The 224582-nt window shown below is 48.1% G+C and overlaps 1 protein-coding gene across 1 annotated transcript; it reads left to right on the top strand.

Annotated features, from left to right (window-relative positions):
* The first annotated feature begins 68683 nt into the window (after positions 1-68683).
* Positions 68684-221337, top strand: LOC147668406 (E3 ubiquitin-protein ligase TRIM39-like). The gene is made up of 6 exons (XM_086948574.1): positions 68684-69255; positions 118105-118200; positions 146282-146512; positions 163529-163551; positions 187630-187682; positions 220568-221337. Exons 1-6 carry the CDS (start codon positions 68842-68844, stop codon positions 221077-221079), a joined length of 1329 nt encoding a protein of 442 aa, XP_086804700.1. The 5' UTR covers positions 68684-68841; the 3' UTR covers positions 221080-221337.
* The last annotated feature ends 3245 nt before the right edge of the window (positions 221338-224582 follow it).

Here is a 224582-nt window from a genome sequence, read left to right on the forward strand (position 1 = left end):
ATGGGATAACGGCTCTGTTCTCCAACATACGTGCCTGTGTAATATAGTTTGTAATCACTGTGACATTTTTAGGAACTTTTATACATAATAGAAATTGTGTTTTCCGACAAGTCATGGTTCTTTTAAACAAAATACAATTTTAATTGCTTGCTTTATCGTAGTCTGTTTCACGCTCACCCTGACATCTGTTTAAGTCCTCCGAGTCATTTTTTTTTTTTTTTTTTTAAAACCTTTATTGTGTATCAAATCAGAACAAATACGGGCCTACAACCTTCCGGCCGGCCACGATAACAGTTGAGCATCAATGCAACTTTACGGCGACACAGTAATATCTTTCGTTATAGGCAAGCATTAAATGGGTTACACTGTAATTACCATATTACCATGTCTCAGGATCGGTGAAGGTTAATTTTAAGGTTTTCATCGCAACAATTAAGATCAGGTCGTACTACTCCGCACTCATACCAGCAAGAAAAAGAAACTAGGTCCATGTAGGTGGGACTCGACAACAGACACCCATATGAATCAGTGCGGCTCGCAACATGCAAGTTCCAGCCAGAGGATGGCCACACAGTATGCACACCCCTAGAGAGGACGCAACTTCCCAACTAACACCGCGCCACCACCCATCCCCCAGTCTGCCTAACACGGGCCTAGGAAAGAAAAAAAAAATTATATTATAACAAAAGGCACCATAGAAAAAAACACCAACTAAAATGTACCCCCCCACCCTACACACATGCAGAGGCTACGGCCTACCCCCCCCCCTAGCAGAGTGTTTCATCTCCCCAAAAAACCCGAAATGTAGTAAGAGAAGAGAAATTGAGAAGAAGAAAGAAAAGGGAAAAGGAAAGAGAAAAAGAAATACAATTCACATAAGACCGGAGGAGGGCCAATTAAGTATATCCAATTCGATCAACATACGATCCCCAGGCCGCCCTTACCCCGACCCCAAGACCAGTACAATACCAATAATCAAATCCCCAGCAGTCCATCAGCTTCCCAGCAGCAGAAGAGAGACAGTCCTGATCCAGGAGGGTGCATCCTCAACCCTGTCCCCTACGGTGCGGTGCAACGGTACAATCCAGCTGCACGACAGACCTCTTAGAAGGTGGGAACAAACAAAGGGACCACAGCTGAGTGAGGGAACGATCACCAAAGTCCATCTCGAACGTCGTAGTGTGGTCCACAATCGTGGCAGATGGTCCATAGCAAGACAGCAGTTCACCAGAGGCAGCTAGTCCACACGGCAATGATCGCTTCGGGGTGGGAAACGGAGGTCCGCCAGTAGCCCCCGAGGGAGTCCTTAGGCATGGCGTCTCGCAGCGCCTCCCAGGCCAGGCCATCTCACCAGAGAGTGTGCGTTCCTTCGGGGGTGTCCCCACCAACAGTCCAGCAATGACTGGGTCTCGCAACTGTAGCGGTTTGACGGCGACAGTAGTGAGGGAGCCATAGATAGCAGCTGTAGGGTGTGGCGCAGCGTCCTGCATGCAAACAGACTGGGGGGCATCGAGCAGAGTGGCGTCCACCCGAGCCCCGAATTCACAGGCAACAATACGCATGGCGGACCTGAGGTCGTCTAGGGCGCTCAGAATGTCACTAAGATGCAAGGGCGCCTCAAAGGACAGGGACGCAACCCCCTCCAAGACTCGAGCATGGCAAGCGAGAGGTAGACCCACTGGTCGTTCATCCTCACTCACGGCGATCCTTCTAGCATCCTGCCGGGGCGAGGCCCGATGGAAGCGATTTAAAAGCACAGGGGCTGCAAAATCCATCCCGTTACAGTTGTGGAGTGGTTCGGGCCGACGCCCGCGTCCCACCAGCAGCCCTGGGCTTGCAACTGCAGAAGCCGAGAGCAGGCAGCAAGATGGCGCTCACAGCGACTTCAGGAGAAATAATGTTGCGGAGGAGCCGTCTCGGGACTGGGGAGCAGATACCTTGTAACTCCGGTAGCGGTGGTGTCCTGGATCAGGAGTAGCAGAGCCAGGTGCAGAGATGCAGGCGCTGCCGACAGGACTCCACAGCCGGCTCCGTCCGAACTGTAATGGCCGCCGTCTCTGTGTACGGGGCCGGCCGCCTCCGCGAGACAAAGACCCGGGCTGCGCTGATCGGCGTCTGGGAGGGTGGAGGCGTCCCGGGGCTTCCACTGCCGGGATCGAGAAAAGGAACACATCGGCGTGACCGGGTTTGCCTCCCGGTTCCGCTGTCGTAGCTCAGTGCTCTAGTAGAGGGCAGGATAGCGCGGAAACCGGGAGGATGGCAACAGGGTCAGCGGAGCCGAGGAGTCAGGCGGCCATCGCGGTTGCGAGCTAGGCTCCTCCCCCTCAGAGTCATTTGTTATTCTCTCGGTGTACCAAGTCAACCTTCCCTCGGAGTTCGGTAAGCTGAGTTACAGTGACAATCGTTATGCACAGCACATAGAGGTGTCAAAATGGCATTTGTACAAACATTAATTTTATTGTGAGAGAAAAGCATCCTCATTAAAACATGAATGCATGTGAGGGTGATGTGCTCTCTGCCCACCCTTGTTTGGCCGATATATTGTTGGTAGTTCTTAGCATTTAGTGTGTATCCTTGGCTTGGGATGGTGGCGCTTTCCTTGTATAGCCAGAGTACATGTGGATACTGGAGGGAAACTGTAAACTGATAGTAGAGCACCTGCCATGCATTTACTAAAAATAAAAAGCTTGTCTATTAGGTCAAATTATTTTGTTTGAAGAAAGTGATCAGCTTACGTTTTGGAGTCCAGGCGGAGGGGGAGAAGGGTGCAAGGCAGAGGGGAGAAGGGTGCAAGGCAGAGGGGAGAAGGGCGCAAGGCAGAGAGGAGAAGGGCGCAAGGCAAAGAGGAGAAGGGCGGAAGGCAAAGAGGAGAAGGGCGGAAGGCAGAGAGGAGAAGGGCGCAAGGCAGAGGGGAGAAGGGTGCAAGGCAGAGGGGAGAAGGGTGCAAGGCAGAGGGGAGAAGGGTGCAAGGCAGAGAGGAGAAGGGCGCAAGGCAGAGAGGAGAAGGGCGCAAGGCAGAGGGGAGAAGGGCGCAAGGCAGAGGGGAGAAGGGTGCAAGGCAGAGGGGAGAAGGGTGCAAGGCAGAGGGGAGAAGGGTGCAAGGCAGAGAGGAGAAGGGCGCAAGGCAGAGAGGAGAAGGGCGCAAGGCAGAGGGGAGAAGGGTGCAAGGCAGAGGGGAGAAGGGTGCAAGGCAGAGGGGAGAAGGGTGCAAGGCAGAGAGGAGAAGGGCGCAAGGCAGAGAGGAGAAGGGTGCACGGCAGAGAGGAGAAGGGTGCAAGGCAGAGGGGAGAAAGGTGGAAGGCAGAGAGGAGAAGGGCGCAAGGCAGAGAGGAGAAGGGCGGAAGGCAGAGAGGAGAAGGGCGGAAGGCAGAGAGGAGAAGGGCACAAGGCAGAGAGGAGAAGGGCGCAAGGCAGAGAGGAGAAGGGTGCACGGCAGAGAGGAGAAGGGGGCAAGGCAGAGGGGAGAAAGGTGGAAGGCAGAGAGGAGAAGGGCGCAAGGCAGAGAGGAGAAGGGCGGAAGGCAGAGAGGAGAAGGGCGGAAGGCAGAGAGGAGAAGGGCGGAAGGCAGAGAGGAGAAGGGTGCAAGGCAGAGAGGAGAAGGGTGCAAGGCAGAGAGGAGAAGGGTGCAAGGCAGAGAGGAGAAGGGTGCAAGGCAGAGAGGAGAAGGGTGAAAGGCAGAGGGGAGAAGGGTGAAAGGCAGAGGGGAGAAGGGTGCAAGGCAGAGAGGAGAAGGGTGCACGGTAGAGAAGGCTGCAAGGCAGAGAGGGAGAAGGTTGCAAGGCAGAGGGTAGAAGGTTGCAAGGCAGAGAGGAGAAGGGTGCAAGGCAGAGGGGAGAAGGGTGCAAGGCAGAGAGGAGAAGGGTGCAAGGCAGAGAGGAGAAGGGTGCAAGGCAGAGGGGAGTAGGATGCAAGGCAGAGAGGAGAAGGGTGCAAGGTGGAGAGGAGAAGGGTGCAAGGAAGAGGGGAGAATGGTGCAACGGGGAGGGGGAGAAGGGTGCAAGGGGAGGGGAGAAGGGTGCAAGGTGAAGAGGAGAAAGGGTGCCACGGGGAGGGGAGAAGGGTGCAAGGCAGAGAGGAGAAGGGTGCAAGGCAGAGAGGAGAAGGGTGCATGGTAGAGAAGGCTGCAAGGCAGAGAGGGAGAAGGTTGCAAGGCAGAGGGTAGAAGGTTGCAAGGCAGAGGGTAGAAGGTTGCAAGGCAGAGAGGAGAAGGGTGCAAGAGGAGAAGGGTGCAAGGCAGAGAGGAGAAGGGTGCACGGCAGAGAGGAGAAGGGTGCACGGCAGAGGGGAGAAGGGTGCTCCAAGCACGGTACGACCACTCTTATTACGAAGGGATACTCCAAGCAAGGTTCGACCACTCTTATTATGAGGGGATACTCCAAGCAAGGTACAACCACTATTATTACAAGGGGATACTCCAAGCAAGGTATGACCACTCTTATTACAAGGGGATACTCCAAACCAGGTATGACCACTCTTATTACAAGGGGATATTCTGTGATCCGGATAATGCATCCTGCTTTAGTGTCCAGAATCTGCTAAATGCCAGAGCACCGGCTGCTTGAATGAATTGTGTGATCGTGGGCAATATTTCAAAGTCTGGTAAATACTGTGAAAGCTGAGAGGCCTGGCTAAGTTTGCACTGCCCGTCATACAAGAAACACTGCTCTCCACTGATGTGGCTCCTTTTTTAATGCTTAGCCAAGGGATACGTAGCCCCCCCCCCCCCACCCACACACACACACAAACCCCTTTCTTTGCATAACGCTGGCACACACTTGGACAAAACTCTAGCCTTTCCACACTCTGGCATAGTATCAAGCCATGGCACGTAAAGGAGTGTTTGTCATTAAGTCGAGGGAACCTACAATAAATCAAATATTTGAAATAGGGGAGGAATCATTTCCTTTTACTATTTATTGACTGTTCAGGTATCCTAGTTCACAGGATTCCACCATAAAAGGGCACCAGGTTGCACCCAGAGTACTCCAAAATTGGGGCGCTGCTAGGCGAGAGGGGAGAGACAAATTGGCAAAATTACATTTTATCTGTGGCTCTGAAAATCTTTCCACCAAAGATGGGAATAGCCAGAATGCTACGGCAAGGAATATTCTAAATCTCTGGATATTTGACTCATGTTCTCAATATTTTTCATATTGTTTTCCAATTCACTGCCGCATTATAGTTAAGTTCGCCGTGCAGTGTGTGGCATTGCGCCCTAATTTCCCCCAAAAGAAGCTTTGGCTATTTTCCAACCCATTTTCTGCATTTCTGGAAACTCGCAACTACTATGTGTTCATGTACAGGACCTGGTGGAAGACCCTTATCGCTCCTTCTGCATGAAATACTCGGCTCCCCCACCCACCCCACGACCCTTTTAACCTCTCTTTCAGTAAAAAAATGAAAACATTTTCCTTCATTTGTCAGCGTAGGTAAATTCACAGTTTGATATCTCAACGCCACCAAACCCTTAGTGTTACACATTTTGCCAAGAAACTCTAAATTGAATAATAGAAAACAAAATAATAATAAAAAGCAACATTTAGGCTTGGATAACGTATTCAAAAATAGACCTCCTTTAAAATTTCTATAGAAATCTGAGCTAATGGCCCTAGATTTTTTCTCTTTTGCATTACATGTTTCAAATCATGTACAGAAAAGCTCTGTGATGCAATATCAATGGGAAACTGCGTGCTATAAAAAAACAAGCATTTGCAATCCAACAGGTATCGCATTATTAAAGTTTGAGCTATTGATGTTACATTCTTTAGCAATGCCAATAGCTAAAACTTTAATAATGCAAGACCTATTGAATTGCAAATGCTTGTTACCAATTGCCTCTATTGTGTGCATGCCTTCTGTGGCCTCTTTTTATAAGTTTTAATACACAATGGGATTGTGCAGCAGGAGAACACTACTAGCTGTGAAGTGCTTATGCAGAACCGTTTATTGCAGCGAGCAGTGCCCACTCTTTTCAGGGAGCGTTGTCACCAATGCAGTGCAGGGAGCAGTGCTCATGCACGGCAGGCAACGGTCACTACAAGAACACTGCCCCTTAACTGCGTAGTCGGGTGTCTACTCTCTTTAGGAAGCCACGCCAAATCACTACTGGTGGCAGTGCACGTGCACTGATGATGTGAGCTCAAATGCACCTCGTGGTCTTGTGTCGATTTACTGCTGGGACGGCTTTATTTCACTTAAGGAAATACTGGCCATAGCAGTGCAGGGCTCAGTGTTCCTTCACAACAGGGGGCAGTGTCCGTTTACTACGAGGGGCAGTGTGAATTTATGCAGGGTGTAGTTCCAGAGTTACCGTATGCATTGTCCTAAATTGTTGACATAATACAGAATATTGACTTACACGGCCAGAAGGTGATTGTTCGGTGTCGTTGGGGTGCCTGTCCCACAGAACGTTAGAGCAGCCAGAGATGGTTTTTCAGTGCCAGGGGTTTTCTGTGCTATTTGCAGATGTTTCAGCCTGGTGCTCTGTCAGAGGCTGCCTAAACGCAGCAAGGTATTTTCGTCAGAAGTTACGCTTTATCTTGCCTACAGAACTTCGCAGTTTTATGTGAAATGCCAGATTTATTTTTACTCCATAAGCACCAACCCATTTTTTTCAGTGTATACAGAATCCCGTTTGTACACAGATAAGATGCTTTCGAGGTTCAACAACGCAACCAACACTGTTGGCGCATTTCGAATGTCAAAATCGATGCATATCCCATTGTAACTTTTTCTTGCAGAACGTGTTGTATGTTATTGTTCGTATGTTGCCATTTTCATGTTTTAATGCCCCTCTAAAGTTGTTTAACAGAGTGGGCCTGTGGTATGCTCACTACTACCTCTTCTTGTTTTCTCTGCCATTTGTCTCATTGTTTGTCTGTAAGTGAATGTCATCACCCCGAGCAACACACGCACAGCTTCAGTTGTGCTGTAAACGTGTAATCACATAGTGCACACCTTGGTCTGAGGCTTCTCCCGAGCCAGACATAGCAGGAGCCCGGAGCGTCGCTGCCATTACCTGATCCAGACTGCACTGAATACGCGCTGCATTTACAACTCTACAGGTCGAAGTGCAGAGCAGTAAGCATGAGCGCAGGGGCGGGGGTAAAAGGTGAGGATATCGGGCGACCACTAAATTGCATTAGAACACCTGTTCTGTTGCACCGCCTGCCCTTCGCGCTCTTGTGCATGCGTCGGCTGTACACTTGTATACGTCAGGGCAATTTATGATTAACGAGTCTGAAAAGAGGCTTTACTCTCGAGAGCAGTGTCGGTTTCCTGACAAAGAGATTGGGAGAGAGTGGAAGCGAGAGATAGACATGGATGACATTTTGGGGGTGCCCAGAGGAAGCACCTGCTACAGTGTGTTGCATTTTGACCTCCACCTTGCCCTTTGGTGACCGGTCTCCTTAGCAAAGTCCTTCCCCCGTCCCCTACGTTTACCTCTCCCCCAACCACACACACACACACACAAACACACACATTCAGCTTATGAAGAGAGAGAGATAAGAACAGAAACTAAAGAGGGCCCATGGAGCTTTGTTTACTTTTCTGTTGTCTCCATTTCTTGCTCTTTCCATAACACCTCAAGCAGTAAATAAGAGGCCGTCGAAAGTCCAAGGTTAGACACGCCTATTATGTCACTGGGTGTGAAAGGGAGTGACATGTCGCTTTTGTCACCCATAACATTTTGGCGACTCGATGTCCATGAGGGTCCGGACCCCCTCTTCTGGGGCCCCCACCTACACTCCCTGCACAGGGCCACCATGAGCCTAGAGCCGGCCCTGGTGAGCATGACGAGGCCAGTGAAGATATATCACAATACAGAACTATTTTAAAATATTGCAGTTCCTGAACTGCAAAGATTCCATCACATTTACAGACCATCATGTATAAGTTGTTTTCTTGTGAAACATCTGCCCTGCTGCACGAGCCACTATTATAATTTATGAAATGTGTATTGTGCAAAGATATGCAGATTCTGTGAACAATGTGAAATAATGTTATATTCCAGCAGCACAAATACAACACAATAGCCTCCTGCGGGGCTTTCATGACTCCACAAACATTTCCAGGTCCTGCAAACATATTAGGTAGAATTAACTTGTCTGCAACATTTTTTCCAGACGTTATTGTGTATTTACAGGCCATCCTGTATTAAAAGTAGAATCTATTTTTGTCATGAAACTTAAAGAATATCAGCTAGATGTGTGACACTGAGAAGCAAATCTGCCTTTCAAGCCGACGCCAGTGCATGCTGGGACTGAGATAACGAGGATCTTAATAGAAAACATCAAACTACAAGTCCAAAAATGCAAAGTGCTGTTGATACAAAAATGTCAGAGGTTGGAGGGGTCACTTAGAGTGAGATTTTGACACCAGGTCAAGCAAAGCAAAATGATTTTGCTATGAGATTTAAATGCTTCCTGGACGGCAGGAATGATGTGTAATACCTGTCACCTCTTCATCCTTTTAGGGGTTTCTGCTTCTTAATATCCTCGTCTTTGCTTCATGGAGATTGGATGTAATTCTTGTCTCTTGAGTAAGACGTGGGCTGAGTATGTTCTCTTTTAGCGTTAGTGTCATGACGTCCTTTTATGAGGTAGCTCAGTAGGTTGAGGCACATCTGCGGACCCATGATCTAGACGTCACAGGTTAGACTCCTGGCAGGGGCTTCTCTGACTTTCCAATGATTGTCCTGTATTGTATCATTTATATAAACCTTCCTGCTGTTACCAATGGCTGCAGCTGACGTCACTGAGAAATGGTCCTCCAAGCCCTAGACATTCATTTAAGATCCTTATGAATTCTGGGGTTGTAGTTTTGGTTTACTTCAGTATAAATATTAACATTATCAGATTAAAAATAATTTTTACTGGTGATAAATTATTATTACCAGCAAAACATTTACAAAAACATGCTAAACAGATCAATTTCCGATACTTGCAATTGTCAAACTTTTTCCAGGAGCTCTGTGTCAATCTGGGGTAACTGGACTCAAACTATAACAAGGAGAACCTGTTGCCACTGGTGTCGGGGGGCTTCACCTTACTGTGGGGTCCAAGACTGAGCTCCAAGTGAACCCCTCACCCCTTGACTTTCAGAGGAGTGAAGTCGAGCTGTCCAAGGCTTACTCAAGGAGAAGGTGCGGGTTAGAAACCAAGAACTCAGTAAAGCATAAAACTGTTAAAAGATTGTGCAGACAGCGCTTTTACGTGAAAAATGAAAAGTGTTTTAATCACCAACACACAACTCGGGACTGTACACAAAAAATAGAGGGGTCAGACAGATGCACCTAGTGATACTCTGGAGGTTGGGGGGTGGTCCATAGGGACGCTCATGTAGACAGTCCTGTCCCCCAGTGTATGAAGATAGAACAACATTTGTACTTAGTGCGTAGAAGGGCCTTGTACATGAAGTTCGAGGCATTGTGTTAATGTTGTGTGAAGCTAGATGTGTAAACAAAGCAGTTTCAGAGAAACTAGTCCAACATTGCCGTGCACGCAGATATGTGCAGAAGGTCAGGCAGAAATGTTTGTGAAAAATAGGACAATGTAAGAAACGAGCAGCTTCGCTACATGGGCCTCATCCAGGCATATAACAGTATTGTGCTTGCGCATTGAAGGTGCTGTAGGACAGTTGTGAATGAGGACAGTTATGCAGTAGGACAGAAGGTTGAATAGGACTTGGTCCTCAGGCTCTCACCGCTCTCTCTGGGTCTGTAGTTAACCCCCCCCCCTTTCCTTCTGGAATGGGCTGTGCCAGCTATGGACTGTAATTGTGCCAATGTCTGTGGTGGTCGCTTCTAACTAATTCTAGTTAATTCTAGTTCACTAGAGGGTGTTCTCACTGGACTCGTCAGGGGGTGCCACTCCAATAGTGCACGTGCCTCACACACAGCTCCTGGGGCAGCCAGGCTGACTCTACCTTGGCCCTACCTTGAGCACTTATCCCCGTTGGTGCCCAGACGCATGTCTCCAGTCCAGGTGAGGGGCAAGAGAGAGAGAGTGGCAGAAGTGATGGGTAGAGATGGAGCAAGAGGGTGGTGACATTGGAGGGGAATAGGAGAGAAGAGAGAAAGTGGTAGAAGTGAAAGGAGAGGGAGAAAGAGAGAGAGAAGGGAGTGAGATACACTAATGTGGAGAGAAAGAAAGGGGGAGATAGGAAGGAAGTGGAGAGAGAAAGCGAGAGATCGAGAAGCGTAAGAGAGACAGGAGGACGAGGTAGAGAGTGGAGAAAGAATGGGATAGAGAAAGAGGGTGGGTGGTGGGAAACAGAGAGAGACTGCCAGCAGTCGGTCTACAGGAGGAGTGTCTGCTCAGATGAAGGAGCTGCACCTCTGAGGGTTGTCCGGCTCCCACCGCCTGTGATGGACTGATCCAGAGAGGGAAGTGGCCGTCAGACGCAAAGGGGGTTTCAGTGGTGGTTTTACATTGAGATATCAAGGCCCGCGACAACAGTGCTGGTCAGCTTCAGTCAGTGATGAAGGAGAAACCAAAGAAAGAAGTGGAGGAAGAAAGGATTGCAGGCCCAGGTTTGAGTGGTCATTGCCAGATTTGATGCTGCCTCTTTGGGGGGTAGTTTCAAAGAAACCCCCAGGAGAATATTGTTTAATTCACCATTTATCGTGGCCGGAGGGGGCGTAAGTGAATGGATGCAAGACTCTGGAAGATGTAACAGAGCACTGTTCTGCATCGGTTGATACTATTAGTTTTGGGCAAAACAGGTAAAATGTTACCTTAAGTCGGCATTTTACATAATGCCAGTTCATATAGTGGATATTTCTTTGCTGGGGATGTCATTTGAAGGGACAATATATGTAGACTGAGTTTTGTCCAGGGGTTGTGCAAATTATTGTCCTCTTTTTGAATTTTTCAGCACCTTCTTATAATGTGGTTTGTCAACAAGAACTGGTCATCGGCTAATTTTCATGGATGATTTCTTGTTTGTTGAGAAGGAGGTTCATTTAATTACCGAGAAGTGTTGGGCATTTTTCAGTACTTGGCAGAGGTTTTTGGGTGCCCTTAGCCCCAGAAAGACAGAGGGACTGAGTACTATATTGATTTTTTCCAGAATTGTCACAAAGAAGATGCAGGCGAGGTTGCCAGGAGACAAAGTGCGAGAGATTGTTTTATTGGTAGAAGAGGTGTGCAAAGAGCGGAAGTTTGTGCTCCATAAGGTTAAATGTTTGTTGGAGCTTCTCAATTTTGCATGCAGAGTGGTCAGGCTGGCAGAATGTTTTACACAAGGTTGGGCTTTGCCATGTCTGGGGTGGATTTACTGCACCATAGAGGGTGAATGGCAGTTGCTCCTCAGTCATATCTGCATGTATGCATGCATGTTATTGAGAATTTAAACAGAGTAAGCATGTTTTTTGCAGAGAGTCCCTTGGTTGTGGCTTGTTCTGGGATGGATGGTGGTGTGCAGAACAATGACTTTTTCACTGGTGGTTGCTCTGGTGGTGTGTTGTGTGAAACTGATGAACAGAAGAGTAACGTTCAACGTGGATAACATATCAGGGGTTGAGTTGTTTAACAGAAGGCAAGGACTTGAGGGTTTTGCGGCTCTTGTGGAAGAGTTGTAGCGTTGTCTGTATTTCAATATTGCTTTTAGAGCAAATCATATTCCTGGAACGAGTAATGACATTGCTGATACTTCATTTTGTTCGCGGTGGAAGAGTTTTCGAAGTTTCGCCCTAGAAACGGAAGAGAGGACAACCAAGTTGTCACAGGACATCTGGTCACTGGGGCAATGAGCACGCTGGAACTTGCCAAGCATTCTGTATCAGTAACTTCTAGATCCTACTGAAAGGCTTGGTGGGAGTTTAAATATGGTTGAGGTAGGAAAAAAGGGGGTGATAAAGTCTGGAACTGAGTAACGAAGACATCATGCATTTTTGATTATCTTTGATTGACAGGAGCGTATCAGCTGTTACCATTGCTGGGAACCAGGGAGGTTTGTCACTATATGTGAAGTTATTGTAGGGATATGAGCCGGCGGCTGGGGAACTGTTGAGATGAGTACTAGCGGGTTAGTCAAAAGTGAATGGAAGGAAATCCATTCTATGGGAATCGATTCCATTTCACTTGTTGACGAGGTTACTCTGGGTGTTGGGGTTTTGCTGTTATAACAATTTTGAAGTTGAAATCTTTTAGCCTTTACCTGTTATGGATATTTTTATGGTGTCTGAATTGTGGGCTCAAGGAAGAGCCCAGGTGTAAAAAGACAAGAGGTGGGGGTGGAAGATATGTTTCTGAAAATATGGCTGAGGCGTTGCAAAACAGATCAGAGAGGGCTCAGGAGATGGGGTGTGTTGAAGACTGGGCTTGTGACAGAGGCAGGTAGACTTTTGACAAATTTTACAGTTCCCAGGTGTGTTTAGGAGATGATGTTGTTTACCCTACTGACAGTGAGGGAGTGACTGCGGCCAATCTTTTGGGAATATTGAGAAAATCATTGGTTTACTTGGGATTGAACGCAAAGGACTTTGGAGTGGGCTGTTTACAGACTGATGCTGCATCTGAGGCAGCAAGGTCAGGACTTCAGACTGAGGACATGAAGAGGAGTAAGAGATGATAGTCCAGGCGTCGGGAGAGGTACATGCGAGGTTAGGACTTCAGACTGAGGACATAAAGAGGGGAGAGAGATGACGGTCCAGGCGTCGTGAGAGGTACATATGAAGTTAGGACTTCAGACTGAGCACATAAAGAGGATTGAGAGACGACGGTCCAGGCGTCGTGAGAGGTACATACGAGGTTAGGACTTCAGACTGAGCACAATTTTGGAAAAGGTGATGGACAGAGTTTCTGAATGATGCAGAATACTCCTACCCAGTCATACGAGGTTAGGACTTCAGACTGAGGACATAAAGAGGATTGAGACATGACGGTCTGGGCGTTGTGAGAGGTACATACGAGGTTAGGACTTCAGACTGAGGACATAAAGAGGGGTGAGAGATGACGGTCCGGGTGTTGTGAGAGGTATATATGAGGTTAGTACTTCAGACTGAGGACATAAAGAGGGTTGAGAGAGGACGATCCAGGCGTCGTGAGAGGTACATACGAGGTTAGGACTTCAGACTGAGGACATAAAGAGGATTGAGAGATGCCGATCCAGGTGTCGTGAGAGGTACATACGAGGTTAGGACTTCAGACTGAGGACATAAAGAGGATTGAGAGACGACGGTCCAGGCGTCGTGAGAGGTACATACGAGGTTAGGACTTCAGACTGAGGACATAAAGAGGATTGAGAGATGACGGTCCGGACCTTGTGAGAGGTACATACGAGGTTAGGACTTCAGACTGAGGACATAAAGAGGGTTGAGAGAGGACGATCCAGGCGTCGTGAGAGGTACATACGAGGTTAGGACTTCAGACTGAGGACATAAAGAGGAGTAAGAGATGACGGTCCAGGCGTCGTGAGAGGTACATATGAGGTCAGGACTTCAGACTGAGGACATAAAGAGGGGTGAGAGATGACGGTCCGGGTGTTGTGAGAGGTATATATGAGGTTAGTACTTCAGACTGAGGACATAAAGAGGGTTGAGAGAGGACGATCCAGGCGTCGTGAGAGGTACATACGAGGTTAGGACTTCAGACTGAGGACATAAAGAGGATTGAGAGATGACGATCCAGGCGTCGTGAGAGGTACATACGAGGTTAGGACTTCAGACTGAGGACATAAAGAGGATTGAGAGACGACGGTCCAGGCGTCGTGAGAGGTACATAAGAGGTTAGGACTTCAGACTGAGGACATAAAGAGGAGTAAGAGATGACGGTCCGGGTGTTGTGAGAGGTATATATGAGGTTAGTACTTCAGACTGAGGACATAAAGAGGGTTGAGAGAGGACGATCCAGGCGTCGTGAGAGGTACATACGAGGTTAGGACTTCAGACTGAGGACATAAAGAGGATTGAGAGATGACGGTCCGGACCTTGTGAGAGGTACATACGAGGTTAGGACTTCAGACTGAGGACATAAAGAGGGTTGAGAGAGGACGATCCAGGCGTCGTGAGAGGTACATACGAGGTTAGGACTTCAGACTGAGGACATAAATGTGAAAGTTGAAGAAATTTATGTACATAGACAGCATTCATTCCCCTTCTTCTCCCACTCCTCTCCCTGTGAGCACCATGAATACCGTAAACTATTGACCGTATCACTCTGCCAGTAAGAGCCCATACCCCTATGCATATGTACAGCCAGTTTAGGCACCATGGCCCTTTTCACCCATTGGAATCCCCGGCTTCTCTCCTGCGCGTATCTTAAACCCTCTCTCATGCATAGACCATGAAACCCTCTCCCTCTGTGCGACCCTACTGTGAAAGGCAACTCTCCTACTTGACTCGCACAAAACCCCCCCATTCCTTCTTGAAGAGGCATCCTTCGCCTTAGCTGACGTAGCCCTCCCCAAGCTGCGCCTGACTGCCCCCGCTCTCTCATGTACGGGTCATAAGATCTCTCTCTCCCTCTCTGTGCGACTCTGACTCTGCGCGCACCCTGACCCCCTCCTTCTCCTCACATGGGCAAGTCATAAACCTTCTTCTTCTGCAAGGCCCTGTCCTTGAGAGTCACGACCGCGCCTGACCAACACCTCCTTTTCTTCTATGAATACCCCTCTGTTGACGAGCCTTCCCTCCGCGCTCGATTGTCCACGCTGCATGAATACCTCTCCTTTGATGACCCCTTCCCCCGAGTCCGGCTGACCACACGTGTGCGAGGCCATCGCCTAAGCCAGGAGATACCATTTACTGCCCTTATTGTGTGAAGTCACTCCTCTTCAAAGGACCCACTATTGATCCTAGCCACCCCACCCCCTGGGCTATGATCAGGCGTACACATCCTAAACAGTTGACGGAACACTCAGCTGCGTGATTGCCCTCCCCTCTTATCAGCAGGTCAAAGGGTCCCTATTGTGAACACATGTGGGGTAGGATTGGCACGAGGATTATAGGGTTATCTTTCCTTCGCTTCACAATGCTGTGACTGTAATGCCAAATGTTTTGTAAGGTATAAAAGCAAGAGTCTCAGCTCACTTGTTAGAGCACCTCCTGATGACACCTTGTTTCGTGTCGGAAATGACAGGCTCTCCTCATGAGCAATAAATCCTGTTCTTGTGATACCTGCTCCCAGCGCCCGTCTCTTTATTTGGTAACTATTCAGAATGGGAACTAAGAGGCGACTTGCGCCAGCAGCCTGGGCATCGATAGTAATGCGGGCTCCTGTTCCACAATTGGCGTCCCAACGCGGGGCCCGTCAGTGACATAAGGTCCAGTAAGAGAGATCCAGACGATGAGGTGAACATCTAAATGATCGGAGTATACCTGCCTTGAGAGGGCCCTCGCCCGGCTGCCGATTGAATGAACTTCACCGATTCTGAACGGACCTCTCTCGAGTGACCTACTGTCCTGACTGGAATCCCACAGGACTGCTGCGGTAAAATCATGGAGTAAGAGAACGATCGGGCGCTGGAAGGAGGAAGGCGAAGAACTGCCCACACGGTCCGGTCCGGGTAAGGTCGCGTAAATGCGACAAATTGTGAAATGATTGTTTTGGATAATACTAGTATTACGCTTTGTTGAAACCTCTGGAGATTCACCGTCTGCAAACGGAGGAACAACAGGCTCTCCCTTTGCAAGCAGTGAAGGATAGGTAACGCAGACTTTTGTCCCCATTGTAATCCGTCGTGCCTATCTTCCTCCCCCACTGTTTCCCGAACTGTCGTTCGTGGATTATTGTCTGGAGATTCTTTGTCTGCAAACAGGGAAGAACAAGGTCTCTCTTTGCAGGTAGAGAAAGAGTAGGTAATGATAACTTTTCGTGCCCACTTATTCTCCCCACTGATTGTTTGATTGACCGAACATTGATTGTTCGATATTGGTTCTTTTGAGGTATTCACCGCCGCCAAACAACGGAGAATAGAAATATTCTGCCTAGTCTTTGCCCGCTGTGATAAGATAGGTAATGCAGACCTTTGTCCCCGTTGTAATCCGTCATGCCTATCTTCTCCCCACTGGTTGGTAGCCTGTTTAGCCCGGACCGCCTATTAGAGATGAACCATCCAGCTCCACTGGAGGGCACACCTAATAAGGACATGTTCATTAAAGTGTGGACTAGTCGCTATAGCTTATAATAGGTTATGGCATAAAAATACAAGAAAAAGAGTTGAGCGAAATCAGTAGGCCACTGATGAGTTATCAACTTCGCTAAAAATAAAATAAGAAACGTTAGAAATAACCTGCAATAAGAAACATAAAAATGGCGAGGGAAGACAAGCTTGACACCAAGGCAGCCACGAGGTAGCTAGGTTCCGTTGCCTATTCCTGCCCCAAACATGTCTGCCTCATTGCCCACCACGCCCATATAACGGTCACATGAAATAGATACAAAATCAATAGGCACCTACCCCCATTCCGGAAGCTCCCGAAGTGCAACAGGTCCGCGGTTACGCCCATCCGGAAGGCGAGGCCTCGAGGCATGCGGGGCTCGCCTGGCCGCAGTCGGAAGGGGAGGCTGCTGGGCGGACGGCCCGAGGAATCATGGAGGTCTCCCCTTTCCCTCTTCTGCCGCCCTGCAGGCCACGGGGAGAGAGGGGGCTGTCTTGCCTCGGCCACCGACCACCCCTCTCTCTCACCTGATCCAGCTTTCGTCGAAGGCCGAAGCCAAAGCGAGGATGGCGGCATTTCTTTGTGCTATAATGGCCGCAACTACACCCAACGCCTGACGGTTGCAGGTAGTCCCGCCACATGCCAACGCCTGGATAGTTGCAGGTAGTCCCGCCACATGTCAAGGGGGGGATGTCTTGCCTCAGCCACCGACCCCCCCCCCCATCTTCAATGGCTGGCACGGCCCATACCGAAGCGCTGGAGCCGGAGAACGGCGCGGGGTCGCTGGAAGGGGGAGGTGACGCGAACGAGCCTCCCCCACCTCCCTCCAGGTGGAGGCTTCCAGCGACACCCCAATGCTCTTACTTAAAGAGGGTCAACATCGAAAAGCGGTCTTTTGCCCAGGACGGGCACACGCCCCATGCCTTCTCTCCTCAACTTTGAAGATTCTATGAGAGCCGGGGGGCACCCTGATCCCTCCGCATGGGTGCCCCCGCCCCCCTCACTGGGAACCGTGACATCGGTGCACTCCTGCCGGCGCCAGCCTCAGTTTGGAAATGGCTAAAATACAGCCAAGGTACAGACTTGTTCAGTTCCGGTGGAACACCAGAGTGATCCGGTAGGAAAATTGTTGCCGCCCTCCCCACTCTTTGACTGTCGTTAGACTGTTACCACATGATTCAAAACTTTTTGAACTTCCAACGGAAGGCCCCGGTCCAACCACGAATCATTGGAGACATTCTGACTGTGCTGGAACTCGCCTGACCCCACCCAAAAATGGCGCCGACACAAAATGAAACGTTTTGAATAAACTTTGTTGCACCCTGATTGCGCAGCCTTTTGTCCCGAGATATATGCGCAGTTTTTGGATAATGAAAGTAGATATGAAGGTTATTAAGTATGTGCTTGGACAATGAACTGACTTAGAGTGGGTACTGATTATAAGTTGGAAAATGAATTGGTGTAATTTAGGTAACGAATGAACTTGGATAATGAATTTATGAATTTATTAAAGATGAATTACTGACATGCATCATGCTTGCTCTGTAGGGAAGCTTAATACGATTTTATTGCACTGCTGCACTTTATGCAATGAACTGCCACCAACTTCGTTCTTCTTATGTACAGTTTCAATCTGCTCCGTGGCCGGTCCACTGGGTTGTAGGCCTGTATTTATACATCAACACTTTTTATTAAAAGTATTTTGAAAAAGAAAGCATAGTCGTAGCGGTTGCATTAATGAGTTCTGAATGTTTTGCTACTGTGAGCGAAGAATAAGTATGATGAAAGATGAAGGTTAAAAAGGACCAGATATTTAGCAGCTACATTATGTGTCACAGGCAGCCAGAAAAGTGTTTTAGACGCCCTTAAAACGACACCACAGTAATGCCACCTGACCGCCACCCTTGCACCCAACAAAAGGGGTTGCGACCAAGTAACTCATGTAGATACGCGGATCGTCAATGATTATCTATCTGACATTACTGGTCCCTCTGGGCTTAAACGCCGAGATGGTAAAGAAATGCAGTACGTGGAGATAGGTCGAGTATGTGGTAGGTAAAAACATTTTTGGACTACTGCATGCTGATGTGCTTTGAATGCTGCCCCCACCCCTTCTATCTCCTCCCTTCTGCAGGTCACGTCAGAACGTCGGCTGAAGTGTGGGAGAGCGATGGTCGAACCACCGACGAAAAGGGAAGGAGGGAATATGTGCATAGTCCTTATAACGATAAGTTTCTAAAAGACGTAGACTTAAACCTGACTGTTCCTCCTTAGAACATAGCGACTGGGAGGATGGACTGACATAGAAACTGGACGGGTACTGTATGACGAAAATTGACTAGAAATAACACGTTAGACAATGTAACTAGACGTTTGACTAGGTAGGGAAAGGACAAAGAAAAGTGTGTGGGTAAGGGTTACCACGGCACCACCCGTCTGGGAAGTTAGAAATGTTGCTGATGTTCAAAATGCACTGCCCCCTTTCTCACACTCTTATAGATATAGCCAAGCTGTCCGACTGTTCTCCCGATCAATACTTGCCGTTGCCTCAGCCTGGAGAACTTCCCACCAAAGGAAGGAACTGAAAAATGGTTTAAGATCCAACCATGGGTAAATAGCGCGACCAGGTTAATTTCTGATCGACCAACCGAGGTGTAAGTATTGGCAATTGAGAACGCTCGCAGAGATAACTGGCGAGAATGAAAAGGAGGGAAGCGTAGAAAGAGCTAAGCACGTAGATAAATAGGATAGTAAAGATACGTAGAACATATAAAACAGATCTTGTTGGCTAACAATTGTTTCCTGTCTTGTCGTGAATGTCTTATATATGTGTAATACATGTGCCGTCTTCCCTGTCTGAGTTTGTGTGTGTGTAATGTACGGATTTATGTCTTCCCTCTGTCCGTATCTGCGTGTTACCTGACCTTTGCTGTTCTGTGTTGTAAGCGCACTAAATGACCTATTTTCGTACACGTCTCTCTCTCTCTCTCTCTCTCTCTCTCTCTCTCTCTCTCTCTCTCTCTCTCCTTATCTCTCCCTCTACATGTCATACGTGTACCGAATGGCTCGTTTAGATTGCGGACGACTCTCACTCTCTATGAGAGTCTCTCTATTTTCTCTCCCTCTTATTGGTAAAATTGTGCCCCACCGGCACCAGTCTGATTTGATACATATTGAACGCGAAGGCGTTCAGCGAAATTGACCGAAACTAAAATGATTGAATCTCGCCATATTACTGCCTCTCCTTTCTGTAAAATGAATGAACTTGAATTGGCTGAGAAGGAAAGGACAGGTAGGACGACTAAAGTCCCCCAAATCTGGCCAGTTATAGGGGAACTGTATGTCAATGGCACCTTATGTCTGTTCTTCAGGGACGAACACCAACGTCTAGATCGACCCCCAATGCCCAGATTGCCCCACCCCCTTTTGCACCCAAGCGCGAGCGCCCGAAGCATCCCCGCCCCAATTTTTGATAGACCCCAGTTGCTGTCCCGAAAATAAACATGATGACCATGAGTAACTGTTGACCCTCGAGAAAACCTTGTTTTGCCTAACTCTCGATAATGGCACCCCCGCCCTGTTTGAAAAGGTTAGCCAGTCCAGAAGGGAAATGCTCCGTAATGTTGAATATGATGTAATGCACAATTGATGGGAATATTATTTATCCTCACTTGAGTTATAAATATGCTGACACATGCACTGCTTGGTAACGGATCTCTGACTGTGACCAATGAGCGTATCTCCCAAATGCGTAGAATTGAGGGAGGAATTCACATGCGTAGATATCTTCTTTTGCCATTTCTCTAAAACCTTGTCTTGTACCTATTCAAAGATTCACGATCACCGAAGGAGATGGGTCAGATGTGATGTACAGCCCGACTGCGGATCTTGGGACACGTGTGACCTCGACCAAAGGTGGAGCCGCAGAGCAACCGGATACGGGACGAGACCGCAATTTCAACGTGGAAAAAGAAAAATGATGGGCCGCCTTGAAGCCCTCCGTCTGCTAACCCACGTGTGCCTGGAGTCTCCGTCCCCCTTCTTTGGGCCCGATTGATGGGCCTGCCTGCTTGTTATCCTTTGCTCCCTTGGTCCCTTTTGTGTGTCCCAGGAACTCTGACCCAACTCCGCTCTCTCTCCTATCGACTATTTGAACAACACTCACCCTCTTTTCCACGTGACTTTTTGCCAAGGGAAAGAACCGCATTCCGCTGGGAATAGGGTGCTGCCATAGAACTATGGGTGCCGAGCATAAGGCGCCACCAACCGGATTGTTTAGGGAACAGGACTGTGGTCTAACAGCAGAGGACTGACCGCACCCTGCAACGCGTAAGGATAGAACCGAGCTGGACCTATAGCTCCACCGCCGGTGCTCAACAGCGCCAACGAAAGTACACGGACTAGAGCCTACCAGTGATGGCTCACTGATAAAAAGACACTGGGACGAAGAGATCTTGCATATTGAACTGAATTCCGCTCTCAACTACCTAGTTAAAACTGTTCATTGGTCACATTTTTAAGTTAGAAAAGATTTATGCTATGTAGTGTGTTTAATTGTGAGGAACATAATGAAAATGCAATTTCCTATGTGCTGCATTCTGCCCATCACCTCGACTGTCTATGATTGTACGCCAACTGTTAGTATCGACAAAATGCTAATTCATCAACGATGCCTGACTACCTGTAAACCCATCAATTGCAAAAATGATTGCTGTCATGTAAAAAGGGGCGACTGTGAAAGTTGAAGAAATTTATGTACATAGACAGCATTCATTCCCCTTCTTCTCCCACTCCTCTCCCTGTGAGCACCATGAATACCGTAAACTATTGACCGTATCACTCTGCCAGTAAGAGCCCATACCCCTATGCATATGTACAGCCAGTTTAGGCACCATGGCCCTTTTCACCCATTGGAATCCCCGGCTTCTCTCCTGCGCGTATCTTAAACCCTCTCTCATGCATAGACCATGAAACCCTCTCCCTCTGTGCGACCCTACTGTGAAAGGCAACTCTCCTACTTGACTCGCACAAAACCCCCCCATTCCTTCTTGAAGAGGCATCCTTCGCCTTAGCGGACGTAGCCCTCCCCAAGCTGCGCCTGACTGCCCCCGCTCTCTCATGTACGGGTCATAAGATCTCTCTCTCCCTCTCTGTGCGACTCTGACTCTGCGCGCACCCTGACCCCCTCCTTCTCCTCACATGGGCAAGTCATAAACCTTCTTCTTCTGCAAGGCCCTGTCCTTGAGAGTCACGACCGCGCCTGACCAACACCTCCTTTTCTTCTATGAATACCCCTCTGTTGACGAGCCTTCCCTCCGCGCTCGATTGTCCACGCAGCATGAATACCTCTCCTTTGATGACCCCTTCCCCCGAGTCCGGCTGACCACACGTGTGCGAGGCCATCGCCTAAGCCAGGAGATACCATTTACTGCCCTTATTGTGTGAAGTCACTCCTCTTCAAAGGACCCACTATTGATCCTAGCCACCCCACCCCCTGGGCTATGATCAGGCGTACACATCCTAAACAGTTGACGGAACACTCAGCTGCGTGATTGCCCTCCCCTCTTATCAGCAGGTCAAAGGGTCCCTATTGTGAACACATGTGGGGTAGGATTGGCACGAGGATTATAGGGTTATCTTTCCTTCGCTTCACAATGCTGTGACTGTAATGCCAAATGTTTTGTAAGGTATAAAAGCAAGAGTCTCAGCTCACTTGTTAGAGCACCTCCTGATGACACCTTGTTTCGTGTCGGAAATGACAGGCTCTCCTCATGAGCAATAAATCCTGTTCTTGTGATACCTGCTCCCAGCGCCCGTCTCTTTATTTGGTAACTATTCAGAATGGGAACTAAGAGGTGACTTGCGCCAGCAGCCTGGGCATCGATAGTAATGCGGGCTCCTGTTCCACATAAAGAGGAGTAAGAGATGACGGTCTGGGCGTTGTGAGAGGTACATACGAGGGAGTTGGGCCATCTGTATTTTAAGGCATGGGTCATATGAACATATCAGTCACAACTGAAGGAGGAGGGGCAAAAATGTGTCTTGCCACCATTATCCACATCCCATGATGTCAGTGACCTCATTAAACTGTGTACAGATTCCCAGGATGAAGGTAAAATGAATGCAACCTTAAACATCTGCACAGCTGATGCCAAACCTCCAGATAGAGACCCTCAACCGTCTGTCTACAGTCCCAGCCCTCAGGAGGAAATGTAAACTCACAGGATTTGTACCCTCGCCTCACACTGAGGGGAAGTATGAAAATGCATCTTTGTGACATGTGTCAGGTGCACACACAAGGAATCATCCTGCATGAGCACGTTTACTTTTACTGTAAAGAGGGTCACTATATCTGTCAAATAAAGGTTTCAGCACTTTAAATGGGGATAAAGAAGTGCAGGCGCTCACCCGGAGGTGGGGGGGAGCCAACTGTGCAGACACGGCTGTCTATCAAAAGGGAAATGTGGAGGAGGAAAGGAAGAGAGAGCGAGAGCAACACAAAGAGAGAGAGGGAGAAACACAAAGAGAGAACAATACAAAGAGAGAGAGAGAGCAACAGAAAGAAAGAGCGAGAGCAAAATAAAGAGAGCGAGAGCAACACAGAGAGAGCGACACAAAGAGAGAGCGAGATCGACACAAAGAGAGCGAGAGCAACACAAAGAGAGCGAGAGTGACACAAAGAGAGCGCGAGAGCAACACAAAGAGCAAGAGTGACACAGAGAGGGAGAGCAACACAGAGACAGCAACACAAAGAGAGAACGAGAGCAACACAAAGAGAGAGCGAAAGCAACACAAAGAGCTGGAGCGACAAGGAGAGATACAGAGAGAGAGAGTGAGAGCAACACAGAGAGAGCAACAGCAACACAAAGAGAGAGCGAGAGTGACACAGAGAGAGCGACACAAAGAGAGAGCGAGAGGAACACAAAGAGAGACAGAGCGCAAAACAAAGAGAGCAACAGCGTCTATATACTTTCCCGTTGGTTCATGAATGGATCCCTTTGTTGACACGATTTAGCAAACTCTCCTGTTGGGTCCTGAGGTGTTTTCATGTATAGTTCGGCATTGTGTACGGCATTGTACCATCGACGTGTATGTGCCCTTTACACATCAATTCCACACAACAGAGGTATAAAAGCAATAGAATCATTTTTAATCAACCATAACATTAAGCAAGAGCTAAAAATCTTCTAGAATTACTTCAATATACCCTATACCACAGCTATTTTGAATGGAATAACAACTTTTTCTTACAACTTGCCTCTCCCTCCCATCTCTCATACTGTCCCTCTCCCGCCCATCTCCAAAGGTCCCTCTCCCTCCAGTTCCTCTTCGTCCCTCTGCCTCCCATCTCTCACCGTCCCTCTCCCTCTCCCACCCTCACAGTCCCTCTCCCTCCCATCTCTCATCGTCCCTCTCCCTCCCATCTCTCACCGTCCCTCTCCCTCCCATCTCTCTTCGTCCCTCTCCCTTCCATCTCACATCATCCCTCTCATCTTTCATTGTCCCTCTCCCTCTCATCTTTCATTGTCCCTCTCCCTCTCATCTCTCATTGTCCCTCTCCCTCCCATCTCTCACCGTCTCTCTCCCTCCCATCTCTCATTGTCCCTCTCACTCCCATCTCTCACCGTCTCTCTCACTCCAATCTCTCTTCGTCCCTCTCCCTTCCATCTCACTTCGTCCCTCGTCCCTCTTATCCTCCCTCTCCCTCTCATCTCTCATCATCCCTCTCCCTCCCATCTATCAGCGTCCCTCCCCCTCCAATCTCTCATCGTCCCTCTCCCTCCTGTCTCTCACATTCCCTCTCCCTCCCAAACAAGGTTCTAGAACTAGCGAACCTGAGAGGTTTGGGAAAAACACAAAAAGGAGACTGGGTTGTTGAATAAATGCCCTTTCCATAAAGTGATGCTTAAAAAATGAGAGTGGATTGTTGAAAACATGTGTCTGCATAACAGAGTTACCTTAAGAACTTGTGGATGTCTTAGAGCCTGTTGTGCCCGACACCAATGCAACATTACCATATATGCCAGGGTTCACCAATGTCGGTCCTGGAGGGCCGGATCCAAGCCAGATTAATAAGATACCCTCAGTTATCTAAATGTGGATATGCAAAAAATCTGGCATGGATCAAGCCCTCTTGGACAGATATTGGACAACCCTGATCTATACCCGTAGACTAGGGTTGAGTATTTTTCTCTCCTCTGTGTTTTTTCAGCATTAAAGTCCATCCACAAGCGAGGACCTCTTTGCCTTCACCCTAAAAGATACATAGTACACTTCCTTCACTGAGTGTCCCAAGGTGAATGCCCAGGCACCAAAGAGAGACTTGGACCACCTATACCTGGAAGGAGGTAGCGTTGTCTTGCAGTACGCTGTTGTGACCTATCCAGCACTTGCGGCCTGTGAAAAAGATATTGTAGCCCTCCTGAACAACCTCTGGGAGAGAGAACACAAAAGACTCGTGGTCAGCATTCCAGAGCTGCTGCCTAAAAACTGGTGATTTCCCAGAGTTTTGTGATTTCCCATGGTACAAGCAGCAGGTCACCTGACAGAATAACATTGATTCAGGGCATGCAGCCCCCGTCCACCAAGAAAGGATTGATGTCCTTCATGGTGTTAGATGAGGCTTGTTGATGCTCACGTAATGCCATGTATAATGAAACTAATCTTTTCCAGTTCCGAGAAATACCCTTTGCTCAGTTTCGTTTCTGCAACAAAGAAATGATAGTGTCAGTGCATAGCTTTCTCACTAGATAAAGGCCTCTCCCACCTGTCTAGCAGTTTGATCGCAGCCCGAGGTGAAACGGCCTTGATATGTTCTGTGTTGTGCAAGATACGAGAGGAGAAACCTTTTTTTTTTGTTTTTCGCTGTCCATCCACATCTGCTTGGAAAATTCTACTGTGGGTGTGTTCTTAACTAGCCATGCAGTGTACATAATGTATCTTTATGCTTACTGTTCTTCAGTTCACTCTGTAGTATTCTTACGAGACAGTGCAGACGGAGCCCCGCTCTGAGCGTATACAAATACATGGTTATTGGTGTATATTCTCCACTGTTTCGCCGACTCTTCATTTGGTATGGAAGGCTGAGAGGTGGTCTGTGGTGACCACGGTGGCCCTGAGCGGGTCACTTCCTTCAATGGGGATGATGAACTATTGCCGCCAGTGGATGCCTGAATGCAGATATTATGATTGATGCCATCTTGAGACAGAGTATGCTAAAAGATGCATCCAACAGCATTGTATGGACTAATGAACTTGCAAACTGTATCAAGAAACTGAAAGAGACATTATGTACTGCACCAGCATTGGGGCTGCCTGACTACAAACTGTCCTTCTATCGCTGTGTCAGAGCAAAATGGCATTGCAAGTGGTGTGCTGGCACAGCTTAAAAGACCTGCGGGATACGACTATGTGTCTTTTGCCTTCAGCAGTGACTGGGCGTCGGCAGCTGTGATGGGGGCGAAGACGGCTACTATTGTTTCGGCCTATACTTGTATTGTGTAGGTGCCATATTAGGTACTGTGGTTGTCATCTGGAGCGACACAACATTTTTCTGCTGGCAGGCACACAGGTTATGAGGTCAACTTAATTTTTTAAAGCTAAGATCATCTTTAAAAGTTACACATCTATTAATTTGGCAACAGTGCTACCTGCAATAGGTTATTCTGATGAGACCCCTAATCATGTCTGTGTTGAGATTGTAGAAAACTGCATCACACTAAGACCAGATTTACAGCAGACCGCATTAGAAAAGGCAGACAATGAGACGTACACTGATGGTTTCTCCAGCAGACTGATAGCAACCCCTGCTCCGTAATTAGTGTTTATTACAACAGTTGACACCACAGTTGAAAGTGCAGCTCCGCCATCTGACACATCTGCCCAGTAAGCTGAGCTGTTTGCTGTAACAAGAGCCTGCATCCTAGCTGAGGGGAAACTGTTAACATGTACACTGACCCACGCTGTGCCTTTGGAATTGTCGATGAATTTGGCCAGCTGTAGCAGTATCGGGGTTTCATAACAGCAGTCGGGCGTTTCATTCAAAATGGCCCTTTAATAAAGAACTTGTTATAAGCGATACTACTACCCGACGGGATAGCAGTAATGAAAATGTGAAGCCCACACAGAAGTTAACTCTAAGATAGCCAGAGGTAGCGCCAGGGCTGACACTGCAGCAAGAGAGGGCATGTTACAAACAGTACAGATGGTGCCTCTAATGAATAAAAACATTCCAAAAATTCAGCTCATTGAGAGATAATTGTTGCTAGCTGATGTGAAGGAAGCACAATGGTCTGCTACAGCAGAAGAGCAGAGAGCGTGGATTGATGCTGGATGTGAACAGAATGATGAGGGATTGTGGGTATACCGGGATGAGAGGCCTTTAGCCCCAGGCAGTATGTTCCCTTCCTTTAAGAGACTTGAGCATAGACCCACTGATTATTGCACACGGGGGAGTGGGGTGAAGGTGCAGATACATTTTGCTTCCCATTGAATGACTTTGAGTTTTGCTGTTGTGTGTGGATGTGTTTCCAGAATACGTGGGGGAGTTCCCACAAGGAAGAGAACACAGCCACGATCGTGGTACACTTCATGATAGCCATCACTCCCAGGTTTGGGATCCACTAGGGCATAAATAGCAATAGAAGGGTGACTTTTTGGCTGCAGTTATGCAAAAGATATGTGACTGTTTGGGAACAGAGTGGAAACTGCATGCCCCATACCACCCCCAAGGTTCAGGCCTGGGGAGAGGAAGAACTGCAAAAGAAACTCTGGAATCATGGTCATGGTGAGAAAAAATAAAAGATGTTTCTCTTACTTCTAAGTGGACTGGACCACAGACTGTGACCGGATGCCCTGAATGTGTTAACGAAACAACATGCAGAGCTGCATCAACAATGCCTGAGATGAAGGTACCAGAAATTGATGATCATATGTCACCAGAGGAGCTGCACAACACACCAGACAAGGAGCGGACAGACCAGACAATTCCTAAGATCCATGCTGAGAGCCCATCATAAAGTGTCACAGGAATGGTGACAAACTGACGCTCTTTTTTTATTATATTCTTTATATTTAGTTTTTATTGCATACATGTGATAGGACAACATTGTTACCAATTGAAATTTACATAGAAGCTTGTACATGCATTTGGATACATCATGCCAGCTCTGGACATTGTTCTAGTCTTCCATATTGCTCCAAAAAGTTGATCTTGTTTTGGTCTATGATAAAGGATGTCGCTTCACCGTAAATATTACAGCAGTATTTGACATTGATGAGTGTAAGACTCAATTCTGCAATGGGGAGTATAACAAAACTGGGGAGTGGAACAAAACTGGGGTTACACTGTGTATGAAGAAATGTGTGGTTCTAGATGTAGACGAGCATTGTTTAGAGTTTTAGTTTAATGTTACTATGAAACAGGCCTCAATAGTGTGTGCATTGGTAAGGTTTTAGCCCTGGTGCTCATATATGCCCTGTATACGTGCCCTGCGTGCTATGCGTGATGAGATGGCCATGCTGCTCGCACCCTGAATGAGATTCCTCCTGAGGGGTTTGCGGGGAGTTTGGTGTTAACTGAAGGGACTCAAGAGTGTGGTGCGGTATGCTTGAAGGTGTGTAACAGTGTTATCCACTGCATGGAGATGTGGCGTTTCCGAATGCCTCGGACTTCCTCACATCGTAACGCATCTTCCTTCGATGCTCCCCACTTTATAACTGCTCCCCTCCTGGCAGCCAGAGGAGGTCCCGCTCCAGTTCTCCAGTGCATGGCGACGCTCTGTTAGGGCTAGCAGGATAGCCAGAGCCGCAAATCGCGTTTCTACTTTGTGTAGTTTACTGCAATTGAATATGCCTAATGCACTTGCTTCCTATGTTACAGCATCTACGAGCCCTGTCACTGAGCACAGTGTGGTGTGTATTGTGTTCCGATAAGATTAGTGTCAGATAGCTCCAGAACATGTGGAGAAAGGTTGTGCTAGGTTCTTGGCATCTTGGGCATAAGTATAGTGTGTTCGGGAAATATAGCTGGAGATTTTCTGGCACCAGATACACCCGGTGTAAAATAAAGTATTGTATATTTATTTTTGAATCTGTAATTTCGGGATACTCTTTTGGGATGCTCTAAAACCTGTTCCCGTTCCTTGTCATGGAGTGGCCTCTGAAGCTCAGTTTCCCATTTTTCCCAGAGGGGCGGTGAGTGTTATTGCATTACATTTTCAGATTGCCTTATATATCTAGGCTTTCCTGTTTTCAGTTTCTATTTTTGGTAAATTCTGGTGGGGTTTTTTCAGTGTTTCCAGTGATTTTAATACCATAAAAAACAGTGGTTATCTGTGGTTACCAATTGTCGCACCATTAAAAATAACCGAAACAGTGTTTTTCCAGTGTTTATGGAATGTTTTGTTTTTATTATTCCTGGCTTTCTGCACTGATAGTGCATGGTATATAGACAATGAATGTACTGTGTATATGAGGTCAAAATGCAGTTTTACAAATCACACTTAATGTAGTACGCCATACAATACTTCTTCAGTGAATCTTTGGTCATGCGTGCTCGCTCTTTCCTTCCCATGTAAACTTTTATGTGTGAAAAGGCCCTCTGAACATTGGCACTTGAGAGGGGCAATGCTTTAACAGCCAGTACACAAATGAAAGTAATAGCCAGCTCTTTTTTTTTATTCTTTGCTCTTCTCCTTCCATAAAGTTCAGATCATGAACCCTTTTATCTCTTCGCAGCTGGGCCACTGCAGGGGCTCGGTATCTCTGTCTTAAAGATTGTTGCCTTCATTCTGAGCAGCTGGTTCAAAACTGGGGCCAGAATGGTGTTCGGTTTGGCCAGACAGGGCCCATGCGACTCCTGCCTTATCTTCACTCCACTAGCTCCCTGTTAAGCAATGAATGATTTTCAAACCCCTCATTCTTGGTACATAAAACCTTAAATGTTTTGTTGCGCGCTCCCCTCAGATTGCGGGTAACCAGGTACCAGCACCCTCAAGCTCTCAAGTCATAAAATCCCTGTTTCCTTCAATTCTCAAAGGTGAGGCTAGCCGTGCTAGGTGGCTGGGCCTTCTCGGTGATGGCAACCACCCACTGGTGTGAGACCAAGTTTCTGAACTTTCCTAAAGCACAAAAGGCCTTGCTTTACCTTTTTAAGAGAAACACATTTTTTACCTCTTAGGACAATGATACAGCGCTTGGCAAAAGCTAAAGACAAATACCTATTTGAGCATCCTTTAGAAAACTGTAAATTGGATTATTTCAAAACCGGTTTCTATTAATACATTTGACACCAATAGTATTACGAAAGCAAAGGTAAATCTCTGGGCCTCTGAGAAGTACAGGGAGACAATGAGCGGCCACGATGGGAGTAGGAGCCCTTTATCTACTGTCATGTTTCATGTTTCTTAAAGTAATACATCATCATAGAGGGCTGGGCTGACGGGGAATGATGCATAACTTGTTCAAGGAAGATTCAGGCTTCACGGTCTCTTGGTATTTAATGGCTGATGAGGGAAATTCCTGGGATTTCCTTTTTTGTAAACCACGTTTATCAAGCGTATTATTCCGGTGCCGTCACAAAGTAAACCTAGTCTGCAGCTCTGATCCCAGTTTGGAGGTACTGATGGCTGTAATACCGTCTGCACACCATAGCAGGTCAGTTTTCGCCCCTCAGTAGTTCTTCAGTGATAACGGTTAACCAAGCACAAAAACAGGCTTTCTGCCTCTCCCAGAGCACTCTTCTGTCATCACAATTCCCTAGAGGTAGGACCTAGTGTGAAAAGCGTGTGCAAAAGTCATCAATCAGTGAAAGCTATTTCTAATCATCCTGTAATGCGCACAAAGTGAAAAGATGGGCACAGAAACAATCTCTGTACAATTCTTCACATTTGGACCCAGGGCTGGCTCTTGGCATGGCATGGTCGAGCTGGGCCGAGGCGCCCATCTTTAGAGGGGCAAACAGAACTATTTGAATAAAGGTCCAGCAACGCCCTTTACCGAATGAATGAATTTTATTGCTTGGTTACTCAAAACCATTACATTAAAAACAAAATACAAAAGTTAAAAAGATCGTCATATTAAAGGAAAGTCTGTATGATTAAGATCAGAATGCTTGGGGGCTGAGAGGAGTAATGTCCGTAGCCTTACAGCCCAACGTGCGTTGTCTAAGTCTCTGGTCTTTTAGCCCAAGGTGGCCATCAATGCGAGTCTGTTGGATGAATTTACCAAACTTGGCCATCTGTTTTACTGTGTTCAGTGTGTAGAGTAGATGGACTGCCTCCTTTGCAGTGCGCGTCCCCAGTTGTAGAATGATGGGCCTAAGATAGAGGCTGCGAGCTGCACGCAGGGCCGGGCAGCAAAATAGGAGCTGAGCCAAAGACTCGCGTTTGTATTAGCAGAGCCGACATTCCTTGATCGCTGTTCCTGTCGGCTCGGTGGTGTATAATTCTTTGAGTGGCAGGGGATGTAATCTGTATGCCAAGATCCTATGTAAAGCTGTGCGGCCCACAGCCTGCGTAAGATGGTGTTTGGAGTTATACACTGTATGTGGGAGACTTTGGGACTCGTGGAGGCCTCTTTTTACCAGCGATTCCTAGTCCGAGGCACAAGAGCAAATACGGACTTGTTTTTTGATTGTGCTTTTGATGCCAGAGTAGTTAATTAACTCAGGGTCCCAGTTCTCTATGGCTAAATTAAGGAGATCAGTGGCCGCGGCAAGGGTAGCTGACCAAGGGTTCCCTGGTTCCAGAAAGATGCTTTTTAGAACTGCCTTCATTGTTTTCTCTTGTGCCGCTGTGGTGAGGTAAAAGTATTTACTCAGGGCAGCCATCTCTCCCAGCTTTTGTTGATTCAAAGAAAATTCTAGTCGCACAAGAGTATTTCTGGTGCACGCGGGTAGGTGGAATAATCTCTTATATGCGCTACAATGGATTTTTTCCAGGTCCTTGATTAGTTTTCCAGGAAACGCTTGTTGGGCGCAGTTAAGGGCTGGCATTAGTTTAGAGGGCGTAGATGATGGCTTTCCCTTTGCTTTGAATTTTCCTTAAATAAACTCCAGGGCGCCCCGATTCGTGGAACCAGACGCCCAAGTAGTTATATTGCTGCGTACATACCAGAGTCAACCGGCCGAGACGCCATTTTGCTAGTTTTTTTTTTATAATATTGCCCAAAGATTACAATTTTAGATTTAGACGGATTGGCCACCAACCTGTTTTTATCATTATAGATTGCCAGGGCCCACAGTGCCTTTTGTAGGCCTATTTTGGTGTGATCCAAAAGTACCAAGTCGTCGGCATTTTGCATGAAGTGTATTTTTGTGCCCCCAATCCTTGGTGTAGCTAGAGCGGCTCCGATCAGGGCTAGGTCCATATCTGCTGTGTATAGATTAAACAGCAGCGGTGCTAGGAAGCACCCTTGCTTTAGGCCGCGGTCCGTTTCAATTTTCTCTGAAGCAGAGTCACTTGAAAGTTTCATTCTGACCCACGTTCTTTGGTACAGAGATTGAATTGCTTTCAACAGGGCTGGGTTGATGTTCCAAAGTGCCAGCTTCTTCCAAAGAATTGCGCGGTCTACCCCGTCAAACGCTGCAGAGTAGTCAATGAAGCAAGCGAAGAGAGGGAGGCTTTTTCGCAACAGTACTTGATGGACTAGTTATGAGAGGGCTTTTTTGTTATCCACGGTTGATGCCCCGGGTCTGAACCCTGTTTGGAAGAGGGGCAGGAGTCCTTCTGTGCTCACCCAGGTTGCTAGTTCCGCCAGAATGGTACTCGCGTAGGCCTTGCCCTCGATATCCAACAGGGCGATCATGTGATAGTTGGTCGGGTCGGAATTCGGCCTTTCTTGTATATTGGGTGCAGAAGCGAACCTCTCCAGGAGTCTGGAACGTCCCCCGGGAACCAGCATTCTGTGTACAGTTGGGTCAGATTCTCAGACCAGAATTCTATGTTTGCCTTAAACAGGGAGCCAGGAAGGCCGTTGGGGCCCGGTGCCCAGTTTTGTCTGATTTTTTTTAGAATCTTAGAGACTAAAGGTTTTTCTGGAGCGGCCGTTGTGTGGGCAGTAATGTCTATTTCTTCACTCCCTACGAGGGCTTTGTTTAAGTAAGGTCTGCTTCGATCATCTTTGTATAAGGTTTAAACATGAGCGACGCAGGTATGTGCGTCGAGGAAGTTCTCTCTGTATTTTTTTCCTTGGGTTAAGGTGTTTAAATAGCTCCAAAACTCTTAGGATTTACAGGGTCTCAGCAAGTCAAAGATTTTCAGCCATTGTCCCTCGGAATACTCACGTTTCGTGGCCCACAACTTCTTTGAATGGCTTTTTGCTGCTTCTTTTAGTAGCGTTTTGTCCGATGCTGTGCCGTTTTTCCAATATGCTTTGCGTTTAGCATTTAATTGTCTGGCGCTTTCTTTGATTGCCGGAATAAATCCAAGTGTATATGGTGGATGCCATCGGTTTATGCTTGCTGTGTCTCCTCGAAGCAAAGACGCTAAGTTCCAGGCGAGTCTGTCCCATTCTTTTATTGCGCCCGTGTTATGGGTGCTCGATGGCCAGTCTGCCCATGTATTTATCCATTCGTTGAACTTAATGATCGGTACCGGCCCCCATTTGATTCTTCTAGGTAGTTTGTACAGTTCTTCACCATTTGGAGCCCCGATGCAGTGTATCCTGTGACGAGTTTCTACTGTGAGGTTCAGTGTAAGTGTTAGGGCAGCGTGATCGCTTTCATTTCGTGGATGCACTGTGTAATTTGACATCGAAAGTTGTAATTTTTCGCTTAATATGATGTAATCAATCGTTGTTTGATTGTTGTAAGTGGGGGCAACAAAGGCCCCAGGGTTGTTCTTTAAAAGGACAGAGTGGGCTGTTGCCAGATTGTAGGTTTTTATTAAAGCGTTCAATGCGTTGCTGGCCCCAGGGTGGTGGCTTTGTGTGGTCATGACCCCTATGTTGTGTATATTGAGGTCGCCAAGGATAATACAGTCCAATAAAGGATGTTGTAGTAGCAGAGCTTCTAGCTGACTTGTTAACAGGATCAAATTATCCTTAACCCCCGGTCCGTGAAGATTGTGGTAAACGTTAATTAGCAATATTGAAAATGGCCCATTGGTCGAGTGGGGGCCTTTCAAAATGCCCGCCAAGAACATGTTTGATAGGCTTTTTATTCCCTTGAATTCTAGGTTCAGCAAGTGCTTAATGTAGATGGATATCCCACCTGAGGGTCTTCCAAATATGTTATTCTTGATGGCTGGTTTGCTGTATTCTGTGTACCTTCTTATTGATATAGATTTTGTTGCCCAAGTTTCTTGGGTACAAATTATTTCCGCCTCTTCCAAGAATGCCACTGCGGCTTGATTTTGAACGAGCTTTATAATGCCTGCAACGTTCCAAGTCATGATGTTCAATCTGCTGGTGGTCGGTGTTCGATTTGTGTGATTTTCTGAGCCATTTGTCGACCGATGCTGGTTGCTGTCCTTGTTTTTGGGAAGATGGATGTTAGGAGCTGGGATTTAAAGCTTGCGGCAGCCAGGACCAGTCTTTGCTGGCTCTTCCCCTGATTGAGCAGAAGCGTTTGCCCTGACCCAAGTATGTTGTTATTTTAATAGGGGTTTCATTAGTGAGACCTATGCTCGTGCCGCCTTTGGTCCCCTGGAAGATGGACACCACATGTAGTGCTCGGTCGAGCGGAGCGTTCCCGCCTGAGTTCCTCCCAGTGGTCTGTTCCTGGATGTCTGGGCAATTCTTCGGGTAGTGGATTTTTTAAAACGATGGATATTTTGGTACAGGCTGAATCTTTATTTTTATGCCCCAGCTTTCCAGTAGCGTATAGTTTCTCATCAGGGCCTCTGCCATGGATGGGCTAGTAAAGGTTAGCTCTGTGGTCTCATTTAGCTCATTAAAGTCTGGAGTGAGAAAGGAAACGCTCTCGATGTCCGTTGTTTTTATCCTTTCTAGCCCAGGGATATTTACACAGAGTTTTAAAAGATTGCTGCGGTTAAGAATGTCCCACTTGCCCTGTGAGACGTATTCAGGATACAGCAGTATTTTTCGATCCTGATAGTTTATAAGGGTCGGATTGTGAACGGAATGTACATCCTTCGGGTCACTGGCCTGCGAGAGGATCGAAGTTGCCTGTGACGTGGTGACTGGGCAAACTCGTCCCTGATTTAATAAGGCTCTTGTCTGCTGTGCTGTCGTCTCCGGAGGTGGTCTGGATGGCCTGAGGTTCGAGTCCCGATTCCCAGTAGGCTCCAGGTTAGGCTCGAAGTTGCCTTGAGGTACCCTATGGGCATGTGCTGACATTGTGAGCGGAATGATTGTTTTTTGGATGTCTTGGGTCATTCCACTCGTTCTTATGTTCAATTGTTCGCAAAGCTGAGGGCTTTTTAGATGGACTTCGTGGTCTCTTAGTGGGACCTGGGTTCCTCCTCAACTTGTTGCCCTTGTGGATCCAGTGCATGTTTTTGTTCATTCGTGGTCGGCGAGGGTAGCTGGCGGGGTGCCAGGTGGTCCGCTATGCTCAGGTTAATGTCAGGGTTGGTTGCATGTGAGACTTCTGGGTATGCCAGATTTTTTCCTGTCGTTTTAGTGGTGCTTAGATGACAGGTCGCGTGTTGGATGTCGATATGAGCGGTGGTCACCTGGTTTTCGGGCAGCAACCATTGCCGGATCGATCCGTTGGTAAGAGATTTGGTTTTTTTCTGCTTGTTAAACTTTTTTTGGTTTTTTCTTGTTTTTTCTAGAAAGATGATGAGTTTCTGGGCTTATGGGCTTTGGAGAGTGATGGTGTTCGAGATTATTATCACGGATTGAGCTCGGTTTTGTTCCGGTCTCATCGACCATCGCTGGAGCCTCAGTGCCCGAGCTCTTCTCATCTTGGGGAGAATCTGTGTCACTGATTTGTGGGTCTTTTATGTTACAGGGCACGTTGGTGTTTTGCTGTGCAGGTGAGTTGTTCTGATGCCTACTGACTTCGATCTTAAGGTCGTCAATTAGCGTGTTCATTATATCTGGTAATTTTTCTAAATTAAGCAGTATGGGGCTGCAACCACAGGTCTCTGGTTTGGCCATTAAAGTTGTGTTAGCCTGTGCTCTGTGTATTAGTGAGTTCAGGTGGTCCAGTTTGGAATCTATCCCAGAGATCAGCCCCGCAACTGCTTGTAGAATGGTAATTTGAGCATCAAGTTTGTCTGCATGGATTATTGCCGCATTTGCCATTGAGATGAGGGCCTCGTTAATCAATGTTAAATGGTTTGCAATTAATGGTGGCTTCTCGTCCTTGTCCGCTCCTCCATTCCCGGGGCTTAAAAGCTGTGCGTCTTTGTCTTGTTCCGGGTCGCAGGATTGCGACGGATTCATGGGCTGGGTTTGCGATGTATCACTGATTATAGGTGTTTTAGCTCCATTGGCTCCATTGGCATCATGGGCCCCGTTGGCTTCGTAGGCCCCAATCGTTCCATTTGTTGGAAGGCGTAGTTTAGAATCCTCCAGCTGTTGAGGGGCCGTGCTGGTTGAACTTATGTGAGTAGGCCTTATTGAATCCATGTTTGATGTCGGTGTTTCAGATGGTCTGCCCCCTTGGAGGGTGATTATTTTAGGTGAAAGTCGAATGACTGACCGCTAAGGTAGTGTAGAGCTTAATTTTTTTCCAACCTCTATTAACGTGTCGCTGGATCTAGGGGGTTTTCCCGAGCATGGAGTGGGTAGAGGACCTGAAACCCCACTAAGGTCAATTGGTGTGGGTGCGGTGAGGCACATAAAATCTCTTATGTCTCTGTTCCCAGCTGGCCCAATTGTTATTTTTGTGGCGCTGCGACAAGGCCTGTGGGCCATAGCGTTGTCTGGGCTAGGAGTCTTTCCTGGTGGAAGTGCTGATGCCGCCCTTTACCGTGGCTTGAGCGGTTTTGTTTAAAGTGCTTTCGACCACTCTTTACGTACTACAGTCGATGTATTTTTAGCACCCATTCAGCCCCTCCCTTGGCTCGAGCGGCTTTGTTTAAAGTGCTTTCATTTGTTTTTAACATGCTGCATCGATGTATTTTTAGCACCCACTCAGCCCCTCCTTAGCTTGAATGGTTTTGTTTAAAGTGCTTTCAACCGTTGTCTTGAGCGGTTTTGTTTAAAGTGCTTTCAACCGTTCTGAACGTGCTGCCATTGATGTATTTTTCGCAACCATTCAGCCCCTCCCTGGCCGGCTGGCTTGATGTTTTATGTCTCAAATGCAGGAACGGCGCTGGAGAACCGCCCTACTCACAAGGGGGGCCACCTGAACTATCAACAGGTAGAAGGGTCATAGCACACTGGAGGCAGTGGGCTAGGGTCTGGGATATCCAGGTTCTCCCCAGATGTCATTACTGTCCCTGTTGTGGGGCGCGCAGGTTACACCCCATGGAAGTAATACATTGGTAGTTAACTGGTGAGTTTGTGCATAGTTGGTAGCCCCTGTGCAATAATTGAATGTTCTCTCTTGTAAAACAACTGTTGAGTCTGGGCAATTTGTTGTTTTACTGGGCAATAATTGGGGTGTTCTCTCTGTAAGCAGTGGCAGAGTGTGGGCAAATCATGCATTCCCTGTGACAAAAAGAAATGGGTTTCCTTTTAAACAACTGGTGTTTCTGGGCATATCATGCATCCCGTGTGCAATAATGGAATGTGTTCTTTTGTTCAGCAACTGATGCGCAAGTAAGGGGCTCTGATCCTGGCAATCGAGTGAGCAATAGGCTTACCTGTCAATGCGGGTTAGGGGCTGTTTTCATGGATTCGTTATTTCTTCCAGAAACGCATGGGCTTCGTTCTATAATGGTCAAACCACTCCTAGCAGGCTGGCTTGCCTGGGCTCGGAGCAGGACAATCGGATCAAGGACACAGGCACCACTCTGAGAAGGACAGGTGGGAACGGAAGCAGGAATGGCCAGGGGTGCTCCGGGCGCGGAGCCTGAATGCTGTTCCTGGTTAAGTGCTCTTGGGGGGCAAGGTGACAACCCGGTTCTGACTTCTTGTAGGGGAGAGTAGAAGCAGTGTTAAGTGTAGCGGTTGTGCAATTACCATGACATCCTTACACATCAGCCCCAGTTGTGCTCAAGTACCTTATGCAACTACTGGCTACAGCTCATAGGTGACAGGAGGGGTAACCACAAGGGTAGATGGGCAGAAGACTAGAATGGTTTTCATTAGGGGGTGCCCAGGGGTCTTCTCCAGAACTTTTCTGAAGGTCAGTACTTGTGTCACACCATAGGGTTTGCACACAGCAGGGGAGAGGGCCTGTCCAAGTGGTCAGGGGCAACGGTATTGTCAAGTCTGGACTTTTGTAAGCGCGGCTAGGGCCCGCCAGGATCATGAGGGACAATTGCCTTCGGTCCAGGGCATCCTTTTAGCCGTAAGGAGGCCTGGTTCACTTTGTTTGAAACACTGCTGTGGGAAACAAATGTGTCATTTCTGTTGGGACGTATGCTGCATTGGGTAGAGCTCCTACGATTAAGGCATGTGCAGCATGGACCCGGGGTAGCCCGCTCAGACTTGCTCCTGGGTTTGTAAAGTTGATGTGTTGGGCCAAGGGGTGCTGCACCATGTGGAAATGATATAGTACAGCATCTAGTTTACCAGTTCTGTATGGGATCATCATTAGCAACAGCAGCTGCTTATATATATAGCAGTATAGCCTCTTTTAGTTCGTCCAGGGTTGGGGCGGGCTAGGTCAGCAGCTTGACAGCCGGAAACGGAGTAGAGAATAATCATATCCGGGACGGAGCAATGTGCACTCAGCAGTCAAGCAAACTATGTTTCAACAGAACCCTGATACACTGTCGGGAATAAATGCAAGGTTGTGGGTTACGCATAAATTAGGCCTTTCTGGGTGCAGGGGGCGCGAGTGAGCCATTCCCAGGAGGGTGCGATTGGCCTTGACAGTGCTGAAATTGAGGGGATGGAGCACTAATAGGGACATCTCCTAAGCATAGTTTGCAGTAATGTTGAGAGGTTCAGGGACATTACTGATACAGTTCACAGTCCTGTGGAGCGGCAGAACTGATAGGGGAATTTTGGTTTCTGCTTCTGTATTTACCAGGTAAAACGGTCTGGGTGACGGGAGATTCGGGAATCCTGAGGGTATCTCAGTGGGCTGATGCGGAAAATGGAAGCACGGGTTCACAGCAACAGGATAATTTGCAGCTATGTGGCAAAAACGGCCGTGTAAGAAAATCGGCCCCCCAGGGGCCCAAAACGGCCCCGGCCCTGGCTGCCCACCAGGGAAATGCCCTGTGCCCGCGGCAGCCAAGTGCTACCTGCACAGTGGTGGAAGGTTACCGCCTTCACCAGGAGTGAAGCAGCACAAGTGCAGTGCTGGCAGCACACAGTGTAGTGATCAGTAGTAGTGAACAGGACCTTTTACCCTGTGTGTCTGGAGTGAGGCCTACAGGCTCAATCATCTGTTTAAAAGTTCTGCTGCTGTGTGCTTAACTCATCCTTTGCCTACCTCAGGTAGTTGTGGATTGCTGCGTGGCGCAGAAGTCCTGCCTGCATTGGTTGTATGTGTGCCTGGTATGGGTACTTTACAGGCATAGAGCAGTACTGTGTAGGACATGTGAGATTAGTGCATGTCTTGAGTGTATGCATGCCTGTGAGGAATACATGACATGACAAGAAAGATGTAATGCTGCGCAGTGTGCGCGGTGTGAAAGCTTGTACTGGTTGTATGGGTGCGTGCAGGAAGTGCAATACATGAAGTGCTGTGAAGCTTGCACATGTGGTAACTGTGTGTGCTGGCAGCAAACTGAACACAGACTGTATTTGAGGTCAATCTAATTGTTCAATACAAATCTTAATATTTAAGAAATCTTGAGTAGAGAAAGCAAAAAGAAAAAGTTTTATTTTTGAGAATTTTTTTTCATAGGCCAACACGTGTTTCACAAAAACTCACATAAAGAGCACAGAGGAATTTCACTTCACTCATGGTACGATGGCCATATGCAATGGTAACGAGGGGCTGGTTCACAGACCACGTGAGTGAAGTGAAATTCCTCTGTGCTCCTAATGTGAGTTTTCGATATACATTAATATACTGTTCAATACTCAGGAGAATCTTCATTCTGATCATCACTGCACCTAAAATATCTTTTCCACAACCAGAGAATTATATATTGCATTTTGTAATGTTAATATTTTGGCCCTGAAGAAGCGACAGGTGTCGTGAAACACATGTTGGCCTTCGAAATAAAGTTCTCAGAAATTAAAAAACAAAGTTTGTTTTCACTTCTCAAGATTTCTTGATTATTAAGGTTAGTATAGAGCTATTAGTTTGACCTCAAATACGGTCTGTGCTCAGTTTATTTCTTATACTTGCCTGCAGGGAGTTATCCTGTAAATATTTTTTTGGGTCAGTGTTAAACCCTTAGAGAGCTTCCTTTCCACTCCCCCTCCTTGCGATAAGTATGTGTGCTGCCGGTGTGTGTATGTTTGTAAATAGCACACCCTTGTTAAATATAGATAAGCTGCAGTATTGAACAGTAGGGTGACCAACTGGCATTGGTGCAAATTCCGGACGGTGAGTGTTAAATTTCAGGACAAAGGGTCAAAATTCAGGACACAAATTCAGGACAGGAGGTCAAAATTCAGGACAAACCTTCAGGACAATTGGATAAGTTTTACAGACACATCAGAGGTCGCACAATTGTATATAAGTAAGCCCAGCCATATCTAGACATATTCAGCCATTTGCAAACCTATCCATCATGTATCCTTCCATCTTTCATTTCACTCATCCATCCCTTCATCCATCCTTTCACTGATCCATCCATTATCCATCCATCCGCTCTTTCACCCTATCCATCTGTACACTCCGCCATTCACTCTTCTACCCATCCATCCATTCACTCATCCATCCAGTGATTTACCCTTTCATCTTTCCAGCCATCCTTTCACCTACTCATCCATCCACCCAGTCACTGATCCTTCCACCCATCCACCCTTTCAGTCATCCCTCATCCTCCCTTTCTCTCTCCATCGACTCTTTCACTTAGGAATCCTTCCTTCCATCCATCCATCCACCCACCCACCCTTCCTTCCTTCCATCCATCCATCCATCCATCCACCCATCCATCCACCCACCCACCCATCCATCTACTCATCCGCTCATGAATCCATCCATTTATCCTTTCACTCATTCACTGGTCTATTCATCATTTTGTCCATCTACCTTCCCTTTCACTCACTCATCCATCCTTACATCCACCCTTTCACTCATCCGTCCATCCATTCGCCCTTGCACTTATCAATTCATCAATCCATCCATCATTTCACTCATCCATCCATCCACCCACCCACTCACTCATCATCCACCTTTTCACTCATCCATCCTTTCACTCATCCATCCACCCTTTTACCCATCCAGCTACCCTTCCACCCATACATCCAGCTATTTCCGTCTTCTCTCTTCCATCCTTCCACTCACTCATCAATCCATCCATCCATCCATCCATCCCCTCCCATTATCCATCTATTCAATCTTTCATTCATCCATTCACCCTTTCACTAATTCATCCAGCCATCCCTTCACTTACTCACTCGCCCACCTTTTCATATTAATTTTGAGCTGAGCCTTTTTGAGAAGAGGCCCATCAAGAACTTCACCCTCGCTGCAGGAGACATTCCAGGACTGGGACAGAAGCCACCCAGGGCAGAGACAGGATCCACCACAGGGGGGGGGGGGGGCAGGAGCCATCACAGGCGGGGGTGGGGGGGCAGAAGCCGCCACATGGGGGGCCAAGAGCCATCACTGGAGGGGGAACAGGATCCACAAGGGTGGGCGCAGGGGTGGGTATGCAGTATTCTAGTATCATCCGGTCTCTTCCAGGGTGGAGTAGGGCTCCTTACCCCCTCCTGGATAAGACAACGAGAAGACAGGCTCTGTTTCCATAATGTTAGTTTTGCCCCCCTCCCCCCACACTGATGTACAGTACTGAAAGGAGATACTCCAAGAGAACTGATTTAACTGATTGTCCTCCATACTTTGTTAATCAGTGTGGGTGCGATTGTGCCATTTCTCTATTTTATTACAATATAGACTGAATGTTTGAAGAACCAAGGTTTGTTTACAATTTAGTGACAGTAATTAAGCTCTGTGAAGTGAACCACGTGCTGCCTCGGTGTAATCAGGGCCGGTTCTAGGATATTTGGAACCCTGGGCCGAAAGGGAATGTCTCACACCAATTGAAAATACAAGATGCATTCAGTGCTGTTTGCATCTGAATAGATGCCCCTGCTCCGAAGCTGCCGCCCTTCCCTCTGTCACCTTCAAGCACCTCTCAACAGCTCATCAAGGGCTGAAGGTGTGAGGATTGCCATCCTGCTGTGCCTCGTCAATGCTGATGGGTATCTGAGCTTTTGTACTGCCTCCGAGTCTGTTACACCCGACCTCAGCAGGATCACAGTCAAGAAGGGAGGTTAAAATTATGGACAAATGGCGTCCGTTAAACAATACCTCACGGACAACGGACAGACGGACGAAATTACAGACTGTCCGTGAAATTTACGGACGGTTGGTCACCCTATTGAACAGGTGCTCGCAGACTGAATGTGTGTACTGAATGTATGTGTATGTGTAGTGGTACAATGCATGGAGGTACTAATGCTGGGCAGCAAGTGTGCTGTGAATGTACACTACTTAAGTGTGCCTGAAGACGTGGTACATTATATGGAGGACCTTGGGTTCCATTTTGGAAGCGCAGGCCTGTCTGGAGAAGACACAAGGAGAGGAATCCTCCAGACAGATGTGTGTATTGCTACATTCCTGTGAGGTGGGTGAGACACACACTGGAAGGGCAAGGAAGCGACTCCCTTTACACTTCAAAAGATGCTCTGTGATCCAGAGAGAGATAATAATAATAATAATAATAATAATAATAATAATAATAATAAAGGGGTCTTATCGTGCACAAACTTAGCCCAATGGGCATCAAGGCGCCTACTTCCAAATCCAGCTCATAACAAGAACTCTGCAGCTCAACCCGTGTAGGCTCTAGAAAAGCACCACGTTTTTAAGGCCTTTTTAAACAGCACTAGAGAGGGTAGAGTCTTGATCTCCATCGGCAAGATGTTCCAGAGCTGGGGGGCAGCGACGGAGAAGGCCCTAGCTCCCCACCTGGTGAGCTTGAAACGAGGGACAACGAGTTGAGTAGTCCCGAAGAGTGAAGACACCTTGTAGGATGGTAACGGGTAAGGAGGGAGCTGATAGCGCCTTTAGATCCGTCCTCGAGAGCTCTGTAGGTCAGACACAGAATTTTAAAATAAATTCTGTGCTGGATAGGCAGCAAATGAAGGTCTCTCCTCGCGGCAGTAGCAGAGGAAGCCCTAGGGAGATCTAGGACAAAACGTGCAGCAGCATTCTGCACGATTTGCAGCCGGTGTATGAGGCCCTTGTTGGATTCCATGTAGAGAGAGTTACAATAATCTAGTCTGGAACCAACAAGGGCGACTGCAATCTGCTTGCGTGCTTGAAGAGACAGGTAGCTGCGAATTCTGTTGAGCGTCTTGATCACGCCCCAACAGGTCGCAATAGTCCGATTCACCTGTAGGGACATCGAGAGTGAAGTGTCGAACACCACACCCAGGTTTCTGGCAGATTGGGAGGGAGTGGGGCCAGTGCTTAATTTGTAAAATATGAAGTGCAGGTGCTCAAATGTTTGTCGGAGGCCACACCTACTTTTCTCTGGCTCCACCCACTTCATCCGCTGGCTCCACCCACTTACTATATTAGCTCCACCCACCTTTTCAACTGGTACTGCTAAAAGTCAGAGGTAATATATATCTGGCACTACCCGGGGTGATCTGCACACGGCCCGTTTTTACCACCACCTGCTTTGTCAAGCATGTGGGGAGACTGAGGCACTTGGCATCCTATGACCCTCCACTGACCACACTACTATCAGCGGACACATGTGACCATCTACATGTTTATATTTCCCGCACCGGACTCTACCATGCCTCTGGGGCCGCTCAGCTCTTGCTGGCCCCCTGCTCACCTAATCCTCTTTGCTCCCACCTGTAACAACCCCCAATGCTCTCTACACCTTTCGGCTTTAGTTTGTGAATGAGAGCCAGCCCAACTGCAGCCACACCACCCTCTGCAGGGGCTGAACAATCCCAGGTACCGAGGCATGGCCAAGATCCCAGTTCCAAGAGGTCCTCCCTCTTAGCATCCTTCAGTGCCAACAACACTTCCACCACAGCCTTGTTCCCTCTCCTACCCATACCACCTACCTCCTGCCAAAGAACTAACCACCAAAAAACTCACCATGGACACCTTGGTACCCAACATGCTGCCATTTACCAGCAAGGCGTTTGTCACCGAGACAATCCCCTCTTAAGCCAATCTACTCCTGCCCTTTTATTTATTAACCAGTTATGACCAGGGCAACTGGAATTATGCGATTGTTGCATAATTGTAGGATTGACACATCCATCTTCTGTCGCATATGCTGCAGATTTAAAGAAAAAATATTGTTTCTAGCTCAAATGGTTAAAAAGTTAGTAAAGAGAAAAACACAGTCACACGTTGCAGCATATTGGAAGGCCCTTTGCAAAGGTTGACTGATCACCTATCTGTAGCTTATTGATATATATGTGTGCTAAACTGGTGCTGAGGTGCATGATCAATACATTGAGTCCCATTAAACTTAGTGATAGCAGCACCTGGTACTGCGTCTAGAGATGGCTAAACAGTAGTGTGAATTACAAACATCAAAAAAATGGCTGCAAATGCAATTGAGAAGCATGACTCAACTGAAATAATGTGCGCATGCTGCTTGCCGCGCACAGCCCCAGGCCCGGGCCCCCAACCCAACAGATTTTATGAGCGTGTATCATATATACTCAGAGAAAGAGCAGTCATGTATCATGCTCTGCAGGTCACACCCCCTGACTGGATTGTGTGTCACGTTCCCCTGTTGCCTTCAGTGGTTGCCATATGTCCTTTGGGCGAGATGTCGGGGCTGGAGCTCTGTGTACAGCTGACTTGTGGTATCACATAATGTCATACTCTCGATCCAGCTTTTAACTGTGGGTTTCTGTCTGTCGCCCCAACGCATAAGTATTTTGCATTTTTCCAGGAGCATTGCCATTGCTACAAATCTGTGACTGCTCTTAGGGAGTTCATGTACATAGCCCAGCAGGGCTAGCAATGGGAGAGGTTCAATTGCAATCCTGTCATCTGTTACCCTTCCCAAAATAAGTCTTGCCAATAGGAAGCTATTATATTACATATCCATGTCATGTGCACAAAGTGGGGCGCATTGCATTTGGGTCATCGTGCAGAATTTAACTTAACACGGGGAACAAGACAGGGTTGCCCCCTTTTCCTACTGTTACTTGTTCTAGCTCCCTAACCATTGGCACAAGCCATCATACAAAATACCAAAATCTAAGGAATTTAGACACGTGCAAGAGAACACAATTCTTTCCTTTATTCTGACATTTTAGTAACACTCTCTTATCGTCTAACCTCATTTGATAGATGAAGTCTCGTTTCTCCCAGTTCTCTTGGTACAAAATTAACTGGGGCAAATGCAAGGCACTCCTCACATACCACACACATATAGCTGCAACTGCCGATCATCCTTTTAAGTGGCAAGTATCCCGCCTCAAATATCTAGAATATACATAAACACTGGACTCGCAAAACTGGTGAAAACTAATGGTGACCCACTTCTGGCCAAACTTAAGATTGACTTTGCAAGATGGTCCTCACTTAATCGCTCCATGTGTGGTAGGATGCAGGTATAGAAAATGAACGTTTTGCCTCGCCTTTATATGGTCTGTTTTTCAATGTTACCCCTAACTATCCCAGCACAAACAATGCATGATCTTACTAAATTGCTGGAAGCATTCATACAGGCTTGAAGCAAACCATCTTGTGAACGTCGAAAAAATGTGCTGGAAAATACCTGCACAAATTAAGCTCTGAATAGCACAAGGGGAGAGGAGTACGCACAAAAGAGGGCATACACAAGCCAAGGCACATCCAATAGGAATATGAATACCCTTAAGATAATGCAAAGAGCCTAGCCATGCTTTCAACATTACAAGATTCCAAAAATTATATCTGTCCAATACAGAAAACTCACTTAATCGAAAAGAGTAGTTTAGACTGAAATCTAAATGGTTTCCACAGCAATATTTGTCATGGGCCTTCCCAAAAGAGGTAGTATGGCAAATAGCATGTCCAAAGAGCGGTACTTTGGAAGACAAAGGAAGAAAAAGGTCACGCATCAGGGACTGCAATTGGGATTTGCACAATCAAACAAGAGACTGAAAACATTTCGAATGCTGCGTGCCGCGGTCCTGCGTGCCCTCACTGCCCTGCCCTGAAAAAACGAAACCGAATCTCCCCTGCCCTGAAAAAACGAAAACAACCGAATCTCCTGATCTGTCCAGCCGGGCTACTACTACACCGCCTATCCTAACCACAGTCAGTCACCACCTGCTCACCACCAGAGTCAACAATTACAATTATGACAGTGATCCAGTGATCCTGCGGCCCCCAGGCCCTGCCCTGCCTCTCACCTGCGCAGCTTGATGATTAGTACTGATCATCATGATAATTGATTGATTCATTCGGCCGCCCGCCTACACATCTTGTTTTAAAAACCTGCCCGCTTGCCCTACACATCTTTTCTTAAAACCCTGAGTGACCACTTGCACCACAGTAATCTATCTAATCCAGTAGTAATGGCTGCGGCCTACCAGCCAGGGCCCCGGCCAGGCCCTGCCTGCCTCATAGCTGCCAAGGTTTCAGATTGCTACGTGTGACATTTTCAAAATGTCCGTGTAATTATGAGTGACATTTCAACGACTAGGAGTGACACTTTCTCACAAGGAAAATCAAGTAATGAAGATGAGGGAAACCTATAAATATCAGAAATAACACCCATTTGAGCAACTAGAAACTCCAAGAACATTTTCTTACATGTACTGCAAAGCACTAGAAATGGTCTCTGTCCACATGGGACCTTGTCCAACAGGAAGGATGTGTGAGGCACCAAAATGAACAAGTTACCCACAAAGCCATCTCAGTTATCTAAGTGTCACACTGTCTCAGCTGACATGCGCACAGACAAGCTGCCTAGCACCATTCTGCATTATCTTCACAGGCTGAGGCCGGTGAGATAATCTCCTCCCATACAACATAGATGACAGTTTATTGCTGTCAAAAACCTGTTTTAAATTACCCCCAAACTCTTCTTCGAACCGGTGGAAATTGCCCTCGCACCTAGCTCTTTCTTAGCTTCTGAGAGACAAATCCAAGGTTACCAGACCACAGAATGCCGATTCTTTAGAAAAGCATGCTGCATGCATTAAAATAAAAAAAAACCTTTCATAACCCTGTGGGGGTTGCAGGAGGCAGTAGCAGGATGACAGGAGAGCGTCGTGTATGCATCAGTTGGCACGCCTCGGCAGACACACACCCTCAGACTCAACCTTGAGTCTCTGCTTCTCCAGTTTTTAGGTTTTGCCTCGCCAAAAAGATGCGCTATGCGCATCTTTTTCGGCGCAGGCGAAAACCTGATGAGAACTGTAGTGTGCTTTGGGTCGGCCCTCGTCATTCATTGGCTGGCTCCGTAAATGGAGCCTTGCCATTGGACGAGGGGCCTGTCCGTCAATGCCGGACCAGACACGGGGGCGTTCCCGACATTCTTTGGCTTTTGCCGACGTCACGCGACGCCGGGAACGCCCACGAGTCTGGTCCGGCATTGCCGGCACCTGCCTTCCTGTTAGCAATAAACACGGGTCATATCAATTACAAGACACTTAGGATTGAGGGCAAAGGTGTGCTTTACAAACACACACTACCCTGCTATGTTATTCGCTGTTCTAGCTATTGAAATTAAATCGTGTTTGTCACAAGCGACTTTACAGTAACAACGCAGGGATTATTTGCCCACAACCCTCCTAATCATGGTTTCAGATTGGTTTTCCGCAGTAGACTGTATAGATACATTTGAGCCCAGTTTTAATGGACCGGTAAAGTTTTCAATGCTCTCGCTGCACACTTTAAAGTGGATTTAAACGTGCGGTGAGCAGGCTCAGGGCTCGGCTTGTACTTTCCCCTGCAGCAGCAGACACACCCTGGTCGGAAACTGTTAGAGGAACCCATGCAAAAGTTCACTCTAGCGCGCGCACACATACCCCGAAGAACCAGCGAGCAAGCTTCAGCGTGTGAAAGGCTCCAGGAAAAATGCACCGCAGCCTGTGCGAGGTGCGGGTTCAGTTGCAAGAACGGGCCCCTTCTGTAACCCATGTGAAGGTAAAAAGAGAGACTTGTGCCCGCGCTGGTCTAAAACTGGAATTGTCTCTCTGTCAGCAACTCCCTCCATCCAAGAAATCCGTGCGATTCGAATCCCGACACCCTGACCGCACCTTTCATCCTTCCAGGGCAGATAAGAGTGTGAATGGGCTTGGTACTCGCAACTGTTTGTCAAGATCCAAACTAAGTTGAGTCTATTGTTGAACCTTATAAAAGCTGTTAATATATAACGAGAGTGCGACGGTGCTGCAGAAAACCAGGCAGAGACAGGCAAAGGCCAGCCTCGGGGCCCATAAAAAGACCTGCTGCAGTGTGAGCCTTTCTTTCGCGAGTCCAGACAGTTTGAGCGTGGAGAGTGAAGAAGAAATGCCAACAGCAGCACACGCTGCATTCACAGAGCTGGATGACTGGAGTTAGATGCACTTCTCCGGTTCTCGCAGGACCGCACGTACGCAAAAACACACACGCGTGCTATCGCAGCATTTACAAGGCGTTTACTATCCATAAGTGGGGCTTCCATACACAGTCACGTGCATGGACCACTTCAGCTGTGACAGGCCAGGGGCCCAGCCTTCCTGGGCTCAAACAGATGTCTGCTCTGAGCCGGATTAGCCAAAAGGGAAATCGGAGATTTCCAGACAGGCCTGAGCTTCTGAAAGGCCAGAAGGGCTGAGGTTAAATCAGTCGATTGCCACTCGCACTTGGCTTGCAGAGACTTTAATCCAGCCATACAGAGGTTTCAGGGGGAGGGGCTTGTGCAGAAATATGTTCAAACATGCCGGCCAGCCTTCCCTTAAGGGGGCCGCAGCCGTGATATGTACACATGAAGAAGTGGCAGGTGTTTCGGACCCTCGGATAGAGCGGCTGGCTCTCACGAGGGAGTCTCAGACCCTCGGCTAGAGGGGCTGGCTCTCACGAGGGTGTCTCAGACCCTCGGATAGAGGGGCTGGCTCTCACGAGGGAGTCTCAGACTCACGGATAGAGGGGCTGGCTCTCACGAGGGAGTCTCAGACCCACGGATAGAGGGGCTGGCTCTCACGACCCGCCCAAGCATGCTTGTCCACCGCACTGGAAACTGAAGGTTTGGCCGCCAATATACTAAGAAATGAACCTCCACACAGCCTTGAACAGTCGGTCTCCCTGCACTGCGTGGCCGGGCAGAGGTCAAAGGACTCTATCGGGGGCAGCTGCGTGGCCCTCCAAACTTCATACTCAAGCGCCTCAATCTAGCGCCAGAGGCGCTATGCACGAACTCACCGCTGATGGTCGCTCACACAGCTCCCCATGAGCGCGACTTCTCGCAGGGCCCTCTTGAGCCGGACGATCATGCTTCGGGGGTCCTCGGCGCCATGGATCCGGCGCAGCCTCTTGGAGGGCGGCGGGGAGCAGGCCTGAACTGTGCTCCCTGAGCTCACCTGCGCCAAAGTGTTTACCTTCGGGGATGGGGCTGGGGGGTGTGCCAGGTGGCCTCGGGGAAGTGGAGCAGGCAGGCGGCCCAGCCCGTTTAACTCCTTCTGCGCCGGGGTTCCTGTTTTTCTTCCCTGACTGCAAGGCACACCCCGCCCCGGTGTACCCTCCGCAGGCGCGCTCCGCCAGCCGCTCTTATCAATGGACATCCATTCACCTTTGGTGCGCCTCGCAGTCTCAGCTCCAACTGCTTCTCCATAACTTCAACTTGGTTAATGCCGTCACATGAATTAAAATAATCCTAAACAAAACACATGTAGGTATATATATATATATAAAATAGCTCTGCTATTGGGTCTGTAACCTCAATTCAGATCTCCGACCCCCGTATCCCCCCTCCGTCCTTTTCAACAGCTTTAGACACACACTTATGCTCGACTTGCCAAGTCCCATCTTTCTCTGTCGTAATACGTAAAATCCCAAAGCGCTCCCGTTCGTGATGACATCAAAATCCAGGTGATAGCCCCCTCGTCCCAAAGCACTTTCGCTTTGCCCTCGTTTTCTCTGTGTCTCGCCCTTCTGTACAACAGAACTGTGATAACACATCACCCCTCTCTCCTCGTGTCACTGCCCCCCCCCTGCCATCAGCACCCTCCACAGTGACAGTTTCACATCGCCCACTCCCAAGTGCCAACAACGACCACAGAAATTCTGGATACGATTGGCAGCCACAGATGTGGGCGTGGTTTAGGTCGCTCTGAAGCACCCTAAGTGATTTCCACTTGTATTTCCTGTTTTACATCTTTCGTCAACAATATAAAATAGCTTTGGATGACTTTTCAATTGTCTTTCACAAGTCTTTAGGTAATCGTATAATTGCTTCTCTCTCTCCCTGGGGCGACTTTATAATGCCTCAGAAACACACAACAACAAAAGTATTTTGATAAATATGAAAGGTATGTTTGGAAGACCGTCACCAAGCGCGAGCGAGCTCTCCTCTTCACGGCTCCTGGTCCAAGGTCACTCCATGGTCTCTCCACCGTTGTCCTTCTTCTCCTCTTTGAAGCACACTCTTCTCTTTTCTACCGCCATGCCCTTATCTGACCAGTGCGCTCTTCACCCTTGCTCCGTTCTGAACCCCCTTGAACCCCATCCTGCTGCTGTCTGTTCACAGGCCACCCTGTTGACTCACCCCTCATCTTCTTCTGTTCTCAGGTAGTTCTCTTGTCTCCCCAGGTTTTTCATTTCCTTGTTCTCAGTTATTCTTGTCCCACTGTTCAGCTCTTTGTTTATGTTCTCAGGCCATGTCTTTTCCTCACCACTCTTCCATGATCAGGGCCACTGGAATTATGTGATTTGGCGGGTGCAGCGTTTTCTGCATAATTATGCATTTGCCCTATACGTGTATCAACTGCCGGCTGCATAATATCAAAAGCACGACACGTTACTAAACAAGATGCGGTGCCGCTCGTTGGAAGGCCCTTCGCAAAGGTTGACTGGTGACCTTTCTGGTGCTTTTTAGGTTTTGCCTGGCGAAAAGATGCGCTCTGCGCATCTTTCTCGCGCAGGCGAAAACCTAATGAGAACTGTAGTGTGGGTTTGGGTCGGCCCACGTCATTCATTGGCTGGCTCCATAAATGGAGCCTAGCCATTGGACGAGGGGCCTGTCCGTCAATGCCGGAAGAGACTCGGGGGCGTTCCCGAGATTCTTTGGCTTTTGCCGACGTCACGCGACGCCGGGAACGCCCCCGAATCTGGTCCGGCATTGCCGGCACCTGCCTTCCTGCTCTGCGTGTTTGTTCCCGCCCCTGCCCCCCCCGCCCCCCCCTCCCGCTCTCCGCGCAACTGCCTTCCTGCTCTGCGTGTTTGTTCCCGCCCCTGCCCCCCCGCCCCCCTCCCCCCTCCCGCTCTCCGTGTGTTCGTTCCCACCCTCCCCTCCCGCTCTCCGTGTGTTTGTTCCCACCCTCCCCTCCCGCTCTCCGTGTGTTTGTTCCCACCCTCCCCTCCCCTCCCCTCCCGCTCTCCGTGTGACCCACTGTTGACACTATGGAAAGAATGGAGGAAGTATCAAAGAAAGACAGGTGGAGCATAAGAACCGCGCTAGGGGATGCTCATCCATGAAAAAGGAGACTGCTGTTCTTTCCATGCCCTCAGAAAGTTCTCTTTAGGCCACAGCCCCCTAGATTTGAAATGGCTTGCTACCTACCATTTTCAGAACAAAGAAAGGGGTGTGGCAGTTATTTTGATGAGGAGAAAAGATAATGGGCCAGAAGGTGTGTGTGTGGGGGGGCTCTGTGTGGGTGTGTGTGGGGGGCTTTGTGTGGCTGTGTGTGGGGGGGCTCTGTGTGGGTGTGTGTGTGGGGGGGTTTGTGTGTGTTGGGGGGGCTCTCTGTGGGTGTTGGTGTGTGTCATTTGCGAGAGATAAAGCTAGTGGCATTGTAAATGACAATGCCATTTATTTATGTTAAAAAAAACCATAAATAAAAATAATGTCAAGAGCAATGCCAATCGCTCTAACTTTAACAAAGGCAAAACCATTGCATTGTAAATGCTTGTTATATTTTTTAGCAGAAGGCAAACGGCTGGGAGGCTTCCAGGACAGCTGCTGGCAATTCGAGGTCCGGGACAGACAACCCAGGGACCTGAGTGCAGCCTTGTCGGCTCTGTGCCTGCGAAATAGACCGGGAGGGGTGTGAAGCTCGGGGACGTGTCGGAAGGTACAGGTCCTCTCACTGTCACTGAGCCTCCCCCTGGACATGGGAATGCAAAGTCTTCAGGGGAGAATGCAGGGGGCGGGTGTGAACAGCCGAGCAACGCCCATTGGGAAAGGGCCCTGGTGAGTGTCAGCCCGGGCTACTAAGACAGCTTCCCGGGCACTTCACAGGTCTTTAAAAGACCATTTGCGGATTAACGAGGCTTTGTTGTTTTTCACCGGGGCACTACTATCCACTGAACCACACAGGTTTCATTTCTGTAGCTCTGTGGTTGCACGCACAGACCTCTGCAGTGCATCAACTTACACAGGCTTCATAATGCACAAAAGTGGATTTCACACTGATTAACTTAACATGCATTTGTTTTTATAGTCACGCCTTTGACCCGCCCCCACGCTCTGTCACCCAGCACCCCCACTTGATCAAAGCACTCACAGTTCCCACGCTTTATTTATGCATTTCACCTTTGCTCATAACTTCGTGTCCCGTGCCCTTTCGATGAGTTTAAGTATTTGGTTTGATGGATCCCGGTTTACAGTATTCATCTTTATGGTAGATGATCGTCTCAATATGTATTTCTTTTTTAAAATAAAATACAATGTTTTCAAAACAGAAACTATATGTTCTTTAAACAATAGTAGCTCATATTGTCACGTAACCCAGAAAACCACAGGGCACTGAGGTGTTGGTGCTGCGGGGAGAAATAAAAGTGAAACAAACTTGTAAGAAATGGAAGTGCGCAGAGCTTCACTGACAAAAAACTTCCTCAGGGAGCTGCCTCGCCTGTAAAACGGGTTGGACAAAGAGTCGACAAATGGACCTGTCAGTGGAACCTCCCTTCTTAACACACTTAAAGACATTGGACGACCATTGATGAAAGCTTGAGAGAGCCGAAGTAGAAAGAATTACCTTGCAGAGGGCAGAGCTTCACATGCGCAGAAAGGCAGCGGGCTGCAGGACTCAGCAAGGTTACAAAAGGCCTGTATCCCGTAAGTTGTTTTCTGAGCCTCACCGTTATGCGTGCCACTGCCTCACCGGCTCGCCTCGCCCTCGCCTCACCTGCTGAGCTCCCAGTCCCAACTCCTGCTGACCTGCTGCCTACTGTTGAGTTGAAAGGCGGGCGGCGTGCGTGTCCCTGGCACTGGACTCACTGCTGGGATGGCTGCCCCAGTGCCCTCACGCTGCTGGTGAGGAGGTGCGGGTATGCTGGGGCGGGCAGCGAAAATGCGCATATGCAATATCTGGCATCTGCGTATGCGTGGCTGCCCCTGCCGCGCACAGCTCCAACCCCCGCAGCAAAGCCCTGCCCTGGCCTCCAACAAGAACAACAGACTCCCGCCCACACTGGGGCCCTGGCGTAGCGACTCGGGCGAAGTCTTGAAGAAAGAAGACAACAAGGTAGGACTAATACTCTACTACTCACTCGTGATGATGATGCTCAGCTCAGGATGGAAAATGAGAATCGAAAGTGGGACTGGAGTCAACTGCGTGACGTCACGTCCACCCCACCCCACCCCAGGATATACTGCTGTGCTAAGCTAAACAACGAGCGCGGAATGAAACAACCCTTATGGCACCACACAGCAGTGCACGCAGGACGACTAAAGGCAGGAGACAGTGGGACTTTGATTTCTACACACAGGTGAACTAAATGCCGCGGCCGCCGTGACATAGACCCGGCCCTCATAATTAGGTGCCGGTGCTAAGCACCGGCAAGCCCCGGCTCAAATTAAGCCCTGAGTGGGGCAGATGCCAAGAGAGGAAGGCCACCACTCACTCGACCAAACATCTTGGTCCTTCCCAAAGACCAAGACCTCAGTCTTGTCGCCATTTAGCTTCAGGTAGTTGGTAACCATCCACTCCGCAACATGTTGCATACAGGACCTGAAGCTAGAGGCAGATGTTATGACAGAGGACTGAGTGAGTGAAACCATAATCTGGGTGTCATCGGCGTATGATACCACCTCCATCCCCTGCGATCTTACAAGTCTAGCAAGGGGGGCCACGTAGATGTTGAACAGGGTCGGACTTAATGCCGACCCCTGTGGCACCCCACATTGCAAAGACTTTGCTGGGGAGAGGTGGTTGCCGAGCATCACTCTCTGTTCCCTATCAAGGAGAAAGGAGTTGAGGAGGCTCAGGGCCGAACCAGAGACACCTGCCTCCCTAAGCCGAGATGTTAAAATGGCAGGAGACAGGGTGTCGAATGCGGCCGTGAGGTCCAATAGCACGAGAACAGTAGTTTGTCCAGCATCAACCTTGCGTCGGATGTTATCGACTACAAAGGTGAGAGCAGATTCTGTGCTATGATGTTTTCGGAATCCATGTTGGGTAATGTCCAAATACTCCGAAGCTTCAAGGAAGGAAGATAAATGGCAATTCAGGTGTGCTTCTAAGATTTTAGCAGGTGCAGGGAGCAAAGAAATGGGTCTAAAATTCTTCAAGAGGCCAGGATCGAGTGAAGGCTTCTTGAGGAGCGGCTTCACTATGGCCTTCTTCCATACCGATGGAAAAGTGCCTTGGGCAATTGCCTTATTCATCACCTCAAGTAAGGGGGGAAGGAGACTAGTCCTACACTCTTTTAGCTTTTTAAGAGGCAATGGATCCAATGGCGAGGAGGATTTCGTCATGTCTAGAAGAAGAGACAGTCCCTCCAGAGACAAAGAAGGAAAATCCGAGAGGAGGCTAGAAGGGGCTATATCCTGTGACTCAAAAGAGCTTAACCCCGAAAGAATATTTTCGCCCAAGGAGAGACGTTGTACTTCTAAAGAAGTATGAATATCAAAGATTTTTTTTATGAAAAAAGTCTGCAATGTCGTCACAGAGACGTTGGGAACTGACTACTGGATCTGGGAGTTGAAGGGAGCATAGCGAATCCGCAATTTTGAAAAGCTCCCTAGAGGAAGTGAGTGAACTAGTAAGGTTGGAGAAATATTCCTGTTTCTCCATTATCACTTTCTTCTTATACTCCCGTAGAGCAGACTTATGAGCCTCCCTATCCATGGGATCCCAAGATTTCCTCCATCTCCTCTCACTGCTTCTGCAACCCTGTCTTAATAGTCTAAGATGGTCCGAAAACCATGGCGCTGATGGTTTCCGCCGGGCTACATATCGCAGGGATGCTGGGGCAAGTTTTTCTACTGCAGTAGTGATGGAATCCTGCAGAACTTGTGCTGCCTCATCAGCGTCTTTTGGGGAGAGAGCCTCAGTTGAAGGAATAAAGGGGGCAAAGGCCTCATTCGTGAGATTTCTAAGATTTCTTCTGGAAACGAATGGGGTAGTCTCCTTCTTAGTGGAATGAGAGGTGGAAAAGGCTAGATGAAGAGGGACCGCAAAATGATCAGTCCATACCAACGGTAAAGGTGACCCGCTGGAAAGTCTTAGATCATTAGAAAATATCCCGTCAAGGGTATGACCTGCCGTGTGAGTGGCACTGGTGACCAGCTGAGCAAAATCACAGGCTCCGAGAGATTCAACCAATGATAAAGTGTCCTTGGAATGGACCTCATCGAGATGGAAATTGAGGTCGCCTAAAATGGTGAAAGAAGGCTTTCCAAAGTAGGGTTCAAGAATTCTCAGTATGTCTGAGGCAAAATTGGCTCGGTGACCAGGCGGCCTGTAGATCAATATCCCCGTAAAAGAGACCGATGGGGCACATGTAATACAAAAGTATAAGGCTTCAAAACGGTCTTGGGGCGAGGAGAGAGGGTTAACCGTACATAAAAAAGAGGATTTAAAAAGAATGGCAATACCTCCTCCTCTACGTTTAGGTCTGTCAAGCCTATGAAGAGAATAGCCCTCTGGGATGGCTAGGAGAAGGTCATGACCGGAGGAGTCAGTAGCCCAGGTCTCTGTAATAAAGACCCAGTCTTGAGATGAGACGGAAGAGGCCCGGACACATCCCAGGAAGAGAGTTGGAGCTGAAAAGGGAGTCATAAGAGGAGGGCTGGGGGTTTGGGGTGAACCTTTCGATGCACATATCACTGTGGGTGACATCCAGGTGTGAACTCCGGTCACTCCCACGAGTGGTGTTGTGGGACAATCCACTTCAAAGTCTTGCCTGCGGTGAGAGACATGTGTCATGAGGAAAGAAGAAGAGAGGTGTGCACTTCAAAAGAAACAGAACCCCAACATAAAACTACAGAGACTCAGACTCGAAATCACATTTGGTGTCTGAAAAAGGACTATAAGAAGGGGAGGTTCGAGTCACCAAAAACTGGTCTTCTGCCAAGCAGCGGGCTGCGAGAGGGGAAGCTCTGCAAGACGTCTGACCAGGACTAGAGGCCATGGCCTGCTGGTCTCCATGCTGGGTGAGGGGAGATCACCTCCCCTGGAGCACCTTAGTCTGCCTGCTTGTCAAGACCAGTGTGCCGTGCCAGGATGAGGAGAGCGTTGGAGGGTGTGAGGTCCAGTGGGGACACTTGCGCGTGCATTCCCTGAGCGAGGTGTGAGGCTTTGCACCCCTCGGGCCATGGCCCATGTGCAGTATCGCCTCTGCAACATCAGTATGCCAAGAGAGGGTGCATTATTCTGAGCCGTATCAGAAGCGCTGTGCACCAGGTCACACCTCCGTGGTCACAACGTTTGCCCATGGGTGTCACAGTTGAACTGATTTTGGGCCAGGAGTGCCAGACTTGTGACTGCTGAAATCAGTGACTCCTTACGCTAGGAGGGGCCGCCGTAGTGAGGACGATCTCATAAGAAGAGTCAAACTTCCAGAACTCTATGGAAACAATTAAGAAGGGCAGTTAGGTTGACACGCCAACATAGGCCATCCTCCACTACATGGAAGTAAGTATGTCAATTAAAGAAAAAATATTTTAAAAAAATTTGGGAAGACAAAAAACACAACATAATAACTTCTGAACAAAATTATTATATAATGCAAAGCAATCAAACACCAGAAATTACCTCTAGCCTCATTTTACCTTATCATCCATAATGCGGTAGATATGCACTTGCTACTAGAAGATAAAGCAATGTTAAGTCGACGAGTCCACTCTTGGATGGTATTGCATTCCTATACAAAACCTGTGCCAGCGGCATATCTGGGTCTTCCCTTTTCCCCTTACTTAAAAAACAAGTTTTTAGAGTGACATATGGGAAAGTTGCCTCCAACGCAGACCAGCCCAGCTGGAAGTATCAGGGTTCAAAAGCATGCATTCTCTGTGGGTCACCAACACCGGATTTTATACATCTAATATGTATTTGCCCAGCCTTACTTTCTCATCGCCGTCATCTATTGAGGAGACAGTTCAATATTGGAGGCATCCGCCCCTGTAGAACTGCCATATTAAAATGCCTTGACTCAAATGATCCGCAACTCATTTGCCACTTAATAAAAATGTTAATCTGTTATAAAAAAGTAATGACACAATGAAATTGGTCACATAGTCGCTCAGAGGTCACTGTGTGCCTTTTAACAACAATAATAAGGTAAATAGAAATTACCAATTAGTTTTAATGTATTGAACAAAAAAGGTGGTGTATCACCCGTTCATATCAATTTTAACCTTTCAAATAGAATGTTTAAAGAAAAGGAGGAAATTATAAGTTTTAACATGTCTATATGTCCGTTTGCTTTAACGGTACAATGCATTTTTGTTTTGGAACATTGTTCTGGTTTTAATTAACTCAACAATAAAGAAAATTCACTTTCACTTTCATAAGGAGAGTATGCGCCCAGATAGTGAGTAACGCAGTGCTGTTGGTATCATTCTGGCCAAGGGTTCGAGTCATTGTCTCGACCTAATCAATACTGCTGTAACCTGGACCCTCATTCAGTCCGGTTGCTCCCCCACGCCACAGCTGAGCTACACGCTGGTATCGTCTGTTTTCCTGCATTTCAGCTCCTAACGCTGCATTGTCCTTTATTTATTTAACTGCTAGCGCTGCACTGTCGCTCCATAGCGCTGAACTGTACTCTCTGAACTGCGCTGCACTGTCGCTTTAATTATTTATATGTGCCGCACTGTCGCCTTATTTATTTAATTAGCAGCGCGACGTCTCTGAGGCTGTAACTCAGACTTTTCTGCTGTTTTGTGCGTGTAAGACTCGTTTCACGCTGTGCATTTGCTGCCCTTGGCCTTTGACCCTCCATTTTGTGTTTTGGTTTTTCCCCTGGTCCGCCCTTCCTCCCGCCACCGCCTCCTCCCAGCTGCTGCCCCTCCCACCCACGAGTAATACCCTTCCTCGCTCCCGAGCTCCCTGTGACCGCCTGGACCCTCATTCAGTCCGGTTGCTCCCCCACGCCACAGCTGAGCTACACGCTGGTATCGTCTGTTTTCCTGCATTTCAGCTCCTAACGCTGCATTGTCCTTTATTTATTTAACTGCTAGCGCTGCACTGTCGCTCCATAGCGCTGAACTGTACTCTCTGAATTGCGCTGCACTGTCGCTTTAATTATTTATATGTGCCGCACTGTCGCCTTATTTATTTAATTAGCAGCGCGACGTCTCTGAGGCTGTAACTCAGACTTTTCTGCTGTTTTGTGCGTGTAAGACTCGTTTCACGCTGTGCATTTGCTGCCCCTGGCTTTTGACCCTCCATTTTGTGTTTTGGTTTTTCCCCTGGTCCGCCCCTCCTCCCGCCACCGCCCCCTCCCAGCTGCTGCCCCTCCCACGCTCCGCCCCTCCACCATCCATTTATGACCAATGACCTACCGCGCAGCGTCCACGCGCAGCGACCGCGCCCAACCCGCGCCGAAGGTGCGCCAAAGGTAAGCCCGTCTACGCCCGTCCGCGCCTGGACCGCGCCCAGCGCCAGACCCCCTGCCCCTCGCGCTGCCCAGCCCCCCCGCATTACCTACGATGCCGCCACCCTCCTAGCCCTTAACCCCGGTCGCGCCCCCACCTGCGTCCAAGCCGCCCCCGGACAAACCCATGGACCTTTCTCCTGCTACTCCTGCAAATTCAGCGGCACCGACAACATCTCCGCTACGACCACACCACTGACTCCCGACCCCAACCACCTACAATGCATCCTTCTCAACACCCGTTCAGTCCACAGGCACGCCATTGACCTATGGAATCTACTAGACACCACCTCCCCGGACGTCGCCTTCCTAACGGAAACATGGATGAACGCTTCCTCCGCCCCAGACATCACCATTGCCATCCCTGAAGACTATAAGATCACTCGCAAAGACCGTACCAGCCACACAGGAGGAGGAATCGCTATCGTCCACAAGAAATCAATCCGCATCTCAACCAGCTCTGACGCCAACCTCGCTAACTCCGAACACCTTCACTTCCAGATCCACATCGACCCCAAAACCACACTCAGAGGCACCCTCCTCTACAGACCACCAGGACCCCGCGCAAAATTCAGTGAAGACATCACGGACTTCATCACTCCACACGCGCTCCCCTCCAAAGAATACATCCTTCTAGGAGACCTCAACTTTCACCTAGAAAAGATCAACGACCGCAACCCCACCACCCTCCTGGACAACCTCGCCAACCTCGGACTCAAACAACTGGTCACTTCCCCCACCCACATCGCAGGTCACACACTCGACCCCATCTTCACCTCCAGCAATCATGTCTCCTTCAGCCACACTACGGATCTCCTCTGGACTGACCACAGCTGCGTCCACTTCACCTACAACAAGCCCAAACCCACCAACCACCTCCAACCAACTCTGCAAAGAAACTGGAACAAAATCACCACCGACCAGATCTCCTCATCGCTCCTTCTAAACACCCCAGCCCACTCCTCGGACCCAAACCTAGCCGCCGCCAACTTCACACTATGGTTATCCAACACCGCCGACACCTTAGCACCACTGAAAAAACGTCAAAGCAAACCTGGCAACAAGAAGGCCTCATGGTTCAACGATGATCTTAAGAAGTCCAAGAAACTCTGCCGCACCCTTGAAAAAGCGTGGAAAAAAGACCCAACCACCAGCACCAAGGACGCCTTCAAAAACGCCACCCGCACTCACCACCAACTAATCCGAAAGGCCAAGAAAACAGCATTCAAGGATCGACTTGACAACAACGCCCACAACAGCAAGGAACTTTTCAACATCGTCAAGGAGTTTTCCAATCCCTCGGCCAACTCCAACGACATCACCCCCTCTCAAGCCCTCTGCGACTCCCTAGTCTCATTCTTCCATAACAAGATTGCAGACATCCACAACAGCTTCGACAACCAGCCCGGAGCCCAACCCACCCAACCACATGCTGAACACTCTCCCCCCGCGAACACCCTTAACGACTGGAACCCAATCTCCACTGAGGACACCATCCGCCTAATGAACTCCATCCACTCAGGATCCCCCACAGACCCATGCCCTCACCACATCTTCAACAAAGCAGACTCCGTCATAGCACCGCACCTCCGAGACGTCATCAACTGCTCCTTCAACTCCGCCACCTTTCCGGAAAACTGGAAACACGCTGAACTCACCGCCCTTCTGAAAAAACCCACAGCGGACCCCACCGAACTCAAAAATTACCGCCCCATCTCGCTCCTCCCATTCCCGGCCAAAGTCATCGAGAAAGCTGTCAACAACCAGCTCGCCGCTTTCCTTGAAGCCAACAAATCCCTCGACTCCTCACAATCTGGCTTCCGAGCAAAACACAGCACTGAGACCGCCCTCATCGCAGCAACAGACGACATTCGAACTCTACTGGACAATGGAGACACAGTCGCCCTCATCCTCCTCGACCTCTCTGCAGCATTCGACACAGTCTGCCACAACACCCTTTTACAACGCCTCACCAACATCGGAATACATGGAAAAGCACTTGAATGGATCACTTCACCTCACCGGAAGAACCCAGAGAGTCCGCCTTCCACCATTCAAGTCCGAGGCCACCGAAGTCATCTGTGGCGTACCACAAGGATCCTCTCTCAGCCCCACCCTCTTCAACGTATACATGAGCCCCCTCGCGACCATCGCCCGCCAACACAACCTCAACATCATCTCTTACGCGGATGACACTCAACTGATCCTTTCTCTCACCAAGGACCCCAGCACCGCCAAAACTAACCTACACGAAGGAATGAAAGAAGTTGCTGAATGGATGAAACACAGCCGCCTGAAACTGAACTCAGATAAAACAGAAGTCCTCATCCTAGGTACATCCCCCTCTGCATGGGATGACTCTTGGTGGCCGGAAGCCCTTGGAAAAGCACCCATCCCGACAGACCACGCACGGAACCTAGGCGTTATCCTGGATTCTTCCCTTTCAATGAACAGACAAGTCAGCGCCGTATCCTCATCTTGCTTCAACATTCTTCGCATGCTCAAAAAAACATTTCGATGGATCCCCACCGAAACCAGGAAAACAGTCACCCATGCTTTGGTCACGAGCCGACTGGACTACGGAAACACCCTCTACGCAGGCACTACCGCTAAACTCCAAAAGAAACTCCAACGAATCCAAAACGCCTCAGCCAGAATCATATTAGACATCCCACGCAACGAACACATCTCTGGTCACCTGAAAGACCTCCACTGGCTACCCGTCAATAAGAGAATCACTTTCCGACTGCTAACCCACGCACACAAATCACTCTACGACATCGGACCAGAATGCCTCAACTCAAGACTGTCCTTCTACACCCCCTCCCGCCAACTACGTTCCTCCAGCCAATCCCTCGCCAGTGTACCTCGCATCAACAAGACCACCATGGGAGGCAGATCCTTCTCTTACCTGGCTGCTAAAACATGGAACTCACTCCCCACTCACCTTCGCCTTACCCAGAACCACCTAGCTTTCAGAAAGCAACTTAAAACGTGGATATTTGACAAGTAATCCTCCCCCCCCTCCTTAGCGCCTTGAGACCCTCTGGGTATGTAGTGCGCTATATAAATTCTCTGACTTGACTTGACTTGACTGTGACCAGTGGGTCTAGCCGACACACATTGATCTAACCTGACGGATTCCCCGAGGATCACCAAGCCACTGCTGAGGACTTCATACCCTCATTGAAGCCCCGGTTAGGAGCCAAAGGACCACCCCAGCCCCCTCTCCCCGCTAGGAGGAAGTGCAGTGTCTGCCAGGGCGTCCGCAGGGGGGGGCAAGGAGGGGCGCTTGCCCCCCCCTGGAGCGACCCTCCTTGCCCCCCCCCTGCGGACGCCCATGAAAAACGCCCATGAAAACCGTGACTTCAAGACGGGGTTCTCACTCTCTATCCTCTCCTTTCTTTTATTTGCTTCCCTGTGAAATGGATCCAAAAAAGAAAGACGCTTTTGCTGGAAATGCCGTATTTCTCTGATATTTTAATTCGAAGAATAAAGGCTACAAATATGAAAAATAGATAAATAACTAAATAAAGTAAGACAGAGTGGTAGCAAACTGGCCAAACTGATTTTATTCACACTGAACACATTAGCGCCACTTTTACAGAGTTTGCCAGTGAAGCGCTATTTTTGTTTTCTTGTCGTTGTTTTCCCTGGACTTGGAACTAGTGCACCAATCCTGGAGGTACTGCAATGTGTGGATTGGAAAACAAAATGTGTGCTGTGGCTCTGCATCCACGGATGTGGTCTTTTTACCATACTGCTTACGTTTTGTAAGGATATAAGCAATGGCATTTGAAATGGGTCAATTCAGGGCCCTGTAGTTGTGTCCTTAACTTTTCAGGCAAAAGCACTCACTGATTTCTGAATAGTGAGTGTAAAAGCATTAAGGTAACCATGTTGTTCCTGCTTACATTTCCCATGGTTTGCTAAAATTTGCATTCCCTATAAGTGTTTGCTTTTTCCAGGAGGTTGTTACTTTTTTATTTGTAGGCCGCATATTGCTCTTGTCTAGTGCGTAATTTAAATTGAGCCGCATCCAGGTGTTTATAGCGGGCAACAATTGGGTTGTAGTTGAAGACAGTGGGAGTTTTTCTCAGTGGGGCAGTACGGTGTTCAGTGGGGGAGAGGATGTGGCACTATGGTCAGAGGTGCTGAATTAGGAACTGGGAACCAGGTTCAGCCTTAATAACCAGCCCACCAGACCACTCTCCTGCAAGAGCACAATCGCATGTTAGACCTTAGAAGGCTTCGCAACACCGTAGAAGTCCTGGTGTCTTCGCACCATCAGGTGGACCCCAGCATGACAAGTGTAGGTTAACCTTCAAGGTTTGTTCACCACTATCCATACTGAAGTTCACCTCCAGTCTTGCGGGCAGGCCTATGAAGCAGCACACCCTAGAACAACAGTCACCGAGGCCACAGGACCCTTGAGAAGGGCTAGCTCTAGGGCGGTGCAACCAGTGTGACCGCACCGGGTGCTGACTTTAGGTGGAGGCATCATGTTTGCAAGTATATTATGGTTTTAAAAACGCTTGTTGCCTCCTTCCTGGCCTCCAGCAAATTTCGGCAACAATAAAAATGTCATGATGACTCTGTTGATTAATGTTCTTCCTAGAGAGAGATCGGAATTTTGTCTAGTGGAAGTTTTAACTCATAGAAAGGTAGCTTAGAGGGTTAATGTACCGGCTGCAAAGAACATGCGCTATGCAGATCACAAAGTGCACATAATGTAAATATGTCAGTGGGCTACTGCTTTTGTCAGAGAGGTCCTTTTGATACTTGCAGTTTATAAGTTAAAATCCTAACTTAGAACAGTGAGCTATTAACTGTCATCTAAGAGCTGCATACAAACTGCAAGGTATAAATTAGAGTGTTATGTCCCCCCCCCCAGTCTTAGATTATCCTAATGTCCCAAAAAGTGTTCTTTTGGACAGAAATCAATCCTGATTAATAAGGAGAACCCCAACCATGGTATTACGTTTTATATTCCGGGTATTGTGTTTCTCCAGACCAATCTCTATAAAACTACACGGGCTACTAGTATGGTTGTCATGTGACTCCTACACCTTGTAGTCCTTAGTCTGATGCAACATTTTCTATACAATGATTTACACACATATTGATTGGCTCTGTGTAATGTGTTTGATGTAAAGTGCTCTGACACCCTACAATGGTATGAGTGGCGCTGTAAATCAAATTAAATGCATCTGAGAGAGAGTGGTTATGGAAATTTGGGGGCACAGTTAAAGGGTGGTAGTGAGGGAATCCATGGCAGAGGTGGTCATTGGGGGGCACTAACAAACATTAATGCACAGGACACCACCAGTGCTATGGCTGGCCCTGCCCTTGAGGCCAGTCTGTCTCACCCATAGGTACATCCATTGGCCTTGTTTCAGCAGTAGCAGCTGCAACTCACCAGGGATTAGCAATGCAGGATTTGACGCACACCAAACTAAGTTCGCAAACTTACAGTCACCCGGCTTCATTCACAAGCACTTTTAACATGTGCTGCCTGCTGTGGGGCCACTGGAATTAATTATGCAGCAAAGAGTGACAACATTATGCCGTAGTGTTGCCTAAATTATGCATTAAAAAGGCTGCAGCGTAATGCAGTATATTTTCAAATATTTTATTATTTTGACGTGTGTACACATGCTAACAGTCTCTGGAAAGATTTTGTCTTATTAGTACCAGTGTAACATACAAACGCAGCAGTGAGAAAGGTGACCAGTCAACCTTTACAATAGGCCATCCACTCCGCAACAACACAAGTCACATTTTATAATAACTTTTGATATGTTTGAGCTGCAAACAATTTATTAGAGTAAATGGTCAGATCATGCAGCAGATCTCGCATTATGAGGCAAATATGGCAGAGCCATTATTTTAGAGAAAACATTTGCAAACTAGGATATTTTGCCATTCATGTTTGAACTGCTGTTGTGGGAAAAGGGAGAAGTGCTGATGACAGAAACTCCATGGCTCGGAGACAAATGGCTTGTGTTTCCACATTCTATCGTATTTGGTACATTCTGTGATTAGAAGCATATCCCACTTTGTGAATATATTTTAATGTCAATAACTCGTTACAACCTTAAATAATCATGCATATTCATTGGTTGATTAAACTGGGCAGTGAAATGCCAAACAAATACTAAAAATTGGGATGTCTGCACATTCTGGCCACACCTCTGGCTCCACCCAAAGATCCAATCCTTGGCTTATTCCCGCCCTCTGATTCTCTGCCCACTGTTCCCCTACTTTTTTCCCCCCACTTCGACCACTGTGTAAGACTCGGCATCCCTGGACCTGTGATGTTCCGCTGCTGCGGGCGCCGCATGTGCCACACATTTACGGTGCCGGGCTACCGCATAAGGGAGCTGGCCATTATTGTATCCCTAAACGTGCGCACGTTGTCAGTTTGACATGGACTACACGTAGAGGGACTCTAAGTTTCTTTTAAAAAATATAGCTAACATTTGGACCTATACATTTTATTGTGTATAAATTAATTGAATGTGTGTAAAATTTAGCAATGCCTGGGGAATTCTAGTAAAGGGAGCACCCATTAACGTGTGTGATTGCTGCATTATTTATAACTAACTTTGGCGTTGTGCTTTAACTTTGGATAAAAGTTATCATGAATTCTAGCATCAAGAAGCCAATATTGGTAAATATGTGTGCTACAAATAATCCCTAGCATACACTGTGCATACAGCATATTTAATCTGGTGCTTTAATCATAGGCTGTTTTAAAGTATTCTGATAAAAATCGAATTGTGCTGAAGACAGCCTTGATTGGTGTCTGATCAAGGACACGGAAGTCTGCACACCTAGCAGAAAGAGATAAAGCACCTTGTCAGAAAGTTTAGCGTTTTCCCTGCAGGTGGTGTTTGTTGGCCTGTGGCAGGGTCAGTCACATATCCTGGATTCCTGGCATTTAATTGAGTCTATCCCAGTTCTGCGCCCCAGTGTTTCTTGTGCCCCACATGGCACACATCATGTCAGAGGATGGTGAGGACGTTAACATTTTGCCCCCCCCTGGAAAAATGTCTGCGGACGCCCATGGTGTCTGCCAAGCGGGAGCAGATCCGATCACTGGAAAGAATTGGCAGCGCTGTGTGACAGAGAGAGACTGCGTTGCTAGGTGCTGCTACGTACACCGCGAGCAGCACGTTTGCGTCATACATGATGCGGACTCTTGAGCTCCCCAGGAGAGGACACTCGCTGCACCATTGAGCATTGCCATAACGCCAGAGCGGGTAAGACTGGAACTGGGCCCTTGTGGCCCCGGGGGACTTGCTGCTAATGGTCCTGCAGCACCATCGACACTTTTGACTAATTCCTCAAGAATCAAAGGTAAAACTGTTGAGTGCAACCTAATAGCTTGCATTACCCGGATGCAGGCATGAGTAAATGGGGAATAACCCCAAACAGTTTACAAGAATGCGGCTGGGACAGGGATCTGCCTGACAACTACTCGAGCCCGGACCTCAAGTGGGCTTTAGTCATTGCTTCCGATTGTCATATACCTTTGTATGTGTAGCGTTAGAAATAAAATACTTAATTTTTCTATAAAAGTGAGTATTGGACTGGAGATTGATTTATTGCTCATACTGTTTGCACCTTGAATTATGAGTTGTGTTCACTGACCTGTATCTACATCCCCCCAAGGGAGCCGTGAGGACTCAACCACAGCTACCCCTGGGAGTCAAGTGCAGAAGGGGTCCCTGGCCCAGTTGCTCAGGACCCATAGTAGATACGGCCCCGGGACACCAGAAGTAGAAGGCCTCAACCTCCACGGTTGAGCACAGTACCCCCTACGGGCCCAATGGCCCTCTGAAAGGGGTTCTGGCAGAAGGCAAGAAAAAAGGAAAGAAAGAAGGAGAGAAGGAAAGAAAGAGAGAAGGAAAGAGAGAATGGAAGAAAGAGAAGGAAAGAAGGAAGGTGAGAAGAAAGAAAGAAAGAATTACTAGAAAGAGAAAGAGAAAGAGAAGGAAAGATAAAGAAAGAGAGAAGGAGAGATAAAGAAAGAGAGATGGAAGCAATGAAAGAAGAGATGAAAGAAGGCAAAGATAAAAGGCAAGAGAAAGAAAGAACGAAGGAAAGAGAAAGAAAGAAAGAAAGAATGAGAGTAAAAAAGACTGAAAAATGAAAGAAAAAGGTGAAAGAAAGAAAAAGCAAAAGAAACATAACATAACATAACGTGTATTTGTAAAGCGCACTTTCACCCGGACGTATCTTGGAGCTGAATAACAGATGATTATTGTTACCCAACTCAATGGTACTCATTTTATCGACCTCAGATGGATGAAAGAGAGAGAAAGAGGGAGACGGAAAGAAAGAAATGACTAGAAGAAAAGATAAAAAGATAGAAGGAAAGAGAGAAAGACACAGAATGAAAGAAGACAGGAATAGAAGGAGAAAAAAGAAAGAAGAAAAATAAATGAAGTAAAAAGAGGCTAAATGAATACAGAATCGTTTCAAATTGACACAATCTTGTATGCTGTGAAATAGCAGAAGCCAAAAAATCAAAACACTCCAAAAGAGGTTTACAACAGAGATGGGATCTGATAAAGATGGGATGTGCGCTAGAAGCGTCCTGCTCTCACATCCAGCTCTAACCACAAAGGCAACTACAAACTAACTATAAACAAAAACTAAAACACTGGCACCGAAGGGAGCCAGCTTGTGTGGACGTGCTCCGTGAGAGTGAGCAGAATGCAGTCTCTCAAAGTGAAGTTAACCAGTGGCTTCAGTGGGCGGAGCCTCTGCCCCACACTACAAGCTGCAGTGGGTGGGGGCAAAATATGAGTGACACAACAACAGACCAATGGATGAAAAGGGGCGGCTGAAAGCCCCTATATGTAATATATTAGGCATATTTTAGTAACATCAAAAGGTTTTGGCTAACACAAGACCTAAAAATACAAAAGAAACCTCACATCATGATATTTTTAATGAAGGACTGAAATGTATGGAAAAAAACCTTCATGCAAATTTTTACATGAATAAATTATTCATATAGGTGTCAGTAAATGTACACACGGGGATTGGCTCTTCTTGGTGCAGCCTGTTTGGACAAAGTTTAAAACGGCATAAGAACAGCGGGATCTGTATGTACTCTCGGCGATATAACGTCCACGTCTGTGGTTACTGCATAGTATGGTAAATAATTACAGATTCTCAGGGGAACCCTGTTACATGTAGACAGTGAATTGTTCTAATCACACACAGGAGGGGTGCAAGCTGCAGACATGCTGTGGAGACATTTCACTCTCATGCCTTACACTGACCCCGAAGGACTTTCCATCCTTACACTATTCACAGAACCCTGGGGAAGGCCCTCTCTCTTCTTTCAGCATCTGCCCGAAACGTCATAACCGGCAGTAAACCACGAACAGCTGAGGAGAGACCAGGAGTAAAGAAATGAGTAAACAATGCACTTACAGCACCAGGACGTCTGCTAAATAAACACATACAAACAATTAAAGGTGCACGCCTAATATCTGCAAAGTGTATTTATTTCATATGTTTACATTTGATTTAGAAATAGTTAATAGTGACCACTAACTATGCAAGATGAGGAGAGTAAAAGTGTCTTTTCTGTTTTATTCACTTTTTCAGTAGGTCTACCACGAGAAAGCAAACTCAGCTTTTTATTGTAGTCACTATTAGGTTTAGACCTCTGACCTTCAATGAACAGCTCCTGTTTGAGTACAAAAGTAACTAATATGAGCAGTGTAAATAGTGAATAGAAGGGACATTCTATGGTGTTCAAAGTAAACTAATATGTGCAGTTATAACCAGTAAAATATTTACAAATAATTTTTCGAATGAAATATAGAATTGTTTTTGCACAAATGTTTTCTGATCAAAGCCAATGGAATTAAGGGATTTTGCACAAGTTGAATTGTGCCCATAATTATGGATATGCCACATGTACCGCATACAACTGTGCCTACCTCAAACAGATAAAGAAGCATTTGCAATGCAATGGGTCTTGCATTGGTGAAAGTTAGAGATATTGGCGGCGGAAATGAGAACGCAGAATTGACAAGTTAAAAATAACTTGGTGGATTTTATACAAATCCATATTTAGGAGACCGCTCCTGGCACTTACAGAACCTGAGAAGAAAACCAAATTACTGGTATTTTTGCTGAGAAAGGAGGGAAACCTCGAGACAGAGCCCAGGCAGCAGAGGAGTCAGTTCTAATCTCTGCTCTGTGACTGCAACATGAACCCGGAAGTCCCGGCGCAGCCAGAGAGAGGAAGACGCACAGACACACCCACTGCACACAGAGAGGGACAGACGCACAGACACACCCACTGCACACAGAGAGGGGCAGACGCACAGACACACCCACTGCACACAGAGAGGGGCAGACGCACAGACACACCCACTGCACACAGAGAGGGAAAGACGCACAGACACACCAACTGCACACAGAGAGGGACAGACGCACAGACACACCCACTGCACACAGAGAGGGGCAGACGCACAGACACACCCACTGCACAAAGAGAGAAACTGAAACTTACCTTCACTTCCTGCATTTCTGCATCATGGCGGCAGCAGCTCAGCTCGGGAACCTCCAGGAAGAGGCCACTTGTTCCATCTGTTTGGAATATTTTAAGGATCCGGTGATGATCAAGTGTGGACACAACTTCTGCCGCTCCTGCATCACCCAGAGTTGGGAGGGGAGAGATGGAAACTTCCCCTGTCCGCAGTGCAGGGAGATATCTTCTAGGAAAAACCTCCGACCCAACAGGCAACTGGGAAACATAGTGGAAATGTTAAAACAGCTTCACCTGCCCCCCGTGAGGCCCCCGGAGGAGAATCTGTGCGAGAAACATGATGAAAAGCTGAGGCTGTTCTGTGCAGAGGATCAGAGGATGATATGCTGGGTCTGCCGGGAGTCCAAGGAGCATAAAACTCACTCAGCAAGTCCTATAGAGGAGGCTGCAGAGAAGCACAAGGTACGTGTGGGGATGTTCAGGGATCACAAAGTCGTTTGTTGAGCCTCCAAGGGGCAGCCGGAGAGCACACGCTGTGTGTTCCAGAAGGCGCCATGACACTGGGACAACACTTTTACATTTCTGGATTTTGCTTTTTACATATTTTGACCTGGTGTGTTCAAACAATAGGGTCCAGTAAAGTGAATCACAACTACAAATCCCAGAAAGCACTGATATGTTAAATCAAAATCCTAGAAATGCAAAAGTTGTGTCCCGGTGGCATGGAGTCATCTGGTCTCCCTCCCTGTTTATGCCATAGAGGAGGCTGCAGAAGAGAACAGGGTATGTCTGTGGATGTGTATGGATCATAAGGCACCCGTGGTCCCCAAAGACCACGTGCGTGGAGTGTATGTGGGTGTTCAAGATTCACAAGTGAAGACAGTGTAAGTTCCACAAAGGAAGAAGCTGCAGAGGAGCACAAGGTATATGTGTGGGTGTTCAAGATTCACAAGTGAAGGCAGTATGTACATTCTGCAGAGGATCACAAGGCAGTCTGTGGACGATCACGATTCACAATTGAATACACTTGTTAAGTCTTTAAGAGGATGCAATGTATATTTTGGGAGTGTTAAGTGTTCTTCGAGAAGGCTGCTGAAAAATACAAGGTATGTTTCTTTGTGTTTAGGGACTGTAAGTGAATCCACTCCATGAGGGCTTATACGAACCTGCAAAAGAGCACAAAGTGTGTCTGTCAGAGCGCTGGGATCATGGGCTGTATACTGTGAGCCACGGAGGCGGCTGCAGAGGATCAGAAGGGGTGTATGTGGGTGTTTTAGGATCTTGCATTATACTCATTCCGTGTAACACTGCAGTGTGAGTTGTCGGTGTCAGAAGACTTGACACGACAATGCAGGGTGTAGCACACGAGCTCACAGGAGCAGAGACACAGCAGAAGAGCTGCAGCAATGCATGGTGACGCACACAGGGTCTCAAGGGCATTGGTGCAGATGACTCCCGAACAGTGCAGGGTTCATCAGACACAAAGAGAGGTGCAGGGTCCAGGCGCTAGACTTGCATCGTCATTGAACACAAAGTGAAGATCTCCTGTAGCTTTGGCTGCATGAAGCTCGCTGGCTTTGGGGACCCCTCACAGGATGAATGACCGTTAGGCTGGGCTGCGATCACAGGCTCCTGGTCTGGGGAAGCTCGGAGTGTCCGACCTTCTCACCTCAAGGTGCAGAGCAGTGGACTGGGCTCGGGGTGATGAGGACAAACCCCTCCATTCAGCGGCAAGAGAGGTCCTTCCTCAGTCCTGGGGTCTAGCGCCTCCTGTAGAAGGGAGACGGCCATCATTCCCGTCTCTGGTCTTCAGCGTTCTCTTCAGTAGAGGTCCTTCCTCGGTCCTGGGGGTCTAGTGGCTCCTGTAGAAGGGAGCCGGGCATCATTCCCGTTTCCGGTCTTCAGCGTTCTCTTCAGTAGAGGTCCTTCCTTCGTCCTGGGGTTCAAGCGCCTCCTGTAGAAGGGAGACGGCCATCATTCCCGTCGCTGATCTTCGGCGTTCTCTTCAGTAGAGGTCCTTCCTCTGTCCTGGGGGTCCAGCGCTCCCGGTAGAAGGGAGACGGCCATCATTCCCGTCTCTGGTCTTCAGTTTTCTCTTCAGTAGAGGTCCTTCCTCGGTCCTGGGCTCCAGCGCCTTCTGTAGAAGGGAGACGGCCATCATTCCCGTCTCTGGTCTTCAGCGTTCTCTTCAGTAGAGGTCCTTCCTCGGTCCTGGGGGTCTAGTGGCTCCTGTAGAAGGGAGCCGGGCATCATTCCCGTTTCCGGTCTTCAGCGTTCTCTTCAGTAGAGGTCCTTCCTTCGTCCTGGGGTTCAAGCGCCTCCTGTAGAAGGGAGACGGCCATCATTCCTGTCTCTGGTCTTCCGCGTTCCCTTCAGATGAGGTCCTTCCTCGGTCCTGGGGGTCTAGCACCTCCTGTAGAAGGGAGACGCCCATCATTCCCGTCTCTGGTCTTAAGCGTTCTCTTCAGTAGAGGTCCTTCATCGGTCCTGGGTTCCAGCGCTTCCTGTAGAAGGGAGACGGCCATCATTCCCGTCTCTGGTCTTCAGTGTTCTCTTCAGTAGAGGCCCTTCCTCGGTCCTGTGGGTCTAGCGCCTCCTGTAGAAGGGAGACCGCCATCATTCCCGTCTCTGGTCTTCAGCGTTCTCTTCAGTAGAGGTCCTTCCTCTGTCCTGGGGGTCCAGCGCTCCCTGTAGAAGGGAGACGGCCATCATTCCCGTCTCTGGTCTTCAGCGTTCTCATCAGTAGAGGTCCTTCCTCGTCCTGGGGGTCCAACGCCTCCTGTAGAAGGGAGACGGCCATCATTCCCGTCTCTGGTCTTCAGCGTTCTCTTCAGTAGAGGTCCTTCCTCGGTCCTGGGGTCAAGCGCCTCCTGTAGAAGGGAGACGGCCATCATTCCCGTCTCTGGTCTTCAGCGTTCTCTTCAGTAGAGGTCCTTCCTCTGTCCTGGGGTCCAACGCCTCCTGTAGAAGGGAGGCAGCCATCATTCCCGTCTCTGGTCTTCAGCGTTCTCTTCAGTAGAAGTCCTTCCTCGGTCCTGGGGTTCTAGCGCCTCCTGTAGAAGGGAGACGGCAATCATTCCTGACTCTGGTCTTGAGCGTTCTCTTCAGTAGAGGTCCTTCCTCGGTCCTGGGGGTCTAGCACCTCCTGTAGAAGGGAGACGGCCATCATTCCCGCCTCTGTTCTGTTCTTCAACGTTCTCTTCAGTAGATGTCCTTCCTCGGTCCAGGGGGTCTAGTGGCTCCTGTAGAAGGGAGACAGCCATCATTCCTATCTCTGGTCTTCCGCGTTCCCTTCAGATGAGGTCCTTCCTTGGTCCTGGGGGTCTAGCACCTCCTGTAGAAGGGAGACGGCCATCATTCCCGTCTCTGGTCTTCAGCGTTCTCTTCAGTAGAGGTCCTTCCTCTGTCCTGGGGGTCCAACGCCTCCTGTAGAAGGGAGGCAGCCATCATTCCCGTCTCTGGTCTTCAGCGTTCTCTTCAGTAGAAGTCCTTCCTCGGTCCTGGGGTTCTAGCGCCTCCTGTAGAAGGGAGACGGCAATCATTCCTGACTCTGGTCTTGAGCGTTCTCTTCAGTAGAGGTCCTTCCTCGGTCCTGGGGGTCTAGCACCTCCTGTAGAAGGGAGACGGCCATCATTCCCGCCTCTGTTCTGTTCTTCAACGTTCTCTTCAGTAGATGTCCTTCCTCGGTCCAGGGGGTCTAGTGGCTCCTGTAGAAGGGAGACAGCCATCATTCCTATCTCTGGTCTTCCGCGTTCCCTTCAGATGAGGTCCTTCCTTGGTCCTGGGGGTCTAGCACCTCCTGTAGAAGGGAGACGGCCATCATTCCCATCTCTGGTCTTCAGCGTTCTCTTCAGTAGAGGTCCTTCCTCGGTCCTGGGGTTCTAGCGCCTCCTGTAGAAGGGAGACAGCCATCATTCCTGTCTCTGGTCTTCCGCGTTCCCTTCAGATGAGGTCCTTCCTCGGTCCTGGGGGTCTAGCACCTCCTGTAGAAGGGAGACGGTATTCATTCCCATCTCTGGTCTTCATCGTTCTCTTCAGTAGAGGTCCTTCATCGGTCCTGGGTTCCAGCGCTTCCTGTAGAAGGGAGACGGCCATCATTCCCGTCACTGGTCTTCAGCGTTCTCTTCAGTAGAGGTCCTTCCTCGTTCCTGGGGGTCCAGCACCTCCTGTAGAAGGGAGCCCGCCATCATTCCCGCCTCTGGTCTTCAGCGTTCGCTTCAGTAGAGGTTCTTCCTCGGTTCTGGGGGTCCAACGCCTCCTGTAGAAGGGAGGCTGCTATCATTCCCGTCTCTGGTCTTCACTGTTCTCTTCAGTAGAGTTTCTTCCTCGGTCCTGGGGGTCCAGCGCCTCCTGTAGAAGGGAGACGGCCATCATTCCCGTCTCCGGTCTTCAGCGTTCTCTTCAGTGCTATGCAGAGCTCCATAAAGCTAGAAGGGGACAGTTTATATCCTGTCCTCGGATAGTTCGCTCCAATCCAACTGTCCAGCCAGATTCATAATTAGCCCCAGACCTTTGGAGGGAACCAGTGAACTTGAGAGTGAACCACACACAATCCCTCCTTCCATCAGGATAGACATTCAAGACAAACATTGCAATTGGCCTCAAAAACATCCTAATGGAGGACGGGGGCAGTGGGGGCTGTGAGGCTACAGAGAGAAGGGGGCTGTAGGCACAGACTACAACCAAGACTCTGATTCACCCTACAACATAAAGCTTTTCATGCACAATCAATCAATCAATCAACAAATAATTTGTATAGCGCGCTACTCACCCGCAAGGGTGTGAAGGCGCTGAGTGTGGGGGGGGGGGGGGGGGGGGGATGGGTGCTACTGCTCGAACAGCCAGGTCTTTAGTTGTTTCCTGAAGCAGAGATGGTCCAGGGTCAGCCGTAGGTGAGTGGGGAGGGAGTTCCATGTCTTGGCTGCCAGGTAGGAGAAGGATCTTCCTCCGACGGACTTCCGAAAGCGTGGGATGAAGGCCAGGTCGAGGCTGGCGGATCGGAGCTGGCGGGTGGGTGTGTAGAATGTGAGGCGGCTGTTGAGGTACTTCGGGCCCGTGTCGTGGAGAGCCTTGTGTGCGTGGGTGAGGAGTCTGAACGTGATCCTCTTGTTGACGGGGAGCCAGTGCAGTTCTTTCAGGTGGGCAGAGATGTGGTTGCAGGAGGGATGTCCAGGATGAGTCGTGCTGAGGCGTTCTGAATCCGCTGGAGTCTTTTCTGGAGTTTGGCTGTGGTTCCAGCATAGAGGGTGTTCCCGTAGTCCAGACGGCTGGTGGCGAGGGCCTGGGTGACCGTCTTCCTGGTTTCGGTGGGGATCCATCGGAAGATCTTAAGGAGCATGCGCAGGGTGTTGAAGCATGATGACGAGACGGCGTTCACTTGATTGGTCATCGTGAGGGAGGAGTCCAGGATGAAGCCTAGGTTGCGGGCCTGGTCTGTTGGTTTGGGTGCGATGCCCAGGGCAGGGGGCCACCAGGAGTCGTCCCAGGCAGAGGAGATGGTCCGAGGATGAGGACTTCCGTCTTGTCGGAGTTCAGTTTCAGACGGCTGATCTTCATCCATTCTGCGACGTCGTTCATTCCTTCCTGGAGGTTGGCTTTGGCGGTGGCGGGGTCGTTGGTGAGGGAGAGGATCAGCTGGGTGCCGTCAGCGTAGGAGATGATGTTGAGGTTGGGTTGGCGAGCGATGTCTGCGAGAGGGCTCATGTAGACGTTGAAGAGGGTGGGGCTGAGGGAGGATCCTTGCGGGACGCCGCAGATGACTTCGGTGGGTGCCTATCGGAACGGGGGGAGGCGGACTCTCTGGGTTCTTCCGGCGAGGAACGAGATGATCCACTGTGACCCCCCATCACCGCACATGGGAACCTCGCCTCACATGTCCACAGGCACTGCATCCTATGGACCTGGGCCTGAAGGCACCTGAGCCTGACAGCACTGTGAGGCCCTGCTCATGGTAATACAGTGCTATACACATCTGTCTCACAACATGTATGCTGCACTCAGATGGAGCCCATAGAAGACATACTACACAGAAGGTAGTGTCAGTCACTCTCCGATCTGAGTTTGAGGCGACATCCACCCCCCTTCTATACTCGTCTGCCACAAGCCGTTAGTAGCGTCATGGGCTGGTCATGTGAGGGGGATCCACTCGGGTAAAAGCAGGACCTCTCTGGGTGGATCTCAATCTCGCACTCTGATGGAGAGCAGCGCTCCAGATGTAAAGCCATCGTCAGGGGACCTCCGGTGCTGGTCTCTTGCACATGAAGATATCCCGGGCCAGGATAGTAAAACGGAAGCAGTTTGTCACATGGACTGGACAATGCGCCAAAACCTTTCACCCTACTGTTCACGCTCTCACTCTGCCATCCTGCCATGCTCCATGCTTGGGTTCGGTCCTGCTCTCCTGGCTGCCTGTTCCTTGTTGCAGACTCTGCATCAGAATGTTGCCTGCTCTCTCGCTAATCCTGCCTGTTCCCAGCTGTGGCCCTGTATGAGGTTGGTGCCTGTTCTCTGTTGCAGACCCTGTAAAGGGCTGGTGTCAGCTCTCTCGTTCTAGCAGGTTTATTTTCTCAGACCCTTTAATGAGTCTGTTGCCTCTTTTCTGTTGCAGACCCTGTAAGGCTGGTGTCGATTCCTGCTTCAGACCTTGTAAAGGGCTGGAACTGGCTCTGTTGCAGACTCTTGTCTGCAGGCAACTGCCTGTTCTGTCACAGACCCTGGCTGGGGTTGGGGCCTGCATTCTTCCTGTGTCTGTTCTCTGTCACTGACCCTGTATGAGGCTAGTACCCGCTCCCTTACTGTGAGTGTTCTCTGTCACAGACCGTGTCAAATTTGGTGCCCGCACTCTCGTTTTGGTTGTGTGCTCTCTGTTGCAGACCCTGTCTGGGGCTGGGGCCTGCACTCTTCCTGTGTCTGTTCTCTGTCAAAGACTCTGCCAGCGGTTGGGGCCTGCACTCTTCCTGTGTCTGCTTTCTATCACAGCCCCTGCCTGGGGGTTGTGGCCTGCATTCTGCCTGTGACTGTTTTCTGTCACAGACCCTGCATGGGGTTGGGGTCTGCACTATTCCTATGTCTGTTTTCTGTCACAGACCCTGCCTGGGTTTGTGACCTGCACTCTTCCTGTGCCTGTGTCTGTTTTCTGTCACAGACCCTGCCTGGGGTTGGGGCCTGCATTCTTCCTTTGTCTGTATTCTGTCACAGACCCTGCCTGGGGTTGTGACTTGCACTCTTCCTGTGTCTGTTTTCTGTCACAGACCCTGCCTGGGGTTGGGGGTCTGCATTCTTCCTGTGTCTGTATTCTGTCACGGACCCTGCCTGGGGTTGTGGCCTGCACTCTTCCTGTGTCTGTTCTCTGTCAAAGACTCTGCCAGCGGTTGGGGCCTGCACTCTTCCTGTGTCTGTTCTCTGTCAAAGACTCTGCCAGCGGTTGGGGCCTGCACTCTTCCTGTGTCTGTTTTCTATCACAGCCCCTGCCTGGGGGTTGTGGCCTGCATTCTGCCTGTATCTGTTTTCTGTCACAGCCCCTGCCTGGGGGTTGTGGCCTGCACTCTTCCTGTGTCTGTTTTCTGTCACATACCGTGCCTAGGGTTGGGGCCTGCACTCTTCCTGTGTCTGTTTTTTGTCACAGACCCTGCCTGGGGATGGGGCCTGCACTCTTCCTGTGTTTGTTTTCTCTCACAGACCCTGCCTGGGGATGGGGCCTGCACTCTTCCTGTGTCTGTTTTCTGTCACAGACCCTGCCTGGGGATGGGGCCTGCACTCTTCCTGTGTTTGTTTTCTATCACAGACCCTGCCTGGGGTTGGGGCCTGCACTCTTCCTGTGTCTGTTTTCTATCACAGACCCTGCCTGGGGTTGGGGCCTGCACTCTTCCTGTGTTTGTTTTCTATCACAGACCCTGCCTGGGGTTGGGGCCTGCACTCTTCCTGTGTCTGTTTTCTATCACAGACCCTGCCTGGGGTTGGGGCCTGCACTCTTCCTGTGTTTGTTTTCTATCACAGACCCTGCCTGGGGTTGGGGCCTGCACTCTTCCTGTGTTTGTTTTCTCTCACAGACCCTGCCTGGGGTTGGGGCCTGCATTCTTCCTTTGTCTGTATTCTGTCACAGACCCTGCCTGGGGTTGGGGCCTGCATTCTTCCTTTGTCTGTATTCTGTCACAGACCCTGCCTGGGGTTGTGACTTGCACTCTTCCTGTGTCTGTTTTCTGTCACAGACCCTGCCTGGGGTTGGGGGTCTGCATTCTTCCTGTGTCTGTATTCTGTCACGGACCCTGCCTGGGGTTGTGGCCTGCACTCTTCCTGTGTCTGTTCTCTGTCAAAGACTCTGCCAGCGGTTGGGGCCTGCACTCTTCCTGTGTCTGTTTTCTATCACAGCCCCTGCCTGGGGGTTGTGGCCTGCATTCTGCCTGTATCTGTTTTCTGTCACAGCCCCTGCCTGGGGGTTGTGGCCTGCACTCTTCCTGTGTCTGTTTTCTGTCACATACCGTGCCTAGGGTTGGGGCCTGCACTCTTCCTGTGTCTGTTTTTTGTCACAGACCCTGCCTGGGGATGGGGCCTGCACTCTTCCTGTGTTTGTTTTCTCTCACAGACCCTGCCTGGGGATGGGGCCTGCACTCTTCCTGTGTCTGTTTTCTGTCACAGACCCTGCCTGGGGATGGGGCCTGCACTCTTCCTGTGTTTGTTTTCTATCTCAGACCCTGCCTGGGGTTGGGGCCTGCACTCTTCCTGTGTCTGTTTTCTATCACAGACCCTGCCTGGGGTTGGGGCCTGCACTCTTCCTGTGTTTGTTTTCTATCACAGACCCTGCCTGGGGTTGGGGCCTGCACTCTTCCTGTGTCTGTTTTCTATCACAGACCCTGCCTGGGGTTGGGGCCTGCACTCTTCCTGTGTTTGTTTTCTATCACAGACCCTGCCTGGGGTTGGGGCCTGCACTCTTCCTGTGTTTGTTTTCTATCACAGACCCTGCCTGGGCATGGGGCCTGCACTCTTCCTGTGTTTGTTTTCTATCACAGACCCTGCCTGGGGTTGGGGCCTGCACTCTTCCTTTTTATTTTTTATTGAAAAATAAGGTGTAATTCCATTAAAATCGAATACATATTCAATTGAAAAATTATACATGTATAAAATGCAGAATGTAACACAAAAAAAAAGTTAGTCAGCACAGTACAAAACATAGTATAAAAATGTACATTCATAATTCATAGTTCCTGGGGGGTTCATATTCCTATTATAAATACATTGATCAATTTAAAACACTCATAAGTAATGTAATTTATCTTTTTGTTAGTTCCTCCATTTCTTCACGGGCTCCGAGATATTTCTACCAAATTCTCGAGCTGTCCTCCCCTTAAATTCATATGAACATGCTTCTAGGTTATGCATACCTAACAATCTGGATAACCACATTTGAAATGTAGGAGCAACAGTATCCTTCCACCCAGCCGAGATAAGAATTCGTAATACCGCTACTGCAATGAACAATAACGCTTGGGTATCTCTCTCAACATGAAGTTTATTGTCTATCCCTGTAATAACCAGGGTAGGGGATAGGTTGATATTAATACCTAGCAGCCCCTCCAAAAATAAAGTTATTTCACTGCGTATTAAAACCAAACTAGGACAGTCATAAAACATATGCAATAGGTCTGCCGGGCCTGAATTGCATTTGGGGCATTTATCATTTTCTCTAATTCCCCACCCATACAATTTCGCAGGGGTATAATATAGGTTAAACAACGTCTTATAATGTTGAGACCTAAAGTTTACTGCACGAAAAACTTTCTTACTTAATATTAGGGCTAGGTCTATATCGACATCCGGATCCCCCAATTTTTGTGCCCATGTGGCCTCAGTTTTCTCCAGATCATCTGTGAGGGCGAGCAACGCAAAGTTGTAGGCAGTACCTATCTTCTTTCCCCCTTTTTTTAGGTACTCAACCAGTTGACTATCTGGGGGTATCAAAATCTTTGGTCTTTGTGCTAATAATGTTTGAGAAATTTGTTCATATAAAATCCAGTGGGTACCGGGGATCCCATACATCTTCTGTAGGTCATCAAAACTATAGAGAGCACCACCTTTCATAATGTCGCCCAGAGATCTTATCCCATGCTCTCTCCATACAGTACAGTACACACTTTGGCCCAGATATGGAAATAGATTTGATTTCCAAAGATTTACATTGCTATTTATTTTGGGAATCTTCATGATTTTACTGATAGCTTTCCAAGTCCCCCAGACCCCTTCAATGATCTTATACCTAGCCTTCCTATAGTATCTTCGATCTAACTCGCAGTGCAATAACCCATAAGCCTTCCTCCCCAATAACAGCTCGAAAATAGAGGGAGGGATCTGACTCTCAGTTTGATCTTCAGATGTTAGATGGTCCGGTTGAATTAGTATGTTCATCTGTGTAAGGAGGCAAACCAAATGATATAGTCTGAGGTTCGGCATAGCCAGACCTCCCCTGTCCCATGGTAGTGACATATAATTAATTGAACGTCTAACTTTGCCGTACTGCCAGACAAACTTAACAAATGTGGATTCGATTTTCCTCAGTACACTTTCCTCTAACAGCAGTGGGATAGCCCTAAACAAGTATAACAATTTAGGGAACATCGTCATTTTTAAGACATTTACCCTACCAATTAATGATAGGTGTAAGACGTCAATTCTTTTCAAATCCTTTTCGATTTCATTAATAAGGGGGATATAATTCTCTCCAACCATCTTCTTGACTGCTGAATTAATTCTAACTCCAAGGTATGTGGCTGAATTTACAAATCTATGATCGGTCTTCACTATATTTTTAGTACAAATTATCTGCGTTTTCCCCTCATTTAGCCGATAGCCTGAATGAAGCCCAAATTCGTTGGCCAATTGAACCAACGCTGGCATTGCTTGGTGAGGGTCAGATGTAGTTATCGCCAAGTCGTCAGCGTATGCGAGCAATTTTGTAGTGAAGCCATTAAACACTACAGGGCTGATTTGTCGAGAGCCTAAAATTTTTTGAATAAAAGGATCTATATATAGGGAGAATAGGATCGGGGAGCAAGGACACCCCTGGCGTGTCCCCCTCTTTATCACTATTTTATCAGACCTTTCCCCCATGACCATAACCCGAGCCACGGGATCAAGATACATAGCCTTAATTGCCCTCAGAAAATTATTACCAAAGCCTCTACCGACCAAGATCCCCCAGAGAAAGTCCCAAACCACTCGGTCGAAGGCTTTCTCAGCGTCGAGGAGGATCATGGCCATCTTCCCCCCCCGTGGCATCATGGGCATCAAATAGCGCAATTGCTCTTCTAGTGTGTTCTGTAGTACCTCTCCCGGGTATAAACCCATGCTGCCACGGGGAAACAAGACGCCCGATGATCCCCCCCAACCTGCCAGCCAAGATCTTAGAATATAGCTTGGTATCAGCATTAATTAATGATATTGGTCGGTAGGACCCCGGCAGTTCTTTAGGTTTCCCCTTCTTGTGGAAGATAACGATGTTAGTTTCCTTCCAGGACTCGGGAATTAAACCTGACCACAAGATACCATTGAATAAATCTAGTAAAATTGGGGCGATCTCTTTTTCTAAACATTTATACACCTCTAGAGGGATTCCATCAGGTCCTGCTGCTTTACCTGAGGCTAGTTCCTGTAAGGCTTTAGTTAATTCTGACATATCTAGATCTCTATCGAGATCTTCTCTAGTTTGAATGTCTAGACAAGGCCCATCATCCACATAGCCTGAATCTGATCCGTGTTCACCCAAAACGCCCTCTTTATTATAAAGGTTCTGATAAAAATTCTGAAAGACTCCTAAAATATCTTTGGGCTCTGTATACTCCTTATCTTCATCCTGTATACGGGAGATTACATTCTTAGTCCTCTTTTGCCTTATCTGCAAGGCAAGTGCCTTACCCGCCTGTTCTCCTGTTTCATAGCGACTTGCCTTGGAAGCCTGAAACTCGCTAGTTTCTTTCTGAGTGACTGTTTTCTGCAGGTCCGCTTTAATAACTGTTATCCTTTTTAGACTCTCCCGTCCCTCCCGTCCCTGACCTAAATCCTTAACATGCTGTTCTTCCGCTACCACTAGCATATCTAACAACTACTCGATCTCCCTTTTGTCATCTTTCCTAATCCTGGCGGAACAGCTTATCGTCTCTCCTCGAAGAGCAGCCTTAAAGGCATGCCAGACACTATTACGAGACGCACTATACCTATTGGTATCATAAAACTCCACGGCCCATTTTTTAAGATGTTGAACAAATCTGGTGTCTAATAACAATTTTCTCTCGAAAGACCAACTGGTTCGTTTTCTTTCTATTTTAGGCATATCATAGTACAGCACTAGAGGATTGTGATCTGATATTGATTTTGGGAGTTTCTTAATTCGCACCTTATTCAGCTCCGTGGAGGAAATCAAAAAGTAATCTAATTTAGTATATTTCAGATTAGGACAGGAGAAATAAGTGAAACAAGGATCCGAGGGTTCCCTGACCGCCCACACATCTTTGAGACCATGTGACTTCATAAGGGAGTCGAGAGCTCGGAACACTTTGGGTTTCCGCCCAGAGTAATCATCTGCTTTGCTCCAGTCTACTGAAATATTTAAATCTCCACAGACCATTATGGGTGTTGGCCAATTAGCTAACTCCACCTCCAAACAATCAAAGATTTCAGGATCATCCTGATTTGAGCCATATATCACACATATTGTACAGCCTAAATTAAGTTCAACTATCGCCCATCTCCCTGCACTGTCAGCCTTACACCGCTTTGCTCCTCCAACCATAGGTTTAGCTAAAATGGCCACTCCTCTAATAGTTGACGTTTGAGATGAACAGGCTAAAATTTCAAGCCCCCTAAATTTCATCAGATTTCTCTTTGCCCAAGGAAGGTGGGTCTCCTGTATGCAAAAAATATCGACATTGTTAAACTTAGCAAAATGCTCCACCCTTTGGCGTTTTCTTGCGTCATTCAAGCCACCTACATTAACTGTACAAATTTTAATGCATGACATAATTTTGTATTAAGCTTTCCTGCTGAATTTTAATGTTAACAACTTTTACCTTAATACACCTTATTTTCTTTTTTTTCAATTTTCCCCCCACCACCCTCCTCACCCTCCTCCCCCCCATTCCCCCCTCCCCGCCCTCTCCCTCCACCCCTGCTCCCTAGCTAGCGAGGCGCTCAGACCTGGCCTGTGCGTGTGATGGTCGCAGTGAGAGCAGTGAAGCTCTTCATCTTATTATACTTTAACTCTTCATTCTGACCCCCCCTTGAGACGCATTTTTTTTTTTTTTTAAATAAAGTGGACACCCAAACTACAAATTCACCTGAACCTTCACCAATAGTTTCTATACAACTAGAAACAAAGACAAATGCTTCATACATCCAAAACTGTTCTATTTCCCATGAGAATCCAGATATTCTCTAGCTTTAATCTCAGAGGTAAAGTACAAAGTTCTCCCCTCGCTTATAACTTTCAATTGGGCTGGATTAATTAGATAGGCCTGCATTTTCTTCTGCTGAAACGGATTGATCATCTGCCTGAGTCTCCAACGCCTCTCCACTGTACTATGACAAAAATCTGGGCGAACAAAGAACGAAATCCCATCCGCATTCCTCTTAGCATCCGGTCTAGCCTTCTCCGCAATTGCCTGCCTCAGCACGAAATTACCCAAAAAGATTAGGATAGCTCTAGGTTTATCTCCTTCTTTAGTGCCTTTTTTGATCTTAAATGGAGTACGATGAGCTCTCTGTATCTCTGCTGACCAAATCCAGTTGGACAGCTCTGGAAATGCTTGTTCGAATAGTTTAATGATGTAAGCTCTGACATCGGACCCTTCCACCCCTTCGGGGACCCCAAGAGCCCGAAGGTTATTCCGTCTCATCCTATTTTCAATGTCTTCCAGTTTCCACTGAATATCTGTGATGTGTGTATTTTGGGCTTCGACCTTATTGACTGCGGCTGCTGCCTCCGCCTCCGTGGAGACAACTCTATCCTCCAGATTAGTTACCCGGTCTCCCAGATTGATACAGGCCTTAGACAACTTCCTAACAGCTCCCTGGATTTTCTTCACGGCTGCTTGAGATTTTCGACTGTCCTGCCGAGCTTCCTCTCTGTGGGCCAGAATCTCGCTATGGATAGTCTCTAATAGCGACATCTGTGCGGCACCACCTCCCGGGCTCCCCTGCAGGGGCAGTGCTGAGGAATGGTCCCAACTAAGCTCACGCTTCTTTGGTGGTTTAACTGCTGTTGCGGGGAAGCCAGGCTCAGGATCACTTTCTATATCTGGATCTGAGACCGCATTGGAGCCAAGATCCTCAACTTCGTCATCATCTGACCACTCCCCCCCCTCAGACACTGAGAAGAAGCACTCACTCGGGACCTTTTCATTTTCTTTCCCCTTCTCAGCTTCCCCGCTGGTGACAAGATTCTCCTTAATAGGTAAGCCATCACTCGGTCCCTCTTGATCCTTTGCCATATTCACGACATCAACCAAATCCTCTGGACTCCTCTGGGTGTTACCGGTGTCAGAGACCCCTGGTTCACACGATATGATGTTGCTGTCAGTCTCTTTCAAATTCCCCATGGTCTTGCTATCACATTTGCCTGACATATCAGGCTCATACTTAGGCTCCAGGTCGAGTTCAGGCTTAAGTTCATGCTCGGGTTCCCTCAAATCGTCCCCTTCCATTAAGCATAGCCCTCTAGTGTTCATGGGGGGGAGAGGATCAGTAAAAACAGTTACTTCTGAGTCAATCATGATGCCAGTGACAGTAATCCCTGTTTCAGGCTCTCCCCCCTCCTGTGGTGGTATTAGATTTTTTGCCCCCTTCTCTCTGCCAACCCTTGCAAATATGTCGGCTATTGGGGCCATAGCTGTGGCTGTTGCTTGTCTTGTTCTGCCCACCACCTGTTTTCTTACCGGAGGGGTCTGCAAATTGCCATCTGTGTCACCCGGCGCCGTTTCCATTCCAGCCTTTTTCTTTCTTTCAGTGACTGACTTCCCTCCTGTGTTGACCTTAGGAGCCATAGCGGATCGCCTCTTTCCTGCCCGGAATCTCCTTAATGCAAGCTGCTCGTCCCGTCCTGCAATCCTCAGTGATCTGGCCTCGTACGCTGTTCTGCTCCGCGGCGTCCGTGAAGCTTCACCCGAGCCCTGCCCTCTTGCTCTCCGACTGGAGCACAGTGAGAGAGCCGCCCGCGTCAGCACCTGGAGCAGCCGTACCGCCGAGCCACGACAGGTAAGCGGTAAAAGCATCCAAAAGTCTTTCCTAAAGGTTCCGCCGGAATTATTATACTTCCTTTAGGTGCCACATCTAAAAATCCATCGGCTCATAGCTTATGAAAGCTATAGATAGCCGTTGCCATTGATCTCGGTGAGGGAGTTCGTACGAGCTTCACTGCTCTGCTGCTTTCGGCTGCAACTAAGCAGCCGCCATCTTGCGTCTAACCTGCACTCTTCCTGTGTCTGTTTTCTGTCACAGACTGTGATAATTTCTTTGGTTGTCTGTTCTCTCACAGACCCTGCATGTGGCTGGCACCTGTATAGGACAAGGACCAGATATGGTTAATCAGATGCGGGGATCTGGATGTAACATACTTAAGAACAATTTGGATATGTGTGGCCAGAATTTCCAATCTGGATGTCTGTTACTGGTACTGACAGTCTGAATTTATATGGGCAGTACTTACAGCCTGGATATAGAGCGCAAACCGAGGGGCTGGCCCTGAGAAGATGCAATTGTTGGCGGAAGGTCTAGGGTGGGCTGTCGGATCAGGGATAGTGTTCCTTAAAGAGATGGGTCTTCAGCATTTTCCTAACTTGGGGAGGGTCGGAGCTGATGCCACGTTGAAAAGGATGCTGAGCCAGATCCTGGGAGTATAAACGGAGAAGGCTTGCCTTCTGGGTTTTTCTTCTTACAATTTCATGTCTTGAGTCTGGTGATATCCACGCTCCTGGTCAGATGTCGTTCCTTGAACGTGTGTAGTTTGTGTGCCAGGTAAGCTGGGGTCGTGTTATCGAGTGCTTTATGCGATGCAGCTGGCCATGATGATGATGTGGGCTGGAAGCAACAGCTAGTATAGGTCTTTTTATATTTTAACCCACGTGAGGATTCAAATACAGCGATATTTAGTAAGCAAGAGCAGCATAGCTGTACATAGTAAATAAAGTGATATGTGACAATAAATACACACCTTCTATTTTAAGACAGACTTGACCAGTGAGTTTCTTCTAAACATTCAATTGAAATAAAAATAAAAATAAAACATTAGGTTTCGTGCAGCAATATTAAGCTGGACGAAGCTGCAGAATTGTACATAATAGATAACGTGCTGAATGTCAATAAATTACTCAGAATATCCTGATCCAAATTCAACTAGTAACTTCCATCTGAATACATCATTAAATAAATTATTTAGATTTCATATATAGTGCGGTAAAGTGCTGTGTGGCTATAAATACATATTTAATAACTTTTAACAGGTTAAACCAATGGAAGGGTGTGGACTGGGGGTTGGTGCGGACCGGAATAACAGGCGTAGAGGCCGTATATACTTGGCTATGGTAGCTGTTTTTATTGTTCTGAGTGACAAAAACAAAGTAAGTACAGAGTTCAGGGGGTGAAGCTGTAGTCTGTTCCCAGGTATCCGCCGGCCGAGGAATCTTCCGGACGTCTTCAGGTCTTCCGGGGAGGCGTTGGAGTAACCTCGGAGGGAAACAGAGAGGCAGGGGTTTAGTCCTTTCCAGCTCGGACTTCTGGAGTACCAGTACCAGCACCAGGGTCGTGAGGGGACAGAGAAGACCGTGAGGAGGGGAATGGACGGGATGGGTTAGACGGAGGGGGAAGAGATGTGGGAAGGGTAGAAGAGACGTGCTCTCGTGATTGGCCGGGGTGTAAGGACTATGGTACAAGTTATAGGTGCAGTGTCTCTAATTAGTCTATATACAGTGCAAGGGTGATCTATCAGTGCGTTCTATCTCTGTACAAGTATTTACAGTTATTTACAAGGGGACACGGAGATGGTAACAAGGTACTCACGTGCCCCGCCGTAACTCTCCAGCGAGTTACGGCCGCTCTCCAGCCACCTCCAGAGGACTCCACCACTCCTCGGTCCAGACGTCCTCCAACTCTCTGTCTTCGATCCTCTCACTCTGTCCGCTCTCCTTCACTGGTTCACTGCGCGCTGTCTCCTGCCACGAGTCGGCTATCTGGAACGCTCTCCTCTCTTCGTCGCCGGCTTTTATACTTCTCGGGCCGGGGTAGGGGGCAGGACTTCCGGTTTCCCAGCAGGCTGCTTCCGGTTCGGCACTTCCGGGTTCTTGGTGCTCTGGATTCTCCGCCTCTGGGTAGGGTCTTTGTCCAGTCACCTGGTCGGGTTCCTGTAGGGGGAAAAAGAGAGAAGGACTCCTGGTCGTCAGAGACGCAGGAGGGTTAGTGGTCATGGTATCCCCACTCGGGCGCCGCCCGGTTGAGGTGAGTGGCGTTCCCCTTCCACATCCCCTTTCCCTAGCTGTCTTTCTTGTGGGGGAGGCCGGTGGGGGATATCTAGACAGATAGTCTGCGTTGCCCTGCTCAACCCCCTTCCTATGTAAGGTTTGGAATCTGTAGAGCTGCAGGGAGAGAAACCACCGAAGTACCCTATCATTATGACCCCTATTGCGTGCCATCCATTCTAGGGGAGCGTGATCCGTGTATAGAAGAAATTCCCGCCCCTCTAGATAATAACGCAGGCTCTCTACGGCCCATTTTATGGCTAGGGCTTCCTTCTCGACTACCGCGTAATTCATTTCACGATGGAAGAGTTTCCTGCTGAGATATAGGATAGGCCTCTCAATTCCTGCCTGGTCTTTTTGGGAGAGGACTGCTCCCAATCCCAGTTCTGAGGCGTCAGTTTGGAGGATAAAGGGCTGCGTATAATAGGGGCTGATCAGAACTGGCTCTGACACTAGTGCTTGTTTGAGGTCCTGAAAGGCCTTCCACATCTGCGGAGAGGGATGTTGCAACAAGGACTCTGTTCGAGTGTTTTTCTTTAGGAGATCTGTCAAGGGTACTGCAATTTGAGAAAAATTGGGGATGAACCTCCGATAATATCCTAAGAGCCCAAGGAAGGCACGGAGGTCCTTTTTGGTTTGGGGGAATGGAATCGACTGGATGGCCGTTATTTTGTTGTCTTGAGGTCGGATGACACCCTTCCCAAGGAGGTAACCTAGATATTTTACTGACTGTGCAGCTAGAGTGGTTTTAGCGGGGTTAATAGTAAACCCGTATTCTCCCAGAGAGGTGATCACTCGTTTTAGGTGGGACAGGTGCTCTGGCCAGTCATTGCTATAAATGACTATATCGTCAAGGTATGCTCCTGCGTATTGGGCATGAGGTTGCAGGACTATGTTCATGGCCCGTTGAAAGGTCGCTGGGGCCCCATGGAGCCCGAAGGGAATGACTCTAAATTGGAACAATCCGTCGGGTGTGGAAAATGCTGTTTTCTTTTTATCTTCGCTTTTCAGGGGGATCTGCAGTATCCCTTGCAGAGATCCAGCGTGCTAATGTAGCGGGCTCGTCCGATGCGTTCTATCATCTCGTCAACTCTTGGCAACGGATAAGTGTCAAAACTCGAGACTTTATTGACTTCGCGAAAGTCGATACAAAACCTTGTGGAGCCATCGGGTTTGGGGACAAGAACGATGGGCGAGTTCCAGCAACTGATCGATGGCTCGATGATGCCCATTTGCAACATTTGTTTGGTTTCCTCTTGAATGACTTTCCGGCGTGCTTCTGGGATCCGATAGGGGCGTTGTCTCACGATCTTTCCAGGATCTGTATGTATTGCATGTTCGATGACCGTGGTGTGCCCAGGTAGAGTGGAAAACACCATCTGCAAGGGTGACAAGACAGTCCTAAGGTCTTCTCGTTTATTCGAGGGTAGTTCTGGGTCCACACAATCTTCAAAGAGGGGGGGTCTTTGGGTCTGTCACGCCGGATAATACTGGTTGGGGGCCCTCCCACTTCTTTAGAAGATTGACGTGGTAGATTTGTCTCTGGTTACGGGTGTGGTCCAATTCGATTTCATATGTGACAGGGGTCACCTGTCTTGTTACTGGATACGGCCCTTGCCATTGTCCTAAAAGTTTGTGGTCTGAAGAGGGTAGGAGAAGCAGTACCAGGTTTCCGGGAACGAAGGTTCTGGGCTTGGCTCCTCGGTCGTATTGGCGTTTTTGCGTAGCCTGGGCGGTCAACAGATTTTGCCTCACTATTTCTCTGATTTGACCCAGGTGAGTCTTGAGGTTGGCAACATATTCAGGCAGAGGTCAGGTACGATCCGGCTCGGCTTCCCAAGCCTCGCGGGCCATATCCAGGAGTGTTCTAGGGGCCCTTCCATAGAGGAGTTCGTAGGGAGAATGCCCAGTACTGCTCTGGACTTTACAACGGATAGCAAACAGAGTCAAAGGAAGCATTTCCTCCCAGCGACGGCTTTCTAGACCCAACAACTTCTTGAGGGTGGTCTTCAGGGTATCGTTATAACGCTCCACAAGTCCGTCGGTCTGGGGGTGGTAGGCAGAGGTCCTAATTTGTTTAATGCCCAGTTGGGAACACACCTGACGCATAAGAGAAGAAACAAATGGGTTGCCCTGGTCCGTCAATATCTCCCGGGGAAAACCCACCCGGGTGAAGATGGTTATAAGGGCTCTCGCTATGTTCTGCGTGGTTGGGTGTTTTAACGGAACGGCCTCAGGAAACCGGGTGGCGTAATCCACCAGAACGAGAGCATACCGGCATCCACTCTTTGAGGGTAACATGGGGCCTATCAGGTCCATCCCAACCCTACTGAAAGGGACATCAATAAGAGGAAGCGGCTGAAGGGGTGCCCTTGGGGGTCGGTATCGACTGTTCTTCTGACATATAGGACACTCTTTGCAGCATTGGCTCACTTGTTTGTATACACCAGGCCAATAGAACTTGTCCAGTATAGTTTGTCCTGTTTTGTCGTCCCCGAAATGACCCCCTAACAAATGGCTATGGGCCAGGAACAGTACTTTCTCGCGAAAGGGACCGGGAACGAGTAACTGGGGATCTTGTTGGGGTCCGCCTTTCTTATACAACAGACCGTTCCGTTTAAAGAAATAAGGACATACGTGCAAGGGATCCTCGTTTTCCAGGGCCCGCCCCCAGGCGTCTTGTAGTACTGGGTCCTCTTGTTGGGCCGCAAGGAACTCCCGATCAGTTTCCCATGGATGTGGGTCCACCTGAACAGGATAGGCTGTGGTATGTGTTTTTTTTTCTTTCTTCTTTTGCCCTCTTGTCTTCTGGACTTTGTTGGTTCCACGGGAGGAGGGTTTCGGGAAAAGGGAGCCTCGGACCACCATCTTTCCAAGGAGTTTGTAGCGTCATGTAACAAACGGGGCAGCCCATTATAATCGCTACCCAGGATAACCTGTTCCGGCAGGTTGGGTACTAGGCCGACAGTAAGGGGGCTTCTTTCTCCTGAGGTGTGTTGTACGGTGATACCTGATATCTCTTGGTATCACCGTGTACACATTGGATATCCACGGTGCCAGTCATAGGCCCCATCGGTCTGGGCATTTCCTGCGGCCTTAATACGCTTTGTCGGCAACCGGAATCGGCTAGGGCCATCATAGGATGTCCATCGATCTTCACCGGACACCGGAAGGGAGGAGGACTGGCATCCGTGGTGAGACACACATAGTTCCTAGCCAGTCTGACCTCCATAGGTTCCTCCTTCTGGGGACAGAACCGTGCAATATGTCCATATCCTCCACAGTGGTAACACTGAGGACCTGGAAGACTTGGTCTTGGGGTCACTGGAAACGGAACCAAAGGGACAGGTTCAGGTTTTCGAGGAACCACCGGCCTCAGGGTTCGTGTAGGATGACTTCCATGGGTTATCCGTGTAGAATGTTCGTCCTTCTTCTGGAAGTCTTGAGCACGGCTGAAGGCACTTGCGATCTCGACAGCAGTGTCTAGAGTGAGTCGGGAGTGCTGACGGACCCATTTCTGTGTGGCGGGGTGTAGGGAGGCTAGGAATTGTTCCAAGTAGATCTTGGACAGGATCTCCTCTTTGGTGGACGTGGCAGGCTTCAACCAGCGGTTGGTTAGGTCTTGGATGCGGAATGACAATGCCCGGGGTGTTTCTTGAGGTCCTTCAGGGGCCTGTCGCAGCCGTACTCTGTAGGTCTCGTCGTCAATCCCGAGCCTCTCGAGGATACAGGTTTTGATGTCCTGATACGGGGTCTGCCCTTGTATATTGGCCTGTTGAAATGCCGCCTGGAGTTCACCCGTCAGCAGAGGCCCCAGGTAGTGGCTCCAGCGATCAACCGGCCAAGCAGCCGCCTGAGCCAGGCGCTCGAATTTCGTAAAAAAGAAGTCCGGGTCTTCTCCCGGAACATATTTCTGTAAGACCACAGAGGGTAATGCAGTCGCTGGCCTCCATTGACCCATGACGTCGACTAGTTTTCCAAGGGCTCGGTCTTGTGCGGAGCCCTGGTCTTTCAGGACATCATGCAGTTGGCCTCGATCGTCCTCGGCCGTTTTGAGAAAGCGCTCCATCATCTTCCCGAGGAGTTCCTGGCTTTCTGCGAGTTGTTTCACGGTGGCCTCCATGCTTCCGGATCCCACTTCTGACACCAGGTGTCGACTGGGGGTTGGTGCGGACCGGAATAACAGGCGTGGAGGCCGTATATACTTGGCTATGGTAGCTGTTTTTATTGTTCTGAGTGACAAAAATGAAGTAAGTACAGAGTTCAGGGGGTGAAGCTGTAGTCTGTTCCCAGGTATCCGCCGGCCGAGGAATCTTCCGGACGTCTTCAGGTCTTCCGGGGAGGCGTCGGAGTAACCTCGGAGGGAAACAGAGAGGCAGGGGTTTAGTCCTTTCCAGCTCGGACTTCTGGAGTACCAGTACCAGCACCAGGGTCGTGAGGGGACAGAGAAGACCGTGAGGAGGGGAATGGACGGGATGGGTTAGACGGAGGGGGAAGAGATGTGGGAAGGGTAGAAGAGACGTGCTCTCGTGATTGGCCGGGGTGTAAGGACTATGGTACAAGTTATAGGTGCAGTGTCTCTAATTAGTCTATATACAGTGCAAGGGTGATATATCAGTGCGTTCTATCTCTGTACAAGTATTTACAGTTATTTACAAGGGGACACGGAGATGGTAACAAGGTACTCACGTGCCCCGCCGTAACTCTCCAGCGAGTTACGGCCGCTCTCCAGCCACCTCCAGAGGACTCCACCACTCCTCGGTCCAGACGTCCTCCAACTCTCCGTCTTCGATCCTCTCACTCCGTCCGCTCACTCCGTCCGCTCTCCTTCACTGGTTCACTGCGCGCTGTCTCCTGCCATGAGTCGGCTATCTGGAACGCTCTCCTCTCTTCGTCGCCGGCTTTTATACTTCTCGGTCTGGGGTAGGGGGCGGGACTTCCGGTTTCCCGGCAGGCTGCTTCCGGATCGGCACTTCCGGGTTCTTGGTGCTCTGGATTCTCCGCCTCCGGATAGGGTCTTTGTCCAGTCACCTGGTCGGGTTCCTGTAGGGGGAAAAAGAGAGAAGGACTCCTGGTCGTCAGAGACGCAGGAGGGTTAGTGGTCATGGTATCCCCACTCGGGCGCTGCCCGGTTGAGGTGAGTGGCGTTCCCCTTCCACAAAGACATGTCATCCCCTATAAAGAGCTGGGCCTGTAAAATGTCATCTAGGTCGAGTAATATATAACCTTAGTCCGTCCGCAGCTAATGCTACTGGTTCTAGCTCAACTCAGAGCTCTCCGACCCAGTTTGTCACTGGGGACCATATCTCTCGACCAGTCTTTCCTTCTTATGGCCTTTAAGTTTGTATAAGCTGACCTCTATATTATTAATAGACCTGAATCTATTCAGCCACAATACAATCGTTGGGGGGTCTGGTTTCAGCCAATCCGAGGCGATACATAATCGTGCTACTGCAGTGGCAACGAAAATCAGGTACATTTCTTCCCGACCAATGATATTAGATCATGCTCGATCTACCAGTCCTAAAAGCATCGTTACCGAAGTGAAGCTAATAGAATTTTTGGTAATAGGATTTAAAAAAGCCTCTATTCCTTTAATAAAAGGTAGTAGCTGAGGACATGAGTAAAACATATGCACAACCTCTGCTTGATCAGCTCCGCATAGTTTGCATTTTCCATAAAATTCAGGTCCCCATTTAGAGTGTAGTACAAATTAAAAGCAGTCTTTAAAAACTGGCTCTTTAAATTTGCTGTTAATAGATTTTTTTTGCACATTTCTAAAGACTCCTTAAGACATATTGTTGGGCTATTTAGCCTTGTACTCCACGTAGAAACTTGAGCATCTAAATCATCTCTTTGTATCTCAACCAATAGATCATATATGGCCCCTATACTGTAGCTAAGTCTGGATGCCTTAATGATTGGGATCTTCTCTATTGCATTTAATTCATTTTTCGTTTTTAATAGAAAATCCCTAATCTGTAGGAATAAAAAAAAAAACCTCTTGAGCTAGTCCAATATCTTCTGCAGATGATCATAGCAGATTGTCATTAAATAGATCTCCTATTGAATCAATACCCTTCTGTTTCCACCTTTCCATCACAGAGTCTTCAAAAATAGTAGGCAGTAGGGTGGCTTCAGAGACCAGAGTGTAAAAGTTTATTTTAGGAATCACCAGTTGTCGCTTAAGCTGAGGCCAAATTTTGTAGGGGTCTCTGAATAGCTTAAATATAGTTTTATTGTAATTACGTGGCTCCAATGTTTTCATAAAGCACCCCTTTGCTTCAATTCCAAGCTCCATCTATACTACTATAATAAAGGAAGAACTTTCAGCCTTTGAGGTGGGTAAACTCGGGAACCACAGCGCCAATCCACACGCCCGATACACCGTTGGAATCGTCAGGGTGTGTAGATGGTTATAGGCTATATAAATAAAATAAAAAAGTTATTCAAAAAATTTCCAGTAAAAAAAAAAATGTGTCCCTCCGAAGTAGCGCCGGCCGTGACGTGCGTGCTCACGTCAGGAGCGCGGGGAGGAGCGGCGTCCAGGAGCGCGACGAGGAGCGGCGGACATGGCGCGGGGGAGGAGCGGTGACGTGAGGAGCAGCGGACAGGCCAGCGGCGGTGCGAGCAGCGGACAGGCTGGAGGAGCGGCGGCTGAGGTAAGGGAGCGACTGACATGGCGCGGGGGAGAAGCGATGACGTGAGGAGCAGCGGACAGGTTAGCGGCGGTGCGAGCTGCGGACAGGTGGGAGGAGCGGCGTAAGGGGACCCGTGTCAGGGCAGGCGGGGGTCGGGGCAGGCGGGGGTCGGGCCGGGCGGGGGCCTGGGCAGCTGGACAATGTTGGGGCGGTCGGGGGTCGGGGAAGCCTGTTGCTCCCGGACAAGGTCGGGACGGGCTGCTAGTCTTATATATAATTGGATATTCTATGACACAACTCCCCCCTTGTTTTTCCAGTTAATAAAATCCCCTTATATTGAATCAACATGCCCAGTAATAAGAGGTAAAATTGGGAAATTACCACCCACCTCGTAATCTTGGCATGGTCATATATTTAAGAGCCCTCCTAGGCTTTTATACCCCCACAGGAAACTCACACATATAGAGTCTAGTTTTCGCAACCAGAGTTTACAAAGCTCCACTGGCATTGTCCTGAAAAGTACAATATTTTAGGTCAAGATTGATATGCCCTGGTCTTTTTTACTTTCTGAGCTGTGCCCTCTAATCCCATGCCTGTTCCATCTGGTTGTGATGTTTGATTTTCATCCAGGTTGCCCCCGTCACTTAACATACTGTCCAATGATTTCTCCCTCGTGCGGTGTCTGGTTGGGTCTATTTCCTCTTCCCCAGAGAGACTAGAGACGAGAGATCTGACAGCGAAAAGAATCTATCGCCAGAGTCTGCATCAGCCTGTTCCGCCGTTGTCGAGTGCTGCTCTCTCCTCTGTTCTTTGTTAGATGATCCTTCATTTTCATTTGGCTGTTGCATAGCCTTTATGTCACGGTCACCAGGTTATCCTCCAGATCGGGTTGAAGCTTAAAGAGGTCCACCTCTCGACAGCCCCAAGTCCGGATAGAATAAATCTTCTCGGACTAGTGGGATGGTCAAGCAAGGGAAGGAAAGGGTAGGCACAACAGGGGAGGGAGACCAGTAAAGGAAACAATGATGGCCTTAAACCGGGCGAGATGTGAGAGTGAACACAAGGTATCAGCACTTTCCTATCCTTCGTATGAAATGTGCTTGTCCCCACCAGACTATGTCAGTTCAGTCCTGGACACCCCCAACTGATCTCACCTACAATTTAAAGGATAACACAGAAGCCAATATTAACTGCATGTAAGAATCAGAATTGCGTTCCTGGATAGTCCATTAGTAATTCCAAAAGGTCATTAAAAGTTCTCATCCATTACCCAGGTTTAAGAGAAGACAATCTCCAGAATAGGGATTCTCTCCGCGCATAGTAGTGTTTTTGGAGAACAGTGTTAAACTTCAGCCAATAAAAGCAATACTAGAAAGCAAAATGTAGCACTCCCGCGCTCCCCCTTTTGTCTCAAAGAGAGAGTGGCAATAGTTCCAGAACACTGGTCTCAGGCAAATGGCAACACATTTCCTCCCGCATGAGACCGTAAGAAGTAACGCGTCTCGCCAATGGGAGCAACAAGGAAACGTGCTCTGGGAGCTTCCATAGCACAATAACAAATGAAACAAAAAGGAATAAAGCCGGTACGAGTTCACACCCTTACCCGACCGTACTTTCTGGTACTTCGGGAATCACAGTATAATTGGCGTCTTCGTAACGGCGCCATCTCCTGATATCCTGACTTCTAACAGCGTGCTATGTCAGCACATGCGTTGACAGCGCAGGCGGATGACAGGATGTCCCGTTGCATCTCCGCGTCCACTGGCAGTGCGCTCACCCTCTGTGCGCCCTGACTGTACATCATCCCTTCGGAGAGCACTGACAGGCGCAGGGCTCATCCGGGAATCTCCTATGAAGAGCCACCAGCCGGGGGAGCATGTACAGAGGAAGGCAGTTCCCAGGAGTCCTCTTCAGAACCAAAGTTGTTTTGAGCTTCTTCATCCCACTCGAAGGAAACATTCTTCCTTAACAATTGTGTGACTGGGGCCACCAGGGCAGAAAAATTATGGATAAAACTCCTATAAAAATTGGCTAAGCCCAAAAAGCTTTGTCTGTCACATACGTTCTTTGGGCTGGGCCACTCAGTAATGACTGCCAGCTTCCTGGTACTGGTTCTTCACTGTGATAGCGTTCAGCATTCTGAAGTCCATGCATGTTCGGAGCTCCCAATTGGCCTTGGGTATAAAGAAAAAAGAGGGGAAGCTGCAGGTGACCTGGAGTGAAGAATAAATCCCAAAGAAAGGTATTTCTCTATGTACTGCCTGAGATGTAGGTTCTCGGGTTCAGTCAATGTGTACATCCTGCTGCAAGGAACCACTGCACTCGGTATAAGATCAATCTGGTACATCCTGTGTGGAGGTAATTCTTCAGCCATGCTGTCACAAAACACATTAGCATACCTCTGATAGCAGCCGGGCAGTTCCACTTCTTTCTCTGCGGCTGTGGGGATGTGGTGATGCAATGATAAAGCCTTGGATGGAACAGTAGGGGGATATATGCAGTGAGTGGTGCAGAACCTGGAATCCATCTTTTAAAAAAAAAAATCTTTTATTGGTTTTATCCACAAGAAGAACGAAAGAGACATGATGCTCCACAATCATCGGGTTGCAACCTGGCACGTCACTATTGTATATGGCAACCAGAACCCCCTCCCTCCTCCTCAAAAGAAAAAACAAAAGGATGACCTGATAGAAAAGAAGGGTCTATGGAGCAATCCCAGTAGGCTAATAAGTAGTGGGCGTAACGGAGACAGATGTTGGTGGTGGATCCGTCAGTCTTAACAATCTGAGATATTTGGGACAGGTGAGCTCCATAAATTCGGATGTCAAGAGCACAAGGGGTGCCAACAAATCGTGAAAGGAAGCTCCGGGGTTGGTTAACGAGAGAGAGATCTTTTTCATCGCTAGAAGGGACTGTTGTGGAACCCCAATGTGTTAGAACATTCTGGACTGCCGCGCCTACGGTGAGCTCTATTTGTTTGCCTCTCCTATAAGTAAGCGGGAAAATTATGGCATTGGGAAGGCCAAGGAGATTATAGACTGGGAATTTCGGGACCTGGGTATCGAAGTGGGGGTCGACCTCATCTAGGATCTGTTGCCAGTGTGTTCCCGGAATAGGGCAGTCCCAAAGTAAGTGTGTGAGAGTGCCTGGGGAAACGCAGGCTCGCCAGCATAGCGGACTACGTGAAGGGTTACTGCTATGGAGCCTTACTGGGGTTAAATACCAATAGGTGGCCAGCTTAGTGGCTGTTTCAATAGATGAAACATTGCGGGTCATGCGTCGGTCTCGGTAGAAAATATCCTTCCATTCTTTCGGCGAGAGGGCTTTACCCAGCTCGCTTTCCCAACGCAGTTGACCGGGGGATTTCCCGGTGTCTGGGATGGTTCGAGTGAATTTATACAGGTCGGAAGTTAAGCGTGCATCGATGTGTCTTGTAATTAACCATTTCTCAAACGGCGTGAGCAGTCTCCCCGCACCCTTCGCACCTCCCCATGTAGCACCCAGTGTCGAATCTGTAGATATAGTAAGCTCTCCGTTTCGGGAACACCGTGGTCAGTGCGGAACTCGACGAAACGTCGCGGTCTGTAAAGATCAAAGAACTGTCCTATGGAGCGGGTAGCTTCTATCGTCCAGTGGTGAAATTGCCCATAGTCGAGGCCAGGTGAAAAATCTGGATTCTGTACGATGGGCTTAATGGGAGATAGGAAAGATGTGAGTCCCCTGGCGATCGCAGTTCTATCCCAGGCTAACATTATGGGTCTTGTTACTTCTGAGAGGTACAAATTGCGATGCCGCCCATTGCGGGAGAGGAATGGAACCCACCCCATAGCGGTTGGGCTGCCAGGGACCTATCCATAAATAGCCAGTGTTTCTCAGATACAGGGCGTGACCACTCCACCAGGGCCCTCAGCTGAGCCGCCCGCCAGTACGCCAAAAGATCGGAAACACCCAGCCCTCCATCTATCGGGTCTCTATATGTAAGATCACGATGCATCCGAGCCCTCTGATTCCGCCAGATAAAGCGCTCTATATCTCCCTGCAAGGCACGTAGCACACCAGAGGGGGGCATTAGCGGAAGAGTGTGAAATAGGTAAAGAATCTGGGGAAGCAGCACCATCTTCACTGCCGCAATCTGGCCTAGCTACAAGAGGGAATGTGGTCTCCATTTGCGGAGGTAATCTCAAACTTGTTTCAATAGTATTGTGTAATTCAACTGCCTAGATGGTGGAAGCCACCCGAAGACCCTGGTAGGTAATTGCGTCATGAACCCATTGAATCTGAAAAGTACGCTGGAGATATTCTAACCTCTCGGCTCTAGCGATAAGTTCAGGGCTTGCGACTTATGCATATTAATCTGGAAGCCTAAGGTAATCGCAAACTGACCCAATTCATCTAAAAATGCCGGCAGGGACTCCCGAGGATGTTCCAGGGTTGCCACCACATCATCAGCTTATAGGCAGAGCTTGTGCTCCGACTTCCCGAAGGGCGCTCCTTTAATGGCCGGATCATCACGGACTCTTTGAGATAGAGGCTCCATATAGAGGGTGAAAAGAAGTGGTGACGGTGGGCACCCCTGCCTGATTCCCCTATGAATAGGGATGGCTGCTGATGCCTCACTGTTCCCCCATACCGTAGCTGTAGGGTTGACATAACTCTGAAAGATCCAATCGATAAAGCGGTCTGTGACGCCAAAGTGGACGAGTGTCGCACGGAGGTACGGCTAGTGGACCCTATCAAACGCTTTTTCAGCATCGACCGAGAGGCTCATGCGTTCCGCCGGAAAAAGCTCAGAGCGGTCCATTAGGTGGAAGAGTCGTTTGGTATTATATGAGCACTGTCGCCTGGGAACAAAGCCTGATTGGTCCAGATCAATCAGACCGGGGAGGTGACGAGAGAGTCTGGCCGCAAAAATACCGGTAAAGATTTTTAGGTCCACATTGAGTAGAGATATGGGGCGGTAGGAGCTGTATAGATGGGTATCCTTCCATGGTTTAGGAATCAGGGTTATTAAGGCCTCTAACATAGAAGACGGGAAGGAAGAGGTGGAGGACGACCCGACAGAGTTAAAAACACGCACCAAGTGCCGGGCCAACGTCCCACAAAACTTTTTATAAAAGCCCGAAGTGAACCCATCAGGGCTGGGTGATTTTTTGAGCTTCAAGCAAGCAATTGCGGATATGACCTCCTCCAATTGGATGGGGGCCTCTAGTTCGGCCGCCTGAGATGGCAGCAGTTTGGCTGGAGGTATCGGGTTGGTTCAATTACGGTTAGAGCTTGGGCTGAGTACAGCGTTCCGTAGAAGTGTCTGAAGGCCTCCACAATTTCAGCGTCCTCACTACTTTCTCTCCCCCCGCCCCCCAGGATCTAGTACCGCTGCCCCTATGTGAGCTTGTCTTTGCCCTCCAAGGCGTTTGTGTGAAGTCGCCCACAATGGTCCCCACCCACATAAAACTTATGCTTGAGGTGTAGAGCCGTATATTCAGCTCGGCCAACATCCAACCCCACTAGCTGTGCCCGAGCCGCCTTTAGGAGTTTCCAGACTCTAGGAGCACCAGTCCGCTGGTGGATACGCTCCAACTCAGTGACCTCGCTCCTCAAGCGGTCTCGTTTTTCATGCCTATCTCTATTGTCGGCGGCCGCTATGCTGATGAAGACCCCTCGAATCACGGCGTTCATCGCCTCCCATAGGATCGTCAAAGATCTGTCTGGGTTTTCATTAGAGGATAAATAGTTGGCCATGCTTGCTTCAATCTGTTGCACCATGGAAGGGCGTTGAAGCATAGTTTCACAAAGACGCCAAAAACGGTGAGTAGGGCGCTGCTGGGGCATGGTCAACGAGAGCCGCAGTGCGGAGTGGTTAGACAGAGGACATGGAAGAATCTCCACCTCTGGACCTGCCGCGTTAGTAGGTCAGAGGTAAAGAGATAGTCCATTCTGTTGTATGTTTTATGGGGGTGGGAGTAGAAAGTATAGGCCCTAGTGTTGGGATGTCGAAGTCTCCATATGTCGGTCAGTCCAGCTTCCACCAGCAATCGCTTCCCTGCGTTGGACAAAGTCCCCGTTTGACCCCACCTATGCCCAGTACGATCCATGTCACCATCCATCACTATAAGTCCCTTCCTAGCAGGACTGTTTTGTCTGGTAGGCCCGGGAGTTCCTGAATTACTGTCTTAATGAAACCCTCTTGCCCACTGTTTGGGACGTATACGGAGGCTACAGAGAACGTGTGTATATCTAAGGTGAGGGTGTAAGCCAAGAACCTCCCTTTAATTTCCGCCCACTTTTTACCAACCTTCCCCTGGAACCTAGAAACACCAATATAGCAACCCCATCAGTTTTGGAAGTGGCTGACGAGAACATCTGGGGAGGAAATGCCTTTGATCTCAGTCGATGGGAATCAGCAGGGGGCAGGTGCGTCTCCTGGAGTAAGCATATATGGGCATTTGAATGCTCCAAATAGGACAGAAGGGCTCGGCTTTTGGTGGGGTTGTTTAGCCCCTTCACATTGAGGGACACAACTTGGAGGTCAGGAGTCATAAGAATGTGGACGCAGATTTGCTATAGCCAACAACACTGTCCCTGCAACTTCACCAGCATACGGCCCGCCAACCCACCCACAGAAGAACCCAACTTCCTCAGATGCATCCTGCTCAACACCTGCTCTGCCCGCAAACCCGCCGTCGAACACTGGGACCTACTCAACACCAACACCCCGGACGTCGCCTTCCTGACGGAGACCTGGCTGACCCCCTCCTCGGCACCTGACCTCGCCATAGCCATCCTGGAAGGCTACAAGATCACCCGCAAGGACCGCACCAACAGGACAGGAGGAGGAATCGCCATTGTCCACAGGAACACCCTGAGTCTCAACCAACACCAACGACGCCCTCAGCACCGCCGAACACCTGCACTTCCAGATCCACACCGACCCCAACACCACCCTCAAAGGAATCCTCATCTACAGACCCCCCAGACCCCAACCGCAGTTCAGCGACTCCATCACCAACCTCGTCAGCACACACGCCCTCGCCTCTACGGACTACATCCTCCTCGGGGACCTGAACTTCCACCTCGAGAACAACTACGACACCAACTCCTCCACCCTGATCGACAACCGCGGCAACCTTGGACTCGGACAACTCGTCACAGCACCAACACACTCCACTGGCCACACGCTTGACCCCATCTTCTCTGCGAGCACCCGCGTCTTCTTCGACCGCACCGCCGAACTCCACTGGACCGACCACCGCTGCATCCACTTCAAATTCCGGAAACCCTCCATACACGACTGCACCCAGCAGATTTCTCGCCGCAGCTGGGGCAAGATCACTGAGGAACAGTTAACTGCCGCCATACCCAGAGCCCTCCCGCAGACTCGACCGACCCGACACCGCAGCCCACAGCCTCAGACAATGGATCAACGACTGCCCCAACACCCTTGCCCCGCTCAGGAAGCCCACCAACACCCACACCAGCGGGAGAGCCAGCTGGTTCACCAAAGACCTCCAGGCCTCCAAGCGAGCCTGCCGTAAACTAGAAAAAAACTGGACCCGCAAAAAAACACCGTAAAGCTACACAGCCCACAGGAACGCCACCCGCTAACACCACCAACTCATCAGATCCGCCAAAAGGACCGCCTTCAGAGACCACCTAGACAGCAATGTACAGAACAGAAAAGAGCTCTTCAGCATTGTGAAGGAACTCTCCTACCCCAGCTCCAACAGCAACGACATCCCACCATCACAAGACCTGTGCAAATCGCTGGCCACCGTCTTCCATCGCAAGATCGCAGACATCCACAACAGCTATGACACCGTCATCACCTTGGCAACATCCAACATCCACGACCACCACCCGCACCAATCGCCTGCTCGCCTGGACCAACATCAACGACCAAGATCATGAACACCGTCCACTCCAGATCCCCGGAAGACCCCTGCCCACACCACAATTTCAACAAAGCCAGCAGCACCATCGCACCCCACCTCCTCAAAACCATCACCATCAACATCTCCTTCGAGACAGCGACCTTCCCAGGGAGCTGGAAGCACGCAGAGATAAACACCCTACTAAAGAAATCCAAGGCGGCCCCCAAGGACCTCAAGAATTTCCAACCCATCTCCCTGCTCCCGTTCCCTGCAAAGGTCATCGAAAGGCCGTCAACAAACAACTAACCAGCTAACTCGAAGAAAACAACATCCTGACCCATCCCAGTCCGGGTTCCGCAGCACCCACAGCACCAAAACTGCCCTCATCGCCGCCACCGACAACATCAGGATCATGCTCGACAATGGCAAAACCGCTGCCCTCATCCTCCTGGACCTGTCAGCCGTTTTCGACACAGTCTGCCACCGCACACTAAGAGCACGCCTCCACGATGCCGGAATCCAAGGAAAGGCCCTGGACTGGACCACCTCCTTCCTCTCCCGCAGAACCCAGACCGTCCGCCTCTCCCCCCTTCCGCTCCAATACCACCGAGATCATCTGCGGCGTACCCCAAGGTTCATCTCTCAGCCCAACATTGTTCAACGTCCACAATGCACCACTTGCGCACGTCGCCCGACAGCACGACCTAAACATCATCTCCTATGCCGAGGACAGCCAGCTGATCCTCTTGCTCACCAAGGACCCCCACACTGCCAAAACCAACCTACACGAAGGAATGAAGGCTGTCACCGACTGGATGAGGGACAGCCGACTGAAGCTGAACTTAGACAAGACAGCGCTCCACCCCCTCGGCCTGGGACGACTCCTGGTGGCCAACGGCACTAGGAACACCCCCCCTCACCCACCAACCACGCAAGAAACCTAGGGGTCATCCTCGACCCCACACTCTCCATGACAAGCCGTCTCCTTCTCCTGCTTCAACACCCTCTACATGCTTCGCAGGAACTTCAAGTGGATCCCCACTGAAACTAAAAGGACGGTCACCCAAGCCCTTGTCAGCAGTAGACTAGACTACGGCAACGCACTCTACGCAGGAGCCCTGGTCAAACTTTTGACACGACTCCAACCCATCCAGAACGCCTCTGCACGTCTTATCCTCGACATCCCTCGCCACAGCCACATCACACCCCACCTGAAAGACTTGCACTGGCTCCCCATCAACAAGAGGATAACCTTCAAGCTCCTCACCCACGCACAAAGCACTCCACAACACCGGACCAGCGTACCTCAACAGACGACTCGGCCTCAACGCCCCCCGCCAGCTCCACTCTGCAGACCACGCCATCGTCCCCCGCATCCGAAGAGTGACCACCTGCAGCAGATCATTCTCCCACCTCGCCGCCAAGACATAGAACACCCTCCCTATTCGCCTCCGACAAACCAAAGACCTTCTAACCTTCAGGAGACTCCTCAAGACCTGGCTCTTCGAACAGTAGCAGCTCCTCCCCCACCCCACCCCCCCCACCCCCTCACCCCCCTAAGCGCCTTGAGACCCTCACGGGTATGTAGTGCGCTTTACAAATGCTATGATTGATTGATTGATTATAGGAATGGAAAATGAGGTGCAATAGTATAATGCCACCCTTGATATACATCGGAGGAGGAGGAGTAGACAACCTAAATGAAAAACCACAAACGTAAAGGAAGAAACATTCCAATGAATAGTTCACAAATGTCCCAGGCATTTAGCCTGTGGTGAGACGTGGGATGCATAGCAGGAGCCCCCGCCGCCCCCACCCGCCCGGACCCGGCCATAATAGCCGGTGTGACCCTACAAAGTGACAGAAATCCGCACCTCAAAATTTTATAGGTCAATCTGCGTTGTTGGAGTCCTCTGACAGGGTCTGAAGGACTGCGGAGAGTTCTTTGGCAATCAAGTCTGGATCCGGACGAGAGCCAGACGGCGAACCGCCGACTCTCTGCCATCGGCCGTTGTCCCCCCGTCGGGTGGACGCTGTGGGTTTCACCGGCCCGGCGTGGTCAGACTCCGGCAGTTGCAGAAGAGATGTTGCTTCATCCAGAGAACATATTTGGCGGAGTCTGCCCTCCCATTTGAAAATTAGCCTAAATGGATGCCCCCAAGAGTAAGCGATGTCTTTGGATCGGAGAAATGCGGTGATGGGGGTAGTCACGTCGTTTCTGTAGAGTGGAGGCCGCTAAGTCTTGGAAGAGAAGAGGCCTACAGGAGCGAAATTCAATGGGACGGTTGGACCGTGCCTCATGGAGAATGCGCTCCTTAAGCTTGAAGTCGTGGACACACGTCAGGATATCGGGAGGAGGAATTATCAGAGATCTCTTGAGACCCACTCGATGTGTCCGGTCCAGTTGGATCTCCTGGCCCGGGGGACCTTCCAGGATGTGACGGAACAAGTCCATGACGAAGGCCTCAATGTCTTGCCCTTCTGTCCCCTGAGGTACCGCCCGGATCCGAATATTATTTCGACGAGAGAGGTTCTCCAGGTCCTCCACATGAGATTGAAGATCCAGAAGTTGATTGCGCAGCCTGAGTACCTCCTGTTGGAGCTGGGACACCTCTTCCTCTCTGGCCGCTGTCTGATTCTCCAAGTCGGCAATTCGTGCCCTCACAGAATCAATGTATTTGAGATCCGTGTAACAGGCCTCCAGGCCCTGTCTGCAAAAGTGTCTCCCCGACCGTTGAGCCGCACTAAAGAAAGCTGTGCAAAATGTCCGTTCCTGATGGAAGCAACGTGTGAGGTGTGTCACGCAACAGGGGACACCTCTCGGTCGGTGCTCACTGGCAATGACTAGTGGATAGCGAAGGCTCTCCCCTGTGATTGTGCTCAGGGATAGTGTAGGAATACCCAATGTCAGGGCCACCAATCCCTGGACGTACTCCCCAGCTGCGGCCCACCTCGTAGAACTGTGAAATGAGAGGACCTCAGACCTACAGGGGTAAGAGGGCTCAAATCGCACATCGCCGTCACCTCTAGGGCCCCACACCCCACGTGACACTTGCTGGTGTAGGGGCCCCCCTTATCCTTATCTCTAAGGTGTTGCAGTGCTAGGCAGCCTGTCAGCGTGCGGCATATACAGTGTTGAGACTGGTCCCTTGGTGTCTAGCTCTTCACCGTCATCAACACTCTCCTCCCAGGGAGCACGGGGGGAAGGCCTTGTTGAAGAACCGGGTTTTTAGAACCCAGCGGCGCCAGGAGAAACACCCGATGTCTTCGGATTCACCTGTCTTGGCTAACAGAGACACGGGATACTTCTTGGTGACGTCACAGATCAAATTTATTGGATGCAACCAGGAACAGAGGTCTACGAAGCACTACACGGGTGGTTCGCTAGAGACTGCCACATTCATAGTGCGAGACATCGTCTTTTATACTACAAATCACATTCCTGGCTAGCATCAATTACATACAAACTGACCAATCACGAAATGACATGTCAAACATATCGCATGACGGCAAGCCCACTTTCAGTTGTCCAGCCCACCAGAAATGACAAGGCAAAATCCAACATTCCTGCTCGGACAGGCCGGACAAAACCCATAATAAAAGGACCATAAAAAAGGGAACAGAAACAGATGAGAAGCAAGATAGAGGGGTGTGTGCATGTACCACAAACTCAACAATGTCCTGCTCTTTGATCTCTATCTTGACCAGCTGTTGAACAAGGAACTGGCCTAACAAGTTAGCCTCGGGCAATGGAGTCAGCTTGCTCAGGTCACACAGAAGTCAGCTAAAGGTGTACGTGTCCCAAGGACTCGTTCGGCCGCAGTCATCAGCCTATGTGAGGGCAACCACAAAATGGCTGCCGCACACAAAATGGAACCCAAGGGTTCAGAACATAATCCTTAAGTACGTACTGAATCCATCACTCGAACATGACGAAAACACTCATACATGCCGCACTCGTCATTTGCGGTCCGCTGATACTAAAATCGTCACGATACGACGACCTTTACGAAACGGGTTCAGAATCCACGGAACCTCAGACCCTCCTTTTGCCCTTACATAGGCAATAACCTAAACTCAGGTCAGTCTGAATCCAGGTCTATATTCATCAGATCATCAAGGTGTTGCTGTAGCATCATCCTAGTACTTAGTAACTCTCTCTGGACAGGTCTCCTCGAACACGAAGTAGCACAAAGGCCACATATAGCAGGAGCACACTGTACGCACAGACAGAACAGGAAAAGGATTATCTAATATCATCCCAATGACCATCAGAATCTTCCATCCCCAAGTGGATAACAATCTCCAAAACCATCCCATCAACGACCAATCTCCTTCGTCCACATGTACAGACTCGGAGATCTTATGTAGCTTGGAAATGGCTTGGTACACTGTCTGAGCATTATCTGGAATGAAAACGCAGCAGCTCGATTGAATCAGTTTACATACCCCTCCTCTATCTGCAAGTATGACATCTAACGCAACTCTGTTCTGAAGAGTCATAAGGCGATCCGACTGGAGCTCAACAGTCAAGTTACTAAGGGCACCGGCAGTTTCAACTATGGTGGACTCAACCACTCTCGTTAATTGCTGTATGTTCCTGCTGTTAGCCATAGGTCCCCAAAACGGCAGAAAACCCTTCAGAAAATCTCCCAATTCTTGTCCTGCAGTATCTTCCTTACTGAAGACACCTTTAACGACTCTTGTCTTGTGGTAATCTGCCACAGCTGTATACGTGGGAGGCAACAGGAACGAAACAAAACATGTGCCCGAGAAATCAGGGGGCAACCATGTATACGCTCTATCGTAACAGACAAAGTAGGTACCCTTAGCTGCTAGAAACGATGGGAAAGTCTGGGACGCAAAAACGTACGTCTCAGTGCAGACACTCTTCCCTAACTGAGCTCTCGGATTCTTGTCATTACCTTGCAGTAATGACCCTGATGGGGTACAATCCAAATTGGAGAGGATCTTTTCGCTCGCTGGTTCTCACTCAGACTAACTCCATATCCGGTAACGTTCCACCCAATAAATGCTAGTGTCTCATCTCTCGGGATAGTGTCATAGGAACTAATTCCTCCAATCATGTCGACTATACCCTTGACTAGAGCACTATTCTTCTGATTATCTTTCACAGAACGTAGGGGGTAAGCTTCACGAGCATAGATGAACATCGTTCTGTATGCCCACACAGAACCATTGTAGCTAAAAGGCAGAACCAGGTAAGGAATACCTTTATCGGTAGTATGGGGCATAAGGCCACACACCCAACAATTTGTTGTGTTCACTATTAGCTGGTGTTGGTGCAGAAGCTGAACAAAGGAGTTATTAACAAATTCCAATCTCCTAATGGACTCATGTTCAGGCAGAGGGTGAAAAGAATGCGAAGAAACAGTAGGAGAAAGCATAGGTTGTGCAGTGGGTGCAAACGTCACTTTGAAAGAGAATATAATATATCCCATCAAAAATATCATTAAGCTAAGTAACATAAAAAGACATATGATTAAAAAACACTTTTTGCTCATTACTTTACACATTTTGCTCTTAAAGCTCATTCTTTCAACAGGTCTCTCCATCTCGAAAAACTCCATTGTGGAGAAGTGTGGCTCAATGATTAGAGCGGCAGACCCTGATGCAGAGATCTAGCCCGGGACCAGGGTTCAATTCCCCACCTCGGTGGGTCTTGGGCTAAAAATTTCCGCGGACCTGACAATTCTCGCCTTGGTGCCTATTCCAATCATGGAGTACCACTCTGCAACTCTGGGCAATAGCTTGCTTAATCTCCACAACGGCCCCCACAACGCTAAGGATGCCTGGCCTCCAACTTGGGGGTGCCCAGGAGTGGATGCCTCACAGGGAAAGCCAGGATGGGTTCCACAGCGGTATTCGTACAAGCGCCTTGAGACCCTTGCGGGTGAGTAGTGCGCTATACAAGTATCAATTTACATTTACAATTTACAATTTACATCCTCTAATCGTGCTGCTCGCGGCGGAAGGGTGTTCCGTGCTAAGGAAAGCGTCTGTCAGTCCAGGGAACGCCCTTAGACCAACCAGAACCGTCGACCTAACGTCTTCGGCTTGCACTCCAAAGACTTTGCACCGCGACCCTACAGCTGAAACCGGATGGTGGTTCGAAAAACAAAAATCACAATAGTTCCTCGGAGGAGAGCTAAACCTTAAAAGAAAATAGCAAAGAAAGAATTTACACTTTTATTTGTCCCACGACTCTTGGTCGCAAATTATAACGCTCTTTGCCAGGCAATGTCTGTTCCCTAAACAAGAGCTCGGGTTCAGAAGTATCCAAACGACTCGACGGAGGCACAGCTTCTTGCAGAAGATCGTCGCTTTCTCGTTCAGAGTTCGTTCCAATCACACGTGCATCGCTAAAAGGCAGAAAACTGGGCACGGTTTCAGTCTCAGAGTCAGGAAGTCCTTTCTGGACCCACCGGTCGTACGACAGAGGCAAAGGGGCCCTCTTACAATGTACACGTGGATCCAGTTCTTTTTACCGCGCACTCGCACTGCCGAACGTGTGGACAAAAGCACCAAGTAGGGTCCGATCCAGCAGGGATGCTCGTTCTTGGTCCGCTGGAAATTCTTCACAAAGACCCAGGCTCCAGGTTCAATAGCATGTCCTGGATCCTCAGATGCTTGTGGCAATGAATCATGAACCTGTTGGTGCAAAACACGCAATTTAGCCATCAATTCATAGAGGTAATCAAGCAACACAGGATGTTCTATCTCGCTAAATTTTGTCGGCCGCGGCACTCCCCAAATATTTGCCGGGCGACCAAACACGACCTCATACGGACTAAGGACCAGATGTAGGAGCCAAAATACCGGTCGGTAGCGGCCGATTTCGGCTGTTTCCGACCGGTATTAAGTATTTGGCATGTAGGGGCCCTATTTTACCGATTCTGTAAATTTACCGAATCAGTACATTTACCGAATCGGTTAAATACCGAATCAGTATTTTTACAGATTCGGTAATTTTGAGATGTAGGTGGGACTCTTCTGAGTCCCACAGGCCTTACCGAATCAGTATTTTACCACCCAATCCAATTGGGTGGTAAAATACCGATTCCAGGTGTGCATGCACATGTGTGCATGCACACCTATGACATGTGACAGACAGACATGCCCTTAGGGCATGTCTGTGTGCCACATGTCACACATGCCTGAATTCGGGGTGCTAGAGGGTGTCAAAGTGACACCCCCTGCACCCTTGCAACATTCGGTATTTACCGATTCGGTAAATACCGATTCTTACAGAATCGGTAATTCAATTACCGATTCTTCCTACATCTCCCCCCTTCTATTTTACCGATTCATAAATACCGAATCGGTAAAATTCGGTATTTATGAATCGGTAAAATATACTTACCTACATCTGGCCCCAAGTCCCATTCGTGAATGCACGGTCATTCTTGTGGACCAAAGGGCTAATGGCAAGGCATCTGGACATTGTAAACCAGAGCTCGCCTGTATCTTGGCCAACTTTAATTTAAGAGTGCCATTATAGCACTCGAGTAGACCAGCTGATTGGGGATGATTTGCAGCGTGGAATCTCTGCCTTATTCCTAAACCATCACACACTCTCTTCATCACTTGACCCACACATTCACTCCCATTGTCGCTCCAGACCATTCTCGGCAATCCATACCTAGGGAAAAATTCCTTGACAGGGGCTTTAGCTGTAGACAAGGCAGTGTTATCTTTCAAAGGGTATGCTTCTACCCATCGTGAAAAAGAGCAGACAACCACTAACACATACTTCAGGTTGTTGCACCTCTCCATGTGGATGAAGTCTAGCTGCAAAGCCTCAAACGGATACGTCGGAGGCGCAAAATGACAAGCTGGAGTTGGAGTTCCCTTACCAGGATTGTACGTCAGACAAACCATACAGTTCTTGACCAAATTCTCTGCACACTTAGGAATTCCAGCATTTTGCCATACTAGAGCCAACAACTTACAAATCCCTTTCACACTGATATGAGCCATTCCATGCGCCATCGTAACCACTGGAAGCACATACGCATCGGGTAACAACCATTGTTGATGCTCTGACAACTCAATCCAACAACCATTCGAATCCAATTTACCCTTACTTTCTCTCCATTCATTCAACTCTTTCTCTGTAGCTTCAGCTTGAATAGACTTCACGCTCTCTATCGTATCTTCACCCATACTTTTATCCGGAACCCATCTCGCCGGACCCGCAACATACATTCGACTCATCACATCTCTCGCAGTTTCTTTCGCAACTTCATCTGCAAACGCATTGCCTCGACCAACATCATCAGTAACTTTCTTATGCGCACTGCATTTCACAATTGCAATCTGCAACGGCAAAGTAAGTGACTCAAGGAGTTCATTCACCAACTGACCATGCTGAATCTTAGTCCCATGCGAAGTCAGGAACCCACGCTCTTTTCACAATCGTCCAAAACTATGAGCCACACCAAACGCATACTGGCTATCGGTATACACAGTCACTCGTTTCCCTTTTGACAACACACACGCTCTTGTCAATGCAATCAATTCTGCTGCTTGCGCTGAATTATGTGGAATACATGCAGCTTCAACAATCGTATGCAAAGTCGTAACCGCTTATGCCGCAGTCGTATCACCATTCGGAAGCTTAAAGCATGAACCATCAACCCATAAAGTACCATCACGTTTCCCAAGAGGAGTGTCCCTAAGGTCTATCCTCCCTTTCGTTTCTTCCTCTGTTCCAAGGAAGCAATCATGCTGTTCACAAACATCTGTCTCAACTGAAATCGGCAACAAAGTAGCTGGATTCAACGTATTGCATCTCTTTATATGCACATGACTCGCTAAAAGTGTCAATTCGTAACCTGACAACTGAGCACTAGTTAAGTGCTGTGTCTTGGATCGATTCAGTAAGGTATCCACTGCATGTGGAACCATCACAATCAATGTATTGTTCATCACCAAACCAGCAGACTGTCGAACAGAGACAGCCGCTGCTGCTGTAGCTCTCAAACAACTCGGCAACGCTCTAGCTACCGGATCCAAAGTCGACGAGAAATACGCGCATGGACGTTGCTTATCGCCAAACTGTTGAGTCAAAACTGACAATGCACATCCCTTTCTCTCGTGGACTTAGAGTGTAAAAGGCTTACTGTAGTCGGGAGTACCCAACACAGGAGCCGAGCACAACGCATTACGCAATTCAGAAAAACTTTTCTGACATTCGCCAGTCCAAGGAATAGGGTTCGGAGTATCCTTAACAGTAAGAGCTATCAAAGGTTTCGCTAGAAGCGAAAAATTAGGGATCCACTGTCTACAATACGACGTAATACCTAGAAAAGCACGCACTTCTCTCTGTGTCGTAGGCACACTCATGTTCACAATGGCGTGAATTCTTTCTGGGGTCAACCTTCTTCCCTCCTTCGATAAGAGGTGACCTAAGTAGGTTACTTCTTGTCGACAATATTGCAACTTCGAAAGAGACACCTTATGATGGAAATCAGACAAATTACGTAACAACGACAAAGTAGCCTCTTTACAGATTTCTTCATTGTCAGCAGCAACTAACAAATCGTCGACGTACTGAATAAGGGCAGCACCATCAGGTAAAACAAACGTATCAAGTTGTGTTTTCAAAGCCTGACTATAGATGGATGGACTCTCACAATAGCCTTGAGGAGCGCGCTTGAACCGGAAACATCGGCCTCCTAAAGAGAAGCCAAAAATATCCCTACTCTCCTCGGCAATCGGGATGCTGAAGAAAGCATTCTTCAAGTCAATCGCCGAAAACCAGGTAGCATAAGCTGGAATCAAAGTCAATAAAGTAGTAATATCTGGCACAACTGGAAATTGCGGAACTACAATCTTATTCACCTCACGAAGATCGATCACAAACCTGTATACAGGCGGTTGTGAAGAATCAGTTCATTTCAGAACAGGCAAAACCGGACTATTGCACACATTACCTCTCGTTTCCTCAATTACACCTTTCTCAATCAGGTCATAGATGATCGCCAAAAGTGCTCTTTCACCGTCACTGGAAATCCTATATTGGGGAATACGTGGCAATCTAACATTCGCTTTCAGCGTCACAACATATGGCGGAATCTCCAAAAGACCCACATCATTAGGACCAGTAGCCCAAAGAGAATCAGGAAGAGAAGACAATTCAGCTGGAAGTTGATCCTTAGACAAATACATCGGGGAGATCACTCTCTTACCTAATGTAAGCTGTACTCCTGAAGGAGAACAGTATAGCGTTGCATACAATCTTTTCAACAAATCCAATCCCAACAAGTTCTCACCACAACCTGTCGTCAGAATGAGGGGTGCTTCGAAATCACAAGGTCCAACAGAAAGAGACAAAGGAGTAGAAAACGGATTACTAACTGGGGCGCCAGAAAAACCTACGGAAACATTTGTTAAGCCAGACAAAGGCGCCCCAGGGAGTTTAGAGTGCATAATAGAACTCTTCGCAGCACCAGTATCCAACAGAAAAGGCTCTGACACACCTGATGCAATCACTTCAACATAAGGTCCACTCTGATCTACTGGAACTGAAACAACTCCCTCTCTTTGTCTATGGCTGTTCTAGCAATCATTACCATTCATATTCTCACCTTCGACATAGTAGTCGTCCGCATAGTACTGAGTCGTCCTACCAGACGCACCATTCTGCTGATTAAAACAATTCATTGAATTCTGTGGAGGAAAGGAACGCGCATTCTGAGGGAACACACCACGTCCCCTACCTCTAGGAACTTGCTGAACACCTCGACCTCTCACACCAGAAGCACCATTCGTGCGCTGTAACAGAACTTGACAACTATTCTTAAAATGACCCTCTTCTTTGCAATACGCACACTGATTAGGCCCTACAGGAAAACGCTGTTGAGAAGACTCGAACCTTTGTGAGTTTCTCTGATATTGCTGAGGTTGCTGATAATCACGCTGATTATTACGGGGCGGATACGCTTGCTGTAAGAGAACTTTCGTCTTCAATTCTTTAGTCTTCTTGTCGGCTCTATCTTCCTCGTCCTTATCTCTATTCTCGTAGTACTGGGCAGTAGCTAATATCTGCGCTGATGAAGAAACAGCCCAAGAACTCTCAGAATCCTTCAACTTAGTGCACAACTCTGGAAGCAGATTATGCACAAACTTATCACCGAACAATCGTTGACCACCTTCCGTACTCATGTCTTGACCACTATGGTCGATAAATGTCTCTTCAAACCTAGTAAAGAAATCAGACACACTTTCGTCTTTATTCTGCTTACATGCAGACGATGTGTCCCAGTTAACTCGCATAGCAGGCATCAAAGTCTTCATATAATTAATGATCCTACCAGGGAGTTCTACAATCAAAGGCTCAGGTTTGGCACCACCAACCTGTCTGCCATCTGCAGCACCAAGATTAACCCACGTATCACCTCACTCTTGCGCATGATCCGTATGACGAATCAATCCCCATAAAGGCTGTGGAACTACATTTCCAAACAACATATCTATATCAGCTAAATTCATAACACATGAGTCTACAGTCTGTGATAATTCCCTCTAGTACCCTGCAGGATTTTTACGTGGATCAGGCAAAGTCTGCTTAAGGGCCTAAACTTCGGATCTCTTCCACGGAACATGTACCCAGACACGCTGAAAATGAGGCAGAATAATTGGATTAGCATTTGGATCTCCCTCCCTCCAAACTGGGGGAACCTCTCTCATTGGATATTGTCGCGCTTTGCTCCTAACAGAAAGATCAGGCTCAAACAATGACTGAGAAGGAGACTCACTCCTAAACGACAACAATGTCGCCACTGCTCTCTCAACATCAACACCCACTATAGTTCCCTTCGCAAACTCTGACTGTACACGGAACAACTCAGGTGGATTCCTTCCCAAATCACCATCTTCCCATTCTTCACGAAGAAAAGTACACATCAAAAACATATCTCTGCTTCGGTTCTTTCCATTGACAGAAAACATCCATAACAGACTCTAAATCATACCTCGAGGAATCAGTAACCCATTTACGCGCTAAATGATCCAATACTGTCCGCTCATCGGTACCAGGCAATTGACTACGCAATTTCTTACGCTCTTAAACAGGGGTCATAGTCGATGACCCAAAGAAAGGAGACAAAAGACTAGTAACAGTATCGGTCATTCTCTGTTGAACAGAAGGAGAAGTTGACAGAAGGACGGGGGAAAAACAGGATGAGACAAAGTATACGTAGAAGTAGCATCAGAAGGAGTAGACAATACAGGAGACAAAGTCGTAGGAGCTGGAAGCGGAGCTGATAGCAAAGTTGGCTGCCCTTGAGAAGGCTGCACCAAAGGAATAGGAGCCAACTGAAGAGAAGCTGGCGGCTGTGCAATAACAGGAGGGAAAGCAACTGGAGGTTGCGCAACTAAAGGTTGCGGAGGTGCTGTAGCACTCTGCACATAAGGGGGTGGCGAATTCAGCAGATGAGACATCAAAGGATCTTTCTCAAGTTCCTTCGCTGCATCCTGCTGAGGAGGCAAAGCTGGATAACATTTATCAATCGCCATTTTACGTTGCCTTTGCGACTGCTCACTTGCTTGTTCTTCTTCATTATCTTTAAACTGTATAGCAGCTTGCATTATCGAAATACCCTTTTCTCTTTTATTTCTCTTCGCTAATTTAATTTATTTCTGTTTGGCTTCCTTTCGCCATAGGCGAAAAGAGTCAAACATTGCCGGCCGGGCTTTCTTCTTGAAAAGTTTCACTTCTAAATTGTCTAAAATCTCCGTGTCATAACTACCATATTGGGGCCATTTCAGAACGCCATCCTTCCTAGTATACCTAATCCATACTTCATTATACGTGATAGGGCCCACGCCATGTTTTAAATAGAGCTCATAGGTCGGAGTTCCAATCGGAGGCACCGGACACGAGTCCTCCAATCGGGAATCCCTATTACAATCACAACAAAATATCTTTCCAAGTCTACTAAGACCAGGCATCTTCGCTCACTAGTCTAGCTTCAAACTTCAAGGGATTTTCAAACACGATAGCCTCGTGAATACACGAGTCCCTCGGCTTTGGAGCTTGCACGTACCAAATCAAAGATCCCAAAGGGATACCCAAAACAAAACTAAGGTCTGGGAGACGCTCCACTCATACTTAACTGAAGTATTGATGACGTCGCCAGAAGACCCGTTTATTGTCTCGCACTACAAATCATCACAAGGCTCCAAGACAGGGCGACAGTCAGGGCAGCAGTCCTTCGTAGCCGTCGGAAATCGGGGAACCTCGCAGCAAAGACATTCGGACCACGACGACATACAGGGGTCGATGAAGTGGTAGGCCTTCCTCCAGAATTTTCACACGAAGCTCCTCACGATCTTCAGGCTTGGACCGGTACCGCTGAAGTCGCCCCAAGTTGGGCGCCAACTGAAGAACCAGGTTTCTGGAACCCAGGGGATACTTCTTGGTGACGTCACAGATCAAATTTATTGGCTGCAACCAGGAACAGAGGTCTACGACGCACAACACGGGTGGTTCGCTAGAGACTGCACACATTCATAGTGCGAGACATTGTCTTTTATACTACAAATCACATTCCTGGCTAGCATCAATTACATACAAACTGACCAATCACAAAATGACATTTCAAACCTATCGCATGACGGCAAGCCCACTTTCAGTTGTCCAGCCCACCAGAAATGACAAGGCAAAATCCAACATTCCTGCTCGGACAGGCCGGACAAAACCCATAATAAAAGGACCATAAAAGAGGGAACAGAAACAGATGAGAAGCAAGATAGAGGGGTGTGTGCATGTACCATAAACTCAACAATGTCCTGCTCTTTGATCTCTATCTTGACCAGCTGTCGAATAAGGAACTGGCCTAACAAGTTAGCCTCGGGCAATGGAGTCAGCTTGCTCAGGTCACACAGAAGTCAGCTAAAGGTGTACGTGTCCCAAGGACTCGTTCGGCCGCAGTCATCAGCCTATGTGAGGGCAACCACAAAATGGCTGCTGCACACAAAATGGAACCCAAGGGTTCAGAACATAATCCCTAGGTACGTAGTGAATCCATCACTCAAACATGACATAAACACTCATACATGCCGCACTCATCATTTTCAGTCCGCTGATACTAAAATCGTCACGATACGACGACCTTTATGAAACGGGTTCAGAATCCACGGAACCTCATTGTCTGTCTTCGTGCAATGGTCTGGTAGGAGGGAAGTATCGTGCCCTCCTGATCGAATCCGTCCGCTCTAGCGTAGTAGTGGTGACTTTTAGTGGCGAAGTATGTAGAGCCCGACGGCGCCGAGAGGAAGGGCCCAATACTCTTAAGTGCGCCTGGCAGTCTATTGCACAGCAGTATGGTTCACCTCAGCAGGGGCAGTGGGTATATGCCGCACTCCACATTCCTCTCTGGGGGCGTTTGGGAGCAAGGCACCGTCCGGCAGGGCACAATAACCGGAGGCACCGCCACCAGTCCAAAGCTTGGCACAATGCACCTTCTGTGGAAGTTCGCCGGTCCCAGTGCATCTGTGAGGGGCCCCGATAGTGATGGGCTCTGGGGTGCTAGGGAGCGCACGGAGGGGCATGGCTGACAGTTCTGGCGCACTCAGCCGTCAAATTGCGCTAAGTGGCGTCTCACCTTAGAGGGGATGACACAACTCCTCCCACGGGTTTATATCCACGCCGCCATCTTGTCTCGGTGAAGGAGGTACGCTACATGTGCTCCAGGCCCCGGGTACCGGCGCCTGCTCTCTTCAATCCTCATACTTGCGGCCAGTGTACAGCGGGGGACACCCGCAGACTGCAGCGAGAACGTCCTCAAGCCACAGTGCAGGACTCTACCGCTTCCGATCACCTCCGCAGCAGGATGGCCGCCGGGCCCTTCCAGCGTGGCACGTCCTAGGCTCTGGAGACAGGAATCAAGCAGGCCCCCTGCACGAAAGGCACAGCGGAGATGCGAGGACTCGTCTCTGGTCCGGTCAGTGTCCAAATCTGCGAGAAGAGTCGTGCTTGTTGAAGCTGTGCAGGTGAGGCCCGGGTAACGGACAGGAGTGGTGGGTAGGCACGTCCGACTCTGCTGCCATCTTGGACACGCCCCCATCCATCTTTAATGTCAAGGTAGACCAATCAACGGTTGGATCATGCTTCTGGAGCCAAGGTAACCCTAAAATCACCCTATATTTGGGAGCTTGGATGATGTCAAATGTAATTAACTCACAGTGGTCGTCCTTATACCATACCTCGTGCTCCCTCATATTAAACCGAATGGGACCGGATTCTAAGAGTTTGCCATCCACCCCAAACACACCCTCAGGAGTTCTCTTCTCAATCAGTTCTACTCCCAGTCTGAGGGCTTCCTTTTCGTTCACGAAGCAGCCTGTGGCCCATGAATCCACCATGACTTGGATATGTTTTTTTTCTTGACCCACAACAAACTCCATGTTGATGAAGAAGTGTTCTGAACTATCGCTGGAATTGTTCTTCACTGAAGGGATTTCCCTAATGCCCAAGGATTCCCCTTCCATACTTCTCAAGCAAATCAGTTTTCGACTACTTGTCCGCTGCCACAGCGCCCATTTGTCCAAACTTGGGACGACTGTTTCTAGGCTTAACAGGGCACTCGCGGAGGTAATACCCTTTCTTACCGCAGTATAAACATAGTCCCTGTTTCCGCCGGTATTCCGGTTCATTGGGTGTGAGAGAAGCCCAGATTGCCCCTATCTCCATGGGTTCAGAAGGAGTCAATCCATGCTCGGCGGTCTTTGGCTGGTCAAAGCGCTGAGGTACTTGTTCCCTTCTTCTGGGGTCACCTTTACGTTCCTTCAAGCGATGATCCTGGCGCAATGTTAGTTTTATTAACCCCGGGCAGGTTTGTCGTTGAGAATCCACTTGCGCTAGAACATCTTTCAGGTCATCCCGAAGCCCTTGATAGAATATGCCACCAATCGTCGGAAGGAGTTGAGGTATACCAAAAGATCCTTGCTACCTTGCTTCAATTCAAGCAACTCCTTACCTGCAGATAAAGTTTCTGCCCTGCGGTCAAATGTCTTTTCGAACTCCTCCTTGAAGTGTCCCAATCATGGAGGAGGGGGTCGTCTCATCTGACTATAGGGACTGCCCACTGTGCAGCGTCCCCTGCTAAGTATGAGATCACGAAGGCTACTCGTGATTGGTTTGTTGAGAACATCCTGGGTTTGCAATTGAAATGAAGCATTACTTGGGTCAGGAACGCCTGTACCTTATGCATATCCCAATAATATCTTTCGGGAGGGGCCAATAGGATCTGCTTGAATGAGAGGGCTGTGTCGAGGGTGGGGGTGGGCGTTAAGACCGATAGGTTTACGTTGGAGACCCAGGTTTAAGTCTGTGGCTGTTCTGAGCTGGTGGCAAACAGGGAGAATTCAATCTTCATGGGGTTTATCTTTAATACATTAGTTGACATCCAATGAGATCAGGGCAGAGTATGAGGATGTCATTGGGTGAGGATATTTTGGGTAGAGTTGGGAATGATCTCTATATTGATGGATCTTGATGCTGCTGTCTGTAAGGATGGATCCGAGAGATCCCATGGAGAGGTTAAAGATGATGAGAGAAAGGATGGAGCTCTGAGGTACTCTGCTGTAGACGGGGCATTTCTGTAATCTTGTGGAACCTATTTGTAAGAACTGGTGACAGTTAGTGAGGTTGGATGTGAACCATTTCAAGACAGTGTCTTCGAAATCCATCGTGTTTTTTGTGCTTTGATCAGGGCCAGCTGGTCGCCTGTGTCGAAGGCTGCAGAGAGGTCCTGGGGGCCAGGGGTCGTTCTTGTTGTTGAGGAGGAGGGTGTTGTTGACTACTTGTAGTGTGGCTGTGTCTGGGCTCCATACATGGTTATTGCACTTACAAGACGTGTTTGCTTAGATATTTTCACTTGGTTGTGTGTTGTTCTGGAATGTTTGCTAATGTCTCTAGGACATAGTTTCTTCTTTAGTGTCAAGTCCATCTGTTTCCTTGCTTTAGGCATAAAGTGTGCACAATGTCAAGCAGCAGTAAGTGCCAGTGATGAAGCTTGTCTCCTTGGACCAGGGATTCTGCTGCTAGGTCCTTCTTGGCAATAACCGGACCCACAATGGAACACCATTGTCTGTGTCATTGTCTGTGATACTTGGGGCTGGTGCTCACAATCCTGATATGTGTGGCTGGTACATACAAAACTAATGTATGACTGGTACGTACAGTCTGGGCAAGTGTGGCAGGCACTGTAGTGACTTCTTTTGTAATTAAGACCACACTCTACAGATCTACACTTATTTCTTGCACTCTCATCCCTACAGGTGAAACTTCAAGAGTGGCTGCTCGTCCTGAAGAAAGAGGAGGGATATTTTCTGGAGTCTAAAGTCAAGGACGAGGAACAATATGAAACAATGAGGGTGAGTGGCTGCAGTGAGTGCTGTGTCTCTGTATATGTCTGTGCCCATGTCTTTGTGTGGCCTTTAGTTCAAGACACACAGAGGCTGATGAGTCCCCTACAGACTGGGTCATGGTCCTCACCAGATAAATATACTGACTGGAGTTACTGCACCTGGATATTGGGGCTGAAATCGGACAAAGGTGCGTCCTAAAAAACATAAAATCAAGTATTACTCTTCTGACCTTAAGGTAGTACTTGCATACTCACATGGTGTGTGTTAGAGTATGTGTGTAGAGGGGTGGCATTATCTGGCTGGGAGTACGTACCAGCGAGTGTGTGTGCATATGTGTGTGTGCGTGTTCACGCTTAGGTATACGTGTCTAAGTATGTGTTTATATATGGATGGCCCTGGAGTCATCTTTGGGAGTACATGCATGTCTGCTCGTCCCTATATCTCTCTGTTTTTGTGGGCATGGATTACTGCTTGTGTGTGTCTGCATATTCATATATAACATTTTGAGCCACAGAGTATTACACAAACATGTCCTTATATCTTTATGCATGCGTGTTTGAGGGTTGTGTATGCTTCAGTCTGGATTTATTGGCTGTAAGTTTGTACCTACATAAGTGGATGCCTGCCTGTGGGCTTGTATATCACAAGGTCTGGTGGCATTTGTGAGTGTGCAAATACATGTGTGCATCTGTGAGTTTGTGACATGTATGCATAAGTCTGGAGTCATACTTCCGTGAGATTTTATATGCATTTGTGTGTGAGTGTATATGTATGGATGTGTGTCTCTAGGAGTCTGTGCATGCATGGACTGAAGGTATCCATCTGTGAGTTTGTACAAGGTTTGTGTGTGAGTCTGCAAATCAATGTGTGTGTCTGTATGAGTGTGGACCTCTGTGGATGTGTGTATGTATGGATTTGAAGTTATCTATCCATCCATCAGACTGAGCAAGCATAGTTTAAGGTCCTTTAAACAAAGGTCTTAGCAATGTAATAATGCTACGGTATTGTATATACATCGTCGAACACAATAAATAATATACCTCCCTCTAGACCTCTATTTCTTTACCTTGTAGTATGAATCTTAATGGGTTATAACTACATTTTGTGAAACATCATGGATACATTATCATCTTATTCAAATATTGTATTTATTCATTTTAGTTGGTATTTGTATTCATTTACATTGATAGTATAAAAACAGGGAAAAATGTAATCTAAAAAGACATACATATTCATAAAAATCATTTTGTCACAAGTTTTACTTTTTTATACATTTTCTACATAGACCAACAATTTCATATCTTTATATACACACTAGCAGCCCGTCCCGACGTTGTCCGGGGTAGAAAATGTATGTGTGTAATGTTTGTAATGTTAAAGGATAATTTATTTTAAGATTTCACGGTATACAACATTTTTTGTTTCATTGGAATGTGGCCGTAGAATAAATTGATTTAGTACATTGCCGGGCCTAGAGAGTGCTACTTTTAATGATGTCTTGGCGTGAGTGTGCGTTTTTGAGTGCTGTTTTCAGTTGCAGCGCATTGTTATTATTTTAATTTCCTTGGTTGTGTGTTGGTTTTGATTGTAAGTAATTTGCTGTCATCAACTTACTTTTTTTTGAGTGGTGGTTTGAGTGCCTGCGTTTTTAGGTCTCGTGACCTATCAATGCGCATGCGCATTGATAGAGAAGCGAGACTATAGAGCTTTAAACAAACTTTAACTAACTGGCAATTTGGTGCTGTGCCCGTGCGCTTTTAGGTCAATGCGCAAGCGCATTGACCTAAAATGCGCGTGCACAGCCTCAAATTGCCAGCCATCTGTTGCCCAGCTTGGTGCCGCTCCACCCCCTGCCAGATCAAAGGCTTTAACGGCCGGCCGGCCGTGCTTTCAGTTTCACGGCCGGCCTGCCGTGTAAAGTGCACTTTTTATTTACGATGCCCACCATACAGCCTTCTTGAGCTGTTCTTTTGATGGATGAATGTGGTTGCTCTGATTTCAATTTTTAGTCACTGAACGTGCGCTGCAATGGATTTCTTTAGCTTAAAAGAATTGTTAAGTAAGTTATTGGTCTTTGCCAGTAATGCTCCGTTTCTTTTTGCACAATATATGCAGTTTGCAGATGCACAATTTTTTGGGCAATGTGTTTTCTTTTTCACCAGCTTTCTTATTTGTCTTTTCATGCTCTTTATTTAGTTGTGTTGGTGACTTTTTATTAATCGGCTGTAGAATGTGCTGTATTCACACAGCTAAGTGGATAGTCTTATTTATTTCTAAATGATCATGGCTGGTTAAGGTTGCGAGTCAGCGCAAAATAAATCATTATTTTATATTGTATAATCCGCACTTGATGCATGCGGGTTCAATGTAATCCAACATCACATCTACTACCACATCCACACCCACCACCACATCCACCACCACATCCAACACATCCACTGCATCCACCATCACCACTGCATCCACCACCACCACCACCGCATCCGCCACCACCACATCCACCACCGCATCCACCACCACCACCACTTACACCACCACATCCACCACCACATCCACCAACACTTTAACCACACCCACCACCACTACATCCACCACACCCACCACCACTACATCCACCACCCCATTCACCACCACAACCACCACCACAACCACCACCCCATCCACCACCACTGCATCCACCATCAACACTGCATCCACCACCACCACATCCACCGCATCCACCACCACATCTACCATCACCACCACATCCACCACCACATCCACCATCACATCCACTATCACCTCCACATCCACCATGACATCCACCGCCACATCCACCACCACATCCACCACATACACCGCATCCACCACCACCACATCCACCACATCCACATCCACCACCACCACATCCACCACCACATCCACCACCACATCCACCACCACATCCACCACCACACCCACCACCACCACATCCACCACCACATCCAACACCACATCCACCACCACCACCGCATCCATCACCACCACCACATCCAACACCTCATCCACCACCACATCCACCACACCCACCACCACTACATCCACCACACCCACCACCACTACATCCACCACACCCACCACCACTACATCCACCACACCCACCACCACTACATCCACCACCCCATCCACCACCACCACCCCATCCACCACCACCACTGCATCCACCACCACCACTGCATCCACCACCACCACCGCATCCACCACCACCACATCCACTGCATCCACCACCACCATCCCCACCATCACCTCCACATCCACCATGACATCGACCACCACATCCACCATCACCTCCACATCCACCATGACATCCACCACCACATCCACCACATCCACCGCCACCACATCCACCACCACCACCACATCCACCACCACATCCACCACCACTTTCACCACATCCACCACCACCACATCCACCACCACATCTAACACGTCCACCACCACTTCCACCACCACCACATCCTCCACTGCATCCACCACCACCAAATCCACCACCACATCCACCACCACATCCACCACCACATCCACCACCACCACATCCACCACCACATCCACCACCACATCCACCAACACTTTAACCACACCCACCACCACCACATCCACCACACCCACCACCACTACATCCACCACCCCATCCACCACCACCACCACCCCATCCACCACCACTGCATCCACCATCACCACCGCATCCACCACCACCACATCCACCACATCCACCACCACATCCACCACCACATCCACCATCACCTGCACATCCACCATGACATCCACCGCATCCACCTCCACCGCATCCACCACCACCGCATCCAGCACCACCGCATCCAGCACCACCGCATCCACCACCACAGCATCCACCACCACAGCATCCACCACCACCACATCCACCACCACCACATCCACCACCACCACATCCACCATCACCACCACCTCCACATCCACCATGACATCCACCTCCACATCCACCACCACATCCGCATACACCGCATCCACCACCACCGCATCCAGCACCACCGCATCCAGCACCACCGCATCCACCACCACAGCATCCACCACCACAGCATCCACCACCACCACATCCACCACCACCACATCCACCATCACCACCACCTCCACATCCACCATGACATCCACCTCCACATCCACCACCACATCCGCATACACCGCATCCACCACCACCACATCCACATCCACCTCATCCACCACCACATCCACCACACCCACCACCACTACATCCACCACACCCACCACCACTACATCCACCACACCCACCACCACTACATCCACCACCCCATCCACCACCACCACCCCATCCACCACCACCACCGCATCCACCACCACCACTGCATCCACCACCACCACCGCATCCACCACCACCACATCCACTGCATCCACCACCACCATCCCCACCATCACCTCCACATCCACAATGACATCGACCACCACATCCACCATCACCTTCACATCCACCATGACATCCACCACCACATCCACCACCACATCCACCACATCCACCGCCACCACATCCACCACCACCACCACATCCACCACCACATCCACCACCACTTTCACCACATCCACCACCACCACATCCACCACCACATCTAACATGTCCACCACCACTTCCACCACCACCACATCCTCCACTGCATCCACCACCACCAAATCCACCACCACCACCACCACCACCACCACCACATCCACCACCACATCCACCACCACCACATCCACCACCACATCCACCACCACATCCACCAACACTTTAACCACACCCACCACCACTACATCCACCACTCCATCCACCACCAGCACCACCCCATCCACCACCACTGCATCCACCATCACCACCGCATCCACCACCACCACATCCACCACATCCACCACCACATCCACCACCACATCCACCATCACCTGCACATCCACCATGACATCCAATGCCACATCCACCACCACATCCACATCCACCGCATCCACCACCACCGCATCCACCACCACCGCATCCAGCACCACCGCATCCAGCACCACCGCATCCAGCACCACCGCATCCACCACCACAGCATCCACCACCACAGCATCCACCACCACCACATCCACCACCACCACATCCACCATCACCACCACCTCCACATCCACCATGACATCCACCTCCACATCCACTACCACATCCGCATACACCGCATCCACCACCACCACATCCACCACATCCACATCCACCACATCCACCACCACATCCACCACCACCACATCCACCACCACATCCACCACCACATCCACCACCACATCCAACACTTCCACCACCACCGCATCCACCACCGCATCCACCACCACCACATCCACCACCACATCCACATCCACCACCACATCCACCACATCCACCACCACATCCACCACCACTTCCACCACCACCGCATTCACCACCTCTGCATCCACCAGCACCACGCATCCACCAACACCACATCCACTGCATCCACCACCACCACCCCCACCACCACATCCACCATCACCTCCACATCCACCATGACATCCACCGCCACATCCACCACCACATCCACCACATCCACATCCTCCACCACATCCACCGCATCCACCACCACCACATCCACAGCCACCACCACATCCACCACCACCACATCCACCACCACATCTAACATGTCCACCACCACTTCCACCACCACCACATCCACCCCCGCATCCACCACCACCACATCCACCACCGCATCCACCAACACCACATCCACCACCGCCACCACATCCACCACCGCATCCACCACCACCACATACACCACCACACACACCACCACATCCACCAACACTTTAACCACACCCACCATCACCACATCCACCACACCCACCACCACTACATCCACCACCCCATCCACCACCACCCCATCCACCACCACTGCATCCACCATCACCACTGCATCCACCACCACCACATCCACCACATCCACCACAACATCCACCATCACCTGCACATCTACCATGACATCCACCGCCACATCCACCATCACATCCACCACATCCACATCATCCACCACCACCGCATCCACCACCACCGCTTCCACCACCACCACCACCACATCCACCGCATCCACCACCACATCCACCATCACCACCACCTCCACATCCACCATGACATCCACCTCCACATCCACCACCACATCCACATACACCGCATCCACATCCACCACATCCACATCCACCGCATCCACCACCACCACATCCACCACCACATCCACCACCACATCCAACACTTTCACCACCACCACATCCAACACTTCCACCACCACCACACCCACCACCACATCCACCACCACATCCACCACCACATCCACCACCACATCCAACACATCCACCACCACATCCACCACCACATCCAACACATCCACCACCACTTCCACCACCACCGCATCCACCACCACCACCACCGCATCCACCACCACATCCACACCCACCACATCCACCACCACATCCACCACCACATCCACCACCACTTCCACCACCACCACCATTTCCACCACCACATCCACCACCGCATCCACCAACACCACATCCACCACCACCACATCCACCAACACTTTAACCACACCCACCACCACTACATCCACCACCCCATCCACCACCACCACCACCCCATCCACCACCACCACCACCGCATCCACCACCGCATCCACCACCACCACATCCACCGCCACATCCACCATCCCCACCACATCCTCCACCACATCCACCACCACTTCCACCACCACCACATCCACCACCACCACCGCATCCACCAACACCACATCCACCACCACATCCACCGCCGCATCCACCACCACCACATACACCACCACATCCACCACCACATCCACCACCACTTTCACCACACCCACCACCACCACACCCACCACCACTACATACACCACCCCATCCACCACCACCACCCCATCCACCACCACCACATCCACCACCACCACTGCATCCACCACCACCACCGCATCCACCACCACCACCACATCCACTGCATCCACCGTCACCACATCCACCATCACCTCCACAACCACATCCACCATCACCTCCACATCCACCATGACATCCACCGCCGCATCCACCACCACATCCATCACATCCACCACATCCACCACCACATCCACCACCACTTTCAACACATCCACCACCACCACATTCACCACCACATCTAACACCACTTCCACCACCACTACATCCACCACCGCATCCACCACCACCGCATCCACCACCACCACATCCACCAACTCTTTAACCACACCCACCACCACTACATCCACCACCCCATCCACCACCACCACCACCCCATCCACCACCACTGAATCCACCACCACCACATCCACCGCATCCACCACCACCACCACATCCACCACCACTTTCAACACATCCACCACCACCACATTCACCACCACATCTAACACCACTTCCACCACCACTACATCCACCACCGCATCCACCACCACCGCATCCACCACCACCACATCCACCAACACTTTAACCACACCCACCACCACTACATCCACCACCCCATCCACCACCACCACCACCCCATCCACCACCACTGAATCCACCACCACCACATCCACCGCATCCACCACCACATCCACCATCACCACCACATCCTCCACCACATCCACCACCACATCCACCACCACATCCACCACCACATCCACCACCACATCCACCACCACATCCAGCATCACCTCCACATTCACCATGACATCCACCACCACATCCACCGCATCCACCACCACCACTTCCACCACCACCACATCCACCACCACTTTCACCACATCCACCACCACCACATCCAACACATCCACCACCACTTCCACCACCACCGCATCCACCACCACCGCATCCACCACCACATCCACCACCACCACCGCATCCACCAACACCACATCCACCACCACACCCAACACATCCACCACCACATCCACCACATCCACCACCACTTCCACCACCACCGCATCCACCACCACATCCACCACCACCACCGCATCCACCACCACCTCATCCACCACCACCGCATCCACCACCACCGCATCCACCACCACCGCATCCACCAACACCACATCCACCAACACCACATCCACCACATCCACCACCGCATCCACCACCACATCCACCACCACCATATTCCCTAGATCCACCACCACCACATCTATGTGTGTGTGTGTGTGTGTGGGTGTGTGTGTGTGTGTGTGTGTGTGTGTGTGTGTGTGTGTGTGTGTTTAGGTGCAAAAGCAATGTTCTTGGATTTTCATCACAATAAAATACACTGAACATAATCTTCACAAAAGTTATTTACAAACGTTTAAGATATTGCCATTATAAATTACAATAACTTTTATTTAAGTATTAATTATTTACAAAATTAAAAGCCATTGTAATTTGTAATATCAATACATCTAAGTCACGTAAATACAACACACATTGCATTACAAATGCTATAGGTGCCACATTTGCGAAAGTTAAAACTATTGACATTGTAACTGACAAAGCTATTCATTTTGCTATTTTCAAAACCAACACATAAATAAAAAAAGTGTCATTTACAATACCAATCGCTCAAACTTTCCTAATACGAGACCTATTGCATTTCCAATGCTTGTTTTCTATATTGAACTTTTTTGTTTTGTGTCCTGGTGAGTGTTAATGATTATTTTGAATGAATTTGCGTTTGATAGGGGTGTTTCCAGTGCCTGTGCGTTGTCGTTCTATTTATGTTCATCGTTGTGCTTGTTGTCCGTCTATGTAGTTGTTTGTTTGGGTGTGCGTGATCGTTTATTTAGTGGTTTGAGTGCCTGCGCGTTTTTTAGTCCTTTTCTTGTGTGTGCTTGATGCTTTCACATACTAGTGTGGCGTGAATGTGCGTTATCTTTACTTCCTTCGTTGTCTTTGCGTGCAGATTTGGAATGTTTTACCGGTGCAAATGTGCGTGCGTGAAGATTCTGAATATTTGTCCTGCCTAAATGTGTGTTTGCGAGTGCTTGTTTGAGTGTTAGCGATGTCCCCTTTTTTTCTCCGTAGTCTGCCTGGCTTTGTGTAGCCGTGTGATGGAGCCGTTTAGAGTATTTCCGTAAGTGCCCAAAGCAAGTTAAAGTGTAACGTCAATGCGGCTCGTCAATGTCCCCGGAAGCCGCCTGTTTTTTTTTTGTTTACTTCCTTTCCTCTGACAACGTTGACGCGTCCAATCATGACAAAGGTATGTTGGCGTGTGCTTGCTGTCGGTAGCCGCACCCCTTTGTATGCAAATTAATATTGTGGATTTGCACGGCCACGATACAGCCACATTGACGTGGCCATTTACTACACCATAACGCGGGGCTGCGGGCATTTACTATAGAATACGGCCATATTTTGAAAGCTGCACATGAAGCTGCGGCGCTTTTGTTTGTAGTACGGGCCCATTTACACGGCCAACATCCACAACGCCTCGCTGCGGTCAAGCGAGGCCACGCCCCACAACCACGCCCACGATACGCCCACATTTACGTGACCATTTACCACACCATAACGCGTCGCTGCGGGCATTTACTATAGCATACGGCCTTATTTTGTTTGTAGTACGCGCCCATTTACACGGCCATATATGATTGACGGCCACGATACGCCGACATCCATAACGAACGCCTCGCTGCGGTCAAGCGACGCCACGCCTCACAACCACGCCCACGACACGCCCACTGGAGTAAAGGTGGCTAACTTTGAGGTTGATGAGACGCCACACGCCACGCCCCCGTGCCCCACGATCACGCCCACGACACGCCCACTGGAATTTAACACACCCACGCCAAACACCCACAAGGGACTACTTTACACCCTATGTTCTTTGACCTTTGTAATGTATATGTGTGATCCAGCTCCCCGGGGCACCCGACCCCTAGCCGACCCCTCACCTTTGTTACCATCTCACCCCGCATCATGCCCGCGTAGACGAAAAGGGTCCACAACAACTGCGTCCATGACGACAGAAATCCCGCCCCTCTCTCCCCTGCAGGATCCAATCCAGTGGAACGGGGAACCGGAAGGACTTTCCTACGACCCCGGAAGTCCCGCCTCCTTACAGCCAGCCGGAGATAGAAAAGACGGAAGGAGAGAGACTGGCGGGGTCGAAGGATCGTGGCAGGAGCTTTCGGCTGGAGCGGTGACGGACGGAGAAGACGGGAACGGCGATAGCGAGGAGTGGACCGAAGAGTGGTGGAGTCCCACGGAGGTGGCTGAAGAGCGGCCGTAACTCGGACGAGAGTTACGGCGGAGCGCGTGTTCTCCGACCACCCAGAGACGGCTACACGCAAGACCAGGACGCCCCTCTGCCCCTCGGAAGATTTGGAAGAAGAGAGAAGAAGATACGCCGCCGACCCCAACACTGGACCCGACCCCTTCCTTGGTCACCACCGCCCACTGTGTATAGACTTAATAAAACACTATCGCTCACTATATCCGGCCTCCTCGCCTGATTTTCCAGTCCGCTGTCCGCCCACGATCACAATATGGTGGCCAGATGTATAGCCTATGTCCATCTGCTTAAACTACCCTTTCCAATGGTGTATTGGGTGTTGTGATTGGTGCTGTAGTTCTTCAGTTTACCTGCCTCAAAGGTTTCCAGTTCTCTCTTTGTAATAGTAGTATAGATTCAATCTAGTGCTCTTCACTGGACCCCTATAATAATATCATACACTAATTACGTAAACAGAATCACATTCACACTCCATCACACCTGAATGAATGAATGAATGAAGCAGAATTTATAACTGCGCAACTTAGCCCAGTGGGCGTCAAGGCGCCTATCTCAATATAAAGCTGAAAACACCATGTGGACAGAGACTTACTGATAGGCTTTAATGAAGCACCAGGTTTTTAGCGCCTTCCTGAAAAGATCCAATGAGGGCTGTGATTTAATCTCTAGGGGGAGTGTGTTCCATACTTGGGGTGCTAAAATGGAAAAGGCCTTGCTCCCCCATCTGACCTTCCTAGAGCGCAGGACTACCAGTTGGTTCATCTCTAGAGAGCGTAAACATCTGCTAGGAACATACCGCGTGAGCAAGGATCCAAGAGCGTCGGTAGGGCCAGCCATAGCGTCGGTAGGGCCAGCCATATTACACCTATCAAACTATCAAACAACCCCAAAAGCACATACACATCCTGGTCAGAAGGGGATATAGATAGTGTGAATCTCCATGACATTGTTGTGGGTTGGGTGCATACAGTAAGGTCGACGTGCGTTTCGGTGGAATATGTCTGATGTTAACCACCTTCTGCAGGACCTTCTTTAAATCATATATCTTTCACCTAGTGGTAGGAGTACAGATAATAATGATGCAAGAAAAATTCTCTAATGGTTGCCACCTTCAAATTGACAAACTATTGGTAAGTCTGCTGGGTCAGTTCTAGATGACTCCTATTATAAATGTAAAAGCCTGCCCCTAGGGAATGATAGGATAGATGCAACTAACACATTCTCCTATTTGGGTGTCCTACCTGATCATTCTGGTTCATGGAACCCGGCGGTTAAGAAGAACTCTTCTCGTCAAAAGGCAAATCGGGACAATATTGATGAATATTTCTAATAAATTGGGTAAAAGGCCCCCGGGGATACTTCTTAAAATTTACCAAGCTAAATGCTTGAGTATAGCTATGACGGGGCAGGAGTCTGGGGATACCAGGATGTAGCCATAATACAAAAAGAGGAAAATACTTTTTTAAGATTGATATTAGCAGTACCGCAGAGCTCTTCCATTTATAATTGCCACAATGAGCTGGGGATTCCTTATATCTCTGATTTGATCAAGATGCAGCCTCTGTTACTATGGCATAGAGTTTGGACGTCTAATAGTACAGAGTTAAACAGAGATATTATTGGAGACGCCATGAGTCTATTCCACTTGGCTGAATTATATCAGAAGATTTTTAAATGACTTGGGTAAACCTGATTTCTATAGTAACCCCTAAACATTGAGTACGATTTCTAGGAAGGATTTTAAAGTTTTTTGTCAGTCTCACGGTTTCAGAAATGAAGAAAAGTACTGTTATCCCAACCCTGTTAATTCTTGTATCCCCCACTATTCAACCATATCTGGACTGGTGTATAGGAGGATATGACAGGTATGTTCTTACAAGACTCGTATTTGATAGTTTCCATCGATTAGTCAGCTTCCCTACATCCCGCCTTTCTATATTTACAAGTGCTGGAAAATGTTTATTGTGTGGGTGTTACAACCGGATTCCTGAAGTCCATATTGAAAAAAAGGAAAAGTATAATATGGAAAACCCACCATGAGGCTCAATAACGTATAGAACTCTTGTCATAAAAGTCAAAGAATTAACTGAAGAGGAGACTGTAAGATTCAAGTGGTATGTAAAGATGTAATTACTGTGTGTATTTTTTAAACTACCTTCTGTAAGTTTTTAACATGCTTCTTTTATGATTTTTAATATAAAAAAAACAAATAAAGTGTATTTGATTTGATTTGACTCATATTGAATTAGGGTTTGTGTAAAGATGTTATCTTTAGTTAATGTCCCGCATGCCAGCCCGCACGGGACATCTCTTTGGATTCCATGTTCTGGCGTAGAATGTATACCTTTGGCATGTCAGCAGTTGCTGCCGGGAGACCTATACACCAGGACTAATAAAGAAGAGCTCCTCATCTTACCGCTTTGTGTCTTCTTTTCATTGGCGACGAGGACCCGCCTGGTGCTGCTGGTTGTCCCGAATGTTGCTGGACGTCTGGAAGCTTCTGTCTCGATGAGGCAACTGCAATATATGTTGATCGCGTTTCCTGACTGCCTGCTTTACACGCGAGTCCTCCTGTCTTCGTGTTTGCTTTTCTGTATCTGCTCCCCGTGAGTGCCTTCCTGAGGATTATTTCATTTTGTTCGATTTTTGCTGTTTGGTGGTTTCTGCACATCTTTCCGTGCGATCTTGCACGCGCCAGCTCACACTGCTTCCCAGCTCTACGCTGCATCAGCGTGTGTCAACGTCACGTCAGTGTGCGTTCCAGCTTGCATTTCAACTCTCATTCTGACGGTTACCATGGTGCCATTCTAAACTCCTTCTGAAGCGCATTACTTCATTGTTTTCTGCCGCATTCATCATGTGTATGTTGTTGTTCTAATTTTACACGCATTATGTGGTCTTTGTGACGATTTTCAGAACTGAAACCTATATTTTCTTGTAATACAGCTGACTCGTGATTTAAACCTTGCATTTTTGTTTAATCTTCACTTTGTTGGCTGGGGCAGCAACTCACCCACGCAAATGGAGAAAGTGGCCACTCCACCTCTTTTTAACAGTCTTACAGTCTCTTGGTCCGCCTCTTATGATTTGGAAACAGTGGAAAGCAACTATTGAAGCCTACATTGATGCTAATGATGGTGATACCTTCACCTCTTAAAAAAAAGAGAGCGCTGCTTGTTTATAATTTAGTAGCTGAAGGCAGATCTATTCTAGAGACTCTACCCCTAGAGGAAGCAAGAGTATCCAATGGTTCTCGTGAAGAGGGTGACTCATTGGTGATTGACGAATATGCTTCTCTCATAAAAACGTTGGATAAAAGGTTCAATCCAAAGCGCAATATTGTTCTGGAACGTCACACATTTTTGCAACGTGCACAGATGCCTGGAGAGTCGATCGAGGATTTTGTTGCTGCCTTAAGGATCTTGGCTGTGAATTGCAACTATAGGGAGTTTAGGGATGAAATGATTTGAGATCAATTAATTGAACGCACATGTGACAAGAAAGTGCGTGAGAAACTTTTGTCCTCAGATGACCCTGATTTGGAGACTGCGTTGACTCTTGCCAAATCTGTTGAACATTCCCAGTTTTGCGTGAAGGAACTAAGTACACCTACCACTCCTACACCTGCGTCATCTGAGGTTAATTTAGTAACGTCCAAGGTTCCTCCAAAAACTAATAAAGCTACTGTTCCGGTATCTTCCAGAACTCCCAACACTACCTTACTGGGAGCGTTTGTTAACAAACCCAGGAATGATGCTCAAGCCTTGTCATGTCATCGCTGTGGTAGCAGGTTGCATCTGGGAAATTTCAAGTTTTGCTTTGCTATAAATCAGTCTTCTTTTAAATGTGGAAGGAAGGGTCATCTTGCACGCATGTGTAAAATTGCTTTTTCCCAAAGGGCACCGTCACAAAGTGTGAAGAATATAGAGTGTGAGAATACCAATAGTGATGATGATAATTGCTATGAATTAATAATGTGATCGGCTTCCCCCATGGAAGCGGAATGTATTGTAGAGATTGCATCTCTTAATGAATCTCAGAGGAGGAAATCCCCTACTTGTGTTATAAACTTGAACGACAAATCGGTCAAATTCCTTGCGGATTCTGGTTCCCCATTCACCTTGATCAATGTTAGGGATTTTGAAGGTTTGGGTGAGATCTTTTTGGCGTCATCATCAATTAAGATGTTTGCATATGGTGGGAAAAGGGTTTAAGTCTTGGGAAAGTTTAAAAACAAACTAGAATTTAAGGGCGAGTGCACGTCATGTGTAATTTACGTTATCAAAGATGGTGCTAATTTGTTGGGATGGCATGAACAAGGTGAGCTAAATATCATCCTTGACCCCAATCATCCCGACATGGTTTTGTCTAGGAATGAAGCCAAACAATATTCCGCTTCACTTGCACAACCTGAGTCAGTGCTTGTTGTGACCACATTGAGTGAAAATGAGTGGGTTTGTGCTCATCCGGAGGTGTTTAGCGATAATCTTGGTAAGCTTAAGGGTTTCCAACATCTCATAGTTTTAAAAGAAGAAGCAAAACCTATTACAAACAAAGTTCGCAAAGTACCTTTGAGTATGCGTTGTGAGTTGAAAAGTGATTTAGAAAGTTTGTGTTCCTTGGGTGTCATCGAACCAATTGAAGGGTCAGAGTGGTTAAGCCCCATTGTTTTGGCACGGACGGCTGATAAATCTCTTAGGATGTGTGTTGATTTACGCGATTTAAATTCATGTATTTTGATAGATCGCCAACCACTTCCTAACATTAATGAGATGTTGTCTACCTTGGAAGGTGCCAAATATTTTACCACTCTGGACATATTCTCTGCTTACCATCAGATTGAATTAAGCAAGGATTCCAGACATATCACTTCATTCGTGACTCCCGAAGGGGCGTTCCTATATCTCAGGATGCCATTCGGTTTGGCGTCTGCTTCTGCAGTGTTCCAACGCCTTATGGGTAATCTCTTCAAGGACTCTGCAGGGGTAGTCTTCTTTCAGGATGATATTCTCATACATGGTAAGACCATGCAAGAACACAACGATAGAGTGAGGAAAGTTTTAGATATTGTAAAGTTGTATGGGTTGACTTTAAGGAAGGACAAATGCATGTTTTTCAGAGATGGTGTGGATTATCTAGGTCACCATATTTCAGCCAAAGGTGTAGAACCTAAAATGAAACTTTTAGAGGCTATCTGTAATGCACCTGAACCGCAAAATAAAGATCAACTACGTTCGTTTCTAGGACTAGTTGAATACTATGCAAAATTTGTCCCAAATGTTGCTGACAAGACCGTTTGTTTACGCAATCTCTTAAAGAAAAATGCTAGGTATGACTGGTCTGAACAGTGCGCAAATGATTTTAACCTGTTGAAAACTGTGATTGTGCAGGCACGCCCTCTCAAATTGTTTGATTTGAATGATCAGTGCATTGTGGTTACAGATGCCAGTAATGTTGGACTGGGAGCTGTCCTTATGCAAAAGAGAGCTGACAATAGAGAAGAAGTAATTGCTTTTGCCTCCAGAACCCTGAGAGGTGCTGAGGGTACTTATTCCACAATCGAGAAAGAGGCGTTGGCTTTATGGTGGGGTGTACAACATTTCCCCCCCGGGAAGGTGATGCATGCCAACATAGCAGACAACAATTTCGACGGCTGGATCACCTCTACACTTGATATGGTTCTTCCTGTTCAAAACAATAATCTTACAAAAAAACCAAAAGCTGCTCCATGGTATACCCCCGCACTTAAGAGTATGAAATTAGCCTGTCGTAAGCAGGAGAGAGCCTGGAGACAGGACTATTCCCAAACTAAGAAGGATGAATATAGAGCCAATATTAGGCTCTACAAACAGGAGATAAAACTAGCACAAACCTCCTTCTACGACAGCAGAATTCAAGCAGCCGCCAATGCCCCTAGGGAAATTTTTAAAATTGTGAAATCCCTCGTTTCCCCCCCAGCCGAATGCCCCGATCCTGAGGGTGCTCAAAACCGATGCAACGATTTGGCTAACTTTTTCTCTCAAAAGATTCTTACAATTTACTCCTCATTTGAGGACACAAATAACGAGCTGGAACCCTGCACCCCCCCAACCTTCGATGCCTTAGCTTCTTGTAGGCTAGACACAATCCCACCCTTGGATGCTTCGGCACTAGATAAACTGACTGCTAAAGTCACCTCTGGATCTCCCAATGATCCAGCACCCCCACACACTCTCAAACTGGCGATGGATATGATCCGCCCCATCATATTGGATGTTCTTAACGCCTCCATTTCCTCCAAATCCGTTCCCCCGCCATGGAAGTGCGCAATGGTAAGAGCGCTGCTGAAAAAGCCCAATCTTGACCAAAGTAACATGGCAAACTATCGCCCCATCTCCCTGCTCCCCTGGTTGAGCAAACTGCTTGAGAGGCACGTAAACAACACCCTAACGAACTATCTGGAGTCAAACAGTCTCCTGCGTGCCTCTCAGACAGGGTTTCGTCCGCGACATGGGACAGAAACTGCTCTTCTAGCGGTCACGGAAGAAGCAAGAGCTGTGCTGGATCAGGGTGGGAAAGTCGCCATTATCCTATTGGACTTGAGTGCCGCGTTCGACACGGTTAACCATGTCACGTTGTTGCAACGACTGACGGACATGGGCGTGTCGGGCGCGGCCCTGGAATGGCTGACGTCCTTCTTGACCGACCGGTTTTTCCAGGTCTTTGAGGGTGAGGCAGTGTCCCCTAAACATTCTTTCAGGTGTGGGGTTCCTCAGGGCTCCTCCCTGAGCCCCACCCTGTTTAATGTTTATATGGAGCCTCTAGACAGGATAGTCCAACCCTTCGGTGTGCGTATTGTCACCTACGCGGACGATACCCAACTGGTGGTCTCTTTAGACCACGCGGAGGGTTCGTCCCACACCTTAGGTCCCTGTCTGGAGGCGGTCGCCAGATGGATGCATTCCTCCTGTTTAAAACTTAATGGGGAGAAAACGGATGTCATTCTGCTGGGGAATTCTTCCCCCTCCGCTTTTGCATCCATCTGGCCACCATGTCTGGGTGAGCCCCCCACTCCCAAGCCCCAGATAAAGAGCCTAGGGATCTGGTTCGACCCAGCCTTGAACTTCTCAGTACAAGCCACTAAGATTGCAGCCACCTGTTTTGGGTTGATGAGGATGCTGCGGAAGGTGCTCCCCTTGCTTCCTTTTCAGGCCAGGAGGATCCTGGTCCAGGCCCTGATACTATCGCGCCTGGACTATGGGAACGCTCTTTTTATGGGAGCCCCTTCCTTTGTCATCCAAAAGCTCCAAGTCACCCAAAACAGTGCGGCCCGCCTTCTCTACAATCTTCCTCGCCGGCAGTCAGCTAGGAATGCCTTAAGAGAACTCCATTGGCTCCCTATTGCGGCGAGAGTGCAGTTCAAGGCTATGTGTATTTTACACAAGGCCTTCCATCACACTGGTCCCGCAATTCTGCAGACCTTGGTCACCCCCTACGTTCCTGTGCGTTCCCTTCGCTCTGGCTCCCTTCAGCTGGCCACCTCCGTCAGAATCAAGAAGGCTCGATGGGGTGGTCGCTCCTTTTCACATACCGCGGCCAGGCTCTGGAACGCCCTCCCCTTATCCCTCCGGGAAACCACTAACCATCTTTCCTTCAGGAAAACCCTTAAAACACACTTGTATGCAAAAGCACGCTGATCTGCCCTGATCCCGCGCTAATAAAGTGTCAGTCATGAGCGCTACGAGGCCTCCGGGTAGATAGCGCTATACAAGTGTAATTTAATAATAATAATAATAATTTTAGGAACTTTTTGTGGGGCAATCATGTAACTCTTAAAACTGACCATAAGCCATTAGTGGACCTTTTTAAAACCAAGGGTGGTGGTAAGGCTACACCCCGCATTGCCAAATGGCAGTACAGACTTGCCGAATTTAAATACCACTTTGAATATGTACCTGGTATAAAAAACAATCTAGCTGACTGTTTATCAAGGTTACCTCTTGCTCACACCGATCACGAGGAGGAACCTGATCAATTTGAGATGGTGTGTGCTGTCAGTTCTGTATCTGACACTGGTGCTGCCTTATCAGAAACTGATTGGAAGCGTGCTATTTCTGAGGATGTGAATTTGTGTAAAGTAATAGATTTTTTGACTCTGGGATGGCCGAATGACAAATCGTTATCTCCTGAGTTAGTTCCGTGTAGAAGAATTTGTGATGAACTGTCCTTGGTTGATGGAATTTTACGCAGAGGTAGTCTTCTAGTTGTGCCAACTTCACTTTGCAAATCTGTTCTTGACTTGGCTCATGTGGGGCATTTAGGTATTCGAGCCATGAAACGCAGAGTACGTGAAGATTTTTGGTGGCCTGGTGTTGATCGGGCCATCGAGCACTGTGTTCGGGATTGTGGGGCATGTGTTCTTAGCGACAAAACTTAAGTTACTTATCCCTCTGCTATTAATCCCGTTTCTGTAAAGGAAATACCTTGGAACAAGTTAGCATTTGATGTGGCTGGTCCGTTTAATGATTTGGGCAATACCCCTAAATATGCATTAGTCTTGATTGACTACATGTCGAAATGGCCTGAAGTTAAGTTTGTGGAAGGTATTAATTCTTCTACTATTATCAATTTCTTTACTGAAGTTTTCCTGAGGGAGGGTTTCCCAGAAGAGTTGGTATCTGACAATGATACTCAATTAGTTTCTGGTGAGATGGAGAGTTATTTTAAAAGGCATGGGATTAAACATGTGCTCACTTCCTTATATCATCCATGTAGCAATGGTTTGGCTGAATGCATGAATCGTGTTATAAAGATCAATTACAACTGCCTGCTATAAATGGCCCTCATTGGAGACATGGGATTTCTGACATGTCGTGGGCTATGAGGGTCACTCCTCATGACAGCACGGGTATTTCACCTTTCACCTTGCTCAGAGGAAGAGTAGCTGCTTCCAAGCTCAATAAAGATTGGATGTTGAGAAAATACATTGATGTTACCAAGATTGGGAGGGTAGCAGATATTAGGAGTGCTGCTCAGGCAAAATATGCACAGAAAAGCATTAAAACATCTCCAGTATGTCAGGGTGATTGGGTTAGAATTAAAAAACCTGTGCTTATAAGGCAAAGGGCAAGCTAAATTCTCCCCTCCTGTACAGGTCAAGGAGGTGAAAGATCGGGTTGTAGTGCTTGACAATGGTAACATTTGGAATAAGTCTTGTATTTCAATTGTACCCAAATCTAAGGTTGAGTTTGTGAGGAACAAATTTGGTTTGGATTCCTTTGATTCCTCTAGTATCAGGAATTCAATTACTTCTACAGCTTCCACTGGTTGCAGCTCTGACTTTCAGCGGAGGTCGTCAAGAATTAAATCTGTGCCTACTAAGTATCGTGATTTTATTGTATCTTGAATTGTCATCTAATTTGTACATTCCGCTTTGGGGTTTTGCTTTTGTTATTATTTTAATTATTGGTGGGGGGAAGGGAATGTTTTAGGGAATTTTGTATTTTCTTTAGGGAATGTTGAATCTCTTTGTTTGCAATGTAGGAAGGGGGATGTGTAAAGATGTTATCTTTAGTTAATGCCCCGCGTGCCAGCTCACACGGGACATCTCTTTGGATTCCATGTTCTAGCATAGAATGTATACCTTTGACATGTCGGCAGTTGCTGCCGGGAGACCTATGCACCAGGACGAATAAAGAAGAGCTCCTCATCTTACCGCTTTGTGTCTTCTTTTCAGTTCTGTTAAACCTGCGTAGACAGGAAGAATCCTCTCTGCTTATTCTTCGAAGATATTTTCTTTGTAAGTGAACGACAGCGCTTCTAAGTTGGCATTATTACCTGTTGTCTGTAGTGGTGCCACCACACTGGGGAACCATGTAGAATAGGCAATCTTATAATTTATTACATCCCTGAATCTTGTCCTGGTAATAAGGACTCCGGCTTCCATAATTGAGTTTATTTCTAACTAGTATTCAACGTTTACCACAAATGATCCAGCCAGGCTCGGCAAAGGCAACAAGCAGCCACATCATCAAACCAAAAATCTTCCAACAGAGTTAATCTATACTAATATAATAAAGAGAGAGCCCAAACCTTTGAGGCGGGTAATCTCAGGAACCACAGCACCAATCACAACACCCAATACAGCGTTGGAAAGGGCAGTTGCAGCAGAAGGACATAGGCTATGCAGACGCCCACCATATACATTTAAAAGGTAAAAGAACCGTGCCAGCAAAGTAGGCCCTTGTGGGCGTGTCTGCGTTGTGCTGTGGGCATGTGCTGGGGGCGTGACAAACGCTGGGGGCATGTGGTACGTTCCGCCCTTCATGCCATGTCTCATATCGTGTGCTGTGGGCGTGTGCTGGGAGCGTGGGCATGTGCGGGGCGCGGGATTACGGAAAAAAAGCGAGCGTTGTGCCCAATATTTCATTGTTTTTCCTTCCCAGGTTCTGTACATTCCAGCTCCGGGTGTCCACCCTGCTCACTTTAAATACCCCTGCACCCCATAATCATAACCCACCCTTACCCCTTAAAATACCCCAACACCCTTAAACACTAACCCATCTTAACCCTATAAATATACCCTGTACCCCAAAACCTAAACCTATCCCTAAACCCTAAAAATACCCCTGTACCCCAAAACCCAAACCTAGCCCTGAACCCTATAAATACCCCTGTACCTCAAAACCCAAACCTACCCCTGAACCCTAAAAATACCCCTGTACCCCAAAACCCAAACCTAGCCCTGAACCCTAAAAATACCCCTGTACCCCAAAACCCAAACCTACCCCTGAACCCTAAAATATCCCTATACCCCAAAATCCAAACCTAGCCCTGAACCCTAAAAATACCCCTGTACCCCAAAACCCATACCTATCCCTAAACCCTAAAACTACCCCTGTACCCCATAACCCAAAACTATATCTGAACCCTTAAAATACCCAAACACCCCAAAACCTATACCTCAGTACCCCAAAACATATACCCCTATACCCATACTTACCTTATCCAAACATTTAATAAATATATGCTTTTACCATTCATGCATTTACAACGAATTTCGTTGTAAATATATGCGTGGTAAAGCATATAAAATGTAATGCCATGCGTTATAATGGCATTGCGGAGTTATGGTACTTTCGTAATGAAAGTATGCGGAAAGAAAGTTGCGGAATAATGGGTGTTTACCTTCCCCAGGTAAGTACTTTGGTGGCACGTCGGCCCACATCTCCAGCAACATACTCATATTTTTTCACCACCGATTTGAAAAATGCACAGGTCTCTCTCATTGATGGCCAGCACCGACATACACTTTTAGACACACCTCCCGCCACAAGTTCTAGAATTGCGAACTTTAGAGCTGGGGAGCTACGTTCGAATCTCGACATCAGCTCAACATCCTGTGATTCCAGGCAAATCGCTTTGTCTACCCGTGCCTACCACAAATGAATGTGTTCTTCTGTAATGTAAATTGTGCTCATGCCATGTGGTCGAGTTCGCGCTATAGCCTTATAGCCCGCCGTAGAGAGCTATACCGGCTATTAAAAGCCCTCTCCAGCGTTAAAGGCCCGAGCCGAAGGCGAGGGCCTTTATCAAGGGAGAGGGACTTTAATAGCGTTATAGCCCAGCTATGAAGGGCTATAAGGCTATTAGAACATTCTGCCACTAGAGAGTAGAATGTTCTAACAAAAAAGAATAAAGCCTTTTGGGAGCGTGAGGGGATTGGAATCCCCTCAGGCTCCCTGAAGCCTTTGTTCACATCCACAGCTGTGAACATAGAAAGATTGGAATGTTGGAGCTCCAGGCTTATACCAGCCATTATAAGCCCAGAGCACTCCATTGTTTCAAAGGAGCTCCCAACATTCCAATGTTCTAATATATAATATTGCAAGGAAAAATATAGTAGGGAAACTCGAGTTCACACACTACTGAACGCGCACTCTTAAGTGCATCAGCAGTGCACTGTGAATCGGAGCGTTTCACAGGCCTGTCACAGATAAGAAATGCTACCAAAACGAAATCCTACAAAACAATATACTACTGGCCGGCAGCAATTCATACCCGGACAACGTCGGGACGGGCTGCTAGTCTAAGTGATAAAGCGAGCATGGAAACTACAACATTGTGTAGATAAGTTTTTTAGCCCACAAATAGTTCATCTAAACCCAATGCCCTCTAATCCTAACACGTTTCAGGACATGTACATTCCCTTCTTCAGGAAATATGCATTTCTAATTCTAGAAATTACTTGGCCACAGCCCAGCATCAGCCACTGACCTTGGGCATTCTCTGTGTGCTTAATCCTCACTGCAAGGATTTCCTGCAACAGTCTTACTAATCGTCAATAGGTTGATGTGTCATTTTTTATGCCTTCATTAGACCTCTCACAGAGATAGGTCATAGCGGACTGGAATGTCCCTGGATAACTAGTGCCACTTTTTTTTAAAAATATCATTTATTGATTTTTCAGAGGTTTGTACATAGATCCTTGACAATAGTGAGTGTACATAATATCTTTCATACAGGTTTATATAGAACATTGATGGGGTACAAGGATATAATAACAGCATTATACATACTATAGAATTGTGGTTCGATGTCAATGTCCCAACGGGAACTCAAGATCATAATAATTGTGCAAATATATCACCATGAGCATTGTTAACATTAACAAAAACAACAATCTGTAATTTGCCATTCATATTTGACGATTATCTATCTTGTGCGCAGGTCTGATCATGATCAGGTGCGTACTTAGCGACATGAGGTTTAGGTTAAGTCTGCAGTGTGTACGCCACAGTGTGCGGCCTCATGAGTTGGGCTTGGAGATTCCTATTACCACACATGTGCAGCACATCCACCGCACTTGCATGCACTGGACATGCACACGGAAGGTTAGTGCCACGGTCTGGGGCTCACACCAAAGCAGTTCAGTAGACTGCACTCTCACCGGACACAGGAAAGAGGTCTGGTCATAACTAATGAGCCAATAAATGTAATACGCTGCCACCACCACTTTAGGTTGTTAACTCAGGACATGGGAAGTAGTGTCATCTCTGTTATGAGGGCATGCTTGGCCTTTGCAGGTCACCGAACAGGTACTGTTCTGGGCTTCAGGGAGCAATAACATTGCAGTTTCGCAGAACTCAGGAACACATTCCTTATTAGCACTGGTGATACAAGGACACAACCCTCTACCAAGGAGAGAGCTAAGAAGTGCAACCTTCTGCCAGGACCAGTGACACAATACAAGAGCATACACTACCCGGACTGGTGTCACATCACAGGAGCCAAACCTTCTACCTGTATACTAGTGACACGTACCGTAGCACAAACCCCTACCAGCAGTGGAGACATACCCAACTCCACAAAATGTCTGACACCAGTCATTTTTGGTGACGCAAGAGAAACACACCTCTCTCCACTGCTGAAACCCTCCTATTCACTGGGACGAGAAGAGCCTCACCTGATAACGCACAGACAGGCTCCTGCTCTAAGCGACAGTGTGACATACCTCACCTGATAACACACAGGCTCCGGCTCTAAGCCACAGTGTGACATAACTCACCTGATAACACACAGGCTCCTGCTCTAAGCCACAGTGTGACATACCTCATCTGATAATTCACAGGCTCCGGCTCTAAGCCACAGTGTGACATACCTCCCCTGATAATTCACAGTCTCCAGCTCTAAGCCACAGTGTGACATACCTCATCTGATAACACACAGGCTCCTGCTCTAAGCTACAGTGTGACATACCTCATCTGATAACACACAGGCTCCTGCTCTAAGCTACAGTGTGACATACCTCATCTGATAACACACAGGCTCCTGATCTAAGCTACAGTGTGACATACATCATCTGATAACACACAGGCTCCTGATCTAAGCCACAGCGTGACATACCTCACCTGGTAACACACAGGCTCCTAAGCCACAGTGTGACATACCTCACCTGATAACGCACAGACAGGCTCCTGCTCTAAGCGACAGTGTGACATACCTCACCTGATAACACAGAGGCTCCGGCTCTAAGCCACAGTGTGACATAACTCACCTGATAACACACAGGCTCCTGCTCTAAGCCACAGTGTGACATACCTCATCTGATAATTCACAGGCTCCGGCTCTAAGCCACAGTGTGACATACCTCCCCTGATAATTCACAGTCTCCGGCTCTAAGCCACAGTGTGACATACCTCATCTGATAACACACAGGCTCCTGCTCTAAGCTACAGTGTGACATACCTCATCTGATAACCCACAGGCTCCTGCTCTAAGCTACAGTGTGACATACCTCATCTGATAACACACAGGCTCTTGTTCTAAGCTACAGTGTGACATACATCATCTGATAACACACAGGCTCCTGATCTAAGCTACAGTGTGACATACCTCATCTGATAACACACAGGCTCCTGATCTAAGCTACAGTGTGACATACCTCATCTGATAATTCACAGGCTCCGGCTCTAAGCCACAGTGTGACATACCTCCCCTGATAATTCACAGTCTCCGGCTCTAAGCCACAGTGTGACATACCTCATCTGATAACACACAGGCTCCTGCTCTAAGCTACAGTGTGACATACCTCATCTGATAACACACAGGCTCCTGATCTAAGCAACAGTGTGACATACCTCATCTGATAACACACAGGCTCCTGATCTAAGCTACAGTGTGACATACCTCATCTGATAACACACAGGCTCCTGCTCTAAGCTACAGTGTGACATACCTCACCTGATAACACACAGGCTCCTGCTCTAAGCCACAGTGTGACATACCTCACCTGATAACACACAGGCTCCTGCTCTAAGGTACAAAGCAGTGTGACATACCTCACCTGATAACACACAGGCTCCTGCTCTAAGCCACAGTGTGACATACCTCACCTGATAACACGCAGGCTCTTGCTCTAAGCCACAGTGTGACATACCTCACCTGATAACACACAGGCTCCTGCTCTAAGCCACAGTGTGACATACCTCACCTGATAACACACAGGCTCCTGCTATAAGGTACAGCGTGACATACCTCACTGATAACACACAGGCTCCTGCTCTAAGCTACAGTGTGACATACCTCACCTGATAACACACAGGCTCCTGCTCTAAGCTACAGTGTGACATACCTCACATGATAACACACAGGCTCCTGCTCTAAGCCACAGTGTGACATACCTCACTGATAACACACAGGCTCCTGCTCTAAGCCACAACCTGACATACCTCATCTGATAACACACAGGCTCCTGCTCTAAGCCACAGTGTGACATACCTCACCTGATAACAGACAGGCTCCTGCTCTAAGCCACAGTGTGACATACCGCACCTGCTAACACACAGGCTCCTGCTCTAAGCCACAACGTGACATACCTCACCTGATAACACACAGGCTCCTGCTCTAAGCCACAGTGTGACATACCTCACCTGATAACAGACAGGCTCCTGCTCTAAGCCACAGTGTGACATACCTCACCTGATAACAGACAGGCTCCTGCTCTAAGCCACAGTGTGACATACCGCACCTGCTAACACACAGGCTCCTGCTCTAAGCCACAACGTGACATACCTCACCTGATAACACACAGGCTCCTGCTCTAAGCCACAGTGTGACATACCTCACCTTATAACAGACAGGCTCCTGCTCTAAGCTACAGTGTGACATACCTCACCTGCTAACACACGGGCTCCTGCTCTAAGTCACAGTGTGACATACCTCACCTGATAACACACAGGATTCTGCTATAGGGAACAGTGTGACATACCTCACCTGATAACACACAGGCTCCTGCTCTAAGCCACAGTGTGACATACCTCACCTGATAACGCACAGGCCTCTAAGGTACAGTGTGACATACCTCACCTGATAACACACATGCTCCTGCTCTAAGGTACAGTGTGATATAACTCACCTAATAACACAGATGCTCCTGCTCTAAGGTACAGTGTGACATACCTCACTGATAACACACATGCTCCTGCTCTAAGCCACAACGTGACATACCTCACCTGATAACACACAGGCTCCTGCTCTAAGCCACAGTGTGACATACCTCACCTGATAACACACAGGCTCCTGCTCTAAGCTACAGTGTGTCGTACCTCACCTGATAACAGACAGGCTCCTGCTTTAAGCCACAGTGTGACATACCGCACCTGATAACTCACAGGCCCCTGCTCTAAGCCTCAGTGTGATGTACCTCACCTGATAAAAACAGAAACAATTGATGGGCAGAATGCTGGACAATGCAAACATTCACCCCTAGTCACAAGGGTCTGGGTTTAATCCATCATTCTTTCACTCACCACACCACCCCAGTTTGGATTCAGCCATATGCAAATCAGTCTTGACCCTGTCCCTTATGGGAACAGTCCAGCCCGAACTGCTAAGCCAGGTCATCCCTGGACCGGAAACAAACATCCTGGCACCAATTTCAGGGCATCACCCTTCATCTGCCAGGCTAGCTTGAATCCAGTGGTGTAGTGAGCACGGGACCCATGTCTGGGCATACCCTTCCCACTTAGGGCGACCTACGCAAAAGAAACAGTTGATGGACGGAATGCTGGACAATGCAAACATTCACCCCCAATCAGAAGGATCTGGGTTTAATCCGTCATTCTTTCGCTCACCACACCATCCCAGTTTGGACCCAGCCATATGCAAATCAATCTTGACCCTGTTTGTTATGGGAACAGTCCAGCCCGAACTGCTAAAGCAGGTCCTGGCTGATGAGGGCTGAAAGCCCAAAACCGGTCCTAGGATGCTTGTTTCCAGTCCAGGGAGGACCTGGACTGGCAGTACGGGCTGGACTGTTCCCATAAGGGACAGGGTCAAGACTGATTTGCATATGGCTGAATCAAAACTGGAATGGCATGGTGAGCAAAAAAAACTATAGATTTAGGCCCAGATCTCTGTACTGGGGTGAATGTGTGACATTGTTCTGCATTTTGTCCATCAATTGTTCATTTCGTACCTCACCTGATAACACACGCGCCCCTGCTCTAAGCCACAGTGTGACATACCTCACCTGATAACACGCCAGCTCCTGCTCTAAACCACGGTGTGACATACCTCACCTGATAACACACAGGCTCCTGCTCTAAGCCACAGTGTGACATACCTCACATGATAACTCACAGCCACTTATCTTAGGATAGGAAAGGATGTTTATCCAATCTCCTCACTCATCTTTTACAGAATTCGCTGAATTACCTTCAGAAACATTGATTTATCTGGTAATTCTGCATTTTGTGACAGAATGCCCATACTTTGTTTATGATTTTTAACGTGACATTCCGACACCAGTGATTACCCATCACTTTGAATGAGCGCCATTGTAGGACACTCCTCAGTGTCTCCTGGGCAAACACATCCATTGCGCTGGCAGGACAGGGGCAGCCTGCACTCCCCAAATCTTGTGTCTTCCCTCCCAAGGGCTGTATCTTCCTGGCCCCCTTCTTTTACATCATCATGTGACTTCAGCCTGTGTCCCTCCTCAGCCCGTCTCTCGGTCTTTGACTGTCTCTGTCTGCGGTGGGTTTCCTTCCTTGCACCCTCTCCATGGATCGAGCTTCTCTACAACTTCACAAATTCTGACCTCTCTACAGTTCATTAGATGTCTGAGGGAAGGGGAGGGCAGGAGTGTGAGAAGGATGGAAGACGGTAGAAGGGAAGGTAGTAAGAGATTGCAGTTCAGAAATTAGGAAAAGCATATTAGTGGTCTGATTTTTTTTTAAGGATCTATCAACCTTTCCACCCTCCTCCTGGCCTCCGACTCTAAGGACGGCTTGTAGAAAGCTTTTTAATATCTAACCAGCTTTTCTTTGCTTCTGACAGAACAAGCTAAGAACTGAGAAGAATAGAATTGAATCTGAGTTTAAAAAGCTGCAGCAGCTTCTGAAAGAAAATGAGCAAACACTGCACAGAAGACTAGAGGAGATGGAGAAGAAAATGACCACGATAGAAAATGCAAATATCACCAAACTGTCCAATCAAATCACCTCTCTCAAGGCCCTGATAACGGAGATAGAAAAGAAGTCTGAGGCGCCGTCGTGGGAACTCCTGAAGGTGAGATACTGTTTGGGAAATAAAACAGAAGGAAGTGAAATAATTGTATTTTGTGTGCATTATTAAATGTATGAGTGGAACACGTATGATCTCCTGGCTGGGTCAATGCACAGCGACCCCACGCACTCCGAGAGCCGCACATGATATACAGACAAGAATAATTTACATTGTCCCACTTGATGCTGTGAGCTCAACTCCATATACAAACTGTGAAATGTACAGGAACCGTTTACAGTGTGATATACAAGTTAATACCCCATTTATATACAAAATATTTATGTATTTTATCTATTAGGGAGAATGCAACACACCAAGCAATTCCAGTGACCGTAAATAATATATGAAGACCAAGGAGCAAAATGTGTTAAAAGTTAGATAGAAATGGAAAGCTTAATGAGTGACAACACCTGAGAGAATTGGAAAGAAACCAAATTCCTCCTTTTCTAAGAAGTTTGAAAATATTTCTGTTCTAATGTGTTTACTTGTCTCCTGATGCAGGTGGCCACTTAGGTTCACGGGCACCAAACCTCTTGTCAGCTATTTAACCAGGAATTTGAAATCGGTAATGGAAAGCTCACAGGGTTTTTTGTCATCCCAGATAAAGATAGAGATTGCCACAGAGAACTCTTTAGTTTGAAGAATAGTAACAATTTTATATTAAGGGTAACCCCTGATTATATTACAGTCTGCAAAATGAATGTCGGCAAATTGCTGCCCTGCAGCAATAGAAATTTGATTTACAACTGGATTACTTTAAAACTGTAAACTGCAACCAAATTCCTCAACAATATGGCTTAGGGTGGGATTAGAGGTGTAAACATCCTTATTGTGGTCATACGGATGTTTAACAGTGATGCTCTGCTCAAATAAGTTGATTAGTTTAAAGCCAAGAAGCTTCCTGAGAAGTAGCTCCATTTAAAGGGCACTAGATGATGGTGACAGAGAACATCCAAAACAACCCTCGGAGGGCGACAGGGAGCATCCCTCGAAGGGTGACAGAGAGCCTCCCTCGCAGGGTGACAGAGAGCATCCCTCAGAGGGTGACGGCGAGCCTCCCTCGGAGGGTGACGGAGAGCCTCCCTCGGAGGGTGACGGAGAGCCTCCCTCGCAGGGTGACGGTGAACCTCCGAGCCTCCCTCGGAGGGTGACGGAGAGCCTCCCTCGGAGGGTGACGGCGAGCATCCCTCGGAGGGCGACAGGGAGCATCCCTCGGAGGGTGACAGAGAGCCTCCCTCGCAGGGTGACAGAGAGCCTCCCTCGGAGGGTGACAGAGAGCCTCCCTCGGAGGGTGACAGAGAGCCTCCCTCGGAGGGTGACAGAGAGCCTCCCTCGGAGGGTGACAGAGAACCTCCCTCGGAGGGTGACAGAGAGCCTCCCTCGGAGGGTGACAGAGAGCCTCCCTCGGAGGGTGACAGAGAGCCTCCCTCGGAGGGTGACGGCAAGCAACCCTTGGCGGGTGACGGCGAGCAACCCTCGGCGGGTGACGGCGAGCAACCCTCGGCGGGTGACGGCGAGCATCCCTCAGAGGTTGACGGCGAGCATCCCTCAGAGGGTGACGGCGAGCATCCCTCAGAGGGTGACGGCGAGCATCCCTCGGAGGGTGACGGAAAGCCTCCCTCGGAGGGTGACGGTGAACCTTCGAGCCTCCCTCGGAGGGGGACGAAGAACAACCCTCTGCGGGTGACGGAGACCCTCCTTCTGCGGGTGATGGAGAGCCTCCCTCTGTGGATGATGGCGAGCATCCCTCAGAGGGTGACGGCGAGCAACCCTCTGTGGGTGACGGAGAGCAACCCTCTGTGGGTGACTGAGAGCATCCCTCAGAGGGTGATGGAGAGCAACCCTCAGAGGGTGATGGAGAACATCCCTCTTAGGGTGACTGAGAGCATTCCTCTGAGGGTGACGGAGAGCATTCCTCTGAGGGTGACAGAGAGCCTCCCCCGGAGGGTGACAGAGAGCCTCCCCCGGAGGGTGACAGAGCGCCTCCCCCGGAGGGCGACAGAGAGCCTCCCCCGGAGGGTGACAGAGAGCAACCCTCTGAGGGTGACGGAGAGCAACCCTCTGAGGGTGACGGAGAGCAACCCTCTGAGGGTGATGGAGAGCATCCCTCAGAGGGTGACGGAGAGCATCCCTCTGAGGGTCTCAGAGACCATCCCTCTGAGGGTCTCAGAGAGCATCCCTCGGAGGGTGACAGAGAGCATCCCTCAGAGGGTAACAGAGAGCATCCCTCAGAGGCTAACAGAGAGCATCCCTCAGAGGGTGACAGAAAGCATCCCTCAGAGGGTGACAGAGAGCATTCCCCCAATGGTGACAGAGACCATCCCTCTGAGGGTGACGGAGACCATCCCTCTGAGGGTGACGGAGAGCCTCCCTCTGAGGGTGATGGAGAGCCTCCCTCTGAGGGTGACGGAGAGCAACCCTCTGAGGGTCTCCGTGAGCAACCCTCTGACGGTCTCAGCAAGCATCCATCAGAGGGTGACAGAGAGCATGCCTCCGAGGGTGACAGAGAGCAACCCTCTTAGTGTGACAGAAAGCATCCCTCTGAGAGCGACAGGGAGCATCCCTCCAAGGGTGACAGAGAGCATCCCTCCAAGGGTGACAGAGAGCATCCCTCCAAGGGTGACAGAGAGAATCCCTCCAAGGGTGACAGAGAGCATCCCTCCAAGAGCGACAGGGAGAATTACTCTTAGTGTGACAGAGAGCATCCCTGTGAGGGTGACCGGGAGCACCCCTCCAAGGGTGACAGAGAGCATCCCTCCAAGTGTGACAGAGAGCATCCCTCCAAGTGTGACAGAGAGCATCTCTCTCAGGGTGACAGAGAGCATCCCTCCAAGTGTGACAGAGAGCATCTCTCTCAGGGATGCTGAGAGCATCCCTCCCAGGGTGACAGAGAGCGTCCCTCTGAGGGAGACAGAGAGCATCCCTCTTAGTGTGACAGAGAGCATCCCTCTGAGGGCAACAGGGAGTATACCTCTGAGGGTAATATAGAGCATCCCTCTGAGGGTGACCGAGAGCCTCCTTGGAGGGTGACAGAGAGCCTCCATTCACCAGCTGTGATCCTGGCGTCACCCTCGAAACAGTATGTTTAACTCCTTATACTGAGATGAATTTGTAATATAGCCACGCCGCATGCAAGTGATAGACAACTTGTCATAAAGAGTCCAATAGTCCAAATCCTTAACTCTTGTCTGGTTCTTCCTTAAATTTTTATAGAGGGTCTTTCATCTCAGCCCCTTCAATCCAACAGCTCACCCAATGCTGGGATGAATTAATCCAGTAATTGGCGGGCGCTTCACACAAGCAGATCCTTTAAAAGTCTCCCTCGGAGGGTGACAGAGAGCCTCCCTCGGAGGGTGACGGAGAGCCTCCCTCGGAGGGTGACTGAGAGCCTCCCTCGGAGGGTGACGGCGAGCATCCCTCGGAGGGCGACAGGGAGCATCCCTCGGAGGGTGACAGAGAGCCTCCCTCGCAGGGTGACAGAGATCCTCCCTCGGAGGGTGACAGAGAGCCTCCCTCGGAGGGTGACAGAGAGCCTCCCTCGAAGGGTGACAGAGAACCTCCCTCGGAGGGTGACAGAGAGCCTCCCTCGGAGGGTGACAGAGAGCCTCCCTCGGAGGGTGACGGCAAGCAACCCTTGGCGGGTGACGGCGAGCAACCCTCGGCGGGTGACGGCGAGCATCCCTCAGAGGTTGACGGCGAGCATCCCTCAGAGGGTGACGGCGAGCATCCCTCAGAGGGTGACGGCGAGCATCCCTCAGAGGGTGACGGCGAGCATCCCTCGGAGGGTGACGGAAAGCCTCCCTCGGAGGGTGACGGTGAACCTTCGAGCCTCCCTCGGAGGGGGACGGAGAACAACCCTCTGCGGGTGACGGAGACCCTCCTTCTGCGGGTGATGGAGAGCCTCCCTCTGTGGATGATGGCGAGCATCCCTCAGAGGGTGACGGCGAGCAACCCTCTGTGGGTGACGGAGAGCAACCCTCTGTGGGTGACTGAGAGCATCCCTCAGAGGGTGATGGAGAGCAACCCTCAGAGGGTGATGGAGAACATCCCTCTTAGGGTGACTGAGAGCATTCCTCTGAGGGTGACGGAGAGCATTCCTCTGAGGGTGACAGAGAGCCTCCCCCGGAGGGTGACAGAGAGCATCCCCCGGAGGGTGACAGAGCGCCTCCCCCGGAGGGCGACAGAGAGCCTCCCCCGGAGGGTGACAGAGAGCAACCCTCTGAGGGTGACGGAGAGCATCCCTCTGAGGGCAACAGGGAGTATACCTCTGAGGGTAATATAGAGCATCCCTCTGAGGGTGACCGAGAGCCTCCTTGGAGGGTGACAGAGAGCCTCCATTCACCAGCTGTGATCCTGGCGTCACCCTCGAAACAGTATGTTTAACTCCTTATACTGAGTTGAATTTGTAATATAGCCACGCCGCATGCAAGTGATAGACAACTTGTCATAAAGAGTCCAATAGTCCAAATCCTTAACTCTTGTCTGGTTCTTCCTTAAATTTTTATAGAGGGTCTTTCATCTCAGCCCCTTCAATCCAACAGCTCACCCAATGCTGGGATGAATTAATCCAGTAATTGGCGGGCGCTTCACACAAGCAGATCCTTTAAAAGTCCATAACTGCCAAGAGGCGGTCACATTTCTTTGTCCTTCCTGGGCAGCAGTGATCTCATTTCCTAGATGGCTGCCACTCACACAGACTCCTCTAGTACTCCTTCTGCCTGTACCTCCTCCCCCCAGGGCACTCTTCAGGTACCCCTTCTTCTTGTACCTCCTCCTGCAGTGTACCTCCTCCTGGAGGGCACTCTTCTGGTACCCCTTCCTTGTACCTCATCCTGCAGGGCACTCTTTTAGTACCCCATCTTCTTGTACCTCCTCCCCCAGGGCACTCTTCAGGTGCCCCTTCTTCTTGTACCTCCTCCTGGAGGGCACTCTTCTGGTACTCGTTCTTCTTGTACCTCCTCCTGGAGGGCACTCTTTTAGTACCCCCATCTTCTTGTACCTCCTCCCCCAGGGCACTCTTCAGGTGCCCCTTCTTCTTGTACCTCCTCCCCCAGGGCACTCTTCTGGTACTCGTTCTTCTTGTACGTCCTCCTGCAGGACACTCTTCTAGTACACCTTCTTCTTGTACCTCCTCCTGGAGGGCACTCTTCTAGTACCCCTTCTTCTTGTACCTCCTCCTGGAGGGCACTCTTCAGGTACCCCTTCTTCTTGTACCTCCTCCTGCAGTGTACCTCCTCCTGGAGGGCACTCTTCTAGTACCCCTTCCTTGTACCTCCTCCTGCAGGGCACTCTTCTAGTACCCCTTCCTTGTACCTCCTCCTTGAGGGCCCTCTTCTAGTACCCCTTCCTTGTACCTCCTCCTGCAGGGCACTCTTCTAGTACTCGTTCTTCTTGTACCTCCTCCTGCAGGACACTCTTCTAGTACCCCTTCCTTGTACCTCCTCCTGCAGGGCACTCTTATAGTACTCGTTCTTCTTGTACCTCCTCCTTGAGGGCCCTCTTCTAGTACCCCTTCCTTGTACCTCCTCCTTGAGGGCCCTCTTCTAGTACCCCTTCCTTGTACCTCCTCCTTGAGGGCCCTCTTCTAGTACCCCTTCCGCTCGTACCTCCTCCTTGAGGGCCCTCTTCTAGTACCCCTTCCTTGTACTTCCTCCTGCAGGGCAGTCTTCTAGCAATACCAACAATTATACCGCCCTGAAGGCAGATCCCACTGAGAGTCTCCGGGACGAGATTTTGGATTTGGTCTCCACAGCTGAGTCTGATGGATGGCTGTCAAAACAAGAAGCCGACTACCTAACATCCTCAACTGGCAGGATACCATACTTTTACACTTTGCCTAAAACCCATAAGAACATCTCACCCCCTCCTGGACGCCCAATAGTTTCTGGGATTGGTTCATTATTGGAACCCCTATCGCAGTATTGCGACTTTTTCCTAAAACCCATCATGCAATCTACTGAGACCTATATCAAAGACACTAAAAGCTTGCTGGCCATGCTCAAAACCATCGAGTTACCAGAGGAACCTACCTTTTTAGTGACCCTGGATATCGGGAGCCTCTATACCTGCATACCGCAGGATGATACCATCAAAGTAGTTGCAGAGGCTCTAGAACAAACCAATTGGAATTTCTCAGTACCTAAGGGCTTTGTAGTAGACTGTGCCACCCTAGCCCTCAAGAGGAATTATTTTGAGTATGAGAATCAGATTTATCTCCAAACAACAGGGACTTCCATGGGCAGCACTTTTGCCCCTCGGTGGCAGGACTGTACGTGTACAGTTTTGAAAAGAAATACATCCTGGCCCCCACAAACCCTTTCAACACCAACATGGTTTTATGGCACCGTTACATTGACGATGTCCTGCTGCTATGGAAGGGAGATGAAGCGTCCTTATTCCCTTTTTTTGCCTGGGTTAACACCTGCGATCCTCATTTGAGATTCACATATGAGTACGCCAAAGAAAGTATTACCTTTCTTGATATCACCATCAATAAAAAAGAACACCTGCTCCATACGAAGACATACTATAAACCAACAACAAAAAACAATCTTCTGTTGTTCAGTAGTTTCCATCCCCGTCCCTTACGGGAGAATCTCCCCTATGACAATATCTTCGTATAAGACGAAATTGTAGTGATCTATCAGATTTCAAAAAACAAGCAGATGAGTTAACAGAAAAATTGTAGGCACGTGACTACTCTAAGAGAATACTCAACAAGAGCCGGAAGAGAGCCCTCAATCAGAACAGAGATGCCCTGTTGGAGACTTATCCCAGAAATGCACTTCAAGAAATTCCTCTAACATGTGTAACAACATATAACACGATGTCTAACATGATAAGCCGGAGCATCCCAAAAAATTGGAAAATTGTGACGAGCAGCAAACTAAAGTGGGAAAAACCTCTTTTTTCTTACAAGGGAGCGAGCAGCTTGAAGGATTTTCTAGTCCATACACGCCCAGCCAAAAAACCAGATCAATCAAGAACCCACTGTATTATCAATCTGGGGCCTCCCGGCGGTGAAGGGTCATTTTCCATGTGGAGACTGTAGCATCTGCCACCTTACCAACCATACAAAGTTCCTAAACTTAGAACCAGGCAAGCAGTGGGAACAATGTGGCCATACCAACTGCAATACCAGCAACGTGGTGTACTTAATCATCTGTACCTGCGGTTTGAAGTACATTGGTATGACCACGAGATGGGTGAAGCTGAGAATATGCGAGCACCGGAGTAGTATCCGGTGTAAACGCAGTGCGACCAAGCTCACGAATCACTTCATTGCAAGTGCATTGTGTCCTACCCCCCCCCCCGCCTGCACGCGCGGAATTATCGCGCTGCTTGTCTCCACCGACTCGGGGTGGAGGCACTACCGCTTTTAGCCTAATTTTAAATCTTGACAAAACTCACTGGACTGAGCGCTGCATTTTCGCTCCTCTTAGTCCTCCCCTGGGTGACCAGCCGATTCAGGGCTGACTCATCGGGGGCACGGTCGAAGAGACGGCGGCGGCCATCTTTGATAGGGTTAGCCTCCCTGGTGGCGAGAGGCATGACTATAAAAATAAACGACCATTGCTCCGCGCAGCGGACGCGTACAGCGGGCGCGCCATAGTCGCGCCGGAGTCAAGCCAGAGTCCTGCCCGTCTGCGCTCGTCAGCGCTAAGGCAGGGCTAGGGCAGGGCTCCCTGGACATTCCCTACTATGCTATCCAGTGATTTCCTCACTGGTCTCCGTCCCAAGGTAAGCTCTTGTGCTCATGGAGCTCTTGACCCTCTCTGTGGGCCTGTCCAATGCCCTACGTGCTCTTTTGAACTTCCGCTGCCCCTACCCATTGCGGACCTACAGCCTATACAATCAACCCTAAGTGTGATCCCCCTACTGTTACCAGCCAACAGATTACACTTAAAATACTACATTTTAATGTTAGATCCTTGGTCTGCCACCACTTAGATGTCTTTACCATACTTACAGACGAACAGCCTGACATGTTCTTTTTAACAGAAACATGGCTTCACGACGATGCCACAGCAGCTATTAACCTTGCGCTTCCTGATGAAAATGTCATGTATACTTTGAACCGCAACTCACGAGGTGGCGGAATTGCGGCTGTAACTAGATCATGCTACCCATGCTCATGGAAGACCATTCCCATAGCTGGTTGTGAAAGTGCCCATTTCGCAATTTCTATAAATCCCCACCTTACCATCTCTGGATTACTCATCTACAGATCCCTGGCCCGGACGCCGCCTTCCGGCTCGCCCTTCCCGAGGTTGTCTCCTCGCTGGCCCTTAGATCAGCTAACTTTAGCATCATAGGTGATCTCAACCTTCACTTAGATACTCCACTCTCCACTACCCCTAGTAGTTTCCTTGCAGACCTTGAGGCCCTACAGCTGTATCAGCTTATTAATCATCAGACTCATGTGGGCGGGCATATCCTCGATCCCTTTCTGACGAATCTTCACAATGTTACCACTCTTCCACCCAGACCCATGGCCTGGACAGATCACCACCTAATAGAAGTTCAGCTAATATGCAACATCCCTCCTTTTAAGAACTCCACTCCACCGATCTTTAAGCGGCCTTGGAGAAAATTGAGATTGGCCGACTTCCATCAGTTTCTGTCATCGCATCCTCTTGACCCTCCTAAAGATGCCTCGCTGGGATATGACCACTTCTGTGAGTGGCTGACCCTAGCCTTGGACTCCCTAATTCCTGCTAGATGGAGAAAAGTTCGACCTGGTCCTTCTAGCCCGTGGTACGATAACTCCCTTAGGCTTCTTAAGACTGCCTGCAAACGAGCAGAAAGAACCTGGCGTAAGTCTTATGATCCCGACCTCAAGCAGACCTACTTGACTAGTATTAAAGCATACCATCGAGCCATATGTAAAGCCCGAGCCACGTTCTAATCTGAGGAGTTTAAGAATAGCCCTAATCCGACAAAACTCATCTTTAAGGGCTGTAAAGATCTTATCAGCAAGAAAACGGCGGCAATAGAAAAACGCTCCTTGAATCACTGCGAAACGCTAGCGGCCTTCTTTGTAGAAAAAGTCGAGGCGATCTATCGATCATTTCCCCTACAAACTGTACCTATAACTAATTTAGGAAGCAATCCCACGATCACTAGATCTCTCTCGCTTATACCTAACCCATCTCAGGAAGAGTTTAAAGCCCTTACTATAAAAGTTAAATCAGGCTCACCTGCTGACCCCTTAAGACCTGCACAATTCAATGAATCCGCCGAGATTTGTTTGCCTCCTGTGCTCAATCTAATTGGGCTATCCTTTGAGTCCGGGACTGTTCCCAGTAAATGGAAACAAGGTACGGTTATCCCTATTTAAAAAAAAAACCACCTTGGACCCTTCAAAGCCTGAACATTATCGACCCATCTCCCTCCTCCCATGGGTATCCAAACTTGCGGAGGCACATGCCAACAAAATCCTGTCTAACCATCTTCAAAACTCAGGCATTCTAGATCCATCCCAAAATGGTTTCCGTGCAGGCCATAGCACGGAAACTGCTTTGTTGGCCATGGTGGAGCATTTGCGGAAGTTGATAGACGCAGGACAGACGGCGGCAATGATCCTGTTGGTTCTCAGTGCCGCTTTCGACACTGTCTCCCATCCCATCCTTCTTCAACTACTACAAGAGGCCGGTGTGGAGAATACCGCATTAGAATGGTTTTGTTCCTTTTTATCTGGACGCACCTTTAAAGTCTCCACCCCCCCATTTGAATCTGCCTCACGCAATATCTCCCAAGGGGTCCCGCGGGGCTCGGCACTCAGCCCGACTCTTTTTAATTTATACGTGCAGCCGCTAGCCACCATTGCAAAAAACTGTGGTTTAACCATGGTGTCGTACGCCGACGACACCCAGCTAGTGGTTGCACTAAATGGGGACCCTGCGGTTGAAGCCCCGAAATTTCAGAAAGCCCTAAAGGAGGTGGCCAGTTGGATGACGAAGAACTGTCTCCAACTTAATGCATCAAAAACAGAGGTCCTAGTTCTGGGTAAACAGACTCATCTTTGGGGAGACCACTGGTGGCCACCGGAGCTAGGCCAAGCCCCCACTCCTGTGACTGAGGCTAAGAACCTCGGGGTCTGGATTGATTCCAACCTTACTTTCATCCCCCATACCAAAAGAGTTGCTGGCACCTGTTTCGGGGTTTTGCAGAGCCTCAGACCTATTTTTAAATTTTTCGATGCCCCAACTAGACAACTCATTGTCCAAGCGACAGTACTCTCTAAGTTGGATTACGCCAGTTCGCTTCTTTTGGGCGGTAACCAAGCTGAATTAACACGCCTTCAGCGTGTGCAAAATGCAGACGCCAGAATGCTAGTAGGATTGCCCAAATTCTGCTCCATCCACGATCTTCATTGGTTGCCTGTCGGACAGAGGATCAAGTTCAAAGCTCTGTGCCTGACCTTTAAGATCCTAAAGGCCTTTTCACCTCCTATTCTGGCACAGGCAATTACCTACTACACCCCTGCTAGAGTACTACGCTCACCAGGTCAATTTCTGGCCTGTGTTCCTCGCTTCAGGAAGGCCAGAGTGGGAGGTCGCTCCTTTGGCGTTCTGGCAGCGAGTCTCTGGAACACACTACCTGTTGACATCCGTGCCATATCTGACATATTGTCTTTCCGAAGAGCTATCAAGACTTTTCTGTTTCCATTACCCTAATCTTGATTCTGGCTATTTCCCTCTTCTGGTTGTGTTATTTTGTCCATTATAGCGCCGGGACGCCACTTTGCTGCGGCAGCTGAGCGCTCTATAAATTTTATAACATAACATAACATAACATAACATAACAATGTGTCAAGTGACTCCATTCAGAATATCAGAATGTGCTGTGTTTTGTGACTCCATTCAGAATGACACCGTGCTGTGGCATTACCATTCAATTTCAATTTTAAACTTTATTCGATTTTCACCTATTAAAAATCATAAAAGCAATTCATACAAAAAGATATATCTTTACAAGTACACATACTATATAGGTTAAAAAAGTATTAAATCAATTGGAGTGATTAATCGAATGATCGTTAATTCATAATGAGTTCCGTCGTTTAAAAACACTTTTTAAGAACATCGTCATAGTCCTTATGCACAGGGGGTTTCCTAGTTGTTGCAAATTCAGATAAGCTGGCCTACATTGCCGCCAAGCCCCACCTCTCAGGTATTGTTTTAGCCATCTAGCACGCTCTTTCTTATACAATTTGCATAACAGTACTAGATAGAAGGTGGTCTGGGTGGATGGATTGTCGCATGGGCAGGGAGCCAGAGTTCTATTCCAGTCATTTTTAGCCGGGTATGAAACTAAGTGGTGAAAAATGTTGAACCTGAATCTGGTCAGGACAAAGCGTTCAAACCCCAGAGTCACGATGGTTAAGTATGGTTGTATTTTATAGGTAGTCAGCAACGACTGGTGTTCGAGCACAGATCTTTTGCTGACTTCACTCCCAAGCCTTAGAATGTTGAAATGCTCCATACATAGTTTTTTAGGGCTTTCTTTGGTATTTTCCCATTTAGTTTAGGTTTGTAGTACCATTCTGGCCTTTCAATGTCCATTAAAACTTTCCTCACATACTCAAGCCATTTGATACTGTTTACATTGTCAAGGGCCATAACGTCGTTAATTACTTCACGATTTAGGCCCAATTCTGGCGTCGCCCAAATTCTCCGCCAGAGCAAGATTGGCTGGGTTTTGATCAGGTCTGTCAGATATTCCATTCCTAGTTCCATGTGGCAATTGTAGACTGATATGCTTTTCGGAAGGGACAGAAGGTATCGAAAAAAATTGTTTTCTACAATTTGGAGCGTTGAAACATCCTGGTACCCCCATATCCCTGCTCCGTAAAGAGCAATGCTTCTACATTTAGCCACATATATGTTGAGCATGATTTCTGGTTGTTTTTTGCCCAATTTACTTGCAAAATGCTTTACAGCCGCAACCGAGCGTTTAAAGGCTAAAGATCTATTTTTCACCTCGGGCCCCATGCCCCTGTTGCCTCGATTATGACTCCTAGATATGGAAATGTTTTTGTAGCTTGTAATTGAAGACCAGCCACACTGAGTTGGTTGCATCTGGCTCCACCTTTGCCAGATCCCATCACAAAGGACTTTTTAGCGTTAAGTTTGAGGCCCCTTTCCTCCATGTAATCTACGTATTTATTTAAGGCTTTTTGGGCACCGACCTTCGTTCTTGCCATTAACACGGCGTCATCCGCATACAAAAGGGAGATGATCTGCCTGCTTCCAACCTTTGGAGAGTCAATGTTGCTGGCACCCAATTCCCTCTCTAGGCTGTTGGTATATAGTGAGAAAAGGAATGGGGCCAGCACACAGCCCTGCCTCACCCCCTTCTGTATGCGGAAAGACCCAGTGCATTCCCCCCCCAGCCCGAACCTTACTCTGGCGGTAGCATTTGAATATAATTGTCTCAAGAAGAGAACAATAGCTGGGTCCACTTTCATCTCCTCTAGTGTTTCCCATAACTTATTGTGTATTACGCAATCAAACGCCGAGGAAAGGTCGACGAAAATTGCGTAAAAACGTCCCTCTTTTGCTCTAGTATATTTCCCCTGTAATCGGACAAAATTTAAAACTTGCTCCACAGTGCCCATCCCTGGCCGAAATCCATATTGTACCGGCGTTAGAATGGTCTTTTCTTCTGCCCGATCCTGTAATTTAGTCAAAACCACTCTGCCTGCAATTTTCACTAGTGAATCTAAGAGTGATATCGGTCTGTAATTTGATGGGCTTTCCCTATCACCCTTTTTATGTATTGGGATTATTAGAGATTCTGCCCATGTTTTAACAAAACCTTTTGCGCAGCAGGCCCCCATTACTCTTAAACAGACTGGTGCCCAGAGGTCAGTATTCATTTTGTAGAGACCACTTGGGATCCCATCTGGTCGCGGGGCTTTATTATTCTGGGTGGAATTTATAGCCGTCACCACCTCCTCTAAATTAAACTCTATTGGGATAGGGCAGTAATTACTCTCTAATTGAGGCTTGTCTTGGGAGTTACAATATACATTCGAGAAAAAGTCCACCCACGACTTTTCGTCAATAGCAATCTCCATTCTGGCTGACACTTTGTTGTTAAGAAATGGTGCGTTAACTACATGCCAGAATAACTTTGGATCTCTGCTCTCCGCAGCTTTCATTAAGTCTTGCCAGGCTTTTTCCTTAATAGCCTTCTTTCTTTGATGTCTTGCTGAATTATATGCCTTTCTAAGTGTTCTAATCATAGCATGGTCCCTTATTGTTTCATTTAAGGCCATTTTAAGGGCTTTATGTGCCTTGGTGCATTGGGTGTCGAACCAGCCCTTAGGTGTATTGTTTTTTCTTGAACAAGTCCTGGTCAAGACTCCCTGTATGCTCCTAGTGATATTGCTAAATGCCTCCAAGATTTCATCATTTGTAGGGTTGTCCTCTAAGCATACGAGGAATGAAGGGAGAGCGCCTTCCAAAATTTTCTGTAGGATTTTTCAGGGTCTACCATGCTCCATTTTAAGGCAATGCCATTTTGCCGTTCTACCGCTAGATTTTGCGTCCATGCCAGAGTCTCAGTTAGTGAGGGTGTTTTTGTTCCCGGTGTACTGACAAGAATTTTTATCGGTAAGTGGTCACTCAGATCAATGGCGAGGGTCTCAAAGTTTACCACCCGACCGCCATACATATTCGGCAAGATAATAAAATCAATAGTTGAATGGAGACCCCTAGCCATAAAAGTGGGGGTAAACTTAACCTTAGGGGAGCACAGCCTATTTGCAAACCCAAGATCAAACGTGGCCATGATGTCATTTAAAATTTTCCCTTTGATATTGTGTTGGAAGTGACTACTATCCCCATATTCCCCCTCCCCGTATTCCTGGAAGCCACATATTTCCTTAGTGCATAGGTTTACGTTAAAGCCACCTACCCAGACCCAGATTAGATCTTTCCCTTTTATGGGTTTTACCTCCCTTATTTCTTACGTCACTTTCAGTAGTTCTTCCCTGAAGTGGGCCTTCTCAATATTATTATAAAAGTTGACCACTATTAGCACATTGCTGCAGTTTAAATGAATGGTAACCAACTGGAAATATGGTGAGGTTGATCTACCTGAGCTGGTACTAGTATTTAAACGATTAGACACATATACACATAGTCCCCCTTTGTGCCTACCATGGCTGGAGGGTACTGCAGGGACATGAAAAGTCTTGAAGCCATCTATGTGCAATTCCGTTAAAACCCAGGTTTCCTGGACACATAGTATGTCTATGTTGTTAATGAACTCCCCCCACAGTGTTTCTGAGACTTTATTAACAATCCAGCACACATTCCACGTTACTAGGCTTACTTGGCGTTCATTTATACTTGTGTCTTTTATTTTAGGTGTGTTTTTACCTTTGGTTATTATGTACGGAGTCATCTTTCCCATATCATCCTTCACTGTCACCCCATTAGTTGTGTTTACATTTCCCTTGACCCTAATATGCTCTCCTATTTTACTATTTTGGTTAGTCCCTACTTCGCTGGCTATAGTTGTATTAAACCTGCTGCCGAGAAACGTCTGACCAGATATGGGTCTCTCGGGCACAACCTCTTTCCCCCCTCCCAGATTACCGCTTGAATTAGTAATAGAATTATCAAGTCAGTCATTTAGGTCTAACCCTGAGAGGGGTTCAAAGAGGTTGTGTAATGGGACATTCCAATATTGAGTCGAATTTATAGGGTGATGGTTGTAATCAAAGAAAAAATCAGGTCTATTGGGGTATTGACACGGAATGGGAAATGGCGAATTATTAAAACTTTGTCTTATTAGGCTGGGGTGCTGTTTACGATTACCAAAAGGGTGGGAGTTGGGGTGACCCCATTTTGGGGGATGAGCGCCGGGCTTCATCAGTGCTTCAGGATAGAAATAACTCAGGTTACGAGGGGATACACTGCCCTCCTTTCTTCCCGAAAACCAGTCACGAATATGGGTGACTACTCTGTGATCCCTAAAGTTTATTATAATCACATCGCCCTCTATCTTTTGGTCTCACACCTACCCAGTCACATCGTCTAACAGACACTATTTCCCCATTTAAATGTGGTGGGAGCGGTCTATTAATCCGCAGCCAGTGAATAACCTTATTTTTTAAACTGGTATCTGGCTCTATGCTACCCACTGGTACCACGGGGACCCCAGTCAAAATAATGACATAATTCAATGACTCTGGAGGTAAGTCAACATTTCCCTTATACTTTGTTTTGGGCCGGTTCTGTGGTGGTACATTTGTTCTCCTCACTTCTGTAGCTACAGGAGCATTCATGGGAATTGTCTTAGTTTTCCTTTTTGTGATGCTTGTGTGTCCACTGGTCTCGGGTTTTTATTATTATGCGAGGGAGTTCTTTTAGGGTAATCCTTAGTTTGGATCGAGGTATTCTGTGCAGGTTGTGTCTCCGAGTGTCCGGTTTCCTTTAAGTTATTTCCTCGCAGGCTTCATTAAGTGTCTGTGCTGCTAAGATACGGTCCATAGTTTCTCCCAGCCTTTTGACCCTTTCTAAAAGTGGCAGCATAAAAGATTTAAGGAGGCATTCAATGTCCTCGATAAGCCCTCTATGCGTCTGGCCTTCTGGGGGCATACTCAGATCAGCTTGTTGCTTACTTGCTGCCTGTTTCACAGAGACCTTGTTGATTTTGTCTGGGGGGTTCTTTGTTTGTAGTGATGTATTTATGTTTATAGACCTTTTTTCTACCCCCTGCATTCCTCCTTTTTTTTCTTGGTGGTGAGTGGCATGCTTCATGACCTCTCTTTTTTTGTGCCTTCCCTTTAGGTGGGCTAACTGTTAGTAATGGTTGTGCCTCCCCTTGTGCCCCCTCCTCCAAGGATGAAATCACTACGAGGGAAGAATGACTTGTGTTAGGCGGCGAGACATGGTCCAACACTATTGGAGTGTTCAAGTCAATTAAACAATCGGACCCCGATAGTGACTCGATGGTGTCGATGGCATTTGTAGACTCCTTGTTAGTTGCATAAGGTGGGCCTTCTTGGAAGATCAGGGGGATATCATTAGTATTGAATATATCTATTTCTGACTCTCCCGCTGGTGTCGTATTATTAGGTGGTAGAAGGTGAGGTACCTCTATTCTTGCTGGGGCTAGAGGACAATGTTTTAAAAGTTCGATAGAGAGGCGGCGCTCAGCTCTCTTTTCTGCCAGCGCTATCTCTCTGTCTAAATCCCTCTTTGCCCTTGCGAAGTACTTATCTAAGGGTCCCAATATACTGACCCCAACAGTCGAGGGTAGAGAGGAATGCAACTCATCTGATGACATGCTGTAGTCCCTGAATAATAATATTATTATGATAGTGAGAAAAGTAGCAATCGTACAATGACTCAACACTCCAGGGGGACCTTTGTGTGGAGTAGAACGGGTGTACTATCGACTTACAGTGCCAGGCGCGATGATCGATTACGTAGAAAGGAATGATGATCCGGCGTTAGAGGGTGGGCCCAGCCCGGCCGCGTCCGGTCCCGGACGGCCACAGACGGCCCGCCCTTTGCACGGCGTCCCGCGAGACGGGGGTGACGCTCTATTTCAGCGCCTCCTGGCGCCAAACGCTTACGAAGAAAGCCGCTAGGGCTGCTGGGGTGTGTAGTTTTTTCCAGCCCACCCACGCTCCACTCGGCGGCCCTACTCCGTGGTCTCAAAGGAGTTAGGCGGCGGGAGGCGGGCAGGCGAATTACCCAAGGCGCTGCGCTTCACACTGATATGGCCCGGCTGACTCCACTGGCAAACTACAGGCAAACAAAGTCAATTGCGAGTTCTGTTCCCATTCAGAATATCAGTTTCTGCCATGTGATTTGTCGACATTCAGAATGTCACATTCTGTGCTTGGTCATGCGATGCCACAGAATGTGCTTTGTCATGTGACCGCAGCCAACGTTTTCTAATCGTAGATCGAGTGTTTCACTCCTACAAATACTATCATAACTTTAACATCTTCTCTGGAAACTGATTTCACTTTGTTTTTCTGTTTTGCAGGATGTCAGAAGCACCCTAAGCAGGTAAGGCTGGTTTATTATTCTCCTCTCAGTGTGTAAGGAGCAGGGCTCACTGCTGCAGTGTGTAACTGCCACTACTAAGCTCACACAAAGTGCTAGGAAGCTTTCAGATCCTCATAAAATCACTTTGTATCCTAACAAAACTCTTAAGTACTCGGAAAATACCTTTGATTCCTCTGAAAACTCCCTTGTGTCATCAGGAAATGCTCTTAAATCTTCCTAAATCCCTGTAAGTCATCAGAAAACTCCTTTGAATCTTGAAATAATTGCTACAGAAATGAGCTGCTGTCCTCACAAAACCTATTTGTATCTATAAAACCTACCTGAAGTCCTCAGAAGAGTTCCCTGTACACACAGAAAACTAATGCACATTCTGGAAACTTCCCCTTCGGTTTCTTCAATTAGGAGTTGTGGAAAAACGAATTCAAAGTTTCCGAACTACGATGCCAGTCTTCAAAACATCCCTTCTCTGCTTCCAAACAGCGTTGAAATCTATTTAAAGCCATGTTCAGGCCTCATTCTTTAGTAAATTCCCCCAAACTCTCCATCTTCGGGCATGTTTTCGTAATGTTTCCTTGCTGCTGTGTTACTCAACGTCCCCTTTGCGTAGTGTCCACGCTTATTCACATTCTTAAGTGGTCTGCGTACACCCTTGGAATATCATGGTACACCCGTTAGCGTGTATGGTTAGTGTATGGTTCGCTACATCTATTCGCCCACGTCTCAACCAGGCCAATCCTCAGGGTCACTGCCCTCTATCTGTTGCAGCTCATTTAAGAGGTTGTCCCAACATGCTGCTATGGGTTCTCAACGCAGTTCTAACGTTTGTTCATGCTTGATGTAGATGCTTTCGGACTGGGCCCATGCGAACAATGAGTGACGCCATGCCCGTACATGTGGTGGGTCCACCACTTTCCACCGTCTAGTTAGGTGCCTTTTAGCTACTATTATCCCCAAGTCTAGGAACCTAGACACTACTTTGGTGGCAGGCGTCCTCCTGAATTGATACAGGAGGTATACAAAAGGTAGTGCTTGACCTGTGCATGTGTGTAATATCCTGGTTATCGTATTCCAGTACACTCCTATTCGGGGGCAGCTCCATAACATGTGTACTAGTTCAGCTCCTGGGGGGGTTGTGTTTGTTTGTTGGGGTTGGTAGGATTCCTCCGGGCGCTTGCTGTGATCCATTTAGTGAAGTTGTCCACTGCTTGTTCCGTGTACTTGTGGAGGTGGGTAGGTGAAAGTTGAGGGTGTTGATCCAGCGTTGTTCTGATGCTTTGGACCGGCTACGACATGTTTCGCTGGCAGTGGAGGTGGGGGTTTTGAGGGGCTCTGAGATGATGAAGTGGACGCAGTGGTGGTCGGTCCAGGTGAGCTGTTAAGTGTGGGTGTAAAGATAGGGTCAAGCATGTCTCCTGCGATGTGAGTGGGGTTGGTGACTAATTGCCCAAGTTTGGGGTTGGCCATACTTTCTGGGATGTCAGCCGTGTTGGTGTCATCAATGTTTTCAAGGTGAAAGTTGAGGTCTCCTAGGAAGATAGTTTCACCTCAATAGTGATAGGAGCGATGAAGTTAGAGAAGGGGTTGCAGAAGGGAGGGCCGAGTCCCGGGGGTCTGTAGGTGAGGGTTTCTCCAATCGTGGGTTTGCTGTTCGTTTGGAGTTGGAAGTTGAGGTGCTCCATGAAGGGGGTGGTGTTGTCTGTGGTGGTTGCACATTTGAGAGTCTCTTCGTGGATTATGGCTGTGATGCTGCCGTTTCTATTGGTCCTGGCTCTGTGTGTGATCTTGCATCCGTCTGGTATGGCTGTGGCTATACTGGGTGCTGATGCGGCATTCAGCCAGGTCTCTGTAATGAAGACGGTGTCTGGGGTGGTGATGGGTTTACAGATTTCTGTGGCGTCTTTTCCAACAGAGCGTGCGCTGTTCAGCAGGCAGTTGATCTCTCTGAAGGGGTTGGCCACGGCCCTGCTGTTGAGTGTGAGTGACTTGTTGTGGCTGATGAACGTGGTGTCAGTTGTTTCTCTTGTGATGCAGGTAAATCGGCAGTTCCAGCAGGAGAAAGGGCCATCTGTGGTCCTGGGTGAGGCCTGGGCGCAGCAGTTGTTCTGCCATCCGGAGTCCAGGGCTCTAAGTGCGTTTGATGTGAAGCACAGGCAGTCCGTGGTGGGTGGAGACCTAGAGTCCATGCACGGCCTACCCACTGTGCGCGTCTGCTGCGTGGGTGCGCTGTGGTCTCCATGCCAGAGCCTGGGTTAGTGGCAAGAGGGTGCCAATGGTGCCCATAGGGGTAGACAGAAGGCACGATGGGGAGCGATGCAGGAGGCGAGGTGTAAGGAGCGGCATTGCTGCAGGCAGCGGAATGGACAAGGGATAGGTCGGGCAGGCAGGGAGAAAGGGAAGGGGAAGAAGCCAGACTGCAAGGTCAAGTGCAAGTGGCCCAGGATACCAGGGTCAAGAGGGGCGCAGCTGGACAGTAACTACTGGGAGTCTGGTGCAGGTTGGGCTGAGAGGAGAGCGCTGGGCACGGTGTCATGGGGGACAAGGCCACAGAGCACTGTAACAAACTGTAGACGTAAGAGGGGTGGCCCAGCCTCCTCCAGTTTCTGACTGGCATGGACGGGTTCACCCTCTGCCTAGGCTTTGCTCGGGCACTGCCCACACAGCTCCCGCAAGGCAGGAGCCGCAGAAAAAATTAATCTGCTGCGGGAAGTGCGAAAACGGGCCAGGCCCGCCTCCTGGAGGCTGCTGGGAACTTTAGTTCCCTGAGGGTTATGGCGGCGCTGGTGCTGGCTCTGGCTCCCGAGTGGAGCTGGGAGTGAGGCAGGAGTCCGGGGCCTGGAGAAGCAGGTGAGGGAGTGGCAGATACTGGGTGTCCCATCCTTGGTCTGTTGAAAGACTATCTACCCTCTATGACCATTGCTTGACATCAGTTTTTGTAAGTGCCTGGGTTAGATCCGTAAAGGCTGTCAAGTTCCTTGTGAACTTACCACAGTATGTCATCATGCCTAGGAAACGTCTTCCTCCTGTCATGAAAGTTGGTGTGAGTGCAGATTTCTTGTCTTTGACTTTGCTGGGTTTAGCCTGACTGACTTGACACTTGCAGGGTTTAGCCTGAGGCCGCTTGAAGGCACTATAGGACTTTTTGGACACAATAATGACTGTCACATTGTGTGCCTACACCAAGATGTCATCACAGATGTTAATTATTCCAGTCAATCCATCTAGAACTTCTGGGATGGTGTTCTCAAAAACATCAGCGACACTGGAGATTCCGAAGTTTAATCTTGTGTATAGTCTCAGACCCAGGTGTGAGGAGAAGGTCGAGATATATCAAAAAGTGGGGTCGAGCATCAGCAGGCGATACCCTGACTTAAGATCTGTTTTGGAGAACAAGCTAGCTCCTTTGATCTCATTTATTAGTCCATCCTCTGTAGGCGTGATATGTTGTTGTCTTTGGCATGCCTGATTCAGGAGTTGCATGTCCACACACAGCCACACCTCTCCTGGCTGTTTGGGCTTCTGGGTGACAACAGTTGTGAAAACCCAGGGAGTGGCCCATAATCTCGCTCGATGATGTCAGCCTCTTCCAGCCTTCATAGCGCCTCTTCCACTTTTGCTTGAAGATGAATCACCCCTCAGTGATGTCAATAGATTGATCGATCTGCAGATGCACAATCTTTTCTTTCAAACACCCAAGGCCATGAAACAGGCTGTTGCATTCCAGGAGAAGATTGTCCAGCTCAGCAGTGGAGGTAAACTGAATCAGCTGAAGACTTGTGACTGCCTGGCAGCATTCCTGCACTCTTTGGTAATGTGCACCTCTGCCTGCTTGTTTCTCATGAGCGTGTTCCACTTTGAAGACTCCTGATAAGGGTAGTGGGTTTGAATGTCTTTATCTACTTTGATTGATTATGAATTGAGCTCTCATCAGTTAACATGCACACACTAGCCAGGTCTTTTAACCAGGCATAAAACTCATCCATTGATCCATCAAGTTTTTATCTCCTTTGACAGAGTATGAAATCTTCATAGTTAGGGTGTACCAGGGGTGCAAAATATATGCACTCACCTTGGAGTGTGAAGCAGACTGGACCGAAAAGGGTGTGTGAGAATCTGGAGCTCTCTCTTCCTCTCCTCCAAAACACCATTGATTGCAAAGTACATGTATGTTCTGTCCAGGCACACCTTCCATGTAGGTGCCTGTGGAGAGGATGACCAAGAGATCACAAATGGACTGATGGCGAGGATGGAAGACATCTTGGGTGGTCTGGATGTGTGCACGCAGAGTGGAGCAGGCGGGTAGTCAGTCACACCTTGAGGCTGGTGCCTACGGTGGCGATACTGCAGGGAGAACACATCTGCAGCAGCCAGGAGTGGTGACCTGTGTTGCAGTGATGTCAAGAGCTGAGGCAGCTGGGGTTTGCATGTAATAAAAAAAAAAGCTTCCAAAATGTAAATTACCCTTCTTTCCAAAAAGATGGGGATGCTTTTGTACACAAGGGAAAACCAAATAGGATGATGGACGGAGTGTTGAACATTGCAAGAACTCACCCCCAGTCAACTGATCTGGGTTTAATCCATCATCATTCTTTAGCTCACTCCGACACCCCAGTTCAGACATGGCCGTATGCAAATCAGTCTGACCCTTTGCCTCATGGAAATAGTCCAGCCCGAACTGCCAAGCCATTTCTTCCCTGGACCGGAAACAAGCATCCTGGGACTGGTTTCTGGCTAATCAGCCGTCATCAGCCAGACTAGCTTGAATCGAGTGGCAAAGTGAGGAAGGGACCCACATCTGGGCATACCCTGCCAACTTAGGGCGAAGAAAGCAAAACCAAAAGGGATGATGGACGGAATGTTGAACATTGCAAGCACTCACCCCCATTCAACTGATCTGGGTTTAATCCATTGTTAGAATTGGGGGGCTCTGGTTGGCGCAAGTATTCACTTGTGACAAGCAGGGACCCTCTCCTCTAAATCAGGGCGAAGGATGACCCCTTAGAATTACCCTTGCTCACCCTCTAGGTGCGTGGCGTGAGCAGCCAAGGCTATTCTCCAGGCGTTTCTGAGTTAAGCATTTGTAATAACACACACAGTAAATACACCAATCCCCCCACAAATGGACACCAGGCTGGGGTTAAATAAAAATACGTTCTCTTTATGTAAAAATATATATGCAGGCAAGTATTTATCACAAAACCATCAGTGACGCTTTTCTTAGCCGCAAGATTGAAAAATAGTTCTCTTTGTTGCAATTCAAATATAGTTGAGTTCTTTGTAGAGGCCACAGTTCTCTAAATGCACCCTTTTGGGCACCTTCACTCAGTTCTCATCTGTTTGTGCGCTTCATAGCGCTCCTGTCCGCTTCCGACTCGAGATACGGGCCCGACCTGCCAAAGCTCACGCTTCCCGCATATGGCACGGCTGGGTCTGGCAGAGAGTACGAGTCGTACCGCTGTGTGCGACTCTCACGGGAGGGAGCGTAGGCTACGGAGCTACCAGGGGCCCAGGTGACAAGGAGCGGTGCGAGCCTTGGTAGAAGTGCGGCTCGTACCGCGGCTCGAGGCACACGCTGCGGGGCTCACTGAGGGAGCTGTAGCTGGTCACAGAGCGGTGCGAGCCTAGCAGGAAGGGCGGCTCGTACCGCGGTTGGCTTTACAGTACCTTAGAGATCCCTAGTGAAGGCGGAGAAATAAGAACGTGGATGGGCCCCGAGACCGGTGAAGACGTCTCGGTGGCGGTTTTCGGCGAAGGCAGATGCGAGGCGCCCAGCGGCTCTCGATCAGAGCGAGGCTGGCGCCCGAGGCGTCCTGGCTTCAGCGGTCTGTCCTTTGGGTCTGTGGGGTCCGGTAAGGACGTCAGGCGGGAGCGTGGGGGGTGCACCAGCGAGCCTCCAACAGCGGTGATTCAGCGACTTCCCTCAGCGGAGGAGAGCGGCTTGGCGGAGCGGGGCTCTCCCTTGGCGGGGACGGGGGAAGCACAGTTTGGTCACGGCCACGAGGAGGGGCTAGGGGCACCACACAGGTCACGGCAGCGAGCCTCCCAAGGTGGGGTGACACAGCGATTTCCCTCAGCGGGGGGAGAGCGGCTCGACGGAGCGGGCTCTTCCTCGGCGGGGACGGGGAAACACGGTTGGGTCACGGCCTCACGGAGGGGCTGGGGTTACCAAAGATCACGGCTCTGGCGGGGCAGAAGTCCTCGTAATTACTGACAGACGGGCAGAGAGCAGGTTGAGCCAGATTGTCCTGTGGCTCAGGTCAGGGGGCAAGCTCAGACAAGCCCTTGAAGAAAGTTTCTAGCACAAATCAGCAAAGTCTTTTCAGCAAGTTTTTTCCTCTCCTTCCTCAGCAAGGCTAGCAGCAGGCCAGTCCTTCCAGCGTCTTCTTCTCCTTCTAGTTGGGCAGAGGTTCCTTGTGGGAAACAGGATTCTGATTTACAAGGAGCAGGGCTCCTACTTTTACACAGCATTTATTTTGTCTAGTTGGGCAGAGGTTCCTTGTGGGAAACAGGATTCTGATTTACAAGGAGCAGGGCTCCTACTTTTACACAGCATTTCTTTTGTCTTCTCAAGCCAGGGGGGCCTTTGCATAACTGCTTTCAGTCTCTGAGTACTTGTTGGGTGTACTTCTGGCTTCTGCTTTCAGTGTGAGGGGCAGGCACATCAGACGCTCCACAGGAGGTAGAGCCAGCATTGTGTGGACAGGGCTTCACCCTTCGTGGGCCAGGTGCCGGCAGAGTCATCAGTTGCTCCCCAGGGGGCGGAGCTAGCATTGTGGTGGCAGAGCACAGCCCTATTCAGAGTCCAGGGGTACTCACACCTCCCACTAAGGTGTAATCCTTGCATTCACCACCTGTCATCCCCCAGCCCTGTCACTCACATATCCCAGACAGTCAGATACACATACTAGCAGAGGCGGGCTGAAATGGTTAGGCAAGCAAATGCTAACTTTATAAAAGTAGCATTTGCAAACACAGGATATTAAAATAAACTTTACTAAAAGAAGTATTTTATTATTCTGAGTTCAGGCATCCTAAAATTGACTTTCTACCATGTTCCCTGAGCCTGCTGGGATTATAGAGTGTAATAATTCCAGCAGCCCATCTGGCCTAAGAGAACAGGTAGCCTTACAATAGTGAAAAACGAATTTGGCTGTAATTCACTATTAGGACATGCCACACACATCAGAGCATGTCTCACCTTACACTTACAATGCACCCTGCCCTTGGGCCTACCAGAGGGGTGACTAATATGAAGCAAAGGGAAGGTTTAGGGGCTGGCAAGTGTGTGCACTTGCCCAGCCAGCATGACAGTACCAGACTGCACGCAGGTTCTGCAATGGCAGACCCTAGGCACATTTTACAAGGCTGCTTCTGTGGGTGGCGCAACCAGTGCTGCAGGCCCACTAGCAGTATTGGCATTTACAAGCCCTGGCACTCCTGGTGCACTTTACTGGGGACTGACAGTAAATCCAGTGAACCAATCAGGAATATCAATCACAGTTACACTGTACATAGGGAGCACTTGCACTGCGGCACGAATTGGCCGTGGCACAGTGCCCTGAGCAGCGGGCACCAGCAAAAACATCTGAGGCACATCAGCAAAAAGTGGAAGGGAAACTCACGCCAAGGTGCCAGGTCTACCATCCATCATCATTCTTTAGCTCACTCCGCCACCCCAGTTCGACATAGCCATATGCAAATCAGTCTGACCCTGTGCCTCATGGGAACAGTCCAGCCTGAACTGCCAAGCCATGTCTTCCCTGGACCGGAAACAAGCAGCCTGGGACCGGTTTCTGGCTAATCAGCCGTCATCAGCCAGGCTAGCTTGAAGCCAGTGGCAAAGTGAGCAAGGGACCCATGTGTGGGTATACCCTGCCAACTTAGGGCGAACAAGGCAAAACCAAAAGGGGATGATGGACTGAGTGTTGAACATTGCAAGGGGGCAGAAAGACCTTTGGGTCACATTGGAGGAGGAGGCTAGGCACAATGTGTGGGCAGGTAACCCCCACACCTAGTAGCAGTACAAAAGCTCCCTGGTGTCTAGTGGGCTTTCTGCCCTTTCCACTGGAGCAGATTGGGTTAAAGGTCTCATCTGTCCCCCGGGTTGGACAGAAAGACTGTTGTGGTTCATTTAAGGGGTTGGGTTAGGTCCAATGCCTGGGTCGGCCAATCCCACCCATTTCTCCCCCCAGAAATCATCCCTGGTGTCTACAGTGCCCCCCCCTCCTTCCAGCAGCGAAACAAAATAAAAATAAAATGATAATAAACCATGGTTTATTATCATTTTATCTGGTATGACCTATCAGTGCGCGAGACAGTTTGGCCGGCCGTCTCAGGCATGCCAAACCATCAAGCGCACTTTGCATGTTCTCCACGCAGGCTGCATTACAGCCTGGATCAAGAACATGCCCACGCCAGAGCAGGGCAATGACAAGGAGGGACGATGAGATGTGGTGGAAGTAAGGTGAGTTACATTTAAAAAAAAAGTTTTACTACCCTGATCCGTGCCAACCGCCACTGGGTGTCTAGTGGGTAAAAGCTGCCAATATACCCCCATGGGAGTAGAAAGACTTTTGGGCCTGTGGGTAGGGGGGTGCATTACCCATTGCCTGAAGGGGGCGCCCTCCCCTCCAAATATAATCCCTAGTAGTCTAATGGGCTTTCTGCTGCCTGCTGGGGGGAAGAGTGGAGGAAAGACCTCCTATCTACGACTGATGAGTGGGTACGGGCTAGGCCCAGGGCCTCAGAGGGCAGCTCGCACCAATTTTGCCAAGAGACCCGAGACCAAACGCTGCTTGTGGGGCCACCTCCGTCAGGGCATGACTGCTTGATGCTGCAAGATATCATGCCCTCGATCCAGGGGATAAAAACCTTGCTGGAAATACTTATGGACTTGGCCACGAATGAGGTATCCCTAATGAGGGCGGATCTGCGGAACATGAACTCACGAGTGAAGGAAATAGAAGACACTACCATCTCTCTCGGCCTAGACACTGAGACCCTCAAAAGCCAAGTTCACGATCTACGAAAGGCTAATACTCCAATGGAGGCCTGACTGGAGGACTTTGAACGTAGAGTGCGACACAACAACATGTGCAATGCTCTTCCCAGCTAAATTACGAGTGGTTTACATGGTTTTTCATATCCCCAGAAGAGGGCTGGGAGTGGTTGGATGGTTGGAGTACTGTCAGCAAGCAGGGGGCTACGAACCGGCTTGGATGACGATGATGCCGTTCTGGAGATTCATCAGAGACACTCACCCCCAGTCACAGATCTGGGCTGAATCCATCATCATTCTTTAGCTCACTTCGCCACCTCGGTTCAGACCCAGCTATATGAAAATTAGTCTTGACCCTGTGCCTCATGGGAACAGTCCAGCCTGAATTACCAAGCCAGGTCTTCCCTGAACCAGAAACAAGCATCCTGGGACCGGTTTCTCAATAACACCTTCATCAGACAGGCTAGCTTGAATTCAGTGGCAAAGTGAGCAAAGGACCCACGTCTTGGCATACCCTGCCAACTTAGGGCGAACAAAGCAAACACAAGGAGATGATGGACGGAGCGACAAAACTTTTCAGACATTCACCCCCAGTCACAGATCTGGGTTGAATCCATCATCATTCTTTAGCTCACTTCGCCACCTCAGTTCAGACCCAGCTGTATGCAAATCATTCTTGACCCTGTGCCTCATGGGAACAGTCCAACCCACATTGCCAAGTCAGGTCTTCCCAGAACCGGAAAAAAGCATTCTTCAACCCGTTTCTGGGTAGCACCCTTCATCAGCCAGGCTAGCTTGAATTCAGTGGCAAAGGAAGCAAGGGACCCACGTCTGGGCATACCCTGCCAACTTAGGGTGAACAAAGCAAACACAAGGAGATGATGTATGGAGTGCCAAAACGTTTCAGACACTCACCCCCAGTCACAGATCTGGGTTGAATCCATCATCATTTTTTAGCTCGCTTCGCAACCTCAGTTCAGACCCAGCAATATGCAAATCAGTCTTGACTCTGTGCCTTATGGGAAAAGTCCAGCCCGAATTGCCAAGCCAGGTCTTCCCTGAACCGGAATCAAGCATCCTTGGACCGGTTTCTGGGGAACACCCTTCATCAGTCAGGCTAGTTTGAATTCAGTGGCAAAGTGAGCAAGGGACCCACGTCTGGGAAAAGGCGATTCAATGGGTTACCGGGATCTCTCAGGGCACCAGGTTGTTTCTTACAGATCCCCAAGATATTGCGAATGCCTTCTCAGATTACTACAAGCACCTATACTCCCCAGTCGGGGCTACGAATATGTGACATTCCCACTACTTTCTCTGTTATTTACGACTTCCTACACTCCCTACTGAAGACAGAGCCTTCATGGAAAGTGATCCTACAGAGGACACAATTGCCCAAGCGATTCGCAATATCGCATCAGGCAAAGCAATGTGTCAGAACGTGCTCCCGATATAGTTATACAAGATTACTATGACTCTTATTGCACCACACTTACTTTAAATGTACTTGGGGAGTCGGGAAAAGGGGGTGCTCTCCAGAGACCAAAGGCTCGCTTCCATTGTGGTCCTTCATAAGGAGGGTAGGCCAGCTGAGGACTGCTCCTCCTGCAGACCCATTTCCCTCCTCAACGCTGAGATCAAAATTTTGGTGAAACTATTAGCCCTTAGATGAAGACAAATTATTACCAAATTGGTGCATCCACACCAGTCCTGTTTCACGCCAGGTAGAAATACGACCTTCAATCTGCGATGTCTCCACGGAATGTTGGGGCTCGCCCTTTCTATACAAGAAGACGCAACTATTTTGTCCCTTAATGCTCGTATGGCGTTCGACACTGTGGAATGGCTATACCTTTTTGCTGTGCTGGAACGGACGAGCTTCGACCCCAAGTTCTTGTCCTGGGTACGTTTATTATACACCAATTCCCTGGCCTGGGTAGTCATTAATGCGAAAACCTCTAGATAATTCCCCTTGAGGTGTGAGACAACAACAGGGTTGCCCTCTTTCGCCTCTCTTGTTTGCCCTAGTTCTAGAACCACTGACGACCTGTGAATTCTCTGACCCTTTGATACGTGGCCTACACTGGATGGAGGAGTGGGAATACATAATTTCTCTGTACGCTGACAATATATTATTGTATATAGCAGCTCCCGCGTCTCCCTGAGTCGTATACTGGAAATATTCACAACCTTCGGTAGATACTTGGGATACACCATTAAGTGGTCTAAATGGACGCTATTTGTTCTCTGTGGGTACTCTTCGTGACAAGATAGGGGATGTGTAGCAAGGGTAGTTTCTGATGGCTTCCGATATTTGGTATCTATGTCACCACCGATCCCGACTCATTCTATGACAATAATCTCCAGGGTCCCCTACAGAATCTCAGGAGAGACGTTTGCCACTGGAGGGCCCTGCCCTTGTCCCTTCTTGGACGAGCTGCTTTGTCCAAGATGATGGCACTGCAGCGGTTTCTTTATTTGTGCAAAATGCACCATTCTCAGTCCCCGATACCTACTTCCGGACTATAGAGACTGAATTAAGGACCTTGTTGTGGGAAGGGGTGCCCCTCATATAGCCCTCAGAAAACTGACACATGACTCGTATGACGGTGGTATTACATTGCCCGACATCGACAGATATTACCAGGCAGCACAGCTCACCACTGTTAACCAATGAGTACATCGGCCTCCAGCCACTACGGCGTTTCATATGGACTGTTATGTGTTACGGCAACTTGAATACACACGATCACTGTACACTGCCCCATGTTATATGATCCTCACGGGACCCACAGCTCTTCCGGTCCAACTGTGGCACACAACTCTTGAAACACTGGACTGGGAGGGTAGGATCACCCAGACAACACCACTATGGGACTCAGGAATACTGGGCACATTAGGCCGAAGGCCCGCTTTGATAAATGGGACCTGATAGGTTTCTCCAGGGAGGGAGATCTATGGAGGGGTGGAACAGTTTTGCCGTTTCCGAATTTACAGAAGGAATATTACCTCGTCGACCCAGAAACCTTCTGATACCTTCATGTCCACCACACTTTATGGCAGCCACGTATATATACCCATCAGTAGGCGAATTCCTTATTTGGATGTAACACAATACGAGTAGGTTTGAGTGAGAATAGTTCTTTTTATTTGTCACATGATTTGAGTCCATTTCACTAATTATAATTTTTTCATAGAAAACGTGTAAAAGAAAGAGAACAGCTGACGCTCACACACCTTTCTCTACTTGTCCTTTTGAGTCTGAAAAGGTCCAGGGCTTTGAGCAATATTCCTCCATTACATAGGGATTCATTTCCAGATTCAGGATCTCTCGACCGTTCTTGTTTACCCTAAACTTTAATGGCAGCGGTCCCTAATGGGGAGGTCCGACCTGAAGCATCCCTGTTAGAAAACAGAATATTAGATGACTACATGGTATGCGAAGCCATCTCCTTAACGTATAAAAAACCTATTAACAGTGCATCCGGCACATTGCTTCAGCTCCGGCAACGTTAGGTACTGACATAGGAGACATGGAGGATGAGGACTGGCTGGTAGCCCTAGCCTCTCCCAAAGAGATGGCGATCAGATCACGATTTCGTCTGGTGCAACTCAAGATACCACACAGGGCCTATGTCTTTTGCAATACATTGGTCAAAATGGGAAGGAGCCCTGAATCAGCTTGCGTGCGGGGGTGTGGGGGAGAAGGCACCTCTTACCATATACTCTGGCACTGTCCAGCAATCCAGACTTATTGGACCTCAGTGGTGGCCTGTATAAACCGTGTCAGAGGTGGGGGCTCGTCTCTCTCGGTGAAGTGCTGCCTCCTGAATGTGTGGAAGGCCACGGATCTGGGCCGCATGGAGCAAATATGAGTCCCTTTAGACCTCATGGTCCCCAAAAGGAAGATAGCAAGATTGTGGAGAGCAGAATCACCACCACAGCTCAAGGATTGGAGGCGTGATATGGACTGGCGCTGGTGGCGGAGAAGGTGACCTATGAGGGTCGCGGTTGCCCCCGTAAGTGGGAAAAGAGTTGGGGGTCACTGGAATGAACTTCTGCTCTGCTTCAGGAATGAGGTCCTCTGCAATGGCCATGGGCGGGAATGTAGTCACAAATGTATGTAGTGATGTAGACTTATGATAACGTCGAGTTCCAACTTGTGTGAAGTGGGGGATCCGGTCTCTATTATGTATATCTACAAAGCCTGATGATATTGATTGGATTTTCCCGTCGTCTTATATTCAATAAAAAGATGTGATAAAAAAACTCTATAAGCCTGTACCCTGTCATGGTCCAGGTGTTGTGTTGCAGTCCTTTCAGCAGCAGGGCAGTCCTTCCAGCAGCATGGCAGTCCTTGCAGTAGCAGGGCAGTCCATCCAGCAGCGGGGCAGTCCTTCCAGCTACAGAGCAGTCCTTCCAGCAGCAGGGAACCTTCCTTCCAGCAGCAGGCCAGTCCTTCCAGCAGCAGGGCAGTCCTTGCAGCCGCAGGGCAGTCCTTCCAGCAGCAGGGCAGTCCTTTCAGCAGCAGGGCAGTCCTTCCAGCAGCAGGGCAGTCCTTTCAGCAGCAGGGCAGTCCTTCCAGCGGCAGGGCAGTCCTTCCAGCAGCGAGGCAGTCCTCCCAGCAGCAGGGCAGTCCTTCCAGCAGCAGGGCAGTCCTTCTTCTGAATCTTCCACACGGCCAGGAGTGTTCTGATGGAATGTTCTGAAGGTCCCCATTTCATACTGGTGTCATCTTTTTGTGGGGAAATTCCCCAACCAACCACAAAACTGGTTCTGGTCAGTTCTTCCCCATCCCCTGGTCTTGTCTCAAAACTGTCCAGAGTGACAAAGGCAAGGCCAGGCCTGATGTCAGTTTCCTTGTGTGAATCTTTAGAAGTGTAATTTGGGTGGGGTCCAGCTTCTCCCTGTGAAAAATAAATACAAACTTGGTGAACATTATCGGCGCCATCTTGCCCCTTTCCAGGCCCATTCGTGCGCGTAAGCGGCAGCCATTTTGAGCACCATGGCCTCCCTGCCCCTCACTAATAGCCAGCGCGTCTCTCTCTCTCTTAACCTCGCAAGCATTCCCCCGCACGCTGACAACCCCCCCGCTCTCTCATGCCTTGGGTCATAAACCCCTCTCCAGCGCAGCTTCACCACGGAACCCCATCCTGTTCCCAGCGCGACACCTCCCTTCATTCCTTTCATGGCCTCAAACCCTTTTGATGCAAACCCCCTTTTCCTGTGTCCCCGTTTGTCTTCCTCGTTCCCAGGCTGCCACCTGACCCTGCGGATACTGTTTATTACCCCGTACAGTAGGAAGCTTCCCCTCCCCATCAAAAGACCCCCGAACCGATCAAAGCCCCCACCCCATGAGATCCGATCAACCCCACGCATTCCGTGAATCGGCGGAATGCCCTGCTGTGCGACCACCATCACCTGTTGTGACCGGGGTGGGGAATCCAACTGTAAATGTATGTGGGAACGGGTCTGGAGGGGAGATTCCGAGGATGTTCTTTCAAGTATTAAAATATTACGAGAATGTGTTATGTGCAATAAAGGTCGTAAACTCTAGTATAAGAGGCCCGGCCTCAGAGATGTGGTTAGAGCACCTCGTGACGATACTTGCTGTCTGAATTGATGTGTTCTCCTCCGGAGAGAATAAAATCCTCGTTTCCCGCCTTCCAGTCTCCAGCGCCTGCTTCTTCATTGATTAATATTGGTGGGTCATAGAGGCGATACCGCCGGGCAACATAAAAGGGTCTTTGGTTACCGGTTGTCTTTGGAACCCTTTTTAACAATTGGCGTCCCAAACGTGGGGCCCATCAGCGACTCGTGGATCCAGTGGGAGAGGTCCTGACGACAGAGTGAACGACTGCAACGATCGGAAGGTACCCTGTCCGATAGACCCTCGTCTGACAGCCGATCATCCGAACTTCACTGGTTCCGAACAGACCTCTCTCGAGTGATCTGCGGTCCTGACTGGGAACCATCAGGAGTGCCACGAGAAGTACGAAGAGAAGAGGACGATCGGGCGCTGGATTCGGAAGACGAGAAACTGTCCATGCGGTCCGGGTAAGGTCGTGTAAACACGACGAATTGCGAAAGTGATAGATAATTGAAAGAAATTGATAATTGTTGTGAAAATACTAGTATTACTCTTTGTTAATTTATTGGAGATTCACTGTCTACAAACGGAGAAACAACAGGCTCTCCCTTTATAAACAGCGAAGGATAGGTACGCACCCGTCGGACCTATTTTTCTCCCCCACTGAACAATTGCCCCTTCGCCCCATTGATTAACTGTTATAGATTGTTTTCTGGAGATTCTCTGTCTGAAAACAGGGAAGATTAGGTCCCCTCTTTACAGATAGTGAAAGGGTAGGTGACGCGAACCTTTGCGAGCCTACTTATTCTCCCCATTGACCATATTGATTTTTTATTTTTGACCTAACGTTGATTGATTGCTCAGAATTGGTTCATGAGGTATTCACTACGTGCAAACAACGTAGAATAGAAATATTCTGTCTAGTCTTTGCGCGCAGTGATAAGATAGGTAGTGCTGATTATTATCCCATTGTGATCCGTCATGCCTGTCTTCTCCCCACTGGTCAGTAGCCTGTTTAACCCGGACCGCTTATTAGAGATGAACCATCCGGCTCCGCTGGAAGGCACCCCTAATAAGGACATGTTCATGAAGCATGGATTAATTGCTATAGCCTATAGTGAGCTGTGGCATAAATATACGAAAAAGGATCGAGAAAGACAGTGGCCACTGAGAGGATCCTTTGATCTCGACAAAATAGAAACAGTAGAAATAGCCCTTCGTAGGAATGAAACAACACCTATTATGCTCGATAGTCTCGGTATGTGGCGCAAAGAAGCCACGCAACGAAGGGAAAGCGACGAATTTAGAAAAGGTGAAGGGACACGACGGACAAACCTCCAAACGTCTAGTAGGCAAAGGGAAGGGCCAGCGATGGCACAGCCCCGAGGAGTAGACATGAAAAGCGAATGGTGTAAGGGGATGTGCCGACAAGCCAACCCCGGAACACAACGACCTGAAGGTAATCCCCCGACATTACGCACAGGACGGACAGATTTAAAACAAAACCAATGTGCTTTCTGTAAATGTCTTGGACACTGGAAAGCCCAATGCCCGACTCTGCAAAGCATAGGTAAGAATGAAGGGGTGACAGAAAGGACGGACCGACAGAAAGGAAAAAGACGTGAGATAAAAACCAATCAGACTAGTGCAGACAGAACAGACAGGACCACCCCGTTCGATTATGCTCGGTGGCACAGATTTCGTCAGACAAATTTTAACGACATGTTGGAGTTCTGGGACTGATTGCTCTCTGTTGCTCCCCCACTCTGAAAAACAAACACAACTGCAGGTCAGTGTAAACAACCCCCCCGTTAGAGAAAAGATTCAAGAAAGCCAAGCGTCTATTATATAACTTAGGATTTAATTACGGTAAAACACACAACCAACAGTAAATAGAATAACTAGTAGAACTCTCTAAAAAGCAAAACTTGACTAATAGGAAAAATACAAAACATGTTATGCTCACTCCGGAAGTCCTCGAAACGTAATGGCCCTTTCGATGGTCCCGCCCATCCGAAACACATAGCACGTGTGGGGCGGGGCCTGCCAGCAACCATGGGCCAAAAAGAGATCGCTGGCGAGAAGGTACTGGAGACTCCACCAAGCAGGCAATGAAATGGTCTTCCCATACTGCCCTTCCAGGGATGGCGTCCCCCGGGCCGCGAGTAGGGAGGGGGCGGATGAAAATGACCCCCTCCCTCATATCTCCTGGTCCGGCCATCACGAATTCCTCCATCGAACGGATGCAGGGTGGGCAGGGAGGAAGAGGCGACGCGGACGAGCCTCTTCCACCTCCACAGGTAGGAGGCTTCCCTGCCCTGGCCCGACGCCGATGTCCTCCAGCCGGGCGACGGCCATATACCTACGCTGCACAGGAAATATAATGTCCGGCTGGTATATTTCCGCAACACAGGACATACAATGCCCGACTCGTATATTTTCTCAGTACAGGACATACAAGACCCGGCTGGTATACTTGCGTAGTACAGGACATACAATGTCCGACGGGCATATTTACGGAGTACCGGATGTACAGTGGTCCCCCAAGAGTCGGAATCAGGGGTGTAGGGTGGTCATCATGTGCGCCCCTGATTCCAAGAGACGGCGTAGGATGCACCGGGAGAGGAAGACGGCACGGTGAGCCTCCCTCACCTCCCCAGATGAAGGCTCCACTGCTGCACCCTGGCGCCCCGAACCAAAATGTCCTGCTCCAACCGCATGATGCTCTGTTTTTCGCCATCACAAGAAGTTTTCCTCCGCTCCTGATGGATACGGCAAAGGTTGCTGCAGGGCCTCAAAATGGCGTCTGGGCCCTTGAAAGGCGGGTCTAGGCCGCTGGAGTAACTTTGTCCGAAATTGCAACTCGGGCGCTTGCCCACCTGGGCGCAAGCCCCCACCATCGACAAAACATCCCCTCGACTTTGAAGATTCTACCAAAGTCCCAAGAGCCCTCGGCCCCTTCAGGCTTCCGGTGAGGAACAGCTGCATTGATCTCAAATGAAATAACCACGGCACAGCAACAAGATGGCGGTGCTCTCGTGTCTGCATCAGCTTCCGTCTGAACCACCCAGGAACATTATGGGCTAACGAACTCGAGCAAGTTCCGGCTGAACATCAACATGACCCGGTAAGAGAGACTTTACCCCCTCCCTCTCTTGATTGACGGTCCACACCACCAGCCCCTTTGTTAGCACAGTTTTCTTTTGGACTACCGAAAGGGACTCTGGTCCAACCGCCAATTGTCGGGGATATTTTGCCCCTGATGCTACTTCCGGACTAAACCGGCCTCACCCAAAATGGCGCTGGTATCAATGGAACTTACGGGTGCCTCATGGTGTTCCTTAGCTAATGAAACTTGATGTACTAAGATATATATGTATATATATGAACCATTGCGCACTCAATGTTAAAGGGAGGAGGGTGCACTTGGCAAACATTTAAGAAGAGGTTCTGTAAAAATGTTGATTTCAATGAACAATTTATTTTTGATATTTGTTGTAACTGATACATAACGTCGCTCATGATGCATGCCCGCGGTTTGCATTTAGGAAATGTGATTACGATGAGCTTGACTGTGTTTCCATCTATGAACTGAAATGCCCCTGATTCCTTCGTCACGCAATGAAATGTTTTTGGTTACTTACAAATAATTAATTAGACCTTTTTACATGTTCTTGTACTACAAAATAACCCCCTACTGTATGTGCTTCCATCGACGACATGTCAGGCCAAAATATGAATTGCGCTCTCACCTTTTACGTACTGAATAACTCTACAAATAAAAGTCTTAGAAGCTATGGATAGGCTCCGCGTACTTTTGTAAATACGGGTATCGGTGGGAGGGTTTTTCTGTGCGCAACTGTTCTGCTCTCTTTTTAAGGTTATCCGAGAAATGGTTGTTCGGCCCTGGGTTGATGGTCAAAACGAAGGTATGATACGCTGCTTATGAAGAAGGACCTCGACTTCAGAGAATGGGTAAAGTAAAATGGTGTGATTGATAAATTGCTATAAGGATATGGTGGTCGAAGGTACTAAGGTACAGGGTTGAACAAAGAACTGGTATGCCTTAAGAACATCACAGCTTTGGGAATGATTTTGGGACCCCGATGACCGGATACATCTACGAAACCGGGTACCTCGCGCTAGGCACCTCTGATCCCTCTTTTTAGCGTTTTTCACTACACACGATCCTTAACGCCATCCTCGAACCTCCCCATGAACCACCTATCACATTGCCTGCCCCCATGACTTTAAGAAACCAGAACCCTAAGGGATTATATCCCGAAGAGACAAGTACGATTATGTGGTAAGTAAAGGATTTTCGTGCCCTTACATTTGATGTGTTCGAATGTTGTCCCCCTACCCCCCCCTTTTTCTCCCCCTTTTTCCCTCTGCAGGTTACATTAGAATCCCGATTAGAGTATCATAAGGGATCTGGAACCACGTCACGCCCGATGCATGAAGACGGACTAGCGCTACAAAATGGCACAACAAGGACGCTCTCACGACCTTTTTACCAAATCTAACGCTTTTCTGTCCCAAAACCGCATGCTTCCCACCTCCTAACACAGACCCGAAACGTCTAACGTTGGGTAACGCACTGAATAGCCCAAACAATACACGGTCATTCTCTATGTCACACGTGTACTGTTCGGCCTATTGTCTCTCTCTCTCTCTCTCTCTCTCTCTCTCTCTCTCTCTCTTTCTCTCACTCACTCTTCCACCCCTCCACACTTTCCCTCTTCCTAGCAACTGGCACCTAATTGGCGAACCTGGTGCACCTCCTGATTGGCCCCAAATACCACAAGTATTTGTGCAAATCTGTCCTAAATAAAATTGTATTGGTACCACGTTACTACCTCTCCTTTTCTACTAAAATATGGATGAAATTTAAATTGGCCGATAGGAAAGGGACAGGTAAGACGACTAAGGTTCCCTAAATTTGACCCACTCTCAGGGAACTCTTTGTCAGTGGCTCCTATGATAAAAATGTGTCTGTGGTGATGCGACCATCCCCATTGAAAATTGTCTCCGTACCCCAAGCTGTAAGAAATGATCGAGACACCCCCATCTACCCAAAATGCCCCCAGTTTGGTATCCATCAGATCCCTCCTTCCCCGAGGATAAGTTTAATAATTATTGCAAACCACCCCTCCCGAGTTTTTGTAGTAACCAGGTTGCGAGGATTTATATAGAAAGTTAGAAGGATGTGTGCAAAGTTGAAAATTAGATTGAAAAACGAAAGAACTTGTTGCAGTAGGCATGGTTGAAAATAAGATGTTTTTATGTAATGCAGACTCGTTTAGCCTATGTTCATCCCTCAGAAGGATGCTTATCAGACTATGGTGAATAGCACGTTGCACTTTTTGTAAAATACAAGGCCCTGAAGACTAGCCTAGCCTTGCAAGACTCGTACTAGAGAAATGGGTCTCTGCCAGAAGAACTGACATCTACTATAATAGACATATGACAAATGAACGTAATAATCATCAAAGCGTCAAAGAATTAGCCAACAAAAGGAAGTTGCAAGGAATCCAGCAAACCCATCATCAATTGTTTATACGTAAGCCGCAAAAATCTCAAATGTAGCGAGTGCTTACGCTAGTCGCTTGGTGTTGGGAAAGAAAGTAGATTCATGTAATTACCTTTTTCTGCAAAATCTCTAAAGACTGTCTTTTCAACACTCATTTAAGGATATCACTGTCGGAGGAGAAAGAGACCGGATGTGGGAGCACGCGGCCTGACTGCGGATTGTGGAACGTCAGCAACGGAGGCCAAGGCGAGACCACGGCAGTAAGGAGTCGCAGGACGGGGCACTGTTTCAAACAAAGCTAAGGAAAGGGCTGACCTGAAGCCCCTGCTCTATGATCAACGTGTGCCAAAAAGCCCCCGCTCTCTGAACATGGTCTCGGACTCGCCTGACGCAAAACTCTCCGCCCCCCCCCCCTGATCTGTTCCCGACTTGGCCTTGCTCCATCCCCTCTTCCTCCGACCTACCATAAGGACTGTTCACACCCGCACCTTTCCACCCGAACTCCCAAGTTCCTCCAAATCCTACTGAGCTACCCAGAGAAGAGTACTCCCTACGTCAGAAGGGAGGGAGCTCCGACTAAGTAGACCACGAACTGTGTTAAATCCCAGAACGGTGACCTAGAACTCCACCAAGGGTCGCCCCCGAAGAAAAGATAAACAAAGTCTGTGGTTCTGCCCGCTACCAAGCACCTTGGAGATGATGGAAGCAACAGGAAATGCCCACCACAGAGACTCAAGAAACGAACTGATCTCACAATTACCCCCAACGACTCGATCCACATGAACATTTCTGTTGATAGATAATCCAGGTGTTCAAACAGTGCCGACAGAAGACGACAAAAGGACAACGAAGAACTCTGATATTTTTACTGTATCTCCTTTCTCTCCCAATCACCATTGGACTGACTATGCACCCACCGTATACAAAAAGGACTTATTTATATGATAATTTACCAGTTCTTATTCTATGATCTGTACCCAACGCCCTCGCTACGTGATTCTAGTCTGATATTGCATTACGATGACTTTTTCCTGCAACCAACTTAACAATGAACCCGCCTACTGACTGATGAGATTTTTCAATATGATGTTTATAATGTGATGTTTACGTACAGTTCTTTCACCCAAGCCCCCTCTCCCTTACTTATGATCACTGCATATAGGGGTAGATAGGAAATAGGCCAGCAAGATGTCTTGGAAATGTTAAAGGGAGGACTGTGAAAAATAAATACAAACTTGGTGAACATTATCGGCGCCATCTTGCCCCTTTCCAGGCCCATTCGTGCGCGTAAGCGGCAGCCATTTTGAGCACCATGGCCTCCCTGCCCCTCACTAATAGCCAGCGCGTCTCTCTCTCTCTTAACCTCGCAAGCATTCCCCCGCACGCTGACAACCCCCCCGCTCTCTCATGCCTTGGGTCATAAACCCCTCTCCAGCGCAGCTTCACCACGGAACCCCATCCTGTTCCCAGCGCGACACCTCCCTTCATTCCTTTCATGGCCTCAAACCCTTTTGATGCAAACCCCCTTTTCCTGTGTCCCCGTTTGTCTTCCTCGTTCCCAGGCTGCCACCTGACCCTGCGGATACTGTTTATTACCCCGTACAGTAGGAAGCTTCCCCTCCCCATCAAAAGACCCCCGAACCGATCAAAGCCCCCACCCCATGAGATCCGATCAACCCCACGCATTCCGTGAATCGGCGGAATGCCCTGCTGTGCGACCACCATCACCTGTTGTGACCGGGGTGGGGAATCCAACTGTAAATGTATGTGGGAACGGGTCTGGAGGGGAGATTCCGAGGATGTTCTTTCAAGTATTAAAATATTACGAGAATGTGTTATGTGCAATAAAGGTCGTAAACTCTAGTATAAGAGGCCCGGCCTCAGAGATGTGGTTAGAGCACCTCGTGACGATACTTGCTGTCTGAATTGATGTGTTCTCCTCCGGAGAGAATAAAATCCTCGTTTCCCGCCTTCCAGTCTCCAGCGCCTGCTTCTTCATTGATTAATATTGGTGGGTCATAGAGGCGATACCGCCGGGCAACATAAAAGGGTCTTTGGTTACCGGTTGTCTTTGGAACCCTTTTTAACATCCCCAGCCATCCTATCAGGAAGGCCCTTCCCCCTTACATCCTTTGCTCAGTGTCTGGAAGGGTGTAAACCAACGCCAATATGTTTTTAAGGGAGAATCAGTGGGAGCTGGGAGGCTTTGACTGCAGCATTCATTGCAGCCCACATTTGACCCATTAAAGGTCATCTGATGGATGCATTGTAGGTGTAAATGACCCCAGACTGGGATTGAATAAAGGGATTTGGATGCACATCCTTGTGCACATGGGGGCTTCCAGTGCACAGTGGGTTCTTATTTAAGACATCTCGTTCTACACAACTGTATACACAAAGAAGGAGTCAAGACGGTAATATTATATATCAATAATAAAATGAATGCCCATTCCGACCCTATGGATCCCCCATAGGATAAATCACAGATGGATCCTATGGATGGCACAGACCAGTTCAGCCAAAGATGAAGGAAGAATCCTAAGAAGTAACAGTGCCTCGAGGTTGCAGCGTATAGTGACATGACTTCTCCTCTCTCCAGAGGTAGTATGGGGCACTAATGTCATTAAAAGATCTAGAACAGGGAAGACTGGGTCTACAGTGGCCGGGATTGTGTGTTTATTGATCCAAGGTTCTAGAGCAGCGATGAAGGGGTTTAAAGTTGTAGGTATTGCGTGCTAACCCCACCAAGGTTCTAGAGCTTAGATTATGGTGATTACACTTGCAGGGATTATGTGCCTGTCTCCCTCTGTAGTGAGGGTATGTGGGCAGAGAACTGTGGGCAGAGATCTCTGGGCAGAGATCTCCCAAAGTACTGGAGCTTTTACGCATTCATCATTGCTGATAACAATATTTCCATTACCCACTGTGTGTAGCGTAACAACCTGAGAAGGATGAAAGGGTGAGTGCTGGATTTCACAGGTATGTCTTACAGGTCAGACAGATGCTGGCAGTGAGCACTTACCTCACTGAGCCATCTTGTAAACTTGAGGATATATTTTTAGAGGAGTTTGTGCTCTAAAGTTCTTTCTGTACTGGTCTCTTTATCAGTTCATTGCCTAAGCATTAAAAATCAATAAACTCTGAACTTAGTGACCATTCACCTTTTCCTACCCATCACGAGCACACGGATTCTTCTCTCATTCCTTGAGCAACCTTTGTACCTTCTTTTTGTCTAAATTAACTTTTGATCTGGTTCAAGTATATAAAATTAAATATACTGGATTTAAACAATTCTTTGACGCTTTCGTGTTTTACATTGACTGTACGTTTTGAAAAATACTATCTTAGATAGCAGGGTATGTTGTTGTGTTCATTGTTGGTATGTCTTACCAGTGTTAGACTTAATTAAGCAACACACACATGATAAATTATAAATTACTCTTCTCTAAAGCAGTCGTGGACCACTTGTTCATTACCTGATTGGCTATATGTTCCTAACTAATGTGGCATCTGAATTTATGGTGTTTTCGGAGCACGTGTAACCCCTCCAGCCATGCGTGCATTATTGGGGCCAATCTCCGGCTGTGCGTACTTTATATACACAAGACTCCACCAGAAGCAGATGTAACCTGTTAGTCAGCCCCCCTCTCACTGAGCTAACCGCAGCTCCTAGAAGACCCAATCTGAAGCACTCCGTGGACTCACATGAAGCACACTGGTCTCACTGAGCTATCTGCCTTAGAACACCCACATCCTGTCATAAGATGTTAAAGGTACTTTTGGATATCGTTTGAGCTTTGACTGTTGTGTATGAACAGTAACTCACACTGAGCTCTAGTCCGCAGGCGCTGCTCTTAATATGAATCTTATTTCAAATACAGGTCTTATGTGATGTTCATCCTTTGTTCCTGTAGCTGTCATTGCTCTTTAATACAAAGATGATGTGTGTGTTATTTATTACAGGTGTAATAATGTGACGATTCAGAGCCCAGAGATGGTGGAGAAGAGTTATAAAGGTAAATATCATTGTGACGATTAGCTCTGTATGTTATGGGACATGAAAATGATGTGGTATGGTATGGTTTTGTGTGGTATGGTATAGAATGTTATGTTCGTATGGTATGGGTTAGGAAGGGAGGAGATTGTGTATGGTATGGTATTGTATGGTTTGGAACGTTATGATTGGATGGGATGGTGTGGTGTGCTATGGGTTGGTATGGTGTAATATGGTATGATGGGATGGTGTGGTGTGGATTGGTGTGGTGTGCTATGGAATGGTATGGCATGGAATGTTATGGTGGTATGGTATGGGGTAGAAAGGGATTAGATGCGATTGGATGGTGTGGATTGGAGTTTTATGGAATGGTATGTTATGGCGGTATGGTATGGAACGTTATAATGGGATGGTGTGATGTGATCTTGGGTGGGATCATAGTATAATATGGGATGGCATGGAATTGCACCTCAGAATTTGGCATGTACTGGAGTTCTGGACTTTTTGGTTCCGTCCAGAGGTGTCAGGGGACAACACCCAAAGACCCCGGAGTTCTACCTGTCTCGGTGCACGAATAAACAGAAACACGGGCTTCTCGATGGTGGCGTCAAAGACCAAAGGTTTATTACTGCAGGGACACAGAAGTCACAGAAACTACACACGGGCAGTATCTAGGAGCCTGTTCGATTTGTACAAAGAGGGTTGCTCCTTATATACAAGATATTAACCTTTAGGCGAATTCTTCACAATGCTAGTACATTCCCAAACCTTTGTGTCCTAAACAATAAATATTTGGCGTTACACAGGAATCGTCGATAATATCTGATGTCAAACATTACGAAGAGGGGTTCCCACTAGTTCATCACAATCCCTTGTCAATATTGCATTCAAGAGCCGGACCGCCTCATCGTAAATTTCGTTACCTCCCCCTAATAAAGATTCAGAAAGAAAGGAACGGAGCCAGGTGTGGAAGATAGGAAAGTAGGATAAGGGATGTTTGTGGGTTGTAAATGGGCAAGGCTACCGGCTTCGGCCGCCTAATCGTGATCAGGCCAACGAACACAAGAACCAGTATAGCAGGACTGGCCTCGGGCAGAGGAGGTAGCCTTTGTCGAGTCATGCAGCTACAGCGTGTTCTGTTCTAAGGTGCACGTGTCACTAGAGAGGTGAATCTCCGGCTAAGCCTACGTGTCCTTAATTGAAATGGAGAAATCAGAGGTTATTGCGTATGTGAGGGCAAGAAACACAAAATGGCTGCCATGATCTAAGATGGATGCCATGGGTAGATCAGAAATGTGTTTGTAACAGGAGTACTCTTGCTCGTAGCATAGTGAAAACACCAGGATATGCTAAATGGATCATTTGCGGTTCGCTGATACCAATATGATGTATTTCCGACAATATTGAAAACACGGGTTCAAATTGTCACGGAACCTCAGACCCTCCTTTTGCCCTTACATAGGCAATTACTCAGTCTATGTCAGAGTCTAGTTCTATGCTCATCAGGTCAGTGACATGCTGTTGTATCATCATCCTCTCTCGTGCCTTTTCTCCAAACGCAGGTGGTTTTCTAAAACAGGTTGCAGCACAAAGACTACACAGAGCTGGACCACACTGGATAATCAGGCAACACGAGAACAGGAATACTAAGATGACACCAATGACCATCAGAACCTTCCATCCCCACGCTGATATCAGAGTCCACAACCACTCCATGAAGGACCAGTTTCCCTTGTCTACATGAATAGAGTCGGAAATCTTGTGTAGCTTAGAGATCGCCTCATAGACTGTTGGAGCATTATTGGGAATAAAGACACAGCAGCTCGATTGGATCATTCTGCATACCCCACCTCGATCTGCAAGTATTACGTCTAGAACCATACGGTTCTGCAACGTCATGAGTCTATCCGCCTGAAGCTCAGCTGTTAAGTTGCTAAGGGCACCAGCAGTTTCGGTAATAGTAGTTTCAACCACCCGTGTTAGCTGACGTATGTTTCTACTATTGGCCATAGGTCCCCAGAACGGAAGGAAACCTTTGAAGAAGTCTCCAGCCTCCTGACCAGCGGTATCTTCCTTGCTGAAAACACCTCTTGCTACTCTGGTCTTGTGATAATCAGATGAAGCAGTGTATGTCGGAGGCAACAATCGAGCAATATAACACGAACCTTCAAAGTCGGCAGGCAACCATGTATACGCTCTGTCTTGACAGATGAAGTAGGTACCCCTAGCAGTAAGAAAGGCAGGGGAAGAGTTAGACGGAAACACGTAAGTCTCTACGCACTCACTCCTCCCTAGCTGAGCTCTTGGATTTCTCCCATTACCTTGCAAACAGACTTGACCTCGGTGAGGTACGACCCAGATTGGAGTTGAGCTTTTACGCTTGCTTTCTCCCAAACTAAGGCGATACTCTGAAGAATTCCAACTCAAATATACTCTTAATTCGTCTCTAGGGTAAGATGGAGTGTTATTGACGTCCTTGATCATATCAATAATACCCTGAACTAGAGCTTTGTTGGCAGAGTTATATTTAGTGGAACGTGGTGGACGCGGAGGATAGGTTTCAAGGGCATAAGCAAAGATGGTTTGAAAGGCCTGAAATGATCCATTATAGCTGAAAGGCAAAACCAGATAGGGAATACCTTTATCCATAGTGTGGGGTATCAAGCCACACACCCAGCAGTCTGTAGTGTTAACTACCAGTTGGTGTTGGTGCAAGAGTTGTACGAAAGTGTTATTGATGAATTCTGAGCGTCGAGCTTGCTCATGTTCAGGAAACGAGTGAAAAGAGTGTATAGAAGAAACAGTGGAGGTAGAAGGGTCAAGGGGAGGTACTGTCGTTACCGGCACAAAGATTAAATTTATACCAAAAACGATTCCACCCACCAACGTTATTAAAACAATTAAAAATGTAATAGCACATTGCATCAGAAAACATTTACTATGAAGAATTCTGTAAAGTCTGTTTCTGCGAACATAAATCACATTTTCTCGTTGCAGCGCAGGAAGCTCCATCTTCTACAATCCGCTCGCGACCACTGATGATGTGTACGTAGATGAAAATGCCTCTATTAGCCCTGGGAGTTCCCAGAACCAACAGAAAGATCGACCTTGTGTCTGACCCCCGCAGATTCAACTAGGCACACAGCCACGACCCTACGGCTACCCAGACGGCAAGGCAATTTTAAAAACAATAAAACAATAGCAAACTTCCTGGCTGATGGCAAAAGTTCAAAATTCAAATATCACAATAGGCAGTTTCCTGCTTTATTTGTCCATATTACGAGATCGTAAATTGTATCTTAGTTTTGCAGGAACTGTTTGATCGGAAAATAGTGTATCATTAGTAGATGTTGCAGTGTTCGGGTTCGCAGATGGCAGAGTTTTTTCTGATGCAGAGGACAAATGTTCAGAGTTCAAGGGAGTAGTTTCAGGAGGAGAGTTAGGGCTCGGAGTGTCAGTTATCAATTCGGCATCGCTGAAGGGGACAAACTTGGGTGTTTGCTCGAATTCAGAGGCACCAATTCCCTTCTTAATCCAGTTGTCCTAAGGAAGTGGCAGAGGCACACGTTTGACGTGTGTTGCATGGATCCAATGCTTGCGACCAGCCACACGAACAGCAGTTCTCGTCGCCAATAACACCTGGAAGGGGCCAACAAATCTGGGCTGAAGGTTCTTCGTCCTCGCAAAGTTTCTCACCACAACGTGGTCACCTGGTTTCAGCTGATGACCTGGACTCTCCGGTGGCTTTGGCAATGCATCGAAAACCTGTTGGTGAATAAGACTCAATTTAGCAGTCAAGTCGTAAAGGTAGTCAATCAACATTGGATATTCCAGAGAACAAAATTCCTTTGGCCTTGGCACTCCCCAAATATTAGCGGGACGACCAAAGACAATCTCATTTGGACTAAGCCCTACTCTAGAATGTACAGTCGCTCTCGTGGATAACAGAGCCAAGGGTAGTGCGTCTGGCCAGGATAAACCCGTGGATGCCTGTATTTTAGCTAGTTTTAGTTTGAGGGTGCCATTGTAACCCTCAACTAAACCAGCAGACTGGGGATGGTTTGCACTGTGGAATTTTTGTTTAATGCCCAAACCGGCACACACACTCTGCATAACTTTCCCTATAAACTCACTTCCGTTATCTGACCATACAATCCGTGGCATTCCGTATCTAGGGAAATATTCTTTGAGAAGAATTTTGGCAGTTGATAGGGCTGTATTGTCCTTTAGTGGATATGCTTCGATCCATCTGGAAAATGCACAGACTACCACCAGGACGTATTTTAGATTGTTACAACGATCCATGTGTATAAAATCTAGCTGAATTACTTCAAAGGGGCAGGAAGGAGGAGCGAAATGACCAGCAGGAGTTGGGATTCCCTTGCCAGGATTATGCATCAGGCATACCATACAATTTTTCACCACTCTCTCTGCACATTTACTAATCCCATCATTCTTCCAGACTGGAGCCAACATCTTACAGATTCCTTTAGAACTTATATGCGCTACTCCATGTGCCATTGTCACCACTGCAAGCACATACGCATCAGGCAACATCCAACGCTGTTGTTCCGACACATCAATCCAACACCCACTCGAATCCAACTTGCCCGTACTTTCTTTCCATGCACACTTTTCCTCCTCAGTTGCCTCTTTCTGAATCTCTTTCACACTTTCCACTGTATCCTCACACATTCCAGACTCGGAAATCCATCTTGCAGACGTTGCAACATACATTCTACTCATCATATCTCTAGCTGTCTGTTTAGCGGTTTCATCAGCAAAAGCATTCCCACGACCAACATCATCCGTGATTGCTTTATGAGCACTGCATTTCACAATTGCAACTTCAGTCGGCAAGGTTAGAGATTCCAACAACTCGTTAACTAGCTGACCATGTTGAATCTTAGTCCCATGGGACGTAATGAAACCTCTTTCTTTCCACAAACGGCCAAAACTATGGGCCACGCCAAACGCGTACTGACTATCTGTGAACACATTCACTCTCTTTCCCTTAGCTAAAACACACGCTCTTGTTAGAGCGATTAATTCTGCAGCTTGGGCAGAATTCTGACTCACTCTTGCAGTCTCCACAATCGTCCTCAAAGTCGTTACTGCATAAGCAGCGGTCACATCACCATTCTCCAATTTAAAACATGACCCATCCACATACAACGTGCCATCTGGATCTGACAACGGAGTGTCTTTTAAATCAATTCGTCCTTTTGTCTCTTCCTCAGTTCTAAAACAGCAATCATGGGGCTCGGAATCCCTCGACTCTTGATTAGTCGGCAACAAGGTTGCTGGATTCAATACATTGCATCTTTTGATTTGAATATGACTTGCTAGCAGTGTCAGCTCGTAGCCAGATAATCTAGCACTGGTAAGGTGTTGTGTCTTGGTTCTGTTCATGAGTGTATCCACAGCATGAGGAACCATAACCACTAGCATGTTGTTCATCACCAAACCAGCAGATTGTCGAATGGAAGCCGTAGCTGCCGCTGTAGCTCTCAAACAACTAGGTAACGCTCTAGCTACCGGATCTAATGTTGATGAAAAATACGCACAAGGGCGTTGTTTATCACCAAATCTCTGTGTCAGAACACTCAACGCGCAACCTTCTCTTTCGTGAACATAGAGCGTGAATGGCTTACTGTAGTCAGGTGTACCCAATACAGGAGCTGAACACAATGCTTTTCGTAACTCAGAAAAACTCTCCTGACATTCATCAGACCATGGCACCGGACTCGGAACACCTTTCCCAGTCAAAGCTACCAATGGTTTTGCTAAAAGAGAAAAATTTGGGATCCACTGCCTACAGTACGAGGTAATACCTAAAAAGGCACGTACTTCTCTCTGCGTGCGGGGAACACTCATCTGCGTAATTGCTTTTATTCTCTCTGGGGTCAACTTCCTTCCCTCCTTTGACAAGAGATGACCTAGGTAGGTCACTTCTTGGCAGCAGTATTGCATTTTCGAAGGTGACACCTTGTGATTCAAATTGGACAAATGATGCAATAACGAAATCGTAGCTGCTTTGCAAGTTTCCTTGTCATCGGCAGCCACTAGAAGGTCATCTACATACTGGACTAGAGCAGAACCTTGAGGAAGTACAAAAGAATCTAACTGACTTTTTAATACCTGACTGTAAATGGACGGACTCTCACAATAGCCTTGTGGAGCGCGTTTAAACCTGAAGCTTCGACCTCCTAGACAGAAGCCGAAAATATCTCTGCTTTCTTCGGCTATCGGAATGCTGAAAAAGGCATTCTTCAAGTCGATGACTGAAAACCATGTGGCTGTAGCAGGAATCAATGTTAACAAGGCAGTTATGTCTGGAACCACAGGGAACTGCGGAACCACAATTTTATTAACCTCTCTGAGATCGATAACAAACCTATATACTGGAGGCTTTGTCGGATCAGTACGTTTCAAAATCGGTAGTACAGGACTGTTACAGACATTTCCTCTAGTTTCTTCAACCACTCCTTTCTTAATCAAATCTTGTACAATCAGTAAAAGTGCACGTTCACCTTCACTAGAGATTTTGTATTGAGGAATTCGTGGAAATTTTACATTTGCTTTCAAAGTGACTACATATGGTGGTATTTCCAAAAGGCCTACATCATTAGGAACAGTCGCCCAAAGAGTATCAGGGAGTGAACGCAGCTCCGGCGGGAGTGCATCCATTGACAAGTACATCGGAGAGGTGATTCTTTTACCCAATGTAAGCTGTACTCCTTCCGGAGAACAGTACAATGTCGCATATAGGCGTTTCAACAAGTCTAAACCAAGCAGATTTTCATTACAACCTGTCATCAAAATCAAGGGTGCTTTCAATTGACACGGTCCAACAGAAATAGACAAAGGACCAGATATGGGGTTGTAAACAGGGGCGCCTGAAAAACCTACAGAAACATTTGTTAAGCCGGACAAAGGTGCGCCAGGGAGTTTCGCATGAATGATAGAACTTTTTGCTGCACCAGTATCCAACAGAAACGGTTCCACTACACCTGATGTTGCTACTGCGACATAAGGCCCACTCTGATCCACTGGAACTGATACTACTCCCTCTCTCTGTCCATGGCTGTCCTAGTACTCATTTTGCTGAAATCCTTCACCCACTTCACAATAGTCTTCAACATGATACTGTTGAGATCTATTTTGTTGGGCAGACTGTCCATTTCGTTGATCAAAGTGATTGGAAGGGCGATCATTTGTCTGTGGAGGCATAGCACCTCGTCCTCGACCTCTAGAATTCTGTACAAAACCACCACGACCTCTCTGAGCTGCGGCTGCATTATTTTGCGCTAAGACTGGACACTCATTTTTGTAATGACCCTCTTTCTTACAATACGCACACTGATTCCACTGATATTGTGGTCTCTGGGAACCATAATCTGTCCTTTGATACGATCCTTGCTGTGTACTAGTCTGATTCATGCGAGGCGGATACGCCTGTTGCAAAAGAACTTTAGTCTTTAAATCTTTCGTTTTCTTATCTGATTTCTCTTTCTCCTCTTTATCCCTATTTTCATAATACTGTGCAGTTGCAAGTATTTGTGCAGTTGTAGAGACAGCCCACGCACTCTCGGAATCTTTCAATTTGTTGCAGAGCTCTGGTAGTAAATTGTGTACAAATTTATCGACAAACAATCTCTGTCCTCCTTCTGTGCTCATATCCTGACCACTATGATCTACAAAAGTCTCTTCAAACCTCGTGAAGAAGTCGGAGACACTTTCGTCTTTCTTTTGCCTGCATGCGGACAACTTGTCCCAGTTAACGCTCAATGCTGGCATCAGAGTCTTCATTAAATCAATTATCCTACCTGGAAGATTAGCAATTAGAGGTTCGGGTTTGGAACCACCTATTTGCTGACCATCTGCTGCAATGATAGCCGCCCAATCACCACCTAGGGCAACTGGATGATTCTCTTTACGTATCTTAGCCCAAATTGTTTGTGGAACTACATTTCCAAATAACATGTCGATGTCCGCTAGATTCATTACACAAGCCTCAACTGTCTGTGCTAACTCCTTATAATATCCAGCAGGATTCTTACGCGGATCTGGCAAGGCCTGTTTCACTGCTAACACTTCGGCTCGCTTCCATGGAATGTGTATCCATACTCTCTGGAATTGCGCCGGAGCGGCTGCAATACCATTAATGGCATCAGCTTGCACAGCTTCGCGCCAAATTGGAGGAACCTCCCTCATTGGATATTGGCGAGTCTGCTTCGTACTACTTTTCTCTAAGTCTCTCGGTGAACGAAGTGATGGATCATTTCTATAGCTTAAAATCAGTTCCATCGCTTCTTTTATATTTGGACCTACTATCATTCCTGCAGCAAACTCTTTCTGTACCTTAATTAAGTCTTCTAAATTCGATTCAGAGTCATCTTCTTCTAGTTCCTCACGTAAAAGAGAGCACATCTCGTCGAAGACATATCGTTGCGTTGGTTCATTCCATTGCATAAATGTATCTAGTACATCTCTCGTACTGTATCTCCTACTTTTCGAAATACATCTGAGAGCCGTGGAATCTAATATTCCCCGTTCCTCAGTACTTGGAAGCTGACTACGTCTCTGTACAGAGTCAGAGGCAGGAGTCTTAATTAAAGTTTTATAGAAAGGAGACAGAATATTAGAGACAGAATCAGTGATTCTTCGACGAACAGTAAGCGGAGTCATAATACTAGCAGATGTAGAGAACACAGAAGCAGTAGGAACAGATAGCGGGACGGTAGGAGTATCAAGTAAGATAGCTTGTGAAACAGTAGGTGTAAGCGATACAGGTATAGGCAAAGAAGCCGGCAACCCAGGAAGAGGAGGTGCCGAAGGAATATTCACATTAATTATAGGAGGTACAGGAGCTTGATTCTGAGGGGCAGGAGCAGGAATACCAGGTTGTACTGCAACCGGCAATTGAACATTCGGTACAGGCGGAGCCGTAGCACCTTGTGCATACGGTGGAGGTGACTGTAACAAGTAAGACAACAGAGGATCGTTTTCGGGGTCCTCTACTATCTTAGTTGTTTTCGATGGCAAGGCAGGATAGCACTTGTCAATCGCTAAATTATGTTCTCTAATGGCCACCTCTACGGCCTTCTCAGACTCGTTGACTTGCAGCTGCTTAACAGCCTGTTCTAAAGTCAACTCTTGCTCTTTCTGTTCTTTCTTCAACCTTTAAATTTCTCTCTGTTTGGATTCTTTTTGCCAGTAACAGAAAGAATCAAACATTGCCGGCCGGGCTTTCTTCCTAAACAATTTCGCTTCCAAATTATCAAGGATTTCGGGTTCAAAACTACCATGCAGTGGCCAACTAAGGACACCATCCTTTTCTGTATAGCGGACCCACACCTCATTATAAGATATAACAACAACAACAACAACAACAACAAAGGAGTTTATAAAGCGCCTGGTGACGCCATCACGGCGTGTCCCCGCGCTGTGGAAAGAAGTCGGGTGCAGGTAGGGATTTACAGGGAAAACAGGTGTGTTTTTAAGTTTTTCCTGAAATCAGTCTCCGAGTCCGCTAGTCTAAGCTCCATAGGGAGAGCATTCCATTCCCTGGCAGCCATGACCCGAAAAGAGCGGCCACCCATTCTGGCCTTCCTGATACGAGGTACCGTGAGCAAGCCAGTTCCCCTGGAGCGAAGAGTTCTATTGGGCTCATAGGGAATGGCCAAGTCATTCATATAGGGAGGAGCTTTTTGGGTGATGATCCGATGACACATCAGTAATGCTTTAAAGAGAACTCTTTTTTTTATGGGTAGCCAGTGGAGGGTATCTAGAGCAGGTTTGGATGGAGCTCTCTTGGGAAGTCTAAGGACTAGACGTGCTGCTGTGTTCTGCAGGACTTGAAGTCTCCTGATATTATTTTGCGATGTTCCAAGCAGAAGCACATTCCCATAGTCTATTCTGGAAGTCACGAGCGCCTGTGTCATAGTGCGCCTCGCTTCAAGAGGGAGGAGATCCAGGGTACGGTTAAGGGTCTTCAAGACCCCATAGCATTTACCGACCACTCTGTTCACGTGGCAGTCGTAGGAGAGTTTAGGGTCAACCCAAATTCCCAGATTTTTGGCTGCTTCACAGGGGGTGGGTAGCGGCCCCAGACATGAAGGCCACCACTCCTTGGTCCAGCTCGTATCCCTACCTCCCATAACAAGAACCTCTGTTTTCGAGCCATTAAGCTTCAAGCAGTGTTGGGTCATCCAACCTGCCAGAGCCTGCATGCAGGATTTAAAGTTGTCTGGAGAAACAGAGGGGGCTTGGGATAGGGAGATGAGAAGTTGAGTATCGTCGGCATATGAAACTAATTCAATGCCGAACGATTGAACCACTTCAGCCAGAGGGGCCATATACAGGTTGAACAGGGTAGGGCTCAGGGCAGAGCCCTGAGGCACCCCCTGTTCCAAGGCAATGCTGTCAGAGAGAAAAGCACCTCTCTGAACCTGAAAGCAGCGGTTGGTACGAAAAGCCTTCAGCCAGCCCAATGCTTCCTGGGTGACCCCGGCTTTGTTCAGACACTGTAGCAAGATGGAGTGTGCTACAGTGTCGAACGCCGCACTCAGGTCCAGCATTATAAGTGCCATGGTCTGTCCTGCATCTACACCTGCTCGTAGGGTTTCTGTCGCTCTCAGTAGGGCGGTTTCGGTAGAATAACCTGACCTGAATCCTGATTGGGAGCTGTGAAATGCACCATTAGATTCAAGATGGGCCATAAGTTGGCTATTAGCTATTTTCTCAGCCACCTTCGCTAAATAGGGTAGCAGCGAGATGGGCCGAAGGTTTTCCAGAGTGTCCTGACTGATGTTGGGTTTTTTCTTTATCGGCAGCACAATAGCTTTTTTCCATTCCATAGGGAGGGTGGCCGTAGAGAAAGAGAGTTGGAGGATGTGCCTGAAGTGATACTCAAGGACTTCCAGAGTGGCTGTCAGTATCCTGGGGGGGGCAGGGTCCCGGGGAGAACCAGACTTAATGCTCCTACAGATGCTGGTTAGAGCAGTAGTGTGAGGAACAGAGAAACTGGTCAGGCATTTTTTAATATGGATGAGCTCCAGATTTTCAGTAAAGTCAGATCCTGATGGCAGGTCGGTGGAGAAGTTAGAGTAGATGGTAGTGATTTTATTAGCAAAGTATTTGGCAATATCATTGCATTTCGCCACCGAGTCATTAAGGGCATTGCTCTCGTTTGTGACTACCGAGATTTCCTTAAAAATTTTAAAAAGCTCCTTAGAGGAGTTTTCTGCTTCACCTATACGGGTCTTGTAGTGTAGGGCTTTAGCGGAACGAATCAATTTATAGTATTTCGCTTGCTCTTTTTTATAGTGGTCTTTAGCAGTGGGGCAGAAGTTGACACGCCAATCTCGTTCCAGTTTTTTACAGGCGGTTTTAGCATCTTGAAGTTCAGATGTAAACCATGGGGATGGTTTCCTCAATTTCTTGTTGGTCACTGATCTCCGGATGGGAGCAGTTTCATCAAGGGCCGTAAGGATGGTATTTTTTAGGCAAGTATAGGCGGTCTCACAGTCGGAGCCTTTAGGGGGTCCCGCCAGTTCGAGCTTATCAGCAAACGTATTAGGGTTAAAATTTTTCCATTTGCGACAGCGATAGGTCTGCAAGTTTTCATTCTTGACTGCAGTTTCAGTTGCTGATATGTGTAAGGGAATCACAAAATGGTCGGACCATGGCACGGGAATAGGAGGAAGCACTTTCACTCCGTTCCAGTTGCCAAATACTGGGTCGAGCAGGTGACCCTGTCTATGAGTGGGGCTTTGATGTTTAAGATCTAGCTGCAGAGAAAGTAGTTCTGCTTGTATGCTGATGGCGTCTTTGTCCCCAGCATCATCAAAGTGTATATTCATATCACCCAGCACCAAGAGTCTAGATTTCCTTAAAGAAAGATGGGCTGTGGCCTCAATGAGGCTGCACGTAAAATCAAATAGTCTTCCCGGGGGTCTGTATAGAAGAATGCCAGATAGAGAGTATTTAGGACTCACTATAATAGTGAAAGATCCAGCTTCGCAGTGATCAATATTCACCGGCGATAAAGAGCATTCCAAGGGGGCTCTGACGGCAATGGCTATTCCGCCTCCCCTACCATCCTGCCTATCAAGCCTGGCGAGGGAGTATCCTGGAGGCATCGCCTCGATGATATCAGGATCAGAGTGCTCACCAAGCCAGGTTTCGGTCAGAAATAGGATCTCAAGAGCTTCATCCTCAAGGAGGTGATATATTTGGATGTTATGTTTGCTTAGAGATCGACAGTTCAGTAGTGCAGCTTTTAAAACACTTTTGTGGGGGGTGTCAGAAGAGCCGGTGCTAGGAGTAAAACGGCACACTAAACAATCGTGTACTGATAGCGCCTCCATAGAGTGTAAGCAAGATGACATAGGGGCAGGGCGTAGACTGAGCAAAGTATGTTTATCATACCGTAATGGAGGGGGCTGTGGTTGACCAGGGTTTCTGGCCCCGCGCCCCGTCCGGCCGCGGACGGGCGCAGACGGGCTTGACTTTGGCTCGACTTCGGCGCGCTTCCGGCGCGCCCGCTGCACGCGTCCGCTGCGCGGTCGCTGACCAATACACATTTATAGGCTGTAGGGGCAACTAGAGCGCTGACCATCCGCCCGAGCCCGGAAGTGCTAGGCTCCTCCTCACCCTCCGCAAACAAACGCCCAGAAATGGACGCGGCGGACCGGGGCGGGAGTCGGCAGATAGGTGAGTAAATTTACAGTCCAACAGAAACAGTTTTAAGCAATTTTAAAAAAGGCTAGTGCCTAAGCATTAAAAGACGCTGTAATCAGCGCTAAACAGGGTGAGCTGTGAAATTTGCCAGCGCGAGTGGAAAGAGCCTGCCACTGCCACCGGCAAGACTCCCTTCCATATAGGACCCACACCATGCTTACAATACAAATCATATAGAGGAGTCCCAATCGGAGGAACCAGACATGAGTCCTCCAATCGTGAATCACTGTTGCAACCAAAACACGACAACATACAATTTTTCCGACTTACCATTTTGCAATCCGGAACACAGAACGAACAAAACAAGAAACAGATATGTGCACTTGAACCAAGAACTTAGGCCTACCAAAAGCGAACAAATGTATCGATACCCAAACTAAACCAATAGATTATCATAACCAGAACAACAACCAGTGATAATCTTACTAAACCAAACCAAACCAAGAACCAAAAAGGATTTTAACAACCCTCACGAAGTAACCAACGAGCAACCACTAAATACTTAACTGAGGTACTGAAGACGTCACCAAGGAGAAACCCGTCTTGTCTCGCCGTACTAAGGACTGCACCTCGGGTCCAAGACAGGGCGACGGTCAAGGCAACGGCCCACTGCAGCTGTCCTGAACGGGAACCCTCGTGGAAGAGAACTTCGGGCCACTTTTGCGATATGCCGGGATCGATAAAGTGGGGCGCCTCCCTCAGGAATCTTCACACGAAGCTTCTCGAACTCTTCAGGCTTTTGGACCGGTACCGAATGACGTCGCCCCACTTGGGCGCCAATTGGAGTTCTGGACTTTTTGGTTCCGTCCAGAGGTGTCAGGGGACAACACCCAAAGACCCCGGAGTTCTACCTGTCTCGGTGCACGAATAAACAGAAACACGGGCTTCTCGATGGTGGCGTCAAAGACCAAAGGTTTATTACTGCAGGGACACAGAAGTCACAGAAACTACACACGGGCAGTATCTAGGAGCCTGTTCGATTTGTACAAAGAGGGTTGCTCCTTATATACAAGATATTAACCTTTAGACAAATTCTTCACAATGCTAGTACATTCCCAAACCTTTGTGTCCTAAACAATAAATATTTGGCGTTACACAGGAATCGTCGATAATATCTGATGTCAAACATTACGAAGAGGGGTTCCCACTAGTTCATCACAATCCCTTGTCAATATTGCATTCAAGAGCCGGACCGCCTCATCGTAAATTTCGTTACCTCCCCCTAATAAAGATTCAGAAAGAAAGGAACGGAGCCAGGTGTGGAAGATAGGAAAGTAGGATAAGGGATGTTTGTGGGTTGTAAATGGGCAAGGCTACCGGCTTCGGCCGCCTAATCGTGATCAGGCCAACGAACACAAGAACCAGTATAGCAGGACTGGCCTCGGGCAGAGGAGGCAGCCTTTGTCGAGTCATGCAGCTACAGCGTGTTCTGTTCTAAGGTGCACGTGTCACTAGAGAGGTGAATCTCCGGCTAAGCCTACGTGTCCTTAATTGAAATGGAGAAATCAGAGGTTATTGCGTATGTGAGGGCAAGAAACACAAAATGGCTGCCATGATCTAAGATGGATGCCATGGGTAGATCAGAAATGTGTTTGTAACAGGAGTACTCTTGCTCGTAGCATAGTGAAAACACCAGGATATGCTAAATGGATCATTTGCGGTTCGCTGATACCAATATGATGTATTTCCGACAATATTGAAAACACGGGTTCAAATTGTCACGGAACCTCAGTACTGCATAACTCATTCTGTGTTCCAGAGTTCTAGCTCCAACAGTGACCTAACACTTGCTTCTGCAAAGACCCAGCACATACTGACCCAGGGCATGCACCTACACTGACCTAGTACATGCATCTACACTGACCTAACACATGCACCTACACTGACCTACAGCACATGCACCTACACTGATCTAACGTATGCACCTATAGTGACGTAGTGTATGAACCTACACTGACCTAGCACATGCACCCACGCTGGCCTAGCGCATATATCTACTCTGATGTAGTGCATCCATCTACAATGCAGTGTAGTGTATGACTGGAACTGTATACCTTGGAGTAGATCTGTCATTCTGTACCATCAAATGCAGTGTACTGACTGGTACTGTATACCTTGGAGTAGTTTGCCATCTTATGCGGATTACTAGCTTCTACTCTATGCCTTTGGGGTAGCTCTGTCACTCTTCACCATCTAATGCAGTGTTCTGACTAGTACTGTATACCTTCTAATAACTCTGTACCATGTAATGCAGTGTACTGACTAGTACTGTATACTTTCTAATAACTCTCTCGCTCTGTCCCATGTAACGCAGTGTACTGACTAGCACTGTATACCTTCTAATAACTCTGTACCATGTAATGCAGTGTACTGACTAGTACTGTATACTTTCTAATAACTCTCTCGCTCTGTCCCATGTAACGCAGTGTACTGACTAGCACTGTATACCTTCTAATAACTCTGTACCATGTAATGCAGTGTACTGATTAGTACTGTATACCTTCTAATAACTCTCTCGCTCTGTCCCATGTAACGCAGTGTACTGACTAGCACTGTATACCTTCTAATAACTCCCTTACTCTGTACCATCTAACGCAGTGTACTGACTGGTACTGTATACCTTCTAATAACTCTGTACCATGTAATGGAGTGTACTGACTAGTACTGTATACTTGCTAATAACTCTCTTGCTCTGTCCCATGTAACGCAGTGTACTGACTAGCACTGTATACCTTCTAATAACTCTGTACCATGTAATGCAGTGTACTGGCTAGTACTGTATACTTTCTAATAACTCTCTCGCTCTGTCCCATGTAACGCAGTGTACTGACTAGCTCTGTATACCTTCTAATAACTCTGTACCATGTAATGCAGTGTACTGATTAGTACTGTATACCTTCTAATAACTCTCTCGCTCTGTCCCATGTAACGCAGTGTACTGACTAGCACTGTATACCTTCTAATAACTCCCTTACTCTGTACCATCTAACGCAGTGTACTGACTAGTACTGTATACCTCTAGTAGCTTTCCTTCCCTGCAGCATCCATTGCGGTGTACTGATTACTACTGTATACTTTTGAAGTATTTGAAGTAGCTTTGTCACTCTGTACTGACTAGTAAAGATCACCTTCTAGCACCTCTGAGATGCACCCCAGCTGGAGAACATTTGCCCCAAGATTTCTCATCCTTTTCTACCTGAAGGACAGCTGTCGAAGCCTGATTTATTTTTGAGAAGCAGCTTCACCACTTGTGAGCCTTTTCTTTCCTTCTAGTTCTTGCTTCTGCACTAACTTTGCTGCTTTGACTCTTATTTTCCAGTAGTGGGGAAACTTCCAGTAGTAAGGTTGGATCTAATTGTAATAAGGGTTTGCTTATCATGTCACTATTTATTCGACTGGTGTCCTTTTTAGGTCTCGCGACCTATCAATGTGCGCAAGCGCATTGAGCGGAGCGAGAATTCAAGTGCTCAAAATCCTCGTGAAACCACGGTCTTTTTGCTGCGGTTTTCTTCGAGTTCACGTGGCCACAGGCACGCGCTTTTGGGCCATAAAATTGCATTTATCCTCCCCCTCCCCAGCCAGCTTCCCCCAGGCCGTAGCAGCACTCCTCCCATACCTTTGAAGTGAAGCTTACCTTCACTTCAAAAGCCCCTGCTGCTTCACACCGTGTCGCATTTCTCCTCCCCCCTCCCCTTCTCTGCCTTCCCTCCGTCTTGTTTTTTTTGCTGTTTGCATTTAACCGGCTCTACATGCGGAACTGTGCCCGCAATCTTTTACCCAGAGTAGATGCTATGCAGGAATGTCAGTAGAGTGGTTATTCTAATCGAAGCACAAAGTTACCTTTTGTAGAACCTTCAGTACCGTCTCACTGTTTTTGTGCTCACTGTACTCTGATATAGCAGAAATTCGCTGTGTTGACCCGAACATTCAAAAGAATAAATATGGATTTTAACTTCTTAGCTCCATAAGTGAGTTTGTTTCAAGCGCTATGCAAAACTTCAAAATCAAACCTTTTACATGTAGTGTGTGTCAAGTGCTCTCTTTTACACGGTGTCACTTGGATGTTCCCCATTCCAAAGACTCATGGTTTTCATGTAAACTTTTATTTTTATTGTGCAGAAAAATGTGTAGCTGCACCTAGCATATACATCGGATTACCGTATTCCACAGTGGAGGTGTAGCTGCACCTAACATGCACATCTGATTACCGTATTCCACAGTGGAGGTGTAGCTGCACCTAGCATGCACATCTGATTACCGTATTCCACAGTGGCGGCGTAGCTGCACCTAGCATGCACATCTGATTACCGTATTCCACAGTGGCGGCGTAGCTGCACCTAGCATGCACATCTGATTACCGTATTCCACAGTGGCAGCGTAGCTACACCTAGCATGCACATCTGATTACCGTATTCCAAAATGGCGATGTAGCTACACCTAGCATGCACATCTGATTACCGTATTCCAAAATGGCGATGTAGCTACACCTAGCACGCACATCTGATTACCGTATTCCAAAATGGCGATGTAGCTACACCTAGCATGCACATCTGATTACCGTATTCCAAAATGGCGATGTAGCTACCCCTAGCATGCACATCTGATTACCATATTCCACAATGGCCGCATTGTGACTTTTTTTCTGCTCGTGCGTTGCAATGAGGTTATATTGCAACATTTTTTTCTAAACAACGATTGAGTGTGATTGTTGCAAGTGTTACAATTTTATTGTCCTCTCATGCAGAAGTAAGAGACATGAACTATATCTTAAGAGGGAGCGTTTCTTCTTAAAACCGAAATATCCTTATAATTACTGAATCAGATCGATTATCTCTTTAGAGAGATGTTTTGCCCCCTGCGGTTCAGACGCAATGGTTGTAATATTTTACTTATTGTATGGTTCAAGGCATAAGGTTTATTTTCACCTCTCATTAGAATGAGTGCCTGAGGTACATGAATCAGAGCAATAGTATATTTTGAATTCATTTTGGATTATTGATTGTTGACTTGTCCCGCCAGAAGCTTTCCACCTATTTTTAGCCATTTAGAAAATAAAACTAAAAAAGCGTTGTTTTGTACTGCGATGTGATGTACTGCGGGGTGATGTTCGGGCCAATGGGAAGCAACACAATCACACTGCAAAAGGCTGCGATGTGTTTCTTCACGATCTAATGGACGGGGCGATGTCATAGACCCGGTGTTACAGCGCGCGATCAGTGTCACCACGATGTATCGTCATACATCCTTAAGGAAGCCGCTCCTTGCTCCTACACCAGTTACTTTGTTGTAACATTAATGATTTCGGTATGATAATTAGTTGAGAGTATGTGGGGAGCAAATCGTGGATGGAGTGACAAACATATTGTTAGGATGTGGGGACTTACTCTCAGGTACTAGAGCGACCATGCAGTTCTTTTGCTTGCTGCGTCATCGAACAGCGGCACCAGCCATACCACTCAACATGGGACGCCAGCTTACTCAGCACAACTTACTCCCTCTTGCCGGTCATCACAACAGAGGCTGCAGGGCCTTCATTTTCCGGGCGCCGCCAGCCTCGCTTCTCCTCCCCCACCGCACTTTACTTTTTTGTCTGTCACAGGTGCTGGATGGGGGTCCGCCACCCAGTGGGCTTCTGGGGTGATCTCTTCACTTCACGCAGCCACTTCTGACAGCCCAACTGCTTACTGTTCAGACCGTTGGGCTCATCTCTCACCCGTTGGGTCACTGGGTCGCCTCCAGATCATCCACTGCTTCTTGCTATAGGTGGGGGTGCTTTTCGGTGCAGCACACGCCCCCCGCCCAAGCAGCATAACGTGGCTCCCACCCTCCTGCATATGGGTCCGTTCTGACTCAACGCCAATGAAATGTTGTGGGGCCATAGGCCCCCATGAATAAAATGTAACAACAATGACGCAGTATTATAGTAGGTAGAACTGGCCCTGGAAACTTGTGCACGGCCCCTTTTATTAACATGGTTTCCTCAGGAGGTGAAACCTTCTACCACCATGATTTGTGGTAGGGTGTTGGGTGTCCCCTGGGGCAGGGAGATGGAGGTGAGCAATGGTCATGTTCACAGAAGGCCCTGCATAGCGTAAGCTGCTTCTCTGCCTTTGCGCCAGCTTCCATAATACATCAGAGGCAAGTTGTTTCCTTCATTTGCATGGGGCTCCATGCAAATGAGGGGATGCCCCATTAGAATAGTGCCTGCACTATATGTACGCCAGCATTACTTGTGTTACAGAAGGCACTGCACAATTGTCTGTGGCCCCTTCTGTAACAGTACAGTGCGATGCATGCCTGAAACAAGCACTGGCGTTGCCAATAGGTTTCGCATTTGGAAAGTTGGAGCTATTGGTTTTGTAAATGACATTTTATATTTATATATTGTTATTGACAATGCCAATAACGATATATAAATATAAAATGTCATTTACAAAACCAATAGCTCCAACTTTCCTACTGCGAGACCTATTGGCAACGCCAGTGCTTGTTGATCACTGTGAGTATCTGCCGCCTGAATTCGGTCCAGCTCCTCTCCTAGCGTGTTAACTGATTCTGTTCTGTTAGCGGCTATTTTTTAGGTCTCGCCTCGGCAGCTCACATGCGCTGACCTAGGAGGGCCTTTAACCATCGGTCTTCACTTTTCAAGCGCTGCACTCGGGCTTGTGGCGGCATCCACCTTGCGGGATCGAGCAGGTACGTGCCACAAGCACAAGTGCAGTGCTTGAAAAGTGAAGAATGCGCGAGCACGCACGCACAACTCCCGGGCTTGTTCTGTTAGTTGCTTTCTCTATAAGCAGAGAAAAGTGTGTTTGTAGATTTACCACAAGGCAGCGTGAGCAAGCGGAGAGCGGCTTGGAAACATGAGGTGGGATACCCAATCACCTCCAGCCTCTGACGGCGTGTTGCTGGGCAACCGAGTACACCGCCTGCACTCCCAGGTGAAACATTTGTACCCTTGCTTGTGTTGTGTGTGAGCATCTGAAGAGTAGCGGTGCTGTCCCACAGCATCCTGACCAAGTATACAATGGAGTTGTACTACTTTGGCAGAGTTTGGGACTATTTTGGAATGTATTTATGAGCGCTTTTCACAAGCGCAACTGTTTATCGTAAAGTCACTTTTCACAACCACTACTGTGCGCCCGCCCACTTTTTGTGCATGCCGCTCGGCACCTTTCCTCCCTCCTCTTGTGCTACGTGTCCCTTCGTCTAATTACCGCCCCCGCTTTTTGCTCCTCTTATGTCGTTCATCCCTTCTGCCATTAGCGTACCTTCCCCTTTCCTGTGGCCGTAGCGGATCTGCCAAACAGGCTTGGTCAAGGAGGCCTTTTCAAGTTGAATACAATATACACCTTCCTCATACCCCGCAGACGCACCAACCAAGATACGAGATGTCCATTAACTTGATTAGGACTCTCTAATTGTGACTGATGGCATATGCAGCGGTAGTGCTGTGGACTTCAGGCAATATTTATATATGTGATTTTCTTTTTGCTTGTGTCACGGCCCAAGGTATTAAACAGTTATTACGTTCATGTACCAGACCGAGGTCAAGACAAAGAGTCACTGTACATGATGCACAGCTTCTTGTTTATTGTCTCCGTTTCTGGGACACTTTAGCATCCAAGTCGGGAGCTTCTTGACAGGATGGTTGTTTTGAATGGACAGATGACGTGATACTCCCTTAAGTGCGGAAGTCACTTTGCAGCAATTTTCACAGCTTTATTAGTTGCCAAGATAGACTGATTCATTTTACCACACACAAGTGACCCCTGAGTGCCTGCGAAAGTTGGTTTAGGGATCATAATGACAGACTTGTTCAGAAGGGGTAAAGGTTCGAATCCCGGCAGTCCATTCTGTTGATCAATAGCTTTGATTGCAACGATTTGACTACCAGGCATTGGCACCTTTTGCAAGTTATGCAAGCTCTTACTGACCTGTTGCTGTTCACAGATTCGGCTATGGGCAGAATCATAGACATCAATACACCAAAATGGAAGGTGTACCGGAAGTGATATCACACATCCTTTGACCTTAATGACATCACATTAGGGGAAGTATATGACTACTACTGACTCCAAGGCATATTGAATAGTGGCACGGCTCATGGTCCTCCATGCTAATTCAGCATCATGTCAAGGGAAACAGTGATGTGGCAGTCTCCAGCTGTGATAATTGAGAACATGAAAAAGGTGAAAGGACAAAAAAAACATAGAGTACTCTTTCAAGGAACTTGGTTCCTTTGTTCATGCAGTACATAATGCAGGAAATTGACATGCAACCCATCTCTATGGGTGGGTGTGCAACTCTGATCATGCCAATGTCAACAATTCTTCATTCTTCAGGAAGGGGCTTAGTCAAACGAAGGTGTACTCCAGACTTCCTGCTCAATGGAAGTATAGGTGATTTCACACAAGATGCATACACTTGGCTTTGTAATGTAAAATGTAATGTAAAAAGGATTTATAGAGCGCAACATACACCGGACGGTTTCTTGGCGCTGTTCACTAAATCAAGAGGAGACAGAGGAGGGAAGGGGAGGTAGCTTATGTGTAAGCACAGCGGAAGAGGTGAGTTTTTAAGAGAGACCTAAAGTGAAGGTAGGAGGAGGAGAGTCTGAGTTCCAGTGGGAGAGTTCCAGAATGAGGGGGCCAAAAAAGAGAATCTGAGGCCACCGTGCTTTTTGCGCCTAAACCTGGGCGTCTGAAGGAGAGCATGGTGGGAAGATCGGAGGGGTCTAGAAGGGGCGTACAGGAGCAGGAGCGACGAGATGAAGAAGGGGCCGATGCCGGCCAGGGATTTGTGGGTCAAACAGCCTAGTTTGAATTTACAACGCTCTGATACAGGAAGCCAATGAAGGGCTTTAAGTAGAGGACGAACGTGATGATGTTTTGGTTGGTGATAAATCAGGCGGGCTGCCTGATTCTGTATCAGCTGTAATCTTTTGATTTGGTATTGTGGGATACCTGCGTACAAGGCGTTGGCATAGTCAACCCGAGAGATGACTAATGCCAGCAACGTCAGGGTGAGAGCTTCAGTGGTCAGAAAATGGGCTATTTTACGAATTTTTCTGAGCTGGTGGAAGCAGGAAGACACTGTAGCACTGACCTGAGGTTGCATGGAAAGATCTTGAGAGATATAGACCCCCAAGCTTTTTACCTTGTCAGCAGGGCAAGGGGAGGGACCAAGGGCAGGGGGCCAGAAGGTGGAGTTCCAGGGGTTGGATGGGCCTCCGACGAGAACAAGCTCCGTCTTGTCGGGATTGAGTTTGAGATGGTGAGTGCCCATCCAATTGCTGATATGACAGAGGGTAGACTGGAAATCCTGAGCCGCATCCTGCGAGGAGTCAAGATTGAAAATGAGCTGAATGTCATCTGCATAGTTAAATGCGGTGACGTTCCTTCCCCGGAGGGAGCGGATCAGGGGGGTAAGGTACAAATTAAAAAGAAGTGGGGACAGAGACGAACCCTGTGGCACACCGCAGGTGAGTTTCATCCTGTCAGCCGAAAAATGGGAGAGTCGGACAGATTGGTGGCGGTTCGTCAGGAATGAGCGGACCCAATCAAGGGCCGTCCCTCCGATACCAGCCTCTTTGACACGGTCGACCAAGATGGTATGGTCGACCGTGTCGAGGGCCGCCGACAGATCCAAAAGAATCAAGGCTTGGTGGGTGTTAGAATCGGCGCCTCTACGGAGTTCCTCCATTACAGAGAGAATGACCGCCTCTGTTGAATGGGCGGGTCTGAACCCGGCCTGCTGGGGGTCCAAGAAGTTGGAGTCCTCAATGAAAGAACTGAGGATACTAGTCACATACGTCTCGAGCACTTTGCTTAGGTAGGGAAGTAGGGAGATGGGACGGAAGTTGCCCATAACCGTAGGGTCAGCAGTGGGTTTCTTTAGAATGGGAACTACCTCCGCGTTCTTAAACTGGCTAGGGACCTCACCGCGCAGAAGAGAACTGTTCAGGAGGGCCAGAGGGGGGGTGGGGCAGGCTGAGAAAGCAGCCCGGAGAATCGCGGGAGGGCAGCAATCTGTGGGGGAGCCGGAGGAAACTTTGTTAAGCAAGGCAATGAAGACATCTTCTAATAGGGGAGGGAACTGAGTCAGAGAGTGAGGGTTGGTGAAGGGAGCAGCCTCAGTGAGGGGAGTAGTCGGGGGTGTGGAGGAGATACTTGTTTTGATTTTGCTAATTTTTTCTACGAAGAAGCAGTTCAGGGAATCACAGAGTGCCTGAAATGGAAGGGGTTTGATGGTCACCCTATCTGGATGTGAGAGTTCTTCTACAATGGCAAAGATGTCTTTAGATTTTTGCGCAGAGTTGAGGATTTTGGTGGAAAAATAGGTGGTTTTGGTGGCTGAGATTGCTCGTTTATATTCTCCCAGTAATTTTAGAAAAGGAGGTTTTTCTAAGGGATCATAGCTTCTACGCCAGCGACTCTCGGCTTGGCGGAGACCAAGTTTTAAAGATTTAAGGTTGTCAGAGAACCAGCGATGTGCGTCGTGAGGGCGCTTGGTTCTAATTAGCTTGAGGGGGGCGACCTTGTCACTGGCGGATTCTAGCCATTTGACGAGTGCAGCTGCTTGAGAGTCGATAGGACCAGAGCTGGGCAGAACTGAGGATGTTAAGGAGGTAAAAAATAAGTCAAGGTCTGCTTTGTTCCAGTTTCTGGCCAAGAGGCTAGTGCCTCGGCTACGAGGGGGCGGAGGAGGGACCAGGAGGAGGAAGGAAATTAGGTGATGGTCAGACCAGTGACAGGGTGTGATCGTGAGTGACTTGATGTCAAGATTATAGGTCCACACCTGGTCTAGGATATGGCCCTTGGAGTGAGTGGGTGAGTGAACGGGTTGAAGACCATTGAGCCCAGTTAATAAGTCAGTAAAAGCAAGGGATTGCGGGCTTTCGTGGGCATCTGACGGCCAGTAGTTGAAATCACCCAGGACCAAGAGTTTAGAGTTATTAATTGTAAGCTGGGAAAGCAAGTCACCAAAGTGAGAAGAAAAATTAGGCATGGATTGAGGGGGACGGTATACCAAGACACAGAATAGGGGGGATACAGAGGAATCAAATCTAATAGCCAGGCAGTCCACCTGGGGAATAGTGAGTAAAGAGAGGGAAGTGAACCTGAGGGGAAGTTTGATAATGGCAGCTACGCCGCCTCCTGGTTTGTCAGCAGGCCGATTGACTTGGAGTATGTAATACCCCGGAGGAATGGCGGCCAGGATGTCGGGGGACGAGCCCTCATTCAGCCAGGTCTCGGTTAGGAGAAGAACGTCAGGTCGGTCTGAGTCCAGGAGGTGGAAGATGTCGAGTTGGTGACTGACTAGTGATCGAGTATTAAGATAAATGATTGCTAATTCCATGTTAGCGGATGTCTGAGCGGGCAGGGGATTGGGAAGTGGGAGAGACACTATGGGTTCAGAGGTGAGGGAAGACGGGATAGTCTGAATCTCAGAAAAGGTGCTACGGGCTTGATAAATACCTAGATGACGCAGGCGTGAAGAGCTGGTAGTGTCCAATGGCCGGAGTGAGTGTAGAGCAGTTAAGTCCCCGGGAGCGTAAGAGGTGATGAGTTGGGCAGAATGACATGGCCCGGGCCCCGGTCGGCCGCGGACGGGCGCAGACGGGCTTGCCCTAGGCGCGCCCACTGCGCTCGTCCGCTGCGCTTCCGGTATGGACACATCCTGTATGCTGTTGGAAAGGCGGAGTTGGGAAGGGGCATGGCCTAAGTGAGTGGGCGTGGCCTGTGCACCGCGAGGAAGGCGGCAGTTCTGATCAAGCCCAGCCTCGCTCGTTGCAGCGCTAAATCCGCTGTTCAGGGGTCATGAGTGGCAGGCAGGTCTTGGTTTCTGGAGGGAGGGAGGATGAGAGATAGGAGAGCAGTAGAGGAAACAGGTAGGAAAAGGACGGATATCAGTTCTGACTACTAGTAAACCCTGCTGATAACTGTAGGGTCTAAATAAATACAGGACTCCTCCCAACGTGGGTGTGCTCCTCCCATTATTTAATTAAGATCTACTCACACATACATTTGGTACTAGTTAGGCTAGCCATGTAAACTACATAGATTCACACAGGAAAAGCTGGTAATCGTTCTCTGCATGGTTTGATCAGCTGCGACTAGTCGTTGTCTTAGCCGATTCATGGGGCTGGTCGTCGTTTTGAGTGTATCCCTTCCACACATCAGTGAGCAACCTTCCGAATCATGTACAGCACCCATCAGGAGACTTGTTACCCGGATCTCTTGCACAAGAAAACGCGTAGAGTCGGTCAGTTGAAAGAGAGATCTACTGAGCGGTGACCCTGGGCCCAGAGCACTGCTCAAGGCCTCGCGCATGGTCACAGATGATCTTAATGGTGATATTACATCACTATTGACATTTTTGATGATTTCACTAAAACCATGTTTGCTGACAGTGGGAATATTGCTGTTTAATTGAGTGACCATTGCAGGGACATCTCCATGTTGTGGTAGTGCAACCTTCTCGCTCATTTTCATGTCTGATTATGTGTATTGGTGGAGTTTCAAAGACGTCAAGCATTATCTTTAATCAGTCAGGATATTGGTTATGAGTGACTTTTATTGACGAGTGCAAAACAGGCTTTTTTGCTCAGGCTTTATTGTTAGCTGCAGCAATACAATGTTTTGATTGTTTTCCATGCTGCCTTAAACACTGATCTTGAATGATTAAACAGGGCATTTTCTAGTCAGCCTAAGACTTGCTACCGATCGTGTTTTCACACAACTGCCCCATGTTTAACAACACTGAAGGGAACATTTTCTGTCGAGGTACAGTTTTTACTGTTCATCACTGTATTTGTGTTTGAAAGAAAAGAATCACACACAATCTCACTCCACATAGTTCCAGTAGACTCAATACCACATAATTACTATCTGCATAATTCCACTGCACACCATGCCACATAATTCCACTACACAAATCCACTCGACACAATTCCGCAACTAAAAATTACAATCCAACCCACATTATTCCACTACACAACACATGCATACACACACATAAAATGTGTTTTACACAGGTAAAGCACATTGCCATTTACAATGCCACTAGCTCTAACTCAAACAAACGCGAGACCTATTGCATTTCCAGTGCTTGTATTTGATTTTCCCTGTAAGATGAATAAATGAATATACAGCTACATAACAAGAGCAGCTTTGTTTTTATTCGATCATTAATGCTCGTAATATTTGTGCAAAAATGAACCCCTTTGTGGTCGATGCAAAAACAAATTCAGTTTGGGATGGATCCCTAAAGACATTTACTAATTCAGTGACAGCACGGCATGTAATGCGGGTTTACCCATCGTGAATTTAAAGGCCCAAACAACAATCTTTTTTATTTTGATATCTCTATCGGTATTTCATATAAATAATATAACAGCAGTGACACAATGTCACACAAGGCCCTTTTCTGTTTCTCGATAGCGCATGGTATATTCTCCTAATGGGAGCTTCTTTGTTATTCACATGCAAGGGACTTAAAGCTTGAGTATATCATCACTGCCATTTGCTTTCACGCACACAAAGCACTCCACAACGCCGGACCAGCCTACCTTAACAGCAGACTCAGCTTCTACACCCCCACCCGCCAGCTCAATTCCGCCAGCCTCGCCCTCGCCGCTATCCCCTGCATCCAACGAATGACCTCCGGCGGCAGATTCTTCTCCTACCTCGCCGCCAAGACCTGGAACACCCTCCCTACCCACATACGGCAGACCCAAGACCTACTCGCCTTCAGAAGACTCCTCAAGACCTGGCTCTTCGAGCAGGAGGAGCCCCCCCCCCCCCCCCCCCTCACCCTCAGCGCCTTGAGACCCTCACAGGTAAGTAGCACGCTCTACAAGTACTCTGATTGATTTCAAGGTGCCCCAGCACTGACAAAAGTGCACATAACCCGGAAACATCCCACAAGGTTCGTCTTCATAGTAGACATGCGTTGCAGCATTTTTTGTTATTTCTTTTTTAATACAGATATTCAATTATACATGATATAATCCTAATTATATATAAGCTAACAGAAATGGCAATAGCTCTTGCTAAACACATAAGGTCCCAAAGGCGAGACCTATTGGCTGTTCCAATGCTTGTTTTTAAAATTGGGTAGACTTGACCAGACTGACTAGCATGCGATCCACTCTTTCCCAAAATTTGACTTTTTGCTATGTGCTTTCCTAAGCCTCTTACGCTGTCTTTTAGTCGGTTGTGTGATGTCTTCAAGTGGGTTGCACCTTAATAAAGTATGGATAATATGGGTTACTGGTTCTCCCAGATCTATACTATTTTTTTGTGAAGTGGACAAAGCAGAGGGACACCACAGCTTTCAGTTCTTCTGTGGCACCTGCTAGTTAACGACCTTTGGGCTCCACGACGCCGCTGTTCCGAAATTACTTCACCTGGCTCCTCTGTAACCTTTCCTAATTGTGATGTTTTTTTGGCAAGGAACTTTATTATTTGAAGCACAGTTGTCGGAATTGGTTGGTGTGGTAACATCCACTGTTCTTGGAGATGTCTTTAACTGCAGCTTAATGTCGTCCAAAACAGAGTCTACTAATCCAGGGAGCGATGCCAGTTTATCTAAAACTGGACTGCAGACACAAGCAGGAACATATTGTGTGTCAACTTGTGCCCTCTGGAATGTAGAGAGCTATTGTATTCCACCTAGATATCCGACTTACTAGACTGGTATGTTAAGGCTTTGACCAAAGTTTGAAATGAACTAAGCAAAATATCCCACGTATTGTTGTCGTTTCCTCTCCGACAAGGGGAGTGGCGGTCCAGTACTTCAGCTTGTCGGGAGATGTCTGGAGACAGTGATAAGGGGGGGGGCAGCCAGAGGTATTCCTTCTCCCTGTATCAACACAGGCTTTGCCTGTGGCTCCACCTGTGAGTGGAAAAGTCTCATCCAATTGAGTCTTCCTCTCAAACTCGAATGGAATTCGACAGCCCTATTAGAGAAATACCATTAGTAATTTACTGTTTTGTTCCCTGGACAGGATCCTTGTCGTCCAAGCCCGAAAATTGAGGCTTAAAGCTGTTATCGTTGGAATTAAATGGTTGGTGCACCTCAACTATCACTTGCCTAACCTTGACCTTTGTCAGGACAGTGTTTGGCTCTATTACACATTTAGCCGCCAGTGACCATTGGAATTAAGACCCAGTCCCTCAGGAACTGTATCCGGCTCAGACTTCAAAATCCCTGAGTCATTCTGACTTCAATGAGCTGAACACCTGAGTTTACCTTCTCTCCATGGCTCGGAAGCTCCTTTTCGCCCAGTCCTCCCACTGGAAGGCAGGTTTTTTAGTTTTAATTTCTGCGGAGGTAACAGCCTTCAGAGCTATCTTCTGAGTTTTGGGTGTTATTTCGGGAAAACCAGGTTAACATGCACGTAGCAGGCTTGTAATCCACTTCCCTCGTTGTGATATGTAAGTGAAGCAGTCACTGGATTCTTTAAAAAAATCAAATTTCGTCTCGATTTCCCCCTGTACTATTTTGCTGGTAGTTTGAACCTCTGCTATAATTGAAGGAAATCCCCTTCTTGTTCAATCAATCAATCAATCAATCAATCAAATAAACTTTATTCGGTTTCACAAAAGTAAACCATAAACGGTACCCCCCCTTCTTGTTCTGTTGTAGCCTCTGCTTTTGTGGGTTCATTTTTTTTTTAATATCAACCGATTGGAACACTTTTGTCTACGCCGAGCAGTTATTGGCCTGTTCCTTCTGAGCTCATAGTGGGCCTATCAACCTCGCTATACTGAGTATCTAAATTTACGCAGTAAATACAATAGCCGTCATGTGGTGAGTACCTTTGCGGGTTTTCCACTTTATGCGCTGTCAGGGACTTAAAGATTACACTGCGCACCCCACATAGCCACAAGATGGTTACTTCAACACGCAAAGTCAGGCACAAGTCTTTGCCCCAGCAAGGCTATTAGTGGGAGGTTTTTTTTTCACTGGGCCACTGGCGTGTTGGACGGTCACCTACAGGTGCAGACATCCGAAGGAGCATGCGGCACCGGCCTTGTGCGGAGATTACTGCAGCACTGGCCAGACCTGCAACCAGTGGCGTAACGAAAGTTGAGGGTGCCTCCCTGCAAGTTACATGGAGGGGACACATTCCGCATTTAATCCGGAGCTCTCAGGCCAGAGTACTTATCTGAGGGGCCCCCTGCAGCCCAGGTTCCCCCTGCACCACAGGAGCTGCGTGGGCCTTTGTTATACCACTGCCTGCAACCACCTGCCTCCTGGGTTCTTAAGTATAATCCCCAGCTCTAGTTGCTTCCAGTGTCACTTCCTTCTTCTTGCCCCTGTGTCCTCGCCGGTTCACCAGCCACACTTCTTGAATTATCCTGAATATCCCAGCCGCAAAGGGGCCGAAGCTGAACGGAGCGAGCCTGAGCTTGGCAAATGTCCCACGCAGGGCCACACTACCGCTACTGCTGCCCACGCCAGTGTCTTGCTGCTGGAGCCCTTCTACTGAGACCTCTCTGCCAAGGAACCGCTAGGACCGCACAGGGAACTTCCTCTTCGGAGCGGAGCCGTGGGGATGCCAGCGCACGCTGGTACAAGCTCTGAGCTCTAGCAATGCACCCAGACCGGAGCAAGGGCCGGAGGCCCACAGGAGCTGAGCCTCTCCGATCCGCTCCTGGGATTGCGGTGCATCCTCGTATCACTCGTGTCACTCATTACCATCTAATACAGTGCACTGACTAGTACTGTATACCTTCTAGTAGCTCTCCTACTCTGTACCATATATTATATAGCACTGACTAGTACAGTACACCTTGGAGTAGGTCTCACACTCTGTGCCATCTAATTTAATGTACTGACTACAACAGTTTACCTTCTAATCGCTCTGTAACTCTAACATTTTTATGCTGTGTACTGACTAGTACAGCACACCTTCTAGTAGCTCTCTTACTCTATCATCCGATGCAGTGTACTGACTAGTACCGTTTACCGAAGTAGTTCTGTTGCTCTATACCATATATTATATATTACTGACTAGTACAGTACGCCTTGGAATAGCTCTGTCACAACTAATGCAGTGTGCTAACTAGTACTGTCTACCTTGGAGTAGCTCTGATGCTCTGTACCAACTAATCTGGTGTACTGGCTGGTACAGTTTACCTTTCAGTAGCTCTGTCACTCAATACCATCTAATGCAGGGCGCTGACTAGTACAGTACACCTTCGAGTAGATCTGTCACTTTGTACCCTCAAATGTACTGTACTGACTAGTACTGTATACCTTCTAGTAGCTCTCCCACTCTATACTATATATTATATATAGGCTGTCCTGTTTTCAGTTTCTATTTTTGGTAAATTCTGGTGGGGTTTTTTCAGTGTTTTCAATATCTTAAAAAACTGTTGTTATCAGTGGTTACACATTTTCGCGCCACTAAAAACAACAGAAAAAGTGTTTTTCCGGTGTTTATGGAACGTTTTGCTTTCATCATTGCTTGCTTTTTGCACTGAAAGAACATGGTATATAGACAGTGTACGTATAGTGTATATGAGGTCCAAATAGATTTTTGCAAATTAATCTTATTGTAGCACACCATACAATACTTCTTCAATGAGTCTTTGGTCATGTGCGCTTGCGCTTTCCTTCCCATGTAAACTTCTGAGAAAAGCCCCTCTCAGCATTCATAGCCACTTGGGCTGAGAACCGTCAGCTAAGGGGCACATTTGCGATGACTCTTTCTTTGATGCCACATAAAGCACGAAATGATAAATATTTGCATTTTAGTTCCTGGTCATAAGAAAACAGTGCACCAGAATGGACTAAAAAGTCAATAGCATCCCTCATTAACTCTGAAGATTGTAAAGATGCTTTCAGCATACCATCTAAGAAGTGGCAAGGATCTCCTACAGGGAATCACTTCAGCTCGGGTATCAATTTTGACAGGTCATCACACACATTTTTTATTTACGTAGCTGAATCAATACAAATACAAACAATATCACTCCAATCTTTGTTGAACTTGGAAAGAACCTTTTTTGCAGAGCATAACAAGTGACACTGCGTTCCATATTTTCCAGAAGTCTGGTGTCATGTTTTCACCACTATCCCAGATGCTTGGTGATATATATACTTGTCACTATACCTTGCATTTAATATTTAAAGCCTGAGGTGATGGCAATTACCCTACTATCAATACTGACCCACTGGAAACTATGGTCTGATATATTAAGGGGTTTTACCCATTCTCTGTGGGCAAATGTGATGACACATATTAGGAAAGATTTTTATGAAACTAGCCATTTTACCTATCAGTGAAAGAATCAAATGCAGCCAAAATATCAAATGTGAGTTTGATATGTCCTGATTCTCTACAGTTTATATAATAATTAAACTAAACCTAAAACGTGAAACTAAACCCTGCATCTTTAGACCAAAGGCCATAAAACTGAAAAAAGTAAAAGGAAGAAAAAACAATATTTTTGTGGCATCATTAAAGAATAAAACTCAAGCAGAATAATGTTAGCCAGTCTTTCTTACTGCTAGCTTGTAAAACAAAGTTACATTTTATTGACTCCTTCAGTAAGAACAAAATGACTCTTTCACTTTCTTTTTCCTTTCTTTGAATGGCATTTAGTTTGTGGTTGTGCAGGTGTTTTTTCAGTGTTTATATGTTTTTACCTGTGAGGGCTATTTTTCTTTCAGTGGGGTTTTATCAGTTAAAATAGGTTTAAACCTAAAACCCCACAGCCTAATTATATACTACCATCGAAGGCAGTGTAATGTGTAGTACTGTAGACCTTGGAGTGTGTATTTCATTCTTGGCCATCCAATGCAGTGTACTGACTAGTACAGTGCCTTCCAAAAGCTCTATCAGTCAGTACCATCCAGTGCAGTTTACTGATTAGTACTGGGTATCCTGGAGTAGCTCTGTTACTCTGTGCCAGGTAACGCAGTGTACTGACTAGTACTGTATGCCTTGGAGTAGCACTGTCACACTGTACCATCCAGTGCAGTGTACTGCCTTGAGCAGTACACTTTTAGTACCTTTGTTACTAAGTGCGATCTAATGCAGTGTACTGACTAGTACTCTATACCTCCTAGAGGCTCTCTCACTCGGCGCCATCTAATATAGTGTTATGACTAGTACTGTATTCCTTCTAGTAGCTCTCTTCCTCTGTACCGTGTAATATAGAGTACTAACTAGTACAGTACTCTTCTTGTATATGTTACTGTGTGGTAGTGTGGTGTAGTATGTGCTGAGAGGTGCAGTGTAGGGTGTAGTTGAATGCATTGTCTATGTAGTGCAGTTTGCTGTTCGGTGTACTGTGTGCTTTAGATGAATGTGTGCTTTAGTGTAGTGAGCAGTCTAGCGCCCCGTGCTTTAGTGTAGTGAGCAGTCTAGTGCTGCATGCTTTAGTGTAGTGAGCAGTCTAGCGCTGCACGCTTTAGTGTAGTGAGCAGTCTAGTGCCCCGCGCTTTAGTGTAGTGAGCAGTCTCGTGCTGCGCGCTTTAGTGTAGTGAGCAGTCTAGTGCTGCATGCTTTAGTGTAGTGAGCAGTCTAGCGCTGCATGCTTTAGTGTAGTGAGCAGTCTAGTGCCCCGCGCTTTAGTATAGTGAGCAGACTAGTGCCCCGCGCTTTAGTGTAGTGAGCAGTCTAGTGCCACTCCCTTTAGTGTAGTGAGCAGTCTAGCGCTGCGCGCTTTAGTGTAGTGAGCAGTCTCGTGCTGCGCGCTTTAGTGTAGTGAGCAGTCTAGTGCTGCATGCTTTAGTGTAGTGAGCAGTCTAGCGCTGCACGCTTTAGTGTAGTGAGCAGTCTAGTGCCCCGCGCTTTAGTGTAGTGATCCATCTAGTGGCTCGCGCTTTAGTGTAGTGAGCAGTGTAGGGCCGTTCGCTTTAGTGCAGTGAGCAGTCTAGTGCTGCATGCTTTTTATAGTAGTGAGCAGTCTAGTGCTGCGTGCTTTAGTGTGGTGAGCAGTCCAGTGCCACGCGCTTTAGTGTAGTGAGCAGTCTAGTGCCCCGCACTTTAGTGTAGTGAGCGGTCTAGTGCTGCGCTCTCTAGCGCTGTGTGCTCCTTCCGGATGTGGTGTAAATTAATCATATGTAAAACAGAAGCAGTAATTACAGCCTTTGTTTGTGTCATTAAATCTCTAATTGTGAATCTCATCTCTGCAGTGATGGTGACTCTGGATCCTGACACGGCTCATCCTTGGCTCCTCCTGTCTGAGGGGGGGAGACGAGTGAGAGAGAGGGACACAGCACAGCGCCTGCCGGACACCCCCAAGAGATTCACTTACTGCCCCTGTGTGCTGGGGAGCGAGGGGTTCACCTCCGGCAGACATTACTGGGAGGTGCAGCTGCTGCAGGAGAGGGCGCTGTGGCATGTGGGGGTTGCAGCAGAGTCTGTGAACAGGAAGGGAGGGATCACATGGTCACCTGAGGGGGGAGTCTGGGCTGTGCAGGGGTGGGGGGGTCACTACAAGGCTCTCACCTCCCCAGAGACCCCTCTGTACCCTCATGAGAAGCCCCTGAAGCTGGGGGTGTATCTGGACTATGAGGGGGGGCGGCTGTCCCTGTACAATGCTGTCTCCATGGAGCTTCTCTACTCCTTCCCGCCGGCCCCCTTCACACGGAGGCTCTTCCCGTACTTTGGTCTCTGGGGAGGAGCGGAGCTGAGGCTGGTGTGAGAGTGACCCCCCCCCCCCCATCCCCCTCCCCCTAACTGTCATCTACAGTTCAAAGAATCTTCAAACACCAACATTCCAAAGAATCTTCTTCACAAGGACCCTCCCACCTGTTGCCATGACACCCAGAAGCCTCATGTGAAACTGACTGCTACATATCTCTTTTCCTTGTACATTTTTTAAAACAAGGGCAGGAAATGTTTGCTGTGTGAATCATGCACCAGACATCATGTAACATATGATAAAGTCTCTTTAAACTTCAAAAATGTGTATTTCTTTGGCATGCAGAGCTTTGACATTAATATGCACATTATAGCGCTGCGCTGAGAAGGACTTATTGAAAGTGATTGTTTTTAAACATGACCCTAGAAACCAGTCCTGCCCCGCCCAATAACAGGGATATTATTAAATACCTCAGACGCAAGACAGTTGTCACGTGAACCCTGTATGTAACTCAGATTCAGGGCGGCTTTAGGACAGTGCGACCGGTGCAGCCGCACCTGCGCTAATCTGTGAGCAGTGATGTGTGCAGAAATAACTTTGGGTTTTAAAAGCACCTGCTGCTTCCTTGTGTCTCCAGCAGGTTTCAGGCAACAATAAAAATGTCAAGATGACACAGGTGAATAATGTTTCTGCTGGAGAGAGATCGAAGTTTTGTCTTGTCACAGTTTCAACTCATCCTTAAGTAGCGCAGAGGGTTAATATGCCGGCTGCAAAGAACGTGTACATGCAGAACACAGAACGTTAATCCTCATTGGTTTGTGCAACATTTCCTATAGACTGATTTACACATATAAGAGTCATTGCTTCTGTTAATGTATGTTTAGTGTAAAGTGCTCGGACACCCACGAGTTGGCATGAGTAGCGCTATAAAACAAAAGGCATGCGTATGAGAGAGGGACTGTACAGAGATGGGTGCCACTGTTGGAAGGTGGGGGTGAGGGAATATTTGGAAATGGTGTCATGGGCGGAGGGGCACAAATAAATATTGTCGCACCTGACGCCTCTAACTCTAAAGCCGGCTCTGCCCAGATTCTTTTAGATCCATTAATTCAAACGCAATCGTTTTTTGTAGCGCTGGTATTCTAATTCTAAACTCACAGTTTTGAAGGTGCTTTCATACGAGATAAGGAAGAAAATGGACCATCGGTGAAATCAAATATTTTTCCAGGATCACTAAATTTGGTTACGCAGTGAAGCCGCAATTAATCCAGGTGTTCTAGTTTCCCTTCGGACAAATTACCTACTAAATGGGTATGTATTTGTCTCTCCTTTTTACCTTATATATTAATGCATTTGTGATCCATCACCTGTGAATTAAGTTGATATTTATTTGCAAGGGTTTAAAACTTCTTTCTGAGGACAGTGTTTTTGTAACGTGAGCATGACGAGGCCAGTGAAGATATAGAACAATACATAACTATTTTTAAACATTGCAGTTCCTAAACTGCAAAGATTCCATCACAATTACAGACCATCATGTATAAGTTGTTTTCTTGTGAAACGTCTGCCCTGCTGCACAAGCCTCTATTGTAATTTATGAAATGTGTATTGTGCAAAGATATGCAGATTCTGTGAACAATGTGCAATAATGTTATATTCCAGCCGCACAAATACAACACAATAGCCTCCTGCGGGGCTTTCATGACTCCACAAACATTACCAGGTCGCGCAAACATATTAGGTAGAATTGACTTGTCTGCAAAAAAAATTCCAGATGTTATTGTGTATATACAGGCCATCCTGTATTAAAAGTAGAATCTATTTTTGTCATGAAACTTAAAGAATATCAACTAGATGTGTGACACTGAGAAGCAAATCTGCCTTTCAAGCCGAAGCCAGTGCATGCTGGGACTGAGATAACGAGGATCTTAATAGAAAGCATCAAACTACAAGTCTCAAAATGCAAAGCGGTGTTGATACAAACTGTCAGAGGTTGGAGGGGTCACTTAGAGTGAGATTTTGACACCAGGTCAAGCAAAGCAAAATGATTTTGCTATGAATTTTAAATGCTTCCTGGACGGCAGGAATGATGTGTGATACTCGTCACCTCTTCCTCCTTTTAGGGGTTTCTGCTTCTTAATATCCTCGTCTTTGCTTCATGGAGATTGGATGTAATTCTTGTCTCTTGAGTAAGACGTGGGCTGAGTATGTTCTCTTTCAGCGTTAGTGTCATGACGTCCTTTTATAAGGTAGCTCAGTAGGTTGAGGCACATCTGCGAGACCCATGATCTAGGCATCACAGGTTACACTCCTGGCAGGGGCTTCTCCGACTTTCTAATGATTGTACTGTATTGTATCATTTAGATAAACCTTCTTGCTGTTACCAGTGGCTGCAGCTGACGTAACTGAGAAATGGACCTCCAAGCCTTAGACATTCATTTAAGATCATTATGAATACTGGGGGTGTAGTTTTGGTTTACTTCAATACAAATATTAACAACTAGCAGCCCGTCCCGACCTTGTCTGGGAGCAATCAGGCTTCCCCAACCCCCGCCCACCCCAACATTGTGCAGCAGCCCGGCCCCCCGCCCGCCCCGACATTGTCAAGCAGGCCGGGCCCCCGCCCGCCCTGTCCCCCACCAGCCCCGACCCCCGCCTGCCCCGACACCCGCCTGCCCGGAGCTTTACCTTAGTCGCCGCTCCTCCCCCGCACTCCTCATTTCACCGAACATTGTGCAGCAGCCCAGCCCACTGCCCGCCCCGACATTGTCAAGCAGCCCGGGCCCCCGCCCGCCCCGACCCCCGTCTGCCCGGAGCCTTACCTCAACCGCTGCTCCTCCCCCGCTCTCCTCATTTCACCGCTCCTCGCCGCTTACCGCTCCTCCCGCCTGTCCACCGGTCCTCACCGCCATTCCGCCGTTTGTCACCGCTCCTCCCCCGCGCCATGTCCGCAGCTCCTCCTCGCGTTCCTAGACGCCGCTCCTCCCCGCGCTCCTGACGTCAGCACGCAGGTCGCGGCCGGCACTACTTCGAAGGGACTACTTTTTTTTTTTTTTTAATAACGCATATTTTTATACTTTATATAGCCTATGTCCATCTGCACACCCTGACGATTACAATGATGTATCGGGTGTGTGGATTGGCGCTGTGGTTCCCGAGTTTACCCGCCTCAAAAGGTGCAAAGTTCTTCCTTTATATTAGTAGTATAGATATAGATATAGATAGATATAGATTAAAATGCATTTCATTTTTTAATAATTACATGTATGGTTGCATAGTTTTAAATTCAAAATAGGTGATTAAAATATTTTATAGTTAAATCTTAAAAATACACTATTTTTAAATCTATTTAAAATATGAATTGTATTTATTTATTTTTAACTGTTTTAAATAATTTAATTTGCAGTATTAACTGGTTTTAAGTCCCTACATCCCTTATTTTCTATGGGAGGGTGTTGTAATATCACTGGTTGAACATATGCACTGCTGAACTTACTACTTTGAACACTAAAACGTAGTAAGCTTACTCATAAGTGTCCGTTACTTTTGTGAATCCGGCCCGG

This window comes from Lissotriton vulgaris, unplaced genomic scaffold, assembly GCF_964263255.1.
Source record: "Lissotriton vulgaris unplaced genomic scaffold, aLisVul1.2 SCAFFOLD_815, whole genome shotgun sequence".
Classification (NCBI taxonomy): domain Eukaryota; kingdom Metazoa; phylum Chordata; class Amphibia; order Caudata; family Salamandridae; genus Lissotriton; species Lissotriton vulgaris.

What these genes read in the sequence shown, in the direction of transcription:
- LOC147668406 (XM_086948574.1), top strand. Translation starts at nt 68,842, where the DNA reads ATGGCGGCAGCAGCTCAGCTCGGGAACCTCCAGGAAGAGGCCACTTGT. An exon ending in CGTCGTGGGAACTCCTGAAG is followed by an intron (nt 146,513 to 163,528) that starts GTGAGATACTGT and finishes TCTGTTTTGCAG; the next exon opens with GATGTCAGAAGCACCCTAAG. An exon ending in GTCAGAAGCACCCTAAGCAG is followed by an intron (nt 163,552 to 187,629) that starts GTAAGGCTGGTT and finishes TATTTATTACAG; the next exon opens with GTGTAATAATGTGACGATTC.